This window comes from Patagioenas fasciata, chromosome 12, assembly GCF_037038585.1.
Source record: "Patagioenas fasciata isolate bPatFas1 chromosome 12, bPatFas1.hap1, whole genome shotgun sequence".
NCBI lineage: Eukaryota > Metazoa > Chordata > Aves > Columbiformes > Columbidae > Patagioenas > Patagioenas fasciata.
In genome coordinates this window covers 16585343-16797865 of record NC_092531.1, presented here as the reverse complement: position 1 = coordinate 16797865, position 212523 = coordinate 16585343, and the positions used below count along the sequence as shown (strand labels likewise).

At 42.9% G+C, this 212523-nt stretch overlaps 2 protein-coding genes and 1 long non-coding RNA gene across 4 annotated transcripts; all 3 read right to left on the bottom strand.

Annotated features, from left to right (window-relative positions):
• Positions 1-397: 397 nt before the first annotated feature.
• On the bottom strand, positions 398-8226 carry LYSMD4 (LysM domain containing 4). The gene is given in 4 exon segments (XM_071813995.1): positions 398-2175; positions 2177-2713; positions 6595-6882; positions 8205-8226. Coding segments are annotated over 3 exon segments (936 nt in total). The 5' UTR covers positions 6868-6882; positions 8205-8226; the 3' UTR covers positions 398-2049.
• A 3990-nt stretch (positions 8227-12216) lies between these two features.
• On the bottom strand, positions 12217-26317 carry LOC139828945 (uncharacterized). The gene is made up of 6 exons (XR_011741055.1): positions 25689-26317; positions 23976-25021; positions 23564-23734; positions 21040-22456; positions 19302-19567; positions 12217-13646 (listed from the first exon to the last, which is right to left on the bottom strand). It is a non-coding gene; the product is annotated as an uncharacterized lncRNA (long non-coding RNA).
• A 4902-nt stretch (positions 26318-31219) lies between these two features.
• ADAMTS17 (ADAM metallopeptidase with thrombospondin type 1 motif 17) lies at positions 31220-209445 on the bottom strand. 2 transcript variants are annotated; one of them, XM_065847356.2, is made up of 24 exons: positions 209273-209445; positions 208227-208591; positions 199448-199613; positions 183200-183372; positions 172785-172868; positions 172037-172194; positions 165039-165082; positions 139014-139119; positions 120349-120489; positions 118909-119059; positions 105330-105431; positions 103510-103655; positions 98284-98450; positions 97741-97868; positions 88214-88334; positions 85667-85741; positions 80148-80228; positions 73746-73903; positions 68851-69010; positions 66722-66857; positions 53891-54095; positions 49730-49882; positions 35288-35465; positions 31220-32299 (listed from the first exon to the last, which is right to left on the bottom strand). In XM_065847356.2, exons 1-24 carry the CDS (start codon positions 209340-209342, stop codon positions 32148-32150), a joined length of 3420 nt encoding a protein of 1139 aa, XP_065703428.1. In that variant the 5' UTR covers positions 209343-209445; the 3' UTR covers positions 31220-32147. The 2 variants fall into 2 exon arrangements, with proteins under 2 accessions (XP_065703428.1, XP_065703429.1); XM_065847357.2 differs by lacking the exon at positions 85667-85741 and having other exon boundaries at positions 209273-209444.
• Positions 209446-212523: the final 3078 nt, after the last annotated feature.

Sequence of the window (212523 nt, the reverse complement as noted above, 5' to 3'; positions counted from 1 at the left end):
CTCTCCACTGGTCACACCTCTGCGTGCTGCTGTGGCTCCCAGCCCTGGCTGTCAGCACTGCCCTGAGCCGGATGGACAGACGGATGGGTACGGGAGGCTGGTGTGGGGCTGCAGGCAGAGCTGCCCTGTCCCCATCGCGGCTCTGCCTTGGTGGCTGTAGTTCTGTTGTGAAACCAGTGCTGAGGCCATGGGGTCACCTCTCAGGCTTCTGCAGTGGGAGGGCGCTCTGTCAAACAAACAGCTTTTGGGTGAGGAAGACTTTGGCAGAGAAAACTGTTCTGAATTCTTACTCTTCTTGTGCAAGGCACACAGCTGGCTAAGGGAAGCGCTCAGCTGTGTGACAGCACAGTCTAGCTGTGACAAAAACCCACAGGCTGGCTGGGGTGGGTGGTGCCCCTTGTGCTTTTATTTCATTTTGCTTTATTTAAAAACATAATACCCCCCTTAGAACAAAGACAGACACGTTTCCTTCACAGAAGAAAACTTTTTTTTTCCTCAGTAGAGTCCTCATTTACCAAGTTCTGTTCCCTCAGGCTTTCCTGAGCACTGTTTTTGACAGTTGCAGGACACACAGGTTATGGTTACACCATTACACAGCTCTGCTCGCTGGCGTGGGGCTGTGGGACACGTCAATCCTGCCACCCCCGCGCAGACACTCCTCAGGGCAGGAGGAGCTTGTGGCTGTACAACAGCCTGTGCCACCGGCTCGCACCCCCCCACCTTCACTCACAGAGCTCTGAGTAACAACCACCAAGAAACCCTCAGTGAACTGTGACACACTGGCCAGAGCAAGCCCCTGGGAGCTGGCTGCTCCTCACAGCCTCACTGCACCTCAGCCTCAGCCAGGATTAGTGCAACTGTGCTGCAAAATACCTTAGTGCTCCGTTCTAGGAGAGCATTTGCTCAATTAAATTTTTGAGGCAAATTCTTCTCCACAGCAAGACTCTCAAAAGCCTCATTTTCTGCTCACTTCCAGCAGAGTTTATGACACATCCCAAACAGCACAGACCTCAGGATACTGACACCTCCAGACATCACCAGCCTCCAAAGCTTCACTGGTCCTTCCAACACACTCAGAAGCTTTTTAATGCAAATGTCAGCAGTTCACAGCCTGTAAAGCACTGACCAACTGCTTTCTGTGACTGTCTAAGGTAACTCAGGGCTTCCTTCCTTGACCTTGCAAATTAAATGCAACTGAGCAAAGCTTTCTCACTTGAAAATTACAAACAAGGAAACTCAAGTCCATGAGTGAAATTGGGGATTAGAGCTGCAACATTATGGATTATTCCTTTATTTTTTAAGTAACACTGGCTGGATCTCCCCCCAAAAAACAAGCCTTTAAGAAGTGCATCCTACGTACCGCAGGCCTAGCGCTACTTTCCCAGCCTCCTCCAACACTTCGGCCACCTGCAGTCACGCTGCCCTCTTGGCTCTGGATGAGCAGGACCCTGGCAAAAGCACGAGCTCTGCAGTGCGCTCCACCTGCAGAGACTCCGGATTTCAAGAGAAGTCTCTGAAGGATTTAACTGAGGAGAAGAGGCCTGGGCTCACCCTTCCCCGCGTGGTTGGAACCATCCTAATCAACAGAGCTTAAACCTTTGCTCAAAAGAATGACAAAATGAGGTGCTGTCAGTGTCCTTGCACCCTGACACACCCAGCTTAACACACCAAAAATCACCATGTTAGGGTTAAGTATGCAAACATTGCCATGGTCTGCAAGAGATAAAAATGACAGTTCCGAGAAAAAGAATAAAGAGGCCCCATTTCTAGTCTAAGCAAAAAGTGTTGTCTTCAAATGCAAACAACCCCCAACTTTCCAATCACATTAATACTGCACTCTTTATCACAGCAGCAGAGGATTCACTTCATTAAGAAATACCTGAAGAAACTATGATGAGTCAATTGCTACAAAATACTTTCCCTCAACAGATTTCATGAATGTCAAGCCAGCTGCCTCAAGATCTTTATAAGCAACAAAGCATCCTTATTCTTCCATAAAAATCACATCACTGCACTTTCAGGCAAGTTCAGGATTACAACATCAGCTACTTAAAAAATAAAAATACTCTGTACTGTTATTCCCTTGAATGCACTCCAGTCAGTCACCGGTGTATGGGCTTCCATGCCGGGAGGAGAGATCGTCTTTGGTTCCCTGTCCCCCTCAGGATTTTTTTCCTACAACTGAGCTTTGTGGTAATTTCCCTTCCAATCCATCTGCTGAAATATTTGAGGGTAGTGTTGTGTTAGAGGTATGGGCCACCAGGCTTTGTGTTTTAAAATAGATGATATAAAATACTGGCAGGACAATTCCTATCAGGAGCATAATAAAAACCGCGTTCCACCACTGGATTCCACAGTCCGCACCATTACCAGTCTTCTGCTTCCCTGACTCGGGCAGCAGCCTCTCCCGTGCTTCCATACAGTACTCTGTGTTGAGCTGGACCTCCACCTGCACCGCGTCCTGGATGCTCTGGTCAATCCCCCTGAAGAAGTCGCTCAGGTGTCTGCCACCGGCAGAGCCGCTTGCACCCTCGTCAGGCTCCGGTAAGTCCACGAGCGTCAGGCCGGTCTGGGTGGGCGCAGTCGGGAGCGGCCTCAGTTCTCTGCCGTTCTCCGTCAAGAGCCCGTGGGTCTTCACGGGGATCTTGATGGACTTCAGCGCATACAAGTCCTGCTCCCGGATGAAGTTGTTGACACGTTTGATATCCGCAACCTACAGAATCCAAACAGGACAGGAATATTAGTGTAGGACAACCCAGCGCTGAAGCAGGAAGTAGTTGCAAAATCAGTGTGAAAGCAGCAGCCAGAAAATAAAGGCAAGCCCTTGCTGCAAGTGGCTCAGTGTTCTGCAGAGATTCCAAGCTGTTCCAGGGATGCTCCACGTCCTGTAGAACAGAGTTGGTCCCTGTCAATGCAGTCTATAACCTCCTCTAGAGCTCCTGTATCTCTCATATGTGGTGTTCCGCTTAATATTGGTTTTCCTTTTGCTTTCTTTACCCTTCCCTCATTTCTAATCCAAGTTAAGACAAGAAGAGTCTTTATAGCAGATCCTTTACAAAACAGTTTTTATACCTTAAACAATTCATGAGCAGTTAAGTTGAGCGGACAACATCAGTATGAGCAGGTAAAACCCTGCCCCTGCTTGGAAAGCCGTTTCAGAGTGAGCAGAGCTCCAGCTTGAGCACAGCATGGTTTTGTAAGGCCACAGCCTGGCAGCAAGCAGACGAGCCTCCCCCACACACAGGCATGAGCATCCTCTGCTCACTCTCCCAAGCACCACCCCTCTTCTGCAGGACAGCAGCTCCACACAGCTCCTCTTTCCAGTTGGTAAATGCTCCTGCTTATGGCAACAACCTCCGTGCATTTGTCATCATATCTGGTGGGTCGTGTGTAGGGTCTCCATCCGTGACTGGTGTTCCCACCCAGCTCAGAGATGCAAATAACAGTGAGAATAGCAAGGAAGTGCAAACCATACCTACAGCATATGTCACAAGGATGGTATCAAAGAGAAGACAAAGGCAAGACAGTGTTCCTTTATTTAAATAAAGTGAACACAGCTCAATACAGTGTTCGCTGACAACAACCAAATAAGTACATGAACTTCTCAGCTACCCTAAAAGCTCCACCAAAGAGAACGAACGGGACTGTCAGCGTGTTCAGGGAGCTCTCCAAAGCCACCAAGGAGGTGAGAAAGAACCTCAAGGGAAAGGCTGGAGGATGCAAAACAAAGAAAAAAGCAAGACCCCAAACCAAAGAGAAAGGCAACATGAACAGATTAACCACCTCTGATATATCATATAGAAGAGAGAGACCTAGTACATGGACTGCACTTTCAGATAAAGTATGTTTTTCTTTTAGAAATCTCATCACTGTATGACTTGCATTCACTGCACAAGCTTGAGGCTGTCAATTAAAGTGGGGAACTGAAACCAAGAATGCATTTTACTTCCTAAGCAAATGTCTAAGTGCTATCAGTACCAGAATCATTGATAGTTCAGGACGAAGATCTTTGAAAAGCCGGTAGATGAACAGACCAGAAGGGAGCATGACCATCTCCTTTGCCATCACAAGTGTTTGGGCCACATGCAGGCTGTGGTGTCAGGAGGTGCCCCAAGGGAGGGCAACCCCCCGGCCCCGCAGGAGCCAGGAGCTGTGGGGGCTCCCCCTGTGGAGCTGTCTCTCCCCGACCTCTGCTTTGGCTGCACGGGCTGTCAGGGAAGCAACCACACATCAGAACTCAACTGCTGGGCAATCCGGAGAGGTGGAGAGTCTGCTCCAGCCAGGAAGCACGACTCTGCTGAAGGGCGGAGATGAGATGAATGCCTGAATCTCACATTTATTCTGCAAAGCTTCAGAAATATGAAAATTGGATGTTTAATCTAGATCCTAATCTGGTGCCCCTGAGGAGAAAGGAATCCTCAGCTGCTGGTCCCGACTCCTTATGCTTGCCCCAGCATAACATCAGGACTTAAACCCTGCAAAGCTATTTAGTTATAAAATAACAATCTCACCTAAAGCCTTCTAACTGAGGTGGTGCTTCCATTTTTGTTTTTTTTTCCAATGACAACAAATTATTGGGACAGTAAATATCCCCTGCAGTGTCTGCAACCAAACACTGCAACGTTGTGCTAAGGCTCTAGAAAGAGAAAGCGGAGCAGCACTCATGCAGAAACAACAAACAGAGCTGATGGGAGGCACGCAGGAGCACTCGGCTGCACAAGCCATTTAGGCTTATTTTGTGTGCTAGTTTTTTTTTGGCTGCAGTGAGTGGCTCTTGTCCCAGCTAAGAACAATGCCAAAACCAGGCCAGAACTATAAATGGTCAAGAGTGAAAATGAGAAATTTGAAGTGCTTTGCATCTTTGCCAAGTTCTGTAGCACACACAAAACTATTTGTTGCACTGTCTTAATATGTCACCCCAAGCAGGCCCTGACGATTCTGAAACCAATGACAAGTTCTCATTGATTTCAAGAAGAAACTCATCCTGGATTCTTTAAACACAGTCACATGTATTTCTGGCTACAAATCTTCCTCACTTGTGTCCTGGTAAGCTTTCAGGAGCTGCTTAATTGCACAAGTAAAACAAAATACACGAAAATTGACCAGTCTGTGAACAGATAAATACACAAATCTCCAATAATAAGGATTTCTGTACCTCTTCAATTTAAGGGGAACAAGTCAAAAGTGCCCTTTCTGGAAGTGAGGGAAGCAGTAAGATGGGTTTTTTTTCCTGTGGGAGCAGAACACTGAGTACCTGGTCCCTCCTCACCCACCTGCTTTCCCCAGCAGGGCAGGACAGGGGCCCAACAGGATTTTTCATACCATAAACCAAAACACAGTTGTTCAGAATCTTCCTCCTTTGAGTTCACCAAACTGCTGTGATTCCACGTAAAAGACAAGAACAATGCAATTGCCACTGCTTAGCACTGAGCAGTCACAATTACAAAGCCAACTGTTGCAGCTCTGAGTTCTCAGGCTCTACTGGTGCCAATCAAGGCCTATTCAAGTCCTACCAGACTCACTGCTTCACATGCATCGGGCTTGTCAGCAGAACTTAGAAGGGTTTCTTTTTTGTTTTGTTTTTGTTTCTAAGGGAATGGGAGGGGATGAATTGTCACAATTCCTCTAAGCCATCTTGTTTCAGCTGCACCACACAGCTGTTGTGTTGTTAAGCAAGACAGGCCGCAACAGCACTGCAGCAGTTGAGCCAGTATCATATCATTATCCCCATCCAGGTCACCGTCCAATTGTCTGCATCATGGAACTTTTTAATCACAGTCTAGCTTGCAGATAAAGGAAGCTCTAAAATTACAGCTTTAACTGCAAAACGACAGGGTACTTCTGATGTTCATATCAGGTAATTAAATTTCTCAACAGTTTTTCTATAAAGCGCTTTGCTTTGGAACAAAGAAAATGTATTTTGTAGTATGTTGCAACTCGAGAGAAAATTCATGGCGTGTATGCATCCCTTCTGCCTGCAGATGGCTGAACTGCACATGCTGCTGGGTACGACAGCAAACCATCAAAAACATCGAGCACCGACAGCACCTGGGCTCTGTGATCCCAACTTTGGTATCTTTCCTCCTCCAAGTCTGCCCCTGTTAGACTTAGACCTTCCTTGCTCATATCTTTCAAAAAATAAATGGAAAAAAAAACCAAACTAGGCCCCACTGGAGTGGCATTTCTTTGTGCTTTTCGGTTTGCTTCAAAAACTGTATGCTCCTCAAGAGCAGGGCTCTCACCCTCATTTCTGTACTCAGCTTGCTACTTTTTGCCCTCACTTCAGTAACTAAGTACAAATCATGATGGCTACACTGCCCTTAGTCATCCAAATCAAACAGGAAAGCAGGTCACACAGGGTGTGGGGTTAACATCTTCCTAGGCTGTTAGCTGAAGAAATCTTTGTGTTTGTTTGTGACTTCTTCCAGATCAGTTTTACCCAGATATTGACCGAGATACTGACCATTCACGAAATACACTTTTCATTCTCAAAGCTATTACACAACAGCACACCTTCCTGAAATTCTGGAAACTAAACTACACGTAAAATACCTCTAAAGTAATCAAAACCAAACAGAGAGAGATAGCTCTTACCTTACAACCATACTGCAGGGCTAGCTTGTTAAGACTATCATCCTCTGTAATCTCTCGTTCCAGCAGTACCACATCTCCAGCTCTGTCCCGAGAAGTGCTGCATCGCTGCTGCTCCTTGCCCCGCGGTCGCAATTCCATAACGTTGAGTTCCTCCTCTGACGAATCTTCTGAGTCAGATCGGCCATCGGGAAACATGTACACCTGCCTGCCCGGGTAATTGTGGACGGTGACAGGAGCCTGGAAGGACCTTGTCCGGCTCTCATTCAGCCTCATCTTTTATTCCAGCTCCTGGAACAAAACCCAGACATTCTGAATTTCCTTAATACCAGTATTTATTTCTTGGCATGTAAGGTATGGGAGAATGGACAAAAAAGCACAGTATTTGCACGCATACACACACACACACAAAGCTTTCCATCTACCCAGATCTGCTTGGGGCAAATCCAAAAGATGCTGCTCTAACAGCAGGGACAGAAATACTAGAAACCTTATGGACACAAACTTCAACAATGGGCAGATTATTTTCAAACCTCTTTTCTTTTTGTCTACCTGGGAACAAGCCACTACCTGACACTATTTAGCTACACATCTTAACAACCACTTTCCATAATTTCATAAAAGCAGCAGAACCACGTGAGCCAAGTGTCTTTAATTACAGTAAAAAAAAAATAACAGAAACCCATCAGATCTCCTACCAATACACATTAAAAACTGGTCAAAATTATCCTTTATGCCACCTTCCCAGAAGTTCCTAGTTCTCTATGCTTTAAGAATCCACATTTTCATTTCATGGAAGTGCACTTTGTTGTTGTTGTTGTTATTAATGACAGCTCAAGCCACACTTAACTTCAACCTGAATGACAAGGTTGTTTTGTCATATAAATACAAGAACCTGCCTGAGCACTTTAATTATTGCTAGGCCTACGCCAGCAAGTTATTAGGAAACTACTACACTGTTTTTTTTTTTCCTTCAACCCTCAGCCCCATAAACAACCTATTATCACGGGCAAGTTTAGATCAGAAAACCCTTCCTCACAGAACTCCACTGACTGAGGAGGGATTGTGTTCTAAAGCCAGACTGCTGTGGGACACCTCAGCCCGTGGTAACCCGGGGTGCACAGGGTGCTCTCCCAACACACTTCACTCGGGGTTTTTCCACAGGTAGGGTCAAAACTCTTCTCCAGCCCGGCTCTGGCCGCCCCGACACCCGCACGGCCGGGCCGTGGGGATCGGGTGCCGGCCCGGCTCCCGCCTCTCACGGACACACGGACTCCCCGGGTACCGGCAGCCCCTCCCCGTCCGGGCAGGCTGCAGGGACACCCGCGCCCGGTCCCGCGGTTCCGCAGGGCTCAGCGCGGCGCCCGCCGGTGCGGGGGTCGGGGCGCCGCTGCCCCAGCCGCGCAGAAGGGCCTCGCGCCGCTCCCCTCAGCGCCTCACGGGCCGCCGCTCCCCGCGGGGTCTCGCTCCCGGAGGGCTCCCGGTCCGCGGCGGGTAGGCCCTGCCCCTCTCCCCGCGGCCCCTCGGGCCGGCCGCACCCCGTTCCCCGCGGAAGACCCCGTTCCGAGCCCCCTGCACTGACCCGCCGCTCGCCGGCCATCGGCCACACGCACCAACCTACGCCCAACACTCGCCCAGCGCTTCTCCCATTGGCTAGCAGCGCTGGAAGGCGGGACTCTCAGCGCCGCCTGACCAACAGGCAGCCGTCAAAAGCAGCTAAGCGGGGTTGGTTGAGCGGTCAGCGCTGGAACGCATGGGAGGGAGGGGCGGGCCCCACTTAAAGGGCCCGCGCCCCCTGGCCCGGGCGAGACTCGTGTGCGCACCGCCCGCAGGGGTGGGGGGACAATACTCATCGGTACAGCCCTATGGTATCATCGCAATCACATACATTATAGTGACTGTACATACAGATACAAAATTTCAGTTATTTCATTGGCAATATATTGGTCATACACACACATATATCAAATCTAGAGTAAACTTGGCCTAATTTTGGGAAGGGTGAGGCATTGCTGGGAGGGTGAGTGGTCACTCCAGGCCTTGGGCTGCCCTCCCTTGGACGGTAAGGGCACACAGACACTGCTCCCGTGCTCACACACCAAGTTACCTCCACTGAAGTTTTGTGATTTCCACAAAAATCAGCCTTTTCCCTCCCATTCTGCGGCAAGCTCCAGGCAGCACCGCGCTGTGCACGGCCACAGCTCCCGGTGCCGATGCCCCCTTCCAGCCACGCCGCCCCGCGGGCTCACTGATGGCGTTTGGCTCCAGCCGCGGTGAAGCCGGTGCCTGCGGAGCTGATGAGGTGTGTTCCGCACTGGTATGTTTTCCTTGGCCCATCCTGACTCGTGGCTTATGTTTAAAAAACAAGCTCAGGACAAACCTTTAACAAGTTCCACATGCAAAGCTTTTCTAGTGGGGGTGGGAGAGGAGAAATATTTCCTCGTAGCTGGTTGCTGGAATTAACCGGGCACTGCTCGCCCCAGGGGCTGGCGTGAAGGTCTCCCATGAGGTGCAGCCTTGGGGTTTTGCTCAGAAGGGTGAAGGGCTGCTGGATGCTCCTTGCCCTAAAGGAGATGGACAAACCTACTTTTAAGTTAAAGCTGAACGCAGCTGCTGGCAATCCCTTTGCCTTCTCTTGTTCAGGCAGTGAAGGAAAGAGGGGAGAGTATTTCCTCCCCAGATCTTGCAACCACTAAGTTAGATGGACCATCAGCTGACAAATGTCACACACTGGAGAGGAAGGAAAGTTCCCCAAGCATCAACGTTATTTTTTCTAAGCAACAGCCATTGCTTCCTCATGGCTCTCGCTCTCCCGCACGCCCAGGCTGTGTGATTTCAGCAGGGCTGGCAGGGCGGTGGGAGAGCGGCCAGGCAGGACTGTGCTGAGCCCAGCTCCTCCAAGGAATGAGCCAGCACCCCATCTCCCATCAGGTATTAGGATTTCCTTCCCTCCATTCCTGGGCCAGCTCGTCTCATGAGCAGATGATTTTGGGGCTCGGCCAGCTTACGTACTTTTCTGACCCACCAGACGATGGATTTAGTGTGCTGGAGAGGGCTCTACAAGCATGGGGACTAGAGGAGATGTGCCAAAATGCTTTCCCTGAGCCTACTGAGGTTCAAAAGTTACGAGTAATAATCAGGCTTTGTCAAACAAATACAGGTTACTCAGGGTAACCTGCTCAAATCTGGAAAATACAGCTGCTAAGGTGATCTAGAAACAGGGGTAACAACCAGACTTCACTGACAGTGCTAAGTCTGGGTTGGCTTACTTCTCCTTAACTGTCATTTACTGCTTATTATTTTTGTAACTTTTAAAATATCAGGAAGAATTATTCATTGATCTCATGGCAAGACACCAGGAAACATAGATAGGAAATTGCTTCATCCTCCAGCTGAAAGGTCCTTACAGAATCCTTATGAAAAGGTGGTTTTCTCCCAACTGTTGGGATGAAACAGCTGTTAAGAAAATCAAGCAAAAAAGCTTTTCATCGTCGCACTCAAAATCACTTCCTTTCTCAGGATTTGTCTACGCAAATTGCAAACATGGAAACAGAGAATTACTTGAGTGGCGTCAATTGATTGCAAATAATTCAAGCTCATTCGTGCATTTATACAGGCTGAGCTGGACATTTGCTGGCATTCCTGTCCTGGAAGAAATGTGTGCAGCATCCAGACCACCATGAGCAAGCGTGCCCTAGACCACAACGTCATGGCTAACCTGTCACCGAGATTTAAACTGCCCTGCACAGACCAACCTGCAGGTTTCTCTGCTGCCTCTGATACATACTGACCTCTTTTCTGTCTGTCCAGAAAGTCTTCCATAATGGAGAGAGAATTAAAGCCTTAGGACAAAACCTGCCATTTTAGAGCCTTTCAGGCTTTCATTACCAAGTGGAAAGGGCAGAAGAAAGGCCCATTTCTGGTTTGTTTGGTTTTTGTTTTGGTTTGGTTTTTTTTGCATTCACAGGCACTTATGCTGCCAATTTTCTTCCTGCCTTTTATGGGAAATTAAACCAGCTCAGGATTTTTTTTCTTTTCTTTTTTTTTACTATGGGAAGATTCTGCAGGGCCAAACTCTGCACTAGTTCATGGAAAGGTCCTTCACCATTCTTACTTCCAGGAACCTGACATACAACTCTAGTGGTACCTAAAAAGGACCTGGATGGATCTTAGCAAATTCATTTCAAACAGGACATGGCGAAGCTCCCAGTCCATTTTCTGGTGGTTTCTGGACCTAAGACATTGCACGGACATTAAGCACTGTTCGCTGCAGCAGCAGGATCCAAGGTACCTGCTGCTCTTGTGGTCCCATGAGATGACCCTGCTCTTCTTCCCAGTCTGCCTGCAATAAATCTGTGCTGCAATAGGATCACAGTCCCTGGGAGAACTTGCTGCTTTAAACATGTAGCATTCTTGAGCTACAGGGATTTACAAGATTCCCTTTATCTTGGCCTAAAATTCAAGTGGCAGATGTGACATGTTTTACCAGGAACGAATAGAGAAATGACAGGGAATGAATGTCCATTTGCTGAGTGCAGCTGAGTGTCCATTTGCTGAGTCCCTTCTGCCCTTCGGGACCTTCAAACTATCGTATTTTACATTCAAATATTATACTTGTTCTCATTTCAGCAAGAAACCTGCCGCTAGCAGAGTGGGATAATTTCACTGTTAAGTAGTTAATCCAACAAAGATTTATTACACTGAAAAAAGCACCACAACAGGGGGCTTTCCAACATGTTTTAGATACCTGTGTGCTTGTTTCAGACTTTTTCAGGGTGAGCATCCTCTGCTCATCTTTCTGTTTACAACAGCTGAAGTTCAGCCTTGTGTCATTTCCCAGCAGCTTTTGCTCCTTGGCCTTTCCTGAACCATTTCACTTCACAACAGAATAGCTCAACACTGCATCTCACAACAGCCTCTCCCTCCTGGTCCTCCAAGCTTGACTGCTCCACACCGCCTTTTGTCAAGCCAGATTTGTTCAAACCGAACCAGGGAGACATGGTGACATGTGAGCAATCAGCTCACACCCGGTCCCCAAGTGACCTGAGGGATGTGTCTGCTCAGCAGCTTTGTTACTGCAAATGTTACCGCTTCCCAGTGGCCTCACCATGCTGGAACTCAAGTAATGCCAAATGTGATCAGTGAGAAGAATCTGATCATTCTTAACAAGAAATAACTGTCCGTTTTGTAGGAGAGCTGATGTTGGCTCTGGACCAGTTGCATGGGTGATGTCAGCATTCCAAATAATTGGAAGATTTTTGTTGTTAGCGGCTAGATTGTGAGAGCTGCAAAGCCCCAAACAACTGAAGTCTGTTTGAGGGATGAATGGTCAGTCATCATACACATTCAAGAAACATAAGGGTCATATGTCCCCTGAATTTCAGGAAGAAATCCTCCTACTCCTGACTTATGTCAATGCAGAGGGTAACAGAACTGAGAAATTCTGCTCATTTTCATTTAATCCAAAGCAGCAATGTGTCTGTGATGCTGGGCACCAGCCAGCACTCACATCGATGCAAGCTCCTTCGCAGGGAACATCAGAGTTAATCACTTTGTGATAAAGAATCAAAGCTTTAGTGAAGGTCTTGGTTGGGGCTTTCCAAAGAGAGCACAATCTAGAATAGGGCTCTCCTCTTTTACCCCTGCGATTCCTGTAAGCTCTTGCTCAGATCCAGAATTGCTGTTCTCTTCATCACTTGGGTTTTGTCCCTCTTCTTTCAGGCCCATTTCGGAAGTGTCAGAAGCATCAGACACATATTCCTTGTGTCTTTCTTTGCTTCTCTTTAAGCAGCCTTCTAAGCTCCGCAATAAAATCTATTATTTCAGCTTCAGATCACCCAGTGTTAATCTGCTTTTCACCCTTGGGAAACTAAAAACTGAATATGCAACTTGCAGAAACCAGCTCCAGTCTCTACTGCTCTGGTATTGAGTTAACTCCCTTGCTCAGCGATGGGCCATTTCACACAGCCACACACATTTTGCTCATTGGTACTAAAGGCTGCAGCTGCTCAGGCTGGCATCTGATGGTTTCCAACTCCCTGGGATGACTAGGAGTAAAAATTGCAATTCATAAATCACCAGGGCCACCATTAATTGTGACTTGATCCGTGATTTGGGATTAATAAAAGCAAGACTGAGTGAAATTGTTCACCCATTTACTTCGCCACATGGGGCCATTAACAATAAAAATGTATAATGTACAGTCGATAAAAGATGAAGGAGTGGACCCTCACAAGTAACAAACTACTGTCCTGATACTACATACAGCACAAGTTAAAAAAATACTTCTTGAGTATCTGCTTCTTAATATCAACCAATTATTCCTGTTTAGTTTAGCATATACAAAGGAAAGGCTTCTATATAGCATTATGAAGCAACAGGAATCTGCTGATATTTTGGATATTGCTGAATTATATATTAAAAAAAAAAGGAGTATTCCTTTCTACCTTTATCTTGGTGTTTCCTACTGGGAGACTAGGAAGGCAGCTGTATCAAACCACACCAATGTTCAGGACATAGAATCATAGAAATTATGATGACTCTATTGTAAATAATTTATAAATACTGGGCTTTGCTCTGGCTTTGGACTAAGGTAGCATAACCAATTTCAGTAAAGTTATCCCTTGTGTCAAGGCAGAAGTATCAGCCAAATACAACAAAATAATTCTCTCCCTGGTGTCTGGAGTGACGAAGCTTATGTGGGTACTGTATGTAATTTGACTGAATTATATACACAGCAATAATATTAAGAGGTTGATGCAGCAGGCACACAATGCAGGAAGAAAATGTCATTTAAATTAATTATAGGCATATACTTAATATTAATTAAGCTATGTAGGTTACTTTGAGTGCATGGTTAGTATCACGGGGTTACGCCTTGCCTCTTTTAGTGGTTTCTCCTGTTGGAAGCACTTGTCTAGCTCAGCAGGTTCCAAACTCAGCCATGGGCAACTCCGCATATAAGCAGCACCACTCCTGTTGCTGACTGTCCTTGCAGGGTCTTGGGTTGAAGCTGAACGCCCTCAGGTACAAGCTGATGGTTTAAGTGGTCACACCTGGAAAGAAGCACAAAGCCGGTGTTTGTGCTGCTGTGCAGGAGCAGCCCTGAGACTGGGCTGACAGCAGCTTCACACCTGATCTGCTGGGGCATCCCTGGCCCAGTGTTACCCAACCTGGACATGGCGTACACCTTCCTTACTCAAAGGTACACCCTGCAGCGATGTGACACCCTGCAGCCACCACCTAGCCTGTCCCTCTGAATATGGCAGCCACTGTGGCCTCTGGCCCTCCCTAGGTAGGACCCTGCTGTTTCCAGCAATGAGAAGAGGGATTTGTCATCCCCCTGAGTCAGGGTGAGAGACACTGGGTGCCCTGTACCTCTGACTTCTTCCAGGGCAGAAGCACAGCTCTTGCCTCCATCCTCACAAGCTTTTTCTCCTGTTAACGTAGCAAGTGTTCTAACAAAGACCCAGCTTCATCATCCATCTCCAGTTCAGACATCCAATTACTCCCACCTACGAGTACCACATTTGCAAGTCTCTCCCATACGCTGCGACTCTTAGGAATGAGACTTTTATCTCGGGAACCAGAACACAGATCTAAACAGTGCTGCCGTCTCCCAGGGGAGATAACGTGTCTTTGCTCAGAGACCTAGTTCTGTGCTTGTGTTCTATCACGCAGCACCATTTGGCAGGGACTGCCTGGTTTATGTGATAGGAGACACTGAATTACTTCAGAAAAACAGAGACTTACTCTTTATATAAAAACAAATGACTAATTAAAAGTGGTTTTAATTTTGCAGTTAATATTTTCTTGGGATTGTGCCAAATCCTGGAGTCCATACTCCACACCCTGTCCTTCTGAAGGAATTTGGCTAAAGAAAGCACTGTAAGATTTGTTCCTTTTCCTCTCCCTTACTCTTAAAATCCCTCCTCCCCATTTCTCCCTTCCTGCAACTGGTGAATTGTGAAGAACAGGAATGTTCCTGGGAAGAAACCCAGCCAGAATTGCATTCAGAACAAGTCAAAGATTTCTTGCATAGCTGAAGCATATGTTTGCAATCCCCAATTGCTGGAGCATGTTGTTCTCTCCAGATGTTCTCAGAGAGCTCTAGGCAGTGTCCAGGGCAGTCTGTGGACAATGTTTAGCTGAGGCATTGCTCCTTGGCCCAGAAAAGCTCTCGGTGAAAGGCATTGCTCCTTGGCTCCAGAAAAGCTCTTGGTGAAAGGATGGCAAACAGCCAATCCCACCTTTCCAAGAAGCTGTGTTAGTGATGGGCAGAGCCACCGTTCTGCACGACCTCCCTGAACCACGAACTGGCTCCATTTGGGGCACTGCGAGTTTGGCTGCTGCTAACATCCCATCAGCCCAGGCTTCAGGCAGCTTCCAGGATTGATGAACTCCAGAATAATAGGCATGTGCAGCCCCCCCAAAAGTATTGCCCACAAGAGAAGGACAAAACCGTGAGATCCCTAATGGATGTCCGAAAGGGAAGCAGCAGGTAGATAGCCAGTACCTACAGCCTGTTCTCCCCTCTGCTTGAGGGGTGCCACTGACCCAGAGGGAATGTAACTCTTCCAAAATATGCCATTTAATGGTTCAAAACTGGAATCTGACAGGACCAAGAGAGATGGGAGGTGGGGGCTGAGACACTGGTTGGCAAAACACAGCTGCACTTTATTTGTGAGAAAGCTTTTGTCCTTGGTGCCATGTGGAGCACAGTATATTACAGGAGCACTGAGTCTTTGCTCAAGCTGGTGCTGATACTGAGGAAAGGCAGGTTGATGAAAGCATCACTTGTCTTTCCAATGACCTTATCATGTGAGCTCAGCCTGCCAAGAGCTGTCTCTCGCTCTGCGGTCCTCGTGGTCGGAGCCAACAAGCCTGAACGCGCTGTGCTGATATCCCATATCACTCCGCATCGCATGGCAGTCTCTGAATGTTGCACACGCATCCTTGCAGAACAGGACGATGACACCTCTGTGCTTTGCTGTGTATCGCGTGTCTCCACGCTGTCTCCAGCTTGTCTCACTTCCAGGCATGTCCAATCTGACTATGCAATTTTTTCAATATAAGGTGCCCCAGGGAAAGCCCTGAGCTCGTAGGAGGAACAAAAGAAACTGAAGAGTTTTCTAAAGCAAGATCTTTGATCTCAGCAGCTGAGAGGCTGTGCTGTGCTTAGCCTGGCTTTCCTTCATGCTTGCCAATACGGTTCCCACGTCTCTACTAGTGCATGGCAACAATAATGAGTAAGTTACACATGGGGGCAGCAGCAGGCTTTGCTTTCTTGTCAGTCTGGGAGTCTGTGGTTGTAGCATCCTTGCAGAACTAAGGTGCTCCAAGATTTGAGGGTCACTGTGCTGGGAACAAGCCCAGAGTGACAGCTACAGCTGACGAAACCATGGGAAAAGCACATCATAGGAGAGGGGTGCTTTGTGGCCTCATGGGACAGGATGTCAGCGCTGAAACCTGTGCTTTTGTCACTGCATCTGGTCCTTCTCCAGTTCCTCCAGTCTCAGCCTAATCAGTTCTGTGCTCATGTTACAAAGCACATTAAACCGGCAGGCAGTTACAGCATTGTCTGCAGTGGCAAACACAGCGGAGTGAAAATCCCAGGTCTCAGTTCAGATCCCATCGCATCCCACCGGATGAGCCTTGCTGAGCTACAGGCAGGATGGAGCCCAGCATGTCCCTTTCAGTGAGGTGAAATGCAAAAAGATGCTCTTATTTATTGCACCATGAAGAAAGGTGCAGGGTTCATCTGCTACCTTTTATTCTCTTGGAGATTCTGAATGTTCAGGTAATGGAGAAAAGCCTTGATATTGGCTGTGAAGGTCTTAAAAGCCAAGTTTTCAGAACAGGAACATTTCAGTCAGGCAAGTGGCCATAATTTACATAGCAAGGCTCTGGGATTTTCTGGCAGGGCTATTTTCAGAAAAGGACGTCTTTTTCCTTGCTCTGGGTGAGCAGTTGCTTGCACACCTGATATTTGCCTGGTCACTCACATCAGTGCTCCCCACCATGTGAGCCCCCAGAAAGCCATTATGTGGGTTTTATAGGCCCAACCATATGCTGGAAATAGCAAGATAAAAAAAAAAACAGCAAAAGCCAGCCCCGTCACCTGAAATGATGATAGATTCATTATAATAAGGGATGGGAAACAAAGCAGCCCTTTGCCCCATGAGTAATTAAAAAAAAAAAAAATTAAACGCCCAGATAGGAAAAGCATTTTCTGTAACTGAGGCTGCTGCTTTAATTGGGAAGTGCTGTTAACACAACTGCCTGACAGAAGCGAGTGCAATAACACAGCAGGGCTGTTGCAGATCTGCAAGTAAACAGCTGAATTGCATCTCTGAGCTTCAATCTGCACATTTTTGAAGCCAAAAGAATAGCTTTAAATTTAAAACTTCTGTTGGAGCTCAAGCTTCAATTGGGCTCTGTGCCAGGACTTGCAAAGACTTGGGGCATTAAGAGTCTCATGTAGATGAAGAGACAGTGAGGCGGCATTTGAGTTGGCCAGTAATGTACTCAGCTATAGCAGGATCTGCTTCCATTCCCTTTAAACCAACTTGTGGGGAGAAAAGTTGGGAAAACTGCCATTTTATCACTTGTAATTGTTACAGCAAAAGGGGCGGCCCTGATACAACTCCTGTGTCCTGCACACAGCCCAACTGATGGGTCCCAGCCCCAACCTGGCTCTGCCCTTTCTGTAACTGGGCTGTGAAGTAGCCCCTGAAAATGCCCCAAACCACTAACTGACCACCATTAAGTACATCCAAGCTGCCCTATTGGCTGTTGTTTTCTATTCACTTCAAACCATAATCTCAGGCAACCCTTTAACTACAACATAACAGGACAGGTTTGCACTTACCCTTGTTCTCCCGAGGAGCTCAAAGTGCTTTATAAAGCTGCAGCCCAGTGATGCTATAGTAGTACCTTCACTATTGCATGGCAGTTCCCTGAGTTACAGGGAAGGGAACTGATCCAGCCAAGGCTGCACAACGTGTGGGCATGTCAGCACAGCCCAGACAGCTCTCTGGGAAGCTGGGGTGCGCATGCATTAAGTGATGGAAGATGTGTTGGGTTGTCAATAAAGACTTTGAAAAGCTGCAACTGCAAACTGTGAACAGTGGCAAAGTGACACAAACACTAGCAGCATGAGCACCAGGTACCAAACAAAGCACAAGCAGCCAAATCCGTTTCTTGTACAGAAAAGGAAGACGAGAACAATGTGTTTTACTATGTGGGCTGTGTCCCTGCTGGTTAATGATGCAGCTCCCTGCACAGGCAGGCCTTAGATGGACAGGCTGAGAATAATTACCAGGAGTCTATGCAATCCTTTGCTGGGACTCTTCACTGACAGAAGCTGTTTTACAATATATATACACCCAGCCATTTCCCTAAGTATCCAACAGACTGGACAAAATTTAAAAAAAATGGGCCTTGGACTTCAAGACCACTGGGAAGTCACTCATCAGGCTCCCAACTGAACCAAATGCAAGGAAGAACACTGTTAGCAATAAACACAGACAAATCTTCTCTAATTAGAGCCATGGAATGGGTATGTGCTTCTGGGAAAACCTTCACCTTCCCTCTGGACCATGTTCACCACAAGAAGAAGGGCTCCCATGGGCAGTGGGGGCTTTTACCATAGGCCTCAGGTGGTAGGAAAAAACTGAGAGGGAAGACTTTGTAGGTTCAAGGTCCGGATACAAGAAGGGAGATTCTCCATGGTCCCCTCCATGAGAAGCTGGCTTTGGGGTCATGTCCATGAGGAGACTGTCAACATGGTGTGTGGGTGTATGGGAACATGTTGGCCATGATGCATTTACTTTACCAGCAACAGAATTAATTCCATAGAGAACCAGGTGGCAGTGGGTCAGGTAATGCCCCCTTGCCCCATTCCTTAAAATTCAAAACACACAAATGCTGAGGTCCTGCTAAAAGCAAAATCCTGCCCCTCATCTCATCTGTTACGTGTAACCAAGAGCCTTTGGATAGCAGCTACAGTGAATTAACGTGAGCAAAAGTAGCTGGATTGAATCTGCTAATGGAGAAAAAAAAATACAGGCATGTTGTTAAGAAAGAATGAACACTAATTCCCTCTGTTTATTCTGATTCTTTTTGTTTGATTGTGCATACCCTAGGAAACACAAGAGTTGATGGGGATCATATTAGCAAAGAAAACAGAAGAGCAACAAGTAGATAGTTCAGAGTTCTGCAAACATTGTGCCAGTCACTGAACCAGAAAAAAAAAAAAAAAGTTGGCTCAGAGGCAGTCACTAAGCTGAGAAAGGATCTACTGGTAAGATACTCTTGGGGAACAATCTCAGAATGACGGGAAAGACAGATGGGAAATGGTGCTACGGAGCTAAGCTAAGCAATCAGGAGAAGATACTGTATTGTGTATGTTTGGCTTTTTTTTTTTTTTCCTTCTTTCTCGTTACTTTCCTCCCTATTCTTCCCCATTTATTTCTTGAAGAGTATTTTTTGCCTTTAAAAACCTTGGTGCCTAAAGAGGTAACACTGGGGTGCACTCCTGCACTAGTGCTGAACTTCTGGGTAGCTTTGCTCCAACTTGCTGGAGAAAACCAGAGTAAAACTATTAGCTGTGGATCTTTAGATGATCAGCATTACCTCAACTTTAAGCATCTACAATTAGAACCTCCTTGCTTGTGAGGAAAAAATATATCACAATGGTTTCAACTTACCAGAAAGCTGCTCTCACCAGCTGCTCTTTGTTGAAGTGTCAAAGGAGTGAGATCAAGCCCCAGATGGCCAGAGGACACAAGCTATGGCCAGGAGGAGATGATGCTGTCAAACACGTGGCATCTGGAGAGGTGAGGAGAGCTAGGGCAGCCTCTTGATCCAGGAGAGAAACCTTCATGCGTTTTTTTTATAGATGTGATGCACTTACAGATGTTTCCAGAAAGGGGCAGCAGAGACCAAACCCACACACTGAACAGGAAGATAAGACCTGATCAGGGAGAAATAAAGAGCAAGAATCATTTGCAATGTGTTTTTCTGTTGTTGTTGGCACACAGAGGCTCCACCATGTGTCCATTAAAATAAAAACAACGGGGCCTGTATAGGCCAAAATGGGGCTGCAATAATCTCAGTCCACTCTGAGATCACTTTCTTCACCTTCTTTTCAGAGGAGGACACTAACCCTGCCCAAACGTGGATGCCATGTGGGTGCAGGAGCTGCCACAAGGATGTATAATGCATCGGGGAGCACCGTATAATGCACTGCTTAACACTTAAATCACTACAACAGCATGACAACTTATTAGCAGGGGGAACAACAATAATTTGGGAAAGGTTTACTGTCAGGCTCACAAGTACCTAAGCCACGTTTCATCACTAATGCAATTTGGCTGCCACCTCATCTTGAAAGAGAGGAGATGAGAAAAAGGGGTGCTTGTAAAATCAAGATTACCAACAGCTCATGGTGGTGTGAGGGTGTGAAGCAGGGAAGCCCAGCCCTGGATCACCTTTACAATCTCTTCAAGCTCTCCTGAACCACACAGAGTTAATTCTAGAGCTAATTCAAGCTGCTGTCTGAAGGAAAAGGCAGTTATTTACCTCGAGCAAGTCCTGTATGTCTTACTTCACTTAAGTCACCTATCCCAGCCCTGTGCTATTGCTTTATGCCATTCTCTTGCACTGTCCATAATCCACAATGGAGGGGGATATTTTGCTGGTGGGGATGCCTAGGAGGTCCAGTCATGGGACAATACACCAGGCACATCCATGCAGCTAGCCTCTTCCTCAAAAGCTTTCTGGTCTAAAGGTGAGATTTGAAAATGTGACAGCAAGCAGGGGGCAATGTGAGGTGAGAGACCGGCTAACTGCAGCAGAGGAGCCGAGCGAGTAACAGCTTCATCAGGAAACCAAGAACCCTTTTTGGTTCTGCTCTCAGCACAGCTCAACACACCAGCAGATCTGGCTGCAGACTGAAATCTTGGCTTCCCCCGAAGCCAATGGCAAACATCCCACTGGCTTCAATGGGAGTAGGACTTCATGCCAGATCTCGTGCTTCCCATTCCTTTGCCGTAGCCGTGAGAGCTAGCTTCCCTTCCAAGGCTGTGTCTGCAGTTTGGGCCTTCAGGAGCAGAAGAATCGCTCTCCTTGCAACCGGGGAGGCATCAATGGGACATGAAAGACTTCTCTTTAACAGAAATGCTGACTGCCCCAGAGAACAACTTGCTTAGAGTTATGGGGGTCTCTGGAGCCCCATTCTTTCTCTTTGAAATTTTTCCCTTAGGCTTCAGCTGCCCACAGGGTGCAGAGCAGCTCACACATGCAGCTTTTGGCTGTGATGAAATCACTAGTGGGACAGATGGTATGAGCTGGGTTACACAGCCAGCAACACTCATCTCTCCCAGATTTAACATCCCTCATTCCATACCTGCTGACATAGCAGAACCTATACATAGTGTGACTTACAGCAACAGAGCAAATAGGCAGGGGAAGACTAAGTTGGCCCATTTCTGTTTTTATCACAACAGAATTGATGTCTGTTGGAGGTGGTAAAGCGAGGGATGCTGGAAGGGCTCTGCACCGACCACACAGGGCTGGCTCCACGTTTGCTCTGGCACAAGCATCTCTCTGCTGAGATGAGCATCTTGAGATCTCCAAGCTATTTGTGAGGTGGAAAGGTCACAGCTCTCATTTCCTGCAAATCTTTGCTTTCTTTGGCAAAAGTCAATAATTTTGTTAGGGAACTCTTGGTGGGTGTTTTGTGATCAGTCAAGCACAGCAGATTACATTACTGGAGGGTGTATACAGGACCTCCCATCTTCTGGACATCGTAAAATGAGTCTGTTTGCTCCAGAAATCGAGGAATCACCAGCATGGTGCTGACCACCTGTATTATTTCTTAGGTCATGCGGCATGTCTACCGGACAGATTGATGTCTGTACAGCTGACTGTTTGCATATCAATTCTAGAGGCAGAGGAAATTCTTCAAATCCCTGAGCACAAATGTGCACTGCTACAGAAAAGCAGGTGGAGATGTGCCAAGTTACATCTCCTCAGTTGCTACCCCTGTAAAGAATGCCCTGCAAGGAAAATTGGAAAATATTTCATGAAGGAGCAAAGATAACACAAGACTATCCGGCAAATGGTAGAATGTAATATTAATGGCTTTCCTTTAGTCGCAGTATTTCCTTTTCCTAACTTAACCCTCTAAAATCAGCAATGGTCAGAGAAGGGCTATAAACTTTTGCACATCTAAAAGGTCTTTCACTGAGAGATCTCAGAGAACTTTGCAAATATTAGGGACTGCTGAGGGATGTCTGTCCCCTGAGGAGACTGCTCATGTAGCCAATAGGCAGATGCTCCTTTGGCTACAGAGGCCAAACACTGAAATTTGGCTTCTGCCCCACTCTGCAAGAACATCTTCCTTTTTTGTCTCCCAGTTCATCACAGGAACTCAGGAAACAAGAGGAGCTCAGTTCCTCTTGAATTCAGGCTCCAGATTCAGTGTGAAAAACCACTTCCCCATGGACAGATAGGTAATCAATACATAGCAGTGATGTGACTGGTGTCATTTCAGCCCCTCAGCCACTTTATGATCTTGTCCCTGGAGGGGCTCAGGGTCACATGGAGACTGCTCATGGCTGTGCATGGCTCAGCTGCTGGTGTATCCAAACATCTCCATTTAACAACAGCACACTGAAGCTTGCTTTGGAAGTGAGCTGGAGCAACCCCATCTCCTCAGCTTTCCTTTCCAACTGGTACTTGCCTGGAGAGCTCCAAATATTAGTCAACGTGGATGAGAGATGCACAATACGGCTCTTCTGAGTCCCATGGTCCTTCAGTCAGAGAAGATCCTTCCATGCCACCTACATCTTCCTTTAACCTGGCAAAGCACCCGAATTACTGAGCTGACTTGCCAAGAGATTTAGGCTGGAAAGATCTCTAGAAAGATGGCTCGCATTAAGGGCTGAGGCCTGTGAAAGAGCACAATGCTGGCTGGGGCACAGAGGTGGGGAGAGAAGCGTTAGTCATCGCCTGCCTCGTGTTCGGCCCTTCGGACAGTCTCCTCTCCTGGAAGATGCACTGTTTTGCCTGTTTGACTGCTGGCAGAAACTAATGAGCCGAGCTGGTTGAAAATTTTCCATCAAAACAATATTTCTGTTTTGCCAGAAGATAGTTTAAGAATTAAGTGGAAAAATTAGAGAAAACAGCCTGGCTTCTGGCTGATACTGTTGGTCAAAAAAATATCCCAAACTTGAGATTTTTTTAGCAAAAAATGGAAGTATCTGGGGCAATGCAGGGGAGGAAAGGGGAGGAGCCTGGCAGGTCTTAGCAATACCCTAAAAAACATCTAAGAAAATTCTGACAAATACGAGGATGTTTTTGTCAATTTTTTCCATAGTGCAAGATACTTCTGCTTTTAGAACCATTCTGCAGGGAGACTGGAAAACAAACAAGCAAACATGCTTTTTCATTCTTACACATATGGCTATAGATACTCCATAGCTTATTGTATAAGTATAGGCAGCAGTTCTTCTAGAGAGATACGTAAGGAAGATCAGATGTCTCATAGGAGCTGCCCAAGAGTCTACTACCCAAAACCTATAATTCTCAGAAAGAGACACGCACACAGAGCTGATTCTGCTGTGAGTTTGTACAGCTGATGGAAAGCCTCGATAACCTCACAGTTGCTTTGCATACAAATAAACCGAGCCATGCGGGCAGCCAGGGAAAGGGCACTGCTTGCGAAGGAAGGTACTGTGCGCACAGCTGTTGCAAAACACCCCGTACTTAATAGCCAGCCAGCCACAGGCAATATTGTTGCTAAGAACATTGCAGAGACGATGGCACATAAATACCTGGGAACCGCAGAAAGCTGTTTTCTATCTTGCTTACACAATAATGTGGTTTTTCTTTTTTTCCCCTTTAAAATTGTTTCTTCAGCAAAACATGGTTGGGGAAAAATAAAAAAGGCCGGAATCTCCCTTACCCTCCAAGAAATACGACTGATGGTGTTTCTTGGGCTCAGTGTCACACTCCCGTCCTCAAGATATTGTTGGCCAGTGTTGTGAAACGGTGCAGGGAAAAAGTTGCAAGCGAGAACAGCTGCAGGGACCGGCAGTCTGGTAGTTCAGCAGGACTGTCCTTCCCCAGCAGAAACCTGGGCATAAAGCAAAGGTGACAGTGCTGAAGCCAATGCAGCACAAGTGGCACAGACAGTGAATCAGCTCTGTGAGAAAACCAAGACATGACATGTTGCTATTAGGCAGCGGGGAGCAGGGGAGGTCTGATTTATAGCGATTTTCTAAGGAATTAGACCATGATTCTGGACAGGATTTATATTTTAAACAACACTTAATTTTTTTTAAAGGACTAATTCAGTCTAGATGTGGATTTCATACCTTTTCCTTAATGAGAGCAGCACTGGGGGAAGCACGCTCAGAAGTACTGACGTGTCCTGGCAGGCACTCCGACGGCTGCAACTCGCCTTGCTGACAGCCCGAGCTTGACTCTCGTCCCACGACAGCCCGGGGTTACAGTCCCGGCGACTTCCACCACAAGCAGCTCTGGCTCTGAGCCGCCAAAGTGATAAAAGGCTTCTTGTGCGATCATCTCAGGAGGAAAGTTTGGTGCCAAACAAAGCTGCAGTCTGGTCGGGTCTTTTTGCCATTAGAGACAAAATCAAGGGGAAAAATACAGAGCTGGGGAAATAAATGGAAGCTGCAAAATGTTCAAATAATGTATTTTCCAAGAAAATGAAAAAAAAAAAAAATGAATGGTTCGCCTGGCTTTGCTGGCCAGGCCATGTTTGTGCTGATCTTTGTGCAACCTGAAGATCCCGTTAGAAGATACCCCCTTTTCAACAATTCATTGACTGAATAGTTTCACCATCTGTCTCCAGGATGGCTGCACAATGATGTTGTACTACAGAGTGACCTTACAGAAATTGTCAGTGATTTTTCAACAGCTGATGCCTTTTGGAGTAGTGGAACCAGCCATACAGACTGGCGTGCTACCAGCGCTCTCCTCCTGCTGAACGAACGAGCATTTCCCCTCTGCCAGCCCACACTTTGAGCAGCATCCAGGCTTGGGGCTGGATCTTACAGCCCAGTTTCTGTAAGGGGCATCTCTGAAGTGATGTGAATTTTACCATTTGCTACTTCCAATAACAAAAAAATGTGTCTGAGGATATAAAACCAGTGGGGAATATCCCTTTCCCTCCCCTGCCAGTGCAGTAACCGCAGTACAGGCTCACTCGATTCAGAAGCAGTCTATGCTCATCTCCATGCCTTTCCAGATTGCTGCTGCCAAGAACCCCATGGAGCTGCTTGGGGAATCTGCCTTTTCCTCAGGACCACCTGCAGTCTGTAAGGTCTTGAGAGAAGCACCATTTCTTTGGGCTTGGCCTTCCAGCATCCACAGGTCTGGCTGTAGCTTCTAATTGCCACTGCACAAAGAACAAAGAATCATTACAAAAAGCCTCAGAACAAAAGCAACAGTGAAGGGAGACATAAGACAGGAGTACAATGAGAAAAATAGTTTTCTTCAGAGGGCTGAGGGAGGAGATTAAATGCACTTGAGTAGATGAGGGAAGGTATTTTGTAGACTGCAAAGGTGAAGTTTCTGCTGGGTGCAAGGCATGTTTGTGGGGGACAAAGCAGCTGCAAACAGAGCAAGAGGGGAAAAGGCCAATGATCATGCAAGGCCACAAAGCGTGTCTGGGAGGAACAGAGGAGGAAGGACAAGGCAAGCATCTCTGGAGTTACACTGGGACCGCCAGAATTCCCTGAGGCTTGGGAGAGGCTGGAAGGATGCAAGGGTTCACCTGGAGAGCGAGTTGTGCCAGGAGCCAGCCCCACACACAGACGTCCCGTGGGTTCCACCATGGTGAGCGTGCAGAGTCGCTCTCTCCTGAGGTCAAGGAGGACGCCAAGGGCTGTGGTGTGACCCAGACAAGTCACACTAAAGGCTCCAGCTCCACCCAGGCCACAGAGGGATGAAAGAATGAAACACCAAAACAGGAGCTTTTCACAGCCAAACATGAGGAGCTGAGGGAAACCACAATTTTCAAGAAAGCCCGGCTGCTTCTCTCAGCGGCCAAGGCCGATACTTACCCCAGGCCATGAGGGCCCGGCCAGCATCTCGGCTGTGGCAGCACACAGGGAACACATTTGCAAGGCCCAGACATCAGCTGCAGGACTCTGCTAACTGGGAAAGTCTGTCTGAGTGTCTGGCCACCATTTGGCAGTCACAGTAGTTCTGACAAAATAAGCAATGTGGTAAAGTACAGCCTCTAGGCGTTCTTTGTGGGGTCTGTCACATGAAAGTGGCATTAAAGGAGACGAGGTGATGCAAGACACATGGAGGTCAGCTTTGGAGACTCACGGATTCCTTTCTGGGTAGTTACTGCTAAGGGGAGTTTGTGGTCCCTCTCTGCTTATATTCTCTCTTGTTTAAGCTTTCCTTTTATAAGCAGACAGTTCTTCCCATCCAAAGTGAAGATGCTTCAGTCCTGCTTGTCCAAGGCAGTGATGCTGTTGGAAAGTCTCTCTCCAGGCAAACCAGCCCATTTCTAAAGAGTGTGAAGAGAAGCCAGAGACATGGTAAAAGGACAAAAAAAAATGCACACAGAAAAGATAACTGGTCTTTGTCCATTAGTAGCGTTTGTGGAACTTCTGTCTTCCTACTGACCTGCCTCCAAATCAAGATAAACAGAATAATGCTGGAGTGCAAGTTGTATGGATATGTATTATTGAAAATGTTCAGCACAAGTCCAGGTACTTGAAAAGGAAAAGCTGTTCAGGAGCAGTTCCCACAGTCTGCCTGTTTCTGGGCGCACTATATTCATACAGCAGCAGGACAAGTGTGGCAAGTAACTTGGCAGCAAGTAGGTTACCAGGGTTTCTTCTCTTACACCGTCAGAAGTGTGAGTGTGTTGAATGTTAGTGCAGCTGGCATGGTTCTTCTCTGCCTGGAACTCCACAGCATATTGGTGTTTGTGCCGACACTCTTTGATAGGAAGAAAACATACCTTTCTCAATGGATCACGCGGTGTTGGGGAAAGCACAAAGGAACATGAGGTTTTCACTCCACCAACAGAGCAAGGTCCTCCAACAGCAGTTCCCTGGGTGATGCGTGGTGCTGATGCCAGGGTAAAAGAAATTTCCTTCCAGAGAAAGCAGGGTCCCCCCAGCTTGCTGCAAGGGACCAAGTGACAGCTGAGGCTGCCATGTACAGCAGGACTCACAAGACAGTGAAGGAAGCAGGTGGAGCTGGCAGAGGCAGAACTGAACTCCAAGAAGCTGAAGAGAGATTATACTTTCCTCCTGGTACTTTTATGCCAGAGCAGGAGAGCTGTCTGAAACCAACCTGATCTTGGCTGAAATGTCTTAAGTAAAAAGACAGTTGAGATCACAGGGAAGGACAATTAGCTTCAAATCATCTGGTTTCTTGGTTAGAAGACGTGGATTAGGAGTAAGAGAAAACCAGCAAACTGCTACATGCAAAATAGGCAAACTAAGTATATAAGCCTACTGGATTTATAGAAGAGATATTGGCACGTACCAGGAAAATTTCAAGCCAAATATATGACACCATTCCTTACACCCCTCCCAGCCACTGCCATATCCCAGCTTAATGTAAAGCCTTTTGGCTTCCAAAGGCTCATAGCTATTTTTTATTGTTTAAACAGGTCAACAATTGCAATCATGTCTTGACTCCAGGCAATACACAAACACAATGATGTGTTAATATACAGCAACACTTGGTTGGAGTTTCTACAATTTTGCTGCTGTTAATAGTCATATGTAAGATCCCAGCTGGATTGGTATCTCCTACCTCTGAAAACCAGGGAGCCTATCAGTGTTGTGCCATTATCAAGAAGCCAGCGTGAGATCAGTAAATGAGCTCTATTTTTAATATAAATTCAATTTCTGGAAATCATTTTGGGAGGAGGACTCTCACACCAACTGTACTTTGGCTTGTTTTTCAGGCTGCTTTAGAAAGGTGCTGCTCCCATCTCCAAGAAATGTCCTTTTAACAAGAATTGAGCTGGAATAGGATATGGGTGATGGCACCTTTGTAAGACAGAATGGGAGAGGATCCTCCAGGAGTATCTGTGGGCAGCTATCTGCCAAAAATACCTTCAGCGCGCGGAGCGGGGGAATTAAATAGTACAACGATTCTGGCTAGTGCCTACAACAAAGACATCCAAAACACTTGGCACTGAAGTAATTCTGTTTATTTGACACCAGGGAAGTGTGCAGCTCGGTTATGCAGATCCCTTCCAACGGATGGGATAGTTTTGCTCCAGTATAAATTTCCACATGCTCAGCAGCCGGCATTAGCAGGTTGCCCCTGCGGAGCAGCTACCATTAAACACACAACAAGCTTCCACTTCATCTCAGCTCCAACATACATCGAAAGCAATCTTTCTCAAAAGCACTCCCAAAATGTTTCTCCCCCCATGTATGAGCTTTGGCTTCCCCGCAGCCTGCGCAAGTGTCCACAGAGATACCCCAGAGCCTGCCTCGCTCTTTCCAGACAGGCATTTTCTACATCTGTGTCACCGACCACAGACCTCGCAAGGTATTAACATTCCCTGTGCTTTATTTTGCAACCCAGCCGGGACAAGACCCATCATTTCTTGATTTGTTAGCACACTGGGAACTCTGAGATGCCAGAATTTTTGTGACAAATCACCTTTTACACCTACCACAGCTATCAAACAGTTGGCCTTGACTCAAATCCCTGTCTCAGTCCGGGATAGACGGATGCATAATGTACTAATTACAGCTTCATTCCCTTCTCTTAATTTTCCTGCTAGCTGTTTGGTTTCTCGGTATTTTTTTCCAGTTCAGAAACCTTATTAAAGTTGTTATGGAAAAAATAAATTTATTATTCAACAGACTCAATTTTTTCAAAATGGAATGATCCTATTTTCTTTTTTTTTCTTTGATTTGCATTTACAACTGGTTCCATTCCATTTGACTGTTTTTATCTTTTCTATTTATAACCAGCACCAAAAAGAAAATTACCATGGATACAGTACATATGCAAATTAGCTAATGGAAAAATATATACATTTCACTCTGTAATGAAAAACTTAAATGATATTATTGCCATGGAGAATATATCCCTGTATTATAATAAAATATCAAGCAATAATTGACTGCTAAGACTCTTTCCCACCGACAAAAAATAGCACCATACATGAGATAGTGAGAATTTATACTCAATAACACAACTGTGCAACTAGAAATGTACAGTACTTTAGTAACAGTACAGAGTATTGTTTACAATATGGAAATACCACCACTGTAATCAAAAGAGCGTCAACCTCTCAAGAACAACTAAAAAAAAGTATTGTCATAGATACATTGAAACAAACAGCTTTCTTTTCACCAGTATGTAGTAACTGAGGGCAGAGCAGAGCTGTAAATTCATAGTAAAGCTCCTACAAAATGATACAAAACAGAAGTGCAGGAGTATTGAACAGAATTAAACTTTTTTATTACTTTTTTTTTTTTTGGCTATTATATAATGGGACGGCTGTCATCACATGAAGTAAGAGAATGTAATAAAATGGAGCTGTGTTGTGCCATCGGTTTTTAATTCATGTTGGTTTCTGATCATTAAAAAAAAAGGGTGATGCATGCTAACCTATGGGCTGGGGAGAGCAAGTAAGGTGTTTCTTTTTCAGTGCTCAGACATTCAAAAGCATTCTTTGTGAATTTCTTAGGTAGGACCCAGAACTTGGACCCAAATGTCCTTTGAAGTCCAGGACCTTGTATATTGGGAGAGGTCACAGGTCTAACTAGCCTAGCATCTTGTTCTAGACAGTGGACAGTAGTGAATTATTAGTGAAAAACATAAGAATTAAAAACCTTCCTCTCCTACGCACCTTTCTAGGAGCCCACCTTTTGTCTAGTGAGGGTGACAGATGAGCACCAGAAGAAAAAATTACCCCTGCTACTTAAAAGCACCTTTGATTCCTATTAATAACAAACACACATATTATTCTTCCAAGATTAAAAAAAAAAAAAAAGCCTGGTGGCAAATCTTTCAACAGCCCAACATGAGTATTATGAATGCCAAAAATGATCAGCAAGGGGGATGGCGTTTCATGGGGCCAGGCCACTCCATGGGCAAATGTTGCTCATTAAAAGAAAAGCAGCCAACTCCAAAGCAAGGGAAGGATGAGGATGTAAAGGGACCCAGCTCGGCCAAACTGCTGTGGTGGCAGGGAGGCAGCACTGATAAATCAGGTCCTCTGGGCTTTGTCTAATCTCTTGGAACTTTCTCATTAGCAGTTCATCTGCCTGTTAATTTGCCTAAATTGAAGATCACCATGGTATTGCCTATAACTTCCCTGGCACCCCTGCCAGCAACATTTTCCACCGACTACTTGCTAAGTAGTTACACAACCTTTGTGTTTGGGCTACAGGGTGGGATTAACAGAAGGAGGAGGTTTGATGCTGACTGTAAGATGCCAAAAGAACATCCAGTATAATAAAAAACAAGTTGGAATCATTTCCCTAATAGAGAAAATCATCTGGGGCATTGGAAAGCAGATCTGTTTGAGACAGGCACTTGAGAAAATGTGTGCAAAAGTGCCTTTGTGCATACAGGTCAGCCCTGGTGTGCACACAGGCTCATCTGCACTAATTAGCACAGATGTGAATGTGAATCCCACATAGTATTAGTCTCTTCATGAGCATTATGTGCTTGAAAAACTTAGCCCTTAATAAAATGCTACTAAGTAATTCCAGTGAAGTCCTGGATATTGAAAGGCTTTTAAAAGGACAAAAAAAATCACTTTAAACTTATGTTAGGTCCTAAGAATCTTTATACCTCCTTGCATTGAAAAAAGGAGACAACAGCAATAAAGACAACTTGAGGACGGGTGTGAGCTGCAATCCAGACTGGCCCAGGGCTGGGGACAGGAGCTGGGCTTAGTTCTGCACTCATCTCCAAAGAGTAAAACAGTAACACGAGTTCTAGAGCGAGTACAAAGCTGCAATTCATCCAAACAGCTCTGTTCATATCGTGAAGAGTGGGCTGTAATTCAACCACTGTTCTTGGACCCTGGCAAGGGAAATGATCTGTGTTGGAGCAAGATATGATGGAGAGACATGGATCTGTAGGGCTAATGGTGGGGACAACCTCTGCCCTGGGTAGAGCTCCCGTTTCAAGTCTGACATCTCAGAGAGGAGTTGGGTTTAAAGTGCAGAGAGATGCAAGAGAGTATCATGTAGGCACTCACTAAGTGCTCTGATAGCACCAGTCTGATAGCACCAGTCTGATAGCACCACAAAAGACAGGAAGCACTAAAATACAGTGAGTAAAATCCTAACCCTTACTGAAAACAATGGAATTCTTACTCTTACGGCTTCAGCAAGCTCAAGATGGAGTGTCTTGTATCCCTGACTACTTTTGACTCAAAAGGCTGCATAACCTCAGATGTATACAGGAGTCCTGCTCTCCACTCCATCCTTCACACAAAGTTTGTTCCAAATCCTGTTTCTGTACCAACCCTATCCAGTCTCATGGTGCTCTTACAAGTAAAAAAAACCAAAACAACAACAACCCCCCCAAAAAAACCAAAAAACAAACAAACAAACAAAAAAAAACCAAAAAAAACCACAAACAAAACAAAACAAAAACCATTCAGTCTCATTATCTGATTGACTTCTAAGAACTGGAGGGAGATCAGACCAAGCAATCCCTCAGCAAGCTCTACTGGACGAAATGATTTCTGGTTTCTGCCATCTCATGAAAATGGGTCTTGTTAAAAATATCTACTGCTGTTAAAAAGCTTCCATTTCATTAACCTCAGAGAAAAATTAGGTTTCATAAAATAAACTATATTATTCTGGGGAAAAGAGAGAGAGGATTGTTCTTTAAAATGAGAAAGAAGATCAGTCTCTACTAGTTGCTCTAAAAAACATGACTTGGAATGTTGGACATAATTATACTGAGTTTTCTGCAGGAATTTCAGAGATGTTCATCCTCCGCTATCAGTTTTCACAAGCTTTTACAGCAAATCCTCTCTTTAAATTAAGCCTTTCATTTATGTGCGTCCCTCCAAGCCCACTCCACAGTGGGATAACTGTTGGGAATTGAAAACATCAGATGAAAGCCAAGATTAAAAGATTAAGTAATGTCTCTACCTTTGCTGAATTACTTTGCCAGAGGCCCTCCTCCGTGGAGGTACCCATAACCTTAGTCAAGGTAATCACTTTGCAACTCTTGTCCTTTAATGGTAGCAAGCCATCCAGTGGCTGGTGATTTAATATATTAAAGTAAAAAGAATTAATGAAAAATGTAAGGATGTCAAATTATGATAAAATGATTGGCTCCTCGAGATGCCTTTTTCTGTTTTGTTTTTTTTTTTTTAAGGTGGATGAGTGGATTACTTTGGTATCCAGTCTGTAGAATCAGTTTCAAGTCTTATTAGGTATGCTTTGGAATCCACCACATTGTAGCAACTCATGAAGTTCCAGTACTGAGACCTACTAGTCCGTGATTTACATACAAATAGGTGTAACACCCTAAGAAGTAGCACAGGTTCATTAACTCTTCTGCTGCATCTTGTTTGCATAAAAGTCTCTGCAAGTCTGGCAACAGCGCTGATACCACCGCATGTCTTGGCACAGGTTCTTCTCGCGGATCACCCTGCAGTACACTGTCCACTGGTCGCCTGTGCACTTGTACGTGAGAGCAGCTTTGGACAAGAAAAAGGAGAAACTACCAGATTAGTCAGAGAACAGCATTGCGAGTGTGATCAAAATCACTGCACATGAGGAAAGAAAGGGCCAATCTCGCTGTCGGCACTGGATCAGATGATGGTTCTACTGAAATATCAAGCTTTTGGAAGCGCTCGCTGCAAGGGTGTAGCTGGACATGACTGCAGGAGCACAGGACTCCTCACATTGTCCCTGTTTCGTCTCAGTGACAAACAGGCCTGGACGAACAAACCATCTAAAGCGCTGGTGTAGATTTAAGCCCCTGAGCACCTCACAGTGGTCAGTGGGAAGCTGTGTGCTCCCAGGAAGGCTTTGCCAAGGCGCGCTGTCAGGAGTGGCCATCGTCCTCTGGGTGGAAAATATTTTTACAGAGCAGCAAAATCAAACCCAGTTTGATGGATGTAAAACTAAATTAATAGCAACTGAAACTAATAGTTCTTACTGCAGCAAAACCAGTAGGACAACAGTTAGCTATTGGGATGGGGGTTTGGATGGCAAAACTTGACAAAAATTCACATATGTAGTGAGTGCTTTTTATGGCATGTCATTTATAAATTGTATGTAGTGTTCTTACAAATGCTGTGATAATTGCAAAATCTTCTAAATGATTATTGTGTTCTCCAAAGTTGGGAAAAAATGGTCAAATTAAAGACCTCATCTCTGAGGAAAGCGATTAGCTCTGAGTCTGAGTGCCAAGCACCAGAAAATGATGGCAGCAAAATGGGTAGGAATGTTTATCCCTGAAGCTTCATTCAGTTGGAAAAGATGCAAAAGTTTGACAGAATCTGATGAAATGAAGTTGAGCTGTCCCAGAAAAAAAGGAACATGAAACCAATTACAAAAAAACCCAAACAACTGATTGTGAGAAAAAAAACTGAGTGGAAGTTACCATCCTAAACACAGCGAGGGTAGAATTATTATATTTCTGAGTCTGCTAGCAGTGGAGGGGCTTTTCAAGGGGGTCAGATCTGCAGCATTCCCCACTAGCTATGGGTCCAACCAGGCAGAGTGTTCAGAAAACGTGATGTAGCTGAATAAATTATACGTCTTGCAAGAACATCTGAGATATATCTTATGAATCTGAGACGAGAGATTTTATAATAGAAAGACACTGAGCCACAAACAAAGTTCGGGCTCTCATAGTTTAGAGGTCCAAGGTTCCTCATGTGTTGTGAAGTAAGACAGGAACCATGTCCAGGAATTGACATGGGTCAGGTTCTGAGGGACAGAATGAAACCCCTGCCGAATGTGTCTTCACTGAGGGACACTGGACACAGATGGAAAAGTCAGGTGAGGTGAACTCCACACTTAAATACTTCTGAAAACGCTACTTGGGATGAAAAACACTCTGGCGTCAGGACAAGGCAGTATGGGTTTTGTAGACAACCGGCATTTGTTTCTGTGTAATTTTTTTTTGTGAGGTTTCCATTGCAGCAAACAGAAAATTTTGTTTAAAGATAATCCAATGAGAACTTGTTTAGAAGCAGGAAGAACAAAACACTCGATTTATCTTTCTGCTAATATCAAATACCATTGTTTCTGGCCCTAGTGATTCCAATCCCAAATTACTTGCAGATTATTTTCAGCAGGGACTTGAACCTCCTCAGTCTTTTAAGCACATGAGCTTTTTATTGCTTTGTCCTAAAATGTGAATTAAGATGCATTTCTTGTCTCATCAGTGTATCAAGGGCTTACTTTTCAAATTAAATGTTTCACTTCCACTATATTCTTACTGCTAAAATATCTGGGAAGTATTCTCATATGTTCTTAAAGAAAAGGGGTTTGAAGCTCCTCAGTATGACTGCATTTGTAAGAAAAACCCATATTCTTTTAAACATCTGTTAAACTTTTAGGAAACAAATTTCAGTTCAGAAGCTTCAAGTCCAGTCCTAGTTTAAGTATTATTTAATACTGGACAATGTTATTAGAAAATGGTTCACTGTTACTTAGCAGCTCTGGCTCTTCATGTGTATCAGAGGCTTCTCAGCCTACAAGATGGCTCTGCTGAGAGGGTGGAGGTTGTTCTTTCTGGTAAACTCTTTGCAGCCTTGTTTACAACCCAGCCTCTTGTACGGAAAAGTAATGGCAAGCACCGAATGTGGTTGTGTCAGTGTAGGTGATGGCTGAGTTTAGCTTCATCTTACTGGTGATGATGTGTGAAATGTGAAGAAACCTGTTTGGTTCTTGGTGCTGTGGTTGAACACACAGGGCTTAAAGTTTGGAAGTATATATTTTCATCCCCTTCTAAACTGAGAAAATATGAAGTGGAAAATCATGGATTCCCACAATTTTTTATTAACAGAAGCATTCTTAACTAGAGCCATTTCTTAAACACACTGTTAAGGTGTTTTGAGAAACAGATGACTTATCACCATATTCTCATCTCAGCCAGGTACATGGGGTTGCAGGGAAGGTGAGGAGGACAGTGACAGAAAATCAAAGGGTTCACAGAAAGAGGCTAGATGCTCTCTTGCCTCCCTGGGTGAATTAATGCATGAAACCACGTTCTTGGCAGCAAGTGAAAAGGAACAAAACAGCAATGCTCTCACTTGTCAAGGTCATGTACTTTTCTTGAGGCACAGGTGAATAAATTATCCTACTTTACACTCACCACAGCAAAAACAGGGTTTGATGGTGTTTACGAAGAGAAAGACATGCCTGTCAGCTCCCTCATCTCTGCAATCAGTCAATCAATCACCCACCATTTGTGTGCTCCTGTTAGTCTCTCAGGTCTGTCCACTACTGAGTGGTCCAGCTCGGGCCAAGTGTGGGGCAGGGATCGATGGATAAGAGAGGACCTAGCACACTAGATCTTTAGTCTAGAGTCTGACTGGGGGGCCCTGTTCTAATTTCTGTCCCTGAGCAATCCTCTGAAGCCCCGCTTCTATCACACTGGACACACTGGGACCCTGGACTTTGTCTGGTCCTTTGCAGGTGGCATCTTCCCCCCAACACCCCTCACTCACCAAGTCTGGGCGAGGTAATTGTGTTGACGTTTATCTTCTCATTGCAGACCTCTTGGTGGCACTGCCTGTAGGCTGCTGGCTTGGAGAGGACAGGGCACTCATTGCCGTGGCGCCCGGTGACCTTGTGCATACACTGGACCACTCGTGACTGGAGGCCCTTCCCACAGGTTGAGGAGCACTGGAGGAGAGAAGGCACTGAGATATGGCCCAAGAAAAGTAGCTTCAAAATCACATACACACATATGCCAGAAAAATCACTGCCAGAGCTGAAGTGTGCAGGTCACTATGGTGCTGCAGACTCAACCACAGGGGCATCGTGTCAACCAGGGACCCTTCATGCTGCTGTTGCATTTGTCCATTATGATTTTGCAGCTTCAGGGAGTGCTGTAAGCAGAGGAACTGTCCCGGCACAGGGAAAAAAAGCTGTCGTCTTTCTGTGTGGACTTGCTCTGAGTCCACCTACACCAACTGTCCCTGTGGATGCCCATGAGGTTCAAGCAGGCAGAGATGCAATTCACTCCCCCAGCCACAAAGAGGCAAAGCTGGAAAACGTTTACTGCTTAATTATGGACCAGCAGCTTCCGCCTCCCTCTCTATGAGGGACCCAGTAGCGCTGGTTGTCTTGGTTTAAAAGCCCTCTCCAAGACTTGGATGGTCTAACAAGGCTTCCTCCACAGACAAGATGATCATTGCCAGGCACTGATATAAGATAAAACCAAGGATTACACAGCAGAGGCAGGCAGGTCCTACTGCATGCCCAGACCTCTAGAGAAGCTTAGTTTCAGTATACAAGAGAACACATCAGGTATTCAAGCATACACTCTCATCTATCCTTACTAACTGTCTGGCACTTGTCTGTCTTCCTGGAAGCAATTGCAAATTGTATTCCATGAGTTTTGGCTTCTATTAGCCAGGAAGCCCAGCCTGTTTATATGCTCCTTGTTGTCATACAACTGGAGTCCCTACCTCTGCCTCCCTCTTCCTTTGGCCCAGTCACTTGTGATTTACAACGTCCTACTTGCACACTGTTCCATTTTAGTAAAGCAAACACAGTGAGCACAGTGAGGTGCACCAGCTGGAGTTAATAAAAGAACCTTGTATTTAAAATAAAGAAACAATGGGTTGCAGAACTTTGGTAAGAGTCCTGTTTCTGCAAAAGCCACACACAAGGAAATGATGGGAGAGAGGAGGAGGTGAGGGAAAACTCAGGAGATATAATTAGGATGATGTAAAAAAAGATCTTGTTTGCTGAACAAAGTCAGGGCACTGGAGCTCTCTCACTGAAAAACACCATCACCTCAGAGCAGTGACTCTTAAAAAGGGCATCAAAAGGCTCAAAAGATGAGCACCATTGAGGTTGGACTGAAATTCAAGTACGAAGGATGTGTACACAATGTAAGACTGGGACCCAGGGGTGAAAGAACACATGTAGGCCTCCACCTTTCCCATCTACGGGGAAGTACAGGAGAGCTACTGTCATTTTGTTCTGTTAGTGTCACAAGAAACTCCTGCTGCTTCCCAAAGAACATCTGACAGAAGCAGCACAGGTTTGCTCGGGGTGGAGCACAGGGAACTTTTCCTTCCTGGGTGAATCACTGAAAGGCCTGAGAAAAAATCACCTCAGATGCACAGGACCATGTAAAACAGAACTGATGCAGTCCTGCTTCAGACAACCCAGTGCAGAAATAACTTCACACTATGCAAACAGTTTATTTCTACATAAGAGGGGCTGCAGGACCAGTGAATCCCATTGTCAAAAATAACACAGACTCTTCATCTAATTTTCTTCTTTAGTCACTCACATTAATGACTGTTAACTAAACAGGCTTCTTGTATTCGGTGTACTCATCAAATTTGTATTTGCTCTTCTCTTAATTTTCCCCCTATATTCCACCTGCTCTTTATTGCTATTCTTTCTCTCAGTTCATTTCTCTGGGACTGAATTTCTCTGTTCTGATGCAGATCCCCTCTTGACTTTGTCATTGGGTCACCCTGGTGTGCAGCTTACCTCTGTGTTTCCAGCTCTGCAGCCCCCTCCAGGACCTGATTATTGTATTATGAAGGTAGCAGTTGTGCTTTATTAAAATTTTACATGTATTTTTGAGCTCCTGTTTGTTGTTGTTGTGTTTATTTCTTTCCCCTTTTCTTTACCTTCTTATTTCCATTTAGGATCAACACACTAGATTACAACAGATTTTTTACACTTAGACTTCCAGATGTTGAATTTACATGAGACTTTTGTCACTGTCTATTAATACCTCAACAATGGTTATGGTATTTAGGATTGTGCTGAACGAGCCCTTCCCTCGTATGCCCTACAGTGAGCTATTCCAAGAGCGATCATTACGGTCCCTTATTTAAAACGCCTTCATAATGTGAGTTTCTGCAGTGAGATGCAGGCATTTCACTAGCATTGGGTGTCCCTCTGCTCTTCCCACTGTGTAACCTCAGTGACTTCTACCAGTCTGGAAACCAGTCAGGCATGGCCATTGCGTTTGGATTTAAAGTTAACATTTTTTATCCTGATAAACACAACTATTAGGCCCTTCCACTTCACTAGTCATATGCAACCTCTAATCCTCAGGATTTCAATGGCACTTTCAGTCTTTTGGGAGCTTTACTAATCCTCACAAAACTCTTTGCAAGGGGAGTGAATTGTACATCCATTTTACAAACAGAATTGCTGTTACCACACTGGCATAAAAATAACGTGTCCAGACCATGGGGTTCCTTCACATGATTGTATTATAGTGAGTCTGAAACCTCCACCTCTGCCTTTTAGGCACTCCCTGTGCTTACCAATGCTCTTAAGAAATGGGGAATAAAAGAAAGAAGGAAATAAAGGAAAAATAATTTTCCTCCTAAGGTGAATAAGGTTTTCAGATACCAACATACAAACACTCGCCCACCTTTGCCTGTGTTCCTGTCTCTGCATTTGTTAACCAGCAAGGAGGGCAAGCAATGAAAATTTTTCCACAGACACTGCTAACTCCAATCCTTAGTGTGGGGGACTACGGTGGGTCCGTGGATTCCCTGACGGAGGGCACGGGAACAGAAATTAGCCTTGAAGATATGAAGGCCTACCCATGAGAAAGATGGGAGTAAAGGAGTATCCGAAGATATTAAGGATGTACCCGTGAGAGAGAAGGGAGTAGAAGAGTAACACTGATGATAGCAAAATTAGCCAATGAGATGTTACTGCTGTAACTTGTAACCAATAGTGAAGAGACACATGAATTGGTAAAACTCTATAAAAATGCACTTGTGGCAATAAATGGCATCTACTACTTTCATCCTGGAAGAACTTGGTCCATGTCGTTTGTCCGTCTCAACCACGACACCTTAGACAAATAACAGCAAAGTTTTTGCCCGAAGCAGTTTCATTCCTTCTCCTGAGAGACTGGGATCATCACCTATGCTACGCAATTAGCTTTTCACAACCAGGAAGACAGATTTTAACATCTTTCTTGAGCTCTTTGGGGCCTGGCAGCTAGAGGAAGGTTGGACATCTGGCTTATTTTAAGACAAAATTTTCAACTCTGTACTTGGATGGTCTCTTTCCTAGGAATTTCACTAGGAAATAGGAATAAATACAAAATACATACAAAGGGGTGATTGTTACTCATGCTGCACTATGAAAAGAGGACATCATTAAGAGGCATAAAAATCAAACACCAACTGCATAGCAAAATCCCATGAACACCTTCCCTCCTACTCTGGACAGCTAAACACACTGCTATGGTCTCCCTATTCCTAAATATTTATGAAGCAATAAGCATATCCACAGAACAATTTTCAGGGTTAGATTCACTCTGTGCTCTCTGATATAGAACCCTCAGGCTTGGACACAGGTTATGAGGAGTTTGAGTTGGGAATGCTGGGAGGCTCCAGTGCTGCACGCTGAAACTGCACTCATCGTATTGAAATTGCTGTTGATGGAAACTGGACTTTTGGGGGCAAATATTGAGTTCTTACATTGCTATTAACAAACACGGCCTGAAAATCAGAAAAGCCTTTCTAAGCATTCATGCAATTCTCAAGAAACACACGTTTTGATGCCATGATGAAGTAAAGTGATCTGTGAGTGTGGAAGACTGGTTCTGGAACCTGGTTTGAGCTGCGTGGGTCTCCACCTGCTACCTGAGCTGCTACATGAGTACAGAGAGAAAAACCCACCAGGAACTTGCCTACTCTGGGAATTTGGGAACTTGGACAAGTGGTTGAATAGAGATGCTGATGTCAAACAAAGAAGTGTTTTTTTCCTTCCACCATGTATAGCCAGTGATATCACCATCAGAAAAATGCATACTCAGAATTCATGTAGTTTAACCGTAACGCACTAAACTGACAATACAGTCATTGTAAATTGGAAATCCACCCACATGCAAAGATCAAAGGATTGTTCAGCACCGCAAGAAAAAGAGGGTTAATGAACAGTTACAAAAAGGGAACCTAATGAGAGCCCTTGTAACTCCCAGTTCAAACACTGCTTGAGAAGGCACAAGGAATACAAAAATGCCTCCATTCACATTCTTTGGCAGTAACAAGCAAGCCAGTGGGGATATCCAGAAGGAAATAAACTCACAAATTGTCAAGGCAGCAGCTGCATTCATCAGCTTAAAGAAGATTTACTCACTGAAAAACTCCAACCTTAAGACCAAGCTATGATTTTTCAACTGGAATGCTATTTCCACCTTAGGATACTGATATGAAAGCTTGAACTCTAGCAAAGGTGCTGACAGATGTCTAATTGCTTTGAAAGCAAATGCCTCAGGAGAATATTAGGTATTAAACCAGAATGAATTTACAGTAAGTGCTGAGATATGTCAGGGACTTCATCAACTCCTGATCTACAAAGGACAGGCAGAGAAAGAGAGAGGAATACGAATGAATGAAGCCAGGGCAGGGCTGTTGTTGGGCGGCTGGAGGAACACACAGGAGAGATCAGTGCAAAGAACCCTGTGTTGAGGCTTAATTAAGGGGACAGTAGAAAGTCCAGATTTACCACAATAGAGGACAGGCTGTGATCTGCTGAGGTTTGAACGGGATAATGAACCACTGCTTATGCCTTAGCTGAGGGCTGCTGGGTAGGCAGGGATGCATTCAGACCACGTGTCACTTTTAAAAATATCGCTTTTCTAACCGCGAAGAGATAGATGTTAGTCTTTTTTGTTAGGAGAGACTTGCTTTTTCCAGCAGAAGGCCATAGCACCCCTTCAGTCCATCCTGACCATACTCCAATATTTAGAAAGCTGATCTGTTGGAGGGAGATACAGTTCAAGATGACTGTCAGAACTAAGCTGAAGGCAAGATTTTTTTTTTTCTTTATTAATCGTTCTGCAGTCATCTGATATTTAAAGATACTGGTTTGTCCCCAATTTGCTGAAAGTTGCTGAAGCCAAGGATAACACTATGGCTAAAGCTCCAATATTCAGAGATAGAGTCACGCTTTACTGACTTCAGAGTTCAAGTATTTCAAGGTGTTAAGATAGGGTAGAGTGTTTTTTTCCCCCAGGGGTCTTATTTCTTGCCTCTATGAAAGTCAGAAAGAAAGCAAGACAAGTTCCTATTAATAACATTCTAACACAGCATCTGAGATGAAGGACAAATGTCCTGTAATTGCTCCCTTCCTGAGACCTTAATAGTATACATGTGTGTGCTCTGAAAGTCAGTGCTCCACACACCTTAACATCAGCCTTTTTATGAAAAGCAGCATGCAATGTGCTTTCATAAACACCAGGTCAATTTTCACCATGGCATCATGCTAAAGAAAGAGATTTCTGTCTTTTCACTGATAAGATCTAATTAGCCCAAAGCTAACTGTAAGCTGTTTTTCAAGCTTCCTTGTTATTTTCTTTTCTTTTCTTTTTTTTTTTTTTTTTACCTTCTTTTTGAACCCCAGATCTGTAAAGAGAACATATCTGGTCTTGCTTGCAACAATCTTTCATTTAGAAACTTTTGTGAAATGACTGATTTGTTTAATTTAGCCAAGAAAAAAATGCATATCCTTCTGATTCAGTATGTGAAGAAACAATAAATTACAGCAGAAAATGCCCATGGCTGATGTGACAGTATCTTAGAAGGAAAAGAAAGAAGCAATCTTCGCAAACCGCCTACAGCTGTGCTTTCAAATGGCATGACCCTAAGGAACAAGACCTGACCAGTACATCCAGCATGTCTCACTTCATAATTAAGCTTGACTTTGCTATTCTGAAAAGCTCCATTGTGTGCAGAGAGTTCAGAGATTAAGAACTGAATGCATGAATATTCTGGGTAGTGACAGTGCCCCTAAGTGCTTGTGCAGTGCAGCCCAGGTGGATGTTAATGAGGAGATGTCATTTAATTCATTATACCAATCAGGCGGAATTTACTTCTCATAAGCTTTCAAACTGGATTTCAAGAACAGGATCAAGCAGAGATATGAAATAATAAGGTATTGCCTACAGGGTGCCATATTATAGCAAGACACCTACAGCACGTGTGCAGTGCTTCGATTTGTGGCAGGTACAAAGTGAAAATACTCCATAGCTTATTCCACCTGAAAAACTGCAAGGAAGTGATGCTGAAAAACACCTTATTTAAAAGGCATAATCAAGCTAATTTTAAATATGCCAGATAGTAAGGGACAACACAAAAGTCAGGCCGACTGCTTGAGAATTTACCCTGCTCCTCAGCAGCGTATGCTGCTGCCGCTCAGTGATGCTTTTATGGGCTACATGAGCTACAGTCCCACATCGGCTCCTGTCACAGGTGTTAGCCTGAAAGAATGTCTTGCGAACCAAAACTCCACTGAAAGCATATTTTAGTGATTCATCAGTTAATGACCAATGCTACATAAATGCAATTTATTTTTAAAAAGTAATTAAACTCAGGACTCCCTTGGGATTACTTTAACTTCAGCAAGAGGCTGCTTATCTCTCTCATCTCAGTCCTGCCTGAGAGTTTTCTAGACAGGGAGCTGCTCAGCTTTGAACTGTACGATGCTGAACTAACACGGCATTTCATCTCTTCGCACAGTCAAACAAGGGATCACCAGCAGGCTGATATTAATTGCTCTTTAAAGATGTTCTGGAAGATTGTCACCTTAATGTCTCAGTCATAAATCTCATAAGGTTGTTGGAAAGACTGCAAAATGATTGCAATCACTGCTAGTGATACGTATTAGGTGCTGTAAGGATTTAAGGGGGAAAGACCTGTTCAGATGAGTAGTACAAACTTTAAATAGTGAATTAAATATTGTTCATATTTTTAAAAACATGCTGTAACATCTCAGAGTAACTCAGAGTAAATGAATGCCGATATGTAAATAGGCTTGTCTTTCATGCTTTCTTCCTTTTCATGTTAAAAAAAAGACTAAAGTAGTCATAGTGGAATTCCATTTCCAATCCACTGATCTTGGTTGGGAGGCTTCAATTCTCCATCAAAAATATGCACTTCATGAACTAGGCATTTAAATGTAAATTATCAAAAAGGAAAAGTTATTCTTTCAATTAATAGATCACTGGAGGCTGTGACAGAACATGCTCTACTTCAAACAAAACACTGATGAATAGGATCTTTTTGCAGCACATTCTCCTTTACTAAGGAACCATCAAAACAATTTGTACTGTGGATGTTCCCAGAAACTCCAGCAAAGATGAGCTGTGCAAATTGTTGTGCAAACAAGGAGCAGCCATTGCCTCAAAGGCATGAGCAGGACTTGGTTTCTGTAGCTTACTGTGGCCAGGGGGATGACACGGCCATCCCACACTGCAGTCAGCATCTCTTCACTTTCCATACCAAGGTTTCCAACTACAGCTGCATAGACCAAGGCTGGTAGTTAGCACACATCTAGACAGAGATTCAACCTTGTTTTAGTGCCATTACACAACATTTTACACCTCTGAACATGGCTAAATGTTTCATAGATAGGGGGACAAAGGTGGGATTCATCTTACTGAACTAGGTCTGTTCACATTCTCTTTGCAGTCAGCAGAGATCACCACATCAGAGGGCAATTCAGCCTTTGCTAAAGAAAGGAGATAAAACTACTACCTGATCACACACCAGAGGAACAAACCATGGGGAACCACAACTAGTAGTACAACTTGGAGCAGTCCATAGGGGCAGCACATATGTTTAGGACACTGATGCTCTGGCTTCTTGTCATGCCCAGGACCAGAGAAGCAGAGGGTTTGAATACTAAAGCTTGTTGAGTCCTCTCCTGTCATATCCAGCTCTACCACCTTCTGGAGAACAACTGATTTGCATCAGTGAGGCCTGCAGACGATCTTCCAACATCGGTTTCTAGCTGTGGTGCTGAATGTACATGAGGAGGCGTCAATCGTGAAGTCATTTGCTGAGCCAAAGTGAGTAAGAGGCAGGAAAGGGTCTGTCAGCTGTGATGTGTGACTGCAGTTTTAAGTGACCATCCCTCCCACGCAGTTTTCCCTCAATTCAACAAGAAAAGTTATTTTCTCCAAGGTAGAGAGGATGAACTTAGTTATGACCTTTATGAAGAATTAACAAGTTGTCCATAGTTTATCATAAACAGATGGCAGGTCAAGCCATGAATTTGAAATGAATGTTAGAACAAAGGACGGTTTGCTTCTATATTTATAACAGCTTTGGATATACCTCTCAAACCACAGCTGTCCTTGATTTACTCTTCTTATCATGTAATGTGAATTAATCATTAAAAGTGAGGCCTATACAGGATTTTGTTGATGTTCCCAAACATTTGGAACTCAGAAAACATGCCTTCCTGGCACTGGAAGATTGTAGAGTAATTTTTTTATTTAATTAAAAAAAATCCCAACAAACACACACACACAAAAACAACCAAAAAACCCCCAACAAAAACCAAAACCCAACCCCAACATGTCTTTTTGGTGTACTATAAGTCTAGAGGTTTTATCTCTTAGAGAATACAATCTACTGTAATCCTGCCAAAACAATTAATTTGCAATTACAAAATCCTTGTTACCACCCACTGTGATGAATGACTGCTGATCTTCAGTATGAAACACCTCAATGTCTGGCACAAAACCAGTATTTTTCTTACAGGAAATTACATTTTTTTTCCTCCCTTTTGTTAGTATCCTCTTGGGATGAGAACCTACAGCCTGTGTTTCATAGACTAGGCAAATAGTGTAAAGCAGTTGGCAACTAGTGATGTCCAAGGATGGCAGGTGGCTATAGGTAATTTTTCAGATGTGCTTTATCACTGCTGACACTATTTAGCAGCAAGAATATTGTTTAACATCACACTTTGCCAAGCTGATCCTTACTAGTGCTTTCTAGTTTCTGGGGTGTACAATCTTTCTGAATCCAGTGGAAGTTGTGCCAGGTGGTCATATGAGATGTGAAGTGATAGAAAAAGACTTCTCCTCCACTTCCTCTCCTGGCTGATGCCTGGTTTGATATGTCATAAATTTCTGTTTTCACCTGAGAGCACGAATCTGTGATCGTTCCTATGCAAAACCCAAAGATCTTGCACAATCTGTCAGGTCAGATTCTGATCTGCAGGGCATTGGCATAAGCCTGCATTAACTTAAGTGGTTGAATTAATCTGGATTTACACTAATGTAATAGAGACCGATATCTGACCCACAGTGCTGAGTGAGATCCGTGGCTTGTGGCCAACGGGTTGTAGGGAAGAATGAAAGACAGTTACCCTGGATTTACATTGGGTTATCCAATATTAATACAGGCCTTAGTATTTACAGAGGACCTACTGTAACTGCAAAGAAAAAATATGTCAAAGCCAATATACTACAAGGCTTCTATGTATCTTTCTTCATCTAAAAATCTTTTCATTGGGCTATGTAATATAATAGGTTAATGAGCTAAATTGTTGCCTGAGGGACCCAAGTTGCATGTTTAAACTACCCACGAAGCTGAAAATGCATCCTTGTGGAAGTCAGCACTAAGGATGGAGCTAGTGTATCTTGCTTGTAATTCTACCTCTACATTTGCACCGTAGTGCTTTCCCTGCTTCATTATTATCAGAGCAGAAGAGGAGAGAGCTGAGGACGTGTTTGGTGGCACAAGCACCAAACAGTCACCGGGGAGACCTTATTGTGGCCTTTTGGTACTTAAAAGGGCCGATAAGAAAGATGGGGACAGACTTTTTAGCAAGGCCTGTTGTGATAGGACAAGGCGTGAATGGTTTTAAACTAAAGGAGGGGAGATTCAGGTTAGACATGAGGAAGAAATTGTTGCCCCTGAGGGTGGTGAGAGCCTGGTCCAGGTTGGCCAGAGAGGTGTTGGATGCCCCATCCCTGGAGACATCCCAGGCCAGGCTGGACGGGGCTCTGAGCAACCTGAGCTGGTGAAGATGTCCCCGCTCATGGCAGGGGTGGCACGGAATGAGCTTGGAAGGTCCTTTCCAACCCAAACTATTCTATGGTTCTGCGATTTTTTGGACAGATGTTTTCCAATGTGTGAGTCACGTCAGGCTCCAGTGCAAAGCCCAAATCCCACAGCTGGTCCCTTCAAGTGCAGCCGAAAGCAGAAGAATGGTACAGACCCTCCCAGAGAGCCACGTGCATGAAGACACACTCTCTTCACTAGTTGCCTGCATTCTTCACAAGAATGTAATCCTTGACATAAAGTTTGTCAGCAAAATGCAATTCATCATGAAAGAATGAACTACTGTCTTGCTAAAGCATCGAGAAACATATTTTCAGCAGCCAAGGAGTCTGAGGCAAGTGTTGGGAAACTGAGAAACCTATGTTTGTTCTTTTCAGCTACAACAAAAATGTAAAAACGCTTCCAGTATTTGAACATTTAACAGCTCAGATTTCAAACAAGAAGGAACTATTTCAAAATAGAAAGAGTGTGTGAGATGTTTGTTTCTTTAACTGAATGCAAAATGGATGTGGAATTTCCTTTTGGAAGAAATGATTGAATGGGATGGGGCTGGATTCCTGTTTGTATATTGCATCATATATAAAAAAGGATGATATAATGAATTGTAATTCTGAAGAATCCAGGCAACAATGAAAAATGATTTCAGGTTAACACCTTCAGTGTGTCTCTTATCTTTCTACTAGGTTTAAAGACTCTCAGGCCAGGAGCAAAGTTGTTATATAACTCATAATAACAATGCTGCGTTGGTGCTAACGAAATGTTACAAATAATACATCCCTTTAAGACAAGGGGTTTAAAAGAAAAGTTGCAGTAGTGCAGCAAAGTTGCAAGTTGAATAGCAGTGGTAATGGAGGTTACACATGGTTACTAGCACCAGAACAATACTGTCTCTTTAGATTACAGTACAGTCTCAAGCACGGACTAACAAAGGTAACCTCAAAGACACTAAAATGACTTTACAGACCTGGTCCTATGTGCTTGCAAAGTGAACTAGATATATCAGTTCCTCATGCAACACTTGAAATATGCTGCAAATACATTGGGAATATACAAATATCACAGCCAAGACTGCTTGCTGAATCTGCTCAATTAGCACCAAATGCTTTCCACAGCTATAATACATAGTAAGGACCATCTGCAAATAAACCTGACTGAAAATGGAATAAAATTCCTCTTCTTCAGAGTGTGGACAGAGCTGCAGAGCCATTACTAAGGCCAGTGGACAAGTTTTTGGCTGGTAGTACAGGTTAAAGATCAGCACGGCCATGTCTCCAGCCCTTACCTCTGCTACGCAGAAGTGGATCCAGGGTCTGAGAACATAAACCCACAACTCGTTTGGCATAGATTTGGAGATTTTACATCTGCCCACTCTTGCAACTTCTGAATGCAACAGGTTCCAAGATCTTATATAAGATAACCACATCTATTGTTGTCAGACTCAAGGTGAGTTATGTATATAGGGCTGGGAGGTCCTTCGGGAAGTTATCTGTCTTCTCATGCACAGAGTTCATGTATTCTATAAATACTACTACTAATCATTACCACCCAAACAGTCTGTTCTATTTACAAGCTGTATTTAGACTTGACTTTTTAAATGAGGTTTTGCCTCTTTCTTACATTACTTCCTGGTATCTTTAAAAGATCTTGTTTGGGGAAATTAAGGATTGGAGGCCAAGTAATCATGCAAGCTGTTTGCACATAAAGCATCAAAGCCCCTTATTTTAATATCTGATTATTACTACTGTTAGATAAATCTTGCTTCCCTGATGATTCTTAATAAGTAACATATGCACCATGCATTAATTGCAAAAAAGTTGTTGCTTGTTCTGAGATCAAATTGTATTAAAAGAAGTTTCCCCTCTCAGTCAGCACAAAGCTCTCGCACAGTGACTTTTACAGCACAAGCAACAAATGTTTTACAATAGAATTTTGCCCTGAAAGTATGAATTTTAAGGAGTTCACTACAATCTAACTGCCACAGACTTTGTTTTTCCTTGAAGAAGGAACTGTTTTAAGCCAGACAACACCAAAGAGGAGTTTGCTGATAGCTGTCAAGGCTCTCCTCCTAAGTCTAAGCCCTGCATTAAAGCTTCTGGATCCTCATGATGAAAATCCCTCACCCAGGATTTGCAAAGAACTGAATTCCACACCAAACATCTCGGCTATCTGGGTTTCTGGGACAATACATTTTCTTCAAAGAACTGTATCTACCCATACGCTTTTCCAGCAATCCAATTTTGCCTTTTGTTTATCCCTCTACTCACAGAATAAGAATCTAATTCTGTGATCTAAGTGTCCAGTCAGAATTAACCAATATGTCTAGAATTTTAAATGCTCATTATAAACCAAATCTAAGTCCAAGAACATCCTGCTGGACTCACACAGGGTGAAATTCCAGGGAAGCAGAGAGCTGGCACAGAAGCAGGTCACATCGGCAGCACATGAGCTTTTGTGCCCTTCTGCACAGGGAGGATCCTGATCCTGAGTTTAGAATTGTAAATAACAAGTGATTTTGCACTGATCCTGTCCTGCTCACATGCAGAGACTAAATCCATCAACAACACTATTCACTGTGACCCATGTGTGATTGCAGCCTTTCTAGCACTGAGCCAACATCTTTATCAGATTGGAACCATTCATACAATACTGAACTTCCAGTCCATGTGAATACACATCAGTGAATACACAATTATTTCATATTCCTCCCTGTAAAGAGAATCCGGGTCAATTTGCATGCCAGAATGTTTTAAAATTCCACAAATAAATAAATAATGTTATTTCACCTGTTAACACACAGGAACTGTTTGTTTTGGCCAGCTTGCATGGACTGTGTGTGCCAGGTTATGAAAAAAATAATGTTCAATACTCTAAACATTCTGTGATACAAATTCCTGGCTCAGCATAAACACAGACCTTTTGTATGTGGCAGGTTCTTAATGCATTCTCCAGCAGTGACACCATTAAATCCATGTATCCATGACAGAATACATCTATAAATATTTGTAATTCCTAAACACAATGTAAAAAAAAATGCAATCACAGATAAGCCAATTTGCCCATCATGGGCCTCTGTTTCACTGGATTTTGCTTGCAGGAGTTTGGGTTTTTGGAAAGCAAAATGCAACTACTGTATTCCAGTGGTTTCTGCACATGCCGTACATTCCAGAAGACAAAGTAGGTTTCTGTTTAAGGAATAGTACAGTTACAAAGATAAGATAAAACCAAACTGGAATATAATATTCCTGGGAAATTTTAGTTCTTTATGCAAACATGAAGTCAGTAGTGTAAAGGATGCTTTATGTGCAACACTGGCAAAGACTGGGTTTCTCACACTGTCGGGCCTCCTTCCCAAGCAAAACTACCTGTTACTTTAAGATCAGAATGCAAATACAGAGCAGACCCTGCTCTGGTTCAATCCACTGCATTTGGGAATTAATTCCACTGATGTCACTGGAGAAACTAAGTTCAGACAGGCCTAAGTGAAGGTAAAATCCCCCTTGCAGGATTTCCCTTTTTCTCAGTGAGTAGGTTCTTAATTCAAAGTACAAATTTTTAGCATATTTATGCTCAAGGAAACCAACTTCTGCTATTTTCTTTTCAGCTTGCCCAGGCTGGGCATGGGACATCTCCTTAGCTCCCTGCACTCCTGGAAGATACTGCTAATGAACTCCTTCCTGTAGAATTCAACCTGCTAGCCAGAACAGTTCAGAGTTTGTTTTTTGAAATATGGAAAGCAGTTTCAGCATTGCTTATAAAGTAGCTTTTTGACAAGAGTCCACCTGCAGTGGGGATCTTGTGTAGGTTTCGCTTTTGGATGGTTAAGCTGTCAATCAATATTCATTTCTATCCTATTTGGAACGCCCCTCTCTAAAATTGCTGGGCCATATCCATAAGCCCACATTACAACATTTGGGTCATAAATCGCATAAGGGGAAAGTGCAAAACGCAGTAAAAACTCCAGTCAAAACCAGTTAAGCCCTTCCTTTTCAAATATTTAAACTGCAAATTAACACAGACAGCAGACGGACGCATAGCACTCTGAACATCTTTGCACTTGGGAAGAAAATACCAGATAGAGTTCACTGTTACCTTAGACCAATCTCCTGTTTTCCATTCGTAACAGCCTGTGTGATCCTCACACTCTTCCTCATCTCTCGGCCTGGTGGCTGCATCACATTTTCCTTGAGAATTTGTGCACGTCACTGTTCTTTTCTGAATCCCCTTGCCACAATCTGCAGAGCACTACAAAACAACAGGTATTTGTTTTCTGTTACATGATGCCTAGAAATGATAACTTCAGTCTTGGTAAAAGAGCTAAAAGGAAAAGTGGGTTTTACGAACACAGAGAAAAACTGATAACCCTAAGATTTTCTCCCAATAATCTAAGCTCCTTTCAAACATAAAAGAGTAATTTGAAAAGCACGATATCTGCTTGTGAAATATTTTACTTACAAAAAATGGCAACTCTGAAAATCAACCTTCTTTGAAAACATCAGCCGTCATTTTGCTAGAATTGGTGTTAGAGAGGAAAAACCCACTAAATCTTGAGATTAAGAGCTCATCATTCATACTGAAAAATGACACACTGAGATTTACAACACAGAACTGCCGCATGCCTTGAGGTATCATGGGAGTAAAATGATGGTGATTAATGCATTTTGAACTCACAGTAGCATGAGACCACAAAGACATTTCTGCAGTAGTTTGTACATACCATGGCAAAGTCACAGCTCTCACACGTGTTCTCACATGAAACACATACATGATCCTCGCTCTTTGTTTTGCCATATCCTCATCACTATGTTAGTTCTGCCGAACTTCAAATGTACAAAGGGGGTAGATCAGGAGTATTCAGTGAGCCACAGTGTTGTGATCAGCTTCCAAGCATGGCCAGCAAGCTAGCCAGAGAAATCAGCTGGGCTGACAGACAGACTTCTCAACACCAAAAGCAAAAGCACGGACTGTTTGAAGTCCTCTGAGAAAGCAGCAGGCTACTAGAGCTGCCAGGATCAGCTGCTGAAGGAAGATGCGATTCAAGTGCTGGGGAACTCTAACAAAAGTTCATGTGAGTGAGCACAAATTGTCCACAAATATTGTTGTGCTTGGGCACTATGAAGGTGGCTTCTAAAGAGCAGCGATAGCTGGCTACCCATTTGTTACCTCTGCTGCTGGCTGGAAATTCTGTTTTACTGGAGAATTTGTCTTGATTTCATTGACTGTACTGGGTGGGAAAAGAACACTAGCATGAACCGAAACTGAGAATTTCTGTTTTAAATAACCAGTTCAGTAACAGAGAGATCTCTTGATGCTGTCACAGCCAGCGCAGTGCATGTCACTGCAAAACAGCACAGCCCGTCTCTGCTCTTCATTTTCATGCCACTGCAGTGGTTAAGAGTGAGAAATTTCCTTGAAGAGCCACTGGGGACAGGTGGGTGGAAAAATGATATATGTACCAGCTGAGATAAAAACTAACCCCCTCTAGCATGTCAAGTTCTCCCCTTCAGGGGACCAGCATGGAAAAGACAGTTGATTTGACACTGAGTAAATAGTGAAGATATGAGATATTCTGTGAGGTCTTTTGAACGTATTCCAAGAGGCTTCTCCATCCAGGGGGTCTATGCTGAAAACAAGCGTCAGCTTGATATAAATTACATCAAATGGACAAATCTCAGCATGCCTGTCTAACCGTCTTAAAAATACAATCCAGGCAGTTCTGACCTGCTGGCCTTGTTAAGGACATGAATGGCAAGCGTTTATGAGCTGGCAAGCAAACAGACATGCCTTTAAATACTTCAGAGCACTACAAAGTGGCTTCTTGAATATCTGGGAAACCTTCCACTTAATTTACTATGTGCTGCTCATGGCGTGACCTCCTTATGGATGCAACATCTTTGTAAGAAGCACAATTATATAGTTCTGCTAGATACGGGGATGAATTTTTCCAGGCTTTGCAGAATTCCAGAAACTGCTTTGCTGGACTCCTCAGAGCGCAAGACTTGCCAGAGATCCCAGGCTGGAGCTCCCTAAGCGGTACCTTAAAGCCACAAATTTGCCCCAAGTTGTATAGACTCTCCCAATTAAATATCATTTTGCTCAGTCCTCAGAGTGGACTCCTCAGGGCTGCACTCGTTCATCTCAAACTACAAAGCACAATATATAAAAATCTCTCAAATGATTCAATTTACTCGAAGTAAATCAAACTGAAATGGGAGTATTTTTCGCAGTAGGAGAAATCTCTAGGTGGGTTTTACAAGCAAGTCTGGGAAAAACACCAACTGTTTGTTCTTCCCACAGCTTTTAAGTCATTCACAGATTAATACTGCATATACTTTCCTAGACAAAAGAGCATTTGCAAAAGGTTTCCAACAGATCTTTGGTGGTCACATATAAATCACCCTCTTTAAGAGTTTTTTTCTTTCCTCAAGTCCTCTGTTTTCATGAGGAATTTCTTCACATACAGATTTTTTAGAGATTCCACAACAGAGCAGCCTACAAATTAATATGCACAGTCCCCGAGTGTCCAGCTGAGATCACTAGGTCTTATTTTACTAAAAAAATACTTAGTCAAATCCCATGAGGTTTTGTAAAGAAGCAACACATCTTTGCAGTTAAAACACAGCTCCTTTATACGAAGGAAATACATATTTTTTTCTGCTCTACTTCCCTAACGGTAGAAACATTCACCTTTTTGTGAGAGTCTCTATTTTCGCCATTAAAAATGGGTTGAGCAGCACTTCGTCCAAAACAATCCAAGTGTTTGGCAATAAAAGGGGAACTTAATTTTTTCCACAATGAAGATTGCACTGGAATTTGCTTTGAAAACACACATTTTTGACTGGGGACCAGGTATCAATGTGGTCAACTGTTTTTTTGTTTTATAACCAAAAAGTTCAAAAACATACATGAGGAAATTGTTTTATAAAATGATACCATAAAATCAGATTAAAATTTCAAGGATTAAAGTGATTACCACTGAAGAAAGGCCTAGTTATGAGAAGTGTTCAAACTGGCAGAGCATCAAATGTGTCCTGGAGTCAACTGTGCTACATAACAGCAGAAATGTGCCAGAACAAGAATGGATTTAAAATCATGAGTGGGCAATTACAGACACAACAAAAGGTAAATAGATTTATCACAGGAAAAGTAAACAAGTTATTGAAAAAAATATCTAAAAAACTATGTATTTGCAAATGAGTTATGTGATCAGAACCAGGGAAGATTAGCACACTGCAAAAAGTCTTCTGTAACTTGACTTCATAAAAAGGAGAGAGAAGTACCTCGGACTGTTAACAAAAGATTCTCATAAAAATTCCCCATGTAAAACAGGTAGGAACTGAGCCATAAGAATATTCTCAGCTATAAGCTGGAGCTGGTTCAGCTCTAAGAGATGGTTCAGCTCTGAGAAATAAAGAGGGCATCGTCTGAAAGGGTTACTTCTATAACACACAAAAGACCTACCAGACAACTTATTAAAACTTTGGTGTGTTTCTCCACATCTTTTGAAATTAAAGAACTCAGGAAGAAAATGAATCTCATGCATTAGGGAACAGATAGTGTCCTACTGAAAGGAAACGCTACTCTCGCTTAACTATCAATCATCTCACTTGCCGAACAAAGATTTCCTGTTCAAAAGGTGGACAATGGAATCACATTGTGTTTGTTAACAGACACTGTTCCTCAGTGCAAGACCCCTTGTATCCTGAGCTTCTGTGGCTTTTTAGCACATTTCTAACAATAAAATTTTGCAAAAGCTCTTTGACAATGTTTTAAACAGGAGCTCACTGTTTCAAAATAGAGATGAACAACAAGGGAAGATCTTTCCCACTGAAATGACAAGGTTGGATAAGGCCTAAAGGTACATTCTCTGTAACATGCAGATGCTTGATAAATCTGGTATTAGTTTCATACTGCACTTAAATGGAGCCAGAAGGCCTGGTGGGTTATTACACGTCTGGCTACAGGTCAGTGAAATGGTTTTGCTTACTGTTCAGAATTTTCAGATAGAAAGATATAGCTACTATAGCATGGTAACTAAAACTTGCCTAAATAACTCATTTGGTATAGAATACAAACCTCAGCTCTAAACAGATCATCTCAACAAATGACAGTCCTGCTCAGTGCCCCAATATTGTGAGCCGCTGAGCGTGCTGACCGTGAGAACATGCTTCATTTTAAGCACTTAAGCTGGATCAGGGCCGGCATATCCAGAGCTGTGTGCAGTCTGGCTCCTTTCTTGAAACAGATTCCTACCTTTGACCACTCTGATGCTTCCCAGATAGAAAGGCAGTCCCGTCCTTCACAGTTTTGTACTGTTGCTGGTTTGTTGCCAAGGCAGTAGAGATCTCTTGTGTTAACGTAGGTGCCATTTTGCAGCTGATAAACACAGGTCACTTCCCGGTGCTGGACACCTTTTTCACAAGTAGCAGAGCAGGGACTCCAATGGCCAGTCACCCACCTGGGAAGGAGCCAGAGATGGAATGTTAAGAAACTGGTGGGATAAAACACTATGCTTCACTTAAAAACAGAGAGCTCTTCCTAGATTTGTGGGTTCTTTGATGGTGCTGTGTTGCTGTCACACTGAGATCCCCCAGCCTTTGGGTGCTCAAGCATGTAAAGCAGAAAAGCATTGGTATATAAATTAATATCCACTCCTGTCTCCATGCTAGACACAAACACAAACTCCGCATAGTGCCCTTTAACCTCCAGATTCTACAGTGAGGCTGCATTTTTCCCCCAGATAAAGCCAGACTTGTCTGCAGACCATCATATCCCACAAATAATGTTGCCTTTGAGAAGTACCTGAGAAAACCACTGCTACATCTGCATGTATGTCTTTTACTGAGCAGTGGAGCTGTGCTGAGAACCTGGACTGATCGGGTACAAACTGGGATGGTGCCACAGCCCAACACAGCTTTTCTGTATCCATTACCAGAATCAGATTCTCTAGTCCTATGTTATATGACCTCAAAGCATACAGATTCTCTACAACCCAGACCATTACAATGCAAAGACAAGTCCTGGTTCACTTTCAGTTCACCCTCTCACAGCTGCTGGTAGAGATTTTGCTTTTCATAGTTGGGCTTGCCAGGATGTGTAACTGGAATCTCATCTGTTTGAAGTTCATGGTTTAGGGGCCACAAAAATGGAGAATAACTGGCCATGCTCATTCTTAGAAAATGTGAGTTGCACTTAACTGCCAAGGCTCAAGAAGTACTTGAAAGGATAACATTTTCCCTACAGAAAGGATCCTAAAAGATTGTTTCAAAGCTGCCGTGGCTCACAAGGATGTGCCATAACGCAGTTTGGGTGGGGTCAGGGGGTATTTCTCTATACCCATCATTTTGCTGAGCCTTTGGGATTCATTTACTTTGTAAGCACATTTCAGTTGCCATTTCCTTCCCCTTTGATCAAAGTGTGCTGGGAACAAATACGTGGCTTTTTTTTCGTGTGTGTGTGTGTGTGTGTTGTTTGCTCTGCTATGTGTCTTTAAGAGCTTTTGGCAAACACCCAGCACAAAGTTGTGAGGTGTTGGGCTTCCTCCCAAGGAAAGAAGGTGTTGCTGCTGTGAGCGGTCACCAGCCATGGGTACACATGAGAAATGAGGAATCCTCATCCCTCTGTCTTCCAGCTCAGTGTAAGGCTCAGCGATGAATAAAATGTCTAAGAAGAATCTGAATTAGGAGGTATGTAGGGCAGGAGGATTTTTTTCCTAAAAACAAGCAGCATCGATCTTTACACTTCCTGCAATCTGTCAATGTTCTCTGTAATTACAGGAATTCCTGTATGAAGTGAAAGGCTGGAACAATAACCCTGCACCGGAAAGCTATCATGCCTTTCTCACCAGGTAATTGACCTGTTATTTAGGATTGTCATCTAGATTAGTATCCTCATACCATGAATCTTTTACTTGTCACTCAATCCTGGGTTGTCTGTAGTGGCTTAAATAAGAATTCTCAAAACCAAGTCTGCTCAGAAACATTATTTCTTTTTCCCCGAAGGATCCTGTAGTCCAGGTAGAGCACTGTATGTACCAGCTTATTAACCACATTTCTTTTGAAGTTGCCACATAACTTCTCCTCAATCAATCAAACAACTGTTTCCCGTCTTCTCATTCCTGAATAGGGAAAAATCAGTTCAGCACAGTGTGTAGAAACATCTTCATTGGTGTGATTGTCATGAATTCGTTTGCCAAATGCTGTGACTGATGACCTAGTGTGACAGCACTGACGACCGCATTGACAGTGATGGCAGAAGCCATTTGGTTTGGGCAGGACGGGGTTGGGCAGGCTGGCCACCTGTCTCTTGTGGAACAGGGCCCCACTCAGATGTTTCTGTGCATTAAAGCAGTTGACACATCTGCGAATTTGCGTTGGCTAAAACAGCTGGCAAGAAACCAAACGTGTTTCTCTAGACAGCAGTTTTGGTGCATCTCTCTGGCCGAGTGCTTGGTATTTTGCTTACGGAATGGGAAAATGCCAGCTGGGTAATTGAATACTAGGGCTGAAAGACTGACAAAAATAGCTTTGAAGTGCAGAAACCAGTGTTCATGAAAATTAATAGCCAGGCTCCCTTGATATCAACCCTGTCACAGCAAATGTGGAGCGAGTTATCTATCTGGGTGAAGGAACCACTCAGCAAGGGCACGGAGGGGGATGAGTGACTTTGCTTTATGAGCTGAATGTGAGTCACAGTTTCTGTACAGACTCCACCGAACTAATACTCACTTCAGCACTGTGCTCTCTCGCTGTGATCTACAGCCACTGGCAAAAGAAAAAGGGAAAGGGACTGAAAGCAAAGGAGAAAGATAAAAATGCATTCTTGGCAGAGACTGCCTGTGAGCTTGCATTTAGGATGGGCAGTGTGCAGTGTACCAACTATTTCCAAGATGCCTTAAGAAGTAAGGTTATGACTTTCCTTTCAGGAAGGAAAATTCCTTTTTATTGTTGTTGCTTTTGTGGAGGGGAGAAATCACCTCATTTCTACCCTGTTCAGTGTTCTCTAGTTAGTGCCGCTCTAGCACAGAGTGTAACAGGAAAACTGGCACAGAGAAAACAAATATTATCATAATCATGAGAGGAATGATTGCACAGGGCATGAGTGAAAACCCAGGGAATCAATACAAAGTTGTGCCTATGGTGAAAACACAACCTCCAGCTTTTTTGTGGCAGCTGCATGGCCAGTTTCAGCTACCGACCCACGATGTCCATCCCTGATCCAAGCCCAATAGTTATAAATAAAGTGACTCTGCACTGTCAGGGACCTTCAAAACCTCACAGCCCACTCCCTTGTACTGGTGACAACTGCTGCTAACATGGAATCACAATGCTTAGAAATTTATATTTTAAAGTGATGTGTTTAGTTTCACATCCAAGAGACCAGTGACAGATAAAATGATTGAATAATAGTAATATCAGTAAAGCGGGCTATATTCAAAGGCATCAAGGGGGTGATCACTTCGATGACAAAACTTCATCTTCTCAGTGGAAACTCAGCTTGGTTCAACGGCTCGTAAAAATGATCTGGCAAGCAAGTAGATGCGAGTCCTATGCGCAGTACTGGCAGTGCCCCGAGCTCCCCCCACAGTTCTCCTGAAGCGCCGTTCACAGGCAGCTGAAAATATTATTTTAGTGCCTGTAGAATCGTAGAATCATAGAATCATTTTGGTTGGAAGAGACCATTAAGGTCATCGAGTCCAACCATAACCTAAATCTAGCATTAAACTATGCACCTAAGAACCTCGTCTATATGACACAGAATCAGTGCAACTATATTTCAACAACATCATTCACAACTACAGTGGAAAGACAAGGGATTTATGGATAAAGTGATTAAATATGAAAAATCCTGCCAGTTTCATATTTGGTAAAGGAATGTGCAGCAAGGTATTAGTATGATTACTATCTGCAAGTAATATACACAACGGGAAGCAAAAATGTGATGAACAAATAGTATCACATTATGGTTACTATTAAATTACACTATAGAAAGAGTTTCCTCTCTGCACTGTCATTACACACTTTGAACACACCTGGATATGTTTAAGAATAACTTTTTATTTTTTTAAAAACGGTAAATATTTTTCTTATGGCAATGTAAAAATAATTCCAGTATTCTAACTCAAAACACCAAATTTGCTCTGTATTAGTACATAAGCCAATTAACTGTTGTACACCAAGTTCTGTGTATATCATACAGAGCATTTGTCTTCCAGTTAGATTTTAAGCCTGTAAACTCATTTTAGGGATTGCTGTGACAACACAGGTCTTTTCCGTTTGGTCTTTCCCCCCCGGTTATAACCTGTCTCCTGCTGGCCCATGTGAGTGCTCGAGTTGGAGTCCCTGGAGAGTATCTCATTTTTTCAACAAGTGCTGATTTATGGGACAAACACACTCATCTTTCTCTCAACCACAGGGATGGCTTTACCTGTAGTATTATTGTTTGTAGTCTTTTCTCTGTAGAAGATTCAAGGGCTAGATGATCCCTGATAGCAGTGAAATTTAGGAAGAAAGTGATGAGCTTTTAAGCACAGATTTTTTGACCCGTACAGTGGCTGTCTTCCTAGCTAAAAAATGTCCAGAAAGGTGTGTTTTTCTATAGCCTCAAAAAGCTGGGATGGGCAGGACATGCAATCTGAGATGGCTGTTTTAAATCTTTGTCTTCTGAGTCTTCCTCAGCCTCTGACCTCTCAGTATCTCTGCAGAGGAATTGGGAGTTCTTCTTCTAATCTGCTTTGGCAACACTTATCTGTCAGGCCCCTGAGGCAAACTTGAAATATATTTTGGAGGTTCAGTTCATCATTTGATCTTTCTGGATTAGTCATTAACCCTGAATTATCCACTCTACCTACTTGCCTAAGACTCCCACATCTTCTAGGAAATGAATTGTCTACAGTGCTACGTACATAGACCCAGGGGAGATGAATGTCTGCAAATGAAGACTTGTAGCTAAGGATTTGGGAGAAAATGCTATGAAGATAAAACGGGTCAAGGCTGAAGGATAGGGTGGAGGAGTGCGATCTAAAGATGTGAGGTCACTTCTCAAGAGATTTGTAGCCTTTTATAACACAAAGCCATTACATGTTCTAGGGTAAATATTGCAGCCCATCACATTTCACCTGGTTATTTCTGTCTTGAGATCTGTGGAAAACTGGTGCGTTCTCTGAGCAGCCTGTTCCAGCACCTCGCCACCCTCATGGGGAAGAATTTCTCATATCTAATCTAAATCTCCTCTCTTTCATTTTAAAGCCATCACCCCTCATCCTAAATCTAAAGCAGATTAATCTGAGGGTCCTATTTCTAATAGATTTTATTGCATGCATTTTGGTTTAACATACGCTGCTGGATTAATGTACAGGTGAGGATAACTCCAGGTCTAGTTAGCACTGGTTGTCTTTAGCACCAGTTTGTGATGCAAAATCATGTCAAATTCACTCTCAGTTTTCCAAGGCACCTGGGTGAAACTGTGGCTCTATTGATGTTGGGCAAAACTCAGACTGACTTGCAGTGGGGCCAGGATTTCACATTGGATAATTTTAGCAAGGAGAACTGGAAAAGATTTCTGAGAATCAGTCACATGGAACTGACAGATATTTTTTGCTTACAGCTATCAAACTAAATTCATGCTTGAATATGTAGAAGCAAGAAAACACTGTTTACAAATGGACTCATAATTTCCATGAAATATGCACAATCTTCTATTGTATCTTTCTCTCCCTACACAGTTCTGAAACTTTCCACCATTTCTCTGCCGTACTGGGGTCAAAACAATCAGGTGAATCTTGACTTTTGGGAACAGGTTGTGCTACACCCAGTCACTAGAAGGTTTGGGGTTTTTTTGGAAAGAAGTACAAGGAATCTAGTAGAATAATACAGCTGCTGATGTCGAACGTAGGACTCCAAGACTAACATTCCTGTCTGATTGCCTTTATAAACAGTGCTCAGTAATTTTCCAGTACAGTAGTCATTCTGCTAACAGACTTGCCAACTTTCACTCACACAGGTTTCTTTTTTTTTTCTCTAGTGATTATCATTTTGACAGCTTTATTTTTGAAAATTTCCCACCAATTATAAGATCAGCCACAGGATAATGTTTTATAATTTACACGCAGATCACCATAACTCGGTTTCTGAGGACTTGCCGTGGCGTTGGTGTGAGAAGGTGTCCTTGCTGGCAGCTGCCTCGCTACATCAAGGCACAGAAATCAGCATTTTCAGAGCCCTTTTGCAGCGAGTTATCCCTACCCTGATCCATGGCTGGTGTATCTTTGATGGGACAACTGGTGTCCAGCTCTATTTCCTGCCTTTCCAGGAAGGCGGTGCCTTTTCCTTAGCTCATACCAAAGGCTGAAAACAGTGTGAAGAGCACCACAGCAGGCAGCAGTAGGAGTGAATTTCACAATTAAATATTTTGCTAGATTATCCTGCTAATCCTACTTTGTGGGTAAAGACTACACTTGGCCTGAAGAGCCTCAAACCAAAGCAACACAGATCATTTAACATTTTAAAACAAGGAAATGTTTAACCATAAGGTGGTTGAATCAAACATTATAACTGTGATGTAAGCCAGCGTGGGCGTTTACACCAAAGCTATGAAACCTCTCTCTTGACTCCATGTTAAAACTGACGCCAAATTAGTTTCTGCTCTAGCAAGTCACCTTGAATTATTTGATTTAAATGCATTCAGCAGCAGCCAATAAGCCCTCATTCTAGTCTCTGTTCCCAAGCCTTATCTTACTTTTCTTCCAGAATTGCTTCATTTAGTTGAATTTCTGGATTTGTTTAAAAAAAATCTTTTTGTCTTTCAGTAGCTAATTACCTACTGATTGTTCATTGCTGTTGTACTCAATGAACCACCTACAACCTGGAACACAAGTGATTTTGTCTCCTTCTAGTGGCTGGTGATAACCAGATGTGCCCATGACAAGACAGCAGCTACTCACTCACGAAGGTATCCAGAAGTGTCTCAGACTTTCCGGTCTACAGGATTTGGCTTCTACTCCTGCAAGACCTGGGGGAGACCCTCAGCACTGCCCGTGGCCAGCAGCCCCGGCCGGGTTCACTGAGGAGCTGCCACCAGGGCGCAGCATCGCCCGCTCGCTCAGCCGCCTGCAGCCACCGTGGCTCGCACAGTGTCCAGCACAGTCCTGGCAAATTCATTAAGCTCAAACAGATTCTAGAGATCCCAACTCCAGTTTTGGGAAATACTTCAAAATGAGCTCTTACGTGGTGCCTCCTTGGATCAGAGGGTGCTAACATTACTGTTTATGCCAGATTTCCAGGCTAAAATGATTTGAAACCCTCCCCATGGCTGTTCCTTCTTTTTTTTTTTCATGTAACCAAATTCAAAACACACCAAAGGAGATGTTTCTTAGCACAAAGCACAGATAAGGTTTTGAGCTCATTGCCACTGGACTTTATGGATGATAAACATTTGTACAGGTTCCAAAAGAATCCGACTGCACTAATGAAAGAACATAACCATTTGGAAGCATTAAATGTCTAGCTCAGTCCCTTCAGCTAACAGACACTCCCAATATGTCCCTCCAATTTAGTATAATTTCCATACAGCCCTGCAAGTAATTTGCTAACATTCTCAAGGAGTTTTCCATCATACTGTTCCCCCCCCCAATTCTATTATTTGCAAGACTTTCACCTCACAAAATAAACTCAAAACTGTTCTGCTCCCCATCTCCCTGGATGATAACACAAATAAATATGGTGCAAACAGACCAGAATCAGGGACACTGACTGATTTCTGTATTCTTGGGCTGTTAACCAAGGTGCTGTCAGAGGTATATGGTGGGCTCTAAAGGGAAAGGTGGGCTCTCAGATAGCAGGGATCATACAGATCAGAACCATGAGCTTAAATCAGTCCAGGAAGCAAAGCAATGGGCACTATCAACCATCAGACACTGAGGCACTGTGCTTTGAGAGGTCACCAGCCTTTTGGGCAGGTGCTTGTGGTGCTGAGCCAGCTGACACCTTGGCTTACCCTGAACTGGCTTCATTTTTTCCCCAGCAGGTATCACTGTGATGCATAAGCCCTTGGAGAGAATGATGTCGGATTCCAGTCCATGGATGGAAAAGTGAAAGGGGAAGAAGAGAGGAAGAGAGGAAGGAGAGAGAAGGGAAGAGAAGGAGAAGAGATCCACACAACCACAGACCTGACCCCAGCAGCGTGCCAGTTTTTAGAGCAGATTTGGAGGGAAACAATAACCAAGGACATAGTGGTAAATGGATGCAACGTAGGGTATCCTCCAGGCAAAACTCATTGGCTGTATTTCTTTGATTAAAATAACAACTTTTCCAGACAAAGGAAGCGTGGTAGATTTAATCTATTTGGTTATCAGTAAAGAACTCCTTTTGCTGCACTGGAAATGCACATGTAAGTTAGAAAAACTGGTGATATGCTGGGAAACATGGATATCAATGTGTAAATCATATGGCAGGTGAGAGCAGGCCACAGTGTAATGCTGTAAAGAAATATCAGGTATCAAAGGAATTCAGATTAGTTACCAGTGGATTTCCTGAAAGATGTCTTGCATTTGATCTAATTTAGTATGTTCATTAATGACCTTGACACAAAAAGAAGAAAACTGAAAAATCAGGAAAAATGCTGACAATACAAAACCTAGAAGCACTGTCAATGCAACAGAGGATGAGGATGTCATACAGGAAGAACTGAATAACCTTGAGTACTGCAATAACAGAGATAGCATGACAATTAACTGCACACAGTGAAGGTTGCGTGCTTAGGGACCATAACAGGCATTTCTGTGTTAAAGTAGGAGTCATATGTTGAAACAAATGAGGAGGAAAACATCTAGAATGACTGTAAGCCACAAATATAATGCAGCCATGAAAAAAGCAAAGCACGTATCAGGAGAGTGACTGCCAATGAGGACAAGAGAGTACGAATGTGACTATAAGGGCCAGACTGCACTGAGACTGGGATTCTCCATACACTTCTGGTCACTTATACACTCAAAATTTTGAATTTACATAATGTAAATTAGAGCACCAGGAGAGAAAGTGACTAAGGTGACCAAGGGGACGAAGGATTGATGCACAGTCTCTGATCCAACAGGAAGTTAAACAACAGTCATGGATTTAGCCCAGCAAAATGATGGAAGGAGGACATGCACTGGTTTGCTGTATCATGCAGCAAAGAGCTGTAGCGAGAAAATACTGTGTAAGCCAAGGAACAGAGCTGATGAAAGAACAAATGGCTGAAACATGACAGTGAATAATCAAGGCTGGAAATAAAAGCTCCTGACCCACATGGACAGCTAGGTCACAGAGGAGCCTTCCAGTGAGGGAAGGAGACTGTGGAGCAAAATCAGAAAGGAGTTTATGAATTGCTGCTGGTAGCAGCAGAAAACTAACCCTTGGACTCAGGAGATACTTTCAAGTTCTAAACAGTAAAAATAAGGACGTGGGTCTCCTGTGGTTTTCTGTAGATGAAGGCAGGGATTTCTGGCTTTTATGCTGCTGTTAAGCATCTCTGTAGGAACACCACATACTCAGCAGGTCTTTGAAAGAACTCAACCTCTATTCAAATCTATTACAACAAAGAGGAGAGAAAATAATGGTGTTTGCATACACCATTACGAGTCTAACAGTTGGGAAATTTTGTGTGTTTTTGGTTCTTTTCCTGCATTAGAGGGGAGCAACTTCATATTCATAGACCCAACCAGGCATGCTGAAGTGTGTGGCCACTGGCCGACCTATGTTTTCAGTAATAACAGCTGATGTGATCTGTGATTTCTGAGTCTTGTGCCAACATGAGTGCTGGGCTTGCCTATATATTTGGGTTGGTGTTCAGTGTGCTGGAAACAACCCATACGCACCGCATGCAAGAATCCAGATTCCATCTGGTTACAGCAGGGTTTTGTAAAAAATATCTAAAGAGCTAGGCAAAGGATTAGAATAAAGAGGTGCTAATAGGGTGCAGTTGGGACAGGAAAGGAAGCTGTAAAGAATTTAATGGAAAAAGAGGGTCAAGGAACATAAAAAATAAAATAGGAAGAAAAAGAGGCATTTTTTTAAAAGGTGAAAGAGTAACAATAATAAAGAATGAAAGATTCTTTTATTTTTGCCAGTTTCAACACAACCCTCAAGAAAATTCTGTTCTCTGACGTTTAATTTTAAAACATGTCAGTGTATCCAATCCTTTTTTCAAACCTGTTATGTTTTTTTCAGATGCTGGGTTGGAGTTGCAGAGCTCTAATCTTCTCCTTGGCCTCATGAAACTACTGTCCCCTGCGCTATTTGGCTCTCCCAAGAGGTGGCTGAAGTTCAAAGGGATATATAATTTGCAAAGCACTTTGGGATCGTGCAGGAAGAAAGACACTGTTATTAATATTGTACTATTTTTTTTTCTCCAGATCACTTTACATATGTAACATGTTATTGGTTTGTTTGGTTTTTTTTTTATTACAATCTCAACAGCAATAGGCTCCTCCTCTTCTTACATTTATACAACATGATCTCACTCCATCCCAAGGACTATGCAACCCAGATTATATATGGACTGAGCGAGGAAGCAAAGGGACGGTGTGGGAGAGAGAATTAAAGTCACACAGCACATCCAAAAGAGAAACACAGACTGAATGTCCTATCACCCAGTCCTGTGCTGGCCATAAGGTTCTTCCCTAAATTCTCTGTAAGGTGATTCTTTTACATTTTGAGTAAAAGTGTAAATGTAGATCAAAATGCCCCAAACAGAGCAGGTATACTACAGAAAGGAACACACTGTTCCTTCTTCTGCACTCAGGTAAAGGGCTTAGGTCTGAGTGGAAATGGGAAAGGACCTTATTGTAACAAGATGCTACAATAATTTTACTTGAAACCCTAAAACAAATTCAGGGTTTATAAAAAAAGCATTGACATGGTGAAAGAGAATGGTTTCTTTAAGATGTTCTTGGTCAGAGAATATGCTAAGCATGCATTTCTAATATCTGGGTGGGCAAACGCAAGTGGAAATTTAAATTCTACAGAGGCAGAGGGAATGTGCTTCTGAAAATGTTTCCAGTCAAAAGCATTTTAAGTGTGAAAGTGTGGTCTACACGGAGGGAGTGAGACAGTGTGGTCTATCAGATCATCAGCAAGGATTTTGTAGCCTTTACGGGTACTAAGCACATTTGGTGTTCACTGTCATTGCTCTGACAAAACATGGACCGATGAGAGTACCACCGTGCCAGTGCTAATTGCTCCTGGGGACAACTGTGCTAAATTGTGTCTATATATTGCCTGGTAACTCCATATAGAAGAGATATCTTGGAATCCACAAAACAACATGGTCTGGATACAGGAACAGAGCATTCTTTTCCCAGGAGGTTTTGTGTGATTTAACCTAAGCCACTGTCACTGCCTGGACAGGCAGCAAGGTCATGATGAAAGTGTGCAACAAAGAGGAGACTTCACCAGGGGCTGAGGGTCATGGAGAACCCATTGAGAAACAGCACAGTGGGTCTCACGGCACTGACAGACCTGGTGGCCGAGATCTCCCTTTGTTGCCCTCAGCTAGCAGAGGCAGAAGCTGACTACTTCTTCCAGAGCCCTGTAAGCTGCTTTTCTTAATCCCTAACACCTGGAACCCCTCCATACACCTGCCTGGGTTCACTCCAGTCTCCTCCTAATGGTTTCACAAAAGGTCTACACGAAATTTCATGCTGATGCTCTTTGTTTCTGCCTTTCTGAGAGAATGACACGACAGAAATCTGAGCATCGCTGAATTTAGGAAACTTCCTCATGGAAATGACAGCTGTTTCCTTGAAGTCATTGAGAGCCTGGCTCTCCTTACACACCCAGATGCACACAGGTATCTCATTATACCTTTCAGTAGCACTGAGAGCAGTGTGGCCACAATATGGTGCAGCAGCAATAAGAGGCAGTGCAGACAAAAAACGACACCTGGAACGGCCCAGCCTTATTGATGGATTACCTGACACTGGATTTTCCTGCTTCAGGGCACTTTAATCAGAGTGCAGGTCTAATTAGAAGGAAGTGTGCTGTTTCTCATTCTCCCTATTGTTTCTGCCAGCAGGAGTAGCTTATATCTTATTATACAAGATGCAACAGATAGCAGGTTGTTTTGAATATGCTTTTTTAGATATGGTTGAGCTTTATCCTATATTGATTTTGTTTTCTAACTACTATTAAAAATGGAGCATCTACACTACTCCACAATGCTGAACATTACTGCAGAGAGAGAGTGAACCTTTTGTTAGCAGACAAACTGAACAAATTAATCTGCCTTCCTGCATTTTGTCATTTTGGACAGAAATATATTTTTCTTTTTTTTTTTTCTTTTTTTTTTTTTTAATAAATATATACATTGCAGATCACAATTAATTCAGCTAAAAGTACTTGCTAAACTACAAAGAGAGCTTTTTATTATTTTTAGAACTTATCACTATTAGATCTCTAATTACTCCTACTAATGCAGAAAAGCAAAGTAGTGAGGAAAGCATCTAAAATCAGCTTCATCATAACTTCTTGACTACAGCAACATTCAAGTATGTTTCCAAAACTATGCAGGTGTTTCTAGATACTGTATAAAGTTCATACAAAGAAGAGACACTTGTTGCCTAGAGACTCCCAGTCTGAATGATGCCAATACAGATCCAGCACACAACACAGCAGGTCAGCTATAGCAGCTTGAAGGCTGTGAGTTGTTCACAGGGATTTTGTAGCACTGTTTGATAATTAATCAGACCCTACTCTGTGCTGATTCAAAATTACAAAAAGGTTAGATATGCAGTCACTGCACTGTAGTCTTACATTGCAAGCTGCTCTGTCACCCAGGAGGCAGCCAAGGGAAAAAGAAAACCATCCCCAAACAATACGGGAAGACAGCTTGTGTGGAATCTGGCCTTACTGGCCACAAATTAAATGGACTCTGAGGTAATGAAAATCTGACCTGCTCAACAAAAGGAAATGAATATTACAGCTGGTTACCATGGCTAACAATATGTCCCAATACTTTTAGACATTTCCATCATGTTCACCAGATGGCAGCTTTGGAAATAGGCAATTTATGAAGAAAAAGGATACTGGGTTTTATTTTTTAACTCCTTACCGTGACTGGCAGGGGTGTGTGTTACATTTCCTGACCTGGGGCTCGGGGCGATTCACTCGTTGGCAGTCACTGTCATTCACCAGTGTCATGGTCTTGTTAATAATTCGAGTACAGGACACAATGGTTTTCCGTTCACCTGCAAGTCAAATAAAAAATAACTCTGAAAAAGGTAACCAGTGGCTAAGAACAAAACCATGTCAACCAGCTAACCGAAACTCAAAAGCTCCCTGCTATGTCTACAAGATGTAATCTACACAGACCTACCATCTCTGCAAGCAATCTTATTTCCCACTTCTGTCTTGTCTCAGTACTGTTCTGTTGGTTTTTGTTTGGTTTTGTTTTTGTTTTTTTCAGAAAAGCTACAAATCTTTCCCCAATAATTGTGAGATTGTGTGCTTCACAGGAACAACACATTGGGCTTTCTCTTTCTAGTGTTTAAAGTGGAAACAATCTTGAAAACAATTTGCTTTCATTTCTGGTTCCTCCTCCACATGTAGCTGTGCCCTGTAATCACCTCGGACCGATGTTCCAGCTGTGTAACCTGAAGCCACACAACCACCTACCACTCCATGACTGATAATGACAGGACAGCTGCCTCCTGCTGCTCCCCAGTCAGGAAGAGACGTTGAAAAGGAGTGACCGAGTTCAAGAGTGATAAACTGGGCTTGTGTGTGTTTCACCAAGAGGTGAAATTAATTAAGCCACCAAGCTAATTTTTTTTCTTATCTTCTGGTCCTCCAGACATAGTACTTTAAAAACACTGCCAACAGGAAACATCTCAGGAGCGGTCAGCATTTCTCACATCTCTGTGCATCAGGATTTTCAGGGCAGCGGTGTGGCCCTCAGGGTTCAGGAAAGCTGTGCTATAGGACAGCATGACAGTGACCAGATGTGACAAGGAAAATGCCATCTCTGCACCATGTGACTTTGCCTTATTGCTAATTATTTTGGTTCCTCAGCTCTTCTTCTTAATCCTGAGTCTGCATCAAATTGAGTTCATCCATTATCTGCAGTACATAATAAAAAAAACCTCAAATTCTGTTAGTAAAAAATTTGTAAAAGTCTACCTGGAAGGAAAAAGGCTCTTCCCAGCTCAGGTAAGTAGTAAAAGCATCTGACAACCAAAGTATTTGAGATCAATTGTCATCCAAGCTACTACTTGTGGGAGCTATATTGCCAGGTACTGACTTGATTCGAAGATGTGACAACCTTGCAACACAAATCAAAAGAGCCACAAACAATTTTCCTGCTAATTCCTGTGAAAGTTTAATGGCTCTAAGAAATTATATTATTTTAAAACATAAGTGTCCATTTAAAAATGATTTCTATTTAGAGAAAAAAAACAACAAACATGACTTCACTGCACTGAGGGCAGTGAGCCTGCAAATGTGAAGATGAGCACTCTCTCCTTGTGTCACATGATATGATAAATAAAGTGGGTCTACTGGTGAAGAAAGACTGGCCAGAATGCATGGAAATTATCCATTTTCCTCAGGGAAAAACCTACTTCATCCCACACTGAAAATTCAATGGACAGTGGCTGACAAACCAGTCTATGGTTTCACAGACGTCAGTTCCCCCCAGGGTTTCAACAAATCTGTCTCAGCACATCCCAGGGATCATCTGAACAGCATGATTTGCAATGTGCTCATGTATTCCCAGAAAGTCCATCCCACATTCAGAGCATCTGATGCAATCTCCAGGAGCTGTCACAGCAGCGCTGCCCCCATTTCATCCTTGGAGAAGGAAGTGTCTTTGGGTGAACATGCCTGAACACCTGTGAAAATTCTGCTCCAAAAATGTGACGGAGATTTGAGATATGGGGTTGCACATGGTGCCTTGAGCCATTCGTGGAGCACTGATCCAGGTGCAGATCCAGTTTACGGTAATGAGCCGACAAAGCTACGTCCCTGCCAAAATGCTGGGTGAAAATTAACTGTGGGGACGTGGATGATAGCTGGGAGAGCTGGTGAGAAGAAGCTCTTCTTTGAGGTCATTATGGCAACATCCATTCACATGGCCCATTTCCTTCATGCTTTGGCAACACTGTCTTCTGCAGGCACCTCTCTAACGGCTGGTATCTGCAAACACCGGCCTGCAAGTCCCACCAAGCTTCCAAATGGCCTTACCTCCTCCACACTGCACGCTGCAGCTTTCCCATCCGCTGTGTGTCCAGATGTACAGAGAATCCTGTTGCTTTTCTGGCTCGCTTCTGTTTTCAGCAGTATAGTTTACAGGAATTGTGTATTCATAATGAATTCCATAATTCTGGTCATGAAATAGCAGCACCTGGTTCGGCAGGAAAAGGAAAGCTGTTACAACACACTGTGTACTGGGAAAGCCAAGACTGCAGAGACAGTAATGCTGGAAATGCTGTCTTGGGCCAATATTTCTAGAATATGAGTACCTTGTGAAAGGCAAACAAATCTTTATCTAGAAACCTGAAATTACAGTGGTATTGGTAAAACAGGGCATCTGCGGGAGCAATAACTGCTTATTCTGAACCTGGAATTCAGTGCATAAAGTTAAGTCTCAAATGTGATCAGCAGGCCACTGGCTATCTAAAGAGAAATAGTAAGACAACAGGAAGCAATAAACCAGCAGTTTTCACATAATAACTATTTTAATAAGCATCTAGAGTTAAAACGTCACTCATCATACCTGTCCTGCCCTTGTTTTCTAGAAAGCAAGTTGTCTGCAAGCCTCATGTAGAGACTCATGCTTAATGGCTGAGCACCTCTGTAGAGAATGGGGAAAATCTGGGTTAACTCTGTACTGTTTATGGATCACAGTCCTGGGCAGCCTGCTCTACACCACCCTGCGGGAGTAGGGGGTTTGGACAAGAGAATCTTCAGAAGTTCCTTTCGACTTCAACCATTGTGTGATTCTGTGAGCTGCAGCATTTACGGTTGCGTTTGAGCTGGGCTGCAGCAGTCCCTGGCTTGAAGGCAGAAATGTTTCTGACACATTTGGAGGAACAAGGTGATCCTTCTCAAACTAAAAACAACTAATGCAAAAAAAAAAGTCACATGCCTCCTGGGAAATGTGGCACTCAAACTGAGCATGTCTCTTCCTGCTGATGTCTATTCCTGCTGACAAGCTGTAGGAACAGGATTTTATTGTCTCAGAAACCTGAGGCTGACAAGGAAGAGCCATATCATACAGCTTCTGGCAACGTATATTTTTTCATACTCTGAGTATTTCTAGAGGAAGGTGAAACCTGCTTCCAACAGCAGGCTGATTATTTCCTATGGAGGCATATGTGATATCTCTAGCGTTATTACTCCAAAACTCGCTGACTATTAAAAAAGGCAGAGGAACAGAGAAAATGATTAATTTTTCACCATAGGTAGATGACAATTCTCGTCATGTTTTAATTTACATTTTGGCCTTTGTTTGGCTCTCCCTTTCACTGCCTTGAGTCAGAAGTGATTAAAAGACATCCAATGGAGTATGAGGCCCATGGAATCCGAGTTACCACACTATTAACAGATGCCATAGAAGCACTACTGTAATGTCGATCATGTGGCTTTAGCCTCACTTATAGTTATTATCCCATAATCTCAGCAGCATTAGACAGGTGAATTCTGCTGGCTCTTGTCACCTGCTGAAATAGGAGCAGCACCTTATCAAAGAAGATACTTCAAGCAGAGCTATCATAAGCAAGCAGCTCCTCAATTAAAAAAGGCAAATTTGCAAGTGCTGTTTTCTCTTGACAATAATTGTTTCCCATTAGATTGGCAGAAATCGCTCCTACTTAACCAATAATCTTACTAAAGCTGTCATAAGCTCATTTAACCAGAAAAATAACCACATGTGCAGAAGGAAGGGGTCCAGCTTGCAGGCATCGATGTCCTGGAGGTCTGTGCAGTGAACACTGTGGGGCTACACAAACTTAGCACCCCTGAGTTGCTCTGCACAGTGCATAACCTTGGGCAGGAACGTGCCTTCCAGAAAATGTGGGGAGAAAAATATGATTTTTCTTCAGCTACATAGGGAGCCTTACTACCAGAACTGAATATCAAGGTTGAAACTAGCCAGTCACCATTACAGTTTCAAAGTTGAATGTTTTTTCTTTTGTTTTAACACAATTCAGAATACCAGGCAGTCAGAGACAGAGAATGCAAGTCCCGCTCTGGCTTTCTTTAAGTGCATGAGACACAGCTTGTTCTACAGAACTGATCAATCAGCTTTGTATGTTTGGTTGTCCTCCGCTGCCAGGAGGAGGTCTAGCACAGGCCCAGTTACGCACACATTAAGTTCTCCAAGAAATATACTTATACCAATGCAGTTGGAGAAATGCCTCAAGTATTAAAAAGCAGCTAAAAAGAAATCCTTATTATCTCAATATGGGTGCAAGACTAGTGAATCTGAAGGCCCATATGAAACCAATTTCATGCAATTTTGTAGCCATATATAATTGGGGTGTGTGTGCATAATTGGTTTCAAATGCAGGTCACAATGGACTGACTGAAGCTTCTGGCTCTTTGTCAGTCCAGTGTATTTCACCACTGTTTGAACAAGTTTTCTATTTAGAGGTAACTGGTAACCATCCTGCCTTTCTTGCATGGAAAGCATGAAACCCAGTACCCTGTATCAAGGAAAACATTAATATCTGATTTGAAGAAAATACTTCACGTGTGCTTTGTTTATGACTGGCCATGATTTTAAGCCACGAGCTTTTTTAGTGGTCTGGCAACTTCTGCTTTCCTCCTTTTTAATCATTTCTGGGGAGGAAGGTGAAGAAGGAAAATTTCCTCTGCTCATATCTGCTGAAAACACCAGTCTGTACCTGGAAAGGATACTCATGGAGAACCTCATAATTACTAGTTTCCTATGTTAGTTACTTACTCCTTAATGAAGGGGAAATGAGTATTTCTTTATAAAAAAATCTCTACTAATGCTGAAGTCTGCAAAATGCTGGTACCAGATCTGACTGCAGTACAACTCAACCAAGTAACACCCTGGAAGGTTCCAAGAGCTGGCAAAGGAACCCTGCACAGCATCTTCACAAATGGCACCTGTGCAACCCCTTTTTCTTACATGACATTAGGAAGACCTTCGTAGTACAAGACACTTTGCCAGAGTCCTAGTTTCAGGAGGGAAGACTTATCTTAAGGCTAAAGTCAAGTAGCCAGCACTGTGCCCTTGTGGCCAGGAAGGCTAATGGCATCCTTGGGTGTATTACAAGGGGGGTGGCCAGTAGATCGAGAGAGGTCCTCCTTCCCCTCTACTCCACCCTGGTGAGACCCCATCTGGAATATTGTGTCCAGTTCTGGGCCCCTCAGTTCAAGAAAGACAGGGAACTGCTGGAGAGGGTCCAGCGTAGGGCAACAAAGATGATTAAGGGAGTGGAGCATCTCCCTTATGAAGAAAGGCTGAGGGAGCTGGGGCTCTTTAGTTTGGAGAAGAGGAGACTGAGGGGTGACCTTATTAATGTTTATAAATATATAAAGGGTGAGTGCCACGAGGATGGAGTCAGGCTCTTCTCAGTGGCAAACAATGACAGGACAAGGGGCAATGGGATCAAGCTGGAACACAAGAGGTTCCACTTAAATTTGAGAAAGAACTTCTTCTCAGTGAGGGTAACAGAGCACTGGAACAGGCTGCCCAGGGAGGTGTGGAGTCTCCTTCCCTGGAGACATTCAAAGCCCGCCTGGACACATTCCTGTGTGACCTCACCTAGGCGTTCCTGCTCCAGCAGGGGGATTGGACTAGATGATCTTTTGAGGTCCCTTCCAATCCCAAACATACTGTGATACTGTGATACTGTGAAAAGGTGATTTTTCTGATGATGAAGAAGGCTCCTGTATACACCTCACTTGTGTGGGCAGACCTTGACTTCCATGGCTGAGTCAGGAAGCCAATATTTTGACACAGAGAAAGCACTGACAGACTGGAGTATTGTGATTATTTTGTATGTGCACGAAAAGTTCACGAAAATTTTGAGCTTTTCAAACTGGGCCACGAAATGTTGCACAATGAACACCAGCAAGCCAAAAAGTTCAGGTGAGGAAAGGGAGAGACACCTGATTTTTAGCAGTACTTACAGATAGCCTTCCATAGCAAAAAGTCATAAGGAAAAGAAACAGCACACAGAAATATGCGATTGGATAAAAAAGTTACAGGAAACAATGCATACATTAAAATACCTTATGTTTGTATGCAAACCTCACTATAGAAACTGTAAAGTTTTTTACAGACTTTCTACTAGTAACACATACATGAGACAGGCATTATTACAGCTATTTTACAGAGAGAAACATTAAGGTTACCACCAACATTAAGGGACTGGCTCATGAGTCACATCGCCCATTAGTGACAAAACTGGGACTATGATCCTGTTCTTCTTGTCACGCCTGTTCTCATACAGCCGCCATATGACTATTTATAAAATTAAATGCCTGGTTAGCAGAAGGACTGTATTGAACAATAGGAAAAACTTTCAAGAACACCTTAAAAATGAAAAAAAAAAAAAATATAAAGAAAACAAGAAACATTTATGTGTGTAACTAAGTCACTATGGAGGCTCAAATTCACATGTGTCATCTGTACATGCCAAATCTGCACCTCTTCTGTTAGAGCAACAGCGTGTTTAAATGCAGAATAAGTTCTGGCGTAAGCTGAGAAGATATTTTCGCAAATACCCTTTCAGGTGTGTGAGCAGGTATGTCCATGAAATGAACAAGGCCTCTGAAAACCTACATCCTCTAGAATGGACCTGTCACATTGTCTGCGACACATTATAGGATTATCCTGTACTGGACACAAGTCTCCCGGGACTCTGCATGTTCTCCCAGAATAAAGCATCATTCTCTATTCTATGAAAACATCATTTATTTTTAAGCAGGGAGCTGGGTTTCTCCAGCCTTTGCAACGCTGTAAAAGAATGCAAAGAGAGGCACTACAGCATACCTTTAAAAAACTGGTGAGGAAGCAAACAGTCAAAAATTAACTTTCAGCTAGAATATAAACCCTAGATGTTGCATCACTTAAGAAACACAAACAAAGGATATAAAGTTACCATCAAGTGCAGTGGTATTTTAGTTGGTCCTTTGGCAGAGATTTTCTCCCACAGACCCCTTCGCACGTACCGGACAGTAGTGCCTGCGATCTGAAACTCACCAGGAAGCTCAATTTTCCAGTCGCTGTTAATGGATCTCTTACTGGAATCTTTTAAAGCTGGAATGAAGCAAACACCATGGAATGAAATGTAAGCAAATTTGTAATTACAATACAGAATACTCAGCTTCTGTATCAGCCCACCTGAAGTACAAGATGCAGTAGCCTTGTAACAGACATGAATGTAAAAGAAAAAAAGTATAATTACAGTATAATTATAGCTGACTTGTCATAATGTTTCTAATTTGGGCATATGCTGCATTTCAGTTGATGAAGGCATTTGTAATTATAATAACATCGCTGTTGAGTAAAAATAATGTCATATAACCTGGTCTTGCTAAGGTTTTACAAAACCTAAAGCTATTAGGTTTTGCTTTCAGAATAAGCAAGGCTCCCCAGTTTCCAAACTTTGAGGCATTCTCTGTGCCAGTCCACTGACAGAAAATAGTAAAGGGAAGAAGAAAAGGGTAGGCAGGAGAAGTTACAAAGGAAGTAAAAGGAAGGAAAGATAACTACCAAATGTCCATGAAAAAATACTACTAATTTAGGAGGAAATGGTAGCACACTTCCACAGTTTGACCTATGTCAAGAGTATATCTAAAACCCACACATATTCATGGTTGCTGTTGAATTCTGCTATGCATACAGTTCTGCTTTTGCAAAGGAAAGCTTGCACAGCCGAAATGTTTTTCTTTGACCTTCAGCAAAAAGAGACTTAATTTGGATTTAAAAGTTATACTAAAATACTACAGCATTGTGCTAACAAGCAAGGACCACAAAGCAGAAGTGCAAAACTTCCTAGCCTGTTTTCTTTATCCAAAATGAGCAGAGTACAGGTTGCAAACAGAGAGCATAATTAGAGACCAATCAGTTAGAGCCATAACTTGTCCTGGAATAATCTCAATATTATTTGTCAGAAGTTACACGGGAAACATGTGGGCACATATGTAAAGTGAACATACCTGTATCTGGTATATTGTAAATTAACACTTAGATCATTTTAAGGATTATTCTCAAACCTAACAATTCAGATTTTAATCTTAGAGAAATTGATGGTACCATAAATTTGGACACATAAACCAACTAGGCAGACAGGATGTAAGAATCTAATACCACAGAGCAGCTGTTAGAGAATGAGCTGAAGATACTTCTGGTAAAACACTTACATACTTGCAGTGTTACAGTTATTAAAACTGGTACTTGGGGTGAAATAGTGTAGAGTACCCACGGTTGTAAACCAAAGTCTGGTTTGCAAGGCAAGACCTGTACATTTTTATGTAGACTGACTGAAGTCTGGAAGCAGTTGGGTTCAAAGATTCTCATTCAGATAGTAAACAGGGAAACCTATCCTGATCTTCAAGTATTAACAAAAAATTAATACATCATTTATCTCTAAACTCTCCTTCCAAATACAGCAAGAAAACTCGTTTTTTTTTTTTCTTTTTTTAGTTTCCAAACAGAACCGACTTTTGAAAGTGTATTTTCATAAACTTTCCTGGAGAGAATGATCAATCAAATCTCTGTGTTGATACACATGTGAAAACGCAAAATAAAACGCTTCCTGAGTTTGTGTGTGCTCCATAATGCAAACATTGAACAAGTTAACATTCAGCTGTCACGGTTGTAAGGAGAAGCCAAGTTACAAGGCAGTGACCGGTCAGTGGGCAGAATATGAACTTGGCAGATCAGCTTTATACTCCCTTGTGCTCAGGCCTGGAGGGCAGAACATTCCAACCTGCAAGCACCAGCTACAGGCATGATTTTAGAGTGGTCCTTAGGCTGTTCTAAATTACTCCAGAGGCTTTTTTTTTGCCAGCTCCAGCATCAGAAATAAGTAGAACTTACGGTCAGGATACTTCCTGATGCCTTCTTTGCTTCTCAGAAGGCCGAAGCAGGTGAGATACTATCTACCTCTGGGTTTCATGGAAACAAGGCCACAAATAAAAGCCATCAGCAGGCAAAGAGCAGCCTGCCACAGCCACCCTGAGCTGGACACACCTGCAGAAGGTCAGGTACTGTAGGATCATGCTCATCTTGTCAGGAACCTATATGCACCATCCATAGTGTCTGAGCTCTGGGAAAGTCTGGAGCGTGTAAAGGTTGCAATGTTCTGTGTGTCTGTATGTGCCTTTCTGAGGATCCTGGGCAGGTACTGGAGAAAGGTGCAACCTTCTGTCCTGCGGCACACAACCTTCCTGACAGCTCCCGTTGCCCCATTAGGGGCTCCAAAATCAGGGTGAAGGGAAACTCCAGGTCTGGTTTCCCCAGGAGGAGTGGGATGTGTGGGGGTGAATGGTTTTTCTGAGGAAAGTTCCCTTTGGCACATAGAATAGGGGTATGATGATGTCCTGGGATTTGCATCCTACAGCAACATAACTGTGGCTTACTTCTGTCCCTGCTTTGTTCCTTGATCTAAAAAGCACCTTCTGCAAACTTCAGACAGAGTTCTGAAGCAGGATTGCTTTCCTCTGCCAAAGCCCAGTGGCTTCCAGGCAGATCAAAGCAGCCACGACACCGGCCTTGAGGAGCCGTGAACATGACCAGTCGAAGCTGTGGATGAGATAAAACTACCTCCATGCAGTATGGCTGACTAGTAAAGATATCAAGGCACATGCTCAAACCTGTGTATAAGAGCTTGAATGACTTAAACTATGCTTTGGTTCCAGCTCATCATCAAAGGAAGATAACTCGCTGATGGAAAACAAAACATTCAATCTTGTGGACCTCTTTTCTAGGAAAGGTTTGATTTTGGTTGCTGCAGGCACTGCTCCCTTAGTAATTGAGGAGATGGAGAGTTTGGAAATAGCCCTGTTCCCAAAGGTGTTCCTTGAGGATTTCAGCAATTACCTTGGAGACTCAGCAAAGTATTTTAGCCAGTATTTTTGTCACTGTTTGTCTTCATTGCACGAAAGAGCCCTATCAGTAGGGATCAACACTGCAGCTATAAAACCTCCGTGTCTCTTAGACACAAGGTGCTGCTCTTATTCCAATGGCTTTTGTGACACACAAGCAATCACAGGCCTGACTCTGCCTACCCGGAGGTGATAGTTCTAAATTTACTGGGGTGAAAAGTGCCTTTTGCTCTTATTGCATGCTGTGCTTTTCATGCAAACATTGCGGAAGCACTTTGCAAGACAGCAAGTATCTTCACTGCTGTTTAGAGAACAAGCAAAGCAAGCACCAAAGAGCACTTGCCCAACCTCCCTGAGAGCTCAGTGGCAAAACCTGAGGAGACCAGGACATAGAGAGTCTTCTCTGACAAAACTTGTCTGACTGTGGTGGAAAAGCCCAAACAGGAGAGCAGTTGTGAGCCCTTTTTGCCAAGCAGACTTAAGCTAGCACCCACAGGATTTATTCTGCCTTGGACAGCCAGCTGCAGTTTTCCTGGGACCCAAAGCCTCAACCAGGACAGTGAAGCACAGCTTTGCTCTTCTCCCCGCTGTGGGCACATTTCAGCAGCAGCAAGAATCCACCCTTACATCTCTAAGCTGTTTCTGGCTCAAAGTTGTACAGTAGAAGAGCAAAAGAAAAAAGGAACTCCAGCAACAACCCATAACTTTTTTTTTTTTCTTGTTGGTCAGATCCTGTCTTCCAGCCAATCTGTTGCTAAACCTGGCATCTACTCAGATCTTTATTTCCACCTTGGGTCCCTCCAGCTTGCTTCCCAGTCTGTGGACACAAACTGCCCAGGAGTTTCCTGTTCAAGGTGTTTTTTCAGCGTTGCAGCCAGCCAAGGCAGTCAGCGTGGGTTGCCTGTAGGTGGAGGGAAATTCTTCAGGCACCGCTCCCAGCACATGGAATAATGATTCCAAATTACACTGGGCTCGTTTCCAAAGTGCTGTACCCGGTTCTGAGTGGAAATAGGACCTGATTGGACTGCACGTTGTCAGTGTATTTGAAATAGAAAGTCCTTCCATACTCGGAATTGGATTTGCAATGCATTGTGAGGTATAACAGAGTGATTGGATTTTGTTTTCTTGGTCATCTTTTTTGTCCTATTGGGACATTCCTGCTGCTGTTCTTCAGCTTAGGTTAGCAAGACATGGGGCATCTTTTCTTTGTTTTCAGTGTTCCTTGAAAGAGAAAACCCTGGAAAGCTTAGAGAGGTTCTCCTGGCTCCTGACCATGAACCAAAGAGCTGAAAGCATTCAGAATCTTTAAAATAGCCATATTACCACTTATTTGATTCAGTTTTTGGTCTAAGGACCACAAAGATTTTTTATCTGTATTTATGTCATGCACACAGGGTCAAGTCCTGCTCTCAACTATACACAGTCCTTATCTTCACCACCCAGTGGGGAAATACCTGCTTTAGTCAAGGTTATGTGGTTGCAGCGAAGGGCAGTCACTAGCTCCACAGAAGACTCAGTGCTGCAGCTATCTGCCAAACCCAAGGCCCTGACAAATACCCTGTGCAAATCCCACCAAGACAAACAAAAAGGCTGGCTTCCAGAAGGCAGAGTATTTGCAAAACCCAAGGAAACAGTGGCTCTCATTGTTCCACCAGCACTTTGCTATGTCAAACATCTTACGTGTAGGCGTAATCCTCTCCCAGCAAGCTGGCTGCAGCATTAGTGGAAATACCAGCAGCAGTGATATGTGCTTCCTACCAAGAAGTGGCACAAATGCCAATGCTTTTGACCTAAGGGCAGATGAATGACTTGAGCTGCCCTCTTTCTATCCCCCGAATCTGGAATGAAAGAGAACAAAAGCATCTTTCCCAGTGATATTGCCAGCTTTGGTAGCATCTCAAGACAGAAAACCAGTGGCACTACACCAGAAATCTTAAGACACAATCAATATGTAAATGTGTTCCAACCACTGCAATGAGAATATCAGCATGTGGAATGGCTGAAACATTGTTTGACAGGGAAGGGCAAAAATCATATGTTACTGAGCTCATCAACAGCACAAAGAGCTTAAGTTTGACAATGCAGGGACCTGTAAGTTTCAAAAGGTGAGTGAACAAAGGGGAAGTTTGGGATTTTCTCTTATACTTTTGTTTTCCCACACATAGCTCCACAGCATAAAGAACTTTAGAGACACAGAAGGATTTCCCCATTTATGCATTGCTATGTAGCTCTGAGTGTGCAAAAGACACTTCAATGTGCTGGGTGTTCTTTCGGGCCTTGGACAATTTTCCTTCAACTCCCTGCTCTGCCACTGGCTTCCTGTGTGACTCAGTGCAATGGGGCATGAAAATTTCTATTACTTGGTCTCTCTAGAAGTAGATGGGAGATAAAGCTGCACAGTGCCAAGATGAAAAGAAATATCCCTACCATTGGAGAGAAGAGGCAGAAGGCCAGACTGGCAGATGTATATTGTAGATCACTGGCTGCACTTTACAAATGCCCTTCCAACCTTTAGTCTAAGGGAGGGGTATCAAACTCGTTTTCACCGGAGGCCACATCAGCCTTGCGGTTGCCTTCAAAGGGTCAAATGTAATTCTAGGACTGTATAATGTAACTCCTACATTTAAACAGTCTTAAAATTACATTCGTCTCTTTGAAGGCAACCGCAAGACTGATGTGGCCCCCTACTGAAAATTAGTTTCACACCCCTGATCTAAGTAATTAGTAACTGGACAAGAAATCTGTTGACAGGCTCTACCCTACAACCACCTCACATACAAATCTGACCCATCACCCCTGCCCAAAACTTTGTTTGCAACAGTGAAAAAGTCTGTTCTCCTCAAAAGGAATGCAGAAGTAGAAATGAGACAAGATTGAACAAATTGGCCTGAGAAGAGAGAGGCAAGTGACTAGAGGCTGCAGCTACCCCATCTCAGAGTGCAGCATCAGGGCTTGGGTACAGCACCGAATGCAATCCTATTGCTGCAGGAAATGGCACAGACAATGCTACGGTCAGGTTACCAAGGGATATCAGCTGCCCTGTCCTGCCTCTGCTTCAGTGTGAGCTGGGCGCCTTCCTATCGGTATTTCTGTCATTTCTTTCTCTAAAGGCACTGTTCTTTTTCTCACTCCCTGCCAAAGTGCTGTGTGCTCCTGGCAGCTCAGTTCAACCCAGTGCCAAGTTCTGTTCAGGGACTCCTCTGTCTATATAAAAGTATTTTCTGGTCCCTTCAGGTTGCACAGGGCTTGTAAGTGTCACATACTATCACATCAAGCAAACGTCATGAAACCAAGCCAGAAAAGCAGAGAGAGACTGAAACAAGAATGAAATCAATAACCTCCTTCTGACAACAACAAATCCATCATCTTACAGGTCATTCAGAGAAGGGTCATTTTAACAGAAAACAGAGCTGAGTTTTAAACCAAAACATTTTTTTCCTTTGTATTTTTACCCAGAAAACTGTGAGCAGGTTTATCCTCAACCACTCTGATCCGCCGGGCACCTGCAGGGATCACAGCTGCTTCGATGTAACCTGTGGCAAGAGAAGGGCAGGGGGATGAGAACGAGCCACAGACAGCCAGAGGCATCAATCATTCAGCATCTCACCATGAAAAAATCAACTCCTGCTCAGGGTGCGGAACAGGTGGGAAACACTTCAAATGAGATCCCTGCGTTGGCAGCCAAGTTTCACTGCTGTGACACGCAGGGCTGTGACTAATATTTCAGCCTGAGAAGAGGGAGAGAAATGCACATGTGTTGCTTAATTGTTACTTAAGGCTTGTGCTTGGGCCTAATTAGATTTGCTCCTTTTGAATCACCCTGGCTCTCCTGAGGTACTGACAGGAACGCATGGGGACTGAGCTGATGGAAAGTGTCACTGTCAGGAGCAACACTGCACAAAACAGAAATCTGTGATTTGAAATGAAGTTTCCCAACAGATGCTCCTGCTTTCTGCTCCCAAAAAAACCCTGCTCAAGGCTGTGATTAATATTAGAAAGGATTCACTTCCACAAAACATTTTGGTGATGCTAAAACAAAACAGCAGGAATTAGTGGGACAACTCAGGGGAGGGGAAAAAAAAAAAGTTTTCATTTACATTTCAGCTTTATACAAGAATTCTGGAGGATATAAAGGTTAACGGTCTCCTTGCATCCAGCTGCTAAACAGAATTTCACAGCTCGGATTTAATGTAGCAACAGAGCTGAACGTTTCTCAGGGGCTGACCATCATTCTCCTCTAATGGTTGCCAGCAGATGTACATGTCAAATTAGACCATCTGAGCACCTGACACAGTACGGAGGTTCTTACAGTGCCCTCTCATATTTTTATAGAATTCTCTTGATTTTATCTTCCTGAAACTCTCTTGTCCTTTTCATTCTTCCTTCAACAATGAGCAATACAACACAATGATACCACCTTTAACTAACAGAGTAACAGTAAGAATAATTAGGAGACACAGGGAAATGTAGCCTGTTTTCCCCTACCATGGAGCCATGTGGAATTACAGGCTTATTCCATGGGGTGAAAGTGGTTTCTTTATATATAAAGCTGAGGAACATTAGGGACCATTGAATGAGCCCACAATGGGAGCCAGGCAGAGGTTTTCCACCGGCTTCATTGGACTTTGAATCGGGCCCCTGTAAATGACACTAATCTCATCACAACCGTGATTTGATTCCTTGTAATTGGCCACCCAGTTTAATTTGCAGTGTATAATTTGTCACCTCTTTTAGGTTATTGCTCTCCCCTTTCTTTTAGATGTTAAGTACCTTATCCTATATGTTCCCTATGTTCCCTCATTCCTTTTTTTTTGGCTTTGAAGGGCTGTGTGAAACTGTTCTGGGTCATCCCTGCCCTTATGGAAATCGAGGGGTAGTCTAGAGCAATGGGTTGGGGCAAGGAACAGTCACTCCTCCAGCATCCAGCAATGTTTGGGGAGCTATTTCAGGGGTGAGGCTGAATGACGGTGTTTCTGCTACCCTGATACAGCTTCGTGTATCTCAGGACTAAGTGATTCTGTTACCACTGTGACATGGAGTGAAATAGATGGAGATTTTGGGTCTCATGTTGTGGATTCATTTCTACCCGTCTGAACCAGCAGAGCACCCGGCCCCTTTGCTGTGCTATGAACAGGGCTTGAGCTCTTGGCTTTCATGAGGAGCATTGGGTGGAAGGCTGATCGGCGCTAGACACTTTCTCTTTTCCTGATCATTGCATCTGAATTGCACTTTCCATTTGATCTTTCAGCTCATTTTTTTTTGCACTTGTCCCTCCACTTACTTCTTGATTACTCAGCATATCTCAGAAAGAGTAATATTTTTCAGGAAAAACAGAAAGAGGGAGAGTAGAGCTGCAAACCGTCACTGTGTGCAGAAGCCAGGGCAGCGGCTCTCCCATCTGCTGTTTCACTGGGAAAAATCATTACTTCCAGGGTCAATTTTTTAAAGGCAATACTGAAATTTGTTTTGAAATCAAAGCAAACACATGTTGGGTTTTATTCTAGACATTGCCAGGAGTTGATTTTTCATCAGCTGAGATACCAAATTACTGTCAAAACAGAGTGTTTCAGAAATCAAACATCCTTGCCGCACCCCATGCATCTGCATATAAACCCGACCAACAGTTACCACCCGAGATGAGCCCACAGCGGAGGTGTGATTAGTGACAGTTCGTCATGGGGAAACATGACCTATGACACACCTGAACACCTCTGTTAGGAAGCCAGTTTGGAACATGCCCAAGGTTCAGGTAATTTAACCTACCTACTGGGGGACTATTTACATGTTTATTTTTTAAATTTCATGCCAGATAAAAATGTCCAGAGCTAAATCACGCAGAGGTTGGATACCAAGTGACACTGAATTTAGTGGAAAGCAGGTCACTAACTTCAGTGAACTCTGGATCCATCCCCTGGGCCAGCAGCAGCCAGGAGGGTGTCCCAGTGCTTTGGAGGTGAGCGAGCTGTGGAGCTGCACTGGAGGGGTCAGGTAGGGCCTTAAATACACCCTCGTTTCATCACTGTGCCATGAGAGAAACACTACATGGAAAAGTTGACTTTTATGTTACTTTTCACAATGGTAAACAGTGGAGTGTAAGCTATTAATAGCATATTAGCTCTGGAGACTGTTTAGTTTGGTTTTATACCAGATTTTTCTGCTCATGTAATTTCTAATCCTGATTGATGGCTTTGGGGGGTTGTATTCACAGCTCCTGAATAAGAAGAAACACACTGTGCTAACTCACCGAGATCGCATGGCACAAACCCAACCTCACTCTTCTGTTAGTGAACTGCAAACCACTTTGCGGTTGTACAGATCTGACCTGTCCTTTCAGAGAATTCTTGGGCATGTCCCACTGGGAGCATCTTGACACTCTCATTCATTATTTCCAGCATTATTGTGCAAGTTAGTGGTCAAATCCTATTGTAAACAGACTATATAACACCCATGCAAATTTCCCACAGGTAAAAACTCAGATCGCTACCACCACTCCAGTCTGGTCCTTAGAGCTAAAGTGAGGCTTCTGGTCACAGAATATTCCTGATCTTGGAGATAACTGCACCAGAAAACACCTCCATTTTTTTCCAGGCACACTTTCTTAAGCAAACTGTAACCGCAGATTGCCAGAAAGATTATCAAGTGTCAGCCAGTAAAACCAAAAAAAAGTCTCAGAGTTGGCCGTGAGTCAAGGACTCTCAGAAGTCTGTCAGGTCTTAGGATAATTGTCTGCAATGCAGGGGTTTACAAGGTTGGGCTTAAAGTTCTGCTTTAAATGAGGAACTGGTTAAAGACTGATGAGATTTGGCAACTATCGGGCAATATTTCTAGTAATTTCACCCATAAATCAGCCTGTTAAGATGAAGCTTTGAAAGTACAACAGGAGAACTTCATTATTTGATAATTTATACTGCTGTATGTAGTATACTCCACCTTGGGAACAGTTACTTTGGCACACACCAATCTTTCTGGATAATCTGCATTACATCAGAGTCTCAGGAATGTAAGACCGTGATTGAAGCAAATCCTAGATACAAATGTATTAGGAGAGACACCAGAACAAAGAGGTGGCTTTGTCATCAAGGAGATTAATTTGTGAACAGTGGCTACTGTATCTTCATTTAAATGCTGGAGAGATCTGCAGGAGGAAAGCAGCTCACACAGGAAAATCCATTGTTAGCCATTGTTATTATTCCCAGAAAGAACAGAAAGTTTAGTGTGAACTCCAGAATGTCTCTGATCTACTAAAAACTGTTCTCCTGGTTCACATTGCAATGAAAGATGGACTCTGAGGAAAAGGAAAAATTATCCCATGGCTGAAAGTACCGATCCCTGGGCACTGTACCTTCGTGTCTTATCCCGGTACACACATGAAAAATAGGTGTGAGAAAGTCAACTGTGCTCATCCCATTATCAAACTTCCTAAAAGTGCTTTGAACAAAGATCTCGGGATAGAAGCCAAGAAAATCAGCCTGTTCTGCCTACCTGCTAGTCACGGACACTGCAGATTCCTTAATATTTTAGGATTAAGCACTAACTTCCATGACCCTTCTCACCTTGCACCTTTTGTTGAGTGTTCATTGTTGCAGTGGAGTGGACATATGTCCAGTGGTAACTACACGTCTATTTTCTGAATAGTTGTGATGATTCTCACTTGCTATTAACTTGAGAGTAATTCCTCCATCGGTACTTGTCCACTTCCAGCCATGGGATAGCTCATTTGGAAGAAGATAATTTCACTGGGAAGCCGTGGATAGATTTCAAAGCCTCCTACTATTGCTGTGAAGTTCGTTGGTGGGATTTCTAACTTGCATGTTCTCCTTGAACCCTTACAAGACACCCCAGAGTTAGTCCTAGGGCTCTGTTTTCTCATAATTTAGAAGTACGCCCCATTGACAAAAGAGTTTCTTGTACTGGCTAAAGATGCTCCTAGTCAGCACTACTGTTCAAATACCCTTTTTTTTTTTTTTTAAATATGTGCTGGATAAGTAATGTACACAATAAAAGGTCTACTTTTTCACCATCTGATAAAGAAAAATTTCTCACAATGATACATTTTTCATTTTCCAAAATGGTAGTTACAACAACTGGCATATCTCACCTTATTATGTTCTGCCATTAAAAAAATCTACATATCTGTGGTCCTTCTTTTGGATCACAAGTGAAGGGAGGCAATTAAAATCTTGATATGGCTGAGAAAAAAACAAGCGAGACAGATGCAGGTCTCATCTCAATGCAGGTCTCTGAGCTTTACAGGCACAGCCTTGGAGTCTGGACAGAAGAAGTCAGTGATAAATCAGCCACCCAACAGATACAATCCAAAGAGGTGTCCTTGATTTCTAGGCCCTCTGTACAGTGGCAGGGAAACAAGGATGGACTTCAGAACGAGTCTGTGTTTGGTTTTGAAAAACTATTTTGAAGAAATAGGTACAGGGCATGCTGCCCGTCAAAAGGAAATCTCAGTCTACACAGTGCACTCAGTTGGCCTACTGAAGACAGCCAGCTGCACACAAGTGTATGTGATATTTAGCATCACAAATAAAGGCTTTTGACCTGTTCTCCAAGAGAGAAATGGAATCCATTTACAGCTGGATCACCCTGGGTCACGGTGGCAAGATCTGAACTGCTGGACCTCCTGTGAGGCAAATTGAATATTCCACCATCATGGCCCACCAGGGTGGGAGAACTTCAGCTGTGAAACTAGGGTTGGAAAAAAAAAAAGAAATAAGCCTGGTTCTTTTTATTTGATTAATGAAAATTTGGCTGTCTTTCATGTAAATAAGTTTCCTAAAAGGGAAGAATCTGTGCTTGATATTTTTCACAAACCAAGCTAAATAGTAAAAGGACTTGAAGTTTATCCATGGCTTTTGATACCAATCTCCCCATCTAATCCAACAAAAAGAAGACAAAGAACCAACACCAAAGGATTTCACCAGCACCCACTGACACTGCAAACAGCATTCAAGTATCTTACACGAGAAACACTTGGGAACAGCCTTTGCCTTTGCCATCACACATGTGGAAACCTTCTTACAATGACTATTGGTTACTAAGAAACAGAAAGGAGTTGGCATGGATTTAGTTAATAGGGCTTGACAATATAATTTGCAATCACAGGACACGTAGGGACCAATCCTGCCATCAGCAGAGTCCCACATGCAGAGTAGCTGAGGATCTGGCCCAAAGGTTGCAGCTGCAATTCCCAAAACAATAAATGTCTTGATATTTGAAGACTGTTCTCTCCTGAAATAATAAATCAGGGTACTGGACTTGGTGTGTTGGCCTTGGCTTGGATTACAGCAAGTTTGTGGGGATTTGCCACTGACCTGTGCAATCATTTACGCATCCAAACCCTGTATCTCTTACCGTTGTCATATCGTGTATCCTCCTTTGCCCCAACTTTTGTCAGATTTTTGTACGTATTTGTTTAGTCATCAATTAAAAGAAAAAATGCCCATTTTTTTCTTGAGTAACCTCATGTCCACTTGTGATACCTCAGACTCAATGCTGCTTCATGAGATTGAGCGAGCTGACCTGAGGAGCTGATACTGCAAACCAGCAGTATATGAATGGAAACTGATGGGAGTAAGTCACAATGTGTAAAATGTTTGCAGAATAGGGGCTGGGAATTGTAAGTGAAACCAACAAGTCTGTTTTCACTGTCTAACATAAAAGAAATCCAAAAGCAGGAAAACATGAAGAGTGAACAATTAAAAGACTGTAAATACTCTTTGCATTTTAGTAGGCTAGGATGCTCATTAAAAGAGCATAATTTGCAAAAAAATAACAAGCAAAGATGATTTTCAACCTAGAAGAAGATTGTTTGGCATATCGTGGATGGAACGTTTTAAAATTACTCCCACATAAAATTTAATTCCCTTTAAAATTAATAAATCAAAACATCTAATAAATGTTTATGAGATTATAATTGGTAAAATAATTGTCTTGTAAATTATGTCAAATGGCTAATGGTGGAAATATTGCACTGACAAAGCAACACTTTGACCGGTTTGCACTTCTGAGATTGTCAGCCAAGGATCAATAAATGCATGAACACTGACCATGATTCAGTCAGTCACCTCTTCAGACTGGGATGCAGGGTGCTGGGATTCCTGAGGTGTCCTGGCAGCCAGACAACCAGTTGAGGCTGGAACTGTTCTGTTCCTACAGCCTTGTAAAGTTACCACCCTCCAGCAGTCTGTCTAGTTGGAAACGGGTGCAGCCTCCTGGCAGCGACCCAGAAATTTCTTATTTATCCGCACAAGATGTTTTGTAGTCTCGTTGGAAAAGATAAAAGATCGTTACTCTTCAGGAGCAATTAAGAAGTTCATGAACAGCTATAAAATCTACTACAGAAATGGAGAATAGCGATTTTTTATTTTTTCCAATGGAAACGAGAAATGTTTCCCACCATTTGCATCAAATGCAAACACCTTGACATACACAGGTGGAAAAATAACTGGGACAAAAGAGTCAAAGGCAATAATGCAGGAAATCATTCAACAGATTGGCCTAGCAATGCAACAGCACAGATGTGCTCCAGAAAGATGTGGTGGAGGTGGCATCTCAGAGGAGGTGACAGATCACAGCTGGCTCCGTGAATAAGGAGAAGAGTGCAGAGGGAGAGGTCAATGAACAAAAGCAGAGCCTCAGACTTCAGTGCCGAGACCTTGATTCAAGGAAGGTGCTCAGCACTGGTGCTGCTTTAATAACTGAGCAGAACTGAAGCGTGTGCTTAAAGGCAATCTTTAGGTACTTCCCCAAACTCAGTGCTGGTGTAGCATGTGTTGAATGCATTGCTCCATACAGAAATGGTAATTCTCTCTTCACTGGATGTGGAATATTTTTTCTGGACAATTCCCTCCTCTTGCAGCAGCTTACAAGTTCTGAATCTGGTTTTTCCTCCCTTTGCCTGATTAGGATGTGTGATAACAGGTTTCTCAGAAGTGCAATACAGAAACTCTGGAACAAAGACTAATTCAAACACCAAGCTATATATACATTAATGTTTAACAAGAGAGGGGAAAGTCTTAAGTTTGACCAGAAGCTCTTGTATCCTATACCAGATCCTATTGCTGGCAAGGAATCGGTAAAAATATTCAGAGGGGAGTGCTCTTTCATTTAGCTGAGATATCCTGATTATAACATGAATCATCTGGAACATGCAACATGCATCACTGAGCTCTCAAAGATGGTGCTGAAATCAGACTTTCCTCCCATTGGAAAAGATACTGTGATTTTGTCTTACTTAAAATCAACAGCACCAGTAGCATTCAGAAAGAGAAACACAACTTCATTCTGAATTTCAGACAGGCAGCGGCTGCTACTTGGGCAACTGAATAAGATGTAGACGGAATATCACATGTGAATAGAGTTGGGTTTTGTTTTGTATTTCTTAGGTGTTTACCAGAGCAGATGAGCCCAATGCTAGCCAAGAAGAGCTATTACTACCACTCTTTAACTCTCCTCCAGCAGTTAAGAGAACCACCACTCCACTAAAATGCTGCCGAGGGTTACTCACCCATCCCCTTGGTGTGGTTGAAGTCGCCTTTCACCACTTTACAGGTTTTGCCATCACCACTGCAGATTCCACAGCGATCCTCTTTGGCAGCTGAGCCAATGATTCCATCGCAGCCAATTTTCTAATGACAACAACCAGAGGTCCCCATTATTTTGTTTGCAAGGTTAAAGTATCTCTAAACATTGCGCTCAAGACTAAGAGAGACATCTGCCTGAAAACCTGAACGGGAAGAGGACTCCGTGGATCACTCATTTGCAATGGTGTTGTGTCGGTTATTCAGCAACCCCCTTCTCTAACTGTAAGAGCAAGAACTTTGATTCAGAAGATTTAACTGAAAGGAATTTCATAAACAATGGTTATTTCAGATACAGATTTCAAATTAACCCACCCTAACTTCCTTCAAACACCACAGATTAAAACAATATTTCATGTTTGTATAGCAATTTCCATCTGAGGAGCTCAAAGACATCCCAGAGAAATGGACCACTAGAGTGATACTTAGTTTAGAGAAGAGAAAAATGTGATTTCCTTAAATTACAATTAACCCAAATAACCAGAATCCTGGTCATAGCCCTTCACCACACAAAACTCAGAGTGCTGTTACAAGTTCCAATGTGCTGCTCACTGAATGAGCTCTGCTTCGGATCGGGATCTTAACAGGGACTGGAACATTCAGTTCTGATTACAGTTTTGCAAAACTTGAAAAAAGACCTTATTAATCAGATGGCTCAACATACCTGCAACACAAAAGTAGTTCAAAGAAAGTAGGCCAGGTTCATATCTGGCCAATCCATACCATAAGATTGCTTACACAATTATGAAATTTTCTGTATGCTTGCACTGTATTAAGCTTAGACATTCAATTGTAAAAAACAAAACAAACAAAAAAACAACTTAACCTAAAGCTTGATTTTAAAAGGTATTTTTCGTAATTTTCTGCACCCGCTTAAACATTTTCCCAACAGAAGTCTGCAGCTTTGTTTCCACAGACAGGTATTGCTAGAATAGTCACAGTATTCTCTCTGTAGAGATCGAGATTGTCATGATAATCTTCCTTATTCACAAACCATTTACAGGTTAGGATGGTAAACATCAGACGTGTAGATCTTGAGGCTGATAAGACTATTGTAATTAGTCTATGTAAATTGTTTTCTACCCATGTAAGACCCTCAAAATAATCAGCAATTCACTCTTAAAGCATAAATTTCTACTGAAATAAGAGTTGTCATTATGCAAGTTATTAGCAGAGATTCAACTATTAAAGGTTAAGGTCTATTCTCTGTAGATAAACAGTTTATTGGCCAATGTGCTAGCAAGACTGTCACTAATAATACTGAATTGAATAGGGCTGCTGGGTCTCTCCCTTCTTCGCCTTCTTATAATAAAGCCAGAGGAAAGCTGGACAGATCTCTTGGGGAACAACCAAAACAACAAACATTTTGAAAAATAGTGTAAGCAGGGAAACATTAAGAGAACTTGGGCTGTTTATCTGAGACTGTCTGCGTGTGAGCAATGTGATTTGGAGCTGAACTCAAACGTTCCTCTTGTTTCAGAAGACACTGGCCACTGCCTAAGTCCAGATGTGTTACAGGGATCAAAGATTGCCAGCATTCAGACGTGTTCTGATCCCGTGTTTGTCTGGGTAAATCATTAGAGACAGACACATGCTGAGAGGGGATGATCATCCTAAACACATACAAGGGAAACGCTGCCCATTAACTAGAACAGCATGTGAGTTGGTGGACAAGAACTGCAGGAAAAAAACTGTATAAAAGGGAGTTAAAGGAAGGTAGGAAGAAGATCACAGAATTGCTGGCAGTTGCAATTCTCAAGTCTAAACTTTACACCCATGTCCAACAAATAGTTTTGGGATATTGAGTGTGATTCTGCCCCCAAAACAGAAGGATGTCCCAGCAGTTCTCCTTCCAGGAAAATAAATATGATTTATTGATGGGGTTGCTGAAAGGCAGCTGGAAATATATGCCTGCCTGCCACCCTGCTGAGATACTGGAAAGGCTGCATTTAATTTAAGACTCTGGTGCTATCTTTTATTGTACTGCATTGTTATTAGCACTATGTGAGCACACAAATGAATAAAGGGACTATAATGAGTGTTGCACCACACTTATTCCCAGCATTACATGAGGAGTCTGTAGGACTATAAGGGAGGCAGGCGAAGAATGGGGAGTCAGCAATCACATGCTTTGCATTTACGCTGTAGTTTCCCAGATAATGTAAAGCAGCACAAAGCAGCAAAGCTTTGGAAAGAATAAGTCCCCCCTCTCCTGACACTGGGGTTCAAAACAAGCCTCTTCCTCCCATATTTACTAGGTCACTGACACACTTTAACTTGAGAGACCCTCTCTAAAGGCACGGAATAGAGCACTCGTTGAATCCACAGACTCTCAAAACCTTTGCTGTTGTTTACTTTCCATCTTCACTGTAATTCCCTGTGGGTGGAAGAACTGGGAATGGCCCTTGCAGCCTCCCTTCAAGGGCACCATCCCTCCCAGGCACAGGGCAGACATTCCCTTCAGCCCAGGCCTGGAGGATTAAAGTCCCCACCAGATTTGGGCCAGGAAATGGCTTCTTCAAAAGGAAAAGCTTTAAGAGAACAAATCAGTTTTCTTTCTTGGCTTCAAGTCGAAAATTGCGGCATTCTTGCTACTTCATGGGGGAAAAATACCTTGGGAGCACTTTACTTTTGTCTACATAAGCATTAGAGCCCATTTCCCCACCCCCAAGCCTTCCAATAATTTCCAAGGTAAAAGTGTATTTAATAACAGTAGATAATGAAACAGCTTTTGTTAAGATATAACAATGGATTCCAAAAGCTGCAAAGTCATTTAGGAAGACACTACATTGACCACCTTGGTCACTCAGATCCTTTTTTAACCAAAGCCAGCCATGGGAGTGCTGGCAAGAAAACTAAAGATAGTCTTTTGGGGCTTCAGGTCCTCAGCACGGACAGTCACAACTATATCTACAGGTTTCTTGATGGTCTTCAGCCCAGGCAGTCTCCTGCTCGGACACCATGTTTCAGAACTGTCCCCTGACCTTTAAACTGGCAGGTAACTGCACGTTTGCTGAGCCAAAGGCCCGACATTTATTCTCTCTGAGCTGATATCCCAGTCCACCCTTCTTTCTCTCCCTTCCCCATCTTCTGATTTTTATAATTAAACATCTGAAAATACTGCTCATTGGGTGGTATTTCCAGTCTCAGTCATCGCTGGCTCCAGCATAGGAAAACTCCTCTTCTCTTCTGAACTCACATCATTTGGATTCTTCTGTGTGAGCTATTTTCTCTATTGTTTGGATATTTTTTAATGTTATTTTTATTTGTATTTTCAATGGCTGTGCAAGAGCTCAATTGATACAGCCTGTGTATGTTTTGCTACATAAACACAATTACTTTTGTTATATACACCCACCCTGTGTAAGAATGACACTGTAGGCTCACAAAATGGTAATGCTTCCCACATGCTGAACGAACTAGCTGTCTCAATGGATCAAGTATAAATATTGATGGAGCATGTGCCATGTTACAAATTAATCATGTACAAAGCACGCTTGTTATGACAGATTCATCTACACTGCCAGTTTTTTGTCCATAATATCCAGTGTCCACTGATACCTCCAGGGATGGACCACATGAAACAGGAATGTACATATGTGAACAACCAACACTCAATCTGAGGGGAAGAGAATTCTTTTTTCTTTGTTTTAAACACAACTGCCCTTTTTGAGGATTATGGGTGTCTGTGAGGATTCGTACAGGAGGGTGAGCCTAGATCCCTCATCAAGCAGTTCATCTGTAAGTTAATTCTATTTCTGTTCCATAACAAATCCTGTGTGATGGATTGGAGTCCATGTAGAAGTTCAGCAAATATGCTCCTGTCATCTCCCAAGCCTTGAGATTTCATCTGAATCAAAGCAGCTCTGCTGGAACAGGAGATACGCAGTGCCTATTTTAAATTAGCATTATCTTATCTGCATTAGATATGCAATTACATTTGCTCATTGACTTTGTGTTTAGATCCCTTAGCAGTGCATAGGATGTTAGACACAATTATTCTTGATAACCACTTTTTCACATATAGAGCTTGAAGGTTTTGTGTCAAAACCTCTCTGTTCTGGCAGCAGAGCAGGCTATGTGAGTGAACATGCAATTAATGTGAAGCCTTTTCCCATCCCAAGAACAACTTTGCTTCTGTTCTTTGGTCGCTTTCTGTAGCTGCCCCTTTCTGATCCTTCCAAACCAGCTTCATCTGAATTGACATCTCTGATCTGATTCCACGCTGCCTCTGCCCTGGTTTGTACAAATGCCAACAAGCGGCAGATACCACAGGATTTTATATCAAGCGCCTGTTCTTTAAAAGAGGCACCTATCATGCTGATTCTGGATTTGAAAATAATATATATTGATCAGTACACGATATACCTGCAGCCTCCCTTCCGCTCAATTCTTGGCTGCTCAAGCCACAAGCAAAATCTGAAGCCTCCAAGGTAGACAACACAATGAACTGTCTATTATACGCTCTCTGGGTTAACACAGAAGAAAAATAAGGGCAAACAGCATGATTTTTTTTTTCATATTCCACTGTAAATTACACTAAAAAAATAGTAAGATATCAACAAAGTCCTGGTTTTTCTCATTAAGCTTAACTCACCAAAAGCACCAATACTCTTTTTAGGCCTCAGATTACATTGCTACGGACCCAGAAATTAAAAAAAGGCAATTATACAACAGGTTTCTGTAGTTCAAACAATCCTTCTGAATTTTCTGCACATACACTAAATAATTTATCAAAGTACAGTTGCTAAGCCAAGTTGTTGCATGGAGACAAGCTACCCAGTCTGGAACATCTTGTACCACAGTTTGTAATGCAGGAATATGAATAATATATGGAAAATACTCGAGTGAGGAGGCAAAGCCAGAGCTGCACGCATCAATCAAATGCAAAAAGTGGGTACTGAGTATGTAGAAAACTGTTTGCCAGCAACAGATCCAGTAGACAACTGCAGTTTAACTTGTCCATTTTCAAATTTGTGCTCCCCTTTCATATTGTATGACAGTCGCTTTTTGGAAGAAAGTCATTCTATAATAATTTTGTTGTGCTAGGACAGCATAAAGTGCGGCTTGTCATCATTGAGTGAACTGTGTATTCATCAGCAAGTTGAAAGTAGATATGACACGAGAAAACATTCACGAGAAAAGTGTAGATAAAGCCAAAGCATCCTCACCTCTTAAATGCTAAATCACGGCAAAGACTGCCCTTATCGCTAGCCCAGTTCTGCTATACAGGAGGTCTCTTTTTTCAAACAGACCTTCTATTACATCCTGAAGTACAATCTGTAGTCCCCATGGGAAAGTTCTCGTGCTATCATGAGTTTCAGACTAATCCTCCTTTGAGAAAAGCCAGCACAAAGTCATGTGCGTCATAACAGTTGGCTGAGCAGCTTGTCCTCTCCCCACACCGTTGCTGTGTGACATCTGACACCTTTTTTAGCTCTACTTCTGCCAGTAGTTTTCTGTTAACATCAGCAGTGCAGAGTGAAAAACTGTAAAAGGTTAGAAAGTGCACTGCTTCCATGAATGTGGACTCATGAAACATACACCCAACAGTCTTCAGGAACAACAAAACCCTCACGGAATCCTCCTCTGAAAGCCACTTGTTGCTTGAAGAGAAAGATGAGAAGATAAAAGCAATGTGAGCTGCAGGTTGCACTGCACTACCCCATCTTCACCGTGACTGTGATGGCCATGCTAGAGAAAGCGACCTGTGGAAGCGGGTGAGAGAGACAGATGAGCACTCACCCTCCTCCTCCTCAGATGCATCAGACTGCTCTTGCTCTCCAGCCTGCTACAGGTTTTCTGCCTCTGAAAATCTCAGAAGACACTCTCCTTGCTAGAAAACTCTGCACATTTCAAGAAGAAAAGGTCAAAGACCTACAAGCACATTCAACAAGGCATCTAGTTTGCTCAGAAGATGGTAAGGATAACTGCATTTGTTGATACTCTACAATGTTTCTTCTAAAGGCATAACTTCATAATATGTCCTTCAGTTTTTGAGACCAACTCCTGAATCTCTCTACACAGCATTTATTTTGTCCTCATTCTGGAAAACTTCTCTCACTATCAAGGATGAAATGTTCAGCCTCGAAACTAACTTTAATAAACAAGGACGGGACAAAATTGCCTGAAGATCTTATGATTTGTCTCAAAGACAAGGAGTAAGACTATAAAAGGTCTAGGTGACTTAGGAACCTGTATGTTAAATTTAGGGCTTTGTTCTCTGGTGTTTCTATGCATGACTAAAGTTATTAACCCAGCTTACTCAATCCAGCTGCCTTCAGGTATAAGGGATAAATACAGCTGCTTATGATGATTTTGCTTCAGGAATAGTGAGGCTGACAGCAGAAGGCTTCATTCACACTGTTTAGATTGGTGTTCAGCTCATGGCTTTAAAATGAAGCTGTAGTAAGTTCACAAATTACAACTGAAGGAAAACTCTCCTCCTTTAATGCCCAAACACAGTTAAAGTATTTTGAGGCTTCAAACAATCGGTTCCTGCTTTCCTTATCAACCCCCGTCCCTCTTCGCAAGAACATTTTCTTTGCCATGTTCATCGACATTCGTTCATCGTGCAACAACGACGCACGAGTTTCGCTCAGGATCATCTACTGCCGAAGGGAAAAGAGCTATTACATTTCCTGGACGAGATGTTCACAGGCAATGGTAACTGCTAATTTGTCTGTTACACTGGTAATGTGTCATTCCTGCCTTTGAGAGCCTTTAACTAGGATTACACAAGAAAATAAATAACAGTAATACCACCCTCTGATTTCAGCACTTATTCTCTTCTCCAGGCCCCCTGCAATGCTTGTTGCCAGTCTTTGTCTACAGTGGGTAAAGAAATAAGGAGAAGAGTAATTAAATAAATATGCTGATTAAATTGGTTTAATAGGCAGCTAGTTAGACAAGTATCTGTGACAAACGGGGTACACAGTCACATATGGCAATTCTCAGCACCAAACTGCATATAAGGCAGAAGAGCATTACAAATGAGTTCACAAGGCTTTCAAATCTGCTCGGCTTGAGTTGATCGTTTTGCATTTTCTCTCAGCCAGCTGCAAATGGACTGAATGTTCTGCAGCTGTCATCGCCTCTCTGCACAGTTAAAGGCAGTTGCCCCCGACTTAGAGCGCAATTTGCTTTTCATGATGTACCTCCAAAGCTCTGTGCTCATAAAGGTTTGTATCTGGAGGGCAGCTGGCTACTGCTTCTCACTGGAAGAAGAAAACGTACGTCACCATAATGTCTGATTTACCATTTGTGGCTGATCTAAAGGTTTGGAACAGTAAAGCTGGCCAGCCCAGCAGAACGGTCAATGGCACACAGCTGGAGGTGCACATCTGGCCTGACTACAAAAGGTTGTTAATGGATTTTTTAGATTTTTTTCTGATACATATGAAAACAGGGAAAAATTATGTAACTTGGGATGCATCGTGAACCTCCCTCTATGCAAAGCACTTTGTATTAAAGAGCATATAAAGAATTATACTTGTGCTGGTTCCCCAGCATCTTGCTGTTCAGATTCTACATCTGAATAAATTAGAAGTATTGAATTAAAAACACCTCTTCAGCAGTATTCTGCAGGAAAGAGCGCGAAGCATTTCCTGGAAACATGCAAAATTCAATCCAAACAAAGATTTTTCACTCATCTCGCCGCACTGCTATTAGTAAAGCTGCATTATGCCCCCAAAGCCTCTCTTATGCCCACATGAATATCATGTTCATCTGTCTCCCTGCCCGAAAGGCTCAAAGCAATAAACAGTAGTTCCTAATACTGCTCACAGAAATCAGAAATAATGCCAAATCTGGTGTGCCCCGTGCCCATACGGCAAACCAGCAAATCTCCAGTGAAGTTAGAAGTAAAGGGTGATGCAAGAAATCTGTTCTGGTGGATACAACAGGCTGGTTAATAACGAAAAGAGGAACTTCTACCATAGGATACAAATCTAGATACAGATAAACTTAGAGGAAAAACTGCCAGGAAGAATCCAGCGCTGGCAAGGTTGTAGTAGCCGACTCAACTGTTGTGTACATCACTAACGTGTGTGCAGCAAACTTTGAAAACATGCTACATGACTGAGGTGAGAAAAACCACTAAGTGTCTTCCCTGCCATAGTGTCTGTGATAAATGACTTAAATCCAATTCCAACACATTCCAAGGCCACCCATTCCAAATGACTTCCTGCAATTTATGATCTCTAAATAAACATTTTCTTCTCTTCCTTCCCTTGTCCAAAACTTAAATCTCCAGTTAGTATGGGTCTACACAACTCCATTAAATTTGCTAGGAATTTGAAATACCAGCTCTAAGAGATGGCCTCCCTGAGCGTTCAATGTGCTGTATTACAAACTGTCTCACTGTCCAGTAAACCATGAAGAGCTGTATTACAAAGACCTCCCACACCTAATTTTGGTTTCATATGTAATCTGGCTAGAGAGAAACAATCATCACTGCAATGGTTATAGGCCATCACACATTCACTCCAGGAAAAGGGTATCAAATCCGAAGACTCTTGAACAGAGTCCCTCTTCCTTTCTGTTCTTGACTTACCTGACCAGAGAGAGAAGAAAACAAGCATATTCAGGTTTGGCCATCCATCCATGGACAACCAAGGGGACACTGATTGTCCCATTGTGATCCAGCAGAAGGAAGCCTACCCTACATTCTCTCTGGTTTGTGCTTTATCTGACCCAAGCAAGACCATGCAGATGAGAGGCAAAAGAGAACTGGCTAGGCTGTGCTCTGGACTGCAGAATGTGCTCCTTTAAACCTATATTCTCTATCGCCTGGAGCTTTAAAACCTAGTCTGTGGGAGGAAGTGAACCTTTTTCCTACTGCAAGGGAAACAGGCCTTTCAAACAGTTTTGATGGGCCCCTACAGTAAATCACTTTGGTATTATGTAGTAATACAGTCAACAGTAATCACAGAGGGGAAGCTACTGGCTCATGCAGCTGCAGAAGTCAAGGAGCAAATGGCAATGAAAAACTTTCTCAGTATTTCTAGGCAGGAATCAGGCAGACTTGAAAAGCATCGTGATGCTGGAAATATCATACTTGTAAAAGAGGCTAGTGACAATTCCTAATCCAGTTTGCAGCATCAGTGTTTTTTCAGTGATTCCTCTAACAGCCAAAATGGAGCAGCTAAGCAAGCCAGATTTCCACTCCCATCTGCTCCCCTCACAGAAGTCCCTTCCCACCCAAGTCATCCGATGACTACACACAAGCAAATGTGATCATTGAACATTCCCAGCTGTTCAGTAATAATCTCATATCTTGGGCATTTATCATAATTCTCAGACCAAGACACAGCGTTGTGAAATGCTTGCAATATGTCTTATAAAATAGAGTTGCCCTCTCAGCTCAGAACCAGCCTCCCAGCCACCCACACGGATGCCTGTTCTTCTAGGATATGCATAATACTAGAAATAAAGCAAGAGAAAGCTACTCCACCTGGCACTTGCCATGTACACAGAGGTCAGTCTCGTAAGGCCCACAGGGAGTACCATCAAGGACTCTGTCTGTCACCAGCACTGGGGAATCCTTCCCCAGCGGAGAGCAGAAGAGCTCACATGGCTTATCTGGAAAAAGAAATACAAAAGCAACCGGCTTTAGGAATAGCAGGATTGACACACAAAGATGTCCCAGGGAATCCTTCCCTTTTTCAGTTCCAAATTATTTTGAACTTTCTAACATTTAAACTCCCATTTCCAAATACCTGCCTGTTTGGGCTGAGAATCAAGTTAAGGCACTTCTCCCATTACAAAAAGACAAGTAAAGAACTGACAGCTCTCTATCTTCTGTTAAAAAGGCTAAAAGAACAGCAGGGCAGCACCAAGAACAACTGATTGTAATTAGTCTTTCAGCAGTAGCTAAGGGGAACATACTGTAGTCTTCTCACCAACAAATAGGAATCTTGCAGATGAAATCAAGATGGCTCGAGAAGCTGCAGTAAAACAACAGCAGGGAATTACAGAGCAAGATGAAAAATCTTACCATCCACAACGACAGCTGTTAGGAGGCTTTTCTTCTTGTTGGTGTACCTGTCATGAGCCTGGCACTGTTGGTCCCTGAAGCTTGGCACACCTTTAGGGCAGGGTAGGTTCTCACACACAGTGTGTTCCACGCTGGCTCCCCGGCAGTTCTTCCCACCCGGCCCTGGACTGTGGTGGGAAAGACAAACCAGGGTCAGCAGGAACAGCACAGGTTCTCACAGACACACCTTCACCTCCGCTCCCCTGTCCAAGGCAACTCTTGAAATAGCAGGAAGGATCGTTTGTCTCAGGTCTTCCTTCTTGGAGGGCAAATCCTGCTCTCAGTGGCTCTGACAGAAAATTATTGAAGCTCCATTCTGAGTCTAAAATTGGCTCATCATAACAGATGCTCTGGAGTACTTCAGAAGCATGTTCTTTTGTAGTATCCCATATGCAGATCAACAAACAGGAGCTGCCTACACATTGCACAGCTCAGATAAGAGGTAATCCAAAATGCCATTCAGCAGTGGGCATTAAGCTGCTTTCTTAGAAGATCTAGTGTTTAACTGTTTGTATTCTGGTCACAAAACAAGGGGGATGTAACTAATTTTGCACTGCTGACCTCAATTTCTTCTTTGACTTCAACAGCAATTCCTGTTCTAACCTGTTTTCAGATGGAGCAGGTAAACGATTGAGAAAGACTGGAGAGAATGTGTGTGTGAGCAGCCTCAGAACAGGACTTGAAGTAAGGCACTCCCAAACTTCGGGTTCTGCTGTGACATCAGGCCTGAGCTCTAACTTTCCTGTGACTTGGGACAAATTTCTTAACGGGTGGTGACTTGTGAGGGTCAGGCTTTAGACGGTGTACTGAGCATGACACCTAAAGTCTAAGAATTATTTATGTTTGCACAGGCAGTTCAGAAGATAATTTGTGTTTCCACTACAAATACCAAAGTTAAGTATTTTCATTCTTACTGGGGGACCTAGAGGCACCAAGATGCCATTACTGTGCCCAGAATCACACTCACGTCCTCTAAGTTTCTGTCTTCAGCAGTTTGAAACAAAAATAACACAGAAGTAGCTATAACCTGTACTGTAAGTAGGGTATCCAGAAACAGATTTGTGCAGTAGATAATCTCCATCCATGAAAACCATGCCATTTTACACATTTGTTTTTTAGACATGCAGGAAAGGCCACGAATCCAATATCAGGATTAAACACCTGCAAAATCTATGCATTCTTATGTATGATTCCCCAGAGAAGAAGGAAAACTCAAAGTCTCAAAAAGAGCCTATATTTTCTTTGCAAAACAAAATAAAACACAAATAAAAAACCCAAGTAAGCAAAACACTTAGCCATCCTAACAGATAATTTCTTTAGTTATTCGCTGATACTCTCCTGAATTTGTCGCATACTTGTCTCCCCAGCTGTAACCAACAAAGATGGATAAAGTCATGTTCTTACTTCTCTTTAACAGACGGCTATAAAAAGAAACTCCAGCCAAATTCCAGTTTTTAGTAGTAGGGCAGTTCATTCCAAAAGTTTCTTCCCTGCTCCCTCCCAGGAGAGCAATGAACATCAGGTTATATCACTCAGCTAATTAGAAACCAAGGCCTTCACTGTGTAACATTTATTTGTGTCAGTGGTCCTAGCAAGAGTTGCCCTGTTCATTTACTCACTGGCTGTAGGGCTGGGTCTTTGATTTCCTTGCTGTGCAGGATTTGATGAATTCAGCATTTGGTGCAACAGGATTCTGCACAGAAGAGCTTTATGCTGAATCTCAGCCTAGATCAAATTTTTTACAGTAGCTCCATTAATCCCAGAAAGAGTGTTTGGGGTTTTTTTTAAATGGAATCGCTAACCTCCAATGACACTGTAGCATCACGGAGAGTCACCAGAAGAACAGCCTGAACAAACGCCTGCTTGCACGGCTAACATCTCTTTTCTGCCATGGACATGTGCAAAGCAGCAGATGTGCTGAGACTGATGCAGAAATATTCTGGAAGGATTGTCCTGCTGCCTTAGGATGAGGCAGACAGTCCAGATGACTGGCAGCACGATGGAGGCTTCTTCTCACATGAACCCTGCGCTCGCATAAAGATGTCACATACATGAACTTTGGTTTCAGCACCATCTCTTTGGCTACAGCAAAAGCGACATAGCCACTAAATGTGAGTCTGTGCATGTTTGTGTGTACATGCACAGGAAAAAAAAAACAACAACACCACAAAAACACCCCCACCCCTTCAATAAAAGAATAATTAAAAAAAAAAGCAGTCAGACAACCCAAAGAATAACAGGAGGTATCAATCTGATGGCCATGGAGCAGGAGACACAGCAGGACTATTTACTGTGCTCATCAGCACAGTCTTTGGCTTTAATCATAAGGTGTCATTAACTTGTGAGGGTCTTTCTATGAGTTTGCCAATGTATACCAGAAGGAAGCAGCTGGCACTGTTGGTACTAATGGTCACTGGCAGTAATAAAGTGAAAGCCAAAGCTATTAGGAGACAGAGACTTCCTGAGCACCACCACCCTCCATCATCGGGAGCTGCAGGAACATTGTGCCTTTTGGTTGAACTTCTCTGCTCAGCCCTTCAGCAGCCTGACCTGTCTTCCTTTTCTAAGGAATAACATGAACTGCCTCCATCTGATGTAGTTTATCCCAAAACTGAAGAATTGGATGCACTCATCTCATGAAGCACAAAACAACAGAGCATCCTACAGATCTGGGGAATGTTTTCTTCCCAGTAATCTAATAAAAAATAATACACCCAACAAGACCTTCCCACCTCAGATCCCCTCTGTCCAACAGCATAATACTTTATTTGGTAGGATGTTGCTGCATTCTACTAGACCAACTCTAGTAAAACACTGGTAGAAAATACAGCATCTCTTCAAGGGGTTAAGGGACAAACAGATAAGCAGACATGGACAGGCAATCACACAAATGGACAAGACATAGCTCTGCCATGCTGATTATGTTCTGCTCTGTTACTCTTTGGGTAGGGAACGAAGAATTACTGATGGTAATCTTTTACTTAACTGCCCTCTGTAATAGTATTTCATTATTACAGGCCTCTTGGCCCCATTAAACAGGATAGTGAGGGTTTTCATCATGCAAGATGAAGAAAAACAATCACAGTCACTCTCTGGTCTCCCACAAATGGTTACCTGGCACTTCTTCATATACTTTTCCTGCTTCTCTCCATTTTTGTAGCTTCATCTTTGTGTCCCTTCTACCTTTCCAAATGCTGAGGCCAAGACTTTGGGCATCATCTCTACCAGATTCTGCAAAATAATCTGAAGGGAAAGATCCCTGTAATCCCAGGTCCCAAGCCCTGTATAATGCGGGCTCCAGCACCACTTGGGATTTCCAGTAAATAGTATAATTCAAGCCCAGCCTGACATGGGCCTGAAACAGTGACTGCGTGAGATGTCCTGGTAGACAACTTCACAGCCATCTTCCATCGTATTTGTGCCAAGAGAATCATCTCACTAATGGAACTGAAGAAATAAAAGCCCATTTATACTACTGTGACCCTTTAACAGGATGAGGGGACTGGAGAAAGGGTGGAGATCTCAATCTGATGTTCTGTTTAAGCCAGTGGTTTTCTCTTCAATCCCACTGTATGACAATAGTCCAAAGCCTAGACAAGAACACAAGGCGGTACAACCCAAAAGTCTGCACGTGCAAACTGGCTCATGACCCACTTGCCTTACAACCATTTGGAGGCAATGTATGCAAATCCTCGCAGAAATTACAGAAAGGAAAAATCAAATCAAATCAAATAGTGAAGCAACTGGTTTAAAAATACTAACAGTCCCACAGGCTCAAAAGTCAGCTGGCAGGAGTAGTGATTCCAGTTCAAAAAAAAACCACCAAAGACCAAATATATATAAAATAAAAGATAAATCCCTTAGCCAATATTTTTGGACAGTGAATAAACCAGCTGCAGAAGAAGTGGGCTTATGCCAGGAATTTGAAGCAAAAGAAGATCACGTGTGTATCGCCAGCCAAGAATGTATATGAGCAAAAGAATTTTAAAATCAGTGTGCAATCTGGGAGGGAGCATTTCCTGTAATTTAAGGAAGATGATGAATGGATTTAGGTTTGGTCAGCACTGTGGTTAAAGAGACTTTTTGGAGCTGACAGCAAAGAAACCAGCTCAGTCCCTTGTTCAGGAAAAGGAGCTGGTAAAAATCAAGCCTGGCGATTATAGACATTCAGTTGCAGTTCAGCATTATTTAAGGAAAGGAACAAACAAAAACATTCACTTCACATGAATACAGCTCTGCAGCAGCCAGTGTGTGCTCTTCCATCACCCAGGCATGTCTTCAAAGTGATTATGTTGCTAGCCAGAAATTCAGCCCCTATTCAAAAATAAAAGTTTTCTGTGCTTTTTCTGGAGAGAAAACCTTAAAATATTAATAAAATTAGAGATACACAACTTGGAGGGCTGCTCTCAAAATTGTGAACACTGTCATTCATCTTGGAAGTTACAGAGCACACAAACGGGCTGGTCAGTTAAATGGCCACCAAGGTAACCTGTTCAGGCCTGCTGTAAGAAAAAGAGATTTCCAGATCTACCTCAGTTGACCTGAGGGATGGAGGTTGGCACATGGGAGATAACATCACTTACGTTTCTTCCTGAATCAGAAAGAGAGCCGGTCCAAGCACAGAGCATTGGCTTATTTGCAGTCACTGTGCAGGCGCTAAACAGCACCCACTGCACTTTGTGTTCGGGGAAACTTTCCTTTTCTATGCAGCACATCCCAATGTGCCAAATATCTTGAGGTGCTTTATCGACACAGCTCTATGACACTATGGCCTCTGTCAGCCACTCTATCGCTTCCCAAGCCTGGAATCAGCACTCCCCGATAAACTGATCTTTAGGACATATTGGCTCAGTTTGGTCTGCAGTTCAGAGCAACCCCTCCTCATTCACTGCAGTGCTGGAGAGGAAACACAGTATCATTTTTTCTGCCAAACTGCAGGTCTTTAATTCGATTGTATTTATGTCTGAATAATTGTGATGGGCCACTTCCAACGGTAACACTTCAAGCCACTTCCACAGAACCTACTGAGTCCCTCCAGGATTTTGACCTGGTCCTCACTGCTTGTGACCAAGAAATCTCTCCTGTCCCCTGCACAGCTCTCCTGTCCATTTCTTCCCTGCACTCTTGCAGTAAGGATTGTCTAAGTACTGCATGCAAACAGAAATCAAGCATGATGTGACGACTTACGGGGGATTGTCGCATTTTCGCTGTCTGAATCGCACTCCAGTGCCACACGTCCGGCTGCACATGCTCCACTGACTCCACATGCTCCAGTCTCCATCCACGTGCTCCGGGATGGGAGTTTTACTGACACACTCCCCAGCTCGGCACCACTGAAATGCAATTGCATTAGCACAGGCTGGAAAGAAGCCCTGATCTTGCAAACATTCCTAACAGGTGGACTTAAAAGGATGTGTGAGAAATTACAAGCCAAAGTTTTTAAAGAGTCAAGGCTTCAGTGAGATGGAGGTGGGAGCAGAAAGGGAGGAGGTGAAACAGAGAAATGTGTCACCCTCAACAAACGCCTGAAGGGAGTTCTGTCATTTAAAAAAAATAATCACAGAATTGAGCCCCTTGCTTTATAAAGCAGATAATTATCTAAGTGCTAAGACTTAAAGCCACAATCTTCAGAGAAACAGAGTCCAAGAAATTATACGCCAAAGCAATGTCTTCATCAGCAATATTCCCAGTATGTACAAAATAATTGAGGTATTTTGGACCTAACTTGGCTAACAACTCTTGATTCTAATAGGTTGTGCTGGCTCCTGATCAAGCAGCAAGCTTGGTCTGTTCTCCTGCTCTGTGCAGGACACGATACGGTGAGCATTGCTAAGCAGTCTTACGAAAGAATCACTTGGACTTCTGTAGTAACAAAAACATACATCTAAACATCTTTTGTCTCAGTTTCCTTGTCATGCTTTCCAGGACCCAGCTTTTCTTGTCATTGTTTATTTGCAAACAAAGAAAAGGTCTCTAACCTTTGATTTTAGCAACATTTTTTAAAATTTTACCCTTTATTACCTCCACAACCATGCAAAACAGAAAAAAAAATATTAGAATCCAAAACAAGTAAGTAGGGAGCTGACAGTTCCCAAACTAGTCAAGCTCCTTTGTAGCCTCACAAGTTATCAGCCCCACTGGGAGAATCAACCACATACATTTATGAACCACACACCACCCAGCACAGCCCGTTTCAGAGGTTAAACACGTTCACTTCAGTCAACTCCTGTTTGCACAGCAGCTCAGCTGGAAGCAGCAGCTAAGCCTCGGTAATTCCCACTCTTATGGCACTGAAGCCAATTACTGGAACTTTGATTTTCACTGGAGGGAGATCCACTAATCCAAGAGATTATTTTGTATTTCTTGTAACAATTTTCTACATCGATCTGGATTCTGGAAAGTCCATATATGCTTTAGTCATCTGAGTATATACATACAGTACAACAAATAATACTTCACAAATAACTGAACAACACTGAATTGGAGCTCAGCACACCCTGAGCTACTTTTAGACACTAGGAAATTTTTAAGCAGCCTCTTTTTCTCTCCGTCTTTCTCCACTCTCCAAATCACAGCCTAAATGCTCTCCACACTTTCTACCTCAAATATAGCCAAGAACACAACTACCTTGGCTTACACTGGAAAACACCTCACTCAGGAAACGCCACCAGCAGCAATGAACAGACGTGACAGGAGCGAGCTATGAACTAACGTGACTCACAGGATACTCAGGGTATGCACTTAGAGTGAAGGATGGGGTTTTCCTGCAGTGTTTGTAGAGTGCCTGAGACCACAAAAATTCGACTACTGAGGTCTCCAGAGGCTACTGGAATATGCATAACAGAAAATCAGAAAGACCTAACCCAACTCAGCCATTAATTGAGCAGTTTCTGTAACAGAACCAGTAAAAAATATGGGTTTAAGGTAAATACTGAACATCTTGGAAACATTATTACATAGACAATGCTGGAAAAACCAAACTGACAGCTACTGAGCATGTCGATTACCTTGTCTGCGCCACATTCAGTGCCATCCAGTGGGGGGTCCAACTTTGTTTTACAGGATGTATCTCCTTCCACCAGGCACCAGAGCCCAGCACACATCAAATGCTGTAATCACAAAGCAATGAGGTGCAGTTATTACTTTTGGAGATGTCACCTATTATTACGTGATACACTGCAAAGGTCAGGCACTCAAGTGACTCCAGAGACACCTAGATGGTTGGGAGCAATTATATTTTAAGGATAGATTGGCATTAAGTGATGGGGCTGGAAACGTGAGACTGACGAACGTTATTGCCAGGAACAAAACCCAACCAAATCAAGAAATGCATTATTTAAAGAAATTTCTTGGTGCTGAGAAGTAGCTGCTAGAGACCAATGTGCTAGAGAAGGAGAAAAGTGAGATGTGAGGGCAAGAGCAGCAAGGGGTACAGCACATCTCGCTGCCGGACTTGAACACACATTCTGGGTATCGTCACTCAGCGTCGCTGCTCTGCCCAGCCAATGTGTGTTGCAGGGATATTAACGCTGACCACACTTGCGTGATCTGTCAGATCAATAACATTTTCAGAATTTGAGAAAAAGAACCAGGAAAAGGAGCCTTTACATCATTAACATTTTCCACAGTATCCACCGTGCTTTGCATTCCATGAAAGTGGATTATTTCAATACAGCGCTACAGATCTGAGTACCAAAAAAAGAAAAAGAAGAGTTATATTTCTTTCCGCTATTGTTCACATTTCAACGTAATGGTAAAAAGATGAGAAGCCTGACTCCAGTGCCAGCTGGTCTTGTCAAGATTTATTGCACCTCATTAAATAGTTGACTCAATGTGCTTCACCATTATGGTTCTTTCACAATGTAATGCAAGAGATTGTGGGTGCATGTGTGTTTTGTGTACATGTATGTTGGTGTGTCTGTATAAAGTAGATCTGTACGCAGAGAGTGCAGACGAGATAAATCCCAGTACCAAGAGTGATGATGTAGAACATACTGAAACAAAACAGTTATTGCAGCGGTATCTGCATCCTGTTTTATTTCCACATTTCTTTCTGGAAAGAGGATTTTGCACTATTTAAACCAAAAGAACATTCACAAAAACTAGAAGCAGACAGCACAATTCAGCAACATCTGTATTAACCACAATGCAGAAAGTCAAACTCCAACAAACAAACAACAGCACATACACCAGGGAAGCCTAAATCAATGAATTTTCAAGACATTTTCCCCAAACTAATAGACCATATATGGGAAAATATCCGACTTCAGTAATTTTGACTAAATAACTGTGACTAATTAGTGGTTTACCCACAGCTCTGAAAGCACTTAAGTACCAATTAGCCATAAGGACATCACATACTGTTTTACAGATAAGTATACTGAGGCAGAAGAATTAACAAGCCAGAGATTTCAAAGCTTATGGAGAAATCAATTGTTCCACACCACAACTCTCAGATTCTCAAAACTCGCCTTCCCTGGGGAGAATTAAAATCAAAAAGTACATCAATTAACTGTTCACAAGTATTGCAGAAAGAACAGTAATCTAGGCAATAAGCCATATAAACTGAAAAAGCTTTTCCTCAAAATGCCAAACGTACAGATCTGAGAGGATGCTTTTTTTCCTGGTTGTAAAGCTACAGCAGCTTCGCATCTGGTTTGACTCATGGGAATCTAAAGGTGATGAATTATTCTTTACATTAAGACTACAGAAATTAATGATTACAAGGGATTCAAAATCAGTTAGGATACATTAAAAGCATGTCACAGAGTTAAGTGGAAAGTGTCACAGGAGGTTCTAAGCACAGTGACAGGACGTGCTACATGCAGCTACAAGACACAATGAAATGCAGTCTATGAACATGACAGACTTGCTGAACTCTAACAGCTTCTTTCCCATTACAAATAATTGTACTGGTGACCTATAAATGTTGCTACTGTTAAGTCAAGTTCAGGAATTAATTGGCAATCTGGACTCTCTCTTCTCCCTTGATGACAGTGGACAGTGCTCTCGTGAAAGCTCTACCTGCAATATCACCTTTCACAGTGGTTGAGGAATATCGCTACATCAAATGAAGGGAAACCTCAGAGATTAAGGGTGCAGATAGCAATATTTCCACTTTTCTAGGCTTCAGCCCCTCTCTTACATATAATCGCAAACCTTCAGAGCAGAACGTGATGAGAAACCCGCAGCCTGATCTCTCGAATGACCCAGACAGATATTTTGCTTTGTGGTTCCAGAAGGAAACCCTTGCTTCTGACAGAAAGACAACCTGGCTGAAGATGCAATGGAATTTACTGCATCTTGTTTTAGACACATATGAGCGTCATTGCTAAATATCTGTGAATTATGCAAGGTCAGTATTTGTTAAGCCTCAGCTTTAAGTCCCTGGATTGTAAGCTGCATGTAAATTAGTCAGGGTTAAATTCTCCTCTTTGACGTAAAACTGGGAGGAGGAAGGGGGTGGTAGAAACAAAAGTTGTAAAAATGAAGCAGCTTTTTGTACAACTTTGGTTGCAAATCAGAATTTCTCCACAGCCCACAAGAAAGTGGAAGGTGATAATGGCAGCTGACGTGCCCGGGTATGAGCCACAGGCACAAATAACCTCAAAGCAGAACTGAGCCCAGCCTATGGATGCAGAGGGTGCAAATCCTCATATATATGTGTATATAGAATCATAGAATCAGTTTTGTTGGAAGAGACCCTCAAGATCATCAAGTTCAACCATAACCTAAGGGATGGTGACATATATATATATATATATATATGTATGTGCATATATATATACGTATGCATACATATGCACACGTACATTTATAGGGAGATAAAGAAAGGAAAAATCTCTCTTCACAACACTAACTTTTCTGAAATTTCCCATCTTTGAGGTATGGAAAACATAGGGTTTTTATAGTATCCCTGTGTTTGATTCAGAATACTAAATGCAAAGCATATTTCAGGAAACAGTTATAGAAAAATCTGGTAACTGTGCTTCAGCTCTGTGTTCTAGTGCCATACCACTACAAAGCTCAAACACTCATTAGTGCAGTCCCTCGTATTTAATACAGCATTCGGATACCCCTGCAAAGATTAAACCATCAGCTTTGGTATGGTATGTTCCCAAGATGTTTTATCATGTTAATAGCTCATTTCAAAAGAGATCATATATCCTCAGCTACAATAGAAACCCAAACAAAAATCCCTGTTAAACAGTCCTATAGCAAACCAGTCACAGTGGCTGACTTTTTAGTAGTTAAATAGCCAGCTTTGTGGGGAAATACCAAAGTGAGAAACAGCAGGACTTGAAAAAAAGTTGCCTGCATATGACAGGCAGTTCAGACCTTACACCGATACAGAAGAAGCCATCAAAAGCGCTGTATTATTGCTAATTGTAAATTCAGCAACAAGCTTTTAGACGGCAGGTCTCTGCCTGTGAAGTCTTCCTTACATCGTTCAAAAATTGTCAATCAGTGTTTTCCAATTATATCTTTCACTTAAAAGTTATTGATTTGTTGAAACCGTCTGTTAGGAAAGGTCATCTTTGCATCAGCTCCCAGTTTGACATATTTCCAAAAGCAAAATAAAATTTTTAAAAGTGAGATGGTTGTTGAAAAGTAGTATTTCAATATATTTTTTTTTTTTTACATTTTTTGAATTAAATACTTGTTCAACTGAATCCTTGCAGAATTTATACAGACAGAAAATAAATTACTGGGAGTTTTATAAAGGTGCAACTTTGAGACCCTCAAAAACTCCTGGCAGACAGGAAAACGTGTCTGCACGGCTGTTAGAAACCAGTCCTGAGAGAGGTCACAGGCCAGAAACTCTCCAGTTGGGGGATACCTGCTCGGCAGGTGAACGACGCTTCCGATTACAGGTATTATAATGGCATCTATTCGAGAAAGGGGCCTTACTGTGCCAGGTGTTTTCTCTTCCTCAGAGAACTTGCAATGTAAACAGACTCCCAGGAGCTTGGACATAAAGGAAGCTTTATCCCTCTGTTATAGGTGGGAAGATAAGGAATAAAAAGGGACTAAATGTCTTGCTGGTAGTCAGAGACAAGGAGAACCGCTGCTCAGAGCTCTGCAACACCCTGCTCAGTGTCACGGCCATAGGTTCATGCTGCCTGCTCTGCCTAAACTAAACCTCAGCGTAAAACCAGAAACTGCTCCTGGGATACTCCCAGGAACATGTCTGGCTCGGGGTCTTTCCACCTTTCCCTACTTTTGCACAACACATACGGTGTTTACCTTCCACGTAACTCCATCCCACACGTGTGCCAGCACAACTGGCAGCATGTGAAGCTCTACAACCACTCACATATGGCTCTAGGAAATAATCTATTTCAGGTTCTTTAACTCAGTGCTGCAGCCGGAAATGAGGAGAAGCCAGAATTCAGCCAGCTCTTTGCCCACAGGCAGTAAGTCTAGAGTCTGCCCATTTCTGGGTTAGCTATTGCATCATTGTTTTTACTAAAATCAGCAAGATTCTGCCCAATGACGTCTTGTGGTTTCAGTGAGAAGAAAGGGCTCACAATACTCTGCCGTCTCAAAAACTCAGATTATCAACTACAAGGGGGACCTTCCAAATCTCCAAAGAACAAAGAGAATCCAATGAAGAAAGATGTCCTTCCCATCAGGGGACAACTCTACAGAAGCTGCTTCTTTCCCTCCACATTCACTCCCTCACCTTGGATTCATCCAAAACCAGAAACACTCATTTCTCCTGAGAATGAATTTGTTCCTGCTGCCTACTGCCCACTGGAAAGAGGAACCTCTTATTTCTAGCAGCAGAATTAAACCATCATGGAGCCAATTTTGCTGTCAAAATGAGGGGATTATGAAGAAAGACTTAGAGTAAATATTGTGAAGAAAGAGAAGCAAAAGACCACGTAACACACAGGCACGGTTATAAATACGTTTGCTCTCAATGAAGTATCAGGTGTCTTTTCTTTCGCCAAGGTTTTGGCTCAGCATATAGCAAACTGCGAGAGAAAACACCCTTATAAGTAGAATCCCAATTAACACCTATTTAGTACAATAACCACAACATTTACAAATGCTCTCCTGCTCAAAACACTATGTATATGTTCTTGAAGCCGCACAGCATGTTTCTGAGGAGGAATTCTTTACACAACAAGGTGCGAAAAACAATTCCCCCCATTTCTACACCATCTCTGTCCTTAATTTTGGGTGCATAATCAACTGACAGTCTAAAATGGATCACAAGGGAGGCGAGCACTACTGTTGGCCACTGCTATTAGACGGAGCTTCTTGCTGTTGCAAACCAGATGAAAAGTGCTCAGAATCAGAATCCTTTACAGCTGGAAGGAAGTTTTGAAAAGGAGTCATGTGCTGCCCAGACAAGATATCTGAGCAGCCCGGACACACGTACCGGTGGCCAACTGCTGAGCTCTCGCTGGAGCTGACATTTCAAGGAACAATAGTGGAACCATCTGTCCACCTGTCCAAATGACAGACCTAATCCAAAAGTCAAGGGAAGGCTTGAAAAAGAATTGCAAGGACTATACTAGAATACCCAGGCAATGGTCAATATCCACCAACTTCTAATTTTAACAAAACTCAGCAATGATCCCAAAAATTCATAATGAGTGATTTCTTTACTGTTGGACAGAAAGCATCTCAAACTGTATTATAAAAAAACCCCATATAATCTTCTTAGATGCAACTAGAAAAGGTTTCTTAAAAAAACATATCCTTATTTTCACTACCTGGTGATCACCTTATTTCTTCAGAACATAGGGAAACAGATGCACACATTATGTTTCTTGGATAACAGGACCAATAACCTGCCTGCTCGGAGCCAACAAACAAATTTAGAGTTGATTCTCCTTTACATTAGTTTTTTTCCATCAATGTAACTCCACTAAGTCAATGAACAGCCTCTTCAGCAAAACTTGTGTGAGTGGAAAGTCACCAACGTCAGATACAAGTGGATAAAATCAACAAGATTGTTTTATCTCTTGAGGAAATGGCCCTTGACAGTTAAAGAACTTGAGAGTTAGCTGCTTCCCAGTACTACTCTATTCCTTGTAGAATAGTACAAAAAATTCAAGTCGTTTCCGAGATTTGTTAATGTTCTGTATCAGAGAAAACAAAAAAAACCAGAACCCAGCAAACATGAAGGGTGCCACGCTGGGTTCAGTTCTCTGAGCTAGATGGCTTGATAGACACCATTCCAACTGCCAACACACAGATCCCATATGAAATGTACCCTAATACATATAGAGCGATACCCAGAGCTTTTCTGATCTACAGTGAAAACATGTTTCTCCTTTTTCTTTCAGGGAGAAAGACAAAATATCCATCAGCTTCCAAAACAGAAACTTACCATGATGCTCTGCTCACCACAGACAGATTTGGATGTCCAAGGTCTGAGTGAAATGAACTGGTTATAATCTTCGGTCAAACAGCCTCGCTAACAGCAGATGAAAGCCGAAGGATTAGAAAAATCCAGAGCTCCCATGTTTTGACAATATCAGCAAAAACAAAACCAGGCTATTCAAGAGCTGTTCAAAACACACTTAGAAGCAGGAAGGGCCCTGACCTCTCTATAGCGGCTGCAGCGGGACCTTTGCCAAATGTGGCACCGTCTCTCAAGTAAAACCGCTCCTGGGGCTCTGTGAATGGCTCTGTGGGATAGATAGTAACAGACAAACATCAACATTCTGCTTTTGAGAGAGGTTTGGCCTACTGCAAGGTCTTCACCCTTCCCTGTGAGAAAGTTAAACTGTTATTAATTACTTTTACACTGGAAATGTGCAACGCAGTATCTGGAAATTGTCCAGATCTGGGGGAGATACAAGAAACCAGCACTTGGAGAAGTGAAGAGCGGTTTGAGATGCCTGACTGGTCAAGGACAACCTTTCAAAGCTGGTAGAAGCTCAGGGCTTCTGGAAAACCACACTCTCTGGTGCTCTCAAGGCAAACTAAATCCCTTCTCCACTGTCTGATGTGTTTCTTTGCAAAGCATCAGTTCTATTTCATTTTTTATATACCTGGAATTAAAGAATAAAGAAAGAGATTGGAAAGATAGTATTAATGAGACCACAAACTAATTTTATGGCAAAGCAGCCTATGTTAAATACTAATCTTTTTAATGCCCTTAGGGCATTCATGAAACTAGCTCCTGCAGGTCTATGATTTAGAGAGACATAGAAATTCAAGCTAGAAAAAATAAGCTTTATCCACCTTCCTACCAACACATAATCCTTTCTTGCTTTGTGTGCTCTTCAGCTTTGCTGAGCCTCATTTTCAGTATCTTAAATGAGAGAATTCAACTATCCATGCTACATCAGCTGAAGTAATCATGGAAGTATCTTTACGTGGTCAAACCTGAAAGAAGCAGAGACGTGTGGCACATGGCACTGGAACAGAGTCACTCCTTTGAATTAAATGTTAGAAATTTTGTACATACTAAATGTACCCCGCCAAGAAAAGGCTCATGAGTTCTCTGTATCATTCGATCATCCAGCTCATGAGAAGACACTGGCTCGTGACAAAAGAAGGGCAAGAACTTCAGACAAGTTTCATAATCAACCTGATCACTTCCATCCAATAATGTGTATGCAACTTGGATCCTGAAATTCTGACGTTGTACTTTGCAACATCCATCTTTTATTGTCTTCAGCGAGAGAAACGTTCACTCCGTAACTTCCAGTGAAATCCTCAGGTCTGAACCATAACAAAAGTATCAATCTTTTAAAAAACAGGCAGTGTTGTCCATTAAAGAAAAATCCACAAGAAAAAAAGGGAAATTAAAAGAATGAAATCACAGATCGTGTTTCTTGGACATGGGAAAAGAGAAGAAAGGGACAGTAAAATAAATACAGATATGTACACACACTATTCAGATGTGATTGTGAAGATTATGGGAGTTTTCTCCTGAACTGTTTTGCAGATAAGAAGTTCCCAGAAGGCCAACAGGAGAGGTCTGAATGCTCTTCAAGCTTGTTCTATGCTGTTTTCAGGCTGATAATCGTACTTTGGCTAATTTCGTTAAGCTCAAACTTCAGCTGTAGGTGCCACATCACAAGGCTACAAGAATTTTTCTCCCTCCCCTTGTGTCTTAATAAGAAATGTAGCATTTCCAAGTTGAAGTGCTTGATTCTTAATAGGCACTCCGTATGATTTTTAAGAGTTTATTATTTTTATATTCTTAAATTTCCACATTGTATTTTTATAATTTTATTTTGGTTCCCCTCTCCTTTTACTTTCCTTTAAACCACTGCACCAGAATGTGTTTTGACCATCTTCCAAACTGAAACATGTACAAAAATTTCTGAAGCATTCCAATAATTGTAAACTGGGCTGTGCTGCCCAGGCAGGAACTCTGCTTCTCTCTCTTTCTTTCTCTCTCTCAAACAAAAAGTATTTCCACTGAAAATAAAGAGAAAAAGGTCTTTTTGCAACATACAGAAGGAATGAAATAGGACACTTCAGTTTTGTATGAAACAGGCAATGTGAAAATAGTCTGAATTTTAACCACCTACATTAGGAAAACTATAAAATATAGTATAGCAATTAAGTCAATTGTTACCTTTACTTCTAAAAAATAAAATCTTCTCTGTGTTTTAGAATTGCCAGGTTTCTGTCCTGCAAGCCTCAAGAAAACCAAACACATCCTATTCTAGATTATTATTTTATTTACACAGAAGCTAAAGTATGTAATGGAAACTTACGCAGGAAAAGTCCCTGGTTGTACAGAAAATGACAATGCAACCTATTATTTTCAGGATAAATCAGCTCTCATTCTAATTACCATGTTCTTGCAAATATTCTATACATTACTAAATAATAGGGTTTACTTTCATCATCTGGATCTTGCAAATGACTCTGCAAAGATAAAAAAGACAGAGGCCCGTTGATACCCATGCATGGAGTCCAGGAGCCAACTCTGCCAGTCTATTTGCAAGATCAAGACCACAGAGAGACCCACAAATGCTGAATTATACTCACCACCATACCACAGAATATTAAAACTGAAGGGATACGTAAAATTCGCGTGGTTATTACAACTGTTGCATTTGTTTTTTGTTCCTCTCCTTTTCCATTTTAGCACAGAAATCTAGTTTAGTTGATCGATTTGCAATCAACTTTGCCTTCTTGTTCTGTGGCTTATAGATACTGGGAGATTCCTGTATTTGTTAAAAAAAAAACCCTTAAACTTAAGAAGAAACAGTGGAGCCAGTTCTAGCTGGTTTAATTTTTCTATAACCAGTGGCATGTCAAAATCCACGCTTCCAGTTACATCCAAGTTTACAGTGTCCTTTCTTCAGAAAAAGATCTTTGTAGCAATGCTAATCTCTTTTCACTTGCCATTTTAGCCTAAGCACAGTTTTGACTCAAAACAATACTGAAAGATAATGGTTATGTAAAAACCCGCAAAAATGTGTTAATAATAAATAAGCCAAAAGGCATACAAAACAAAAAGCCAAACACTGGATACAAGAGATAGAAATCACATTTTTTTCCATAAATATAATTTCAGTGCAAAAACCTCTCTTAGTAGACATGCCAGTCTGAAAAATAAACCCAGTGTTCTGATTAAATACACAGCATATTTTCCTGTGAGGTTATGAACAATGTGCTTTTACACATTTCTGGTGGCGAAACACCAGCTCCGCTCCATGAGAGATTCAACATAAACCATTTGTGCTTTTCCTCTCGTGGACAGTGAAGAGTTAAAGACAGAAGCCTTGACTGCTTGAGTGGGGTTGAAGCTTTTTGCTTCTTCTTGCATAGGAGTCCAATGAAGTTATAACACCTGATTCATAGCACAGTGTGGATCTGAAGAACAGGGGTCAGACAGATTGACTCACATCAACTTTTAGCACCAGAATTCCAAGAGATCTCTGCATTTGGGGAAATGCACTATGCTGGGTCAAAGGTGTGTTGCTGCTTAGTACTTTTACACAACTCATATTGTTGTCTTCCTCAGTGCTTGAGAACTATACCATCATCTACTTAATTTCTGCTAAAAGCAACTAATCTCCCTCAAAATAAAGATCATTGTGCAAACTCTTAGGTGGGCCAGAAGCTCTTCTAGCACTGTAAGCGCCATGACTGTGCAGCCTCTCACCTGAAAACCAGTGGTAGAAGCACATCTGTCTGTCCTGCTAGAAAAGTGTTCACCTTGATCAGACAATCCCTAACACTTGCAATAGGAATGATTACCAGAAAGCAGCATGTGAAAGCACTTCTGATGCCTTTGCATATTACTGGAGAAAACTACGTAACTTGGATGTGAATGGGGAACCACTGAAGCGCCTTGAGATATCGATTCTCATTTGTGAATTCATCTCACTTGAGAACTGCTAATTTCTATTTTCTTATTCAGTTCCTCAGATCAAAGCTAATTCTTCATGAAGCCGTGAAAGCGTTTATTTTCGTGACGATGAGCAAGGACTCAGCCACCTAATACTCAGGTTAAACTTAATGCAAAACCAGCCACCTGGATGTATCTCAAACCAATACATTTACAAGCAGAGCACACACCAAAATGAACTTGAACTCTCTCAAGGAGCTGGCGGGTAATTGTGATATTTATTATTCATACGGTATCATAATAGAAATGGTGCTTTTCAAATAAATAGAAATTGATTGTTCCCTGCCTAACAATCATGCCACCTAAGAGTCTGATTCTACAGCTCCTGAAAGAGGTGACACACACTAGCAAACCTTACCTAACATCAACATTACAGAACCAGATAACAAATTACACATATTGGAGGCCGTAGGTTACAAACAAGCTACGATTGAGCTGATTATCATATACCCATGGTGTTAATCAGTTCATTTTATTAAATTTGAGTATATTAAAATGCAGATGCAATGTCCAAGCAAATTAAAAAGGAACATCAAGAGGTATACTACATGTAACGCTAAGCCTACTTCATATGTTCTCATTTTTTTCTGCAAATTTGGAGCAGAATAGCTGCAAGATAGCTGGTTTGGTAAACTTCTAATTCCAAGAGCTATTCTTTTGTATTAGGGGACCTGACTTATCATTAAAGACAAACACAGAAGAATAATTTTGGAGATGCCACCTGAAATATCCCAGATAAGGTTGGATATTCATGGATAAACTGTCTCTTTGGACCAGTGTCTAAGGTTCAGACGGTGCTTTGATGCCTTTAAGAGAAACAGTTTACTGCACAGAAAGTTTCTGCAGTTTCTCAAAAATGTAGAAAGTTTGGATTCATCTAATCTCTGAAATTTGCTCTACAACCAAGTTGTACAGCATTTTTGAATATAGGTCCTCGAGTTTGCCTGATACAGTTATGTAGCTCAGTTATGAAATATTATAATGTAACTATTTTATTAAGTTAGAAAATAGACAGTAGACATATGTAATCATAAAAAGATTGAGCAGGCTCATTTCCTGAAGTTTATTTCCTTTTTGTAACAAATATTTACTGTCAAATGTTTATTACTTTTACATTTGGATTTTTTTAATACTTTATTGAATTAAAAATACCACATTACCATTGGCTAAAAGAGGAGACAGCTATATTTGCCAATAATTTCTACAGCTAATGCCAATGACTAGTGCCAATTTTTTTTTTGGTTCATATTTTCGTAGACAGCTTTGAGACTTGGGATACAAGCATTCTGCAGATGGGGCATGAGAAACACAAAGGTGAAAAGAACACAAACTATGGAGGTTTAAAAATTAAAGCTGGTCATTTCCTCTAAAGAATTTCCTTTCATTGCCTTCAAACACCATTTCAGGGTAGCATAACAGGATGCGTATATTTACTGAAAGTAATGGCGTGTGACATAATTGATCCAAAGCTTCACAGTGTGAGTGCTAACTCTGAACACGTATCTGTAACACGAAAATATTTCTAAATAAGTGAGTGCAAACTGGTTTCAATCTGCTAGAGTTCTACAAGGCTTTTCATTAGAAAGTGCTCAAGTCCTCAAAAATATGCTTTTTTTTGGGAGATATTAAAGGAGTGATGGAGGAAAAGAGCACAGTTTTCATTGTGTTGTAAAGAAGTCAAATAATAAGACTGATGAAAAATCTTGGGACACACAAACACCTGCTCTCTGTATCTTAAAGAGAAGAACGGTGCCTGTTGGCTCGTTATTCTGGCAAGCGACTTGTCCCTGAAGCAATTCCAGACTGGACATGCAATTTCTGCCTGAGAAACGCTTGACCACCTACCTGACATTCTCATTAGGCACTGGGCTATCCAGAAACAGAATGTTTTTTATCGTAACAAGGGAAATAGCAAATATCTGTTCCAACAGCAGTCAGACTGGGTGACACCCACACAAGTGGAAGAACTTTAAACATTCTGGGTAGATCTGGGGTTTTCTTTACAGACCTATATTCTAATACCTTGTTTCCAGTACAGTAGTCCTGGTGGTCTGCATTTTCTTGATGGAGCTGGAAAATACAACCTACCCAGATTCTTTTCTTATTGTTTTATATTAGCTAGTTTCCAAATCCAAAATAAATAAAACAGCAAATGTGAAACCGAGAGAATGTTCCCAGGACTTTCATGTGTTCAACAGTTTTAGTAATTTGGCACTTAGAAACCTCAGTTATCACTGATTCTTATTTTCTTTGTTAACACTGATTTAACACCCCAAGATCATTCAGAATGGGAATAAGAGACAAGTAAAAAATACAAACGGTTAGTTAATGAAAGCAAGACACCGGGTGGCTTCATGCCTGTCTCTATAGGACAGAGCGCTGCCAACTGGTGCTGGTGACAGGACACAGCACCTCATGACTTTCTTCTGGACATCTCTGAGGCCAAACTGGAAGTGAGCATTTCTTCAGTCTCTATCTAAAGTGGGATGTAGACAACCTCTGGTCAGAATGAAGACATCTAATTATGTGCAAGACCTTAGGAAAAGTTCAGCTGTCTAAATTCCACAGGACAAGTCAGGCAGCCTCATCTCAAATGCGACCTACTTCCAGAGACACCAAAAATCAGTGTTTCCAATTTGCCAAGCAACCATGTGAGAGAAGCCATTTTGCACCCATATCCTGACTAAACATTGTGTTGCTTGAAGAAATGCGGCCTAATTCTGCACAAATCTCTAAATGGCCTCATCGAACAAGCAGTGATTATTATTTCCTCGGCACAGAGTTAGACTGAGCTTTGTAATAGTCTGACGGTGGAGTCTGCTGAACCATCCAGACAATAATCTAAGCTGCCTGTGCGGAAGACAGCAAGTGCTCCTGTGAGAAGAGACTTTCACCTCAGCTGAACTTCCAGCAAAACAATCTCTACTGAGTACGGCAGTAACACAGCGTCAAAAGGGAACTGCCCCTAAATTAAGACCAAATACAAAGAGAACTTTTTCTGGACCTGTTCTAGGAGATTAACAAGACCAGTGTGGGGAAAGGAGAAGGACTGCCTAAGTGTGTGCTGTTGACACAAAGGTCAAGGGCAGTTTGATTACTGGTTTTGTAGTAGCAGTGCTGAACACGCTGCAAATCCCTTTAAGTAGTTCCAAGAAAAGTACAGACTCCTTTTCTTCCCCAGTACTTGACAGCTTTATCTCCACTTCCCACCTTGTTTCCAGGTACACCCCGTGAGCTCTTACCTCCATATTCTTACAGAACGTAGCGTTGGTCCCAAAAAGTATCTGGCACTGTTCATCGGCACTGTAGTGCATTCCAGGCAGCTTGTGAGGGAGCCGCACTGCGTACTGGCTTCGGGGGTCTGTTACCAGCAAACAGGTGCTGACCTTGGACCTGTGGAGTGTAAGAATTAAATAAGCCTTTAAGAGAAAGCACCTTTGAACTGGATTGTTAGATCAGTGCAGTAGAGAAGCTGTTGTCCTCTTTTTAACAGGGAATCCAATGACCTCTTGTGAAAGAGTGGTGATTTTTCCCAGTATATATCTGGAAACCTTCTAAATCATTGAAAACCATGGACAGAAAGGTCCTTGGGAACTCACCCCTGGACCCAGATCTCAGTGCAGAATCAACTATCATTCTGGGTTAAAGATTTGTCTAAAATATTCCTAAAAATCTGATGGAGCATCAGTTCTGCCCTCAGGCCTTACATTAACAGCTAGAAAGTCCTCTGTCATGTCTCACCTGAATCCCCCTAGCTGAATTTTAAGCTCTTGACTTCTTTCCTTATCCATCACAGACATAAAAGAAAGATGTTTCCCTTTGCCTTCACAACAATCTTTTACAAATTGGAATATCACTTTGTCATCTCCCCTCTATCAGGGATCAGAGTGTGTTCAGATGCAACTTCTTTTTCAACTTCATGCCTTTAATGTAACAGTAGATATCCCATTTTCTTTAATTATTTTACTTTCTCACCTCTAATCCCCAGAGTGGAGAATTTTCCACGCTGAACCCATTTCTTGGAACAAAAGCACTGACCACTGTGCCGGATACTGTTTGTCAGAGAGCTGCACTGTAGGTTTAAGACCACAATTACAGAGTTCAGACAATTCCAGTGCTTGCTATGGTACATGAGTGTTAACAAGCAGCAGGACAGAAATCCTTCCTGAACTGTTGAATATGATGAACTGAAATACGGATGCAGTGGGAAAGAATTTTATAGTGAACTATTTAAGACCTACGCTCATTGTGGAGTGACAAAACACAGCAGAATTACCTCCAGGCAAAGTAAAGTTTCCTTTAAATAAAAGCTACGTAATAACAATGATGACAGTAAAAGCCACAGAACAAAGCTGGCAGCATCCTTCGGTGGAGATTTCTTTAGGCCACCTACATGCAGGTTTTTTTCATGGCAAATGTGAAGGCCATTTTTTATAAAATGATGGTGATCTGGGGTTGTTTTTAAGAAGCAGTCAGTACATTGACAAATGCACATAATTCTTCTGCCTCTCTGCGAACCTCAGTTTCAAAGAGGCTACTATAAAGGAGAAAGATTCAAGCTTGCACACCCTAGTGACACATACACACACTTTTTTTAAAGGAAAATTGTTTCGATTTCCACTTTGAAATAACACATTGGATTCTTGCCTGATAAGATTTTTGATAATCAGCACAATCCTTACTTTAGGAAGTTTTCAAGGTCATCGCGGCTGCATGAAGACCAGGAAAGGTCACTTGGGTTCCTGCCCTTCACCCATTCTCCAGACATAATATGAGACCTCCCTGCGCAGGGTTGATGATCATCGTCATGGCTCATTCCCATGCTGCTTGATTAAAACAAAACAAGACAAGACAAAAAAACCTATCAGGTTAAGATGTGAGTTTCTCATTTCCCATTGGACTCAGTAACGACACTCTTAGCAATTAAAAATGTCAAAAACGAGCTATACTAATAACACAGAATCATTCACCTACTGCTCTGGGCACATTTTGAAAGGTTAACACTCTTCTTTCGATTCAAACATGAAATGGAAAATGGCTTTCAGATGAAAGGTGTCTTATACGGCCAGTGTCACCTTCTACCAAAATGACAGCCACCAATTTGGGGCTAAAAACACAGATTAATAGAAACTCACTAGGTATCCACCTGGCTGGACTGAGCAAGCCAGGAGCAGTCCCTTTAAATATGGTGTTGGACTCTTTAATCCATGTTATTTCTCTACAAATCAGAGGCTCCTGTTTGCTTTCTGACTATGCTCTTGGCTTTGCTTCTGTCCAGTTTTGAGACTCAACTGTTCAAAGCCTAAACACAACACATATTTCTAGTTGAAATGAACCAAAACCAGCTTCAGCAGTTTGATAATTATGGCTTAGATTAAACCGCCATCTATGCTATTTTTAGCTTAAAGTGAAGGTTATATGGTGGAGTCTATTATTTTAGGTTTATCTCCAGGGACATTATTATTTCTAGCAAAACTACATTTAACAGAATTTTTAGACTCAGAAGTCTATAGTTATTCTTGTTTTTAAACCTTTGTGGGTTTTGAACACAGCAGAAACATTAACATCAAGCACATTTTGTTTGATGCACGCAGGAATAATTTAACAGTCTATTAGTAACTGTAACTTCAAAACAGTAAAGAGTGAAATTACTGCTCCACTGAAGTGAATGGGAGTTTTGCCATTGACTTCAATGGAGCCTGGAATTCACTCCAAATATTTTACCCACGTTGTTTCTACACACAGAGAGAACTCTTCACATGCTAGGAAAAAAGTTCCAGCAGTATTCCTCCAATGCAAATAAGCCCATCTATAGTTCATGTTCCTAAAAGTCAGGAAAGGAAGATTTAAGTATGGCAAAGCAAGGCATGTAAGCTTGCTGGATGTATTTCAGAGGAAAGTTTGCCAAAAAATGCCAGTTTAGAAGGCTTGCACGCACGCAGCAATTGTGTTAACACTTTTCTAACGCGAAGGAGGCAGGTTCCCAAGGTTTCTGCCAGCTCGCCTGCCTTGTGACTGCCACGGTGCTGGGACTCCAAGTTAAGTCCTTCAGGTTTCTCCGTCAGGGCTCTGTGGATGGGACTCGGCAGCATCCCCGATCTGGCAGCTCCCTGAACGGTCTCCTGGTCGGCACCTCAGCTGTTCCACTTGAAAAGGGTGAAAACAAACCATCTTCCTGACGTTTCAAGTGTTTTAGGCTCCCCAATTTTATCTCTTCCATGAAAGACTAGTGTTTGGTCTGGAGCTGTTAATTAAGAAATGCCTTACCTTTCTGATTAACTTCATTTATTCTTTGTTAGATTTGTTGAAAATGGGATTTTTTTGTTGGCAAACAACAAGGGCAATGGTTACTAATTAGGACATTCCTGTCCTTAACTTTATTTTAAACCTGACCTCATGAAAGATGTCTGCCTAGGAGAAATGCTGGGGGTGACGGTCATTACTCAGCTTTGATTTTGCAGGGGTGTTTGAGGCAGAGAGAACTTATTCTCTATAAAGACTGAGTCAGAACTCACATCTCAGAGTTATTTACAGACTTCTTCTGAAATTCAATCAATTCTTATCTGTGTGGAAATCAACAACTTTCTGAATAATTCCTGATTCTTTAGCAGAAATTCTTTAAAAAGTCATAAACATGAAGAAGTTGAGCCTGAGCTACTGGTATAAAGCAAAGGAGCTGTGCTAAGCCCAAAGAACCAGGCCAGTTTATACCTCCTTGGGATCTGGCCTCGAGGCACAGAGGCAACTTCCACTGGCCTCTCTGTGATGAGTTTCTAGTAGAATGAAACCAGCAACACCTTTGGAGCCTGTTTTAATTGGCAATACAGAACTTTTCCCAGCATCTACTTTACCTTACAATGACTCACTTGAGGAAAGGATTAAATGACCTGCAGGACTAAGGCATACCCTAGCATGCTAACACATTCTTTTCTGAAGTTCATGGGTCTCCAGCTACATCAAAGGGATCAGTTTTTCCTAAACACATAGTAAATGTAATGCCATGCTGATTCCATTCACTAACGAATAGTCCCCTTCCTTTCAACAGAAATAAATAGGACAGAGAATTACGTGTTTGTACTAAACAACAGTACGAGCGCTGATTCCATACTTTGCATTTTCTTTGTGATCATCTAATCTTACCTGCTATTCAGAAGTTCACATAGAATTAGAAGCAGATAATCAGTCTCTTGAAATATTCTGCTATGGGAAGGAGTTCTATTCTTACATGAACAGATCTTGAAAAAAGAGCTGGTAAGAATGGCTCTTAGATTAGAAGCAGGAATGTCAAACTGGCACCACATTACCCTGCAAACCCACTGCCCTCTGTGCTCTCCAAGTCATAACTATCCATTCTATCAGGAGCAACAAACACAGGCTGCACATTATTCTTTACACAGCAAAGCCAGCAGAGCCATTACAGATGAGCAGGACTCGGTTTCCCTTTGTGCGGATACTACCACAGTCACCAGTTCCATTCTAAGTACAGGGTAAATTTCAGCCTTCAGTTCATCACATTCCCCTCCCAAAGACAAGGAAATTCCACAAAGAGAAGCAAGAACAGCTTAGACTGTCAGCCCTTGAACTCCTTTCATTCTATGTTTATTCAGAGTAAGTGCAAGGGGACTCCAGTTTCACACTGCAGCCTCTTTTCTAATATAAATAATGCATTGGTTATCAGTCAAAGACACTACGGCATCACCGAAGGAGTCCTGCAGCATATTTATTGCTGCTCATCATATGTGAATCCAGAAACAAGCTGACTGACCAGTTTGAGTTCTGACTGTTAACATAATCACAGCAAGGCAAATTTTATCAGGAATCACAGGGAGGCAGCAACAACAGATCCCTTTGATGCTGGTTTTTGTACAACGAGACTTTAAAGTAGCATTGCTGCGAATAAAAAATAGCACGCAGTCTCTCAAAGCCCTGGCCCCTCTGAAGCCTGTGCTCCTTTCCAGGACACTATTCTCTGTCAGAGCCTACACAGCAATCAGAACAGGGTCGGGACGCCAGAATTACACTCTGGGCCTGAGCTGGCCAATTCCTTGTGTAACCCTCTTTAGCTAAATGCAATTAACAGCTGTTTGTTTTCCCACAGCAATGCTAAATAAATGCACTTGCTTTGTTTGTTTCGGTCATTAGCGGAGCTTCTCCTCTAGACAGTTAATGTAACTAAACTGCTCTGTTTACTCTTGGTGCGTTTTCCAATGTTTCCTGTTATTCTTTAAAAGCCTGAGCCAAAGAGCACCAAAGCCTGTGGAAAACTTCCTACCGCCTTCAATGCACTGTGCGTTGTACCTCCAAGTTCTTAAGGTCATGTATACAAATCTTCATCAGAACCACTATGGCTCTCAATAGGTTTCCAATTAAAAGCCCCAAATCCGAGTTAAAAGATAATGCCAAGAGCTGGGGGAAACTGATCTAGGAGATGCTTTAAATTTTTTCAAAAGCTGCAACTTTGTGGCTGGTAACAGACCACTTGAGAAATACCCAGGATTATTATCATAAACTTCCCCTCTGGCGGGGAGAGACTATGAAGTGGGGGCAAGAGGCAAGTTTGGTAGAAAATACCATCAGCAGTAAAAGAAGAGTTTTTCTTCAGAAAAAGTCAGAAAAAGGTTAGCAAGTGAAAGAGAATTATGAAGAAGTGAAGCCTGAAAATAACACACCCAGAAGTGGAAACACCATGAGCTCCTACAGTCCCTCTGTTTCAAATAAGCACTTCAGCTGGCTGCTAGGAAGAGTTTCTCCGTAGCCTCCCTGTGGAAGCCAAACCATTCCATTTGTCTGCAAATAATTCAGGGGGAGTCAAACACTGGTTCACTTTAGAAATGAGTGACACTCAGGACTAGCAAAGCTACCCAAGGTGACCTGGCTGCCACCCCAGCTGCTTAATTAACTTCTGCACGACACACGATTGATTGCTCTCTACACAACCAGCACTAATCTCAAAGTCACCGTTTCTCTAAAGGACAGCAAGGCCGTCCAGCTACCAAGAAGGAACCGAGGACAGTGGCCTGTCTCTGTCTTCTACAGACAGAGAAATCCCCAGGAGGGTCTTTCTCTTCCTGAAGAACCAACTCAGAAATGGCTCCAACTGCGTGAGCTTGGCACCACATGGAAAAGGAAGAGATCCTTGGGGCCACTTGCCCCACAGGCCAACACGGACTCAAAGAATTGAGCAAAGGACCTGCTACAGCAGCGCCCCAAGTACAGAGCAGGACAGGAGAAGGCAGTGATATCTCTCACTCCAAGTGAAAAGCTCAGTGGAGCCACGAAGGTCGTTACATCTTGGGTTACCTTGTTTGCTGGAAAGCTTGTTTTCTCTACCTGTGTTTGTACCAGAAGGCTCTTAGCCTGCAGATGTTCTCTGAGAGGCTCTGTTTGTGCAAGACAACAGTGAATTGCTAAGAGCTCTATGCAGTACCAGAAGCTGCACGTCACAGCAGGGTAGGTCACAAGTGACCTTCTCAAAAGAGCATACAGGAGAAGCTATTCCCTGTGACCCAGCTTGCCACCACTCACCTGGGGTAATCTTGCATTAACTGCAGACCCATGATTAAACACAAGATTTCCTTCTAAACTGCACTGGAGAAATACAACTGCAAAGGGAGGGCAGATAGGACAACATCCTTGCATAGTGTGAGAGGGAAAGGAGAAGGGGAGCTATAATTTACTCTGGCATTTCAGTGTGGGCAGGATGACAGTGCCCCATGGAAAAGATGCTATTTAGACAGTCTGTGGGCACAAACACCATCTGTTTATCCATGTGAAGGACACATCTGAAGGACAAAACTCCTCCCCCTTCCCACTTCCTATCAGGTCTCCATGAATGGCTGAGAAGGGAGTCCTGGCTCTATAGTCCATCCAATGTCAACCACAAAGGAAGATGCTGATATGGAAGGAGCTTATAGAGGGTGCATGGCTGACAGCTGAGAATGTTAAATATGGCCATTAAACTCAAATCAATATGGTCACTAAGCAGAGAATGTGTATCAACAGTTCTCAGCAGCTACTGGCTTGGGCTGGACTTGAACCAGCAACTTAGAAGTGGGAGACAGAATATCACATAATCAAGCCTGTGAGCCGTCCAGTCCCAAATCGAATTCAATGTTAGGAATTTTTATTAACGTTTGAAATTGAAGCTGCATCACTGGAAAGATGCCTACTTCTGAACTGGTTCAACATGTTTAACATTTCAATATACTGATATCTTGCAAGTTATGAGGTTTCCAACCAGTTGAGAATAAAGGCGTAACAGAGGCAGAAGTGAAACAGGGTTGCTCATTAGAGCTGGAATTATAACAGGAGCTGCAGTGCAAAATGAGGACAGTAATTTTAAGAGAGTGATCTAGGAAGGTGATGCATCTGGAAAGCAACCGAAGCGAGGCAGAGAGAGCCGGAGGGGTCAGAAGGGAGTCCAAGTGAGGCTCAGATGAAGGGCAAACTAACAAATGCTGGGGAGACGCTGAGGTGAGCTGAGCTGGGAGGAGGCAATGAAACAGCTTGCATAACCTTCTTAAAAAACAGCGGTCACTGGGACTGCTGGCTTAATGGAAAACAGGCTTTTTCACCTCGTGCTTTTCAAACATGTAAATACAGTCACTTAAATATAACTCGGCTATGTCAGAAGCAGTCCGAAGGTACTTTGAGAAGCTGTGATGAAGAGAGGGAGAGATGACTCAAAGCATTTGAAGTAATCAAAGATGGTCATCATGCACATAATACTATCTAGAACAAGGGTGTTCAGGAGGGGTGTTGAGCTTTTTCTTTTTTTTTTAATTAGGAAAGACAACATTTAAAGGCAGCCATGACTACTGGACTCTTGTTTTCATAACCAAGTTTATGTCACTCTCCAATAATGAAGTAACCAGATATTTTATATGGTTATCTACTCATCGAACAGCCAGGAAGTCAACAACAGCGAGTGAGAACACATGAACGCCTATGGTGAATAACAGCATGGAAAGCTGTGGTTTATTCAGCTGCGTGACAGATCCAGCCCTTTATGATATGGTTTTCATTTAAAAAGAATTAGTTCTTTTGCCATGGAATCTGGAAGGCAGCAAGTCTGAGCTTGTGTCACAAGGGACAGATAGCACACACGAGAGACTGACACTCAGGAATAGGCAGTGTGGCCTTTTACTCACCCAAACATTTCATCCAAAAGTTCACTGCCCGCGTCGTCCTACATACCTGTAACAGAGCTGGCCAAACCCCACTGATGTCAGTGACAGTCCTTTTATATGGTTTGATTGAAGTTAGACCAAGGCCATGAAGAACAGGGTGAATCATCCTAAGATCTTCTCCCCAGCAATAATATCACATGCTCAGACGATTGACTACTTTTCCAGTGGACATTTGCTCACACAATTCTCTCTCAAGAATCCTTGCCTCTTTTGCATAGTGGCTGATTCAGGGCAGGCATTGCCTGATGTATTCCAAGATGTTTGGTAAGATGAAGGAATCCAGTTGCAATGCAACTGAACTCCTACCGTTCCCATGGCCTGCCTGCCTCCACCGCATCTAATTTGTAGGATGTGGTCCCAGCATAGCAACCTTTTTCTAAAAAACTTCACAGTGTTTCTGGGAATCAGCAGGTTCAGAGACTGCAGGGCGTAGTGGATCTTGTGGCAGAAAAAGGAGCGCTCCACCTAATATCATCCTAGAAAAAGCCTGATTGATATATGTACCAAAAAAATTGGTAGAACTCCACATTGAAAAAGTAGCATTACCTCAGGAAAATACCTTTCTTCCTTCAGATCTTACTGCTCACTCCTTTCCGAGCCCCATGTAGTATCTAATACAAATCTTTAAACGTGAGAGCTGTCAACCAGCATAGCTCTAGCAGTACACATTCAGACTCATAAAGGACTGCGATTACACAGCACAGCGTAAACCATTCAGTACTAACGCGCTCAGCACAGGCAAGGTCCTGTCCTGTTTGTCCTGTCCTGTTCAGAATCCCGTCTCTCTGAAGGAAAACTTTTAAGGACGCAAACTAAGGTACAACTCTGAGTTAGCAGGGGTGAGCACGTAATGGCTGGAACAGCCCAGCTCCCTACTGCAGAAGGACTCAAAATCAGCCCGAGTGGTCCAGTCTGGTCATGCTGATGCGGCAGGGACTCACCTGAATGCACACAGGCAATGGAGATGTGGGAAAGGCTCGTGCAGTGAATCCTATCACATCACCACTGCCAAATGTCACACGGGAACGACTGGCCAGGGCTAAAAATGCTCCTTCTCTGTCGTCACACCCTCCCAACAGCATCAGGAGCTCAGCACTCTTATGCTTATAGTAACAATTTCAGTATTTTTGTGTTGATCAGAGCACACAGTGGCTTCGATTTCAGCCTTTCTTTTTTGGCCCTATGAGTCTTAACATCACACAGCACATAGGTTCCTGCACTCTTCACCCCCCTAGACCACTACCCCATCTCCAGGGAAGCCATCCAAGTGGATGCTCAGCATCTCTAAACCCTTTCACATGCTTTGATACATGCCAACAACACACGGAAGCAACAGGTTTCTGACACAACAAAATTGGCAAGAGTCAAGGATTGCTTTAACAGTCCCTCCCTGTTGAAAAGGTGAAACATATACCAAGAAACACTTATTGTAAAACACGCATCAGTGACCATTTACTGGGAATCACGTCTCTCAAGCTACCAAAGAAAAGACACTGGCTACTTGTCATGATCACCTTAGAGCAACAACACAGCTATCTGAAGGTCAAAGGGCAACATCCCCATGAAAATGTATGCATTGAGCAGTTTCCTTTCCTTCCACGAGATTTAGTCCACTTCTTGGACATGAAAAAATGCTCCTTCTCTCCCTTGCTTCAGTCTGGTTTCAGACAGCAGGGTGTTGTTGCAGGAGCACAGTGACTATGAATGGAACAGTGGTGGGCAGACGCAGACTGTTCATTTCTCTTGTCTGGTGAGCAGAGGCTGTTGTGCTCGACCTGTAGCTCCTTCTTTATTCACAAAGCACCCTGGTGCATCGAAGAAGCAACACACTGAAGGGGTAACAAGCTGTTTGCTTTCAGCACTGCCCGAAGTGGGTGAAAACGAGACCTCAGAAAATGTGACATGCATTTCCTCAGAGGATGAAATGGGAATATAAATTGTAGGGTAGAAAAAAGACAAAACCCTGGGATAGCTGGGTGGGACTTCCCACCCACTAGGGAAGAAAGACAAAAGCTCAGTAAGAACAGGAGATGGGTCTGTTGCTCACAGTGTCAGCAACCTAAGGGGAAGCTCTTGCATGCAATCACTTGTGTACACTTCTCCAAAACTCCTGTGAAACCAGTGAAAGCCTCCAGTCAACTCCACTGATGACTGAGGGTCAAACCTGAACAAAGAGATGCAACCTGAGACACCTGTAAAAGAAATGCAAGGAGAAGGGACAGATGGTGGAGCATATTTGCCAAATATGTGCAACACAAGTAACCACAAATGTCCCACGCTGTCCCCACCAGGAAGCCACCCACCGCCGAGTGCTGGGGGGAGCGGGACAGCCTGGGGAATGAGCTGTAGGAGTCAGGAACGCTGCCTGCCTTCCTCAGACTTGGAGGCAGATTCTCCGTTCCTGGAGGTGGGAAAAGGGAGATGGCCAACATCAAAAGACAAAGAGATGTGAAGTAACTGTAATATATATAATTCTGAAGTCCCCAGACAAGCCACTGGATATGTGCTTTATGTTCCCAGAGCCACAGAAGTCCTTTTTCACAGAATCTTTTAGTCTTCTTTCTTGGTCTATGTTGCCAATCACTGTGGGCTTACAGATTCGGTCCAAGAAGAAATCCATCCTATGTGACCCTCTTACACTGATTCACCAAAATGACAGATGACTGTAGTGGGCAGTGACAAACCTGTTTGTTTGCTTTGCTTGCAAAACTGCCTAGGAAAAAAGTTGCACAGGAAATGCATGATGCAATTCTATTAGTTGCAGTTACAATCTAGCAATGAATCAATCTGCAGTAGCTCAGTTAAAGCCATTTGCTTCAGCTGAAGACAATTGCTATAAGGACATGACATTTCCAGTGGTATCCCTGTCACAGCTATTCCCGTCACTCAGGAGTGCTCCATATCCAGTAATGTTCCTACTACACATTGGCTCCCTAAACTCTTGGGATTTTTGATAATGGTGCAGCTGGGAAGATAATTCATAATCCCAGAACTGTATGGCCTTGGCTGTTCATAAATGATATTAAAAGCTCAGCATGCTATCTTTCTTAGTCTCACTCATTTGATGAGCAGGGAGAGACCTGATATCAAACAGGAGTGTTACAAATTATGGCTTGGTATCAAAGCAATTGGGAATGATATGTTCAGACCAATCCCAAAGTGGAATTCTTTGGGTAGTTGGCATGCCTGGTTGGCTACAAACCTCCAGGCTAATGAAGCCAAGTTTGCTTTCATATTGGCTAAGAATGTCACAAAAAGAAAGTAAAAAGCAACTCAAAAGAGATATTAGTGCTTTGAATAACTTTGGCTTGAACATGTTGATGTGAAGACAAATTGCAGAGCAACAAAAAAGTCTGTTAACTTCACAGGAAGATATCTCTTTAGAGGGTCTCTAGCTGATAAGAGGTGCAGTGTTCATGTCATTTAACTGATGACAGATTTCTGGAAACCACATAAGAGTTTTTCTCATGAGATTCTGTTCCTTATACTAAGAGGTCCTGCCTGCAATAATGCATTTGGCAAACCTAGTAAGGTTACTTCAATGAACACCTAAAAAATTCAGAATGAGGTGCAGGTATGTGTTGTAACACTTAAGATATAAAAAGAAAATATTAATACATTTTTCAAAACAAACTAGGTATTATTTTTTTTCTATGAATGGAGAAGCCTCAGGACCATATCTGGATTAGTATTGAAAAGGTGTCAATAACAGAATGAAAAAGAATCATAGACTCATTTAGGTTGGAAAAGACATTTAAGATCATCGAGTCAAACCGTTAACCCAGCACTGCCAAGTCCACCTCTAACCCGTGTCCCTAAGAACCTCATCTCCGCAGCTTTTAAACACCTCCAGGGATGGTGACTCCACCACGAGCCTGGGCAGCCTGTTCCAGTGCCTAATAACCTTTTTAGTGAAAGTTTTCCTAATATCCAATCTAAACCTCCCCTGGTGCAACTTGAAGCCATTTCTTCTCACTCTATCACTTGTTGTCTGGGAATGGAGAAACAGGTAAAAAAATATACCAAGTGGAGAGGATGACACTCTTGCTTTGATTTGTTTCACCGAAGCAAGAACAACGGCAGAAAACTGTTGCTTGTTATCCTCTTTTTTGGAAACTGAGGTTCAAGTGAAGACACAGATGACAAAACTCCCTGTTGGGCTGGATCCAGCAATGGAAAGAGGCCCAGCATCTGATATAAGGAGGATTTTGCAAATGGAAAGGGACCAGTGAGAACAACGAAGGCCTGTTTATTTCATTTGTCTAGTAAACTCTTTTTGCTGAATTTTACTCCCCAACACAACTGTTGCCCAAGAGGCAGTGAACCTCGTTCCACTACAGTGCAGCCTTCCACTGACATAGTGCTAAAGGGAATCACATTTTTAGAGGCAACAACATTTCCACTGGCGTTGCTGCTGCTGAGTTACTACCAAAGGCTTTTCCAAGTGACAGGCTGGGATTTATCACCTTCCCCAGCTCTGCAGTCATTTTCACCTGGAACCTGTTGAACTCAGCAGGCCAGGCAGACAGCGTGGGTTACAGGCTATTGGAACCCAACTGCTAGTGGAAAAGTAAATATTTCAGCTAGATTGCTGCCTGTGTATAAAAACAAAGGATTATTTGGTAAATGGCATTTGCAAACCTAATATTTCCTGTGTTGGTGTGTACTGTAGAGGTTGCACAATGGGGACTTGTACTGTCCCTGTGTTTTGGGTCATTGGATGCACAGGGCTGTTGCCAGTGAAGCCAATGAAGTATGAAACCAGAACCGACATAGCTGGAAGCATGTGCAAGATTTGCCTAATCATTACAGACCAGCTATTTAACATGGCTGTGGCTTACTCAGCAGAATAAGCCTTCAAAAAGACAGACACAGCTGGCAAAGCCACAAAGCTATCAATTAAATGAAAACTGTGTTGTCTGGGAGTTTCTAAATGACTGCTGTTTGCCCATTTGGTGCAGTTTTATTATGTTAAGTAAAGCTGTACAAGATGCTCCAAAACAAAGAAATTAGAGGGACTGCAAGAGAATGTTGTTTCACTAGGGATTACACAGACATCCTTCACAAAGCGTACAGTAAAACCATAGAAACCCATGGCCAGAACCACACTAACACTTGCCACGAGAGCCCAGAAAGCAAAGGGAGGTGGACATTCCCGTGCCCAGTTCCAATGTGGTTACACTCCAACACTGTAAATAAACAATATCAAATTTGGAAGATACAAGAGCAAGAAAAGACACACATGATAGAGGGAAGGTACCCACTGCCATGCTGGGGTTAGCAGGCTCAGGAACCACACCTGTAAATATCTTGAAGTTTTACATAAAACTAAAAAAAACATCCAAACCCAGGTCTGTTATCAACAGTCTGGCATATGTTACTACTCGCACCTCTCCATTTCTCCTTCCCAATCTCTATGTGATTTCTGTATGTGATTTTTCTCTATGTGATAGTCTACTGTCAATGTAAAAACAACTTGCCCAGATAAGGTTAATACAACAGGGATATTCTACTTCTGAGATTAACTTGCACAGGTACTGTATTATGTTGAGCAAACACATCAAGATACCTTCCATTTAGTGGTGCTCCATCAAACCATCCATGCTTGCAGAAGTCTCCACTGAATTTTTTTTCTATTCAGATGTGTTTAAATCCATATCTGTCTTTGATCTCTGCTTCCTTTTGACTAATTTAGGACACAGTTTTCAGAAAGCTACTAATATCAAGTTATTATGTACATAATAATTTTTTTTGTCTAACACAGACCTCTCAGCGCGTTACCAAAAGTGGAAGAGGCATCTCCTGAAATATTAGTCTATACCTTGTTCTCTCTCAAAACCAAAATAATTTATTAAATAATTGCTTTGAGTAGATCATCCCAATTCTGATGTACAAACATTTATGATGAAATAAGCAGTGTTCCATTATGTCCTGTTGGAGTTGTACAGAGAAGGGCAACTTAACTGTGAAAATGTGCTTGCAATTATCTGTGGAAGAACAAGGAAACCTGGGAGGAGGGGAACAAGAAAAGGGAGCCTGGGAACAGAGAGAGACATTCCACAACAGCTTTACAACACAAACGGCAGAAAATAAAATTAGCAGCTCCAGGGTGGGTACAGAGTGTTGCCAGCGCTTTTGGCCAGCCTCAGGGTACGTCTACACGGCAGTCAGTCACTCCCAGTAATCCTGAGACTGCAATATACTGGAACAGCCACATATTCCTGTGAGATTTTACATGGAGAGTGCTGGCACTAGTAGAATATCACTGAGGCAATAACTACCTGGCTACTCAGGAAATCTTGGTGCAGCAGCACAGTGACTAATACTTGAGCTTGCTAGAATAAAGCTTGCATGGGATTCCCTGTGGTTCCAGTCCTCCTTGGGATCCAGCTGACCTTGATTTTCAAACCCTGCAAATGCAGACGTGTGAGTTCCAACACACTGTCTTTTGCAACAGGGTGAAAACAGCCACAAGGGTTTTTTACAAAGGCACGGAGGGAACTGTGCCACAGCTCTCTGCCACAAGACAGAATCTACACCCACTGGAGAGGTTTATTCAGTCACAGGCTGCATCCCTGAGCCATCACGTACATGGATACTGCCCTGCAGGTCCACAAGATGGGCATTTCTTTGCAAGGTCTCCCTTCAGTGAAGCATGCTTGCACAGGAGCGAATAAGATGCCTGTGGACACATGTTAAACTGAAGTCTCTAACTACATGCTGAAATACTACCCTATGCATAGAAGTTCAGCCTCATTTGCAAGACAGCAGGACTAGAGTTAGAATTGAAGTTGTCCAGATAACCCTGAAACTGAGACTTTGGCACTTCTACATGTTTGATTCTGCAACTTTAGTAATGTTGTTTTTAATGCCTTTCGGGAGGTAAGAAGTAATCTGGGGACAGATTGCTTCTTGGCAATTAATTGGTGCACTTTTGCAATAGCAATGAAGAAAAACATTCCCCAGAAACTCAGGTCAGGCAGAACCTGTCTGATAAATGGGGGACTAACTCATGCCTCTGCTACGCTTCAAACAGCTGTTGCAAGGTCTGCTTTCTTTTCTGTGACCGATCTCGCTGTCAGCACCATAACACTCTAGGATCCTACTGGTTGCTTTGCTCATACGTCTAAAAACCAGCTCTTTACAAATGCTATGAAGAAATCCTTGCCTTTGCCATCATTACAATGCAGATGGTCAAAAGAGCAACATGGAGCAGAAGAAGCAGCCCAGATGGGAGCTTTTCAGAAAAATAGGGTTAATGTTTAAAGCCAGCCAGGATATAAAGCACACTCAGCTGCCCACATTGGTAGAGCCGTGTGTTCAAGCCTAGACTATGGTGGGCTGCTCTAAAGAAGACACAGAGGGTTGTTTGGTTTGGATTTTTTTCTTTCAAAACAGCTTCTCTGCTCCTACATCCTGCACCCAAGTGTTATAATCCCAGGATAAAACAAGAGAATTTGTAGTAAAGGTCCCTCCATTTTTATATCATTTCCAGAACCACTCCTCTCGTACCACTACCATGATTTGGCTGGCTGGCTCCATCGCTGCGCTGACTGGAATCACAAAACAGGCTGCTTAAGAAACAGAAACAGTTTTACATCAGCACAGTGTGCACTCTGCAGCACTACCTGACTGCTCAGATCTGCATCCTGCTTACTCTGGTGGTCCTTGGCTTCCATGTGAAGCTGTTCGTTTTAAAAATGCATTATGACCAAATCTTTATAAAGTGCAGGACAAGGGGGACTGCTAATTTCCCGTTTGGTTCTTAGGAATGAAGCTTGTATGCCTGCACCAGTGTAAGTTGTCACAGGACGTTATTCTGCACCTTTTGGATCTGCTCAAGACACACTCCCCTTCAGCCTGCAATATTTTCACATTCTGCCGTATAACCATTTGCATGACAGAATCTCTGCTGGGTGCTGCACTAGACAGATCAGGGAGGGAAGTTTATTCACAAGTCTAATAGCACAAGTATCAGGCCACAAAAGGAATATCCAGAGAGTGCTTTTCCTTCACCTGCAACACCACTATTGCTGGAAACACAACAGAAATGCCACAGTTAGGTAGGCAGCACATAATTATCCACCCTAAAGTAGTTTTAACCAAGCTACATCTATCAGTACTTAATATCTAAAGCAAATAATCATATTGGACAGAAACCTGTCAGTTCTAAACTCTTCTCTTGGTTAATTCCAAATCCAGGCCTCTTTGGTTTGTGCACTATAGGCTTTTTACCTTTGGACTCGTTTTCATCCTCATCTGTTTCAGCTTCAAGTTTGAGGCCATGCGGTTTCAGACTGTTGGCAACTGACTGCACCTTCCTCATTGTGAGTTGATTTTGATTCGCTTTGCTGAGGGCATCCAACACAGCGTGGCTTCCAGCCATACCACCTCCGGCTATGCGCTCAGCATCCAGGCAGTGCCAGGTTCCGCTAGCTCATGAATGGGAATCCTCCCTGCCCACCCAAGCCTGCCCCCCGTCCCACGACAGGAAAGCCGAGGCTGTTGAAAGAAACGGGAATGGTAACAAAGCTGGCATTGTTGTCCTGAAAAACCACTGGCTACAGTCCACCCACTTCACTTAGGGAATAACGGATATAAGGATGAATCCCAGCTTTTGTTTAAAAAAACCTTATTTGCCTTTTTCTTTGGAGAAGGACTTGAAAATGGTAACAATGGCACTGCTGTAGGCAAAAAGGGAACAGGGGAGGGGGAAGTGGCACTGGTTTTCTAAAAGTCAGGGTTGTTCAGGGTGGTCTGTGGGGTATGAATCTCAGATCAACTTCACAGGGGGCAGTTCATGGAGGAGGAGAGAAGCACCATTCAGGATCTTGTCAACAACAGTAGGGCACTTTCAAGCTCCTACTGATGGAGTTGCCCTGCTAGTCTGACAAAAGAAGAGAGTAAGAAAGTGTTCAGCATATTAACCTGTTTATAATACCCAGACCTTTGACTTACACTTTTTAAGACTTCAGGGACTGCTGTGTTCTCTGTGCCTTCTCTTTTGTGTATGTCAGAACACAGTCCTCCACCCAGCAATCCCTGGACAAAACCCAACTAACTGTGGTTACATTAAAGTGTATTATTTTAAAAGACATCCACTGTTGACCATGCTGAATGGACAACACTTGCTGAGGGTTCCTGCTTGTATAGTAAGAAGTTTATCATTTGCAGCCTCATCACATATTCAGTGGTCTCTACCCTGTTTGTTACTTTTTTATAACAGCAAAATTCTTTTCCTGGATTCTTTGTAGGAAAAATTGTATCTAAATACAAATGGGTGCTCCCTTTGCGTCTAAGGACCAAAATTACTTCTCCAAATTTGAAGATACAAATACAACAGATCACAGTTATATCAGCCACCCCATCATCAAGCACAACAAGTCTATAGGTTAAACCTGAAGATGAACCTTTATATGACCTATAAGCATCACTCTAATGGACCTAATTAATGATGCTTCCATGTTTTTACAGTGCAGCTGTCCGTAACTGTTTTTTGCAGTGAGTCCAAATGACATTAGTGGCAGATTAGGAATCTGACATATCAATTAGTAATCCATTCACTTTTTCCAAAGTCTACATCAGAAACTATCTGCGAATGCCAAACTGGGCTTGTAATCTCCACAGACATTTGTTAGTCTTAGGGCAAGAAGTAATAAATCTCAGCTTTTCTACACTCATAAGGAAATCAGCCTTCAATAAAGTTCACAATTACAGCTCTCCAAAATTTATATTTGTGCAAATAGGGATGGAAGTTTTGACTGGATTTTTTAAATCAAAAAATCTGCACCCAGTTTTCCTTGCTTTTCATTTTTAAACTTGAAGCTCATGTCAGCTTCTTTGTCTTCATCGCTGCAATGGGTTTCCTTACACTTCACTTAAAAACTATGAGTTTGTAGCTGAAGTCTGCAAAGAATTCTTCTATTTGCATAAGACGTGCTGAAACTGGACTGCTCAGAGCATCCTGTTGCAGTTCAAAAACAGAAGAATAAGGAGACGCCTGACAGTGAAAAGACTCTTGTTGACTTCAAGGCCAGAAAGGCACCAGTAAATCAACCAGAAATAACTAACCAGACCACTGGTGGATGACAGTATAGATGGATGATTTTGATGCTCGGGTTGGGTGGTGAGAGAGAGAGAGCATTTTTTCACCTCTCTTTGATTTGGCACACTGGGGTTTGATTACACATGCTTATGGCTGGGCTTAGGAAAGGCAAGAGGGGGCAGAAGGGCTGGAGGGATTGCTCCAGTGTGTGACAGAGAATTGCAACTCATTGTGAAACGCGGTAACCTGTTCCCAAAACAGCCATGGCAGCAGAATGCTGCCAGCAGTAGATTCCCCGCACAACAGCACACTCACTGTCCGAATCCTCCAGGGTACTGAACCCAAGCCACCCTCTGTCAGTCCCTTTAGACGTCTCATAGCCGCTTCTCAAAATAGCTTTCCAAGTCAGAGGTAAAGAAAGAAAACCAGCAGAGAAAAGACATTATGATCTTTCCACCAAAATTGCACTCAGAAAAGAAAATGGAGTTTGCTCTTTTCTGCACAGATGGAGAGCTATATCTGAAAGCATTACATCCCCTATTTATGTTGTGGATTTTGTGTGAGACAGTATTAGAAAGAAGCTTGACAGCTCTGCTGGGAAACTTGGCAAACACCATGGCAGACCAGTCTCACTCTTTTACACAGCTGGATTTTCTGCAGCTCAAGTATTTTTCCCTCCTGCTCTTGGCCCATTCAAAGATGAGTGCTGAATTTCCCTTAACCTCACCCACAGGTTAATTTTTTATTAAATTTAGGCTCAGTTTAACATCTTGGCATGCGATTTAAATAAAACCAAAACCAAATGTCCTTCATTTTGGCCGAAACCATCCTCGGTTTGGCTCAGCTGCTTTTGGTGTCACTGGAGGGTGAAGAGGAGATTCATTTTCATTTTGTCATTTTTGGTAGTAACCTAAATATCCTCCACGCAATTTTGAAATATATTGCCATAAAATAATTATTTGTCATGGAATGAGATTAGCCAGAATCTGAACATGATACCTGGGCTCTTAGCTGTCAAATACTTGTTACTGTAGGAAAGGAAGATACAACAGACACACAAATAAGAGTCCAGAAAGGTGCATACAAAACTCACGCACAGCTTCTTACTGAAGGAATAATGGTGGGATTTCCCATCTTGCACCCCAAGAGGCTAAAGGAAGGTGTGCCTGAAAATCTCCTAGGCACAGCCCTTGCCCCTGTACAAATTAGTTCCTGGTCTAATTCTCAACCTTCCACAGTCTAACTATGACACAGTGCAACCAAAATGATGTCAATGGAAAGGAAAAATGGCTTCTAAGTACTCTGAGTAAGTGCATATTATACTTAGCCTGGAAAGCAGTGAATGTGGATGCTGATCCTTGGGTTAACTCATTAACTGCACTAAGATGATGCAGTAAGTGACTCTTCCAGTCAATTCTGTTTCCTTCTGCCCATGGGATATTTACAGGCACCTTTAAAAAGTCTTCAAAGTCGCCTGCAGAAAGTACTCAGCAATCCCATTCTGCAAATTTCCATCTGACTAGGAATTATCACATTCTTTGTTGTTTTTTCCAGTCAGTGTTCAAAGTGTGTTAGTTAGCTGTGATTAAACTGATAAATCAAGTAATGTGATTTCTTTCTGTTGATCAAATAATACTGCTCAAGGGCATTTCCAAAATTCTGACGTGTACAATTTCAGCCACAGTAGATTACCTCACATGTAGAGATGAAACCATTACCCAACAAACCATTTAACTATTAAAATCCTTGACATAAACATCTGAACTTCAGAGAAAATTTAGCAAGTTCAAAGATTTTGAAATTGATGTCATTTTTGTGGATCTGCTCTACAGCATGAACAATAGCAGAATTTGTCTCTACCTACCACCATCAATCACTCAACAGAATGAGGCCTCAAAACGTAGAGTGGAAAATGGGAGAGGGTCAAATAGAAAGATTTATTTGTGCTGCAATGAATATTTACACGAGCCTCCTAAAAGCTAAGCTCATTATCAATCTGCTAGATTTATGAAATCCTAACAAACATGCCACACGAGTAATTTCGCTTGTGTGGCTTTAAAGAAAAGTATGCTACAGTGGCGTCAAAAAAGACAGAAACAGAAGAAGTTCTTACTTGTGCCCAAGTTCATGTGCAATTGTAAATGCCAGATTGAGACCATTGTCTTCAGCAAGAACGCACTTTCTCTTGGCACTGCAGACACCTCCCAGGTAAGCAATTCCTGCAATAGAAACAGAGAATGTCCCCATTAGAATGAGTGAAACAGCTCATTCACCCAAAACATACAGTAGTAACCCAACCAAAATGATAAAGGATGCACCCAGTGAGATATCAGGGCTGTTCACACACAAAAATATTTTGTTGAGCCTAGAATTTTGTCAGACAGGAAACAAGTTGAACACACTCACCTTCACTGCTTTTACTGGACAATACATTTCACCTACTGAAAAATTAATCTAATCTTGTCTGTTAATGCCCCCTACTACAATGTTAGAAGATGCAGTGAAGTTGTGTTTAAATGGACTTCTTTCAATTTTCAGTATGAAGTTGGGGAGAAGGAATAGCGCAATAAACAGAGACTCTCTGAAAAGATGTTACATTTTCCCTTATTTTCATATTTTAAAAAAGCAAGAATGGCAGAGCCAGGAAAGCTGGCAAAACCCTGATGGTGAGTCACAAAGCTCATGTAGGTGGCAGGAGTCTTCTCTGACTTAGTGGAATTTAGGATTTGATCCCACAGACAATTGCGCAGTGCTCTCCTAGACCTGTTTGTGTGGGCACCACACATGGTTGTAGGCTGAAGTGAAAAAGGAATTCCAAAGTTAAGGAATTAAACTTCTGCTATGGGAAAAAACAAGAGCCCTTATATGCCCTTCCTGCATCCAGACTGTCCCCTGCAGAAAGTGCTGTTGTACTTGGAAACCTTGTGATGGCATCATGAGCCACCCATGGGACAATTTGTTGATGAGGTTTTCTTTCACCTGCCACCTAGTTTATTGTAAATCCAATAGCAGAAAGTCTGAGATTAAGAAGAACTTCCAGATTTTGGATAAAGGGAAGCAAAAAGTGAGTATTTGAGTCACAGAAGCTGGATGAAAATAAACACTTAGGTGCCTTAGCCAATCCTCTGCTTCTTTAGACTGGTGCCTTTTTGAGTTGTTAAATCCCCTGCCAGCGTGCACACCGAACGAGGGCACTCAGGAGGAAGGATGGTGCATGCCAAATCGCCAGCCCACTCCAGAGCTGCCCCTCCACTGGAGCATACTGTGTTATCACAAAAGATAAAACTGTGACGGCCCATCAGCTGCTGGTAATCTCGAGCACCAGCTCTGAGAGAGGAAAACTGGTTGAGTTTTCCTTCACTCACCACCTTGCCCAGTCTCTGCCCTGATGATGTGCTGTGATCCTGTGGCACAACCACCACCTACTCCGAAGTTGCTCCTGGAGATCCCTCTGTCCTTTGGGGATGAGGCAAACACAGCTCTGTAATAAACTGACCCAACAAGTCTGATGAGGAGCGGTTGAGGGAGCTGGGGCTGTTTAGCCTTGAGGAAGCTGAGGGGAGACCTTCTCGCTGTCTACAACTGCCTGAAAGGAGGTTGGAGCCAGGGGGGAGTTGGTCTCTTCTCCCAAGTAGCAAGTGACAGGACAAGAGGAAATGGCCTCAAGTTGAACCAGGGGAGGTTTAGATTAGATATTAGGAAAAAAATTCTTCATGGAAAGACTCGTGAGGCATTGGAACTGGCTGTCCAGGGCAGTGGTGGAGTCGCCATCCCTGGAGGTGTTTAAAAAGCATTTACATGAGGTTCTTAAGGACATGGGTTAGTGCTAGAGTTAGGTTATGGTTGGACTCAATGATCCTGATGGTGTCTTCCAACTGAAATGATTCTATGACTCTATGAACTTGGCTGAAATACACTTCCAATAGGGAGAGGTATTTTGGTTACCTTTCAGCAGCTCAGGTGCAGCAATGACCAGAGCAGGATTCTTACTGAAAGTGTTTTATTCCTACTAGTAAACCTGATTTTTCCACCTTTCTCTTCCATTTAACCAGTGCCAATATATCTCTGTTGTATCTGACATGCGAGGTTTTAGCTGAGAAGCAGTATTGCATCTCGAGCTCAGTGCTCAACCAGGCAAGGCAGTTTAGCTTGAAATGATTCACCTTAATTTCCTTCAAATAAATTTCATAAAATGAGGCTGACTCAATGTTTGCTGTCACTTGGAGGTGGCAGGGGGCAATATTTCTATGTTTGGGGGATGTGGTGTAGCAAAATAGTCTAGAGTTACGTCAATATATTAAAAGTGGTTAAATATCAATTAAAATGTCAAATACATTACCTCAAATGGTAATTCTTCTGAAGTCTTTGTTCAGTGGTTCTAATCCCCACTAAAACTGTCTGGCAATAACACTGCTCGGTGCTAAAAGCCTCATTATTCGAAGGTGGAAAACTAATGATTAAGGACTTGTTCATCTATCAGTGGCTGAAAAATAAGTGACTGGCTCAGTTACAGACTCTTAGTCACATGAATTTTACTAGTTATTTTCAGTGCTTAATGTGAATCCTGTGTGGCCAGCTCATAAGCAATGACCAATTTAAAAATGTAGACATCTAAAATAAGTTTATTATTACCATTATTAAAGACTTCTGCTGCAGTGGAGCCCAGGGATCAGACAATACAGGAACAGAAGTGGACTGGGCAGGGAAATTTATAATTCTGGAAGAGCAGACAGCGCAAAACTTTGCAGTACATGAAATGAACTTGGTAAGAAGTCCAGCTCATGAACTGCTGAGTGCTTATTAATAAGAGCCATGCTGGAACAGCAGGCCAGTTATAACAAATTGTTATAACATTTTAAGCTTGGAAAAGCTTGCCTCAAAAATGTTTTTGAAAGATACATAGTTTCTATCAAACTATTTCCTAAGACTATAATTTCTTTTGGACAATATATTTCACATAAATAGCAAATATGCTATTGATTTGCAAACAGTACAGTTCTCTAGTAAAAATATCTGAAACATTAAGGTTAATGCAACTTTTTGTAACCCAATACAATGATCCATTTAATTGACATGCAGAGAAAAATACACCTTTAACCGACAGTGATAGCAGTACAATGCCTCGGTAGCTGCATTAATATGATTTATTTTCTTCACTGAGATGAATGGAAACTGTTGTTTGCCTCATAAATTCCAGATTGTTATCTGAGCCTTTCAAGTTCGCAGAACTGGAATAGAAACTTCATGAATTCAGACACGTTCATGAAAATCCTGGCGTGCTTTAGCTCTACCAGGTTGGGAATAGCATAACAGGAACTTCTCTTATTGCTCTAACTTTGCTTCTGGCCCCGTTTGCGAGACAGGTGTGTGAAAATGAAAAACAGGGGAGAAAGGTAGAACTGGGGTTTGGTTTTGTTTGGTGGCTTTTTTGTTTGGTTGCCTTTGGTTGGAGTTTTTGTTTGTTTATCTGGGGTTTTGTTTGTTTGTGGTGGTGGTGTTAAAAAAATACACCACCAACCAACTAACAAAAAACCCCAAACCAGCAATAACTTAACCTGTACTCATGCAAATACACAGCAGCTCTCTTCAGGGACAAAGTCCTTATCTCCCCAGATACACTACTAACAGTCAGCAATTACCACAAATCTATTTTTGATATCAAAAAAGGTCAAGTAGGAGAATCAGTGGTAGAGGGAAAGCCAAATACTGTTTTCAGATTTACCAAGTGTGAGGGTTTTTTCCTTTCTCTCATGAGAAATTGTATAATTACAGTCCATAACTTCTGTGCTTGGATTTGAACACGCAAAGTTATCTGCACTTCCATAGCAAACCTCAGGACACAGGCAACTGTGTAAACTCAGATTTATCCAAAAAGTTGTCATAGATAAACAGTTTGCAGCTGTTGGCCTTTCTGCCAGCTAATGAGCCCTCTGCTAGCAATATCTCCAAGGGGAATGATTACATTTATCCTAGCAGCTCAGCTAGGCATTAGGATATTACATACTTGCCACAGTGATAGCCAAAGCTGCAAAAAGACAAGTTCTGGTGAGTGGGTTTACATTTCATCCTATTTGAAACACCCAGGGCTTCCTTCTGACAACTGGAATATTCACTCAGCAAGTGGTTTATCCAGGTACTACAGCTTTCAACTCTCTAATGTCTTCTTTTCATTGCACTCCTAATACTTTAATCTCTCCTTTTGCCAGCCACCTCTGGATACAGAACTTTTAGTTGATTAAAACTTGGCTAGCTTTCCTCTTCTCAGTGTATTTGCTGTTGGGAAGGGAGCCAAACTTGAAGTCCCGAAGTCTGCTTGGCACAGATGGAGACTCGTGCGTATCCTCATACACAGAGCAGCCCCCCCTTCCCAACCATCACTAGTCTGGTGTTGAGCTGATGTTTTTCTCATCCTCCCACGATTTTCAATTTGTGCAGCTCACACATTGCCATCAATTACACTCCTGCATCCTCTCCTAACATCCTACATAAGTAAAATCAGGAAAGCCTAGAAGTGATTCATGCTCTGCCTTTCCACTCAGTTGCAATGATATGTTTGACAGAGATGTCCTGCCTGTATTTACACACCAAGCCAGTCACCAAGGGAATCTTTCAGTGCTTACGATACTTAAAAATGAAAAATACTTTTCCTCTCTGTAAGGCCTACATATAAAAAGTTCCAAAATTTAAAAACCATTAAAGAAGTACCCACTAAACTGCCTCCAGGATAGGTAATAACACAATCCCTGTTGTACAGCTGAATAAACAGAGGTCTCAAGAAGTCAGCGGTATCCAGGTGAAATAAGAGTAGTCTCCATGGAAGGAACCTCCCCAGCATGTACAACATAGGGAGGGAAAGGTTGGTACCGTCACTGTCCTGCTGAGCCCCCAGTCCCAAGTTTGGTTTGCAGTGATCATCCAGAAGAAGCTCACAGGGTGAGCTGGTCCTTCCTTCTATGAGAATGTGCTAATTCAAAGAAAGACAAGCAATTTTAGTGGCACAGTTTAATGTGGCTTAGTGCTGGATGTCATCTGGATGCCAATTTCTGTTAATCTTGCAGTAACAACATGGTTTCCATTAGAGTTTAATATTCATGTGTGGAAACTGTTTTCCTTAGCAATAATTTTCATTGTCACTGTACTTAATGAAAACCACCCTGGAAACAATACACTCATTATGAATCACAAGTACGGGAATTATTATACAACCATCTAATGCACCAGCGACAGCTACAGTCAGGTATGAAAACACTTAACAGTCATGCCAAGTGCTCTACCCAGTGCAAGTCACAATATTTGAACTCAAGTATTTATACTGGAAGAGCTGCTGATGCCACAGACCATTTGACAGAATAGGCGCCCAGACACTGGAAGAAGTCAGTCATAGCCTGTTTCAAATAGGCCTCGACATGCTTATCCCTTTACCCTTAAAGGGAATGTGAAATATGAAATAAACTCCATCTCTATGCGCCTGAGAAAGAAATCTATGCAGACAATGGAGACAGCATTTTCCTCTGCTTATACTTAATCAAAGGACAGAGAACATAACCCACTGTCTCATTCTCTTGGTGCCATACATGAGAGAAAAATGAGTCTGGGGAAGAAATTACTTCACAATTCACTTGACTTTGTTGAGGGGCAGAACATCCACTCCCTGCTGAGGGCTTAAATTCCCTACCGGGTGGGAGGTGGTTGAACCGCATCAAGGAAACAAGGCAACACAGGACTGGTCCAAATACAACCCTCCACACAGGACTGGGGAGGCATTCAGATAACAAAGGAATAGTCAGCAAAAGTCCTCAAAAGGAGCTTGTAATTCTGCAGAATTTAACCAAGAACACCATCCAGGCAGGTGTATTGTGTTTACAACTCCCCTACTTTTAGCTGGTGGAGTAAAGTAGGAGAAGCAGTTTCCAGCACTAAGTTTTTTGAGCACTGGTAAGCCCATGCAATTTCTGCAGGCAGAAGATGACCTGGATTCCTGGGAGTCCCAGAAAACCTCTGGCCAAGGGCACGTGAGGTTCACTCCTCTGACTCTACAGCACACATTTCTTTTAATACAAGATTTTCAAACTGGTATCCAAGTCCCCATATACATTCCTCCCTGCCTTACTGAGAAACTGACAACTACTACAGCAACTTTACAGAAAAGTGAGCTAAGACACAGCATTCAAATAGCTGGTAAGATCACACAAGAAGCCACCACTATTCCTGAGAACGTACATCAGACCCTGACTTTCTGTACTTCACCATCTTTTTGCAAATGTGCCCATCATCACAGAATCCTCTTCTTACTTTGGAGAATTTACCTCATGCCAAATTTCAACATGACGTCTGTAAAACTCTGTTCCTTGCCTCCAAACCAGCATGACCTGCAGAGATGCAACACGCTTTCCCAGAACTCGGTGTACCCTGTGGCCAGACACCTCCCCTGTGGGCCCGAGTCTTGTCCTGTAATGCCCAATAAAATCTTTTCTTCCTTGTAACTCTGAAAACACTGTCACTTCCAGTATACACAACTGCTGTCAGAATCCCAAAAGCCCAGCAAGAAAAATAAATAGCTGAAACACAAAGCATAGTTACTTTCTGAATCTCTTGATCTTCATTACTCACACCCTGAAAGACTAACAAATAAAATCTCTCCCTGATACTCACAATATTAGCTATGATGTTTTGAGAGCCGATACTGTAATACTGCTCAGAACACAAGGTCCTAACGGCACAAATTAATGAAATACACAATACCTTTTATAGGGGATACTTTTCTGACTGCTGGGAAGATATTTGGTAGTAAAATATTGCTATGGTACCCAAGGGTCCAGTGACTGGCCCCGGATAACATTTCACAAGACCAGTATTCAAACTGTGAGAGCCAGATTGCACCATGCACTTTAGTCTTTGTGAAATGACTGTGACTCATGCAGATATAGCCAAATCTCAGCGATGGCACCACTGAAGCTCAACAGAACTTCTCAGTTGACTCCTTCAACACACACTGATCTCTGAGGAATGCGCTGCACCCATTCGCAAACAGATTAGCTGACATCTAACCGGGGTTGGGTCTGTGCAAGTTGCTTTGCTCTATACCTTTCTGATAAAAAGGCCTTTGTGAGGCTAGACCTCTTCATGTCTGTAAAACTGCAAAGAAGGCAAGATACTGCAAATCGTTAGAGCTCAAAGGCGCACTTTTGCTATGTTCTTTTTCTCTTTGTTTAATTACCCTGCAGGACAGCAATTAATGGGACATGTGGAACCCCCCTTTCCCAGCATGGCCAACTCAGCTTTAGCTTTCAGTCTTTCTGCAGGGCTTTTATGTTTCCTAGAAACCCTCCTGTGGTTTTCTTAGTTTAATGGATGAATCACTTATTTGCTCCTTTACTAACTTGCCCACACACAGACAACCCTCAAGATGTCAAGAGCCTTATTCTAATTCTACTTGCATCGGATTCACGCTGTGCTAATTCACCGATTTAGGCAGAACCTCTTCCAGTGCACGGGGGCTGCTCAGGCAGTCGAAAAGCCCTAGAAATGGAGACCTCTCATGACTTAGGGACAATTGTCCTCACCCAAGCTAACAAAAGGTTGCTTCATATACCAAATGCATTGAGACGAAGAAAGCTGACAGATGTCCTAACACCTTTTTTGGCCTAGAAGAGGCTTTAACCAAGGCCTACAAAAACACGCCAGACAGGCAATTAACATTGTGTTACACCAGCAAAGAGCATACAACCTTCAGAAACCCCCAGAGGTTTGGCATTGGCATCTTTGAAAACCCCATTCCTTTCCAAGCATGAATATACCTGAAGAGACGTATGGCGCTCACATTAACTCAAAGCAAGCTGGAAACAAGTATACTGGTGAGGCTCGCGGAGCAGATATCGATCAGGAGTGACACGGGTATTGCTGATCTTGCTTTGGAGCAAAGGAATGCATTTAAGAGACCACCTGAAGTTTTTTCTAGACCTAGTTTTCTAAGCTTTTACAATAAAGCACTGAGATCTAAGACCTCAGCAAAGGAGGAGATAAAAAGAAATACCTTGTTTATTTGACATCTGCTCTTTGTTCAGCATGACATCCTCTATGCTACTAACATGACTCCTCCCTTTTGGCAAACCACTGCTTCCCTAGATGACAGCATATTAATAAATCCTCTCCATCTAAAGTGACATGAGGAGTGGCTTAATTAACTGGCGCAGAGGAAGCAGGGTATCATCTACATGTTTACTCTACCTTTGATATGCTAACAGCCACATTCCAGAGAGCTTCTCCGCACACTCCCCAGCGACAGGAGTCTGGGCAGCTGCTGAATGCAGATCTCAAACAAGCAAAGCGGGGTTCCTTTCTGCATTCCTCTTTCTCTAGTTAAATACCAAGTTTGGGATATTTAGTCCAAATCAGACCACCATCCCTGAATGTAGATTCCCAAATCCTGGCACCTAATTCACCAACTGTTTATAGATATCATTACACAGCGCTGAAAGTCTCTATGCTCGTGCACATGCAAGGAAATATGTGGGGTTAATTACTCAAAGTAAGAGAAATTACAACAGCTGTACTCCTGTTAAGAGGACAGGCAGGGGAAGAGTCAGCGAGGTGGATCTGAGAGAAGGACTCTAGCAGGGGAAGGACTGATGGGCTGGATGAGGAAACACATAGCACTAGGAAATATACAGAAGCCTGGCATAATTCACATTTAGTGAACAAGGGAGAAAGACAGATGGGAAGAGATCAGGGGATGAGAAGAGACAGGGACAAAAATGTAGTAGATGGAGATAACATAGGTTTTCCAGGAGTCTTCAAGAAACATGACTTTGATCTTGTAAGCAGCAGGGAGTCACTTCTGTGGGAGGCAAAGGTCAAGGAGGGCAGAAGATCAGAAGGGAAGATGAGCTCTCTCAGAATTTCTGTGTGTACTTACTGCTGGAGAAAAAAGGATCTACAGCCCTGGGTCATATGTCTCTGGCATCACGGGTTCACTTAAGGAAAGGCAGGAGCTGGACTGCAACAAGGCCTGCTAAAGACGTGGAAGTATTCAGGCAGGGAGGCCTGAGCTTTAGCAAAAAAAATGGCAGTTAGCTTAAGGAAGAGACAGCTGTTAGAACTGGTATAGAAACAAGCAATAGAAATCAGTGAGACACAAGCTAATGAAAAAAAAAAGAGACAGGCATAGGGGACAAGGTTAGTCAAGGGTATCTTACACAAAAAAGGAATCCGATTCAGCAGAAGTCAGGAGAGATCTGATGCTTTTGAAAGACTACAGGAACATGGAACTGTGAATTGAAAGAAGACATCAACAACAACTGTGAAACCAAACTGTGAATCAGGATTTGGATTCTGGCCCTTGAAAGTCACCTCAGCCTGGGGCTCAAAGGCATTTGGATATTAATGTCTTCTGTTGGCCTCACCTTGTTCAGTGGCTGCAGAAATGAACATGCTGGTCTTTTCTACAGGCTGCTGTAGAATTCAGCATGATCTTCCCTTCTCACATGTATGCAAACATTGACATGATAATACGCAAGACAGGCAACCTGCCAAGGCAACAGCAGGACTCAGCACTGGATTCAGGATTTGTAGAGCTGTGTGAAAAACTGTCTTTCACTTCAACGGCTGAAGCAGAGGGACACGGGACAGAAATGAATCTACATCTCTTAACTGCTGGATGGCTTGAAAAGAGGAGAGAGCTCCACCTGTTCCTGCTCTGAATAGCCTTCATGTATCTCACTCTCCACTTTCTCAGATGTTATTAAAAATCAGAATTATTTCAAGATTTCAATGTTTTCATTTTGACCTGTCCTATTTGCTGGAACAGGCCTGAATTCAAGAATTGCTCCAGTGTCCCTTAAGCTGCATCTTTCAGGAAATAAATAAGTCACCAAAAGAAATGGATGTGCCTGAGGGCTGCCATGTCCCATGCTCACACTCTGCCACATGCCTATGTTAGTCTGCTAACACCCATCCTGTTCTCAGGGGTTCCCTAATCTTCCAAGAAATGGAAAAAGAACCCTGGCATTGCCTGCAATAGCTGCAGCTTTGCAAACTGTGTAGGGTTCCAAAACCAGCTTTGAGGCTATTTTCATCTTGCTTTTTCAGATGAGCTCTGTGGCTTTCAGTTTTGAATTTGTCTGTTTCTGCAACTCATCTGAGCCATCTGCTTCAACAGAGGGCCTGAGTTCAGAAAGAATGAAGAGGAATGAAGAAAAAGATCAAATCAGAGTTTTTAATGAGACTGCTAAACAAAGAGGAACATACAATTCAGCAGCAGGGATCCTGGAGCCTTCAAATTCCTCAGTATCTCCCTTCCAGAATGAAGAGACAAGGTCAGACTTGGCAATAAATCAGAAAAAATATTTGGAGTCTCTGTACCAAAGAGCATCTGCTTTAAGAGCTAACAGTCAGTGTCCAGCACTCAGTTCCAGTTTTCCTTTCTTGTAATAGCAAACACTAAGAAACTCGTGAAGCTATTCAGATAAATGAAAAGATTCTTTTAACAGTTTCAAGAGCTTTACTGAGCCATACCCATCTCAGTTTGCCCTGGTGTTGGTCAGAGGTGGGTTCATGAGCAAGGATCAGTCTTGCCATCATTAAACAACATTCAGGAACGCATCATGAACAATGTTGGAGTGTCTGGAGAGTTCAGTGCAGTCTGAGGAACTGGACAGTTTTGGAGATGGCTGAACACCTGTGTTGCTGATGAATGGCATTCTTCCACGGCTCCCAATTAAATTCTTTCCATGTTCTTAAAGAATGACTAAGCAATTGTTGCTCACAAAAAGTGAATGAATCTATACTTTTGAAACATGTTAATATTTAAAGTGTATTTTATTTTTAGGCACTGTATGCATGTCAAGCTGTTCTCTTGGCAAAATAAGAGCAGCTCAGGCGACTAGCAGAGCAGGCCAGCAGAATGGGATGATTCACGGTAATCAAACTTTGAACAGATGCTTTTCCAAATTGCTTCTGTGATACTTCTCAATTACAGCTCCTACATCTTGACTTACAGGGCTGTCTAAGCTCCTGGCTTCACTTTGTCAAGCTGCCAGCCAACACACGCACTGATAAACTTATTTAGCAATTTTTGCTTCAGCCCTTCTGTTTTAATTCCTTGCTGACTGCTGATTTAACCTCACAGCCTGCCTGACTTGAGAAAACTGACAAAACTGCGGTTTGTGCCTGATAATGTTGAAGTCAGAACGTGGGTCAAAAGCTTGTATCATGGAAGAGAATGAAGCTGGTCCCAAATACCTCAGCACTAGTTATTATCTCCGCTGCCAGGAGTACGGAGTGAAAATGATCCTTTCATGTTTGCGCTTCCACTTGGGGTTTCTGATGTAAATGTGGGTGATGCATCTTTCCCTCAGTGGCAGCACTAAAGGGAGAGACCTTTCTTCTCCACTCAGTTTCTTAGTTTTCAGAAAACTTCCAAAAGTCTCATATTTCTGAGATACATATCCTCAAATTAGAATCTAATTGGCCAATGGGTTAAAAAGCTACTAGGGAAACACTGGGGCAGACCAACAACCACATAAAACACACACTCACCAAATCAGGCTAAAATTACTATTAATTTACAGGGCGCTCCTCTGGGTTCTCAAACAGAGCTGTCCATTCTGGCTTCCATCCCACAGAAGGGAAGGACCCATGTGGTACTTTATGCAGATTTTATTTTTATATATGTGTGTGTGTGTGTGTGTGTGTGTATAAACAAATCACAGCACCAGCCTGACAGAGGAGATGTCTAATTTCAGATGTAATGTAGCTGGACATATTTTTAGTATGTCCTGAGTCTACTTTCTTTAGTACCTCTTTCTCTAAATTACTCAAAAATAAAATGCCACTGTTAAAGTCACACAAGCTAGAGAGAAATCTTCACTAAGAAAAAGACCAGCATGAGTTTTTCTCTGCACTTAAGGAATCTCTCATGTTCAAACTCAAGCTCCTGTGAAAGAAAACACAAATTTGGTTGAATAGTGCTGAGATCTATGCGATGACTGACAGCATAGTGCTGGTGCCTCACAGACACAAGTCAAGGCACAGTCCCAGTCCCGAGGCCTTTCTAGTCTGAAATCAGCAATGACTGCACGTGAGGCTCAGGGGGACTGCACCTGCAGGCAGAACTAAAGAAACTTACTGTCACAGTGTCCTGCAGAAGCCAGTGGGACATTCTTCTGCACACGTGTTCATGTTATTGCTCTAGGTGTTTGTACTAAACTATCAAGATGGAGAGAAGTGCCTCTTCTAGTCTCATGTGCTTCCAAATAAAACACCTCCGAGAAGTTCAGAAGCTCCTATATATTAATACTTGGACACTGTCTGGGTGACATTCCCAGTTTTGAATCAAATCTGTGTGTCCCTGACTGAAAACTCTGTGTTGAGTCTGCACTGTGGTTCGTTGGGGTTTTCTCAGCTGTCAAGCGCAATTCAGCACGTGGCTCGTGGAGAGAATTTGCAACGGTAACAGCTGAACGTCCCAGTTACGCAGATGGGCTATTTTTGTATTTTTGTACTTTTTTTGGTGCCCAGCAGCCTCTTGTCAGCTGTCATGGAATGAGACACATTTCCCAGCAAAGCCAGCTGATTAATGACAGCATAAACAGCTTCACGGCACTCACCAAAACAACGGTGAATATGTATTACATCCGATCTCATTGTATCAGCTATCATAATCACGACGAGCTTGATCAAAATCTCACTGAAATCAATACTAGTATTACCATTGGGTTTGGAGAAGGTGCATTAAGCTGTTTCCTGGTTTCTTTTATTTAGTTCTCACTGCCCAGAAAGCTGATCTTTTATTTTACTTCAGTGTAAAGCCAAAAAGCTTTATTTTCTTCTGTGTTTAGACCATATTGTGACTCACAGACACGGGTGCATGAATACTCTGCGTCTCTGTAAACACACCAGTTCATTGAACAAATACGGACTAGAGTCTTCTCATGTTTGAAAATGCAACAAGCAACAAAGAGATAAAAACAGAAAACAGAGGGATTGTTCTGAGATACTCACTCAAAAGTTATCACTTTTGAATCTGCCATTCAGACAATAAAATCTCAAGGATCTAAGCATCACAGCAAACACACCTCTGGCACTGCAACACAAACCAGAGCAGTCAAGAGTTGGGGCCCATCATGGTAAGGACCAAACACTCTTGGAATTCAAGACCTTTGCTCTAAGCTAGGAGCATCCCAGCCTTTCCCTTTCCTGTTTCAGGGAGACATTGCAGAGAATGCAAACATGCGAAAGAGAGCTGTGTCAAGAGCCTTTTCTCCTCACTTCGCTCCCCAGAGGGAGAAGGGAAATGTGAAGATCCAAGGGAGACAGATCAATACATTGAAAAAAAAATCTGCAGCAAATCAGAGAAGATTATGGAAGAAGGAAACTAAAAGAGGAGAGAATCAGGCTAGACATGAGGAAGAAATTTTTTTACGATGAAGGTAGTGAAAAACTGGCACAGGACACCCAGAGAGGTGGTGGATGCCCCATCCCTGGAGACATCCCAGGCCAGGCTGGATGGGGCTCTGAGCAACCTGAGCTGGTGAAGATGTCCCTGCTCATGGCAGGGGTGGCACTGGGGGAGCTGGGAAGGTCCTTCCAACCAAAACCATTCTGTGACTCTATGAAATAAAATACAGGGAGGATGAGACACACAACAAAGATAATGAAGTTACCAGACTCTCATGAGGCAACTGACATCTCCAAAAGAAAACTACAAAGCTTAGGACTTCAGTAGTCCTAAGCAATATTTTTATGTCGCAGTATCTGAGGTCCAGGTTCAGGAGAGCATCTCTACTTCAGCTGCTGTTTAAGTCTGTGTCCAGATACAGAAGGTCAGGCAAGAATCACAGGGAAACCATCTGGCAGGACAGAGTAACTCCAATGGACAACGATGCTTTGCTGAGTCCAAGTCAACAGACATTTGGAAGAGGCCATCAAAGGGAAGGAGCACCAGCACCTCCCCAGAACTGATGGGGACTCAAGACATAGGGCGAGAGAGGTGTCATCAGGAATTTAATCCATACTTGGACACAGACAAGACCAAGGTGGAGAAAATGCTTCCTTTCTGACCAACTAGCATAAGCAGGATAGCAGACAAACTAGGGCATAGAAAACAGAAAACACGAATCCTGACTACAGCTTTCTTAAACAGAGATATAAAATATAAATTCTAAATAGAAATCTAACTTCAATCTTTTTCTTTTCTCTCATTTCAACAACAAAAAATTCTGATTAGACTGATGGGCTCATTTTAGAGCATCAGTTTAACTTTCCAGTAAATGAAAACATCCACACAGAGTTTCCTAACTTACCGGCCAATTTTCTTACAAATAACTGCAGTGTTTCCTCTGTTTGTCTACAACAGCACAAATACTGCTGTACACGCTAGAGCTTGATGGATGACATTGTAAAACCAAAAAGTAGATCCTTGGTAGTATGTTAATGTGTACCCAGCAGTCCAATTATGGTCAGACAGAGCCTTAACGCAAACAGATCAGGCAAAATGGCTACATAAAAACGTGTGACACAACCACGCAAAACCAACAAACATCTTCAACCTGCTGACTGCTCATGACCACTAACTAAAGTAGCAACACAAGGCTAAATCCAAGCTAAGCAAGTACAGAAATCCTCAGCATTCTACAAACCATGCTGAAAGAGTACATCTGAGGGCTTGAGTCTAGGATTTTCTTTTTAATTTTAGTAAGTTCAACATATTTCTATCAGCTTATCAAAAAGGTCAAAAGATAAACTATTTGCAGGTTATAGGATTCTGAACCTGAAATTTAAAAGTGCCTATGGCAGAATGCCAGTGCCCAAATAAAATTCCAGGGGTTCAAAGGACAGTTTATAGATATATATATATATACACACATACACACATAGATACAGATATACACACCTCAGTAAGAATTAGGCTAAAATTGCACCATGTCCTACACCTTCCTATCTAAACTGGCAAGAACTTGATAAGGAAACCCCATTATTTTCTGCAAGAAAGATCTGGTCAAATTTGGGTATGTAAAATTCAAAGTATTTTGCCAGGCGTTTAAAGACAGAATTTTTTTTCCCAGAATGTGCGTTATTGAAAGAAGATGTATACATTCACACAGATGGATATAGAAATGCAAACATACGCACAGATACATAGACATAGTTTTGCACTGATCTAATCAGGAAGGAAAAATGAACAAAGAAAGAGGACAAACTTCGCTCTAGTTTGTATCCCAACTCAGAGAACCATTATACCTCTTCAAAATAAATAATTGTTCAGGGGAAACACAAAACTAAAAGTCAAGCCTATCAGAGTCACTGATCACAAGTGCCACATTGTATTCACTCAGGGTTAATGAAGATCAGTGTAATTTCCCAGCTGGAAGCCCATGTAATCTGCAAGACAGTTGAAAAAGCCAAAAGATCCTACAATATCAAAATCTTTCACTGTACATCAGCACTGTTCATTAGTAATGATTCCTCCCTGGGATGCGCAAAAATCTTATTTGTGACTTCATCAGCCTATCCATTTCTCAAAAGACACAAGCCCAGAGGCAAACTTTGTTCCCTTTAGTATCTAAAAGTTTTGAACTGGCAGAAATATAAAGGACTTTATCAGTACTTTTTCCTATTTATTCTTCAGGCCACTGAAGCCAATTATCTCTCATGTTCCTTGACCATGAATGTCAGACACTTAACTATTGCAATGAAAGTCCATCATAAGCTTCTAGAAAGGAATGGGAAGCCCACTGCATTTCTGCCTTCTCCTTGTCTGTTCTGGCAGGAAGAGTCTTCGAGAATTCTGACAAGTCACCGAGCCATGATCTTGCTTCTTTTCCTAGAAATCACATTGGCTTTCTTTGATCTTTTTTTATTACTTAGGCCTGTTTGTTCACCTCTACTCGTTCAAACTTTCCCAAGAAATGAGGTTAAAAGAATTGTTCCGAATTTTTTGGACATTAAACAGAGAAATGTGAATTTGCTGATTGAGCAGGTGAATCCTTAGCTGAGCGTTATTTCCGTGCCAGATGTTCTAAGTTGAAGCCAGAAGATGACCCAACTTATCTTAAAGACATAAATTCTGACCAAATTATGAAGTTACCATCTTATCTTTAGACACAGTCTCCTGCGGAGTAGAAGAATGGGCTGAGATGGCTGACGTGATTTCTGTTTTCTGCACCATCGGCTTCATCGTCTTTCTCAACTTCCTATAATAGGTGCTTCTCTAAATGTCTTTTCCACTTTTACAAGCAACAACTAATGAAGGAAGTTTAGCTCCTCAATCACTCCCTTTTTATGATCTACCATCTAAAAAACCACAGGATTCACAATGTCAACATACAGAATCCTTGTCCAACGGCCAAATATAAAGGATTAAAAAGAGACTGTGCTGAAATAGGTTGTATTTTTATTTACATGGCATGATTTTTCAGGTTTCATTATTTTTTTCCACTATGGGTAGCAGAGCATTTGCACCACTTTAAATGGTCCTGTTGAGACCTCCAAGTAGGTGACGTTTACCTACTTTTTCATTCACAACTGTAGCACAAAAGAGTCACAGCTGATCAGCCCATGGTCAGGAAACTATTAAATACAATTATATCACTTACACTTTGCTGCACTGTAACCATTACTCAAGACTGTATTTTTAGATGCTTAAATACAGCTGTGACCATAGATCATCTTCGTCAGCCCCTCAATTTTGCTGAACTGTGAATACAGCACAAATCTAACTATGAAGTGGGATTCCCCATAATATACTGATTTTGTCAAAGTGGAGATGTTTCTCTCTAACACATGATGGTAAACCATGGTTTATGCATTGTCAGGTCAGCTCAAAATTTCACCACCTCTCCCACAGCACTTGCCATTAACATTTACAGGCACAAGCTCGATGTACTGGATCACAGCTGGAGCACAGTTCCTGCTGTATTTTCAGCGTGATGGTAAACACAGGGAAGATTTTCAGTGGTGAAAAGGTTCTGTTACACACCCAATTACTATTTACATTATGTGTATCACAATCAAAGGCTTAGAACTTGTGCTGAGGCAGTAGAAGTGGAAGAATTGTTGAATAAAAAACAACAACATTCCAAGGATTTAAACTGACTTCCAGTCTATTGAATGCACTTGTAGCAAAATCCTTCCAGGACCAGACACCCTGCAAAATAGGCTAAGTATTGTATTAGGTCATGTTACCAGATGGTTAACCAAAATTGAAAAAAGAAAAAAAAAATCAAATTAAAATCAGTGCAGGTCAAGCTTCCTTCTTGAGTATGGGGCAGGGGGGAATGTTATGCACACTTCCCAGTGCTGTTTTCTCAGTTATCACTAGTAAAATACCATCTCTACGTTATTTAAAACTTGCTCTCAAAATTGCATTTAGTCTTGGCAGCTGTAAGGCAAAAGAAATGTGAAAGTACAGTAGGCAACTGTCCTTCATTTCCTTCCTTTACTCTTACATATCCTGTGTGCAAGTGGAATGCTTCTATTTGATTATGCAGTGGAGCAAATGCTACAATGAATGCAATCATGCTGTATTACCCTACATGTCTGTAGCCTATTGCACAGCTATGTACAGATGTTATTACATAGCTTGTTTTTTTAGCTACAGGGTCTATAAAACAAGAGAAACTATCTGAAATGTTTTCAAGCCAGCAAAGGATAAAGGCCCTGTAAAGCAGTCAACTGGATAAAAGCCATCTATGTCTGACAGGAGAAGAAGAAAAACCTCAGAGGTTTCTCTATTCTAAATGTGTCAGCTTTCTTAAACAATATGTGGCTGCAGTCTGCAGCAAACTGACCAGGCTGGGACGCGTAAACAGAGGTAAAAATAAAGACCCAGCCACTGGAAAAAAAGAAACACAAACTCCTGGCCTGTTGAAGGCTTGAATCATTATTTTACTGACCTGAAGAACTGGCTTCTGCCCAAAGAAGCTGAGCTTCCACTGGGAAGGGCTGAGAAGAGGTAGCATTGCCTCCAGCTGAGGGGCCTGCACTGAGACTCAGGAGCTGTGGCTTAGTCCCCAGCCAGCTCTGTCCTTGGGCATGTCCCTTCCCACCTCTAGGCTTCATTTCCTCACGCGCTACCATGGGGACCACAGTTCTGATCTCCTTGATAAAGAGCTTTACATTCTACTGAAGTGCTATTTACAAATTAATTTCCTTCTCCTCCCAAGAAATTCTTTCTTGCAAACACAATAAAAAGAAAACAAAACAAACCACAACAACAAAACCTCAGTGTATTGTCTAATAGCACAGGTCTGTCAGGGAGGCACCATGAGTTAATGGGTAGGGGACTGGACTGGAAGTCAGGAAGTGAAAAAAATCTGTTTGCTGCTCTTGGGTAACAAACAATGAGCAAATGCTTTTCCCTGTCCACCTGAAATGAAAGTGTGTCATAGCAGAAAATCCTGCTTTCTGCTGCAGAGAATCTTGGGTTGGCATTTCTAGCACAGATAACAATAGCAAGAGATGGGTTATTGATAGCATACTGACAGCAGATTTCACACTGCAGAAAACAAACACTATCTCTCTTTCCACAGCCTGACATTATAAAAGAGAAAGAAGGAAGCAGGTTGAGCTATGAGAGCAGAAGAAATGATTTTATTTGTTTAATGTTCATTCTTGCGAGAATCCGCTACAGAAATGGATCCTCAGCAAGGGGAAGTGATGGAGCTGTGGTGTGAAGCCGGTGAAGCAGTGCAGAAAGCACAGAACATCTGCAGTCTGCAAGTCTCCTTTTACACAGATGAGGCGAGAGTCAACAGCAGAAACACTATAAACCCCAAAAGCCAGAGATGCTCTGCCCGCAGACCGAATATAATGAGATTGCTCTGCTCGTGTCTGCCTCAAAGGCTTCTCAGCTTCACACACACAGTAGCAAGGAGCAGTTCCAGAGCTTTTTTTGACAGTAGTTTGGCAGTGTGTGCTTAGCTGGACATCACTTGGGCTTCTGCCTTCAGCTTGTCTGTTTGCAAACACAATGGCCACTTTCAGAGATTTCTTTAAGTCACAATTAAACAGTACTTAGCCTAAGCAAAGCCTTGGTTGTCTTAGGCAGTGTCCCACAGATCACCCCTAATCTAGAAAATAATCAAGGCAGAAAACTTTCTAGGAGATAAAACTATAACTCAGAAGTTCTATCATAGTATACTCAGGTGAACCAAAAACATAAGAACTGCCTGTTGTACAAAAGAAACATTAAAAGATTATGCTTCTGATTGTTTTTTACTCTATGCTAGCAGGCAAATTTATTGAATTGCTTCTGAGGGTCACTATCGTATAAATTCATTTGGAAGTGTTAGTACAAACAGTGATAATGAGTACTTTTCCCCACAATTATTGCATGTCAATGTAATGTACGAAGGGGGTGAGAGGTAAAAAGATGGGGAAAAGAACATGTTAGGCAGGTATCTGCCCTTTAAGGTAGGAGACTGAAATCCCCAGGTGCTTTGTGTACATGTCTATATAATTTCACACAGACATAAATGGCCCTGGAGTGGAATGCAGTACATGTTTCCACCTGTACCAGTCAAACTGTTCAATGATTTAGTGCATGAAGTGAGTTATGACACGGGGCTGAAATGAAAGAATAAAGTCAGAGTATCAGAATAAATATCAACAAAGTGATGACAAATATTTTCTCTCACGACATACTCCTTCCAATAAAGGCAACAGGAACAGAGTTACACACCAATTTGAGACTCGGCTAGGATTTGGAGTCCTACATGTTGGATGGGAAAGTACCATAACACAATTATTGTAACCACTGAGTTTTCTGAAGATATCTTTCATTCCAAGAGTAATCAGCACTCACCTTGTGCAATGATGAGATGTGATGGCCTGAAGGATTTTTACTCAGAAATACATTGCCTGGTAAAGGAATACTATGGTTCCTTTCCACAGCATTTTTGACAGTTGTTCTCTTGTACTTACCAAAACACATTACTATGAACCATTAATAAAACCACGGGAGAAGGTGAAGTTTTCAAGCTAAGATAAGCTTAAATGTCCTGCACCAACTTTGGGGTGAGTCACAACAAGGAACACAAAAAAGCCTGACTGGAGGTTTTGAATGAGCAACAAAAAAGCAAGAATTAAGATCAGCAAAGATACCTTAACAAACAAAAGCAGGGTGGGAAGCTGATGAGAAGACTTTGGACATGCTGCCTTACAGTTGACAAAGACTATTATGTATTTCAGCAAGCCAGCTTAAATATCTATGAACATTAATTACCAATAGCAGATTGATGGTAGAGGCAATGAAAGGTCAGGTACAGAGCAGGAAGTGTGTTATTCCTCCTCGCTGACAGTGTTTAGCTCCAAATTACTAAGAATAAGCCAGTTCCAAACACACAACAGCACTGTGAGGCCTATTGTTTTATCTTGTGGGATGGGTGCTTACTAAGAAGACAGACAGACAGATAAATAATTGGAAAATAAAAGTGCCTGAAACACATTTGGGTGCTACAAAAGGAGAATGATGCACGGAGGAGAACTAATAAGGACTGCTGGAGTTTTAGGAAGAACAAAGTAGTAAACGTAGGGAAATTCCATGACCTCAGTGGGCAAGCCATGCGGTTAGCGTGATGGAAGACAGACCATCCAGGCCTCTCTGGGGAGAGCAGCCTCTTGGTGTCCAGGCCCAGCTGAACAAAGAGAAGATGCAGGAACAAAATTGAGCAAGAGCTTCTAAGAGCTCTGAACTGCCACCATCAAATAGATCCTCAGCAAAAACGCAAGATAAGGGAATTCATTACATGAGCAACTGAGGGTCTGTGACACTGCAGAGCTAGGGACTGGAAACACAAGGAAGAAGGAACAATGACAAATGCACAGAAAAACTGTCACTAACCCTCCCTCCACTAAACGCCTTCATTTACTTTAATTACATAAATCAATTCTTGCCCCAAAGACATGAAACAACAGAGAGAAGATGAAGAAAAACTTCAGGTAACTAGAAATTCAGTCAATAGCACTCTCAAATTAATAAATTTTAAGAACAGAACAGATTGATCAATCACCTCTTTTCTACAAAAAGACCTTCCAATGGGACCTTACAAGCTCCAAACTAAGGACAGTATCTTGTGTCTGGCTACTGCGTCTCGTCCATAAAGACATTCATGTTTCATCTAAGGAGACCAAGAATCCACCACTGCCTTTAGTATATGGAACGAATAAAGACAAACCTAAACAAGACTACTGAGTTGCAAAACAAACCCAAAGGCAAATGAAATTCAAATGCTCTACATTCTGTAACAATAAAAAGAGAAAATACATCTCTATGAAATAACATCAGTACTTCCCTTACCCAACTACATTACACACATTGCAAGTTTTCATATAAATACATCAAAAGTTGATGTATTTAACAACAAATATGTAGTCTGGTAAAACTGGCATCCCCAGCTTTTTTATTTTTCACAGACTGGATGGAGGGGAATAGATTATGTATACATAGCCTTTCTTTGTATTTTCTGTTTTACTTGTCTTTCCAAAAGCAGACCAGTCAGCTTCACTGTGGCTTCTATTGGGTTTCATTTTCTGGTTCTCAGAGACTACTGTTTCTTTGCAAGATTTTAAAATATTTCAGTGATTTCGAATGCTCGAATAGACAGCTTAAACAGATACGTCAACTGATTTTCAGAAAATACAAAGCACCATCCTCGGGATATCAGGATTTCCAAAGATGTCTCAGGTACCCCAAACCAACTAGTTTCTCTGAAGAAAACTTAGGCAGTTTTTTGACAGAAGCCCAGAGTAGGCTTGCATGTCTCAGATAACACATAAAAACAGGACCAGGATCCTGATCCCAATGAAATCACTAACACAACTCTCACTGAGTCCAGGGCAATCAGGATTTTCCTCTGGTCTTTAGCTGTGAGCAGCTGTGAACGTGTGAAGCAGCCTGGCTGAAGCCATGTCCCTGAAAGAAGACAAAAGGAAAAGCGCTCACAGGCCACTGAAGTGAGGAAGAGCAAGGGTTACAGGAGCAGGAATTCCTGATTACCTGAGTGGCTGGGCTCACCCTAGTGCTTCTATTAAGATTTATGCAATCTTATATTACACTCCCTTGGCACACAAATTTTTAGTGGGAATTTGGAAAAGGAGAGATTGCTAGCTGGTGAAAAGAAGTTGGAAGGCTGTTGTGGGCAGTAGTGTGGGGCCTGAGAGATTGTAGCAATGAACATGCAGGAGCTCAGTTCTGCACTGTCTGGGCTGTATAGCCCAGTATTTATTCCCAAGCAACCAAAAGGCAAGGCAAAAAAGCCTTCCTGCACCGTACCATGGCTCCCTTTGGGTTCATAAAGCCAGCAGCCTGATTCTCCATTGCCCTACACAACTACAAGGGACATTAAAATCTGCAATGCTACAAAGTCCCTTTCACAAACACCCAACTCAACAGTGTGTCTTTAACGGACATTTTAACCTAGAGTATGTTCACTTCAATGCATTGAAGTGTGTGTCTGAAGGACAGTTCCAGCAAGGCTTTTGCTAAAGCCAAGCCTTGCTTCTCTAATGAATTGTTTTAAGCAGCAGGTATTTCTATTTATTCTGGCATCAAATAAAAACCCGCCCTGGAATATAAAGAAACATTCAACACGAACCACTATGGAAAATGTTTTTAATGTGAGAATTCCTTTTCTTTTCCACTCACAGCAAACAGCTAGTCTTTTCCTTGGGGATTCATATTCTGTTGTGACACTGTTAGGGGACTGGAATCAATACTACAAAGGGAGGAAGATTTAAATGAACGGGATACAGAACAGCCAGGACCCATCAGAACTGTTACTTGTTGTAGTCAGGCCACCCAACTGCGCAAGCAAACAGGCAAGGAAAAGGTGAAAAATGTGCAGTCCTTTATTCAGGTGTTTACACAGAATTAAAAGAGATCAAATCTACTTGGAGAGATAGACCCAATATCTCATTTGCAAAAGCTGGGCATATTTTGAAACACTTTGCTATGATAAACTCAGAAGAAAAAGTAGAGTATAATTACAAAGGGAGGGAGAGTGGCTGATAGCACCACAATATGCAGCTTTCTGTGACAGCACTTCCCACCCATAGCTCTCTACATACTTTTAAAAGAAAGACTAAGATCTGAAAACATTGGTACAGCAGAACGATGTCATCTGTGCAGTCACCCAGCAGCGCAGGGGCAAACCCAAAACCTGATTTCCCCATTCATGCATCAGCGTTTGGAAGACTCAAGAAAAAAAAGACTAATTGTGGAAGGATTTATAAACTTCGGGATTTTCAGTAAGTTATCTTTGAGCTCTTTAATTAAAGCCAGTCAGCAGATGAGAAGGTTTTTCACAAAACATTGATTCGCTTGTGCAAACAGTCTGAAAAACTACGTTTCTCAATCACCTCTGCTCCGATGCTTGGTTTTCTCCAGGCAGCTCTTCCTTCAGCTAAGCTTGCCCGCCTGCAGTACACGCACTATACTCTGCTTGCTCTTCCCTGACATCAAGCCACAGAAAAGCACATGTGACTGCAGCAGAGGTAAAGACATTTTTTAACCAGGGCAATTTAAGGATATTTAAGACACATTCTCATTTTTCCATTTCCCAATTCCACACTGCCCCCACTTTCATTATTATAGCTGAATACAGGGAAGCTTCAGCTTGAATCTGGGGTAACATGTGCACTGAAGAATCAAGGACAAGCTTTGCCTTGAAATATGCAGGATCATTCCTAACTAACCGTAAAGCTGCTTATTTGGCACTAACGGTGGAAATATTGAACGAAAGGGGCATTCTCGATCTGCTTATGTCACAGAAAGGTTGGATTCTGACAACGTGCAAGTCTCCAAGCTGCAGCCTGATATTAATAGTGAGACATTAAACTCCCAATTTGGCTGGCTTAGAGGCAGCTCAATTGGAACAAAGATTTTTCTGCAGGAAACGGCAGATCTGGTTAGATTCACATCACGGAAGATAAGTCTGAAGCGGCAGCAGCCTGCGAGCTTTTTGACTGGTGTGTGACAAGGCTGCGTCACACAAAGCGAATCTTCCCTGCTCAAATTGCTGAGCAGATCTGAGGTCCCACCACTGAGGTTGCTGAAACACAATTGTTGCAAATGTGTTGTACACAAAAATATGGTTTTCCTTCTTCCCACCTCTTTTTGAATTCATTCATTCTTAGGGCTGACTTACACAACCAAGCGGGGCAATGAACATTAACAAACTATTTCTTAAACAAACGTGGTTCTGTTTCTTGATGCAGCCAGTGGGATATCACCCCACAAAGACATACCTACATATTTTCACCATTTCTGAGCTTGTTTCAGCCATTATGTAACCTTCCACACTGCCTTGGCAGCTAGACCAAGAAAATTGGAATGAAGTCCCCAGAGCAACTGGTTTCAGTGAGAGGCCCCTGCCAGAATACAAATACAAACCTCCTGCTGCTGTTTTCTCTCTGTGTCTGCATGGCAGGCAAAGATTCCAGACAGGTTTTTCAATACGGATCTTTTTGAGCACAAATGAACACCTCTTAGAAGCCATTTAAACTTCATAATCCCATTTCCGAAAAGCAGCTGGGCCTCAATACTTCCACCAGGGAAAGTTTTGCTTCTATATTTCTCACATTGTAAAGAAAATCAAGGCACTGTCACTAAAAAGCCCATTACCTAGAGCACTCTGAGTGCTCTTATTTCAGTACACATCATCTAACAGATTCTTTATAGTCTGTTAAACATGACTAAGCAACACTAGATTCTGGACTTGTATTGCATCATATACTCAAGGACATCACACTGCTTTATATGAGGACTTCTTAAGCCATGCAATCTCCTGTAGATTTGCACTCAAATTCCTCATTTCATAGAGGTAGACAGAAGCATTCAGACTGTGACTTGCCAAATGTCACACAATGAGTCAATGCCAGAGCTGGGAATAGAAATCAGGAGTCTAGAGTCCAGATTCTCTGCCTTATATAGAGCAGAAGCCTCAGTCTCCTAGTTTAGAACAGTGCCTGCTCAACAGAAAGATGATTCTTCCTTTACAGGATGGCAAATTCATCCATAAGCAGGTATAAAAACACATATGCCTCTGATGAGATCATGTTCTTCATCTATAAAAGCAAACTACAAGGCAAGAAATGAAAGCAAGTTGCTGTTCTAGAGAACTTTGGGGAGTTCTATGACCTCAGCATCACTGTCAAGACCAAATACAATATCACTCTTTGGACTAGCTTCTCACTTTCACAGGCTGCCTTGATGATTTGGAGAGGATTTTCACCTGATCAGTCTCCACAACACAGAGAGGGAAAAACCTGCAGGTAATATCAGAGCTCCCGCTGAAGGCATTTTCCCCCATGTTCTTCATCACCCACTGTTGTCAGCACAGCAAGCCCTAGTCTGTGAGTGTCTCTCTGAATGCTGGAGCATAACACCAGCTTAAAAACAGCATCTACTCCACATTTACACAGAATGTAGGATAAGGGGCTGCTTGACATTAAGGCAAGTCTTAAAAATCATGCAGTCATCATAGAGAGGATGTTGAGCTACACCTCCAAACACTGCTGCTACTGTGGTGATTAAAAAAAAAATACCAGGAGGATACTGTGAAAGTTACCACTACCTAAGTTGAATAAATAAATAGACAAAGTATTCAATGTGTAGGATGGAAGGACCCTGTGTATCCAGGGTTTGCATAAGATTAAAAGCGGTTAGGAAGTAGAAGGCAGAAAAGAAGATTTAGCTTGGCTTTCCTACAATGAAGTATTCTCTGGTGTCTGAGCGCCAGTTTGATCTGGGAGTGTCACATCAGTTCTTACAATGGGAAATACTTTTATTAGTTAGCAAATTCTTGGTTTAGGTGAGAGAGCACTGAAAGGAACACTATGCAGACACACCAAAAGACAGTTTCTTAATCTCCAATTATCTAATTCTACACCTGCTCCAAAGAAGTAGAAATACTTAAGATTACTTCCTGAACAGAGAGACCTCCAGTGCTTAAAAGTGGTTAATATTTAACAGCTTATTTATAGTTCATACACTGCTCAACTAACCCATATTTGCACCGCAGAGGTATACAGAACAGCAAAAGCAATGTTACAGCAAACCAAAGAATGAAAGATTGCCCAGAAAGCTCCTCTTGGCAAAGAGTCGGCTATCAAAATACTCTCCCCTACTTCTTTGACTTACCCACAGTGTCACAAGGCTCGTCTTTGTGTACGCAGAAATCTGTCCTAGAAAGAAAAACAGAACAGAAGTGAAATGTATCCTGTGCCTCCAGACTGCAGGCTAGGAAAAAGCAGTGATGCATGACTCACATATCATGGGTGTTGAGCTTTGTTTAAACTGCTGTGCAGTCTACACCATGACAACACAGATAGCAGCATTGATTGCTACTGCAAGCTTACAAGCTGTTGTGTGAATCAGCTCCATATACTACAGTCAAAATTAAGAGATTTAAGATTAAGCATGTAAAAAAATACTGCCCCACTCTATGATGTCAGACTTCAGCAATTGGATTAAACTGGAACATCATCTTCTCACAAGAGAACTGTAACAAAAAGAAGCAGTTACTCCGTGATGCAACAGCACCATCAAAAGTGAGAGGAGGAGGTAATGTGGGGACACTGCCTGGAGACACAGAACTGATCACATACACTCAAATTCTCAGTTCTTCCATTTTTTTGTTCTTCCACTGGAATAGAAAAGGACAAGAAAGAAGCAGGACTAAACAGAGAAAGGTAGATGTTGACATGGAAGTAGAATGTCAGGATTTGCCAGGTAACTGCATGGTGAATTGGCTTCAGCTAAACTTACTACAATCAGATTTGCTATCTTATTATTTGAATCCAACACAGAGAGGCTCAAGAGACTTTATTTTGGTCTCTGTTACTCCTCCACACCTCATCCAGCCTCCTCAGATCTCATCAAGGCAAGAAGAGATAATACGTATTCTACTGGCACCCACAAATCAACGAGGGATCCACAGAGCTGCATTAAACAGGTACAGACTAAAAAGCCTTGAAGTTCACATCTAAGTGATGTGAGAAGATTTGTAAATGAGATTTCTCATGACAGAAAAGCAAGTGTGGAAAGAAAAGCTTTTTTATAACTGCATTAATGGTTTGAATACATTTCAATAAGCACTTAGACCTAAACTTCAGGAGCCATCCTCACCAGACCTGCTTTGCAGTGCTGTCTGCCATGAAGAAGAACAGGAAAAAAAAGCATCACATGTGCTAAACCATTGCAGAAGTTCCTTAACCCAAGGGGAGCCGAGGAACCATAATCTTTATCATTATGGCTTTCCTCACCCTGTGGGGAGGCTAGTGAGGGAATCATATTAATACATTTGGAGTGCGTCATTCAAAATGCCTGAGTCCCTGATGGGATTTTGAGTTTAAGAGCTTGGCAGGAGGAAGAGTAAAATTACTTAAAGAAAGATAACTACTTAAAAAAAAATACTTAGAGAAAGATTAAAAATACTTTTTTCTTAAAGAAAAATATGAAATTAGGGTTTATAGAAAAGGGGATTTAAGGCCCAGGACTGATGAACCCAAACCTTTCACACCAAACTCCCTTGAAAGTCACAAATCAAGTTGTCAGGGACTTGGAAGGAAAAGAAACAACAGCTATTACCAGCCCTTGTTAAGCAGACATTGAAAACTAACCATGCTTCAATGCAGAAAAAACACAACAACCATAGTGTTAAAAAATCAGATAGAAACAAAACAAAATCAGAAGCTACGACCACACACCGGCCCCAGCTTTCATTTTTCACCGCAGCCTTACTGTGTCTCGACACCTTGGCATTCCAGCCTTTCCAAAGAAGACTAATGACTGTCTCCTGACGGAGCTGGCACAAGCGCGCCTGCTGAGTTCCCAGAGCCAGCTCGACAGAGGTTTATTTAAGGACTTATTATGTTATATAAACTGGTAAATCAAACAGATGCTTTTCTTGTGACAACAGATAGCTGAACTATTAGTAGATGGCAGGAGGCCATTGCTAGAAAAGCATCTCTCTTCAGGGGCTGGCCAGCTCTGCAAATAAAGCAAATTTGCTCCTTGTGCTCTGTGTTCCGCACCAGAAGGCGCCTGACGCTTTCAGTCAGGTCCCTGGAGAAATTGCCACCATGCCATAAAGTGAGGGGTCTTGTAGAATAAATGATCCAGCATAACTTGTAGACTCTCTTATAGAGGCAGAACAATCCTGGTCTGTAAAGAGAGTCCTGGGATGCTGTCTGGTCAGGGAAGGACTTGAAACGGGTCAGCAAGAAGAAGGGAACGTAGCTGCTCAGTTCACTGCATGTGGGCCCGCAAGTATGAAACCTCCTCAGCCCTTCCTTTAAAGTGCCGTAAACACAAGTCCAAGAGACATCATCTTTCTGTTCAAAGATCTTCTACCAAAATGCTAGGCTTTAAGTCATCCAGACCTATTGTAAACGTTTTACCCCAAAACTCTGTGGCCAAACAGAAAAGCACATCCAAACCTTCAGTCACAAATGAGCCTGGTGAGTCTCAGTCTTCTTCCAAACACAAGCAGCCACCTGTCACGGTTTAACCCAAGCTGGCAATACAACCACCATAGCCACACACACACCTGCTTCCCTTCCCTCCCCAATAGTGGAGAGAATCGAAAGGGAAGGGAGAAACTTGGATTGAGATAAGCACAGTTTGATAAAATAACAAAATACTAATACACTACTAGTAAATATATATATATAAATCAGAAATAAAAGATACCCATGGCAATTCCTCACGAAACTCTGTCCACACTAAGTAGCCAGTCCCAGAAAGCAGCATCCTGGTTCCGAACAGAGAAAAAAAAAAAAAGGAAAAACACAGAAAGGCTCAGAGGCCTCTGCAAAACAGCAAAAAGGCCGAACTAAATATCCTGAACCAAAACTCCCCGAGCTCTGGAAAAAAACAGCGAAGAAAAAAAAAATGGCACGCAAGAAAAAACACCCAAGAGCTAGAGCCAGAATGCCCGAGAGAGAGAGCAGAAGATCCACCTCGCCCCTTAAATATGAAACATGACACTAATGGGATGGAATACTCTTATTGAGCAGTCTGCGCCCACCTGTGCGCCTCCTCCTCGATGCCTCACACCTGTGAGCAGAGCACTCAGAATGTCCTTGATTCTCAGACCAGAGCAATTAAAAACATGAACACTCTGCTGGGGTGTTCCCTCTTGTTCTCAAACTAAGTCCAAATAATGACCATGCTAGCTATGAAAAAGAAAGGTTTCTAACTGCATGAAGAAAATTAACTCATTTTTAGTCAAACCAGCACACCACCCCATGACAAAACCCACATACTGGAACTCCTACAGTCCTTTCCTGGCAACCACAGGGGAGCCGAAGACTGAAAAGCCGTTAAGGAAGATCTGCCTCACCTGTGGATCAGTCACATCTGTAACTAAAGTGGCCCCAAAACTGATCTGCTTTTAAAAAGGTTTCAGTCACAGGTGTCTCTCTCAGGCATTCTTGAGCCTGACTGCGTCTATTTTTTTTAAGTGAGAGCTTGACATGAACAATACTATAATGATGCCACAAAGATATATTCATTGCATGTGCAGAGGTCTCTTATCACAGAGACATAGTTTTGTTAGCAGAATCTTTTATGGAGCTACACTGGAATAAAATTCTTGGTCCCGGAGCTGCAGTTCAAATCCAAGACCTGACCTTGTCACACTAAGTCTTGGGTATTATATTGAAATCACACACTGTAGCTGTGAAGCAAATTTACTCTTCACTTTTAGCCACTAACTGAATCAACAGGACATGTTCTCATCTTCTAGGGACCTGTGAAATTCTCAGTCATTATCACTTGTGGTACTGTACAGAATGTTTCCATTATCAGACTTCATTCTAAAAAAAAATGACAAGAAGTCAGTTGGTTTTTTCAATAAAAATAGCCAGAAAATAAATGCTCAGAACTCCTCCTACAGTCACTCTTCCATCTGGCTCACATGAACTGGAAAAAAATACCTAACTGTGCTAAGCTAAATTCTGCAATTCAAGTTCCTCCTGTAAGAAAGAAGGACAGTAGTTGAACTGTGCAACATGAATAAGAAGTATTCTGTTTAACGGCCACTTCCCAGCATCCTTCAAATGACATCTTTTGACCAGTTTAACCCACAGGGTCATAAAGCTAAAGGACAGAGGAAACTGCATGGTGAAAAACCTGCCAAAAAAAACTTTGCACATCCATATATACATTTAGTGGCACTACATGCCCAGTTTCCTCGATGCACGTTGAATTGCCTCATTTGGGAAGGCAAAGGGCTGGAGAAATGTGGAAGGGAAACACAGGCTGCAAATGGAATAACTACACCAGTATGTCAGGAAAAAGAAAAAAAAACACACAACAAGTCTTTGCTTAATGACAGCTCTGACTTCTGTTCCTATCAGTGTTGTGTCATTCTCTGCTCTGCTATCATATCACCTGTAGTCTAACAAGTGACCCAAACACCAGGAGGTGGGAGGACATCAGAATGTCTGAAGATATCCTAGGGAATGCAGAAGACAGAAGATCAAGAGGGGGACATGTTTCAAATGAGACATGCTTCTAAGATCACCAAGATACAAATTCTGCAGACAGAAGTTATTCTGCTCAGCTGCCCATTAAAATATGAAGTACATTATCCATAGATAGCAGAGATCTGAATTTCTGCAAGTTCAAAACCAGAATTTGAACAAGAAAAATCTGATGATTAGCAGAGACTACAACACTATACTCAGACCTTCAGGGCTATAACAGATTACTCCCACTGTCTCATTTATTTACTGAGATGGGCAAGGGTACATCTTATTTCACAGGCATAATATGTGTCTTACCTGGAACTCAATCAGGTGGATACTATTAAAACCCCACAGAAGGGATATTTGCCACCTAGGTCATCTGCTTTTGCATAAAAATGAATATATGGCAAACATCAGTTAGAGGTAAAGTTTGGAAAAGCAAGCGTGCCTTGGTGTTTCATATGAACACAGCCAGATTGGAACCAGAGGGATTACTTCAGAGATTGACCCCAAAGAATCTGTTTCTAGTCCTAAAGCAGCTGCAGCTGCTGAAAATTCAGCTTCTGCTTTTTCTGGCACTATCGTTTGTGCTGGACATGCTGTTGCTCCCATATCCTCTACCACTGGCCCATCTGTACAGTCTGGGGAGGGTCCAGGGACACACACAAACACACACACACTTCCAAAGCCAAGAGTAGAAAACCTCATTTCCCTGATGCAGGAGTCAGACTGCCACGCCAGAATTCTTCCAAGCAATGCAGCATCTTCTATGCAGCAGGAGCAGGATGGGTTAAGGATGACAAGACACAGCAAGAAGGAATGAAAAAGACTGCAAGTACACACTGCTGGCCTATCAAACAAGAAAAATGCTGCTCTTCTGCACAGCAATGTGCTCCCCGGCCTGAACTTTCTCGCAAAATCTGAATCTGATCTCTAACCCAAGCAAAACTGTACTTCTCCAGCTATTCCAGCTGTAAAACCCTGCAAATTTATTGAAAAATTCTTCCTACAAACTCTTCCTGCAATTCCTCCTCAGATGGCTGAGTTCAGCTCAGCCTGACATTATGCATTTAATTTTATGAACTGCAGAGAGACTGCACAGATGAAATGCTCTGCTCATTCCCCCTGTTCCATGCTTAGAGCCCATCAGAAGAGATTCTGTATGCCTCGCTTGTCATGCAGGACAACTGGATGCCCAGATGAGTTTAACAAAAATGTTAGTTATTTATTTAGGCCCTGATCCAACGAAGCACATGCTTAACTATAACCAGGATGTGCAGCCCATTGACTTCAAAGGAACTATTCACCCTGTCTAAACCGTTAAGTATCTGCTTAAGTGCTTGGTTGGACTACACTGAATACAGAGAAGAGAGGAGGATTTGGGGGAATTGCACGCATGTCTGCGAAGGTGCATTCTTAGGAACTTTGCTGGCCCCATGCCCTGCTCACTGGCTGTTTGACTGAATGCTCACCAAAATCCCATGAATAGCTTGCAATGTGACTGTTAAGACAAGAGATTAGTATGATCAGAATGGCAGTTCACATAAAAACATGTATTTCTACTTGCATTGTTGGCAGAGAAAAAAAGGTGAAAGAAGTGAATGATATTGAAGCGCAGTACAGACATTTCCTGTCTCAAACTGGAGAGGAAAGGGGTAGGAAATAGTGTTTTTCTAGCACATACAGTATTCTTCTTACGCTATATTTTTATGCTCACTTTAATTATTCAGAAATCATTTCTACAGTGATGCATTCTTCGTTTACACCTTAAAGTATGAAATCCACTTAAAGACTGTGGATATGCTACTCGGAATTTATGGTGATTGTGAGGAACTTGGGACTTGCGTTGTATTGTGAGGCTGAGCTCCGGTAGTGAAGTTAAAAAGACTACAGGATAGTGGGGACAATTGCCCTTTTGCTTTCTTTATCTGGACCATACTCTGATGTGTTCAATACATCAATAGTTACAGAGCTGTGAGCTGCAAGGAATTTTGCTCAAATATTCATACACAGATTATTTCACATCTGAAATAGATGCACTGGTTTTCAAACATACAAACAAATTAAGAATGACAGCCCTTCTCTATCTCAACTGTGATACGGGAAAAGTGTTAAAGTGGTTATTTCCTGAGTCAAAGAGAGAGAAAATTAATTTAGTTTATTGTATTCATCTCATTTTCTTTAGGAGATAACTCCCTCACCACCTCCCCACTACTGACACACTGTCTCCTCTGCAGGTACCAACCGTCTCTCCTCTCAGACCGTTCAGCTGATTCGTACCTAATTACACTCAGAGCACTTGTTCGCAGCTGTGTTCTCACCTCCACAGCTTCTTTCTTGGAATAATAGCTTATGCTCCAAAACCTCACCTGTTTTGTTCACTTCTACCAGCTGGTGTGAGGAAAAACCATCACCTGTGCTAGAGCCATGTTTTGCCCTACCACAACACTCTGGTACAAGAGGAGAGATGCTTTTGCACAACAGTGTTAATTATACACAGAAACAAGACAAATCACTTTCATCTGAGCCATTCAAATGGCATCTAGATAGCAAATGTAGCAGCAGCAGATCTTTTTCTTGGATTACTGCTGAACTAGATAATGCCATCATTGACTATGGGCCATTATTGGTTGAAGTACAGTGATAAACCAGACCTCACTATACCTGGTTACAAAAACAGCAGCATCCACAGGAGGGGTGTCATCCCTTGCGCCAGGTACCTGGTTATTGCCAAGGTATTTTGCCCCACCATATTCTTCATTTTGCCATTGACAAAAGCTCTCCAGAGATCTCTCTCCATGATGCCCAATAGATAACTTTGCCTTTTGGGAAAAAAAAAAAAAAAGAGATGTAAAAGTATCAGTCACAGTCTTTACATAAAGCATTAGACCTCTGATAAATAATCAGAGGCTCAAAGATACCGACGCAACAGAACAAAATGTGCAAAACCAGCTTCATCTGAGCAGGTGAACTGCGGATTTTGGAATCCACAGTGAAATGTGTCATTTGATCTACAGAACAAACTCCATCAGCTGGCAGCACTCATAAGCTAATACATCACAATATTCAAATATTTTATAAGTCTGGAAGTTATTTATTTGATACCAGAGCCATATGATTTTAGTCTCTGTAACAATTAACTCCTGAAACTGGGTTGCAACTATAAGCAGACAAAGATTTACCAGAGAGGATAAAAAAAAAAGGATGGTAGCTCCTTTCACTCCCACAGCTCCCTGTACTTCCCACCTCTCATACTGCCTGGTGAAGCGTGGCAGGTATTATTCACAATCTGTGATCATGTGGCCTGACATGCCCCACATCCCCCTCTCGCCCCAGCACAGGGATGCTGCTCTGCATGCGAAACCACCACAGTGCAATTATGGCAGCAAGGCCAAAACAAGTCAGAACTCACAGGACGGCTCCGAAGCAGGACTAGTTTGGTGACTCGAATGTTGACTTTAATTCCGAGACTTTGATGTTGAAACATGTTGTATACCTGTCAAAATGCAAAGAAAACATCCACAGTATATCAGAAACAGTGTCAAGACCTAGTAATAGTTGAAGGAACTAACTGTGACTAAAGTTAGACATTTGGCCTTCAAAAAACTGACCCAACCAAACCCAAAGGAGTTGTGCTACTGCCCTCAATAAAATGAAGAATTTTTACAAGCTACTACATTCTACCATTCTAACAGTTCCACATACTACATTGTAGCTAAAGCACTTGCAAAACCACAGTAGGTTTGCTCCTACCATACTACACTGGGTTTCACCACCTAACCAATTTGTCACAGACTAATCTGAGCAAGATTCAGCATTCAGGGACAAAAAACATTCAAAAAAAAGCAGCTAGTTGCAGAAAGACAAATACTTTTAAATGGAATAAACAAGAGAAAGGAGCAACAAAGGAGAGCAATGTTCCAAAGGAACACTGAACGTAAACCAAAGTCTCAGGAACATGGACAGACGTTATGAAGCATCCAACTAACGTGGATCTTTAGCATTTAAATATCAGAGATAACTGAATGCAAGATGAAATAATGGTGTGTTTTAGACTTCAGGAAATAGAATGGAAAAGCAATTTCCCTCTGTTATTTTCATATCTTATATAAGAGAATAGTAATAAGGCAGCACATAATGACACAAGCCTCAGAAATACAAAAATAGCACCGGAAACTACCTTAGTACTTTCTCCAGATTTTGCATTCCAGCTCAGATACTTTACCTCATTTTTATACGTTAGAACATAAGATCTTAATTGATGCCAGAATTTTATTCCACTCATTTCTCTGTGTACAAATGCTTTAACTGAATTATATGAAAAAGGTGAGGGAGGGGTTTATTTTAAGAAGGTGTAAAATACTGCATAATAACATTTGGATGAGTAGTGTATTCCCTATTCAGTCAAAAAAATAAAACCAAGACCACTGAAGAAAGACTCTTGACTAATGGGAGGCAGGATTTGGCCCCAGGTAAGCTATATTCCTTACTCACATCTCATTTGGCTGGAAATATCACACAAGCTCAGTTAACTTCCTACAACAAACCCCAGACACGAACACATTTTGAATATTATGTTTTCAACGCTTGGTATTTTTCCTATTTGTGCAAATACTCAGGAATGTGCTCAGTGTAAGAGCGTTCTTAAAGCTCTTTAGTGTTTGGGGTTGGACTTAAGCACACACATAAATGTTTCCTATAATTTAGGCGCAGATTGCAAGACAGACACTACTCAGTATTTGACCCACTGACCTTCAGTATGAGCACAATAAGCCGTTTATCTTTCCTGCGGCTGCTATACGAATGCATACAAGTGCTCATACTATTTGCTTAGCTCAGGGGTGTGTTGGCAGTCATTACAGCCTCTCAGTATAGACCTGGGGGGATAAACTTCACACTTGCAGAGAAGGCTCTGACAGTTGATCTGTGTGCAAAAAGAGACCTGGACATTCAGCAGGGAAGGTCAATGGGGTATCATGCTGATCAAGTCAGTCTCTCACAGACCACTACAGAGGCTAACAAACATCTGCCGGTGGTGGACGCCTTTGATTTCCCCAGCTCACTGCTAGCTCTAGCCATCCCATAAAGTTTCTGCTCATAAAATGACAGTACAGCAGACACATTCTTATCATTAAGTCTAACAGATAGTGGTCCTTGCCCTTCTATCAGAGCAGACAAGCTGCCCCCAGAGCCAGCACAGAGAGTTCCAAACATCACTGACTTCAAAAGGTGGTTCTCACTGGCAAAACTTGCATAGCAAGAACCAGAGTTTAGCTTGTCATTTTGAAGGAGTCAGCCCTTCTTCCTCTTCACTTGTGCTCTCTGTCCTAACAATAACTTCAACTGCACTTGTATTTGCATCCATCAGTGATCTCAGAAGAGCTCAACCTAGCCAACAGCAGCAGTAAATGGATTCTAAACCAAAAAGACAGCAGGCATGCAAAAGAAGCTTTAATTTGCTTGTTCATTCAAGCTTTGTTTGCTCATTTTCTTAAATGGAGCCCAAAGAAGCCCCAGATTGATGATAGTTTGTGCTGCCTAGTACGAACAATAACCTTTCCCTCTGCTAAATAAGCTTGACTGGTACAAGTGGCACAACTAAAGCATTCAGACACAACCCGCCTAGAGAAGAGACAAACCCTTTCTCATCAGAGATCTGACCCAGCTACCTCTGTGTCCATCCCCTGCTCTGACTGCCTCAGACTCAATCAGACCTTTCAGTCTAGGAGCTCTGGCTGGATTAAAACGGAGACACTCGCTTCAGTGCAGTCAGACTGGCTCCTTTGCGCTGCAATCGGTACTTTAATGTGTGTACAGATAAACATTCTGTAACTTGTCTGACAGCGCAGTGCTGGGCTGCGGGACTCTGGTAGTGACAGGATGCTGATTATTGCTGCGAAACAAACCCAGGTGTATTAACAAGAAGCGTTTCTCCAGATGGTTTAGGATAGACAGTGTGCAGAATTTGGAAGATGTGGTGCAAACAAAAGTGCATCTTCCGGCCATGTTTATGGGTTTTTTAACTACAAGGATGAATCTCCAGGTACATGATTTATTACTGGAAAAAGGTTAGAAAGTATGATAGCTAACAATACCCACATGTTGAGGTAAATAATTTCGTAGTGAAGTTTTAAAATTTTTTCTCAGCAATTAATAGACAGTTGCCAGAAGAAGAGTAATCCTTTGTTTGTTTCACACAACTCCACACCGTTTCTCAGAATTTAAAGTATGATCATAATAAGTTCAGCTGAAAAAGGTATTAATTAGCACTGTGACTTAAGATGGTCACAGTGCTAGAGCGGCAGGACGCTGTCAAAATATCACATTTACCCACCTGCCCCACCACGGTGTCTCCATGGCTGCAGGGCAACCTCTGCTCCGGCCCCTGGAGCACCTCGTCCTCCTCCTGCTCTGTGGGTGCTCACACGGATTTTCCCTCACACTGCCTATGCAGCCTTTTGTCCTTTTTTGAATCTGTTGTCACAGAGGCACCAGTTGCTTTGCTGAAGGGCTCCACAGTGTCCTGTGGTGCAGCCATTGTGGAGCCACCAGAACCGGCTGGAACCGGCTGTGCCCAGCACGGTGCGGCGCCGGGCCTCTCCTCAGAGAGCCCCCCCAGCCAGCTGCACCCAATACACACTATCCTTTTAAATGAAAATCCAACTGCTTCAAATCACAGTGGCTAAGGGTAGAAGGAATCCCATTGAGAAGAAAACCAGATATTAAATGACTTGAAAAAATACAAGACAGAGTTCAGCGCAGGTTATTCACAGCCATTTTACACAGCCACTGTTAAACCAGAGCGTGCAAGGTAGGTTGTGCCCAAAGGAAGCATTATCATGGAATCTGGGTGTCTTTTAAATAAAAAAATTCAAATCCATAGATCTTTCCTGGTAGGAATCAGATTCCATCATGGCTGTGACCACCTTCTGCCCTTCTCACCCATCCTACAAGGAAACCATCATCCGCGGACTCTGTCAAAGCTGTTCAGACGCCATGTCCAACTTGTGAGCTAATGGTGCCCAGGAGGTGGTCGAGATAACTAGGACCAGGGGAGGAGGAATGGGATTTCCCAGTGCAGATGTGCTCAAGATGTCCTGCTGTGCAGACAGTGTGCATCCAGACAGACAGACTCACAGACACCTCCCTCCCATTTGCAATGCTCTGGGCCACCTTCCCTCAAGCCTGCAACCGTATCACACCCCTGAGGCTGCTGTGACCACTTCCAACAAGGGAAAAGTAAAAATATTTAGGGTATTTTAGAGACTTTTAATAAAATAAGGCAGCTGGGAGTGTGTTAGCTGCATGAAACCCACTAACATACTGCCGTGGAACAAAATGCAAAGGTTAATTTTTCAGGACTTCACCACAGTGTCAGAGAAGAGCAATGGAGGTTCTAGGTCACTGGGCTAAAGGGAAGGGATGTGAAAAGTTGTCAGGGTGACTGAAAGCGTGGTCATGATCACTGGTTGCCCTGTTGCAGGTGAACTTCTACACCGTATTGACTTCCATTCTGTGAGGAGTCATCAAAACTAAAGAGTGAACTTTGGAAACAGAAAGAGGTATGGTAAAGAGTCATATAAAACAGACAGAGCAATGGAAGGGGAAGTGCAGAAAACCAAGAACAAGAATAAAGCCCGTCTCCAGCATCCCCCTCCTTCATCTACCTTTCCCCAGAGCTTTACTGCGCAGAATGTTCTACAGAAAACAGAAAGTCTTGAAGTCTGAACCATCCTTCTCCTCCTGTTTGCATTCCTCCTGCCTTTCTTTCTCATGATAGCTTCGACATGGAAGGGACAGAATAAATGCAGCTTTGGCATGAGCTCTCCAGGCCTGCCCCAGCATGCACAAAGCACAACCTAGACATAAGGAATTGGGCTAAAAGAAGAACTAAACTACATCAGTTTAATTTTTTTTTAATTCTCAAGAGCTTCCTCTGCAGGTGGATGGTGGGAGGGAGATGTGTGTGTTTCAAATGTTTTGAAGTTCAGAACAGCAACCCTGAGGGTAAATTGACTTTTTTCTTTTTTCTTCCCTAAGTGTGGCACAGAAGCAAAAGCCTCCCCATTGCCTTGGCTGCTGGACGACATTTGGACAGCAGAAGCATTAGTCAGGTTACTGAGGTTGTCTTTCACTTGTTTTGAAAAGTGCTCAAGTATTTCTAACACCCACCTAAAGCCAAGCTTTCAAATTATCCCATTAAACATTATGAAAGAGAACATGTTCATGGCTCTTTATAAGATACAGTTGACATAACTCTTTCTCCTTGGGCTGCTGGAGCAAAAAGAGAAATCTGTAGACAGTGATCAAATATCCTTTTCCTTTACATCCCTGTTCCCACCATGAAAATTCCAGATCACAGTAAGGGAGCTGATTATCAGTGGCAGCTCTGGAGCCCTTATGTGCCAGCCCCCAGGAGCACAGAGATATAAATCCATCAATGCATGCACGATAAAAATGATTTTATCTGCTCCTTCAACACAGAAAAAAAAATTCTCATGAGGGAAATCCAAAATGAAAAATGATCTGCAGAGTGTAAAATAAGACTTCACAGAGCAAACCTGTATTATTCCTAAAGAAAAACACGAAAATTTTCCCACTTAATGACATCCAAAAGATGACTAACTTCAAGTTACTGCTTGCTGCATGCTAATAGCATGGCTTAGCAACAGCTGCAGGAGAACTAACACATACTACAGTAACTTACTCCTGCGTGTTGTATTCTCTCACAAAAAGAAAAGCTCAAAACCAAGCCACAGTTGTAACTTATTCCAAAAGATGCACTTAGGGGAGAAGGAAAAAAAAAAAAATTCATTTTTTTTCAGGTTTTCAAACCACAGAAAGCAGCTTTTAAATTACTATCTTGTGTGTTGGAAATTCAGACACTTTTGTCTCCAAATGCTCAGAGGGTCAGTCTGAGTAGTTGGTTTTCAAAGTAAGCTCTGCGCTCTCGCAAGGAGCCAGCACGCACAACTTGCTGCTCAGGTAGTAGCTGAAACCAGTCACTCCTCATCGTCCAAAACACTATGGCCATGGACAGAACTTTCCAAAGGGTCTCATACCTCATTTATCATGTGCTTTGGAAACATTTGAATCAGAGTTTTCTCCAGGAAGCTGAAGGCATAAGTCACAAAGACCAGCCACAACAGCGGTGAGTGCAGTTTGCCTGTCTATGAGGACAGAGAATTTCCTCTTTGTCTTGCTGACCATTTCTCTCAGATGAAAAGAAAACACAAGAGGAGGTGGTGTAAGAGGTGGACTTGGCAGTGCTAGGTTAACAGTTGGACTCAATGACCTTAAAGGTCTTTTCCAACCAAAACAGTTCTATGATTCTATGGTTTTATGAAACAAAAGCATAAAATTCCTGCAAGAAAGCAGTGCATGCCTCATGCTTCAGAACCTGCTTGTGATGTGAACCAAGCCCAAAAATGGCAGATGTTGTAAGCAGACACACGGAAACGCAGGGGAGAGGAAAAGAGAAGGCCAGTGCACTGGTCTTCCAGTTCCTGGCTGAGAAATCTGAAGGTCAGTTTAGATGAAGCTATGAAGTGTCACAAGAACAACACGAGACTTCATAAGAAACAGAACATCCATCCTAACAGCCTTGACATGGATGAAATGCAATGATGAATTATAGTTGCCAGATGAAGACTAACAGAAAGGGTGAGCAAAATAAGTGTGTTTTACCACAACGGGATGTCGGTTTGGAATTTAGAGGAACTTCTAAATGCTGGTGGCTACTGAAGAAGGGCATGAATAGGCAATGTGCTCAAGCCAAAGGATGCAAAGAGGAGGCAAGAACTGAAATGCAAACACTGCAACACTCTGTAAAAGCTCAATAACAAGGGAGTTTAACTTAGAAAAATAAATTGGCACCTATGTTTAAGTAACTGGTTTTGCATTTCTATAATTCTGCTGATGTCCCTCTCTGTTCATGTCCTGATATTCAGCAGGCCCATAAACTCACTGCCTCACTGAGGCTGCGGATGTACGTGGTGACATTCAACAACTTCTTTATCAGCTTGTTTAACATTATCACAAAGCCATCAGATATCTGCCATTAGGAAAATCACACTGAATAAAATACCTTGCCAGAAACAAGAAAAGATTTCATTTTCAAGGTGGTCATTTACAAAATGTCAACTCGAAGCCCTGGAGCCATGCTGGTTCCTACTCATACATTACCGAGTCCCTTAGAGGGAAATTCTTCTATGATCTTAGAAAAATCTGTCTTAAAACTTCAAATATTAGTTTAGTAAATGGAAGAGCCTGCACCTCTAAAATGACATAAAGAAAAAAAAAAGTACCTTTAATGTGAATCTATTATCTTCTCAGGGGGATAGTCAGAACTAGAGAATATTGTTAAAAATACACCATTTGCTATATGAAGTACTACCTATTATTTCTGGGTTGCAAAAGGGGTTTGCTGTGTTTCTTAGATGTTATTCTAGAGGAGGGTGGTGGTTTGTTGTTTTTTTTTTTCCCCCCCAAGATTCTCATTTACCAAAGGAGCAATAAAACAGTATTTTGGAATGCCAACTTTTTTTCCCTTCAGAAGTTCTTGTAACACAAATAAATATTCAATATTTTAAGGCAGATCACTTTATTTAAAATGTCTATAAATATAAAATGCATTAATAAGACCTCTTAATGCTTGTTTTGTGGTTTGACAGTAAACGTAATAGCTTACAGAGAGAAGTTAAGTTAATATAGCCCTGACCAGTAATGTTCTATTTGCTTAAATGCAAGCCTTCAAGCCAAAATTAACATTCTGGTTTCTTTTAGAGGCAGCCCGCCATCCTGCAGCGGAGCTGAATAAGCACTGCCTAATTTCACAGGGCAAATCCTGTCCCCCAGCTAAGACTCACAGGAGGCTGACAGCGATCACATTGAGGCAGAAGAAGGTCCCAAGCGGGCAGGAGACTTTCATTGGTGTGGTTACGTGGAGCACAACTGACTCTGCACCAGAGAAGGATGTAACAGATGTTGCCCTAAGGAGCTGGGGCTGTGCTGTTCCTCATATCAAAGTTTTACAGATGAGAAACTGCCACACAAAGGTTGACCGTGCTTGGTTCAGGCACTGTCCAAAGAGTGCGGCTGAGCAAGGTTCAGCTAAGGCCTGCCTAAACCACACCGCTTCCTCATCTCTCTTCCTGAAATATTATACATTTTTTTAATTATTCTTCAGCCTCTTTTGCTAGGATGAAAATCAGCTTCCTTTATGGCAAATGGAATGTTAAAATTCCCTTTTATAGCCTCAGAATAAAGGATCTATGCATGACACCTATGTGTTTGCCTATTATTTTTCCTCAGTATCTTCCAATCTTGCCAGCCACTCAACCAATTTCCTCAGGGAGGTAGATGCCTGAAAGACACTACGTTCCTACAAGTGTGGGAATGTAGGTGGCTAAACAAAGGAGAGACACTCTGTCAGTGCTCCTGTGAAGGCTGAAAAGTTGAAACACAAATTCAGATCCCATCACACCTCAGAAAAATCACATGGGTGAGCCTGTAGGAGCAATGACTTAACAGTGGGAAGCATTTCAGCTGGACTTTGCACCTTAGGAGACGTAAGACAAATGTGTTCCTCAACCAAGACTCCTCTTCCATGTGCACTCTCTAGTGTCTAATAAAGAGGTGAGCTCACACTACAGCATCAGAATCTAGCTTAAAACTCCATCAGCTAAATCCATTGGAAACTAAGCTTCAATGTTTGCATAATAAACAGGTGTAGAGAACCCAACCCATCTATCAGTACCTCTCCATACATATATATTCACACCTGGCAAGCTGATGCTACTGAGATCATCTGCAGTACTCCTCAGCATAGACAGACAACAGTATTCATGCCCATCTTCTCTTCAGGATTTGGTTTGTCAGTGTACTTAACCCTACCAATCTTCACAGGCTGAAAAAGCTACACAACGCAGAGATGCACTGGTGGCTACTCTGAAATAACTGACCTTTTGGTACATGGATCATCAAGACAGATGATTAGACACATGTTTTAAGAACTCTCACAGCCATAAGACCCTGTCCCAGCCCCAGCGGAACTGTTGGGCACAATGGCAGATTTTTATTATCTCACTGATGAATCAGTGCAGAACAGATTTTAGGAGGACACCTGGGCTGTCACTGAAAAAAAATACCAAACACATCCATCACCTCTCTAGTGGTCCCAAGCATCTGACATAAGGAAGAAACTCAGCCTTGACACATACTCTACATCTGAATATGCATTTTTGTTAGATTAAAATAATGGCTCGAGAAGCAGGTTTATTCAGAGCTAAACTTACGTTCTGCCTACTCACTGCAGATCTGGTATGTGAATTTAAAGGTGGAGAACCATGGCTTTGAGAAGAAGGTTCTTGTACCCCCAGCAAACACATCCTCAACTCCAAGAAAGCCAGTGAGTAGACTCTGAAGTGATGGTGGCACGAATAGATTTGTTGCAAGATTTGTTTGAATAGATTTGTTTCCTACAAACCCATCCAAATAGATGTACAGACACAATAAAGCCCTATTAAGGGACTCTTGTCACAGCATGCTAGAAGGCAAATAAAAGGTAGACGGACACAGAAAAGCCTCTTGTTAGTGGAAAAGACTAGTTAAACAAACTCCCTGCTTAATCAGCAAAGCATTTCACTACAGGAGGGCTCCCTCACCCCAGTGCTTGATAAAGGAATACAAGAGCTGCTGTCCTGTAGCCGGATTACAGACTGAGCATCCATCACTCAGCTCTCCACCAGGAGGCATGACCAGTCAATTACTATTAAGAACTGTTGTTTTTTTTTTGCAAGCCCATTTGCTGCTCATGAACAACAATGGAGCAATAGTCAGGAGAATGAACTCTTCCTGGATGTTACAATTGCATGGGCACAGGAACACAAACTTCCTCCAAAACTTCGTTGTGCAAGTACTTCTGGAAGGACCCCTGCCAGCTCTGACCAGAGTCTCCAGTGTCCACACACAATTTAGCCGTTATCTCTTTATTAGGACTGCCAACAAGTGAGTAAGCGAGCACTCATGGTGGGAGGCTTTGTGTTCCCTTATCAACAGAGACGGAAGGCTTAGCTGCTAGAACAGCTAACAAATGAACACGCACACCTCATACAAGCTTGCAATTTCAAAAGGCAGTCCTGGCAGATTCTCTGCAGAATTTCTAGAATGCTTCTAAGGCCCACCTCCATCAACTATTCAGAGGTAGGATCAGCCCCACTTCACATAGCACAAGAGGTCCTGGGGTAAAGATAATGGGATCAGGGGGCAGTTTGGTGAGAAGTTCGCCATGTTTTCTACAGCAGCCATTTTCATTATGGAAAAATCAGAGATCAAAAGTGTTTCTAACTGACTTATAGCCAGGCTTTCTGCTGGAAATCAATATAACTGCTGGTTTCAATAACACTTTGACTGCCTGCTAAGAAAATATCTTTTAAGAAACAGATGTACCATGGAAATCTTCAGGAACTCAAGAAACATCATGTCAGACAAGACCATCTATCCACTCTGGGATACTCTCTTCTAAGGTAAACCATAGCAGTACAAAAACCATGGTAGGAAAATACAACTCCTAAACAATTATGTCTTAACTGAAAACTTGCAAATTTTCAGTTTCAAAAAAGTTTTATATTGTGATGTCCTTGGGCAAAAACAGGGAATCACACAGATGGGAGTGAAGAGGCACATAACAAAAAACCAAAACCCTTCCTAATACCTCAAGGTCAGAACAGCTACCCAGTTCTGTTGCCAAGGAATCCAGCTTTAACCTATCCTGGATATGATCTGTTTACTTTTAAAAGAAGAAGCAAGAGTAAAGTGCCCACTTACCATATTCATAACTGTGAGGATGAATCTCTGGGCAGCCTCCGCACCGTGGTATTGGACCATATCAGCATCTGCCACCACCAGAGTTTCTACTGTGTACTCGTTGGTCAGTCGAATGGCGTTTCGTCTCTCCCTCCAGTCACTGGTTGATTTCATTTTCTTGTGTCTCTTCTTTTCTACAAGTCAAAATACTTATTAAGGCTGGAAGATCATAATAAAACATTTATACTCCTTTAAGCAAACATTCTTGTGCAAATTCAAATTGCAACGACCTTTATTAAAGTGTCCTTTTCTGATTAAAAGAAGCAACCAAGAGGTTCCATTGCAAGCACATCTGTACCTCTGTGTGCAGATCTCTATGAGACCACCAGATTACATCCAAATATGAAATGGAAAAGAGAAGTTCAGAACAGTAAAGGATTAGCTGCAATTCAAACAGAGAAGTCATGCTCTTGCAAAAATTTGAGAAATTGTAAGTCCTGCTTGTGAAAAGCATAACATTCCATTGTAATGGAACAAGTGCCAATTAAAAAAAATCTGCTCAAGAAAACTTTAGGATTGGAGACTGTCCTTTGGGATACAGCATACACTCTAGAGTCTGCAGGTTCTCCTTAGCCAGAGAAGCTGTAAGATATTCCTGGAGTCACAATTTCCATCAGTTGCATTTTCGCTTGCTACCAGCATTACTAGAGCAATGTAACAGAACACAAGATAGAGCCTCAACTTTTTAAAATTAAGTTGGATTGTTTTGGAACATGCATTACTGGCCAACTGCAGAAGTCTCTGGACAAAACCCAGAAGGTCAGGCTAGATAAGACCTTCTCAAGCTTTCTTTGCTCATTTATTGCTGTTGGCATGAGCACCAGCACCAGCAGCTGCAGTCACCGGCCACCTACGTGCAGAGCTCATATGCCTCGTTACTGTGGTATGTAGAGCAAAAGCAGGGGACTCCCTCAACCAGCTGATCCTTAATGAACCCATGTTACAAGAACCTGTGAAAAGGACCCATTCTGAGGACTACAAAATGAAGCAGCATTCAGCTAGGATTAACACAAAAATTAAACCACACAAGTTAAACCTCCCTTACTCCAGACTAAGAGACTAATGTATTAGTAATTTGTACTCTGCTAAACTGAAAGGTGAAACGTGTTTCACAGCTCAAAGACAGATGTGCAAAGCAGCTGAGACATGAACAAAGGAGAAATTAAGTTCAGATCTGAAACTGAATCTACTCACTTCTTTGCAGTCACAAAAATATATACTCACGTTTTCAATTGTAAAATAAAAGCAAAGCAAATGAAGTCATTAAAACAAATTTATTTTGCAATAAGAAATGAATGGCCAAGGTTCACTGAAATTACATCTGCCTACTGCTCAGCGTGCAATATACTGACACTAAGATACTGACACTGGGATTAATGCCCATTTCTTCCAACAAAAAAGGGAGCAGAACACACAATAGGCCTTGAAACAGCATAAGCACAACATTCAGTGCTAAAGTGACATGGGACAGACCATAATGGATGATCACAGTTACCTCTTATGTCACATTACACATGAGCATTTCCCAGAACGGGAATCCCTTTTTAATTTTCTATAGAATTAACTTGAGACCCTGCCTTAGCAAAGCACCATTCTGCAGCAGGCAGATCTGAGTGAGTGTTCACTGATCCTGTTTTTCCACAGTTGCCCACCAGCTCCCTTAACATAATTCAGCTTGAATTTCCCTTCTTTCCCAGGCTGATAAATACACTCATCCAGACCATCAGTTTTCCCTGACCAACCCTCTTGCATTCAACTCAGGGTGATAAACTCCACCAGCTCTAAGGCCCCAAAGCCCTCCTGAAATGGAGTCCCTGCTTTCTGCTCATTCCCACATTTTCTGTCTTGTCAATATGCAGATTTGCACATGTCCATCCCATATCCCCGTTCTGAGCAGTCCAGCAGTCATCCAGTATGGCTCTGCACACCCTTTTCTGCCCAAGGCATCAACTGTCAACACTGGGTACATATTCTAAACTGAGAAAACAACCATGAAATTCAATTTGAATCTTTCAAGAAAGATTTTGGAACTATCCCCCCCTGGGTCTAAAAAGACAGACAAGGGCCTATGGACAAGCGAAAAATTAAAACCTGGGGTGCTCATAAATAATGGAAGGTACACGCCAGCAGCAGAGATGAAAATAACCAAATTTCAAGGCTTGTTTTCACAAGGACTGCAGGACAGCTACAAAAAAGTGCACAATCATGACAAAGCTGCCTCAGAGCACATCTGTATGTTTTTAAGTGCTGTGGAAAGGCAATAAAATAAAATGGAGTGACCATGGCAGAAAGAAGGAAAGATGAATGCACCTTCGATCTGCCAACTATGAAATGGAAGTGACTTCAAACATTTGTGAAAAAGCTCGCATTGTTTGTTTGTTTATTCACTTTATTCCATTCATGCACCCATCCCTCCCTCTGCACAGCCATCCATCTTTAGCTGCAGTGCTTTCAAGGTTATCATTTAAATACCGGGGGGGGGGGGTGGAATCAGAGAAAAAGGAAGTGAAGGCAAATTATTTCAGAAAGAACATGGACCTTTTGGGTCTTGCTGCTAGCAATCAGAACCTCCCTGCAAGTTACAGCACTTCCCCAACAAATTCCTATTTTGGTAATCCCCTAATAAATTAAAAGTTTCCAGTTGGTAGCGATCTCCTACCTACAGAGGAGTTGCTTTTATGGGGGGCTAGGCCTAAATCAGAGAAGTCTGGGTCTGGCATTGAATGAGCTGTGTAAACAGGCTTAAGTATAAGAAAATAAATTCAGAGTACTCTGGGTTTTCACTTCAAAAATCTCAGTTTTGGTAGAAAAGAAGCCACTTGTGTCAGAGGAGGCAACCACTATGCCAGACTGTACCTTGCATTTTGTGGAGAAGAGGCTTACTTGCCATGAGATTGCCTGGTGTGGTCCCCTGCTCCGGAGGCAGATGAAGGAGCTGGCGAGGCTTTGCTGATTCCACTCAGTGCCTCTTTGCAGAAGGCAGCTGTACAAAACTCTAAAAGGTGTGATTTCTGGAGAGCAGCAGCATAAAGGGACTCTTGGCAAATTGCTGGGTAGTCTTGGTTCACACTCTGACCCCCATCCCTCCATGAGCTTTACGTGAAGCTGTGGACTGGCTGCCTTCCACTGGGTGGTGGGGATGAGAGGTTGTATGTGGAAAACCACCACCCCACAGGCCTGCCTAGAAACACGGCCAAAGTGACCTCACTGCTCTCATCCTCTCCCTCACATTCTCCAAGTGTAAACTTACCGAGCACTCAAAACAGGCAACATGTAATGGACTCAAGGGAACCTACAAAGAGCTCAGGTGGCCACCAGTGAAACACAACAGAAGAAGGGAGAGCAACACAAACTACTTGAACACAAGTGTCATGAGTCCTCCACCTCCTCTTCTCCTTTGCCTTTTTATGTTTGTAGCTCCTCTACAGGGTAACTCTATTCTTTTTGTCCTTGCAGAGGGATACTTAGGGTGGTCTCTATTTGCATCTTCCTACCTACCACAGACACAATTTTCCAGCATAATCAAGCACACAGAGAAAATACAGAACTAGTCATTTGCATGGATGAACCACCGCAAGCAGAACAGAATACATACATCCCATATCATAGACATTTGACGAAGCAGATAAAAAGATCCAAAACCATTAGCAAAAATCCTCATTAACCGCATCTGCAGCTCACACCTGAGGTGAGTCAACTTTATGGAGGTATCAAAAAACGCCCCCATTTCTAGAGCCTCACTTCAGAAACAAGCCAGCACAGAGAAGTCTCACTCCTGCCTCATGTGATTTATGGACTATGGGCAGAGAATCCCTCCACGAGTGCATGAAACTCCAAACTAAAATAAACATCGGCCATTAAAACAAGGATTAAATGCTTGGTGGATTCTTTATTTGAACAAACTGATGTTACAAATTTTGTGGTGCAGATGTTAAGTGTTAGTGCGAAGGCATGAGAGGCCATAAAACATGGGCAGGAGCCTGTCATAAGAGTTTACATTGTGGGGAACATACATAACCAAACTGCACGCTATTTTAGGAGTCAGGTGTTCCCCGCTTAAGAGGTCAGACAATTTCATGTGAAATACGAGCTGAAACAGTCAATCTACAACACAGCACGTATATGCTGCAGGTGACTAGGTGCAAGGGACATTACTCTTTTGCCCGTGTGTTACACAGTCTACCTGGCCAAAAATTCCACAAAATTTAGGACTATTAGGTGATGGGAGAAGGGTGGTACACCCCCAGATCCTCGCATCACATTCTGCAGTCCAGCAGTCTTTGCAATCTTCCTGACAATGGCAAAAAAATACAGTCCATGCTGCCATCAGGAGCACAATGGAGCTCTTCTGAAGCCTCAGTAGAAAACTCCTCATGTTCAGTGCTTTTTATGGCAGCTCAACAGATGTACAATTCCAAAGCAACCGCCCCAAATGACCTTTTCCTATTACACACCAAAAGCCCCGTCTAGCACTGTCTGCTTTTTGGCACATTCTTGCTGTAACTGCGGAGTCCCTTCCTGCTCCTCCTCCCTTCCCTTCCAACAGTATTTCCCAGACTCATCCGAAAAGCAACCTCTTCTTCTTAGCCTTCCACTTTTTTTCCTCCCTAATCTTTCCCTTTGTAACTTTAGCTACCTCATTCTAGTTAAACCTACTGAAAGTTCCTGGATGTAGTTCAATGAAAGCCACAAATAAAATTAATATTGCTGAATCCTTTACGCAAGGCCAGATTTCTCCCTAGAAGCTCTTTTCTATTGCTGCTTTAAAAATCCTCTCCAGTTCTTCCTCAGAAGCCCTTTGCTAACTTCACCCATGACCCCTTTAACATCTCTATACACCCTCACACAGAGCGCTGACTCTATTTTCCTTTATGCTGTTATCTCAGCATCTTGAAAAAAAGGAGGGAGGATGCACGCGGAGCAAACAGCCAACATTAGTTTTCCCTGTGCTCCAGGAGTTTCTAGAGAATCTTCCACTGGCACTCCCATCAGGTGGGTTTTATTAGTTTCAATTAAAAATAAAAATCATCACCTCTGCAAAGCAAAAGACAGAAAGAAAAAGGAGATTCTGCCTAGAAATTAAAGAACGGAATTTCTTGAGGTATATGCTTACTAGTTAACCTGAAATCATATGTCAACCATATGAAGGGTTAGTTTGCTGCATTATTAGAGGGACAAGATCCCACAAAGTTACTGTGGTACTAGATGTAAGATACAAATGCCTCTCAAAAGGCTAACAGTTCTGTGTTTGAACAATCAGTTTACTATAGCAATGTCTCTTACCCATTGCTGTTTAATCTAGAAAATCATTGCTACTTAATCTAAAAACTGCACTAATTAAAAAAGAAAAATAAATCAAATCTATTTTAACAGCTTGATTTCATGTCAAATCGAAAAGGCGAGGTGTAAGGCGGAGCCCAGGAAGGAAGCAAAACAGCAAGTGGGAGTTAACCAGCAGCATCTACATTCCAGGACGAGAGCAAAAGCAAAACCTGAATAGAATACAGGCAGGCTTCCTTCTTAGTTTGAATTAAGATCAAGGGATGGTGGGTTGAAACATGGAGAGTGCTTATTATTTAAAAACACATCAAGAGAAACATGCTATGGTTAAATCAGTCTACTCCTCATGTTTGGATCTGACAGCAGAGCTCCTTCCAAACTGTTTATCAGACATCATCTTTCAAAAGACTGACTGCACAGACGGCACCAACACGGCGGATGCCCATGAACCGTCAGCAGCCTTGTTTGCTCAGCCTCGAGATCAAGTTGCTGATGGTTAGAAGTTGCAAGACAAATTCGAACAGGTTTAGAGCTCTGAGACTTCCAAGATGAGGACATATGCTAACACAGCCTGAGCTAAAGGAGCAACCAGAGATCACAGGACAGCTCAGAGCTGCAAGATCGCCAGAGTCACATAAAAAAGTCCAGTTCAAAATTAATGGACACCACCAGAAACAACCCTTCACTGCCTCCTGTGTGCTTTACATCCAAAGCTCTGTGCATTGGTTACCTTGCAGCTGCAGCTTTCATCCATACAACAACAGAGAGGTTCTTCTCAGAGCAGACACAAGCAAGGATTGAAGAAAGAAACTAAGAAGAACAGACACTATTGGAGCTGCTGCCACAGCCAGCACTTCCCAACCTGTTTCCAGCCACAGGAACATGGAGCCCCCTTCACCTCTGTCAGGACACTGCACAAAATCGTCCCTGTGCACTGGACTTTTATACACCCATCAAAAGCTTGGTATTCCAGATTTACCACCAGCAGCTGCTGCCAGTGGGTAGCCTGAAGCTCAGGGATTAAAAATGCTTGCTCATTCAAATCACACCCGACTGCAGGCTGAGAAATGTTTTCTCATTTTTAAAGCCTTGTCCTACAAAATGGTTATGCACCTCCAATTTGTTTCTGACTGGAATGGCAGACAGAATCGTGCAGAATGTAGTAAAAATCACCGCATAGCAGAATGATCCATTGCTCCCTAATCCACCTCCCAAAAGTGTTATTTATTTTTTCACATGGCCACTTTCATACCAAATCACAAGTTCGTGACTATTTGTCTGGCACAGCAGCAAACAAGAACTTGAGACCAAAGTCATGAACTCTTTCCTGCATCTCAAAACACCATGGAGATTTTATTGCAAGGATTGTTATCCAAGTTAGTCTGTGGCTTGGACACATAGTTAAAACTTATTCTCCTGCAAAACACACTCGGTCATCAACATAACACATCAGAACTTTGTCTCTAATGGCAGGCCTGTGGGACACCATAGGATCAGCACTATGATTCTCTGTCCACTCACTGGTTCCCTTTGGCAGCAGGATTTCATAGACTGCCAGCTCCTGAACTATGTGCACTATCTTCTTCTTTTTAAAGGTCACCTTCATTGTAGGCTTTCCATACAGCTAGAAATAAGGACTCACGTATGTGAGACAGAGAAGACAATTTAATGGTACAGAAAGCAGGGACAGTGAGTACAGCTTAATGGTAAGACTGTTCAAGTGAGAATGGAAATATCTGCTCTGCCACTCCCTCTTAGCCTCTGTGCCTCAGTTCCTCATCCTATATTTGATTTGCCCTATTACTAGCTGTAAATTCTCTGGATGAGAATTGAATTCTTTTCTTTGTGACAGACACAAAAAGGTTTCACCTTGCTTGGGGCCATGGGAGAAGACCCTGTAACACAAATACAATTAGGTCCAAGTGATAAGGAGTGATACAAGACTCTGAACTCAGACTCCTCAGTTTTAACTGCTTCAACTCCACTGATCTAAGACGAATCACAAAGCACAGTCCTAACCCACTTCAGAGCTTTAGAGACTACAAAATGCTTTGCTGCAGTTGAAAACCAGCATCGTTGGCCACCAGGTTGATTTTATTTTAATGAATCTTTAGCGAACATGCTTAGTTTGCAAAGAATGTTTTCGCAACTGCCAGCCTCACCAACTCATCCTGGGTTTTGGCAGCTGATGTCCAGTTGCTTCTGCTGGGCTTGGGAGAGCTCAGGGAGTCACCAAACCAGGGGCTCCCCACCTGCGGTCTGGCCTCACCATGATACCTGTACCTTAAGAGAGGTGGCACACACCTTGAAACCAGCCAATCTACTTCTGGTGGTTTCCAAAGCTGGTAAAGAATATAGGTTCATCTCCCACGATGGTGTTGGCCTAGCAGGTCAAACTGAAGTAAGAAGTAGTGTAATAGTTATTTTTAATCCCTAATGTATACAGACATGTCAAACTACATAGGGAACAGATCAGCCAAAAAACAAATGGACAGTTTAAAGAGCAACTTTCAGATCCAAAGGCTCTCGGTACCACTGTCAGCTCAGAGTTAGTAGCCCTAATTTGCAAATAAAGCAACTGTTTAAGAGTTAGAGGTTATAGTCTAAATGACCTCTAATTGTCTGCACCTTCAGTCTCAGGTTCACATTTTGGGACACCTATGACTGATAACTCATAATTACAAACTACCTCAAAGAAAGCTTAGAGCTTTTGAATAGTGGCAAAACCTGCCCCAAAGTGTTCCCATCTGGGCCATACAAACATGTAGCTGCACAACGCTCGGTAGCTTTTGTAAGTCAGGTCCCAAGTGATCTGCTGACAATCAAAGGTCAAACAACATTAGGAGTTCAGGCCAACAAAGTCCCAATCCCCAACTCTTGGCTCTAACCCTGTGCTATGTTTTATGACAATATAGAAAAAACAAAGACACCTAAAAAGGTAAATGATGGGCCTTAGTCTCCTTGGGGCCACCTGTCTGCCTTTCTAGCCAGAACAACCACTGGAATACCTGTGAAAATCCCAAGACAAGGACGGTATGCACTAGACAACCTAGCTCATTGCCACCTGCCAGTTTGGGTTTCGTTATGTTCCAGTGAAAACTAGCACTGAGTTTTATTAGGACCCAAGTGAAGGAGCAGGATAGCTCTTCTGTGTGCAGCTGCTCTGGGAGGGGAAGAAATCCATACGCTACACATATTTGCGTGTCTTCTTTTTTTATTGTCTCTTTTGCACCTTGACAGTAGAGGAAGAAGAAACTGGAGACCCTCCTGCTCCACATTATCCACATTGAGGGCTTCATCCAGAACAGACCAGCAATAAAACTTCACTTGCCACATGCAATGGAAAAGGACACTTCTGAAAGGTAAACTGCTCTAAAAGGCTGCTGTTTATCAGCCATAAGGAAACAATCATACGCTTACAGGGAAAATCCAGACTCCCTGTTCAGAAGACCAGGGACCTGGAGAAACCAAGGGATTTATCCACACAAGTGAGACACATTCCCATGGGCAAAGTGCTGAATTTCAGGTACAGGGAATATTCTGTGCTTGCAAACACTTAATCACATTACATCTTCTGTATAGCCCATTGTTGAAATCCTTGCTTTAATTCTTCAACAGATGCTTCCTAATATGGACTAATACAGGTTGCATTACATCTCTCTATTTTTAGTGCACATGTTTTTTGGCCATAACAACTGCTATTTCAGGCCAAGTCAAACCTACAGAGAAAATGCAGCTAAGAGACAATGATTAGAAATGGGGAAGTCCAATGTAGCAGTAACATGTGTGTAGGATTTATACCTGTTCAGGGAAAGCATTCCCTGCATTCGATTACCTGCATGCTAGTGCTTCTTTAAATTATTACCAGTTTTGATCAATGATTAAAACAGGTTGAGAAGTAACTAAATAGAGAAGCAACACATAGTTATTTTGTGAGTTAAAATGTTGACCCTTCTGTTTTTTCACTATCTGCTTTTTTTTTGCATTAAATGAAAACTGGTTCATTTAAACTGACGAAAGGGTTTAAAGCAAACCCGCATTTAAGAGTGATTTATGAGGTATATATCATAAACATGAAATAACAACCTTCCCTCCAAAGACAAGCCGCTCTCTCTCATGCTTCCGGACTGTACTTTATATCAAATCCCTTCTATGTAAGGGGACTTTAATACATCACTGGAGACCTCTGTCAAAGTTATAACAGAACTTAGCTCTCCCAGAAGAACAGAAAGTTTTATGACATGGTTAGAAGAGATCCCTGTGCTTTCATAACATAGTTTGATTCTGTCTTAAACATTGATATTTTCTCTCACCAAGAAAAAATTAAACATTTTTCCCATCCGTAGACTCTGTTGGCTTAGCAAACATGCAAAATATGTGATCAGATCTTAGCAAATTAGCTAAACTACTATTGTAGTTAACATAACTATATCCATTTACTGCAGCTGAGGGTGTGATATATATTGTCACACGGAAACAACTTTACTGTATTTATTACAAGGTCACAGAGAGACAGGGCAATGGAAGAAGACCTATCTCAGGTGTTTTCTACCCCCATCCTTAGCTACAGGAGATGATACAGTTCCCTGTAGTCATCTCTGGTCTGATCATTTCCGCTCTGCCATGAGCTCTTCCTACATGGTCAGAGGTCAGTGGGAATGACAGATACTGCCAAAACACACAACAGCCCTCCAGCACCCACACATCAGCCCTCCAGCAACCTTTCGTCCCCACAAATAAATTGAGAAGTGTATTTGTGGGGATCTAGGCCGAATCAGAAGGCACGGCAAAAATCATGTATGATGCATTAAAAGAGACTGCTTTCTCTCCCCATCTGCCTCATCTGTAGGTAAATTCTTACCTATTTGTATCAATACCTACAAAAAAAACCTCCTTATGAGTCCATTCTCTCTCCAGAAAGGCTAGTCCAGGACCTCTGACAAGAGAGTTGTCAAACTTCTTTAAGATCAGAACACTGTGATGGCAGATTAGTACCCCAGATGCAGCCCGGTGTCTAGAGACAAGAACCAAAGAAGGGTTTCACATCACTGGTGTGAAGCTATTTCCCATGTTCCTAATGACGCCATGCTTCAGAGAAAATGAAACCCAACCTTTCCTTCCTTCCCCCTCACAGCATATGCACCTGGAAACCTTTTAATAGGTTTTCTGTTTGCCTCACAGGGGCTCATGTTCATGCCTGAGCAGAAATGTGCATTCTGACTTGAACTCTTTCTCCTGATGGATGACAGGTGATAAAAATAATACATATACACATATCATATGACTAACAATAGCACCTGGCCCATGGTGATGGGATCAGCCCTTTGCTGCTGGAGCACTTTAGAATTTAAACAAAAGAATTAAAACATCAGCCCTGAATCCACAGACCTGGGATTTTTTTTTTAACCCATTAGGAGGCACTTTCAGATTCAAGCCTTCAAGATCCAGTCATGCAAGACCCTAAGTGCTCTCCCACTCCCAACTACAGCCAGATTAATCCTCTTATGCAGATTATTTCAGGAGAAATTTGGCTCCCACAAAGTTCTCCTGTAGCTCTAAAAATAATTTGGAGTGCTCCAGGACATGTTGTGCCACTTAGACTAAAGTAGTTGTTTTAGAGATTCTAACAACCAATTATCAAACCAGACTTTTAGGATCTGTTCAGCTCAGTTTCCCTCTCCCACGGCTGGAGTCTGCAAGGAAAGTACCAGATTCCTCGGTGAAACACAAGAGGAATAAATACCCTGTGCTCTCTATCCCCTCAGTGGCACTGACACTTCTGAATAAGTTCATTTTGCTTTCTTAAAATGTTTGCTTCCTCCCCCTACAAACACTCACACAAGTCATTACATTACCATGTAATCAACTGGTTGAATTCGTATGACATGATCAATAAATAACATCAAAAACTCAGCATCTAATGCTTTGTATTGTATTTGAGGCCCAATTTGAAGCCCGGGTACTGCTGAATTACAAAATTTTGAGAAGAAAATATCTTCAGAAGTCATTCTTGTCTGTTGAGAAAACACAAGAAGAATAGCAAAGGACTGGGAAACAACCAAGCATGGCAATTCTGTGGCTTTGAAAAAATACTTGTTTTATATTGTGTTTACACAAACATGCACTTTTCTGTCTATGTTGTTCCACAATACAGGACATGTATGTTAAATGTCTAGCATGTGAATATTTCCCAAGTATTTACAACCTCCATTCTTTCCTGCCAAGTTTTAGCCTGGGTGAGCCAAATCATAAGCCAGTGAAAAAAACCCTCTAGTACAAATCTGAGTCCTTCACTCTGACAATGTTGATGCCATAGTAAAGAGGCCTTTTCCCAAGAGAGACTCTGGAATCATGCCCCTAGATCATCATTTTCACACAATTTCATTAGGAATGGACCTTTTGTGTGACAGAGAGGATTAATTTTTTTGTTTCCAAACTCCTCGTGCACAAAAGTTAATCCAAACCAGACAGGAGTCAATTAGGTCATTAAGGTGCTAAGCCTATTAACAGCCATGACTTACATTTCTTTCCCACAACAATGAAAAGCATTCAGGAGTCTGCCTTTAAGTGGCAAAACCCATGAGCAAGTCCATTATTTTATGACACAGCTACTTGAAGCGGTGGCTGCTTGCACTGTGCAGCAGCCGGGTGCTTTGCTCCCTTTTTAGCACAGCCAGCCTGCAGTCAAAGAACCAGCATCCAAAGAATATGAATTCTGTTCCCAGCTGTTTTGCAAACCCTTGTGTGATGCTGGGGCAGGGCAGAGAATCGCACAGTCCCAGATTTTCCTCACCTAGATGCTGAGGGAAGGACTAACGCTATCCTGATATCATACAAGAGTCAGAGAAGCTCACGCTCTCCCCAAATCCAGTCCTAGCTCAGCCCCTTAATCAGCACCAGGTAGGGAAAAAAAAAATCCAGTCACACCACAAGATCCATTGCCTTAAATAAATTTTACATCAGACTATCAATCTCCCTCTGCCTCAGAACTCAGACACACACTCAGGCCATGTGGCCTGACCACCAGCTCATGTGTGCTCTTAGCCCAACAAATAGGAAGAACACTTTTGCTTGCAGTAGGGAATTCTAATTCCTCAGGCTGCCTGTGGATTAGAAACCAGCAGATATGGGACAGGAGTTGGACCCAATGATCCTTGTGGGTCCCTTCCAACTCAGGACATCCTATGATTCTATGTAATTAATTTTGCTGACACACAGAGTTAAGTGCAATCATTATGTTATTACATCATGTCAGACCAAGGGTCCCCTCAGCCCATGCCATGAGGCCCCCAAGCTCAGGACCTGCCTGTCAGTCACCTCTGGGCCAACCTGAAGAGGACAAAGCTTGCAGGGAGGGTCCCAGCAACTCTGGGATCTCTTCACATTCCCTTTTGGACAAAACAGAGAACAGCAGCATGTGGTGGGTCCCCAGAAGCCTTCAGGAAACAGTGGGTGCTACTGGGAACAAATGTTTTAGTGTCCCCTTTCAGTGTCTTATTTTCACAGTTCTGATACCTTGGTGCTGACTCACTCTTTCTATTTTTTATCCCGTATATTTACCCAGTGCCTCCCCCATCTCCTTTCCGTCTTCTCAGGGAGGAAATTTCAGTGCTGCTAGGGACAGGCAGCACCCTGGCCCTGGGCAGAAGGTCAAAAGGTTCAGTGGCAGAAGGAGTAGGCAAATTTCCTGGACTGATTTTAGTTCAGTTCAGCTTTCAACTAATGGCCATCTTATTTTACAGTGTAAGAATTTTATAACGCATTTTCTGTGAATACAGTGCTGCAGCAGCTACATACTTGGCTGGGAAATCAGAGTGGTTCTGAATTCTGGTGATTCCTCTAAAAAGAGACATAGGGGATCTGTAACTCTAACCAGAACCAAGACTTTATATTCAGACAATCAAAAGGAAGACTGGCTTAGTCTGAACCCATGAGAACGATAAACCTGCTGAACTACTAAGATTTCAACTCCACGCCTGACCAAATAAAGTTCCTGGCCACAGGATTTACCAAAAAGCAGTGGCAGCTAGGAGGCAATCTTATGAGCAAGCACAGGTCATCTCTGCTGGTGAACAGGCTTGGCGAAACACAAAACTCAAGAGATACAGGCAAACTAAATTCATGGTTGCCTGTTTCAGTCAGTTCCTTCAGACCTTCCACCACTGTTCCCATCAAGGAAACATTTTGTGCCTCTGGCTGCTGCCATGTCCCTTTGTGTCCAAAACCAGCACTTGTTCCTGACCACTGTTCCTGTACCAGTGGGTGTCACTCCTGTACTCATTAAACCTGCCAGTCCTGTTTCCCATTTTGTCCCTTTGAGAATGCAGTAGAAGATGGCACAGATGTCCTGACCCACTGCAGCCCAGTCATAGAAGGCAGAGGCTGGAATATTGGAGAGGTAATGAGGCAGGAGAGGAATAAAAGGAACATAATATACAAAACACATACTGAAACCTAAAGAGATTTCATGGAGTTCGTAAAAAATACCCTCTATGCAACCCACCCAGACAGATTTCCGGAAAGTATAAAATTCAATTGCTCCAAAGAAGCCAAAAACTGGATCAGTTTATACTAGCTGACAATCTGACTGTTTGGCTTTAAAAATGGGAGAAGACAGGATATAATCAGTGAATAGAGTTAGCTATTTTCTCTTGAAAAATTAAAGGAAATAATAACATCAACAGCTGGTTTATTATTAACACCAAACAAAGGAAACCCACCCAAATTAAAAGGGTGCAAAACAGCTGCAACTTTTCATGGTTTCAGCTGCTAAGCATTAGAACACCAGCAGCTCACAGGCACACACTTTTAAGTGCAAAACTATGGTAAAGCACTGACCTTCTGTGGTGCCTTGACTGGGAGAAGGTGAAGAACAGGAGAAAGATATTGGCAGGAGGACCGTCAACAAAAAAATGGATCTCCTTACTATTAGTTTCCCATTCCAATACAGACTCTGGGGCTTAAAAATCAGATCCACATCATCACTTTTTTTTTTTTTAATTTAAAAAAACAACTTTAACAATGTCACGCTGGGTCACAACTGAAGACTGATGATTTGGAACACCTGACCAGCACCTCACATACCCATGGAGACCCACAGGATTTAAGTCCAGGATCCTAACACGGGTAAGGTGTATCAGCATGACGCTGGAGACTGAATCCAGAGCATTACAGAATGTTTATTAACTGCCAGACACACAATTAAAATCTAAATCATTGCCATTTCTCAGGAAACTGTTTCATCTTCCAATCCTTGTTATACTACAGAAATCTCACTGGGTCTGTTCAGCCTGGAGAAGAGAAGCTGAGAGTAACCTCATCTATGTTTATAAATACCTGAAGGGTGGGTGGACCAGACTCCTTTCAGTGGTGCCCAATGACAGGATGAGGGGCAACAGGCACAGACTGAAGCACAGGAGGTTCCATCTGAACATGAGGAGAAACTTGTTTATTTTGGGGGTGCCAGAGCCCTGAAACAGGCTGCCCAGAGCGGGTGTGGAGTCTCCTTCTCTGGAGACATTCAAACCCTCCTGGACACGTTCCTGTGCGATCTGCTCTGGTGACCCGGTGTTAGCAGGTGAGTTGGTCAAGATGATCTCCAGAGGTCCCTTCCAACCCCAAACACTCTGTGATTCTGTGAAATAATATACCTCATATTGCTAAACTATTTAAGGAGAAAAGCACTACAAATTGCTCGAGAGGTTGTTTGGGCCAGAACAGCTTCACACACAAGAGACACATCTGCATTTTGGCTGCCACTGTGTCTGCAGCCAGCTTAACAGGATGGCAGACAAAAACTGCTCAAGCACTCTGCCACCTAACTCACACAGCATCCCTGCTGTCATGGCTCTAGTTCCTTCAATACCCAATCTGACTTAGATTAACATTAGCCCAGGGATATCTGTATGAGCTGTTACCACATTTTGGACTCTCAGACCTCAAGTCTGGGTTCACAGATCTCCAAGGAAAGCTAAAGACCTGAAAAGTTTCTTTGCTGTCTCTATAAGCTCATTCCCTCTAACACAAGGCAAGAGGGGGAAAAAAAAGGTTTCTCACAAAACCTTTAAACAAACAATTTAAAAATTGCCACTCAAAGAAATAAAAAGTCCTATAGCACGAGAGCCAGACCTTGTCTGAAGAGTCAAACGCTAGAAAGAAAAAGCAAAATCAAGTTCTTAGTTAAAAAAAATACCTTGTTCACTACATCTGGCAGTTTCAACTGCAGCCTATACAAAAGCAATAAAAAACAAAATGAAGTCTGCCCAGTTGACCATGTACCCTGATATACATTATTATGGATAGTGTGCTCTGCTAGACACAAGTAAAAATGATGACGTGTAAGAAGATGAAAAAGAAAGTAGATTATTGTTTTACAAAAGAAACTGTGCGTCTCTTCCCCTCTCCAGACATCTTCTCATCCCATTAGGAGCTGGACCCCTGCAGCTGGACTCCACAGATGATACTTCCAATTAAATTATATTAAAGTACCTGAAGTGACGCTTTCTGCATTCTGAAATGCAAGGATCACCACCCATGCTACTAGGCACAACTCCAGTGGAAAGATGAGGCAAAAGAGCACCCCTCACTACGGACTTTAATTTCAGAACTTGGGACTTTGCTAAAAACATTGTGAATACCTTCCTGAGCAGTGGTCACCTTGCATGGTTAAAGCACAAGTTTACTCTGATCCATCATAAACTTTATCTTCTCACCAACTGAATGCTACAGCATATGTCCTAACAATTTTTATATTTTTGATGAGACTCCTTCTGCCTGCAGCAGCAACACGATCCATTAACTCATGTAATTCCTCACTAGCTCCAGATGCCTGAACACTTGAATTACAAAATACAGACATATATGGCAGAACAACAGTTAAAAACATAATTGCATACTCATGGCTGTTTTCTTGAGCCACTTCATGCTCACCTGCTACAACCTTGCAGTGCTCATCAGGAATGCGTGACTTCACAGGATGGCTTGATCTTGTGGATCGCCTGCGCCTGATGAAGTGTTCTTTTCCACTAAAAGAGGTCTCTGATGTGTTCACTGGTTGTATTAGCATTTGCTCTGATCCAATCTGGATATAGCCAACCTGTCCACAAACGAGAACACAGAAGCTCATCAGACAGTTTGGTCTCCTAACCTTGTCTACCATAGTCTGAACCAAGACTATTTCACTGCAGTTGTTATTTAAAAGGCAGGGAAATGAAAAGTTATTATGATTGTGTTTGGCCTGCATAATACAGACTAAAGAACTTCATCTACTTTTTGTATCACTGGGCACTATTTAAAAACATCATCATGCAAGATGCTGTACGTGCTCAAAAAAAGATGTAGGGTTCTTGTCAACACCTTTCCTTCCCATTCTGCCTCCAGCTGGCACACCACTCTAGCTGGAAGCACAAATATCTGTGTCCTGTGAGATGCTCAGCTCACGTGAGGACAAATAAATCCTATTAACAGGAATCCTTTCATAAGCATCTTTCTAATCACCAGCTAGAACTGCACTGCTAATAAATGGCATTTACCATCTCAGCAGAGGTAAGGTAAGGTTGGCTGCAAAGGGGAGACCGCCTGCAAATGTCACTCTTAGAGACTTACACTGGGTGTAATGAAGTGATGTCCTAATGATGACTTGCAGAGTCGCTCACACTTTTTTGTATGGGAACCAAATACCTGTTCTTGACTACAAGAAGGGCCACACAGCAAGCACTGCTGCCCCTGCAAGTCAGGGGGTTGGGTTTCAGGGGTCAAACCAGGAACAGACTGTCGTACCTTCCCAGTTACAAGATCTTCCACCATCCCTGGAATAAGTCACATAAGGAAGGCAAAGACCATGTCCAAACAGTGACAGACTCGACAGGCTACAGGTCAGAGCACTAAACCTCTGCCTTCCTTGCACCAAGTCCAGGTCTTACACCAGGGCTGGCAAGAACGTCTTTGGAAGGCAGCTTCTACCCCAGGAGACCCCTCCTCCACTTGCAACCCCCAGTTTGTAAGGTTCTTTTGTGCCTTTTCCACCCTTTTTCTGGCATAAAAAGGACAGAGTGAAAGCAAAGAGATCGCCTTAAAACTTTACAAAGCCTCCAGGTTTAGTAATCAACACTGAGGTTATAACACATTGGAGAAAGTGAATATGTACACTGCGGGTTTCCTACTTACTTTTCATTATACTAATCCAAAGATTATTTGTCTTGCAATTAAAACTCTCGAAATACAGCTCTTTGCCATCTACCCTCTTGAGAGAAATTTCTAGGCCAGAGCCAACCTCTCCTGCTTGCAACAGAAGGTTTCATCTGGCCTGCCAGGAGGCATCGGATTTTGCATACGGTACGACTTATAGGTAGAAAAGCTTACAAAGGGGTCCTGCTAGGCCACATGCCTATAACACCCATCCTATACATACAAAGAGACACCAGACTTTTTTTTTGCCTCCCCACTGCATTCTGTGCCAGCCAGGCAACCATCCAAATAAACGCTCTGCACGTACATGCGAATATTATATATTCAACAGCTGACTGTACTAATATGATTTATAATATACATTACATACATACTGTATATTGTACATTTCCACACCACCCTGCCAAATTCAGTCCTCACGTACACCCAGGAAATCCCTTTGGCCTAGTGTTTCCAGCAAGAGGAATTTTCTGCTAGCAGAAATGAGAGCTCTGCCCTTTTGACAGCCGTGCTAAGTGAAGAGCTCTCAGGGCAAACCAGGATCTCTCAGAAAGGGTCACTAATTTCAAAAGTGCACTTGGGAAAAAAAAAAACATAATAAAAATCAGTGTCTCTATTTGCCACAGCTGCAAAACACAGTGGTAACAATTAGTCCCCTGCCTCAAAAGATACAGGAGATGGTCTTTCAAAAGAGTGACCTTGGGGCAAGGTCACTTATTAAGTATAAAACGCCTTGACACCTCCCAGAAGGGCTCCCATTTACAAAGAAAAACTGACATTATTTCTTGGCCCTACAGAATGCACATTGGTTTACAAGACCCACTCTGCCGTGGAGTTTTCAAAGGGGCTGCCTCTTCATTTAAATTACAAGCTGAACTTGGTTTGTCAGAAGTGTTTCAGAGACAGCAAAAGCTCTGGTGACTTATTCTTCCAGCCTCCTTTACGATGCTCTCCACTACTTCCCCTCCTTGTTCCAATCTTCCAGCTGGGAGGTAGCCCCAGCCCCCTTTTTTTTTAATATAGGTTTTAATTATTTAGAAGAAGAGTTGTAAATCTGGTGCCATGGTACTAAAAGCCACACCAGAGCTCCTGAAAGGCTGCCAACCATTTTTGTTGGTGCCAAAAATATGTAAGAAGAAGTCAGTTTCATCACCACCCAACATTATCCCAACTTTCTGGCATCAAGTGTGAAAATAATTTAAACCATTGGAAAGGACTTATGTTTCACATTTGCTTTGGAATTGTGAAACCTATGGAGGGAATGAGCCATGTGTCTTCACCCTGGAATAGGTTAAGAAGCAATCTCAAGTTTAATCTGACAAGCCAAATAGAGTTTCGAGTAGGAAGCATTTGCAGGATCAGGCCTGTAAAGTACTCCTAGGGAGTTAAAATTTTCCCCAGACTTGCCAGTTGGGTTCTAAAGAGTCCTCAAACCTGTTGGCCCAGATGAGATCTTTTGGACCCGGTAACTTGAATCCTCTGGTCATTATTTTGCTTTTTCCATAAGAAATGCATTCCTCATGTTGCCTCCCTCAAATCCTCCAACTACCAAATATTATACTGCGCTAATCTCTGCATGAGGTACCAGACATCAGAACTAGACAAATACTCACGGCTTTTCTTCTCTAGGTTGTGTGATGTTCAGGGAGTGCAGAAAGCTGGATTTTGAAGATAAAGAAGTAAAACAGAAGACCACATAACTGTCTGAGCTATTTTTCCTACATCTCTGGAAATCATTCCAATTAAATAAGATGCTTTGGATCTCCCAATTCCTGTTTGCCTGGGATGATGTGTATCAGAAGCTGGGATGCTCCCTCTCGTCCTTCGCTGTGAGAGCCCATATGAACAGGACCCGCCCCAGTTATCGCCCAGTGCCTGGGAAAGCAGCTGCTGCCCAGTCCTACCATCCCAGAGCACCCGAGACACGGGAGTCGTCAGGAGCCCAAAAATTAAGACGGGCACAGAAGTTCATCATCATCTGTGTTATTAATTTAACCTGGATTTTACAGTTAGTAGGACAAGACCACGCAGCTGACAGGATCACGCAGCTCAGCTGACAGGAACGGCTGGGATGATTTCAGCCTCAAAAAAGCAGGCAACCAAACTGACGAGCTGATTAAAATAAACAATAATCCACACTTCGCACTATGGCCCCACACAGCACTGTGCTTAACGGTGGCTACACCTTTCATATTAAGGATATTTCGTATACTTAATTCAGAAGTCAGCTCCACATTGCTCACTAGTAAAAGAGGTCCTGTTCTCTAAACCACCAAAATATTCTCTGATCTGATAAATACATTGGTCACTCGAGCAATCTACTCATTCTCTACTCTTATACTACCAGTAGTTCACTCTTCTACTCATTATCTTCCTTGCCACTGGAGCTTTTCCCAGGCTAAATGACAGCAGGGAAAGCAGGAAGGTCCTCACACCATATCACTGAAATTACAACAGGACTGTTAGTGTTGGCACTCAAATAGCATTTGCAACCACATCGCTCCGCTTCGCAGGCTTCCCTGTTCTGTCTCTGTCCCCTGGTAGCTCTCGTGGAGCTACAACAGCTCGAGGGTTAACTCAGGACAGGAATCCGAACCTTCCATGTTCTCTGCACATGGTTCTGGACCTTCTCATACATCAATACTCTCCAGCAGTTAGACTGGTTTTGCAGCCCTTCTTATTTTCACAGCATCTTTGAACAAGATCTGTGAAATGCTGAATCTTTAACAGATTTTTCTTTCGCTCCTTAGCGTTCATTAGTTATGTACATATGAACATGCTGAAAAGAGAACAGTTCTAAACATCTGACAAATTCCATCCCCTTCTCAATTTCTCAACTGCTACACTGTAAATCTTAGTTTAACCATTTCCTTAAAGTTAAAAGGAAGTTACTATTTAAAGTTAAGAACAAAAAAAACCAACACAAATACAGTTTAATAAACTTCACTGGCTTTTAGCCCTGTCCTCAATAACCATGCTTCAGCTTTAGGTTAGTTGTTGTTTACAAGTGCAATTCAAGCAAATTTAAAACAAGAGCTTTAAATTAAGTCTTGTTTGAGAGTCACTTCAGCTTTACACAGTCACAAGAGCAGCTAATACCCAGGAATACCTGATAGCTCCTCTGTCCCAGACTCCAGGTCTGCTAAACAAGGAAACCACAACGTGCTCTCCCTTTTGTCCACAGTGGAAGGGGGAAAAAAATAAAAATCCCAGCATTGTAATTTTAAGAGGTTTAACTTTTCAGCTTGTGGACCAGCTATGGATGAACGCCAGACAGCTCCTCTCCCAGACAAGACAATTCAGCAGAGCTGAATGTGTTTCCTCGGGGGAAATTGTATCATGCTATGATCCTGGCTTGCCTGTGCTGCCCTGCTCCTCACAACAGCAGAGGCTCCTGCATCACCTGAAGGGCAGCACCATCCCGCTATACACCACCAGGCAAGGACTGAGCTCACCGAGCTTTCAGACTTCTGCTCCAAAGTCAATAGGAACAGCAAACACCTCCAAAGTGACAATTCACCAACCTAAAGTACCTAAGAAACAGGAAGAACTGTTCTGTTAAGTGCTCTTTGGAAATGTCAAATGTCTTTATCACTCACTCTCCCCTTGATAACCAGAGTCAGGCTTAAAGCCAACAGACTGTGGCTTCTTCTGTATTCTTCTTCCTCTGCTTCACAAGGATATAGACGATCTACTATTTCATCAGGAGTCCTTTGAGTTATTGCTCATTACCTGGAGCCTGCAGTCCAGCCTATTCAGTTCTCTTTTCCCTGACTGGCCTTCCATATCACATCCAAAACCACACTGAGACATCCAGTTCCTGCACGGGCACTTACACCCACTTGTAAACCCGTGGGAGTTCAGAGACCCTAGAAGAAGCCATGCATCCAAGTAGTGCTTGTAACACTAGTACAACTCAGTACACCAGATGTACTGATACAGACACTGCAGCCCAATGCACTGCATAGCAGTCCAGTACCTCAGCATCTGAAAGCGACCCTAGTGTGAAAAAACAGTAAAAAATAAATATATCAAATGAAGTCTTTGGGAATCCCACATTTGCAGATAGCTTGAGGCAGCATTCTGCAATGTACAGCTGGAGAATAAGTCTCTCCAAAAGGCAGAGGACCCTGCCTATCTCTCTTATCTTGGGTCGCACGACTGGTAAGCCCTGCTGGGACTCACTGCAGTACAAATACGTGGTGTTGAAAGGGCCTTCTCTACTGTGCTCTCCGGGCCTCAATCAAAAAAGCTCTACAGAAGGTAACACTGATCTGCCAAACATTGCTAGAGAAGGTAAGGGCAGCATGCAGAGAGCAACAGTCAAAACGTAACTGTGAAATCGCACCTGAAAGCAATGGTTGAGTAGTCCGGAGATGTATCGAGCAAACTGGAATCTCCTGGCTGGAGAGACCAAACATACATCCTCTAGGAACTGAGCTCAGAAGCAGAGACCTTAATCCACTGCACAACTCAACTCAAGGTAACATGCATTGTGACCTTACACAGCTAGAACTTCCCAAAAGAAAGGCAATTCGCTGCACTGCCTGCTGTCGCTGGTCAGACGAGCTGCAGAACTTTGCTCCTGCCAGCATCTCCCCAGCACCAGGAAAGAACAGTTCAGTCCTGTGTAAACACTTGGACTCTGACCATGCCACAACTGCATTCCCCAGACGGGACGCAGTCCTGCCAAGTTAAGGTGCTTTTCAGGAACACAGTACCTCTTGTCTACACCACAGTTACCAGGTTGCCAAGATGAACACGAGTCCTGAAGTATCCTTGCGTACAGTACTTTAACTACACAGATGAGACCTTAGGTACAGCAGTCCTAAGCATGCTATAGCCTAACATAGCTGCAATAGTACAGCCACCCTTCTTGACAAAGTTGCAAGCTGCAGCAGGAAACTACAGCACATCACATCCTGGTTAGCAGCAGCATCTGCAAGCAGTGTTTAAAAACCAAAACACGACCTTTAGATGCCACACTGGGAATCTGATATCATTACCAGGTAGCTCAGTTTTTATGTCACTGTGTCAGGGACTTTGTTTTTATTAGAACTCCACTTGCCCTGATCATTTTATATCACTTTTTTGTGTGATTTATGGCATGGTTGAGGAATAAGATTACAACAAAGTCTGAGCCAGCTAGAGATCAGGATACAGTATTATTACCCACTCTGCTTCTTAGCAACCAGCTTTTCTGAATAAGATGCCCTGATCACCCTAATCATGTCCAACAGTGGAGTTTTCAGGAAATCTCCCATTGCAGCAGTAGAGCTGCTTAGAAGGCGAATGCCAGGATCAACAGTCTGCGAGGTTTCCACCACCAAGGTATTTCTCCTATCCCAGCGTGCAGGCCCTGTCCATACCCCCACCTGTGCGGCCACACTGCTGCTGAGGGCAAAGTTTCATTCTTTCTGCTGCAAAGAGGGCTTAAGGAAGCAAGGGGAAAATTCACAAACCACTGTAGTGATGGTCTTGGTATTTTAAATTGCTGAACTAGGAGGTAAAAAATTTTGAGCTCTAGAGTCACCTGATCTCAGTTCCACTCGTGGCAGATTCAACACTTCCTAGATAATTTGAGAAAAACTCTTGATTCCTTTGATCCCAGAAAACAGCTTACTACTAAATGGCACAGCTTTCACTGCAGGTACATTCATTTAGTGTGGCCATTGCAAAAGGCTGCATAAACACTAAAAGCAGGCTAAAATATGACATGTTTCATGTTTAAGAATAGACTTAAGAAGCCAAAAGGTCCATTTAGCTAGAATAAGGTATATCTACCTGGCAATGTGCATCAATTTAATGAAACCCTTTCAAAAGTTAATGACATTAACCTTCAGTTTAGGTTCACCCTTAAGATACTTGTGTTTTCTGTTCTCTAGTTTTCAGTTCACAAGGGTGTTATAAGCCTTAACTCGCTCATGTGCATCACACACCTGCTTTTAGCCCTTTTCCAGTTTCTGGTGATCACCTGAACCACCTGAATTTGGATTCTTCTCAGTAGAAAGGAGTATCCACAAATGAGCACCTTTGACAACAACCACATTTTGATCCCAAGCTCATCTAGCTCAGCTATGTCAGCTAAGTAATTGCTTAGAATTCACGATACAAATAGATATTGCAATATTGTAGCTCATATTTGCAGAGTAATGAACAAAGACTAACTAGTCTTGCTCCATTTCCAACTTTTCTACTGGGAATATTGCCAATCTTTCTCACTCCCCCTCCTCCATTCCCTGATCTCAGGCAGTTAATACTGTGCCTACAACTACATTCCTCTTTTTAAAAAGGTTCCTTCTCTGCTTGTCTATGCTTTTCAGCTCTGCTAGAACAGGTAGCTTTGGAAGCCCAGCACTTCATGAACAGGGTTAACAAAACGTGCCTGGTGACAAAAGCATAGAGCTGTTAGTGATTTAAAGCTTGAACTAGAGATATTAGTTTTAAACTCTGAGAAAGCCCTCAGTTGTATAGAGCTCAATTTACAGTGTCACTCAAATACTCAGCATCTCGGAGGCACTTTATTATTTTTTTTTTAGCCCTGAGGCACAGCGCCCTCATATGGTTCAGGACCAAAGGCCCAAACCTCAAGCGCAGAACACATGAAGTACTTCTTACTGCAAAGTTTAAGACCGAATCTCCATTAACAGGTCCGTACTGAGAAGTTAAGCACACCTCCCAGGACCATGTACTAGGAATCTATGCTTAACAACCCAGTGACTTTCTGAAGTACTTTTATGTTAGCACCAGTAATTACAAACTAGCAATTGTCTTAAGTATCTAAGTCTTCACTACTGATCAACAAAAAGGCCGTCCCACACAAGATCACCCCTTCTTACCAGGGCACTTGGAGGACAACTCCGTGAGAGAGAACCTGAAAATGCGATACCCTCAGGTAGAGAAATCCTAACACTTAAGGTGGGAAAAGCAACCCTGAGCGTGATGGTTCCTCCGACCATGCCAGAGTGTCTCCACACCTCCCACAAAACACCCTCACACACCAGCACCGATTGCATGAGCAGGTGGAAGGGGCCGGATGAAGAGCTGAATGTGTTATCCCAGGCTGTGCTGCTGAGGCCACGAAGCAGGCAAGGCGACCCAGTCCACCGTAGTGGGACCCAGAGTGCAGGGACATAGTGACAAGAGGAGCATCCATCAACCAGGATGCTCCTCTACAGCACCCCCAGCTACCCACGCTGTGGCTGAGGTCCTCAGCCTCCCAGACACAGGTGAAGCTGAGGCAGCTCCCACAGCAGAGCGCCCAAGAGGCAGAAAACCCACAGTGGGACAGTGGCCATGCTCGCCAGGGCCAGGCAGGAGGTGCACGGTACTGAGGTGAGGTGCGGGCCTGGCCAAACGGCCGCTTCCCGCCCTCGCCGGGCGCGGGGTGGGGGCTCGGGCTGCCCCCGGGGCTGACAGGAAAAGCCTCTCCGGGACGGCGGAGGGGGGTCCCCGCAGCCCGGGGGGGGGGGGCCGGTCGGAAGGGCAGCCCGCGCTGAGGAGAGGTGGGTCGGGGCAGTACCAGCCCGGCGCAGGTGCTGAGGGAGGCGAAGGAGTCGCTGCGGTTCAGCACGCGTCCCGTGTAGAAACAGAGCCGCTCCTCCGGGGGCCGCCGGGGGCCGGGCGCCCGCCGCGCCTGCCCGGGCCGCTGCTCCACTACGAAGCCCCGGGCGAGGAAGCGCAGGTCGCGGTGGAGGTGCAGGTAGAGCTCGGCGCCGGCGGCGGGTAGGCGGAGCAGCAGGGCCCCCTCCTCCGCCGCCCGTTGCCTCGGCAGCGCCCGCCGGCGCCGGGGGCCGCCGCGATCCCCTCGCACGGCGGGCGACAGCAGGTGGATCTTCTCCAGCGCCACTCGCTCCGGGATCACCACTTCCAGCTCCGCTCCGCCAGCTGCAGGCGAGAAGGAGAGAGGCTCAGGCGCTGATCCCGCGGCCCGACGGGGCGGCCCAGGGCTCCGTGCCCCGCCGGTGTCCCCCCCCACCTCCCCGCGGGGACAACCCGTCCTGCCGGGGCGAGGACAGTCCTGTACTCGAGTCTCATGCACTGCAAAGTGTGAACAGGCTGCAGAGACAATGGAGCCAGCGGAGGAAAGCAATTTATTTCTCTCTCTATACATATACACACGTATATTAGAGACAAAAATGTGCAGGGAAGCGAGGAATAAAGCAAATGCTAAGGCTACTTGTATCATTAAAAAAGAAATATATAGCTCAGACACAAGCATCGCATTTCACCAACCCCAATAAAAATCTGCAGGGAGAAGGGGAAAAGCAGAGCAAGCCGAAGCCGCAGCCAAGGACAGTCAGCAGCTTTCCACATGAAACGTTACAGCAGCAGCAGCAGCGGCGGCAAGAGGACAGGAAAAGAAAATACAAAAGCCTGGAGCAATTCATCCTGCAGACTGGGACCGCCGCCACACAGGGGATCCGGTGCATGCCCTGCGGTCCGCGCCTGCCCGCTGCCGCCCGGGGCCGGCGCCCACCGCCCGCCCCACCGGCCCCGCGGGCCAGGGCGTCAGCGCCGCCGGGGAACGGGATGCCGGCGCGGGGAGCCAAGGAAGGGGAGCGCTACCTGTGCCGGCGTCCAGTCCCCAAAGCAGCAGGCAGGGAAACACGAGAGGCAAGAGGCAGCCGTCAAACATTTTATGGCAGCGGCGGGGCCCAGCGCGGAGCGGAGGCGGCGGCGGCGGGAGCCCGGGCGGACTGAGCCCTCCCCGCCCTCGGAAAAAGTAATCGGCGCCGACAGCCCCGGCGTGGTGGGCGCCCGGCCACGCCCCCCCCGCGGCCCCGCGCTCTCATTGGCGCGGATTCCCCCTGGGCCACGCCCCGCGTTCCCCCATTGGCTGCGGGCTGAAGGCGCTGGGCGGAGAGGCGGGCTGAGTGGGGAGGGGGGTGCACGTGGGTGGGGGCGGCCGGCAGGGGGCGCCCTCTCCTGCCCCAGGACCCGCGGGTGCCGTGTCCCCCCTCAGGTGCTCCCAGTCCTGAAATCGGTCTGGTGCCCGGTGGGAACACTCTCGCAAGAGGCACGACGAGGTTTCCTCCGTCGCATTTTCTGTGTGTCCTTTCCTTCATTGTTAAAATAATTTAGACGCTGCTACAGAAGCGCTCTTGAAAAATTCACCTGCTCTTTCATTTCTGCAGCCTTGTCCACCACCATCTGAAATATTGATCCCAGGACTCTGGAAAACCAGGAGAAAATGAGGCTGGCAATAAATGAGCACATAAAGATTTTAGGTGATGATCTTACACACTCCTGGAAGAAAATAAGAAACATAATGCTCAAAGCTCAGGTGATACAAGATTGATTTCTGCAGTAGTGGAGAAGAAGGGGTCACTAATTCAAAGCAAGGAGGACGTGTTCTTCGAGGTGGTTAAGAGGACAGTTTGGGAGAGGAAGAAGAAGAGGAAACCACCTGCCAGCTCCCTTCATCACTCCGTGTGGGGGACATTCACATCCTCACCCAGTTACACCAATTCCTGTTTTCGCTGAGACCCTGCAGCCACAAGAGCTCCTTTCTACCTGATGGTTGCGCCATGTCCTGCGTGTCCTCAGCTGCCCAGGGGGCAGGAGAAGTCAGCCTGGTCCAGGGGCTGCTGAAAGCACTACGCTGATCTGCAAGAGTAGAAAGATTTCCGCCGCGTTCGGTGGGCTTTGGATCAGGTCCTGTGCTCCTGGCATGGCCGAGTCACGGAAAGTGTTAAAGACCCAACATGTTAGCAGCTTTAAACTGCCGTGGCCCAGCAGAGAAGCCTCCTGGAGTTTAAACTTCTGCAAAAATATGCAACTTTGTTACTGAAATCGTAGAAGAATTCGAAGGAAGACCCATAAAAGAGTGCGAATGACTCTGGCAGATCTCTGTGCAGCAGTTACACAAGAATTGTCCAGAGTTGTACTGACAGTGGTAATGGCTCTGAGTCACGAGGGAAGGGAATTCGATTTGGATGCTCATCCCTGCGAGGGCAGGCAGCTGGGGTAGCGCTAAGAACAGGGCTGCGTGAATCTAGGGAAAGGACTGATAAGTGAGACGAGCAGGTTAACGCTGTTTTCTCTCTTTCAGGCATTGGACAGTCAGGAAGAACCATGTTTTCTTTGAGATCTGCCCCTGTGATGAGTAGAGAGGCTGTTTGACACCTGCAATCCTAAAGATGCTCTCCTGAGCGCCCAGGGTCACACGGCAGCACACAAGGGGCTGGCACAGCACCCTGGCAAGACGTGCCCTGTGTGGGGCCTCTGCAGCACCATACGGACACAGGTGCACACTGATGTCCCACCTCCTGCTGCTGTCTCAGGAACCTCCTCGTCTCCCCAGCACGGTGGCACTTGGAGGACATCACCGGTGATCAGCAGCAGGAGTGACACTGAGGGCCTGCAACCAGCTCCCAGCAGACAAAAGCTGTGCAAAGCCAGGACCCATGGCCCAAATTTACTTTCTAAACATGAGATCAGGTGAGATTTAATAGCTCTGCATTTTCCTGTCTCTTTCAAGGCTCATTCTGCTCTGTAACAAGAAATTACCAAAGCAAATTACTGGCTCAGGACCCACTCGAGTGAGACAAAACCTCGGTTTGGGGCTGCCTTGCTGTATGTCAATACTGTAATGTAACAAGGTTAAAACAAAACTTCAGAGACTGAATTTCTCTCCTGACCTGTTGTGAACCAACAGTTTCAATTCCTCCTTCCAAGACCCAGGCCCCGGCTGGCACAGCAGCTCTGGGCAGCAGAGCCCGCAGCTCTTCACCCGTGGCAATCCTCCCTTCCCGAGAACCGAGAGACGGTTTGATTTGTGAGCTGCCAAATCTGGCCTGAGCCCCGAATACTCGTGTTTAAACCCAGACCACCAGCCGTCTTCATTTGCTAAGCGACCGATGCTAGTGCCTTGTCTCTTCCCTCACAAGGGTTTGATGAGGGGGCTTAGATTTGCTTGGGTTGTTAGGAGTTCCTTTCTCCCACCTTCCAAAGTCCTCTGCCAAAATAATAATGACAATACAGAGAAAGTCACTAATAAAGAGGAGTCTATAACTTACTGCATGGAAGGACTCGCTCAGCGGATGGGCTGGCGGCACAGACCGCATTGGGGTACAGCCGGTCCCCCCCGAGCATCACAGGGTTGCAGAGTGTCTAGGCAGGGGCCCAAGAGGCTGCAACACCCCCCAACAGGGACAATATCACAGACAGGCCTTGGTGTTGGCCAGGAGCAAGTGCACAAGCCCCCGCAGAGGTACCCCCACAATAAAATAGGAAACTGTCTTAGGAGCAGCAGTGATTTTATTGAATCCAAATCCCAAAGCTCCAGCAAGACACAGACTTGCTTTATTAATTTTACGCCACAAACTTTTCAGAAATGTCTTTAAATTGTTATTGATAAGGATAATGTGTGTGGCAGGAGGGGGCTGTGGTCCTGTGGTGGTGATTGTGTTTTCTCCCCTGCCACCAGCCCAGGGCGGGGGGGTGTTGGTGTTTCTCCTCCTCTCACCACCACCGAGAGTGGATTTGGCCCCGCAGTTTCTAGGAAACAAGCCCTCTCTCCCTCTGAAACTCCTGTTTTATTTTTTTGCAATTTTAAATGTACGTCAAGAAAGCCAAGTTTCATGGCCATTATTGCACAGTTAATAACCCTTTGGAGACTGCAGACATATGTTATATACATCTTCCCGAGCAGTCATTTGGCTTGCTGCCTGGAAAATGCCAGCGTGCAAGGGGTTAACTTGGCCATTACTCAGCCTTCTCTCCAGCCACCCTTCTCCAAACCCTTTCTGTCCTGGTCCTCAGTGGGCAGTCCCGACCTCACGGGCCATGCTTCCCTGTCCAGGACACTCTGATGT

Coding starts and splice junctions, on each gene's coding strand:
- ADAMTS17 (XM_065847356.2), bottom strand. CDS start 209,342: ATGTTTGACGGCTGCCTCTTGCCTCTCGTGTTTCCCTGCCTGCTGCTT. Junction 88,335..97,740: donor GTGTACATGGCAAGTGCCAG/GTGGAGTAGCTT, acceptor TGTTGTCATTAG/AAAATTGGCTGCGATGGAAT. Junction 69,011..73,745: donor AAATACCACTGCACTTGATG/GTAACTTTATAT, acceptor CTGCCGAACCAG/GTGCTGCTATTTCATGACCA.